Source organism: Pinus tabuliformis, chromosome X (genome assembly GCF_031772625.1).
Source record: "Pinus tabuliformis cultivar Carrire ecotype Pingquan chromosome X, CPIR1, whole genome shotgun sequence".
NCBI classification, from domain to species: Eukaryota; Viridiplantae; Streptophyta; class Pinopsida; order Pinales; family Pinaceae; genus Pinus; species Pinus tabuliformis.
In genome coordinates this window covers 1,418,959,844-1,419,248,201 of record NC_142308.1, presented here as the reverse complement: position 1 = coordinate 1,419,248,201, position 288,358 = coordinate 1,418,959,844, and the positions used below count along the sequence as shown (strand labels likewise).

Genomic DNA, 288,358 nt, shown 5'->3' with positions numbered 1-288,358 from the left:
GAAAGAGGTCGATATATATATGTTGGGAAAGATCTAATTGGCGAGAACACCAAATAACCCGACCAATCACCTTTTCTTTGGATTCGGCTTCAACACTAATTTTCCCTTTATTCAGTGGAATTAATGCAAACCTTTGGTAATTGTGGAACTTAAAATGAATTAAATATGTTGCATAAACTATCGGATCCGCCTATTCGCCTCTTAAATATACCTTAATACCTTTACGAACTTGATTATACATAGATCTGTATCTAATAATTCATCAGGTCCGAAACCCATCGCAATCACAATCGGCGCTTTAAATTGGGGTATTAACCCGAAACCTTAAAAAATTGCGATTAGCAGGCCCACCAGAAATATAAAACATGGTATATATAATATCGGGTCCAGATCGTCGTCGCAAATCGCAATCGGCATAAGTCATAAACATTATGCGATGATTGCAGACCCGACGTGAGAATCAAACATAATATATGTTATATCGGGTCCGGCCTATCGCAATCGCAATCGGCGGAACCCATATATCCAAACCTTAATGATTTGTGATACGGCGGACCTGCCAGAATTATAAACACGATATATGTATGTTTTTAGGTCCAACGTTTAGTGCTTTGCGATACAATGGACCCGATGAGACTTTTAAACACATATATATATATATATATATATATATATATATATATATGTCAGGTCCAATTCTTTTATAATTGTTCCTTTAGCAATTCCGCTATGTTACTTTGTTTCTTTCTTGTTTCATATCTATATATATATATATATATATATAATAGGTCTAGCTCCATATAACCATTTATATAGTGGGCCGATTCTTTAACAATTGTTTCCTTTGTGATTCTAATATATAATAAATAAAATGCTTCATATCTTTTAGACTTTGCGGATAAGAGAGCCTCATTAAGGTTGAACCCCTGCAATGATTTTTAGACCACACATTGTGATAAAAGTGATAAATAAGCTTAAACACAATATAAGCTACAACATCTAGCTCCAACTGGGGATAGTGCTTTTGCCACAGAAGCACTAAGAACCATAGATTAGTGCCTTATCCATTAGGCATGGAGTCATATATTGGTTCACCAAACTTACCTGTGTGAATATTTTGTACAGTGAACCTCTGCAGTGATAAAATACTTGCGCTTTGATAGCAAAGTATTGAGAATCATAGATCAGTAGCCTTAGTTGGGCATGGAGTCCAAAACTGTGAAAACCCTGAAATTTGACAAACTAGAACCTGACATTCTTGAAGTCTGAAGCTTCTGCAAACCAGTTTCCAACTGGGAAAGTCACCCTTATTCATCAACTAATGATTAAACTAAAGAACTGCAACTAGAAAACCAAATGCTCAACACCTGAGCTTATATATGTACAAGTTCCTACATATGTACATGATTGATCTCCATCAGGTGAAGTCAATCTTCCCATGGTACCAGGTTAGCATTTGAGTGCATAATCTTGAACCATTCTGCCAGTGAATTTTTAAAATACAATTCATCCTGAATGAAAAATAAACTATACATAAAGGTAGCTCACAACAAAAATTAGGAGTATATCCACAAAATGATATGTGTAGACTACTGATAAATTCTTCCATGTAATCTGCCACGGGATCTTCAAAAGTATAAGAAAAAATATTGTTGAATTGAGGCTTCTGTGATCCATATCAATTTAATGAGAATTTTTTTGGCGTAAATCACATGGAATCTTCATTTGTCGACACGTTTTGAACCATCAAGTGTGGTTCATCGTTAGGACAAGTTGAAGAATCAGATCCAGCTTTGCATATTAAATAGTAAGAGCAGAACATCCAACGGCTATATTTCTCAATGGCTAGTTTGACTAACGACTAAATTTGACCGGGAAATGGTTAGTTAAACAGGATTAAGGGCACGACCTTTATTTTAATAATTATGCCAATTCCAATGAATATTAAATTGATAGTTAGTTATATATTTATTAAAATAAAGGTTGAAGGGACTTAAAATAGATCAATTATAAAATGAATTAATTTAATAGTTAGTTTAAAAATTATTAAATATATAAATAATTAGTTAAATTTTTATTAAAAGATTAATTATAAAATAAATTCAATTTAAATTATAGAAATTAATAAATAAGTCAATTCTAATGAATATTAAATTGATAGTTAGTTATTTATTAAAATAATAGATAAATTATAAAATAAATTAATTTAAATTAATAGTTAGTTTAAAAATAATTAGTTATATTTTTATCAAAAAGTTAAAGGGTTATTCGAAATATATATGTTAAAATAAAATAATTATAAAATAAATTCAATTTAAATTATAGAAATTATAGGGGGTTAGAAAGAATATTATTATTATTATTATTATTATTATTATTTATTTATTTATTTATATTAATTATCATGTTATCCTAGATTGATAGAATTATTAATAGAGTATTGAAAGGGATAATTTTATTGTAACCATTAATATAATAATATTCAATTAATTTTATTATTAAAGTCGAGAACCTATAACCTAAGTAAAAAATAACCCTGAAGAGCAACTAAGAGGCGAGGGCAGGGACCCAATAGCTAAAGATTATCCATAAATTAAATCAAACAACTCATCAAAGATTAAAGGCCAAAGAGAGAAGGATACGGGAGGAGATTAGACCAAGAACCAGCTAAAAAGGAGGGAGGGGAGGAAGGGAAGAAAACAACTAGGAAGAGAGGGCTGGGATCCAAAAACTACTAATCTTCCATCCATCTTCTCTATTGAGATTGTTCGGTCTTTTTTCAATCTCAAGGGCTTCCCTAAATTTTCGGTGATGGAACTGCAAAACTTTAGCAATAACACTCGTCTCCTCTATACAAACATGATGTTTGGTACTCTCCACATGCTCAGCTAAACCGGAAGACTTTTTTCTCTTGTGCTTGAGGTCCGCTGCATGCTCACTAATCCTTTGATTAATGGAGCAACCAGTCTCACCAATATAGGGGGTCCCACAGGAACAAGGAATAATATATACCCCTTTCATATCCTTAGGGTCGATAGGATCCTTCACAGATTTGAGGGACTTACGAATGGTGTTGAGAGGTCTAAATGTTGAGGGGACATTATGCTTCCTAAGAATCCTTGCAATCTTATCAGTAGTCCCCTGTACATACGGAAGATGGACACCTGGGACCCGCTCCTTCAGTTCTCTTTTATTTAATGAATTTTTGGCAACTTTGAGGAAACTTTCTGACCTGGGTACTTACTATAACCATTCTCAACAAAGACATTAAGGAGGTGGGATTTTTCTTTCTCAAAGCTCTTTTCATCAGACATCCTCAGGGCACGAGTAGCAAGGGTGTTGAGAACACCCAACTTCTAAGCCGGGAAATGGTGGGAATTGGCATGAAGATACTACTACGTATGTGTTTTCTTTCGAAACACTTGGTGGGAGAGGGAGCCATCACTATTATTTGAAATAAGAATATCAAGGAACGGGAGGCAACCATCGACTTCTTGTTCCTTGGTGAACTTAATGGCAGAGAATTGACTGTTGAGATGATCGAAGAAGAGATCTAACTCCTCTTGGCCATGAGCCCAGATGACATTAATGCCATCTACATACCTTTTCCAAAGCTTCGGCAGGAGGCAGGCCGATTTTAGATCCTTGGATTCAAAATCTTCCATAAAAATATTTGCTACGACAGGGGATAGGGGGGAGCCCATGGCAACACCATAGGTTTGCTCATATAACTCTCCTTCAAAACTGAAGAAGGTAGAAGTGAGGCAGATCTCAACTAATCGAGCAGTATCTGGATCTATTAGGTGGTTGATCACCCCCATGGCCTCATTTATAGGGATGCAGGTGTACAGGGAAACTACATCAAAACTAACGAGAATGTCCTCGGGGTCCAGCTTAATACCCTTGAGCTCATTAATAAAGGAAGCTGAGTCTTTGACGAAGGACTTTGTTCGGCCAACTAAGGGTTTAAGCTTTAAGGCAAGGAATTTAGCAAGAAGGTAGGTAGGACCACCAATGGTGTTGACAATGGGCCTAAGGGGAGCTCCTTCTTTGTGAATCTTGGGGAGCCCATAGATCCTAGGAGTGATGGGATTGCTCTCAATGAGCTTATGGTGCAAGGAACACACAGATTTATAAGATTTAATGGCAAGGGCCACATTCCTAGAAATCTTCTTTAAAGGGTTTTTGGGAAGCTTCTTGTAGCTTCCACTATTATGAAGATGATCCAACATCTTACAGCGGTAATCAACCTTGTTGAGAATGACAGCAGCCCCACCTTTGTCGGCTTTCAGAACAACGATATCATTGTTCTGGTTTAGGGATCTAAGGGCTACAAATTATTCCCTACTAAGGTTGCTCTTAGGGGGCTTTGCCTTCCTCAGGATTACGGCACAATCCTTCCTGATAGTGTTTTTAATATTATCAGGTAAACCTCTAATCCCGAATTCTATGTCACAAATAATGTCATCCACCGGGATCTTCTTAGGGGCTAAGGATAACATGATAATTAATAATAAATAATAATAATAATAATAATATTTCTAACCCCCTATAATTTCTATAATTTAAATTGAATTTATTTAATAATTATTTTATTTTAATATATATATATTTCGAATAACCCTTTAACTTTTTGATAAAAATATAACTAATTATTTTTAAACTAACTATTAATTTAAATTAATTTATTTTATAATTTATCTATTATTTTAATAAATAACTAACTATCAATTTAATATTCATTAGAATTGACATCTTTATTAATTTCTATAATTTAAATTGAATTTATTTTATAATTGTTTTTTAAATAAAAATTTAACTAATTATTTATATATTTAATAATTTTTAAACTAACTATTAAATTAATTCATTTTATAATTTATCTATTTCAAGTGATGGTAACAATCCTAGCACTTGACTAGATCCTCTAGAACTATGACAGGGAGTCTGAGCGGCGAACTTAGGGTTTTCTCGGTTCGGGCTTCTGCCTGAGCCTGCGGCGGCAGGGTTTTCCGCTGGTGGGGGTGCTGGTCGCCCTTCCGGCTTCCACTGTTCACAGTGCCGGGGCTCGACATCTGGTGATTCCTGCGGTTCCGGGGTTTCGCTGCTGCTTGGGGTTCTCCGGACCAGTTTTGGCGTGACTTCGGCCTCGGCTCCCCTATTTCCTGTGGTTTCCCTTGTGCAGTGATCATCTTCCTCTGCGGGGCTCGGGCTTTGAGCTGAGCGGCGGCGGCATTTCGTTCTTCTTCCTCTGGTACCTGGGGCTTCACAGCGCACCAACAGTCCCTCTGATTTGGCGGTTTAAGTAAGGGGTATTTTGTGTTCTGTGCTTCGCCGCAGCGCGGGGACTTGGGATTTGGGCTTTCTGACTCTCTTCTTGGGGGCGAGGTGGCTCTCCTAGCCGCCTCTGCCCCCGACCCGCCTCAGCTCGTTTCAGGACCTGTTGGGCTCCTTTGCTGATGCTGGGCACATTTTTGGACCTTTGCTAGCCACCGTTGCAGCTATGGAGAGTGTTGAGGGATCTGAGGTGTAGAGTCTGTCTCTGCATCGATTCGTGCCGCTCTTCTATGGCTGATGCTGGTTAGTCTTTTTCCTGGCTTCTCTGGATATGGGTGGTCTTCATTCACTGGATCTTGCGGGCTTTGGTGGAGAGTTGAGGGGATGGGAGCGGGTGCCCATTTCGTGCCTCTCCCCTCTGTTTTTTGGCTGCCATCTGAATTATTTCTGCACAATCTACAGGAGCTTTCGGTATTTATAATGTTTTTTTTTTTTTTAGCTTGTAAGGGTAGGAGTATACTCCTGTTGGGGTTTACATTCCCTGTTTCTGGAGGTCTGTCTGAGGGCTGTATCTGCATACTTCATAGAAGTATTGGTTATTGTAAGTGGTTTTTTACCACACTACTGCATATGCTTTGGCATCTACAACATGTAATCTCTATTATATTCTTTTTAATAGAAATTACGAACTCTATTTTCCCCGGAAAAAAAAATCTATTTCAAGTCCCTTTCACCTTTATTTTAATAAATATATAACTAACTATCAATTTAATATTCATTGGAATTGGCATAATTATTAAAATAAAGGCCGTGCCCTTAATCCTGTTCAACTAACCATTTCCCAGTCAAATTTAGCCGTTAGTCAAACTAGCCATTGAGAAATATAGTCGTTGGATGTTTTGCTCTTACTATTTAATATGCGAAGCTGGATCTGATTCTTCAACTTGTCCTGACGATGAACCACACTTGTTGATTTGAAACGTGTCGACAAATGAAGATTCCATGTGATTTATGCCGAAAAATTTCTCATTAAAAAGAAAAAATATGTTCTTGATCAACTCCAAAAAGAAATTCTCTAGGTATGAAGATTCCTGCTCGATTAAACCTTTTGTTGGGATAATATGTTTAATATAACAATCAGCAACATCTTTAAGGAAATGATCTATGTCACTTTCATGTCTCCTCTTTTCATCTCTAAGCTTTGATTGAAAATAATTTGTAATTCTAACTTCAGGGAGAAAGAAAAAAAATTATCATTACTATATGACATATGATCAACTTCAAATAGATTATTTACCTCTGATCCATGGGCATCATTATGTTCTTCAATGCAATGGTATACAACCTCTTTATCGGCTTTCTTTTGACATAAGATAGCCTCTTTTTCTATGATAGATGGCTCAATATATTGTTGTCCAACATATTCCACTTGCTGGTTCTTCCTGTGTGTTCAACACCCAACTGATGCACTTGAAGAACTTCATCCTGTTCCCCATTTAAACCATTTTCGTTATATAGGAGGATCATCAAATTTAACAAAATAGGAACTCTGGGGATTTATTTGCAACTCAATCATTTCTTCCTCTTCTCGAATGCTGAGCAGAGACTCTTGATGCATGTTTGAACTTTCCTCCATCTTAATACTCTCTTGATTTTCTTGGAATAGAGTTAACAAATTCCATGCTTGGGAGATTATTGGAGAGAAATGTTTTATAAACTTCTCCAACTCATTTTGAGAAAATGATGCTCGATCTGCTTGGAACATAGTCAACCAATTCTTGGCTTGGGATATTATTAAAGAGGAATACTTTACAAAATTCTCTGCTTCATTTTGAGAAAATGATAGTTCCTTGCTTTTATAGACTTGCTCACAGTTAATCTGGCTATAATATCTCTAAATGCATGATATATTATCAATAAGATTATCAGTTTCCTCAACAGGATTAGCTTTAGCTTTTAAAGTTTCTTGAAAATCATAATATTCACAACAACCTTCAAAAAGAAACTTGTGTGGATAATAAATTCTACAAGAAGAATTGAATATTGAATGAAAATATTTCAAAGATGAAATGCTTGAACGAGGAAAAGACCTGAACCAAGCCCTAGCTTCTTGGTCCAAAGAAAACAAAAGCAACTTCATTTTTACATCTTCATTAATGATGCCATGCTGCTCCATGCATTCATGAAACTCTTGGAGGTGTTGAGCTGGATCTTCATATTCCTTTCTACTAAATTTTGGAAGATACTCATCTTGGACATAAAATGCAGGCATATCATGAGGATAGTCGGTGATCCTAGTAAAATCAAATGGATCAAATTTATGGACTAAGAATGCAGGGAGAGCCATTAAAACCCAAAAAAGACAAATTCAAAGTACAGTGGAGTCGCCAATCAATGTTGTAAGTGAAAATCACATGTGTGAACATACAACCAACTACTGAAACTTGTCACTCTCAAGAATTAGCTTCAAACTTAATGAATATAAGAGAAAGTGTTCTTATTCTATTGCTTTGCATACTGTGGTCTTTGTTACAATGGAGTCGCCTTTTATTGCTTTTATTCAAAACAACCAAGTATTTCCTTCTCACTAAACAACTAGAGGAAAACATGAAAACCTAGGGAAAAGTGTTCTTGTCTTCTCTCCCCGACAGCGCACCAATTAACGTAGTACCTTAAGAAATCAATTTCTTGGCTATAGAGAAATTGTGCTTAAGACATTAATAAATATTATTTACTATCACTTATTTTTTGTTGTGTTCTCAAATGAAGGACCTGGAAAAATTGGTCTTTGACCCTTAATACATGTATGACTAGAACATCTCATAATTCCATTTGTTGCTAGATATAAATGATGAGTGAAGAAAGATTGCAGGATAAGTTAAAGATGATATGATGGTTTTTCACAGAAACTACTATCTGTAACTTAGAGGAATTATGAAAATGAGAACTGAATCATAGACAATATGTTGATTAACACAAAAACTACTATATGTGACTCTTGGAGAAGTTAAAGATAATATGTTGGTCTTTCATAGAAACTATCATCTATAACTTAAAAAGGAAGGTGGAAACTTCAAGTATAAGAGCGCTCTTTTAAGGAATTTTAACTTTATCTACATAAGAAAATAAATACCTGCAGCTTCATTATTATGCTTGAAAGAAGAAAACATAACATGACACATGATAGAGAAGGTCACAAAATTATACCCAACAACTCATGGAAACTTCTGATTCTTTCATTAATCAACGATGATATCAGGAATACAGTCGCCTAGTCTCCGGGTTCTCCAAAATTCAAACAACCAACCCTTACAATTCCCTTATCAGGCTTTTATCTCTTTTATCAAATCAGTTTTGGAACTAATTTCTTGGAACAGCTAATAAACTGCTTTGTAGGAGTTATAAAACTATTTTCTTTTTGAAATTATTCAACTTTATTATATATACAATATTAAGACTCAGAAAATATATAAACTGCGCCAAAAGCTTTGAAAGAGGTCCATATATATATGTCGGGAAAGATCTGATTGGAAGGAACACCAAATAACCCAACCAATCACCTTTTCTTCGGATTCGGCTTCAACACTAATTTTCCCTTTATTCCGCAGAATTAATGCAAACCTTTGGTAATTGTCGAACTTAAAATGAATTAAATTTATTGCATAAACTATCGGATCCGCCCATTCGCCTTTTAAATATGCCTTAATACCTTTATGGACTTGATTATACATAGATCTATATTTAATAATTCATCAGCTCCGAAACCCGCCGGAAATATAAAACATGGTATATATAATATTGGGTCCAAATCATCATCGCAAATCGCAATCAGCATAAGTCATAAACGTTATGCGATGATCGCGAACCCAATGGGAGAATCAAACATAATATTTTTTATATCGGGTCCGGCCTATCCCAATTGCAATTGGCGTAACCCATATATCCAAACCTTAACGATTTATGATACGGCAGACCCGCCGGAATTATAAACGCGATATATATACATATATATATATATGTGTGTGTGTGTGTGTGTGTGTGTGTGTGTGTGTGTTTTCGGGTCCGACGTTTAGTGCTTTGCGATACACCGGACTCAATGAGACTTTTAAACACAATATATATATATGTGTGTGTGTGTGTGTGTGTGTGTGTGTGTGTGTGTGTGTGTGTGCATATTGAAACAAGAAAGAAACAAAGCAACATAGCGGAATCGCTAAAGGAACAATTATAAAAGAATCGTTTGATTCTTTTATAATTGTTCCTTTAGTGATTCCGCTATGTTACTTTGTTTCTTTCTTGTTTCAATATGTACATATATATATATCGGGTCTAGCACCATATAACCATTTATATAGCAGGTCAATTCTTTAACAATTGTTTCCTTTGTGATTCTAATATATAATAAATAAAATGCTTCATTTCTTTTAGACTTTGCGGATAAGAGAGCCTCATTAAGGTTGAACCCCTGCAATGATTTTTAGACCACACATTGTGATAAAAGTGATAAATAAGATTAAACACAATATAAGCTACAACAAGGGCCACAGTTGGTTCTTACTCCAAGAATACTCCAAAAATACCTTAGAAAGAAGCCCCTCTTAAACTGCTTCTATACTAAAAATACCTTAGACTTTGTTACATAAGTGGATGAGCTGCTCAGACATGATATCATTGCCTCAGGGTAAGGTTGAGTTCCCTCAGATAAGCCAAGATCCCTCAAAAATAATCTCACTACCCCAAGAATGATCTAGCTATCTCAAGACACCCTTTTGATCTCTTATATCAAGAGCACCGAATTTTCCTCAGAAAAATGTCAGGTCTATCACAAAGTGTAAACAAATTTCCTTATTTTGAATAGCCTTAGAAGAACCTAAATTCTACTTAGAAGACCTCCATCCAGGTTCAAAAATTCCCAGTCCACCTCAGGGATTTCATTATTGTTTAGCTTCAAAAAAACTCACATAACCTCAGTGTGATTTTGGTTGCCTTTTGCTTCAGATCTCTCACCAAACTTTGCTCATTGTTAAATTCTAAGAACCTAATATAAGCCAATGCTTCCTGAATTACTCACTAATTGAAATAGTAAATACAAGGCTCTTATAACATAAACTTGTAGCAGAATAACATATGAAATCAATCACATAAAAATATGCATGAGACATATATATTACCCAGGAAACCCCAAAGGGAAAACATGCCTTCTTCTTATTATTTCTTATTTATTTATGGAGCATAAATTCTGCACTTACTCACTAGAGCATAAACTATCTTATCAATTTAATTTGTATTTTCTATGTCCTCCCTCTTTGAGTCCATTTTCTTGTAGCATGAGAACATGTCCTAAATTCCCTTTTTGGACTATGACCTCTAATCAAACAATGTGGGACTTAAGGGGGAGGAATTCCTACTGTGGAATTTTTTTATTGTAAAGTAGGTTTCCCTTATGGGGTGCAAGGCATGATACTTAATGAGAATGATTTTTTGACTATTTCTTGACTAAATTTGTATTTCTTCTTAATGTTGGCATGTCATTGAGTCATCAATTTTTCGATCCTTTCAAAAATACTCTACATTCAAGTGCTCCTTCCAATTTTTGGTGTCTTGTCATTGTCACTCATAAAGGAAATGTCCCATATAACACATCCCATCCAATGGCTATTATTTTTCCTATCACATATAAAATGAAAAATTACTAGGTGGGACATGTTCCTCTAAGTTTTTTTATTCCCCTTGTCTATTATATACCTACTAGTATTATCCTTTATCTAGTGCACGTGTTTTTCTTTTATTTCACTATTATCAAATTTCATGTCCCTTTGTTGAGTATCTTATATCTTGTGTAGCTAGAAAGAAAGGTGTGATATGCATCATCTAATATTTTAGCTTTCACTATCCATAACTCACTCATTTATATCTTCAAAATGCAAATGTTTTCAGGTTTCTCCAACATTTTGCTGTATATTTCAATGTAGCGTCTTGTATTTTGTGCAATGTATTAACTTTAGTTTGCATACATTTATACACCCTTGCAGCCTCGGAAATATCAACACAAATAAAATTGTTTCTTAAGAAATACCACTTGATATCATTGTTAATGTGCCCGAGAAGAACATAAAAATCTTTCCCCAAGATATAGAAACTATTACCCATAGTGAGACTTTCATCCATTGATGTAGGGACGGCAAGAAAAATGATCTAAAGGTGAAGGTGAAAATAGTGCTAATAGCACCAAAGTTACCTCATAAGGTTGTGAGTAACACTTGGATCTAACTCAATCATTTCCGAATTCTTTTAAAAAATGAAGAAAAAGAAAAATAGATGATTGTACTAGTTATATCATTAAAAACATCACATACCATATTATGAAAACATATTTTTGATGATAAAATTTATTGAGATGAAGTATTTTGTGTCTATGAATAGTGAATGAATGAATGTTATATGTTAATGAATGATTGATATTTCTTTATGTACAAAGCCACATATGTTTCTTTATGATTTTTTTGTTTTGCTAGTGTCTATGCATGAATTCTATTATGTTGATTTCAATTATTTTCTAGTAGATAGGTTGGATACTGAGGAATTGAGAGTGAGGTGAGGTTGGGGGGGGGGGGGGGGGTGGTGAGGAGCCATATGAGATTCCACCTTCATGTGGTTGGACCTATTCAGTAGAGAATAAATTAGGATTTGGATAATCTTGGAGTAAACCTCCCTCGATTCAACAAAGCAACAACAAAGTCAATGTCGATGTCATTGTTGCTCCATCAAATGGAGGGACGTTTGTTCCAAGATTAGACTACACCGATAAATTATTCTGAAAACCCATAGTAACTCACTCAGGTATTCATGCACTTTAGTATTTTTAATCAATAATTAGTCATAAATATGTTTGTTAATTTATTTTATTACTTTTATGATTATTTATCTACCTTTAACTCAATTTACGTGAATTTCAGGTATTTTTATTCTCAATTTATCTGTTGTCATCCAAAGTTTGACATCAAATTGGCTGATATGAAGCTTTAATGGTGCAATTTAGGTATGTTATAGAAACAAAGTAAAAAAATAATTGTTTTTTCATCTAACTTGTCTAGAATCGCTTTGCATATATCGGTTATGATCTTCAAATCAACTTATTTAGTATATTGCTTTTTAATTTATGCTTATTGTTTTTTTTTTTCCATTGAGAACCTTGTGGGTAAATGCAATAAAATTTTCCCCATATTTGTGGATGGCACTTAGCTCCAAATAAATGGACTCCTTCCCTATGGACTCCTTCCTTGTCATCCCAATTTTGACATCAAATTAATTGAGATGGAGCTTTATTGGTGCATTTCATGTATGTTATAAAAATAAAGTCAGAAGTTTACTATTTTCTTATGTAACTTGTCTAAAAGCACTCTGCAAATATCATTTATGATCTTCAAATCATCTTAATCAATATATATTTTTTGAAATGTCATTTATTGTTTTTTTCGATTGAAAACCTTGTGGGTAAATGCAATAAATGTTTCCCCATATTTGTGGATGGAATCCCTAGTAAACCTATCAACATAGGATAGTATTGAACCCAAGCACATTCAAACTGGATACATGTTGGCATGGAACTAACCAAATGCCCAAAACCATTGGTAAAAATCGATTAATTTACCCCTTCTGCTCAAATCACCACTTAATGTTGTAGACTTGGTCTAGGTACATTGATCTGGGCTAATTTGGACCATGTCTCCTTTCCCAACTCTCCAACTCAACCAATTCATAATAAGTGGAAATGTTGAGACAAAGGCTTTCATATCCATATGGATACTACCATTCTCTCCAAGATTTGTATTGTTTCCTTTGTAGTTAATGCCACCAATATAACTTCTAATGTGGTAGTCTCTACCTTTGAAGAACGTCTAATCTCCATCCTTCCTAGTAAATTATTTGAAGATGAGTGGATTATTAAGAACAGTCATTCCAGTCCAGTGTAAGGTCCTAATGTGATTAGTCACAGAATAGTTCCCATTGACATTCTCTTCTTGGATTTCTATCCACAACAAGTACTCGTGGTCACTGACATGTAATCATAAGTGTAGTAGAGAGAAAAAGGGGCTTGGCATCAAACTAGACTCAAGCTAGAATCACAATTAGATTAGTGAGTCTATTCTTGACTGAACATGTACCCACTTTTCGCTCTATGAAAAGGGGTGTGGATCCTTGACTGCGATCAACTCTTTATTAGAAGGCTGTAGGGTCAAACGTGAAATGATCACAATTTAGGAGATCCATAAGTAAAGGTTTGCCCCTTTTTTTAGGCCTACTAACAATGTGGCTAACCTGGTTAACCTATGTCAAAGTGGTTAGATGGAAATATACCTCTGCACCTAAAAGACATACTCAAAACCAACGAGTCCCTTTGTGTAGATGACAACCTAAGGAGCTATAGAATTGACACTTTGGTTCTAAGTCAATCTAGGTCTTTGATTACAAAGTCAAGGTTTAATGGTTATGCAGGGGGTCTAATGATTGGCATTCTAGGACCTATCTACATAGATAGAAGAGTGATTTCTCAAGACAATATATTGTTATTTTGCAATGCCTGTGCACGCAATTCAGTCTTGATAAGCTCATAATCATAAATTGTTGAAGGTGGGGGAAAACAAAGCCACTGCACAATGTATGTTTTCTAAACACTCTTTAATTGGTGATGCTCTCCACCATCATCCACCTTAAATTTCCAGGAAGCAGGTTTCACCACCCGAGACCTACTAAGTACCCTTTCAAGGATATATAAAACAGAGCCTTTTGAAGGATGACCCGGCTCCATTGCCGATTGAAATATTTTCTACTTATCGTATACACTGTCATTTAGCTTCAACTCCATCATGTGCGCATACAGCTGCACACATAGATGAGGTGCAAGGTGTGAAGCATACACACCAACAAGTTCTTCACGCCTCCTAAGAAAAGAAATATTGTAGACATATTAAGTATCAGATCAAGAACAATCTGAATCTTATCCTTAGCATCTTCTTATAAATTGTCATTAGAAGGGCTAGCAACACCAAGCAGATGTGCCCCAAATCGGATCATTTGTGGATGACCATGAGGCCTGGAGACATTGTTATCATTTGGTGGAGCAATCCATGCCCATAGCAGGTCCAAAAGATGCGCCAGATCCCCTAACACAAGTGCTATCTATATTTTTTGATGTTACTCTTTGCGTACTCAACATATTGCCTCATGAACTAGATCCCCTGAATGAAGATTATGAAATAGTATGTTAGGATCACGTGGTTGTTTGTAAATGACTTGTTGTGTCCATGTATCAGGTCTTAATAGGCTTGGCATATTGGATTCACCTATTAGGCTGGGTCATTCCTATCCAATTTGGATTGTTGGATATTGCTCCAAATCGACTTGAATGTAAATCCATGACTTAACCATAGCCCAACATGATGACTCCCAATCCAAATAGGTAATAAAAATTTCAATTTGATACACTCAATAGAAAAGAGAGTTTCCTCATATCTTAAGCTTCTTGTTCATACATTTATTTAGAAGCACAAAATGAAGCCCATTTCCATAGCCTTAGTTGGTAACTCAACCTAGTTGAAAGTGGAATGGCTTGTAATTATATGTTTAGTGGATCATAATGCTTCTATTGAAAGACAATGATCAAAGCCCATATAATTACTTGCCTTCCAAGCAAAATCAAAGTGGCAAAATGACAAAGCTCGCATGCCTCTCTTACCCTTCCCACTTCGATGTTAGAATAACCCAAACATCTTCCAATAAGGCTTGTTATTGTTTTTGGTCTTCTGGATGAATTTTAGTTTGTTCACATGTCATAGCATCAAAGTGCAAGTGACAAACAAGCGTGAAATTTCTAACCCTTTTCTTTCCTCAATAATATATTTGTTTTGTTTGATGCTAAAACCTTTCTTGTGGGGGTAATAACCATATACCATGTTTTTTATTTCTTGTCTAAATCAATAAGCTTTGATGCAAGACCTAAAAGAAATTAAAGAATTCGATGATGCAACTGAGCAATGACATCCATAATAACAAAATAAAATGCCTCCTATAGTGAATTTGATGATGGCATAAGGATATATGTAATCAAAAACTTTTCCAAACAATTACCAAGGAAGTGACCATGTTGCAGATTCATAAAAGCACATTGGAGCAGTCTGAGCATCAAATGATCTTCAATAACTCTATGCCTACCAGTAGCCTCCTTTCTAACAAGCTCTAAGACCCAAGTCTTTTCAAAATGAAACTTTAAATAAACTCTTAGAAAGGGTATTAGGTCTTGACATTAGGAAGGTTCCATTATAGGAGGTTTTTATATTATTTAGGATTAGGTAGGTTAGGTATGAGGAACTATGAGATACATAGTTAGTTCCAATGCTTGTTCAAAGAGTCTCATGACTTCCTTTCCACCTTTTTTAGGTTTCCTTCAGCAACGCTTTTCGTTATACTTGGGAGAGACTCCTAGGCTTAGATCTCAAATCCTCCCCCCCCCCCCCACCACTTAACTAAACACACTTAAAGGAGTGCATATTTCTTCCTAGTTATCCCATTAGAAAAGGGCATTAAGAGGTAGGCTGAGAACAACAAAATCTAAGCCCCCATATCTCTTAGATCTTGTGTGGAAATGCAATCCTTGATAGTGAGATCCACATAGAGTTGTTGACTAAGGTCTTTGGACAAGCTATGCCTGACTAGTAGGTAGTCCCTCTCCACTAGCTCTTGTAGACAAAGATACACCGCTTGGACTAGATTTAGTTGTTCCATCTAGAACTCTATAAAAGGATTTTTCCTGTAGCCTTAAATGGAAGGATATTTATAGATTTGACTTTAGAGGGGGACATTTCCCTCTATCCTTCATTTCATGGTAGACACTTGGAGCCTCAAGGTTATTTTGCCTTTATTTCATTATAGAGCCTTGTATTCCTTTTTGGCATTGAGATACTTGAGCTTAAATCTTATAGATTCGCTTTGATTTTTACTTCTTTTTTTTCCCCTTGGAAAAAATTGTAATTTTCATTATATTAAGGAAAATTACATATTGTAGATGATGTTCACATATGTTGTATATGAGGCTGAGTGCCTGTCAATAGAAGTATAACAAAAAATATAATCAACTCTCCATGCAAGGAGGCTCTGTCATCTGTAGAGTTCATATAATGTTATCAAAATATACTCTGCTCAGAGAGTATGTCTGTCTGTAGATACAACTAATAAAAGTATAAACATGATAATATTAACATATAACAAAAAAGTGCAAGCTCCTGTTGAGCCTATACTATATGGTCCATAAACGGTCGGTGATAGTACTGGTAGTGAGCTTCCTCCCTCAGCTCCTGGATCATCCATGTATCACGTGGCCTGACTGCTGCCTCCTTGGATAGGATATCGGCAGCTGTGTTGCGTTCCCTGTATATATGACGACAAACAAAGTTGTCAAATAAAGAGATAAGTCTATGGGCCTCATCCAGGATAGGCCTCAGTGTGTATGCATGACAGATTGATGCTCTATTAATCTAATTTCACACTATTTTTGAGTCCCCAAATAGTTGAAGCTTGTTGCATTGTTTTTCTAATGAAAACTAAATGATATGTTTGGCAGTGATGAGCTCTGCATAATTGTTTGTGCCCCCTCCAAGCCCCATTTGAATTTGGAAGTGATGGGAGTCTGACAGATGAAGAATGGCACCCCCCCCCCCGACATCCTTCTTCTTGGGCAGATCCATCAAAGAATTCCCATGGCTGGGTGTGGTCAATGGTTTCTGGGACTATATGCCTAGGAGGAGGGTTTTCATCATCATCAAGAATGTTTTTATAATCTGCCAGGAGTCGAGCAAAGATGGAGGGCCAATGGGGAGCAGTATCCTTAAATATGAGATGGTTTCGAGTGATCCAGATTTCCCAGAAGATGAGGAGGGGAAGGTTTCTAGCCTTAGTCGGGGCTGCAACAGACCACCATGTAGTCCAAGCATCTCTGGCAGTCTAACCCTGCCATGTACACTGAGTAGGGATGTTTGGGAGAATAGATACCCAGAGATCAATAGTGATAGGGCAGGTGAGGAAAAGGTGGTCCACAGATTCTGTGTTATCCTTACATAAGCTGCACCAAAATGGTCCTTGCATTCCTCTCTTGTTCAGATTGTCACCTGTGGGGGTCTTGTTTTTTAATATTGACCACATAAAAACTCTGGTTCTTGGGGGAGCTTTGAGCTTCCACATGCCTTTCCACCATGAATCTATAGGTTGTGGTCTATGGTTGTTGGCTAAATAGAGGTAACCCTCTTTGGGAGAGTATCGTCCATTTTTTGCATCTGCCCATATGATTTTGTCCTCCCCCTCAATTATTCTGATGTGAGTTTCAAATAAGGTCATTGTGTAGTCAATACACTGTTGATGCCATTAATGTGGGATATGCAATCTGTCCGCTAATTTCCAGGCCTGGTGGAGGAAAGTGGATTGGTCCATGTCAGCAATGTGGTGGATGTGAGTAATCCCCGAGTTTTCAAGGTGGAGCTTCAGGTCATCAGGGAGGACGTGGGAATTACCACACCCAATCCATGGGTCCAGTTCGATGTGGACAGATGCACCATCTTGAATTATCCAAGTAAGTCCATCCCGAATGAGAGGTAGTGAATTTAGCACTGCTTTCCATATGATTGAAATTCCAGTTTTATTCCAGCTTGTTTGTCTAAGCTAGTTCATCAGGTTAAGGGGTGCAATGTACTTGGAAGTAGCCACCTTCGTCCAAAGGCTATTGGTCGAGATCAGCTGCCATCCTAGCTTGGCTACCAGAGCAGATGAGAAGTCATCCAATTTTTTAATACCCCAGCCTCCCCATTTCTTTGGGAGAGTAAGCAGGTCCCATTTTTCCCATGCAAAGATCCTCCCAGATTGTTTGCCTTTCCAGAGGAACCTACAACAGAGATTTTGTATTCTAGTGAGGATTCCTCTGGGTATCCAGGCTAGGGACATCCAATACACTGGGGTGGCTTCAAGAACTGCTTTGATAAGGACTAGTCTTCCAGCCCTGGAAAGATACTTATGGTACCAGATATTGAGTCTTCTTTCTAGCTTAGATATAAGCCATGTCCAGTCAGCTATTTTGTATCCATGGGGCTTTAGCCTGTAGCCTAGATACCTTAGTCCATCCTCCAACTGAAGTAGGGCAAAAGGGAACTGGTGGAGAGAAAACTGGACCTCATGAGGGGTGCAAGCAGAAGTAGTGATGGTGGATTTAGAGTTGTTTATGACCATACCAGTTGTAGATTGGAAAAGGAAGATGGTGTTTTGTAGGGTAGTCAGGTCCCCAATGCCACCATTTAGGAATATCAACACATCATCCACAAAGAGTAAATGAGTAATAATACAGCTGTCAGTAATCTTGATACCCATGAGTCTGCCTCTGAGATGCATATCCTTAATAAGTCTACTGAGTCCCTCCATGACCAGCAGAAAAAGCAAAGGGGACAGGGGGCACCCTTGTCTGAGGCCTCTTTCAGAGTGAAAGAAAGGTGAAGCTGCTCCATTTATCAAAACACTAAAGGATATGTTTGTGATGCAACACATGATCCATTTAATAAACTCATATGGGAAGCCAAGATGAGTTAGGAGATATAGCCAGCTTACCCGATCAAAAGCCTTTGAGAGGTCAGCCTTGATGATCATACCTTTGATCTTCTTTGACTGGATAGAGTGCATCACTTCTTGTGCAGTACCAATTGCTTCATGAATCTGACGGTCTTGAAGAAAAGAAAATTGTTCAGGGGAGATGTGGGTGGAGAGGATGGGGCGGAGTCAGTTTTCAATGATTTTTGCAATGATTTTATAAATACAATTGCAAAGGGAGATGGGGTGAAAGTGATCGAAAGAGGTCGAATTTTTTGATTTGGGAATGAGGGTGATGAAGGTGGTATTGATGGCCCCATGCATATGACCTAATGTCCTACAATCTTCTATGACCTTGAGTAGGTCTTCTCCAAGAATTTCAAAGAAAGTTGTGTAAAACTCCACCAACCAGCCATCAAGTCCAGGGCTCTTGTCTTGCTTAAACCATTTCAGAGTGGCCTCAAGTTCCCCTAAAGTGACTTCCCTGTTCAGCTCCATAACATTCTCTTGATCTACAAACCTGGGGAAGAGTTGTGCCACTCTGATGACCTCAGCAAGGGTGGCATTGGGGGGAGCTTGATAGATCTGCTTGAAGTGGGATGTTGCCAATGAGGCTAGTTGTTGGAAGGTATGCACTTCCTCCCCCTGCTCATTTGTCAGTTGCCAAATAGTATTGATAGCCTTGCGCCCATTGGCAAATTTGTGAAAAAAATTGGTGTTGTCATCTCCCTCCATCAGCCAAATTGCTCTGCTTCTTAGTCTCCAAGTTTCTTCTCTATCTTTAAGAATTTTCCCCCTTTTTGATATTAACTCTGAGAGCTTATCCTTTTGCTCTCTGGATATGAAGACCCCTCCTTGCTCGTCCTCCAGAGCAACAATTTCTGATTCGATTTCACTAAGGGTCTGTGCTTCCAGTTCTCTCTTATTGTGTGCCCAAATTTTTGATAGTCTTTTCAGCTCTCTCAAGTTGCTGACAAAACCTTCTGTTATGTTCCCTCTAGCTTCAGGGGGTGGGCCTTCTAGAAGTCCGATACCATCCGAGTATAGGAGGCATCCTTCAACCAGGTGGTGTTGAATTTAAAAGGGGCTCTGGGTTTACTTGTTCCTCCCCTGATGTCAAGAAAAATTAGCAGGTGGTCTGATATCCCACCTGATCCAACCCATTGTCTGAAGATGAGGCCCAACTCCTGTAATCGTTCCTTGATGAGGAAACGATCAAGCCTTCTCACAAGACTATCCTCTCCAATCCTTTTGTTTCTCCATGTAGGAAGGATCTTAGTAGAGGGGATATCAATAAAGCTATGGTTCTCCAGGATATGTTCAAAGAAGGCAGAGAGGGGGTCGACCTGGGCATGATGACCCCAAGACTCCGAGAAACCCATAGAGAAGTTAAGGTCTCCACCTAGGATAATGTTGTCATGTTGCAGGATGTTGGAGGTCAAGAGACGCTCCCAAAACACTTCTCGGTGATGACAAGGCCCATATACATTTAATAGCCTGAAGTCTGTGCCCAGGTCAGATGAGAAGATGTCAACCCCCAGGTGTCCAAAGCTGCCCCAAATGTTGCACAGCTTGATGGAATGAGGATTGTAGCCCAAGGCTATGCCTCCAGAACGACCATTAACATCGAGTGCTTGGAAGGACCACCCAGGAAGCATGGATTCGAGGGTGTGAGTTATGGCATCAGCAAGTCCCAGGGTTTCTTGAAGGAAAACAACATCAATGAGTTCAGACTTAAGTAGTCTTCGCAGGGCTAGTTTTTTCTCAGGGCTAGCCATCCCTCAGCAGTTGAAGGAGAGGATCTTCATGGGGGGGTGAGTCTAGGGTATTTTGAGCTCTAAGTACCCGATCTATAGTGAGTTGACGCCCTGTTACAATCTCCTCCCCTGCCTGTTGCTTGGATTTGGAGAGGGAGGATGGTCGACCTCTAGGAGGCTTCGGAGGGATGGGGGTAGATACCAATCCAATGCCTATGGAGTCTGGGGCCCAAGATCTGGAAAGAGAACGAAGCTGGTATTTGTGGGGAAGAGTTCCATGATCAGAGTCTGAGGATGCAGGTGGAATAGCCTCCGGGAAGGATGGGGGGTATCAGAGAACGTAGGAGGAGGGGGATGCAAAGGGAAAGCAAGGGTAATGGGGGGGGTGATAAAAAACCAGAGCTCTGATGAGACCCCATAGAGACATCCATGCAATCAGATAAATGAGAGAAAATTACTGAGCAGGGTTCAGAGGAGGACATACCCGAAGATAGCGCAGCTTCAACAGCCGCCCTTGACCTAGTTAGAGGAGGAGAGGGTGGCCGAAATGATGCTTTTATGCGCTTCTTCGGGGTCTCCAAGGCCAGGGAATGCTCTACTACTTCAGGGTTGGTGTGCTCTGTTGCTTCATGCGAAGGGTTGTGCCTTGTAGTTGCCTGTGGATTTTTTGTAGGAATTGTCTGCCCTTTGCTCCCATTCCTCGCTTTCCCATTTAGAGGGCAGTCCTTGAAGAGATGACCCACTTTGTGGTAGCGCCTGCACCTAAATGGTACCCCTTCATAATCCAAGATCTGAATTCAAGTGAAATTCCTCCAACACAGAGTCACTTGCTCCTGTAGTCCTTCTCGGATGTCTATATGAACTAGGATCCTTGTGTAGGCCATGATTCCGGAGAGGTATGACTTGTCGAATTCCAGGTAGGTGCCGAGAGAGTTCCCAATGCGTCTAAATATTTCCTCAGACCAGAATTGTAGTAGCAAGCCTGGGAGATGAACCCATAGAGGCCCAGCCCCAAACTGTTCCTTCTCTGGATCAAAAAGGGGGCTCCATCTCCTTAGCAGCACAGGGGCCTACTCTAAATGCCAAAATGATGACAAGACCCAGTTCGTATGCTCGGCCCGAGAAAATCGCAAAGCAAACCAGCCGCGAATGAAGGTTTGTACAAATGGTAACTCGGCCAAGTGTTGTCCCCAAATTTCTGCCACCCATTGTTTTAACCTAGCCGCCGTGTAATTCCTGCCCCGGACTCTGCCCACCAGGACTCGTTCGGCGGTGTCCATGGCTTCTCCCCACTGAATATCTTCCTCCAAGCTGATGATGATGTCCTGTGTCCTTGTTTTAACACACTTCTGTTGCTTTCTAGGGCTCTGTCCCACGTCATTGCTACCCTCCTGAGGTCCACTGTGGGGAGGGTAATTAGGGTTAGGGTTAGAGGGATTTAGATCAGGTCTAGAGGGGAAAGAGTCTGAAAGGGGGGGGAACATTTGTGAAACTTCCCAATAAGGGATAGGATACTTGAGCAGAGGGGGTTAGACCATGAGAGGGAGGTCGAGGGTCACCGAGGGATGCAGTAGAAGGGTAGTGGAATCTAGTAGATGGCTGAAGAGGAGGGCCACGAGAAGAGCAGGCGGCAAGATCAAGGCCAATGCAACAAGCCACGAATTTCAGGGATGTCGGCGACAAAGGAGGCGTAGCGAAAGGCAGCCAAGAAGGAGGAACAACGCGGATGGAGATCACTGAGCAAGAGGGTCCTATAATCACAAGAAGAGGAAAAGAAAAACCCTTCCGAAATTGCATGAGGGGTAGTCCATATGGAGGCACCTTCGAGAGGGTCCTCTGAATAATCCACGAGATCCAGGTCCATGACTTCTCCGGGAGTTAACGCCAGCTACCGCTAAAAACCGAGCTAACCGTCGTTGTAGGAGACCGACTGTTGCGAAGGCAATAGGTATGGGCATGACGCAATCACAGAGAATATGCCCTATGTAGAGAACAGGGAACAGGGGAGAAGGTAACGGCATACAGGTGACGGCACCAGGTGTGGAGGGTGCTATTATAGGTCATGTGGAGTGTAGCACTAGGAACCTGCAGGAAAAAACTAAACCCTAGACCGTGTCGGAGTTTGGTCGTGACCTCAAACATTCCACCTCTCTCGCTTTGATTTTTACTTTTATATGAGTGACCTTCACATTTCCATTATGTATTGTATTGTCACTTACGTAATGGGTAGTCCCATTGACCTACTTTTGGTCATTTGTTGGACATCAAGAAAATTGTATTATATTATCTACAACATTGTATGGATCGATTTAGGGAAAGATCCACAAATCACGTACTAATGCACATTTAAATACACCATCTATCAATGGAAGAAAAAGTCATTTTTTATGTTTCACTTTTGAAGATTTGAAATGTGTTTTTGGAACAAAAATATTTGTGGGGAAGGCATGGATTCTATGAATTACATCGTTCGAGCATTGTCCTCAACATAAAAAGGATACTTTTTCACAATCCCAAGGCAAAGCCTAAACTAAATATTTATTTGATCTCTACAAAACAAAATAGTGCCATAAGTTTCAAAGTAAAACACACTGGAAAATATTTTTAAGTAATCTGAATAACCATGCACAAGAGTGTTTCACCTCTATAAGTATAATTTGTAACACAACCCACATTAAAAAAAAAAAAAAAAAAAACAATTTCAAGTGCTTCTATAGGAATACACTGATGTCTTCAAAGATCCTAATGGAGTTCGACTTACTTATTGGTGAAGCACCATTTTGATTTAATTTGTGGGTTGTTGTTACTAAATATACCTCTTTATCATAGCTCCTTGTTAGAAAATGAAGAAATGATGTGACATATACATGATATCCTAGAGAAGGGATGTGTCAGGTTGAGTTTTTCCCCATGTGGAAGCTTGATCATGCTTGTGCCAAATAAATATGTCTCTTGGTGCATGTGTATTGACTATCATGTCCTTAACAAGATCATAGTGAAGAATAGATTCCCCATTCCTCATATTAATGACCTTCTTTACACTCCTATGGGAAAAAAAATCACCATAATTGAATTTAAGTGTGGACATTTCCAAGTCCATGTTGACCATTGAAATATTTGGAAAAATTATGTTCAAAGTTAACAATGGCTTGTATGAGTGGTTGATTATGCACTTCAACTTCACCAATGCTTTTTCAACGTTCATGTACTTTATTAATGATGCTATGTGACCATTTCCATACAAATTTGTTATGTTTTTTCTTGATGATGGTTAGAATACATGAGAAGAATGTCTCCAACATTTTGCCATGGTTATGAACACCATGTGCAAATGAAAACTCTTTTCAAACCTAGATAAGTGAGAATTTTCCAAGAAGTGCATTTGATACCTTTATTTCATTGTTAGTGACATAAGAGTGCACACATTTCAAAAACATGTTCAAGTTCTCTACAATTGGACTACTCTAACCAATCTAACAGAATTACACCACTTTTTATGATCAGTGAATTTTTATAGAAGATTATTGTTGGGTTTCTCCCATATGAACAACAACCATGAAATCCTCCAAGAACAAAACATGCATGATTTTCTACTCAACAATAGAAACTAGGATTATGAATGAAAGGTAATCAAAAGGATTTGCATCATTTAAATCATTTTTTATTTCAACTTCAAAAAGGAGGTAGAAAATAGGTTTTACCGTAGCTACGTCACAAGTGAGATTTATGCCAAGTTTTAATATAAGTATTTTCTCATCTTAATGGGTTTATAATATATATATGCATATGATATGTCATGATAAATTCTTATTTGTTTGAAATAGGATGTGAGTGATCTATTGTAACGAAAGGCCAAAATGTTCCTGCATATTTCAATTGCTCCTCATTTTAGTGACAATTGTCATGACATCCTCTTGTAACCTTATTTTCCACTCCATTATAGTGAAAGAAACCCAAGTTCAACTTACCTCAATTGTTTGGCTAAAATGCATTCCTTTTCACATTTTCTTTACTTATGTGAGATTTATCCCATGTTAAAAGGGTGAAATTACATAATTGATCAATTTCTCATAATTGTTTTGCCAAAATATTATAATAATGAGATAATAATTATTTCATAATTGGGATAGATCATAAAAAACTCATAATTGTGAAAAAAAATTCTAGAATTTTCCATTCCCAAGGAGATCAACTTGACCCACTTGTGTATGAGTTGGCTAGGGGTCCATTATTGTAGAAGTTTCCTAACTTCTCAAGCCCCTAGGTGGTTATATATATTCTCCTGGAGGATAGAATGAGCCTATATAATCTCACCAAGAGGAAAGGGGGCAAGAGGAGAGTGTCCAACTATAGCGTGAGAGATTTGTTGTATTGGGAGAGGAGACCATACTAGAAGCTGGAGGAAAGGATATTATTTTTGGAAGGTATATTGATGTACTTTCATTTATATGGTTAATAAAAATCTATGTTCCTTCCCCTTATATCTCTTTTACAGTAATTTATGTGTGATTTCTAGATGTTTTGAGTTGACGATCTTCTGCAGAAGATCACTTGTCATCTTTGTTTGGTTGTGTTTGTGTGCAGGCTTTGGATCAGGAGTGGATGAAAGAGATCGCTTGATTGGAGTGCAAGGATTCTAAATCAGGCCCAAAACCCTTCACCAACCTACGAGGAGGCAAGGTACTTTCTCATACTTTATAGCACCATAAATTGTATCAAAATTGCATGCATGGACATCTGGATTGGGGATCGTTATTAGATTGTCTTAGCCATTCTATTTTGTTGTCTAGTAATCTCAACAAGGCATGAGATCGTGGAGCAATAGCTCCTTGCATAATTAAATGAAACATGTCCTTTTTAGGATATTCCTCCATAGCCTTTCTATCATTATATTTATTAATTATTGCTACTTAAGTGTAAACCATAAAATTCATGGTTTGTTGTATTGTCTATTTTATGGTGCACATCTTGTTATGGCTCAATGTTCTCATATTTGATTGTAATTTAGCCTATTATTATTTGACTATAACTCGAGTGTTTTAGTAGTTCTTAGTGAAATACATGGCTGACAGATGAAGCCTAAGATTGCTCTAATTCTTTGAGCTTAGTGTTAAGTCCTTTGTCCCAAACTCATTTTATAGATAGATGAGTTGAATAAATTTTCATAGTTATATGGATCTTCAAGTTAGCATGCCATGCAAGGTGTTGATCAAATTGTGGTATTTTGAATTCCTAAATATTTCCCCCCCTTCATTTCCATTTTTAATAAAGGAAACTTTTAGCAATATACTATATATAGCATTATGAGTTGGCCCTTGAAATTCATACTTTAATTCTTCTTGTATAAGTTAACGGGTGTAACAAAAGTTATGAATGAAATATTAATTGCTTTGAATCTTGTTCTCTCCCAACATTAACTAAAACATTTTCAAACAATTATGAAGCTATGTTATTTGTCTTGGATGTGATAAGAGAGACAACATCTTGAGGCTTGCTAGTGGATATCAATCTAGGAATACCTACTGCAACAAATGCATATATAATGACATGAGAGTATAAAAATGGAGAATTTAAAAGTACTCTATGTTAATGACCAAAAGTGGTAATGTATCTTCTATGCATCCTTTAAATCATGTAGGAAGTGTCTAAACTATCCCTAGGAAGAATTTAAAGAATTTAAACTATCATGTAGGAAGTGTCTAAACTATCATCAAACAACTATCATCGTATTTTTTACTTTTTGACGCCCTATCATCGTACAACTCTCGTCAAATTTTGGAAATATCATCGCCTCTCTATTGCCCTATCATCAGACAACTCTTGTCAGTTTTTATTTGATATTGTCGAATCTTCAACGCGGTATCATCAGAAAACTCTCGTCGAATTTTGTAATTATCTTATGATTCTGTAACACGATATCGTCGGGAAATACATAAACTATCTTAATTTGTTTCATTGCATTAAATTACAAGCTCTTATCATATTTCCAACGATTCTCCATCGCATTACATTATAGATACTGAAAAATCCTCTGTTGAGATCATATGTTTGATTCGTCCCCTTTCCATCAGTTATTGGATGAGGGATGTATGCCGATATTTGACTACTTTTTTCTATCAGATTGTTCGAATTAGTTTCACTGATGATCTTGGGAAACAATGTTCATCAGAGTGATGACACAATTCCATCCAGTAACCGACGAAAGGCCGTCAGATTTTAGTGCACTATGTAATAGTGGAATCAACAAATCTGAATCAACAAATCTAGCAAATGGAGAAAATTGAACATTAATTCAGAATAGACAAGAAACTTCCCAATTTCCCCCATAGCTTCCTCTCAATCATCAAGATCTATGTAGGACTCTTGTTTCTTAATCTTTTGGAAATAATTAAAATAAAATTAATATTAAATCAAATAGATTTTATCAATATATTCATGATAGCCACTTACAACAATATGATTGTAGAGTTGAGGCTTCTGTGATCCATAACAAGTTTATGATAGATTTTTTGATGATAGATTTTTTGGCGAAAATCACATGAGAAACCATTTGTCGACGCGTTTCGAACCAACTAGTGTGGTTCATCGTCAGGACAAGTTCAACATGTCCTGACGATGAACCACACTGGTTGATTCGAAACGCGTCGACAAATGGTTTCTCATGTGATTTTCGCCGAAAAATCTATCATAAACAATATGATTCTTAATTAGAATTTAAAAATTTTGGGTTTAAAAAGTGATGTTACAATCCCCTCCTCTTAAAGGAGTATTGGTGTCCCAAATTGCCCTATTTTATACCCCATTTCCAAAAATATCAACCTCTGTTTTACTTCAATAAAGACTCTTATTTCCTGCATTAGTCCAAGATAGTTACCCATTCCTGTACTTGCTCATATTTTACATTAAGATTTATTACAGCGCTATATTAATCATTTTATATGGATGTCATGCATATTTACATACCTCTTGTAACTCATGTTAATTTCCTGCAGTAATTGTGGAACTTAGTATTAATTATGAATGAGTATGACTAGTGCAGGTAGATCCCTGCACCACCATGAAGACTGCCCGAGATTGCCGAGAAGCCAAATCTTCCATGAAGACGGGTCTCGATCCTTGACTCCGTGTTTAGCTGCTGATGAACTGAAGAAGGATAACGGGTGGTGTGCAATCAGGGATTGTTTTCCAAAGTTAGGTTACGGCCAAGCGAAATACATGTGCATTATAACTGCTAGCCGAGTTTGTAATTTTGGTTTCTAAGTATGTTCAACCGAAAGGCTTGAATAAGAAATGTCTGTAATTAGTGAAAATGGCTAGGGTAGTAAGGATGTATAAGATATAGATCATAGGTAAGATTAGCTAGCGAACCATCGATTGTAATTTCATTTTTATGTAATCCGGTTATCGCCTCAGCTTTGGGGCTAGACTACTCTGTTATGTATATTTTTCGAATCGAGTAACATAAGAGAGCTGCCATGATTTGCCTACACAACGTGTAATTTATCTTTGATGTATATTTGAAGTGATGAGCTTTTTCGTTCCTTGGAAGGGGAACGAGCTGTTTGGCTAGGGCCCAGCCAACCTAGCTCATTTACCCCTTTCACTTTCATTAATTAGAAAGACAGTGTGAATATTTCTTTTGCAGTTGTGTGATGTTATAGTTTTAATAGTTATTTCTCAAGTTCTGATTTAAATATCTTTTGTAGCTAAAGTGTGAAATGGATCCGTGGTTTGAGAGTTAGCTGTGTTTACTTTGTTTATGAAAATTTCTTTCTCACATTTCCTTTACTCTCAATCTTTGTCTTAATTCGTTTTCGATCGGATCGTGTAGGGAACTCTTTCCTACACCAGTGCACACATTTGCCTACACTTTGGTTTAGTCATTCGTTTTGTAGCAAACATTGAATCACTTACCTGCATATTATTTCCAGTTATTTTGCAAGTGAATGAATCAGTAACTTAGTAACTGTCTCTAGAATTAAAAGTATATCTTTAAGAGATCTGGAAGCAATTGTTGAAATTATCATGAACATGTTATACTTGCAAAGAACATAAGCATTTTGAGTGGATTACCAAAGTTAATTAACACATGCAAAACACTTAGACTATTGTTTGATTCCTTTGAATTGCTTTTATTTCATGAAGTTTATTTCCTTTGCAAGGTTTAATGAATTAAATCATCTTTCCTTTTCACAAAGAATTTACTTCAAAATTTCATTTACAGTTGCAATTCTTTTTCAATACATGTTTCAGTCCTTTTGAAAGTAATTTGGAAACTAGGTGAAGGAAACTCTACCTCAGTGCAAGAGTGGGTCTCTTGTCACAGAAATAGAGTACTCTAAGCCCTGAGGCTTAGAGCACCTTCGCTAAAACATAAGTCTTCAGTAAGGAAGGTCAAATATACTTTTACACAAAGATATTATACCTACACTAGTGCAAGAAGATTGCAACAGTGCAAGGACAGGTTGTGGGTGTGGAAGAAAGATTAGGAGGAAGACAGAACTCTACAAGGGCCCACTTATTAGACTGTTAGCCATCCATCTGAAGATGAATATAGCATTTCATTACAACATTTAAGATTGTTTATGTTGTGTGGAATTTCTTTACTTGATTTGCTTGCAAATTGTCTTTTACATTCCAGCACTAGAGTTGCTTTGGTGTCAATTGCATTTCCGATTGTTTTATGCCTGATTCTGCAAAGCATTTCCTTTAAGAAGTACGATTAGGAATAGGAAAATTTCATACCATTTCTGGCATTGCCTGTGCTTTGTCTCTAATTTTACAAAACCCTCGGGTTGACAATTAAGTGTTGAGGAATTTTCTCAAGCACAATTCTTGCACCCAACATTTTGGTGTCGTTGTCGAGGAGGCGATTTGAATTGGTAAGAATTTTCCATTTTTTGCAATAGGGGTAAGTCTGCTATTAATTTTTCTTGCAGTGTCCTTCTATTGTTTGAAGGAATTTATAGGTGCCAATTTATTTTTTTGAAAATCGCAGTTTTTATTTGAATTTCATTTTTCATTTTTTGAAATGAATGCTTAAAAGAGGTAAGGGTCCGAAGCCCACTATGGGCCAAAGAAATACTGACAAATATAGAACCAAAACTCATATTGGGCCTTCTTTTGCAGGTAGAAAGTTCAAACAAACTCAGACTCGTCATGCAGGAACAGTCCACCTAGGCCCTGGTAGTAGTGGTTCAGGTGTGACACAGCCCATAAAGGTGAATAAGGGGACTGTTGGAATCCATATTCAGCCTTCTCAACCTGTTGAGAGTGGTTCATGTGGAAGAACAACAATGGAAGATATGTAAGACCAGGCAGAAGGCAGCGGTGAAAATCAACTAAATGACGAACAATCCACTTTCGGATTCTTGATTGTGGATCTTGATACACAAGTACAAATGAAAAATATTTCACCATCATATCTTCCTCATTTTTTGGTAAGGTACATGAAGACCCAGAGTCTTTCTTATTCGAGTTTGATATTTTGTGTAGAAGTTATGATTATTCATCTAATACCCAAAAGTTAAAGTTATTTCCTGCCACTCTCAAGGACACAACACTCTGTTGGTTCATGGGACTAGGAGGAAACACTATATCTTCTTGGGAGCTAATGAAGAGTGTTCTTGTCAAAATATCAGGAATATTGTAAAACTAGAGATATTCAAGATGAAATCTTTATGACTATGCAAAATGATGATGAGACTTTAGAGGGCTACTTGGAGAGATTCATGTATATCCTTCAAAGGTCAAAGCACAAATTTGATCCAAGTACCATTAGAACCTTGTTCTTACGTGGGCTCACTGATGATGCTAGAAATAATTTGAATCTGTTAGGACAAGGGGATATTGATCAAAAGACTTTTGATCAGATCTGTAACTTGTGCAGGAAATTCTCAAGGAACCAATATAGAACCAGTAAAGGAATTCGGAATAAAAACAGAAAACTTGAATCTATTGATGCTATGATTATTGGATTATAAAACAAAATGGACAATATGAAAATTGAAATAATGAATATTGTTAGTAAACAAATAGACTCTTTGAAGTTTCAGTAGAAACTTGTAGAAGAGCAAGAGATATTGTCTATTTTCTGTCCTAAATGTAGAAGAAAGCATCCTTTAAGAGAATATCCTCTAGATATTAAAGAAACTAATAAATGTGCAATTTGTGCAGATAACCATGCTACAGATAAATGTCCCTTTATACTTGGGCTTAAACTTGTACTTGAAGGGGCACAACCTCAAGTTGAATCATTGTATGTTATGGGAGCACAAATAAATTGGCCTCAGGTAAGTGCAGGTATGGTTCCTGAACCTCCACCACAATTTTTCGGTTATAATGCACACTCATATTCCTATCCTAACACTGGTCACTCTCATCATTGGCAGCATGGGAATCAATATCAGTATGGACAACCTCCCAATCTTGGCAACAAGGATGGAGAGGGCCAAACCATTCACAACATTCACATCATTCCTATCCTGCACCTATGCAATCATACCCTCCTACATATGCACCTTACCCAATGCTTCAACCATCATTACCTCAGCTGAGTCAACCTATGCCACCACTATATTTACCTCCATCATTTTGACCTTCTCAGTTGCCTACTCAACCTTTACCCAACACCAATAATAAAGCGGTACAAATGATCCTTTCTATGACCCTGCTTTCTTCATCCAGATTTCAGACTATGCCAGTTGGAGTTAATGATCTTCAATTGAGATCAGGGAAGGTAGTTACCTCATAAACTCAAAAGTAGCCCATGGTCATTATCAATGAGAAAGGAGAGGAGGAAACTCCTGACCATTCTGAAAAAGATGACATCATCTAGCTTATCCCTGTACATTCTAAGCCCTTGTCAGCTTCTTCCAACTAACCTCCCTACCCAAAGAGGTTAGTTGTGGAGAAGAAAGACCCCATTCCTGAGTCTAGCCTGGTTTCTGAGCTTAGGAGCCTTTTCATAAGGGTACCTTTGCTCCAAGCTATCAAATAGATCCCCATCTATACAAAAATAATTAGGGAACTCTGTCTCAAGAAGCGAGGAAGGAGAAGATTGGAACCCCAAACCATTCAATTTGTTGGTAGAGTAGTAGAGTTAATGACGGGGTCTATGCACATGGAAAAGTATACCGACCCCAGAAAGCTTGTTGTCTCTATTCATATAGGTGATCTCCTTGTCTCCAATGTACTTATAGACCTAGGGGCAACCATTAATGTTATGACCAAGCAAACCATGGATCAACTTGGATTGGTCCATATTCTTCCTACTCCTATTGTGCTTGAATTGGAAGATCGACCTAAAATCAAGCCGAAAGGGGTGTTGGATGATGTGGTCGTTCCCCTAGATTCTTGGGAATATCCCGCATATTTCATTGTGCTTTAGCCAAAGAACCCTGTGGGAGGGCATCCCTTGATCTTGTGATGACCATGACTTGCTACGGCGGATGCTTATATCAAATTTCGTTCTGGTGATATGTATATTTCCCATGGAGATTCCAAAAAGAAAGTCACCTTAGATCCACCCACTAGATCCATTTAGGAGCTCCGAGACACTTTATGGTTAGACTACTCTAGTGATGAGGAGACTCAACTTATTTCCTTGATACATCAAAATGTGGATTCCTCACAGGAGGGTGAGATTCAAGACTTCCTGAACAATCTAGAAACCATGTCTAATTTCGAGTCATTAAGTTAGATTTTTAGTCTAGATTTTCAGAAAGGATATGACTCTCTACCTCCATCATCACCATCTCTAGCGACACCCTTGTGTACTCTTGAGCCTGATACTACTCTTGTTGATATTAGTCCAAGTAAATCCTTATATATCAGTTCAGACTTGGATCCTTCTCAAGAAGAGCGGCTTGTGAATTTGTTGCGAAACCATCTTGATGCCTTTTCATGGGGTTATGAAGATATGAAAGGCATCCCTACTAAAACTTGTACACGCCATATTTATATTCAAGATGGAGCCCGACCTATCTGACAACCCCAAAGGCAAATGAACCGAGCTCTAAGAGAAGTTGTAAAGGAAGAATTGCAAAAACTCTTAGATGTTGATATTATCTATCCTATTTCTGACAGCCAGTGGGTCTCTCCATTAGTATTAGTCCCAAATAAAGATGGTAGATGGCGCATTTGTATTGACTACAGAGAATTGAATAAATCCACTCTCAAATATTACTTCCCTCTTCCTTTCATAGATCAGGTACTCAATACCCTTGCTGGTAAGAAGTACTTTTCTTTTCTAGACAACTTTAGCGGATATAACCAAATACAGGTAGCACCTGATGATAAAGACAAAACCACTTTTACATGTCCATGGGGTACATTTGCTTATCAAGTACTTCGCTTTGGACTATGTAATGCCCCGGCTACCTTCAAAGGGAAGTCTTAGCTACTTTTGCTGACCTTGAATGCGTAGAAATTTATATGGATGATTTCTCTGTGTTTGTTGATTCATTTCAGAAATCCCTCAATAATCCAGAAAAGGTGATTTTTCACTGCCAAGAAGCTCATCTCACCTTGAGTGACAAGAAATGCAGATTAGTGTGCAAGGCAGGAGTGGTTCTTGGCCATCTTATTTCTAGCAAAGGTATCCAGGTTGACCCTGCAAAAATAGAAGTCATTTTGAGTCTTCCTATACCCAAAACTCAAAAGGAAGTGAGAGGTTTTCTAGGACATGCGGCCTACTATAGGAGATTCATTGAGAATTTCTCAAGGATAGCTACCCCCATTTTCCAACTTTTGGCTAAATATAGTGAGTTTTCTTGGTCCACAACTTGCTAACAGTCCTTTGAGACATTAAAGGAAAAATTAGTTTAGGCACCAGTACTGAGAAAACCAAACTGGTCCCTGCCATTTCATATTTCCTCTGATGCCTCAAATACTTCTATAGGCGCAACTTTAGGACAAGAAGAAGACAAACAATCTTATGCTATTTATTTCATTAGTAAAAACTTGTCACCCGCTAAACTTAATTATACGGTTACTGAGAAAGAAATTTTAGCTATAATTTTTTCTATTAATAAATTCAAACATTATATTACAAGATATGAAGTTTTTGTACATATTGACCATTCCGTTATAAGATATTTGATGAATAAACCATTAACTAGCGGTAGAATGACTAGGTGGTTGTTATTATTACGGGAATTTAATATTACTATTGTTGATATACCAGGAAAGTCAAATGTAGTAGCAGATTATCTTTCAAGATTAAATAATCCTAGTGAAGAAATTCCTATTGATGATGATTTTCCTAACGAACATCTTTTTTCTATGTCAACAAAATCTCCATGGTTTGCTGACATAGCTAACTATTTAGTCACCAGAAAATTACCACCTCACTTATCCGCTCGTGAAAAGTGAAATATCATTCAAAAAAGTGCTACATATTCCTGGATCCAAGGAGACCTGTTTACACTGGAGCAGGTCTCATTATCCGTAGATGTGTAAGAGAGGAAGAGGTGTTTGATATCTTAAAATCTACCCATGATGAACCTTGTGGGGGTCACTTCGCTGATAAGCGGACTGCATACAAAGTGTTACGAGCTGGCTATTTTTGGCCTTCCTTGTTCAAGGATGCCAAACAATATGTCAAGCAGTGTGATAGTTGTCAGTGAATTGGCCAGCCTAATCAAACCAATGAAATGCCTTTATGTCCTCAAGTTATGATTGAGCCTTTTGAAAAATGGGCTATTGATTTCGTAGGACCAATAAATCCTGCATCATCAAATAAAAAACATATTTTGGTTTGTACAGATTTTGTTACAAAATGGGTAGAAGCTAAAGTTGTTTCTTTTGCTACTGAAAGAGTTGTTGTTGATTTTCTTTTTACTGAAATTTTTACTAGATTTGGTGTGCCTAGAGAAATTTTTTCTGACAATGGATCGCAGTTTATTTCTAATCTGGTATAGAGTGTGATGGAGCAGTACAAAATACAGAATAGGAAATCTACACCATATCACCGACAAGAAAATGGTCACGTGGAGTCCACGAATAAGGTGACTGATTCCATCCTCACAAAGACGGTAAACATGCACAGAAGGATTGGGCTGACAAATAGCCAGAAGAATTATGGGCCTATCAAACCACTTGGAGAAACAGCATAGGAGACACACCATATGAGCTGGTGTACAGGAAACAAGTCCTCTTGCCGATAGAATTCCATATCAAGACTTTCAAGACTGTAATCCAATTGGGACTAGATCTCTCATAAGCATAGAAGCAGCGCCTTCTACAATTAAACAAGTTAGATGAAATTTGAAGGGATGTTGTTCAGCAGAATATCTTGGTTCAACAGCAGCGTAAGAAGTGGCATGACAAGTTCATTCAGAAGAAGCAGTTCCAACTAGGTGATTTGGTACTCCTTTACCATTCGAGGTTCAAACATTTTAAAGGAAAATTCCATACACGCTGGATGGGACCCTATGAGGTGGTCAAAGTGTTCAAAAATGGAGCGGTAGAAATCAAAATTATTGATGGATGGAATTTTGTGTTCCTGGTAAATGGGCATAGATTGAAGGTGTATTTTCAGTCCCTTACTAAAGGAGATTTTATGCATCAAGTCCAACAACCACTTCAAAAAGAGTTGGTAGGTGGTAACATCAACCTATTGAAGAATTAATTCCTTCTTGTCCTTATTAAAAAAATATTAAAAAAAATGACAAAAAAAAAATCCTGTAATTATGAAAATCAATTGACTGACATGATTACAGAAGGATCAACCTAAAAACCGGCATGCTGGTAGGAAGACCAAAATTTTAATAGAAAGGGAATGTTACTTGATTTTTAGATATGTTGGCCGCCACCAAGAAGAAGCAGGTTCATGAAACCGAGCACTTACCCAAGTTTGGGGTAACTAGCATGGACATTTTTATCCAAGTAAACGCTCACTTCCTGCTGCAGTTATTTTTTTCTGCACCGGTGCAGACAAATTTCAAGGTAAAAATGTTGTCTTTCTTCTATTTTCCATTTCTAAATTTCCCACTATTTTCTTTTCTAAATTCCCAAATGAATTACCTTCCTCTTTCTTCCGAGAAACTACGCTTGCCCGATTTCGTAAAATCCCTCTTTCCCTTAAATTTTTTCCCACATCCTATTTCATTTATCCCTCTTGGTGATATTGTTTCTGAAATCCTTGTTGTAATATTCCTTCCCATTCTAAAATTTTTACCTCTTTCCCACTTCTTTATTCCCTCATAAATAGATTGCAGAATTTGATGCAGTCAATCCAGAAGGCATGTTTGAGAAACACCAAAGGATGGCAAATAAATTTTTCTTATATAATGAGGAAAAAAAAATTAAGTCCAGCTACAGAAGTATGTCCTATCAGATTCTTTGTTGATAAAAGTCTCTGGTGCAAGCACAGCGCAGTGCAAGCAGGTTTAGTGCAGAAACACAACTGACTATGAAAGAAATCTACATAGTCCTGGAGTGGTTTATCAAGGATACTTATGGGCCTGTACTTTCCTGTATATGTGTTGATCTGTTATCTCATTCCATGTTTTAATTGATACTTTGTTTCATTATTTACTAACCTAGGAAAAAATCTTTAAAGTGCAAGATGTATAAGGTTTGAAATCTAATCTTTTAAATGGGTGTTGAAGTATGTCTGATTAAATTATGATGCTGACTGTGGGATGGTACTATTGTCAGATAACATGCATTCACCCTCCTTGAAATAATTCCACATTACCTAACCATTATTAGCTGGCCTGTAATCTTATCATTGTAGTCGTTGCACCACCGCCGCCTATACCACCATTTCATCCAATCATTACGATTCACCCATAGCAGGCTAACACGAATCAACACCTGATATGGGGGGGTTGTTCCATCATAGCCAGGTGAGTGGGTCTGAAAAGACAGAGGGCAATGAACCTTTGGCATAAAACTCTTGGTGAACATTAGAGTCACTCAGAATTTCCTTTGAGGGTGTGATCAAAGAAGGTGAAGTGTAGTTGGAAATGGCACCTATGAGGAGTGAACCACTGTCTTTGTAGGAGATTGAAAAAATCATCGAGTACTGGAACAGCCTTGCACTATTGTAAGAATATGGGTTCCTACCATTCCGACAAAATTTTGACGGGTTCGACATGGCGGTGGTGCTGGAGTTTGCAAGGATGTTCAAAGAAGGCTGAGTCAGGGTTGGGTCCTTAAAGCTCAAAATTACAGAGGAGTTTATTGCACAAGCCACAGGCTTGCCACTTACAGGGGAGCGCTGGTTTAAAAAGGAGTGGCTTGCTAAGAAGCATTGGCACCGTTCATGATTGACAAGAAAATTAAGGTCTATTGGAGGAAAGGACTTCCATAGACTGCCATGGTCGGGAAGTGGTGAGACCTGCTATTTATACTGCAAAAGTTTGTAACTGGGAAGGATGCTATACATTGGAGTTTGTATACCACCTTTAGTTGCTGCTGAATTCTAAAGAAGGAAAGTTGATTAATTTCCCTCACTTCTTTCTCAGAAAACTAGAGAAGATGGCGAAAAACGTGCCGAGTGGAAGTACAATTCAAGTTGCAACCAAGCTCTGCCATCATGGGCTTATCAAAATTCTAGTCAAGAAGAAGTTAGAAGAAAAGGGAGTAACTTGGGGAGCATTTCTGAAAGAATTTCAAGCGAGGGGCACAAAGGTGTCTTCTAGCATGAGTACAAGCAAGAAGAGAAAGGCAGATACATTTTCTCCTGCCAAGGAGCGAGGTGAAATTTCACCAGTGCAAGCAGAGAAGAGGGCCATTGAAAACACTCCACTCGCGGAAAAGAAGAAGAAGACCAAAACCTCGGTGAGCAAGAATGTTGTCGCCCAAGGGACGAACCAATCAAGCTCTCCAATCGTAATCGAGGAATCACCCCAAGTCTCCCCCATAGTTCATAATATCTCGGTACTAGCAAATGCAGTGGCACACACTGTGGAAGATGAGGAGAATGCAGAAGACGATGTATTGTTATCAACATTTGTCAATAGGATAAGGAGCAGAAAGACAACACCAAATACTGGTGAAGTCCAAGCAGAGGAGGACGAAGGGGAACAGCATGTAGAGGCCCTTGATAATTTCAGTGAACCAGACGTAGAGACCCTCAATGATTTCGAGGAGCGGGGTACTGAAGACCCTGCGATTTTAGAAGGTCAGGGTATTGAAGACCCTGCGGTTTTAGAAGGTAAGGGGATTGAAGACCCTACAGTGCTAGAAGGACAAGGTACTAAAGCCCCTGCAGTTGTAGAAAAACGGGGAACCGAAAACTCTACTGATTTAAGAAGACGGGTGGTGAGCACCAGTATTGCAGCAATAATGCTGCAACTCTTGGGCTGCCTTCTTTACTCTTATCAACTTGGTAGTTTGTAACAAACTTGGAAGCATCGGTGTTGTATGCACAAGTACTAGCTCTTACTGCAGGTTGTCACTTGGTCAGCCAACGCAAGATCACTAGGAGCTCAAGCCAACTTCTATGGATTCTAGAAGAAGCTCTATATGTGATGAAAGGAGAGAAAGATTCCTCTACAAATGCTGCTCTAACTGCAAAAAGGAGAAAAAATGAAATGTAAAGCAAACCTAGTAAACCCTAATTAACCAATTAATCCTACTTTTGCAGAAAGCACTATGAAAACCATGAAAGGAATGCCATTACCTACTCAAGGAAGTAAACAACATCTAACTAAGCTATTTCTGGAAGTAAATAAGAAAAAAACATCCTTTTGGATTTTTATGTATTTTTATGTGAATTTGACATGCATATATTAATTTATTGTGTGTGAATATGGCAATGAATAGGTGGCGTTGGAGGGTGGCTTTAGGACTTGAGAGGATGTAGGATGGTGTAGATGGGTCCTAAGAGGTCTTAGGCGGCCTTCTGGAGCCTTTTCCCACACTCTGCCTTAAAAATAAATCCTACAGGAAAATCTACAGGAGGACATAGGAAATCTATAGGAAGAGGCCTACAGGAGGAGGCCGAGAGCAGTTTTCACTGTTTTGAGGGCATGAGAGTGGCTGGAAAAGGTGGATGAAGGTTGGAATGAGGTGTTAGAGTGTCTAGGGTATACCAATAATCACCAGGAGAGAGGAAGATGATTAGGTTTGCTCAAGGAGAGAGGAAGAAGTTCTATGGAAAATGCAGGAAATTAAGGCAGAATTGAGGGAAGACTTGGGCGACCTGTAGGGCATGGATCAGATGGTGGATGGGATGGCTGATAGGATGGTCTGCTGCTAGAAGATATCTTCTGCATAAAAACTGACAATCAACCAAGGAAAGCAAGCAATGAAATGAGTGCATCTAGGAAAACAGAGTTTTGCATCAAAATAGTCTAAACTATGATCTATGAAAGGAAATGCTGAGAAATGTTGCAAGAAAGGAAAGCATGAAAGAATAATATTGCAAATAAATAAGTGAGCATGATGAAGAAGATCTGAAGCAAAGAAAATTTGGACTATTAACCTACTAAAAGTTGCAAACACTGGAAGTCCTATGAATGAGGAAAATCTGTGTTTTTGGGGTAGCAAGAGGGTCTTTGCCTCAAATCATGGTCCCAAATGGAGGAAGAGAGGCCAAGGCATTGTTTCTAGCCTTTTGGATCTTCTCTTTATCACTGCTTAACCTGCTATAGAAAGCACAAATGGAAGCAAATTACTGAATCATCAAAATCAACATATTATTAACCATAAAAGAAATACATCTAACAACAACCTAATCTACAAACTGAAATAAAACATACAAATACAAGTAAAGAGCAGCTTGGCTTCTTGGATTGGGCCCTAACCCAAGAGCTTCAGCCATCTGAAGTAACTCAATGCTAGCTCAAAAAGGATTCCATCTTTACTATCAAAACAATAACAAGATTACATGAAACTATCTTAAAAATAATGAGCTCGAAGTTGGAGTAGAGTTTACATAAGCAAAAATTCAACAAAAAACCGACAAACTCCCACCCTAGTGAGTCCCTAGGCCTCTCTACTTATACAAATGAAGCTACTAATATCTTCCTTAAAATCAAGGAGGCTTGGCTCCCAAAACTCGAGATAATCATCAGTCATCCTCCACTTGCTCGGATGCCTTCTAGTGCATGATTTGGCTACTTGTACTCCGAGCTGAATGAAGGGGAATTCGAAGTGAGGAGTAATAAATGAGGGGGATTCCCTCCTATAAGTCATTTCCTTTGTCCACTTCGAGTTATTGCTGCCATTTGTCCACTGGATCCTTGACTTTGACTTCAAAATTCATCAATAATCTGCATTAAACACATGTTAGACCACATGGCATCATAACTAACTCAACTCACTCCATAAGCATGAATATAATCAGAAAATCATACAATAAGCTAAGAGAATGGTTGATTTGACTAGGTTAGGAGGTAAAATAAGCCCATATAATTAACCATTTATGAGGCTCATCATCACCCCCTACTGAAGGTGTTGCTTATCCTCTGAGAAACTTAGTCCATCTCCTCATCTTTTATGGCCCTGGTGGCCTCCCTAGCATCCCAAGCTTCTGATGTGGTATCCTCTTCCTTGTCATAGAATCCTTCCTTCCTTTCTATCTCTTCCCACTGCTCCTCCTCTTCTTCTTCTCTTCTGCCTTCCAGCATGCCTAACAGCGGTGGGGGACTCAGTTTGACGTCAATCCAGTTGACCTTCAGCCTCTACATGGAGCGCACTCTTCTTAATGCCTCCTTCATCCTCATGCGGGAATGATATTCCCTGATATGCAAACTATATGGTAAGGTGTTCCATCTCCTCATGCATGCATGCACACAGAGATCCCCAAATAGCCTTTGCATATCCTCAAAGTGTGCAATGGCCTGTGCTTGATCAATTATATATCTAGGGGCAATCTGAGGATTATTGGCAAGCAGGTTGTGTGTGCTGATGAGTGCCATGGGATCGGATAGCTCAGCTCTTATCATTAATGGCTTATTCTGCTCTTTTATCATCAATCTTCTTATTTCTGCTGCCCTCACCTCTTCATGGTTCATCCATGAGGCCATGGCCATTAGTTGTAAGTCCCCTAGCCTGGCATTGGGGTCCCACACATTCATGTCTGTGAGGGCCATGTTATGTAGGTAGAATTCTACCATCTTTGCCTTATCCTTTGATGTACTTTGGTCACACAGATCCATAAATTGCCTGTAATATTGGAAAGGCATTGTGCCTCTTTGTGCCAAAGTCTTTATCTGAAATTGTAATCATTGGTCCTTAAGGTATAGGCCATAGGATTTTGTTAGTGTTCTACATTGCAATGCCTCCATGGATAAGCTAGCCATGCATGCCAGCTAGGTCTCTTTCTTTTGCAGCTGCCTCCTTAGCAATTCATTTTCAGTTTCAAGGTGGCTTCTTGTAATTGCTTCCCTGTGTCTAATAGCACTCAACTCTCTGCCCATTTCTCTAAGTTTGTTTTCCATATGGCGAATATCCTCAACTCCTTTGGATTTGGCTATTTGTATCCACCTATGTGTTCTTATTCTCTCTTTCTCTAATTCAAAGAATAGTGGAATTGCAATTTTTTGTGGAATTATCATTCCTCCTTCAAGTAGATTGTAGTAGGAGGAAAGACTAGGCTGGGGATCAGGTTCTTGTAGCTATGTTTCTTCCTCCTTTACTTGTGGTTGTCCTTCCATCCTTTCCTCAAGATTTTGTGTCTCTTGTAGCTTTGACATTATCTCCTATAGAACTGTCTGAGCCTCCTGTAGGACTGTTATTGGGTCCTGTAGTTCTATCTTTTCTTTCCAAGTGGGAGATCTAGGAGTCCCCCTTTCATATGTGATAGGTGCCTTGGAAGGGGATTCTTTCCTTGGGCAGAGGGTGAATCTTCAATTGCAATTGGTGCTTTTGAAGAGGGTTGAGGTTTGCCTGTTTTGATTCTTGTGCTCTTCCTAACCCTGAAATACATGGAGGTCTGTCTTTTCCTCTTTTGCTTTGGCTTGATTGGTGTACTAAGGGCAGTGAGGGAAGTTGTTGCCTCCCTTTCCAGAGTCTCAGGGGACCCTTCTCCTTGTTCTGCCTTTTCTGCCTCTTTTTCTCCTCCTTCTGTCTCTTTTTCTATCTCTTCCTGCTATGTTTCTTCAGCTTTCTCCTCCTCTATCTTAGTTTCTTCCTCCTTCCTTCCTTGTTCTGCTAAGTCACCAGTGGCTTCACCTTCTCCCCCTTGATGCTCTTCCTCCTCAATGCCAGTAGGACTGATATCATAGGTTAGGGCCTTTATGTCATCCTCAGCTGTCATGTTTTGGTAGACTTCCCATGCTATAGGGAGTGTAAATGTATGGAGGGCTTCTTCCACTAGGATTTTGATTAAACCATGGTAAGCTAGCTGTTCTGAATTCCTTGCCTGAACTTTAGTGCTGGAGTCAATGAGGGACTGCAGGAGGAAGTAGAGGATGCTGAGCTTCTGAGGGGCTGGAGTGTCCATGCCATACCTTAATTCATGAAGAATTATAAAGTGATAACCATAGAAAATGTTGTACCTCCCCTCACAAGAAATGTATTTGATTATTTGGTAGCTAACCTCATCCCAAGGATATTGTATGCTAGCCCTTCTAATGCCATTTTTATCCTCTACAGGGGTTTCATTGTTTTGGAAAAAGTTTTTCTTGGCAGCCTGGCCAATTCGTTTCTCATCCTTACTCCAAGGCAGCCCAAGAGGAAGGGTAGTGACTCTACTGATAAATTTAGGGATCATCTCCATGGAAAGACCTCTAAAGGTGACAATGGCATGTGTTCTTAAGTGAGGGACCAAAGAGTGGGCAAATTCTTGGGCAATCTCCTCATCAAACCCTCAGAATTTCTCAAAAAAGTACATCCAATTTTCCCTTGTGATGTCCACCACTTGTGGATGTGCATGTAGCCTGGTGGAGTTTGTGGGCTCCTTTCTCATAAATCCTCCTGTCATTTGTTTTATACTCTTTTGGTAAACCAAATGTGGATATGGAGACAACACTTTTCGAGAAAAACGGAGAAACAGAAGAGACGTGTTTTTTTTTTAAATAAGCAGAAATTTTTTATGTATTTCCTCCTCCTAAAGGCTTTATTCCCTCCTCAAATTTAAACCACTTCTTGCATATATTGATATTAAATGGGGGCATGCATGAAACCTACCTCCTCAAACCTAAAATTGTGCTAAAACCCGTGTTTTCTCCCTTCAAAACAACTCACTGCCCCTCCTGTAGAAGCCTGTTGTCCCTCCTGTAGAATCCTTGTAGGTGCTCTTGTAGAACCTGTAAGTGCTCCTGTAGAAAACACTTAGAGCAGGAATATGGGAGAGATCGATGGGGGACGATGGTTATGAGGCTATGGGGGCACAAGGAGACAGTTGTAGCTGAGTTACGAGGATAGAATGAAGGAAAAGGTGGTGAGAGTGCTCGGGGAGGAGTACTTATTACCCTTTATGGATATTTCCGGTGATGGGGGGTGAGCTGGCAAAGTATACATTGGCTATATTCAGACAATTTGTCCCCATCTTCCTTGTCATCATGGCCTCTCCTCGTGATCATCCCTCATGATTGCATCGAAGTTCACACTTCCTCCACTACCTGTCCTGGACATCTTTCTTGAGTTGACTGTGCGCACGTGTGGGTGACATCTTGGATGAGTGGATTCAACTAGATGAAGGTGGCCAAGTTAATTGGCCACCTTTCCCTCATTCAAACTCAACCATCTCGTTGCTTCTACCTATCTTCTAATTACACAAATGCAAACAGAGGAGCCGGTTAGGTACTTACCTGTGATCCAAATGTATTTGTTGTGAGGTATTGTGGCTCTTTCTCTGTTGCATGCCTTTATTTCTTTTGATGCATGTTGTCTTCTTGCTGATGTGCGGCTATGTCTTTTGTAGGTTCTTCTTTGGCTTGATTTGAGCTTCAGGTGTCTTCTCACCCTTCATGTTTGCACTCTCTTGCTGTTAGTACTAGATTTTAATGGGATCAACTGCTACAAGAATTCCTACAGGAGTTCCTGTAGTTGCTTCTCCCCTTGAAACTTCAGCTTCTTTCTGTGCTTGGAGCTTTGAGGAGGATTCCAAAGATGTAGACAGAGATGGAGAGGTAGTAGGTAGGCTTCAGGTCAGGTGGATGGTGTTGCTTCCTCTCTTTTTTGTTTTTTTCTCTTTTCCTGAAAAATTGTTTTTTCTGTGTTTTTCTTGGACAGGAAGAATGATGGTTCTTGTAGTTGTGATGCAGGCTTGGAAAATGATGGCAAGGAGGTTTGAAGACTGTAGGAGGTTTATATGTTATTCTTAAGCTTCCCTATCCCTCAAAGTGCTTTTCAATTCATTTCTGGCTCTTTGTAATTCCTACAGGAGCCTCCTGTAGAAAACACAGTTTTTGAAAAAGAAGCATAGTGGGGTGAAAGAAATGCCAAAAATAATGTATAAAAGTGTGGGAAGGTAGGATAGGTACTGGTGTAGATGTCAAAGTTCCCTTGGCACCTTCTTCTGCTTCTTATAGTCCTCCTGCAAACCTGCAATGCAAATGAAAATTCATTTTTCTTTTTCCTTTTTTTTCTCTTTTTTTTTTTTTGAAAACAACTAGGGCACCTCAGGGAGGTTTTCACCCTAATTGCCTGCCCTGGGTGCCTCCAAGGAAGGTTTTCACCCAGGGATCTTATTTTTCCTCTTCTTTTCTTTTTTTTGACAACATTGGGCTGCCTTAGAAGAGGTTTTCAACCCAATGATGGGACTCAAGCCCCTCATGGAGGTTTTCACTTGAGTCCTTATTTTTTATTTCTTTTTTCTTTTCTTCAGTGAGTGGGTGAAGTGGAGGCTAAGACATGCTCTACTACCATCACTGTCTTATTCAGATCTTCAATGAACTCTTGCTTGTAGAGGGGTTTCTTGTAGACTTTCAACCGGTGTCCATTGACAAGCATGTGGATGGCTTCAACATCAATGGTTCTGACCAAAACTAAACCATTTTCATTGCATTTCTCCACAGTGTAGGGTCCCAGCCATCTTGTCCTCAGCTTGCCTTTGAAATCTTTGTATCTTGAATCACAGAGTAGTGCCCAATCTCCCTCTTGGAATTACTTCTCCTTGATATTTTTTTCATGCCATATATTTCTCTGAATCTGAACTACCTTTGTATGGATAAGGGCCTGCAATCTGTGTTCATTCAATCCATTGAGCTTAAGTAATCTTTCTTTTTGTGCATGGCTGAGGTCTAGGTCCAACTGAGCTACCATCCATAGGGTATTGAATTCAAATTCTATTGACATCAAAGCTTTCTTCCCATAGACCAACTCATAGGCTGTGAACCCTGTGGTGGTCTTCCATGTTGTGTTGTAGGCCCAAGTGGCCTCAACTAATCTGTCCACCCAGTCTTTTCTGCTACTACTCACTACCTTGGTCAGGATCCCTTCCAATGCTCTATTAGTGACCTCCACCTGCCCATTGGCTTGTGGATGGTAAGGGGTCGAAGTCTTGTGCTTAATTCTATGATGTGTGAGCAGATCTTTAATCAAATTGGAAGTAAACTGACTACTTTGATCTGTGACCAACTCTCTTGGATACCCAAACTTGTAGAATATGTTCTCTCTCAAAAACTCGATGAATTTTTCCTCTTTCATTGCTTTGATTGCTTTTGTCTCTGCCCACTTTGTCAAGTAATCGGTGCACACAATGATGTATTGTTTCTACTTTGAAGGAGGGCTGATAAGACCCACAAAGTCCATGCCCCACTTCTCAAATGGCTCAAAGGTCACTTGAGGTTTCATGGGTGTCTCATCCTTTGGAGTAGGTTTCCCCATCCTCTGACACCGATCACACTGACTAGTGTATCTCCTCACATCCTGATGAAGAGTGGGCCAGTAGTAGCCTGCTTGCAATATCTTGAAGGTAGTTCTTTTTGCTGCAAAATGACCTCCATAAGGCCAGTCATGAAAGGTCAAAAGGATGTCAAAGACTTCCTCCTCCCCGACATATCTTCTCAAGATCTGATCTAGGCCAAGTTTGAAGAGATTGCCCCCAATCCAGGTGAAAGGAGCACTTTTCCTTACTATGTTTCTCTTCTCTTTTGAGGACAGGTGTGGTGGGAACTGTGCCGAAACCAAGTAGTTTGCTATATCAGCAAACCATGGGGAGAGTACTGAGGTAGAAAACAGGTGTTCATCTGGCATTTGGTCATCCACCATTCCTTCTTCACCTGCAGGCAAATTTACTCTAGAAAAAAATTCAGCAACAACATTTTCTTTATCAGACTTATCAATAAATGTCAAATCAAACTGCTGCAATAAAGAAACCATCTAATAATGCGAGAATTTACATCTAGTTTTTTCATCAAATATCTAATTGCAGCATGATCAATGTGCACAAAGGTTTGATAACCTGTGATGTAATGTCTGAATTTGTTTAAGGAATGCACAACAGCAAGGAGTTCCTTCTCGGTCATTGTATAGTTTAACTCTTCCTTTGACAAGTTTTTGCTTATAGAGTATATGGCATAAGGTAACTTTTCATCAATTTGTCCTAAGGTTGCTCCTATTGCTTTATTCGAGGCATCTGTGTGAATGTGGAAAGGTAGGGCCCAGTTTGGGCCTCTCAGAATTGGGGCAGTCACGAGCTTTCTCTTCAAGGTATCTAGGGCTTCTTGACAGTTTTCCGACCATATGAACTCAACATCTTTGCCTAAGAGGCCAAACAAAGGAGAGGCTAGCTTGCTAAAATCTTTAATGAATCTCCTGTAATACCCAGCTAAGCCTAGGAAACTTCTGACATCTCTCACTTTTGAGGAGGTGGGACCCTTTGGATGGTGGAAATTTTGTTGGGGTCTGTTAGCGCTTGAAATTTCACCTCAGGCTGAGAAAGGTAAACCTCAAGGCAACATCAAACCATTTAGCCTCGTAGCTAGCCCTACGGGGCAGGAGAAGGCTCTCTCCGGTCTATCTCGTAAAATCTCCAATAGATGAGATGACCAATAAGGTAACACTGATATTAGGCTAGTAAACTGATCAAAGAGTTTGATTTGGGCTTTTTTGGGTTTTTGGTGGCAATTTGAGGAGAGGGCAATTTTGAGTGCGGGGATTGGACACAGTTTCTGCAGGGGGTTCCTTGGGGCGAGGTAGGAGACAGTATTGATGCTTTTGATTGAGGTGGATGGTCAGGAATGAAAGGTGAGGAGCTAAAGAGAGCAAACAATAACTTTGAATTCTCTTTAGACAGTAGAAAACATTGAAATTAAACAAACTTAAAAGCAGAGCATGGCATGCATGAATTCTTACTTTAACACTTCATTTGTTTAATGTGCAGAAGTAAAAGAAAGGAAATGAGTCACATAACAAGCTTACAAGTACATCAACACATGAGTCCACAAGAATCCCAAAGAGGACTGCAAAACCCTGGTCTTCCTTAGCCAAAAATTGCAAAGATACAGTGAATAATACAATGATAGCATCTCCCTCAAGAGTCCAACCATGAAAATGACCAAGAAAGTACATAATATAGATGATCTAACCTCTTTCCCTGCCTCCATGGGTCGAGCTCACTATCCTAGGAGCTGTTTCAACCACTTCTAAACTAAGCACTACAAACTAGGCAGTCAAAACAACTTGCCTCTATAAACTTGGGAACCAATTCATTCATTTAATATTTACCCTTTTCATGAATGAATCTTCTAGAAATGTTACATAAGAGTAAAAGTGTCTAAAAAGTAACATAATTACATCAAATAGAATCATCATTCACCCCAAAAAGTCAAACTGAGTCAAATTTGCGTTTTCTGGGCTGTACAGTGCATTTTTGGAAAATTCTGCATGACGGGTCGCGCGCCCCTGCCTGACGGGTCGCGCGCATTTGGAGCCATCTTTGGGGCACTTTCAGGTGGCCAAATTGGGCAAGAGTAGGCTTTTTGGAAAGGTCTATGAGTCTACTTTCCAACCCAACTGGAATTTTTGGATTTGGAGTTCATTTGCCCTGTCAAAAATCAAATCTCCCAAGACTGCTTTCTGCAATTCAAAAAAGTGGCAGAAAGTCATTTTTTGCTAGTTTTTTGACTTTCTGGAGGCCCAAAACTTCACCAAATCTCAAGTCCATCCATGAGCATATGTAACTTTGCATGAAAAATCTGGAAATGCTGAGTTTTGGTCAAAAGGAGTTGCCATGATGAAGGGTCGCACGGGGGTGAGACCCGTTAATGGGAAAAACCTGCAAATTGCCAAAAAATGCCAAAATTCACCCAAAATTCTCAAAATTTCTTGGGATTTGTGCTGTGGCTAGGCTATTTAGTGCCTTGATCCTTGAGTGAAGCCTCAGCCAAGATACGGAGGGGATTTGGCCTCTTTCTCCGTTTTAGTGCCTCGGTCAACCGCCTTTGAAACACTTTCATCTTTGCCTTGCACACATGCATTCTTGCCCAGTAAAGGTTCTTCATGTTCCTCAGCAATTTCTTCTCTTGGTTGGCCTTAGCCAACAGCCTCTCCAAGTGTGTATTTACCTGGATGAGCATGTACTCTCAGTCAGCGGGCAATGGGTCACCGGGTCTTCTTCGGTTCAAGATTCGGTCACTACGAATCCTCCACAGCTCATCAAGTGCTTTCTCCTCCTCCAACTGTTTGTTGCGCTGCTCCAGGTATGTGATGGTCCATTGTGCACCCTCTAATCTCCTCTGCAAGGCATCATTTTCAGCTCTGAGATGCTGAATGACCTCCTTTGCCTCTTGGCTCAGAGAAATGATCTCAAGATCAACAAGCTCAATATCTGGAACTCCTGATGGCCCCTCATCAATCTTGGGTTGCTTGCCCCTTTGTGTTGCTTGTGTTGCTGAAGAGAGCGAGGCCCCTTCCACCTGATGTGGAGATAACACTCGTTGAGCTGATGATGAAGGCGAGACCCCTTCCACCTGCTGTGGAGATAGTACTCGCCGAGCTGCTGCAAATAAGGCCCTCGGGCCTTTCTGATAGGTAACCAGAGGTGAGGAGCTGACATGTCTAGTGATAAGGATGTCATGCTGCTGGGATGGTCCTCCCTCCTCATGAATAACCTCAGGATGTGGCGGTGATGGTGCTGTGAAAAGCTCACGAGAGATGAACTCCTCCCATGAGATGCCCTGCTAAGCCAACTGATGCAATACTACAAGCTGAATCAAACCATAATGGTACAGGCTCCTATACTGCTGTGTCGGGCTCTTCCTCTGCAGCATGGGCACCATCCTATGAATGTTCTGATAAAAGAAAACATGGAAGTTCATCATCCTCACTCAGGTGAAGTGCATCAGGAGGCGAATATGATATGAATATACCTGTGAAAATCTGCCCTCACAGGTAAAATAGTGCATGATGAGCCTCATCATGGGAGCATACTTGCTCCTGAGAAACCTGAATGGAAACACACCTGCCAAATGTCTCATGAATGGTGGCCAGACAAAAGGCTCAAAGTGAACATTATCCAGCACCTTACGTTTATTCCACACCTCCCCAACATTAGGTACCCCTGTGGCATGTGAGATCACCTCGGGTGTCAATGTAAAGTTCACCCCTACAAGGTTGACATGTCCATCATGCAAGTGTAAAACAAATAAGCGAGCCAACTCTCTGTGGTGCTGAATCCGAGAGATTCTCTCACAAAACTCGTAGCAAGACATATACTGGAAACATGTGACTGCCATAGGACAGGCCTGTAACTCTACTAAAGAGGTGGGCTTCTCTCGCTTATGATGTCCACCCTTTCCACCCTTATGAGGCCTCCTCTGTACCTCAATCTCTGAAGCTGATGACTGGTCATCACTTTGCTCATAAGTTTCGGTTTCTGACATTGTTTAAGGAGCAAAGTGGACAAACTGTACTGCTGTTTCTGCCTGTAAAAAGTTGATTTATATGTTGTTTCAAAGGGACATGGAACATGAGGGAAATGTTAGGGGAGGGACATTTTTACAAGGAAAATGGGAAAACATGTATACAGCAGGGAATTTAGGGAAATACACTGTAAACATCATTGCATATACATCATCAAATTCATATGTTTACATGGGCATAAGGATAGGTAGGGTTAGGATGTGATTTTTTTATTTTTAAAGGGAAAGGGGTAGGGTTTATTTTATTTACAAATTTAAAAAGGGAAATTGACATAGAAATATAGGGAAAATGAAATGGGAATGAAGAGAACAATTACAAGGGGAAAAACAATGAAACAGCAATAAACCCTAGCATCTTTCTACAAATTTACATACAGCCATATGGAGTGGTTTTTCTTGCATAATTTGATCATTAAAAACACACTCATGATATCTTTCAACTTAACCAGCAACCATTTCCAAGCTTAGAGAACCTACCTCAAGCGATTTGATGATTTAGAGGGTGCTTGAGAAAATTTGAAATGAGTTGGGAGGAAGGTTGTTTGACGGGTCGCGCACCTCGCCCAACGGGTCGCGCGGGCCTGACGGGTCGCGCCCTTTGAAAATTTGAACTGCGGGAAGCCTCCTGACGGGTCGTGCCCCTCTGACGGGTCGCGCGCCTAGCCTGACGGGTCGTGCGCCTAGCCTGACGGGTCGCGCGCCTGTCTTGCTCCCAATTTCGACCAGTTTCGCCCAAATTCGCTTGGAAGCTCGCCCAATCTCCATTACAAGTGTTTTGGATGCACAATGAGAGTAAGAGGAGGGAGATTGGGTCTTTATAATTTCCATTTGAATAAATTTCATGCTCAAACCCATTTTCTAATGTTTCTCTTTGACACTTTATAAAACTGACTTTTTTGGTTTCCTTTGTCCTGAAATTGACTCATTTAGTGATTTTGCTTGATTCTTTTTGCAGGTAGATCATCTGAGGGATCTTGGCAAGGGGACCAGGGTTGCATACTGTCCACTGAAGTCTTTTGAAATTTCATCACTTTTTACAAACATTTGAAAAATGACCTTGGCTTTAAAAACAAAGTTTTTAAATCCAAGGTAAAAAATTAACTGTACAAGATAAAAAATTTCGAATGAACATCTTTACAATCATCCCTCTAGCTTGCTGAGCACTTATTGACCTTCAAAAACATGACCTTGTAGACATTTTTGACCAAAACCCTAGAACTAGGAAATTGACCTCAAGACAAGACAAGACAAGCTTTGAAAGAGCTTAATGACTGAAATGACCTGATCCAGCAATGCCAAGAGGGGTAAAATATACCAGCTCCTCCATCAGGGTTATGGCATGCCTAATGGGATGCAAAAATTGACACTGATGAGACACCTACATATGCAAATGCAAAGAGTTTTGATCGTTGATGGAGGGCTCAAGACCGACTCTAACAGGGTCCACCTGCAGTCCTTGCTGAGATATTGCATGACCTAGCACGGTCCCTTCAGTCATCAAGAATTCACATTTTTCTGTACTGAGGGACAGGTTCATCTCAATACACTTATCCAGCACTATTCCTAAGTTATACAAAGCTTCCTGAAAGTCAGAACCATAAGGAGTAAAATCATCCATGTATATTTCTACTGCATCATGAACCAGTTCAGAAAATATACTCAATACTACTCTTTGGAAAGTGGTTGGAGCATTGCACAAGCCAAAAGGAAGGACCCAGTATGCAAAGGTACCCCAAGGACAAGTGAAAGTGGTCTTATCTTGGTCTTTCGGGCTGATTTGAATCTGATTATATCCGCTAAACCCATCTAGGAAAGAGAAAAGCTTTTTTCCCTGCCAAACCGTCTAACACTTGATCTATGAAAGGTAAAGGAAAATGGTCCTTTTTAGTGGCTTTGTTCAATTCCTGATGGTCGACACGGGTTCTCCACTTACCATTTTTCTTGGGCACTAGCACCAAAGGAGAGACCCATTCACTGTCAGAGATGGGGTAGATGAATCCTGCATCAAGCAATTTCTGCAGTTCTTCCTTGACAATATCTTTAAGTGTTGGATTCATCCTCCTTTGAGGCTACCTAACTAGCTTGCAATCCTCCTTGATGTATATATGATGAGCGCATACTGAAGGGTGCACTCCCTTCATCTCCTCATAACTCCAGGCGAATGCATCTAGGTGTTTCCTCAGGAGGCTACACATTTCCTTCTCCTGGGAAGTGGATAGGGATGGATTGATTTTCAAGGTTCTTTCTAGGCCCAACTCTATATTCTTAACACAAAGAGGAGTGGAGTTGGCCGCACAGAGATCAGTTGATGGGGTGTTTTGGGTTTCTCTTACTATGTCCTCTAATGGTGATACACTGGGAGGTGGATTCTGAATCAGATTTTCAATCATATCATATTCATCTTGCGGTTTTCCCCTCATGGTGATTTCTAATGCACAAAGCAGTTCCAAATAGACTTCATCCTCATCTTCCTCCTCCAACCAGAGAGATAGATCATGTTCTAGCAAGGGTTGGGCAGGAGGATATAGGATTAACTGTTTGGACATGTGCCCATTCTTTATGGTCATGTTCCCAGTTCGACAGTTGATGTAGGCATCGGTGGTAGCCAACTAGGGTCTTCCCAGAATGAGAGGATACCCAATGAGCTTTGCCTTTGGCTGGAGAACTAAGAAATTAGTAGGGTACTCCCAAGAATCAATGGAGACCATCACATCTTCCACAATCCCCTTAGGGGTCACTGTGGAGTGGTCTAGAAGCTGTAGCACGATCGTGGTCTTCCTCAAAGAGCCCTAGAGGTTGAGTTTGAGCATTGTGTCCTTTGTCATCACATTAATGGCAGCTCCCAGATCAATCAAGGTGAGTGGGATCATGGTGCCATTGATGTGGACATCAACTAGTGGGCTTCTAGGGTCCAGATATTTTGGACAGATTACCTACCCTAACATCAGGTCGGACAGTTGCACTATGACATTGATGGTTGGGGAATCTCTCTTGCGCCTTCCTGGATGCCTAAATCACTTCTCTTTGATCAACCTATTGTAGATAGGAACATATTTTATGGCTTGGAGAAGTGGTATCTTCACACATAAATGTTTCAATTCTCCCAGGAGTTCAGTTTCTTTTGGGGTAGGTTGGACTTTCGTGGATAGTCTCTCAGGAAAGGGTGGATTTTCTTTAGGTTCGCTTTCCTCTTTATCTTCCTCAACCTCCTTTGGTGGAGGCTAGCTATCTGGGAGAACTTTCCCAGATTGCAATTTAATTTCCTGAATCTCCACAAATAAGTTGGGCATGATGGTTCCCTACTATACACTTGCTGAGCCGGTCTGTTGTTCGGGTTCGAATTTGGCTGGGCAGGAATTTGGGGTTGCTTTGGTGGAGCAGGAGGTAATGGTTGTGGCTGGGTAGGTGGTGGAGGCAAAAGAGTGGGAGGAGATTTGTATTGGGGCCTCCACCCCTGATGAGATGCATTCCACTGGCGCTGCAGCTGAGCATAGGATTGAAATGAATGGGTGGCTGGTTGGGCATGATATGGAGATGTGAAGGACCAAGGAGGAGGTGTGAACCAGGAAGGATGAGTAGGGGGGCCCCAAGAAGGTATGGAAGTGACTTGGTTGGGGTTGTAGTATGCCTGAGATGTCCCTTGTATCTCCTGCTGATATGGTCTAGGTCCATGCGGCCAACTTTGGTTTATGTAATAGAGTTGTTCAGTGACTCCCTCAGCCCCTTGATATACAGCTTTAATTCTGGGCAAGGAAGGGCACTTATCTGTAGAATGATTCTCTTCACAGATTGAACAAACCTCTATAGAGTTCAATCGGCATTCATTCCAAGGATGCCTCCTGGTGCATCTAGGGCAAAAAATGGCCAAAGCCCTCTCTGCTTCCTCTTGTTTCCTTTTGATATGTAAGGTATCCATTTGCATGGCAAGATTTTGTAGCATCTCACTCTTGAAGTCTTCAAGCATGTTTCCAATTTCTCCTTTAATGGATGAGTTAGAGGAAGAGGTACCAGCTATGAGTTGACTCCCTCTACCTTTCTTTCTGGCTTCTCTGGAATGGTTCCTAAAAACAGTCTTTATGTCCTCATAGGATAGTTGGTAGATGTCACCCTCGGCCAGTAGATGGAGGGTGTCTAAAATATCTTCCAGAATTCCTCTGATCAGGACCAACTTTAGAGACTTAGGGTCAAGTGTACACCCAACCCTTTTGTAACTGAGCTGGAACCTCTCTTCATAGTCTTACAGGGACTTATCACTTCCTATAGTCATTCGAAAAATTTCTTCTTTAGTATCTTTTGACCTACAATAAAATCGATACTTGTTTTTAAAGGCTTGCTACATCTGAGCCCAAGTTGTGATACTATTTCCAGGTAATCCCATGAACCAGCATAGCGCTGCATCCTTGAAAGTAGAAGGGAACAGTTTCAACTTTTACTCATCTTCTGCATAGTCATAGGTTCGACAGATAACAACAAACTCGAACAAAAAGGTATCAGGATCTTCTATAGTCAGACCATGGAAACGGGGTAAGGTGGAAGGGCTTATATTCTTCATTTTGGTGTCCCCATTGGTCTCCCGAATGGGAAAGGTACCTTCTATTCTCTCTCCATTCCCCCTAGCATTTTTGTTTTCAGCCATTGGCTCCAAAGGAATGTTTTCTTATTCTTCTTCCCCTATAGGTTCTTCAAATATTTCTTGCTATTCACCTAAGGGTTCTTCTTTATCGTAGCCACCGAAGAAGAGAGAAGGTTGGCTGTGTGAAGAAGTGGGGGTGCTAGGAAAAAGATTTCCTGAGTTATCTCTATTCCTACAAGGCATGAAAGGAAATCTTTTTGGTTGGTTTTTGTTTCTTTTTTTCCGCACTGATAGTACCTGAAAAAACTAAAATTGATCGAACAAAACAAATTGAAACTAACTGAAATGAACTTACTGAAATTAAATTTGCAAAATTGAAAAGGAAAGTAAGAAAATGCAGAACTTGAAAGGAAAGGAAATGACTAGTCTACTCTTGCTGAAATAAACTATTAGCAAAATGTTGCAAGAAGAAAATAGAAGAAAGCAGTAATCACAAAATATTTTGACTCTTCCCCAGCAATGGTGCCAAAAAGAATGGTGAGCACCAATATTTCAGCAATAATGTTGCAACTCCTGGGCTTCCTTCTTTACTCTTATCAACCGGGTAGTTCATAACAAACTTGGAAGCGTCGGTGTTGTATGCAAAAGTACTAGTTCTTACTGCAGGTTGTCACTTGGTCAGCTGGCGCAAGATCACTAGGAGCTCAAGCCAACTTCTATGGATTCCAGAAGAATCTCTATATGTGATGAAAGGAGAGAAAGATTACTCTACAGATGCTACTCTAACTGCAGAAAGGAGAAAGACTGAAATGTAAAGCAAACCTAGTAAACCCTAATTAACCAACTAATCCTACTTTTGCAGAAAGCACTATGAAAACCATGAAAGGAATGCCATTACCTACTCAAGGAAGTAAACAACATCTAACTAAGCTATTTCTGGAAGTAAATAAGCAAAAAACATATTTTTGGATTTTTATGTATTTTTATGTGAATTTGACATGCATATAATTTATTGTGTGTGAATGTGGCAGCGAATAGGTGGCGTTGGAGGGTGGCTTTGGGACTTGAGAGGATGTAGGATGGTGTGGATAGGTCCTAGGAGGTCTTAGGTGGCCTTTTGGAGGCTTTTCCCACACTCAGCCTTCAAAAGAAAGCCTACAGGAAAATCTCCAGGAGGACACAGGAAATCTACAGGTGGAAAAACAACGTTCTACATGAGGCCTACAGAAGGAGGTTGAGAACAGTTTTCACTATTTTGAGGGAATTAGAGTGGGTGGAAAAGGTGGATGAAGGTTGGAATGAGGTGTTAGGGTGCCTAGGGTCTACCAAGAATCACCGGGAGAGAGAAATATGATTGGGTTTGCTCAAGGAGAGAGGAAGAAGTTCTATGGAAAATGCAGGAAACTAAGGCAGAATTGAGGGGAGACTTGGGTGACCTATAGGGCATGGATAAGATGGTGGATGGGATGGATGATAGGATTGCCTACTGCTAGAAGATATCTTCTACATAAAACTGACAATCAACCAAGGAAATCAAGCAAGCAATGAAATGAGTGCATCTAGGAAAACAGAGTTTTGCATCAAAATAGTCTAAACTATGATCTATGAAAGGAAATGCTGAGAAATGCTGCAAGAAAGGAAAGCATGAAAGAATACTATTGCAAATAAAGAATTGATCATGATGAAGAAGATATGAAGCAAAGCAAAGCTGGACTATTAACCTACTAAAAGCTGCAAACACTAGAAGTCCTATGAATGAGGAAAATTTGTGTTTTTGGGGCAGCAAGAGGGTCTTTGCCTCAAATCATGGTCCCAAAGGGAGGAAGAGAGGCCAAGGCATTGTTTCTAGCCTTTTGAATCTTCTCTTTATCACTGCTTAACCTGCTATAGAAAGCACAAATGGAAGCAAACTACTGAATCATCAAAAGCAACCTATTCTTAACCATAAAATAAATACATCTAATAGCAACCTAATCTACAAACTGAAATAAAACATACAAATACAAGTAAAGAGGAGCTTGGCTTATTGGATTGGGCCCTAACCTAAGAGCTTTAGCCCTCTAAGATAACTTAGTGCTAGCTCAAAAAGGATTCCATCTTTATTATCAAAACAATAACAAGATTACATGAAACTGTCTCAAAAATAATGAGCTCAAAGTTGGAGCAGAGTTTACATAAGCAAAAATTCAATAAAAAACTGACAAAACTCTAACCCTAGTGAGGCCCTAGGCCTCTCTAATTATACCAATGAAGATACCAACAGCTTTCTTAAAATCAGGGAGGGTTGGCTCCCAAAACTCGAGATAATCATCAGTCATCCTCCACTTGCTCGGCTACCTTCTAGTGCATGATTTGGCTACTTGTACTTTGAGCTGAATGAAGGGGAATTCGAAGTGAGGAGTAATAAATGAGGGTGATTCCCTCCTATAAGTCCTCTACTTTGTCCACTTCAAGTTATTTCTACCATTTGTCCATTGAATCCTTGAATTTTACTTCAAAATTCATCAATAATCTGCATTAAACACATGTTAGACCACATGGCATCATAACTAACTCAACCCACTCCATATGCATAAAAATAATCAGAAAATCATACAATAAGCTAAGAGAATGGTTGATTTGACTAGGTTAGGAGGTAAAATGAGCCCATATAATTACCCATTTATGAGGCTCATCAACAAGGTGCTGAATCCCCTGAGATCCTGCAAGAACAAGGTGTTAAGAGCCCCTAGGAATTGAGTGCACAAGGTATTGAAACCCTTGGCATGAAGATTTGTGAGGGCATCAAAACCCTCAGTGACGAGAAAACCCCGAGTATAGAAAGCCTCGGCTACATCATAAGGTAGACATTTGACAGCCTTGACCTTGATGATGATGGGACTTGTTTCGAGTCCTGGCAGAGAAGGCATTCACACCCAAAGATCTCAACATAACACCCTCCACTCTCTTCCTCAACAGAAGTATTGAGAATGCAACAAGATGATGGAGCTTAGTGGAAAGGAGTCGCCTTCACTAAGTGGGCTCGCAGGCTATTTTTGGCACAAAGTCTATTTTTATACATATGGATCATGGTCTATGAGTTTCAGTATGTTATTTGTGGATGATTGGTCAAGTTGGTAAAAATAGATGGACTTCTATTTTTAGACATATGGGCGGTTTCTATTTTTAGGCTGCCGGGCTAAAAATAGAACAGTCGAATATTATTAGCTCATAATAATATTTGGACTATAAACATTATCTTATCCTCTTGGAGCACTTTAGTTTGAGCTACAGATGTGGCACATGCAGCTGTCAAAAGGAAATACGCTTTCGTTGTGGGTCAGTTGAGCTATTGCATGCAGGACTTCAATTAGAACTCATGTGGTTGAGTTTCGGTGGAGTTGATGGAGTTGTGTTCAGTATTACTTGGTTAAACTAGTTGTATTTAGTCTAACTGCAAATACACTAGTGATGAGTGATGTGAATTAATTGTTAAATTAATTCACTAATTATTAACTCATAAAGCAACTAAAGAATACATCATTTAACTTAGTGCATGGACAGTTCAATGGAGACAGGTGTTAGAGGTTGAGATTGCTATCAGTTGTGACTATAGTTGTGCGTGAGATCTTCCACAATGAGTGGGATTGATTTTAATGCTGCTAAATTAATGATCAACGTAGAGGAGATTATGTATTGTGCATGTATTCCGCAATAGTGTATAATCGGGTTAATCTCTGTGAATAAGTGTCATATTATTCAAAATTTCTACACGGTATCAGAGCAGAGTTGATCATCAGATCTATTATTCAGAAAGTGATTACATTTTATTTCTTCAGGCAGAGTCTATAATCGGGCCAGGCAGTCTCTCGATTCATCCTTCGTTTGGAAGCTGAGATATCCGATAAAATCCCATACAGTCAATCTCTGTACTAGAAATACTTTGTTCTCACGAATTTTAGATCAGAAGCGGTTGAGTTTTGAGCTAGTGGAATTCGAATTTACAGCAGTGTTTTCTTGGTTTCAAAGTTGAAATGTTTTTCAACGGATTGCGATTGGAGTATGCTCTTGAGGGCAGCTCAAATTATATTGCATGGAAAGACAGGATGGAGGCGGTGTTAGATGATAATGGGTTGAAGGATTTCATAGAGGCTGAGGTCCCAAAACCTACTGATGTTGCTGAAGCTGTGGTTTGGCAAAAGAAGACAGCAAAGTGTCGAAGGATTCTGTTGGAGGGCGTGAAGGATCACATTGTGTCCAACCTGCATGGAAAGGCTTCTCCATACTTGATGTGGAAAGCGTTGACAGATCTATTCCAAAGCAAGAGTGACTAGAGGAAGTTGGCGCTCAAAGATAAGCTCAGAAACATTAAGTGTGAGAATGGAGACAGTATGCCCAGGTATCTCACAAAGTTCACCCAGTGTAGGGATGAGCTAGGAAGTGTGGGGGTGACTGTTGATGATGAGGACTTGGTGAGCTTGGCTCTCCTTGGTCTTCCGAAGAGTTTGCATTCCTATCAGGACTTTGTCAAGGGGTATGGCTAATTCTAAAAGGGGAGACTCTGACCCATTTTACCTTGAAAGGGTTGGCTTTGCAAGGGTTGACCTTGGAGAAATTAAGTTTGGAAAGGTGGACCCTGAACAAACTGAGTCTAGGATAAACCTTGGAATGGTAGTCCTTGAAACGTTACTTGAATGATATTCTTTCTTCGGATGAAAAACCAAGATCTAGGTTGACATTTTGGGGTTTTCAGTTAAACCTAGGTTTACTACTTCAAATCTTAGAGTAGAGCTCTGAGTTTTGGAGTTGGTAATTTTCTTAAATATTTCCTTTAAATCATAGAGATCTTCCATCTTAACTGCATACTTTGGGATCGGGTTTTGATCTTGTTTATGGTTGATTTTCAAGTCCTGCTCATGTTCATCTATGATTTTTTCTTCATAAGATCCTTCTGATGTAAGGAAATTGATTATATCAACATCATTATTAAACACTCTCCAATTTTTTACATTATCAGGAATGGGTGACCTAAAAACTAATTCTACAAAAAATCTATCTAGACTAAATTATTCCAAAGGTATAAGCTTGGATGCCACATTACCAAGTAAATCATCACTTGCTTTTGCAATTTGGGAACTGAATAAATGTTAAAAGCAATGAAATGAGAAGTAAGATTATGGGCTAGAGATTGATAATGTTTAAGGTGCCCAAACACAATGAATTGTGTTTCTTACATGTTTAATGACTATTTCAGGATCTCCATATACTTGCAAATACTTGACTTTAAGGCCAATGGCTTTATACATCCCTTGAATTAATGCTTCATATTCCGCAGTATTGTTAGTGCATTGAAATTCAATTCTACAGGCTAACATGGTTTTCTATCCTTGCAAGTTGATTAAAATACATCCAGCACCTGCACCATCTTCAAATTTGGCACCATCAAAATAGAGAGTCCAGAACAATGCATCATCTAAAATTTTATAGGCTATATTTACACACTTGGAATCATTGGTTTGTGAAAAGAAAAATATTTGAGACACTACAGCATTATCTAGAAAATGAGATCTTTGGGCATTAAAAGATCCCCAAAATGACTTAACTGAGTAATTTCCAATGATATTATTGGTGAAAGAAACAAGTTCATTGCTTCCCTTAAGATTAGTGGATGTGTATTTCATGAACTTCTCTCGGTCTACTCTGATTTGGTTTGGTTTACCATTGTGTGGCAACCACATGTGAGACCAATCAGTTGCGAAGTATCTGTGCAACTTTTTAAACCAATCCCTACTTAAAATTAAACCATAAAATTTTGGGATATCAGCGACTAGAGTATCGATCATCTATGAAACTTTTGGATTAGAAGAAAGCCTAAGTGAAATTTATGTTATTTCTCCAAGAACCTCTACTTTTTTCTTGTCCAATTGAACTATGTGTACTGTAGATTTTTTAGGCATAATTTTCAATTTAGTACACATGGTCCTAGGTGTAATATTTGAAGAGGCTCCTGAATCAACAAGGCAATTATGAACATTTATGTTGAAAATATCATAAGTAAGGAGGAATGGAGGTGTATGAGAAATAGACCTATCACCTATTAAAAATAAATATGTGGGATTTACTTTATTTAAATATGAGGGAGGTTTTCCCATATCGTAGGCAGCGTGAGTAACTACAGTGGATGGTAGAGGGGATACAGGAACTGCTTTTAAGTCTCTTAATAGAATTTTATGTTGTTGTTTGAGTTTCGTTAGCTCATGTAATGAAATATTTGCTCTGGTCTTTTTCATATCTTTGACTATGTTATATTCCATTGTGTTCGATATTACCAATGTTTTGGAAGCATTTGGGGGATCTAGTGGAATAGGATCAGTTTAACTAGTCTTAGACTTCTTACTTACCGTTTTCTCCTTTACAAGAGTAACAGTTTTATGTTTCTGATTTGTTATAGATATATCAGGAGAGTTTTTACTTCTTGTAGTTACTGGCATAGCTTGTGCTTCCTCTTCAGTTGGTAGAATGAAATCCCACATTCCATTTAATTCAACTTCTTCTTATGTTTCGGCTTCCTCTTCGGCTGGTGAGTATTCTTCTGTTTCTTGATCTGATTCATCATTTGAAATACTATTTAGTGGTTGCGATGCAGAAGAAGGTTTTCTTTTAAATGAGCAAAAATATTTCTTGGGAGCAGAAGACTTTGCGACCTACTTCATGATTTCGACCATTTCGTTGGACATGGTCTTTAACACTTTCTGAAGGCCTTCAAGATCGAAGTGGTCCTTTGAAGTTTTATTTTTTGAATCATCTTTGAATGTTACCTTTTTAGACTTCCTTTCGTCTGTCTGTGACCTATTTTCTAAAGCAATAATTCTTCTTTCTATAGACATAGCTTCCTTCATGTTTTTTACAAGGGTAGCCTTATTGGCTCTATCTACAAAAATCGCGATATTGGAAGGAAGGGAGGATATGTACCATTCTATTTGTACATTAACTGTAGGTTTTGAGGCAGTTGGGATTTTGTTTAGTAACTTGTTAAATCTGGAGTTGAAGTCTTTGATCCTTTCATCTGAGTTTTCTTTTAATTTAGAAATATCATTGATTAAGGATTCTATGGTCCTGTCGTCACCAAATTTTGCAAGAAATACTTCTTGAAAAGTGTCCCAGTCCCTTATCGAGCCTGCTAGAAGGGAAAAATACCAAGGTCTAGCATACCCTTGGAAGGTATAAGGAAACAGTCTGATTACAACATCTTCATGTGCAACTCCGTTAAGATTCATGGCTAGCATAAAATTATTAAGATGTTCTTCAACAGGAAGACCATCATCAGGATTGTACTTAGGTAACCATTTTTCTGGGTTTGCTGGGAGATCATTTGGATTGGCAACCAGGATTCGTCCAAGTTTGAGCAGGTTGATTGGCCATAACTTGAGTTGGAGACTGTGAATATAGGTAGGCCAGTCCAGAAGTAGGTATAGATGGCGAAGCATTTACTACTGGGATAGTACTACTAGTGGTAGTACTAATTGGAAAAGTGGATTGTTGAGAAGAAGTGGATTGAGTAGAAGTGAATGGAGAGGTGAATGGATGGAAGGGTGATGTGATCTCGTTGGTATCTGATTCAGATCTTGAGGTGATAACTTTCCTACGTCGTGGAGGGATGGGAAACTCAAAAGGAGTTACTCCAAGATTTTTGCTTTGCAATCTAGTTAATACACCAATTTCTCGTAATAAGGAAGTAACGGTTTTTTCAAAATCTTCGGGCTTCTGTGGTTTCTCGGCAGAAATGGATATATGTTCCAATTTTTGTATCAAAGAGTGAAATTCGGGAGACTCGGGAGTGTAATCTAGAAAAGGTGGTTGCCTTACTACTTCAGGAGACGAGGGAGATGTTTCAACAAATTCAGATTTATGATCCGAAGATTTTGAACAATATCTCGAAGTTGTAGAAGTTGTGGAGGGGTTTTGACTCTTATGAATGTTTTTTGATTGATATTTAGGTTTATATGTCATTCATAATCGGATGGCCCTCCTTCTAGCGCCAAAATGTTGAAGCCTCAGATTTCTGCTGCTCCAACATGGGGGATAACTACCCAGTCCGAACCTTAAGACAGCTCCTTTTCCGTTTAAAGTGGTGGCTCCGACTGGGGATGATGGGACCAGTTTCCCAGTGTGGGTTTTAAAATAAGAGTGGTTGGTTTTCAAGCGACTACAATAGAATATTAATAACTAAATAACCTATTATATATGGGTTCTTAGAGCAGTGCAGACCCCTGAATCTGTTATCAAATTATTATGTCCTCCTGGAACTGTAGAGGTTTGGCCAGTAAACCTAAAAAATTGGCCCTGAGAGACTGGATCCTAAATTCAAAAGCTGACATTCTTTTTCTCCAAGAAACTTTGGGGAAAGGAACCGAGGTTGAAACAATGCTAAAGGCTCTCCTGCCAGGATGGAACTTTACAGCAATAGATTCATCAGGCCATTCGGGGGGTCTCGCAATTAGGTTTAAAGAAGGAAGAACTAAGGTCATGAATCAATGGGGGACAAAGCAAGTTATGGGCATGGAGGTTCTTTCTCCTGATTTCTCCCACCCCCTTTCAATTGTAAACATTTATGGCCCTTGTCAAGGAAGGGAGAATTTCTGGGACGATTTGATGGCGAAATCTTTGTTGAAGTCTTCTCTGTTGATTGTAGGGGGTGACTTAAACTTCTCAATAGGAAGAGCAGAGGCATGGGGTCCATCGGCCAGGGAAGACCCTTTGTCGGATTTCTTCCTCAATCTACTCTTGGATAACAACCTCATAGATCCCTCCCCGATCAAACTCAATCCAACTTGGAGGAACAGAAGAGCAGGGGAGGATCGGATCGCCAAAAGATTAGATCGTTTCCTTCTATCTGAGGACCTAATCTCAAAAGCCCCCATTCTCAGGCAGTGGGTTGAGGAGGTAGGCAACTCAGATCACTTCCCTATTTTTTTGGATCTCTCTTTCCCCCCCCCAAAGCCTCCTGCCCCCTTTAAATTCAATTCTTCCTGGCTTCAAGACCCATCCTTCAGTAAACTTTTTAAGGAAACGTGGATCCATCCGGACAGAAATGCAAGAGAGGACAAAAGTTTCCTGTTCATGGAGAACCTCAAAAGATTGAAGAAAGTGACAATATCCTGGGCAAAGGACAGGAAGTTGAAACAGAGTGAAGAGCTGCTTAGAATCATGGAGGAGTTGAAGAAACTGGAGAGCATTGAGGAGGATGGATATATCTCGCAGGCTTCAAAGGATAGAATCCTTCATCTGGAGAAGATTCAAAACCAAATTCTCTTGGACAAGGAAGAAGAATGGAGGCTCAAGAGTAGGGCAATATGGTTAAAATCAGGAGATGAAAATACTAGTTTTTTTCACAACTATGCAAAAGGAAGAAAATCTGTGAATACCATTTGGAGCCTTAAATATGAAGAAGGAAGGGAGGCCAGTTCTTTTTCAGACCTCTCTGGTCTAGGACAGAGACATTTTCAGAGACATTTTCAGAGAATTTTCTCAGATCTGGGAGAGGCCACCATAGCAGAAGTCATTAGAACAGCTCAATGTTTCCCAAGATTTGTCGAGGAGGAAGAAGCAGAAGAGCTATCAATCCCTGTATCCAAGGAGGAGGTTGAAGTAGCTATGAAAAATATGGCTAAAGACAAAAGTCCTGGACCTGATGGCTGGACTATCGAACTCTTCCTCTCTTTCTTTGACCTAATAGGCTCTGAAATCACCGATGTAGTAGAAGAATCAAGACAAAAAGGAGAAGTCTACAGGCCTTTTAATTCAACCTTTATAGCTCTCATCCCAAAGAAGGATGACCCGGAGAACTTTGAAGACTTCAGGCCGATCTCCTTGTGTAATTGCATTTATAAAATCATTGCCAAGGTGATAGCTATTAGAATTTTTCCTATCCTGTCAAGAAACATCTCAATGGAACACTTTGGTTTTTTGGATGGAAGACAAATTCATGAAGCCATTGGAGTAGCCCAGGAGGTAATTCACAGTGTCAGACAAAAGAAAAAGAAGGGTGTGGTTCTTAAAATAGATCTCTCCAAAGCATATGACCGAATCAATTGGCTTTATCTTCGGATGTTTCTAACTCATTTGGGCTTCAACTATTCTCTCATCAGCTGGATAATGGGTTGTATCACAAATGTCAGTTTTGTTGTTCTGATCAATGGAGTAGCATCCCCATTTTTCAAAAGCCAAAGAGGCCTTAGGCAAGGTTTTCCTTTATCTCCTCTCTTGTTTCTTCTAGTGGCAGAAGGGCTAAGCAGATTGATTCACAAAGCTAGAAGAGAGGAGAAGGTAAAAGGTATAGAGGTAGCAATAAATCTTTTCATCACTCATCTGCTTTTTGTTGATGACATTTTGATTTTCACTAATGGATCATATAATGAACTTAAGGAGTTTAAATGCATTTTCGATCTATTTCTGAAAGCTACTGGAATGCAGATAAACTCTAGGAAATCTCAAGTTTGTGGCAGATTTTGACAGAAGAGAAAGATCATTGATGGCCAATCTATTTCCCTTCCACCATCAGCCACTGGACTCCCCCTTCAAATATTTGGGGTTTTGGCTAAAGCCGGCAGCATATAAGAAAGAGGATTGGAATTGGCTCATAGCAAAACTAGAAGCCAGAATTACTCATTGGAGTTTCAAGTGGCTCTCCAGAGCTGGCAGATTGACCCTCATCAAATCCGTATTGTTAGCCATCCCAGTATACTGGGCAGCTTTAACCTGGGTCCCCAAAGGAGTGATGGAGAAAATCAGAAGGATCTGTTGCAGATTTTATGGGCAGGATCAAAAGAAAATTTCGTTCTTCCCTGGGTGGCTTAGGATAAGCTGGCTAGGCCAAAAGAATGGGGAGGATGGGGAATAAAAAGGCTCCCTGAGTTCAGCCTTTCCCTGGCAGCTAAATCAGGTTGGAGATTAATCTCGATGGAGAATATTTGGACAAGGGTGGTTAAAAGAAAGTATATAGATCCAGTTCCTTTGGAAGATTGGATTCGGAGCCAGGAAAAGAAAAAGAAGAATATCTCAGTCATTTGGAAGGCCACGGTGGAGGCTTTCTCTGTGATTGAACAAGGATTGGCATGGAAAGTGGGAGATGGAAGTCATATTAGAATTGGCAGGGACCCCTGGGTAGGTTGTAATGAAGCTTTTGCCTTGTCACCTGGCTTTCTCAGACATCTTGATAGTAAAGGCATTTTTACTCTAAACCAGGTGGAGAAAGTAGGACACTCTACCATATGGGGTCAGGCTTGGAAAAATGATGAAGAATTAGGAATAAACATCAGATGGAAGAACGAATGGTTTTCTTTCACTCAAGAACTTCATCTTTCTAATGTCAGGCTTAAAAACGAACCTGATCTGCTGATTTGGGCGCAGGGGAAAACAGGTGAATACTCCCCAAAAGATGGATATTCCTTCTTAATGAAAAAGAAAGGTTGGGGAATACCAGATTGGTGGTCGAAAAACATATGGAAGTTAAAATGCCCAGCTAAGGCCAGGATTTTCCTATGGTGCATGCTAAAAAGAAAAGTCCCAACTTGAGACATTTTACAAGCCAGATACTTAGTTGGGCCAGGGAGGTGCCCATTATGCAAATTAGAAGAGGAATCAATAAGCCATCTCTTTACATCTTTTGCAGTCTCTTTAAAGATATGGGAGGAGTTAACCTGCTTGCTCAATGTAAAGGCACAGTGGGGGTTAGACCCTTTGGAAGAAGCTTGGAGGAAATGGTGGCAGAGCTATCCAGAGGGAAACATGAGAAATCTACCTCTTATATTTTTTTGGGGCGTATGGCTAGCAAGAAACAAAAGCCTGTTTCAAGACAAGGACACTCCCACATCCGCCATAGCCATAAATTGTGCAGCCATTTACTCTGCCATCCCGATCCCTGAAGCTAAAAACCCTCAAAACCATCACAAGCCTGTTACTATCCAGGAGGGCATTCCATGGGCTTATTTTGACGGAGCATCCCAGAATAACAAGGCTGGAGCAGGACTGTGCATTCATTTGAATCCTGATCACTCCCTAAAAGCTTCTGTAGGGCTAGGACCTGGTACAAATAATTATGTTGAGTTGTCTGCCTTGCGCCTACTCCTTTGTTGGTTACTTCAAAGAAACATCTTCACAATTCAAATCTTCGGAGACTCTCTGAATGTCATAAAATGGGTTAATGGGAATGCATCATGTCAAAACCAGATTCTGAAGACTCTTTAGAAGAAATATTGTTTTTAAAGTCATCTTTTAACAGCTTTACCATCTGCCATATTTACAAGGACAAAAACGAGGAAGCAGATCATCTTTCTAAGGCTGGTTTACAACAAGATATGGGCAGCTGGTCAATAGTAGAATTCAGTCAGGGGCAGTCATCCATTTCACATCAGCCCCCTTTTTCTCCTCCACAGTGAACGCGGCTCGTCTTTTCTTTTTGTTTGCAGCTTCATGGGCACAATGAATATCTATTACAGTTTTTCTTTATATATCTGTAAATATTTCTTGAGCACTTCAAAACAGAAAACTCAAAAACTTTTTGTACATTTCAGCTGTTTAAAGGTTTATAAACAGTCATGTAAGGGGTTGTTTTCCTTCACTAAAGGAGACCCCAAAGTATGCATCGTATAATTTGTACTTAAGCCTCCTGAAGGGAGGAAGTCTAGACAGTTTTTTTCAGCAGTATCAGGACATACTTTATCACCCACAATCAGTCAAAAAAAGGACTGAGATTTTTGTTTGTTTACTTACAGAAGATCAAAACAGCAATCATGTGAGCCATCAGGCCTGCTCAAAGTCTTTACAGAATGTAACTTTTTATTTGCTTAATAAAAAGTTTCGCTTTTTTCTTCGGAAAAACCTATTATATCATGTAAATCTCTAGCTAACTTGATCTAATATAAACCCGAGTATTTATCTGTAATATGCGATATAAAAATATATTTGTTTAACATGTGATAATAAAGATAAATCACGCATAAAACAAAGGTGATAACATATAAAGATAATTTCTTTGACTATATAGTTAGTCAAAGAAATGTATAAACTATATCGCATATATATGATGATTCATATATGAAAATAAACAATTTTAGCTGGGCATCATATAGTAGTGCAATTAACGCTTAACAAAAAGAACATATCTCATATACAATTCATGAAAATAAAGTGTTATCACTAATTAAATAGAAACAGAACTAAACATACAAGATAGAAGTACCATATATGTGAAGTTCTGCTCATTTCACTAATGACATAGATCAACTTCTTTCTTCAGATCAAATTATCTTCCAAGTATACAATAGTGCATCAACAAAGGAAAGTAGTCTGGTATATAAAAGAAACGATCATGTTCCATAATTTCACCAAAGCATTCACAAACTTACAAAAGTGAATTCTTTGCAAATGTTTTTGATAAAATTCTGGACCCTTCTCTAAATGCATGAGAAGGGTATAAATACTATTCTAACTAATCTTCAAAATTAGATTATACAAAAATTTGAGGAGGTTTCAAACAACCTTCCTCTTAACTAGTTAACTAACTCCAAAAATAAAAGTGACTTGATGAGAAGAGGCTATGATAATGATTTGTTGTCTACCAGCTTGTGTTTTAAATCGCATATATTAACCATCAGTTTGACTTGAGGAGGTGCCCCAAACTGTGTTTTGACATGTCCTGCGAAAGTTGCATCTGTGAGAGGTGGCAACATCCGCTGAGTTGAATGGAGTGAGAAGTTAAGGGTCATGATTTGGCTATGTGGCTTGATAAGGTATTGCCAATACACCTCCCAGCCAGCCTTTTCTATCTTTTTTATTTCTTCCCTTTGGATTTCCGCTTTTTCCTTCCAGCATTTATGCAAGTCATTTAAATCGGGCAGTTCTTTCGAGTTGCCTTCCTTCACCAAGTTGGTGGCAAACAAAGTGTGGTTTACTGCCTTTACTATGTTTTTTGATACCTGGCCACTCTTGCCACTGCTAATTCAGCTTGTTTGATCCTCGCATCCCAATCCGTGAATAGAATGTCCTTATGAGTCTCTTCGATTTCAGGTAGATTATCTTTTCTTCTCTCTTCTATTTCTTTCCACTAGATGAATTCTGAGATTCGTGTATTTAGATCAGTAAATTCAGTTCTTTGGTCAATCACTTTATCCGTTAGCTGGTCACTAGTGATCGGATAAGGAGTGATATGTGACATCTTTTGGAAAAATTATTCTTGTGGTTTTAATAAGAGAGAATTTAGCTCTAGCACCTCTTTGATGAATTCCTCGACAGTAGGAACATCCTTATATCTTTCCTTGGCTTGCTGCAAGTCTTGGAGTTGCATGTTTTTGGCTTCTTTTCAACACCTAAATGTTCTGTTGCAATTGGGCTAGCTAATTAGCGGCCTACCTGTTGACACTTTCCTTCTCTATTTCGAATTGTTGCTCGAGTTGTGCAATCTTCTCTTCCTTTTCCTTCAACAAAATAGATATCTCGATAGTTTTATCCATGGTGGTTGTTGCATATGCCCCTGTAAACTGTGACAGTCCGGTCAAGTTTTCGGCTCGATTGGGAGGAATGTCCTTCCAGACTATGTCCATCAGTTCATTTCCAAGTGGGATTTCCAGGTCGGATTTCGGGTGTCTCTACCCTCCTTCTTTTCCTCTGCCTTCTTACAACAACCTTGTGCAGCGGGCTGTAGAACACATCTAGAGGAGGGATTTCAGAGACCTTTAAGACAATTTCCGATGTGGGCAAAGCGAGAACGATTTCAGTCTATTGAGACGTTGTCACTTGCTCATCCATCGATTCAGACTCTGTATTTTTAGGAATATGCAGAGGAGTTTGATACTCCATCGTTTCCTGGGTAACTGTCATCTTGGGAGTATTTTGTAGTTTCTTATTGAATTGGTCCCACTCCTATTCCAAACTACTGCTTTTGATCTCCGAACTGATATCTCTAGGTGGGCTACTCATACTCTACTTTTCGGCTTACCTCTTGCTAGATTCAGTTGTATTCTCGGTGTCTTAGGCCCTTCCTGTATCTAGTGTTTTCCCTGTATCCATTTGAGACTCTGTGCGAGAATTAGGTCCCTCGTTGTTGACAGTCACACTGGGTTTTGGCTTGTCCTCGATTTTTAACAAACGCAGCAGAATTATTTCAAGCCTTTTGTTTATGAACTCCTGAAAGCTTCCAAAATCTTCAAGACTTAGATTTTCCCTTACCCACTTGAACGCTTGTTCGAAGGATTCAGCTAACTGTAAAAGGTCTTCAGAGTTATTAGCCTCATGATTATAAGGCTTGATCTTTACTGCAGTATTAATGTTGTGTTTTATTTTGTCTGGATCAAATTTCCTTTTTGGAAAAGTATGGAGCCTAAGGCTTTCTAGGCTTACTAACTCTTTCGTTGCATGGCTAAAATTTGCTAGCAAAAAGGAACCGCACCGAATAGGAAAAGGTGGCCATAATAACTTCCTGCTTTCTTTTAGGACTTTGTTCAAGCCTTTTCACACAATCTAGTGGGCTATTTCTCTTGCTAATAATTTATCAAAGACATATCAAGGGAGGACATGCGGTTCCATTGTACTGCCAAAAAACCTAATGTATGTAAACCATTCTTCAACAAAATACTTACCCACTACTAGAAGGTATGTAGCGGCTTCTTTGGAAAACCTGGGGGCTTTCTTATTAAAAATTAATTGATGTAATGGCAAAATAACGGCATGGCATATTTTATAGAAATGAGGTATGTAATGGGATTCCCAAATATGTTTATGGCTAAGCTGGATAGGGTAGGGGTCCTGCAAGGTCCATTTCCAACCCATGATTGGAAAGTTAGTGCAAAAACAGATGGCATCCATGATGTAGGCACTGAAATAGAATGGAGGAAGGTTCTCTGTGAAGGAGGATCTCTTCTGACAATACTCGGTGATGACAATGGCTAGGTTATTAGATAGAATAGTGGCCCAATTCATAATGTTGGAATTGACACAGGCATCACTCAAAGGAATCCATTCTCTGGAAAACTTAGAATTATTAGGTAATCTGTATAGCCTACATAACAAAGCAGTTGCATAGTTGTAGGGGTTAGCCAAAGAGGCTATAGGATACATACCTGTTTTATCGAATTTGAACTTGTTTTCCAGTACCCTCCAACCTTGGATCATCTTGAAAGGTTCTTCGTTCTTCTTTGCAAATTTGGTGAGATAATGAGTTGTCATATATGTCCTGAGGGTCAAGTATATGGTACATTTGCTTTAGGTCTTCAGCTTTGAATGACCCCATGAGTTCCATTCTCGAGTTTCTGAATTTCTTATCTTCAATATTGAGGTTTTCCACCACCCATCTAACCATATCAGTATATGGGACTATTTTCTCTCTTGCTCCTATTCTATGAATGAAAGAACATACAGCATCTTTGAATTGGACTCCTAAAGGTTTTAATGAGTCGGTTGTTGCCTTTACGATAGTAACTTTGGGACGCACATCCTCGAGCATGTTGTATATGACCTTCCATGTTGTTTCTCCCCCATCGGCACTGCAGACCGTGTCAGAGAATATAGGAGACATTTCTGATAGCTCAAACTCCGAAATGCTCTTCTTTTTCTATTTTGCATCACCTTTTGCAACGACATGTCTTTTGAATATCGCTTGAAATGGAAGAGATATATCAGTGCAGATGATATAGGGAAATTAAGGCTTAAAGCTCTGTGAAATGACTTTGAATCATGGCAGGATTTCAAATTAGATATTCAACGTTAACTAGCCATAACTTGAAACATCATTACTTCTCCTCAGGCTGCTAAACATTAATTACCCTATCAAACCGTCCATTAACACAATTACTTCCCACGCTTGGTGCTTTATTCGCGCATCACAACTTTTGAACAAGGTAATATAGCGTTGCCTCTTTATAATGCGAAATGCGATGGCGATTATCGCAATATCGCATTTTTCAAATCATTAAACGCTGACACAATGGCAAGACTTATTTATTTGTGATTTCTGCGAAGTGCAATTGCCAATATTCAAGGCGTTTTGATTGGAATATCGCAGCGGGAGGGTTGATTGCATATTGCAATTCGAGGTTACTTAAAGGTGTTTACATGAAAAAAATGTGAAATGCGATTTGCGATAAGGATCCTAAACTTGGGTTGTTTTCTAAGAGCTTTCAAGGCAATTTCTTAGAGTTAGGATTTATTTTTCAAAGACTAAAAATTAAAAGGGTCCCCATTTATATGTCTAATATTAGCTATTACTATATATAAATGGGGGGTTTCTACATAGTACAACACACTTATAGTCTCTAAAAGTGAAAAAACAACATAGAAAGTAACACGCGCTAAAAATATAGGAGTTCAAACCATACAAACTTTACTCTTCACATAGATCAATAATTACTAGTTGGTGATGAAATCCAACATCGCAAAGATCAAGGTGAAAAGTTTTATAGAAATGAGTATTTGGAACCAATTACCTTGACAACCTTCTTAATGAAACAGTCTGGTGTAAGTAACTCTGATATAAACCATCTCGAGCAAAGATTACCCTCCAAAAATTCCAAGTGAGTCTAACCAACGTTTGTTCCAGGTACAGCATGACCTTCCCTCTGTCGTCGCCTTAGGTAGAGCCCTAGGATTATAGTCACTAAGTTTACCAAATACAACAATTTTACCTGGGGGGGACAGTCGTAGATCAGACGTACACACAATGGCAGTGTAACAAGCTCAATCCCCTTGAAGGATCCTCCACATGATCAATTGGAGGTTTACTTTCAATTGACCCCAAGTACCTTTCTGCACCATTGTAAACATGAAAATCACTATATCTAGGCCAATGAAGTGGGTACGATCACTTCACCAGATTCGACATGACCTCATTCTTACTTCATGTATAAGAAGAGCATAACGGAAATAATTGGATTTTCTCTCCCTAACTCAATATTCTATTGTTCGTTTGTAGGTTTGGAAAGTTTACTTCCTTCGCTATTCCAAATCCCTACACTTAAGCTATTGTAGGTGACAAGAACCCTAAAAAATATAACATTCTAAGTGAATTTTAATTAACGCTATATTATTAAGTTGTTATTTACTCAATGGGTGATGAAGGTGAAACTTATGATGTTATGACATGACTTGAAATCTTAATGCACTCTAAAATGCAATAGCAACTTTCAAATTTGATGAAATTCTATTTAGAGAAAAGAAAGAGTTTCTTTGATTTTTTGAGAAATGAAATGCAAAAACTCACAACTTTTCCAATTTATTAAAGCAACCAATTTCACTATTATGTAATGAAAATGCAATCAACAAACTAATTTCCAGATTTCCCTAATCATCAAATAAGCTAAAATACCCTTTTTCTCTAGTCACTCAAAACTTTCAAGCACACAGAAATCAATCAATATAGTTGAAGAAAAGACATATTCTCCTATGAATGCTTTGATCTAATGATAATAACAATGCAATCGCGAAAAAATTTCCAAGATGAAAGAAACAATTTCTTTTATTGAGCAAAAACAATAGCAATTCTTTCACAAAAGCACAAGATCTTAAGAATCCTAATTTGCAATTCAAAATGATTTTGACCACAAATAAGCAAAAATTAAGGCTTAACCAGTGCATTTGACAGAAAAAAATAATAATATCATAATCAGAAGGACACTCTATCTTGTTTTGATCAATCAGCATATCAACCGGGTAAAACCCTAAGGAGTTTTTTCAAGAAGACCTAATTCTCAAAAATCATCAATAAAAAAATCGACTGAGTTTATAAGATGTTAAAGTCACATGGAATGTAAACAGCGAAGGTGGATGATAAACATTGAATGCATTATTATTGACATGATATACATTTATAATACATTTGTGTGACCGTTGGGTTCCACATCCCAAGGTCTCTTGGACTCTCGTGGTTGTTCACATTCTACACCAACCCATAGAGGATTAGGTGTCCAACGTTCCCCCCCCCCCTAATCCGAAGGGGTATGTATGAGTCCAACAAGAGAGTTGTAATACAAAATGTGAAAAAATGCATGGCAACACTAGGCTAAATGTGCTCTCTGAAATGTTGGTATAAGGGGGGTGGTTTAAGGATGACCACCAACACTGGAACGCTTAGTGAAGTTCCAGGAACTCTTCCAAGTCTTGCATAAAGCTCAGGTCTTCTGCTAGAGGAAGTTCTCCTGATGTTTTGAAGAGGGAAACCTTCAACCACAAAAGGGAGGTCTCACCCCGCATAAAAAGGAGAACCTCAACCTGAAAAGGGAGGTCTCAACCTGTGATGGTTTAAGGATGACCAACAACTCTGGAATGCTTAATGAAATTCCTGGAACTCTTCCAAAATTGGCAAGAAGTTGAAGTCTTCTGCTAGAGGAAGTGTCCCCAATTCTTTGAAGAGGCATCACCAACTGAAGGCATGCTCAGGGGCATATTTGTCTTTGGCTACAACTCTGAATCTGGTATGGCAAGTTGTAGTTCAGGCTCACTTGATGTGGCTTTGAAGCTTGTAGATGACCATCATTTCCCCCCTTGTCAGATACAAGGTGAGATGATGGAGAAAACTCAACTGCAAGACTGTTCAATATTCGAGAAAAAATCATGTTGCATGAGCAAAATATCTTCTTGGTTGTTGAAGCCCATTGCCAAGAAGCAATCCATCAAAGATGAATCTTTGTTCTTGTCGGAGGTTTGTTTCTGAAGCATCCATTTGAAGAATGACTCGTTTTATGACAGTGCTTACATGGATGAAGGTCAAAACAATGATCTTTCATACGGCCAACTTAGTCACAGTGTTGGCATTTCACAATCTGTTGTTGTTGTTGTGGAAGAGGTGCAGAATCTGGAACAGCTGAAGGTGAACTGTCATGAAAGAATTCAGCACTCTGAAACTGGATGGGTTTTGAGTAATCTGGAATGTGAAAGGACACGTCCTTGTCATATCCAATACTAGTTTTGTACTTGTTGTGGACAAGTTATTCCCAAGGTCTGATGACCAACTTGGGAAGTGTAGACTGAATTTCTACATCTGCATGTACAATTGTTGCTTCATTGGGTACTAAATCTTAATGAACTTCAACAATATTGACCTACTGCTGATGGGAGATCTCAATGTTCTAAATAGAATGATGCTTACGATGTTGTAGCTCTTCTTGTTGAAGCTTTCTCTCAAGCTGCAAAAAATCAATATTCTCCTATGCATTTTGGAGACAAATTTTAATATTGGAAAGAGAGGTTTTATTGATCTTAACCATCTTATCAACAGTGGAATGTATTAAATTATTCAGTAGTTTCAATACATCATCCATTTGATCCATTTCAAACCAATATAATCAGAGAAATGATGTTATCTTCAGCTACAAATCGACATATAAAATGACAAATAGCTGCAACTATTAGATGAGTAGCAGGATACCAATATCACCAAGTCACTGTAGCAGACAGCGCAGTACCAATTTCAATGTAGCAAATGACTCGCTACTTCAATGCACTTACTTCTCAAACTTCTCACACTCCAAAAGAAGAGCCAATCTTCTACTTTCTTTGCAAATGAAATTTTTTAGTTCTAGAGCCTACTTGCAAAACATCTTTTTTAATTCCAGATTCATAGATGCAATCATCTTCCAAATTCTTGACATACAAATTGGTGAATTTTTTGATTGGCAAAAGGTCCAATCCTATCATTCCTTTTAATGAACTTTCCCACATATACTTTTTTGCCCTTTAACAGCATCCCATTAACAATCTCAATGGTTGCATTTGCAGCTTCCTTTGTTTCAAAGTGAACAAACCCATATCATAAACTAGATGTTTTAGACAAGAGGCAAGTGAGCAAAGAATTCAAACTGTGAAAGATGTTAACATCAACAATTATGTACTTGACGTTATGACAAACAAACCGCAAAAACGAAGTTATATTTCTAGCCAGTTTCTATATGATATATGATTATTCTCAATAACAAATGAACTTTCCTATATCATATAAAAACTGACAAACTATATTGCCAAATACATATAGCACAATGCATGTAAATCTAATATCTTTACAATAGACCTCCGAGAAGGAATAGTACCTTCAATCATTTCTTTCAAACTAGTAATGCACACAACGATATCCCTAATGAAACAATGCATGAGAAATAACACTTGAACTTCTGTTCAAGCAGGTGGAGATTCGATTTGATTAATAGTTTATAAGAACTTGTTTGATCTCTATCACTTTATTCTCCTTCAATGGCCTCCGCATAGATTTGTCCTCTGAATTCTTATTATTTTTGTTTTGCCTGCACCGTTCTTGTTATAGTAGATACTCAATCCACGAACTTTGTCCCGAATATTACATTGGCATTGTTAAACATGCCTTCCTTTAGCGAAACAACAATAAACTATGAATATGGGAAATGAGCTTTTATCATCCTTCCAATATTTTGTGTATGACTGAGGTCAAGAGCAGCATCAACCCTTGAAACCTAAATGGTGAGACCAGCATTCAAAGGTTGCTCAATTTTTTTCTTCCAGCAATCTCTGACTACAATGCAGCTAATGAATAACATTAATATGAACCGAACATATTATGGACAATATTTCTGATATTGTGTTCCATAATTCAGACCCTCATGGCACTGAAAATGGACAGCATAACCAAAATGTCGACACAACAATCAATGCACCCAAATAGCATACCGGACAGGGCCGACCTCCTCAATAGGCAACCACTCTGAACCCCTTCATCATCAACTATGAGCATTAAATTAAATATTTCCAAAGATTTCACATCAAACGTAGGCCACACACCATCAAATGATTTAGGATCAACGGAAGTTCAACGCTTCATTCCAGCCTCGGCTATGTGCACCAACCCCTTCAGAATTAACCCGTTCATTAGAGCGCTGCTACAAGCGAAGAAAGTCTGCCAAGAAGAAGAAGGACGAAGTAGTGGTCCCTGTTCAGGCTCAAGACGATGATGGGAGCTTTCCAGATGCGGAGTCTGGATATCCAACTTATGATGGATCCAAGGGAGAAGAGAAGATACAAGAAAACTCATTCCCTGATACACAAGGGTACTAGAACCATCCCATGGAAATCACTGATACCAGTTTAGGAGTCTTTGACAATAGGTTCGAGAGTTCATTTGATGTATTAATACACAACAATAATGGCCTCACTGAAATCTCATCTCCATTCACTGATGCAATTTAGCCTCATCCTGAGGAAGATATAAATATTAAGATGAAATTTTCCACTCAATCCTCAGAGAAATATAGCAGCAATGAAACCTACGAAAGTGAACTTGATGCTAGAACAGACGTTGCTTCTGTGTTTACTAATTCTAAGATTGTCGGTGGAGAGTATTAGCATATGGAGTGATTAGAGTGAAGAACACAGCATTTGCAGTAGAGTTTTCGATACCAATGGTGGTATGACTATGGTGAACCAAGAGCACAGTGTATGGGGTGTTATGCCTATAGGAAATTGGTTGGTATGGGTGACAGCATACCAGTCGAAGGAGCATTCAGAGAGCAGTGTATTAGCTCCAACAGGCAGACTATGCATAGGGAGCCATCATTCTACCAATGCCACTAATTATTAAAGACACCATTCAATAAAACTAACGCAGAGGACAGAGAATATGGCAGAGAAATCTGACAGGAGTTACACTACAGAAAACTAATTTGAGACCTGTGCTCTGACCAGTGCAGATAGATTTTGGGATACTTTAGATAATACTCAGGTCTGACAGACACATAGAGAAAGACCACACAAAAATAGTGGCTCAAATATGAGCAAGGCAGGATATCGTCTGCTCTGATACCATGTTAAAGTCACATGGAATGTAAACAGCAAAGGTGGATGATAAACATTGAATGCATTATTATTGACATGATATACATTTATAGTAAATGTGTGTGACCGTTGGGTTCCACATCCCAAGGTCTCTTGGATTCTCGTGGCTGTTCACATTCTACACCAGCCCATAGAGGATTAGGTGTCCAACAGAAGAGACACAACATAGTCCAAACAAAGATAATGACACTTTCAAAAAAACAAATTCAGGTCTGGGTTGAAGAAAAAATATTTTTTTCAAAAATTTCTGAGGCCTGCGTGGGTATTCAGTAGAGAACAGAGCGCATGCGCTCCATTTCTAAGGCAAAAAGGGCGCAAAATTGTGCTCTGTTAACAAACAGAAATAGTGTTCATTTCTTTTAATCAAAAAATAAGAGGAGCCTTACAACCTTTGCCTTGATGTTGTGAGGTCCCTCCCAAATGCCTTCAATCTCCTCCTTGGATGACAAGCTTTCCAATCTCAAACCAATAGCATAAGTTTGTCTTCTCTCTATTCTGACCTCCTCAGTCCCTCTACCCTCTAGTCATTTTATAGGCTAAGAGGAGGAAGTTTCAGATCCATGAGAGGTGGATGAGACTCCTTTATTGTGGGATTAGGTTACCATGATAAAAGGGATGGAGATGCATCTTCTGAGGGTTATAGTTCGAATAGTCATCACCTGGAAGCTTTCAGTTGGGAAATTTTCGGCCAACTATGTTTCAAGAATGTACTTTTTATTTTTACTTTCTAGAATTCACATGCATGGGCTTATAGTGGCACACAGAGCGCAGCTCTGCACTATTCTCATAGTCAATTTCATGGCATGCGCAGGAAACTTTAGAGAAAACAACACAGGTGGAACTTAACAAGGTGTGACAGTTATTTGAATCAAATTTCTCATGTACTTCAACATATTTTGGGTTATTTAACTTCTGAGGGAGTTGGTTCAAACATGTTCATAGATGGTAAAAATATCCATAAAATGATTAAGTGTCATGGAGACAAATTGACATGTAACAGCCTTTGAGGTCTATTTATATATGTTTGAACAGGATGAATTTCCTTGTCGAGGCCAACTTGTACTTTTGTGCAGATGTGGGTTTCACATTAAAAAAAATATTTTTCTTTGTGCAAATTAAATTCTTCTAAGTGCTAGTAGGGTCTCCAAAGGGTGAAGAAGGCTTCCAAAATGAAGAAATTATTAAGAAATCTAAATGGATACAATTAGGATGATTTCTCTTATACTTGATAACTTCTTATGATGTATTTTTAGCTTTTATTGCTTATTATATTCTTCTCTTATTATTATGTTTTTCTTATCATCAAACAAATACCAAAAACAATAATATCAACAATACACAAGAACAAAGGATATAGGTTGCAAGCTAGGTCCAAAACCTCTCCACTTGAGAGGAAAACCCACAAATCTCTTCTCTTCTTATAGATTCTTAAAATGATGAATTCCAAGACCTCTAGACCAAGACCAATACCCTTACAATACCATGTCATACATTCATGATGATGTGCTTCCTTTATCCAAGTCAAACCTATTCAAATCTCTTTGGGATACACAACTTCGACCCCTAGCTACTAAATTTCGGCCTCCACTGCAGGTCTGAAATTTTTGGCCCCTGCAACAATTACTGCTTCCACACGTGTGCACAATTTTATGGATTCCAAGGATTCCTTTGACCTTAGCTTGGGTTCCTTCTACTTCTAGGGCTTGTAGGTGACCTAAGGGTTCCTTCTTTGACCTTCTTTCTGCAACTTCCAAAACTTCGAACTTCGAGCTACCAAACTCTAGCCTTCCTTTCACACGTGTGAGAGAGAGAGAGAAAGAGAGATAGACCAAGAAATTTTTCCTTCATCCTTCTATCCTTTCTTTGCTTGAAATGTTACAATGTGCTTAATGGGGTCTTCTTCATATAACAATCAATCTATTGACTTCTAACACTAGAACAAACCCTTGGAGATATCAATGGGTGCTTGACCTCTAAATAAAATGACCTTGAGCATGAAACCCATGCTACAAAAATAACAGTAATAATTTTTCTTTCCTTTTACAATATACAAGAATCAAAAGTACATTTCATATTTATGAAGAACCTAGTTACACATTTCAACACTCCCTCTTAACTAGGGAGGTATTCATAATGGTACTTGGACATTCTCAAACTGAATATATCTCATAAGAAGAGTCAGATTGGTAAGTCATCTCATAAGCCATCATTTCAACTTATCTCTTTACATCATACCAATCAGCATTGTCACATAGCAAGGCCTTGACTAACATCTCTATCTCTCAACAAGATCATAGCATAATGATGGCAAGACCAATGGCTAATATACACCATCATCATTGCCTCTCAAGCCACATACCCCACCTGGGTGTTCACAGGGTATGTCATTTTAGGACAATTCCTATCTTGGAATAACACATCCTTAAGGAATTTCTTCTTCGACTACTCTTACCTATTGTATGTCTTACCTTACCCAATCCTCCATTATTTCTTCACGAAGTGAAGACAACAATGATTTGATTATCTCTCCCTATCAATTAGGGAGGATATATGAACCAATCCAAGCTTGTTTCTCAAATACACAAGCTTCTTATTAGGAATATATTTTCTCAAAATGCCAGCTACCTGCTCATCGGTGGAGATATATTGTTGTTGCAACACTTCGTCTTGCACCATATTTCATATGTAAGGATACTTTTTACTTATGTGATTTGTCTTTACATGGAACACTGGGTCTTTAGACATCCTTATATAGTTGGTGTTATCATGATGTATCATTGTAAGGTCCATCAGTCCTTCAAACAAATCGAACAGTAGCGTCATCAACTAGACAACTTCTATGCTTACTTAATAGGTTGCAATGTATTCAGCCTCAACACTACTCAAAGAAATTGATTCTTTCTTTCTACTCATCTAGGATATCATAGAGGATCCCAAGCTAAAACATCCTCTATTAGTGCTTCTCCAATCCATCTCATTATCTCTCTAGTCATAATTTGTATATCCAATCAAGTGGACATCATTCCTTCTATCATACTTCAAGCAGTAGTGGATTGTTTCTCATAGATATCTCAGTATATGCTTGGTTGTTATCCAATGGTCATGCTTGGGATCTACCTAGAACTGATTGATAATATTCAATGAAAAACAAATGCTTGGTCGAGTATTCACCAAATACATTTGAGATCCAATCAATTGGTTATACCTTGTCGGATCCACAGGGCTTGAGTCGAAACTTCTTAGCCCCTTCAAATTTGTGATCATAGGGGTTTTCATAGGTTTTCAATCCATCATGTCAAACCTTTTCAGCATCTCAATCACATATTTTCCTTGACCTAGATATATCTCATTAGGTCCTTTCCAAAATTTCATCCCCAAATAATAGTGCATCAGCCATAGATCCTTGAATTGAATTTTGCTGCCAATTTGTTCTTGCACTCTTGAATATGACCTTCCACACCTGTCATGAGAATATCATCCATATATAGAAGAATTATTACGGGTAAATTATTCACAACCTTGACATAAAGATTTGAATCAGCATAACTTTTCAAGAAGCCCAATCTTTCAAATATGTGTCCATTCTAGCATACCAAGCCCTTGGTTCTTACTTAAGGCCATAAAGTGCCTTCTTTAGCCTGCATACATGAGTCTCTCTATCATTCGCTTCAAATCACAAGGGTTGTTCGATACAGACTTCTTCATCGATAGTACTATTCAAGAATGTTGTCTTGACATCCATTTGATGGATGTTCCATCCCATTGATGTTTCCAAAGAGATCAATGATCATATCATTGTATACCTAGTTGTAGGTGCAAATGTCTCTTCATAATCGATGCCTTCTTGTTGGGAAAAAAACCTAGCCATAAATATTGCCTTATATTTATCAATACTTCCATCTATTGCATGTTTAATCTTGTAGAGACACTTGGAAGTTACACTGATTTTTCTTCAGGCCTCATAACGATTTCCCAAACTCCATTCTTCATTATTGATTGATATTCTTCATTCATAACATATTTCCATTCTTGATGTTTGACATCATCAAAGTTGGATGGTTCTCCTTCAATTAACTTTGTTATATAAGTTGCATACCATAAACATATTTTTGGCTTCTTACTTTTCCTGAATGTACCTTTGGTTGTTCCATGTCCTTCCGCATCTAGAAGAGTAGACTTCAACCAATTAGGTATTTTTATGCTTTCAAGGATGATGATTTGTTTCACATGTTCACTGGGACCTTCTTTTTAATGATTTGAATCATCTTCCTCCCTAGTGGATTCTTCAAATATTATAAGTTCTTCATCATTAGATTCAATCAGGGGATCCTTCGATTTCTTGAATGCAATACTTTCATCAAAGTTCACATCTCAGCTTACTTCTACTCAGTGTCCTTCCTTTATGTAGATCATATATGCCTTTGAAGTGTTACTATAGAAAAAAACTATTCCCTTCAAGCTTATAAGACCTAACTTCTTTCTCCTATCTTTAGGAATGTGAATGTAGACAGGACAACCAAATATTCGAAGATGGTCTACACTTAGGTTATTCCCACTGAATGCTTCTTCAGGAGTCATGTTTTCTAGTGATCTGTGAGTACTTCAATTTTGAATGTAGACAACAGTTTTTGTTTCTTCACCCCACAGAAATTTAGGCAAGTCTTGATCGTGTAACATGGCTTTAACACTTTCCTCAATCGAGCAATTATTTCATACTACTACTCCATTTTTCTCTAGATTATAAGGAATTATCAGCTCCCTCTTAATTCCATCTTCCTTACAGAAAGTTATGAGCTATTTTGAAGTGGATTCTCTTCCATTATAAAATCTTAGTATCTTTATCCTTCTTTCTGTAAGATTTTCTACCTCTACTTTGAATTCTTGAAATTTTTTGAATACTACATCCTTGGATTTTAGCAAATAGATCCAATTTTTACCTGAGTGGTCATCAATGAATGTTACATAATATAGACAACCTCCAAAAGACTTTTTAGACATATGACCACAAACATCAAAGTGAATGAGATCCAGGATTTATTTTGACCTTGAAGCACTACTTCCAAATGGTTTCTTAACATTTTTCCCTAATGCACAGTGCTTCATGTCCTCCTTGAGTTTAGGGATGCCATTCACCATTGAATTTAGAGTTGGTAATACTTTGTAATGAAGGTGTCCAAACCCTCAATGCCAAAATTCACATGGACTTACTTCAATGTGAACCAATGCTTGAGAGAGAGTTGTCAACAACCTATAGAGTCTTTCGTCATGAATCCCAATGACTTTTGCATTATTGCTGCTAGAGTCTTTATTCCATACCACAACCTTTCCATCTATGAAAGTGATTCTATCCCGGAATAGGAAGTAAATTATTTTGCAAACCGGGAATGAATAGAATGTTATTGATATTAATTTTTTCTCTGTTCTCTAGCTCCAACGAGGTTGATCTAATTCCTCTCACAGGATAGCTCTTCTTGTCACCAAGTTCAACAGAACAGGAATATTTTCCTCTTGATAAGGTATTCAGTTGTTTGTGCTCTCCTGTCATATGTCTGGATGCTCCAATTTCGATTACCCATTTATTTTCATCTTCAATCATACTTGTAAGTGCTAAGAATAACCCTTTGTCCTTTGTAGAAGTCTTGGTTATATGATTCTTGATAGATAATAGGAGATTCCAAAATGCTTTGATGCATTTCTTGAGATGACTTGCCACCATAGAAAATTGCTTCAATGACTTCTTCAAATATGTAGTGATCTTCATCATGCCCTTAGTCAACCTTAGCTTTCATCCCATGTTGAGAAATCTAGAGGGCTACAACTAGGATGAGTTCTCTTATACTTGATAATTGATTGTGATGTAATTTTACTTTTTCTTACTTATTAGCTTCTCCTCTTATTATAATGTTGTTCTTATCATCAAACAAATACCAAAAACAAGAAGATCAACAATACACAAGAACACAGGATGTAGGCTACAAGCTAGGGCCAAAACCTCTCCACTTGAGAGGAAAACCCACAAATCTCTTTTCTTATAGATTCTTCAAATGACGAATTCCAAGACCTCTAGAATAAGACCAATACCCTTCCAAGATCAAGCCATACCTTCTTGAGGATGTGCTTCTTTTATCCAATTCAAACCCAGTCAAATCTCTTCCAGTTGCACAACTTCAACCCCCAGCTACAGAAGTTCAGGCTCCATTGCAAGTCTGAAATTTTTTCGACCCCTGCAATAGTTATTGCTTTCACAAGTGTGAGTAATTTCAGGGCTTCCAAGGCCTCCTTTGACCTTCGCTTGGGTTCCTTCTCCTTATAGGGGTTGTAGGTGACCTAAGACCCCCTTCTTTGACCTTCTTTCTACAACTTCCAAAACTTTTACCTTGCAACTGCAAAACCCTAGCCTTCTTTTCACATGTGTGTGTGTGAGAGAGAGAGAGAGAGAGAGAAAAATAACCCAAGAAATTTGTCCTTCGTCCTTCTATCCTTCTTTGCTTTCTTTTCTTTTGCTTCTCCTTCTCTTAGATGATGAGAAGTGAGTGATTTTCCATAAGAGGTCGAGTTCCCTCCTATATGTAGGCTTCCAAGGAGGAGGACATGCCCTAATGAGCCCGGATTCTTAGTTTCCATGCCGACTTGGTCTTGGAGGGTATTTTGACACTTTTAAATATAAAAATAATTCTTTTGACATGTTACAATGTGCCCAATGGGGTCTTCTTCATATGACAATGACTCTATTGACTTCTTGACACTAGGACAAACCCTAGAAGCACTCAATAGGTGCTTGACCTCTAAATAAAATGACCTTAAGCATGAAACCCGTGCTACAAAAATAACAATAATATTTTTTCTTTCCTTTTGCAATATACAAGAATCAAAAGTACATTTCATATTTATGAAGATCAAACCTAGTTACACATTTCGACATAAATTTCTCCTTGAGCTACCAAATTTCAACAATGTTGACTCAGGGTGCTCTGGTTTTGTGGAGTGTTAGAAATTTGGGAAGCGATTCTTCTTTAGTCCAATGGGATTGTGTTTTAACAATAGCGTTAAATTGGAATTGGGGGACCCCTTTGAAGGCGCCCAAGGGTTGGAATTTTCTTTTGCTTTGGATTGCACTAAAGCTATGACTCGGGGAGGTGCGGGAAAAAATTTAGAGGCAAAACTCTTGTCACTACATCAAGATCTTTCAATGCTCATGGATAATATATTAAATCTTAAGTCAACTTTCAATATTGGAAGACGAAGTGGGATTCCTCATATCTCAACTAGATGAGGTGATGTGGAGGCTAAATGAGGAAAGAAAATTTCCAAAGAGCCAAAGCAACAAGGAGGATCAACCTCCAAATGGGTAATGTAGAATGTTAAAAGAACGTGCAAAATTTGTTTTTTACTAGGTAAATTTTTGGAAGTGTATAAATGGGAAAATCTTGAAACCTCTTCAATATGTTTGGAGAAAATATTTATAAAACACTAGAAATGGTCAAAGAGTATTTTTATATTCCAAACCTATTCTTGGGATCATGTTATGATGTATATGAATATGTTATACTCACATTGAGCCTTGAGCTCAATGTTTTTTAACTATAATAGAAATTCTCGGCTAAAAAAAACAACAACAACATTGTAGTGGCAGAATGGTCTTATGGGGTGGGTTTGGCTATCTTCAACTAATGAGAAACACAAATCAATAATGACTACAATTTATGATGGTGTGTCCTTTAGGATAGCCTCAATAGATACCCACAATAAAAATAAGAAAAAATAATTGTGTTGTTTTGGGACAATTGAAGTTACCGTTAATGAGGAATGGCGTATTTCATGAAAGGAAAAAGCATAAAAAAAGGTTACTTCTACTACTTGGGACAAATGCAAAAGGGTAAAGTGAAAGGTGATAGTTTACAAGACCACTCACTAGGCTAATATTAGAAGAAATCCCAAAATTTTAGTATGCCAAACAAAATTATCTTTAGTGAGGGCAAGTGTTGAAATTATTAATATATTAAGGATTATAGTTACTTCTTGTAATATGGTTGTGCAAAATAACTATGTTCAATGAAACCCGATATGGTACTAAAAAAAATTGTAGAGTTCCAAGTATTTAGAAATTGTAAAAATCATAGTTGTTGAGATTTTAATCGGCACATTAATAACAACCAATGGAAAGCAAGTGATACAAGGGATTGTCAATCGCAGGCATTTAATGCAGTGTGGGTTACAACAAATGGTGGGTCCAAAAATTGTAAGTAATTGGAGAAAAAATTAACAACTTGAAAAGAGTAGTGGCAAGGAAAAAAAGAGTCTCAAAAAGTTGTTACAAGGCAATGACAAATGTAACAACCTCATCATGGAAAAAGAGTTGTGTTAGATAATTTGTTGATTACGATGAACCATGAATATCAAATTGGAAGAAATGGGAAATAAAGATAAATCAAACTTGATCATAGTAAAATTGAGACAAATATATTAAACCAATCAATCAAAACATTCATGATAACCTTATAAATAAGTCTTACATGGTTAGAAACAAAAAGGTTTAGTACAATGTATGAATGAAAAGTAATATGTATTTGAAAATTTATTTCGGATTAATCACATCAAACATTATTTGTTGGTCAATGTTTCAAACCCTCTAATGTGGTTCATCCTCAAAACCAAGATGAAAAAATGATCTATCCTTAGGATTAAATAGCAAAGATGCACCTTGTTCCAGAATTAGCCATTGAGAAATATAAATTATTTTAATCAAAATAAGAACGTTAAGGGAAAAACTAGGTCAATATTTATTAAAATAATAAAAATTGGTCAATTAAAAAGACTAAGAGTTAAAGGAATAGAAATAGAAAAATTAAGATGGAAAATTAATATAAAAATTAGGAAATGATAAAAAATTCTTGACTAATTGATAATAAATAATTATATATCATAAATGAAAGAAAAGAAAATGACCAAGAATTAATATTATAATATTATAATGTTATAGTAGAATAAATAATTATATAATATTATTATTAATAATAAATAATTATATATAATAAATTAAGAAAAAAAACCAAAAATTATAATTATAATGCTATAACAGAATAAATAATTATAATATTATTGTATAAAAATAATTTAACTTTTTATACAATAATATTATGTTATAATGTCATAATTATAAAAAAAAAAAAAAAAAAGTGGTATTTTTCCTTAATTTATTATATATAATTATTTATTATTAATAATATTATATAATTACTTATTCTATTATAAAATTATAATTATAAGTTTTGGTCGCTTTATTTTTCTTAATTTATTATATATAATTATTTATTATTAATTTAGTCAAAAGTTTTTTTATCCTTTCCTATTTTTTATATTAATTTTCTCTAATTCTTGATTTTTTTTATAGCTGACCATTAGTTTAGTTTCATTTACCTCTTAGTATTTTTAATTGATCAATTTTTAATATTTTAATAAATATTGACCTAATCTTTCTCTTCACGTTATTATTTTGATTCAAATAATTTATATTTCTCAACGATTAATTTTGGAACAAGATGCATCTATGTTATTTAATCCAAACGATAGATCAGTTTTTTGATATTGGTCCTCAGGATGAACCACATTAGAGTGTTTGAAAGATCGACCAGCAAATAATGTTGATGTGATTAATCTGAAAGAAATTTTCAAATTCAATATGGATCACAAAAGTCTTAGATCAAGTAATATGTTGTCAAAGTAGAGGGATTTCATCATAAAACTATTGTGAGGCATTAGCTAGTCATGAAAATTGCTTGTCAACTCTAATAATAATCTAATTTTAAAACCACGGCCAGGTCAAACACCAAATTGGCATATGAGACCCCTTTGTTTATGGGACAAATTTGCTTGTAAGCTCTAATAATAATCTAATTTTAAAACCACATCCAAGTCAATCACCAAATTGGTATATGAGACCCCCTTATTTATGGGACAAGGGACTTGCATTTACACAACAATTTGACTACTAAAGTCTATGGAGGTATACATACTAGACCACCCTCTAGATTTGATCATGTGACCTCTTAGTAATCTTGTTTAGTGGCCTTGCCACCTTACCTTATAGTCAATGTGGTTGTATTCTTTTATGCTCTAATAATTTCTAACACGGTTAGCCTTTCCCTAAACATGTGTGCTTGTGCCGTATTAATATTTAAGATCTTGTGTCCAATGTAAAAACATCTAGCTTGCTCAAACATATTTCCACTATAGGTATGGTTCAATCAAAACTAGTTATCTATTAGCACAACAACATAAACATTGTTTAGTGCACAATCATCTATATATCAATGATTCGATCAATAGTTGTCGTACACCTTAATTCACCTCTATGATTATGAAGGTTTAAAAGATAGTTTCTTAAAGATATCAATATCGGATTGATTCATCCATTAGAGCTATATGCTTTTATAAAAGTCTCTCCCAAAGGAAATTGTACAAATTCCTTCAAATAAGTGATTGTTCTAGAATTAAATTAAATTTCTTCACTACCGTTAGATCATACATAAAAGTGTATTCAAGAACATTGAGTTTCTAGTCATGTACATTAATGCCTTCCAAGTTGAAAACACTAAAAGTTGTGTGTCACAAATTCAATACATAGATCTTGAAAATCTACAGTCAAAAACCAAAGAACTTGTTACATACTGCGAGAAAGCACAATTGATATGCTCCATGCCACCTCAAATTAATGGGTGCCAATGATAAATGGAAGCAACAATGAAAAGTATCAAACAATAATGGAGGAGAATTATCTAATTAATGACCTTAATGGTTGACAGGTAAGAGTTAGGTAGGTGGGCAAATGAAAGGTTGCAAATTTTAATGTTAAATTAAGATGAATAAAAATAAATTGAAAACACTAAATCAAAATTTTGCAAATAAACTTATAAGACTCGTTAACTTGCCAAGAATGAGTAAAACTATGCGCAATCAAATAAAAAAGAAACACATAGAAAATACTCATTATAAACTTGCTTCATTGTAAATTCAATCCAAGACTAACAAATGCATAACCAAAAAAATAGTATTCCTTTGAAGTCAATCTAGATATATTCCACAAAGTTTAAGCCAATGATAGAGCACACTATTGAATTATAAATTAAAGATAAATACAAGATTAAATATTGTATGCCTTAGTTATTATAATGCTTTAACATATTCTTCATATTTAAATTTGTGGATTTACAATTTGAAAAATTATGGATGGACAATGATTTATATCTCATGTTTAAAAATTACCACTGAAAAAGCATGGCTACAATACAAGTACATATATGCAGAATCTCCACACTAAATTAGAATAAAACCTAGTTTAAATATTGTAAACATGAATTATTATTGTGCTCTAAATATTCCAATTTTCAAACTATTATTTTTACAATTAAGAAAATTGGAGATGAAGATAATGATCTATATTTTAATTTAAAAATTATAAATATTATAGATATAATATAATCATCATCCACCAATTTATGTATAGACAACCATGCCATAAAATCCTTTAGTATCTCACTATCATATTATGTTTTCTCTTTCTTAATTTGTTTTTAATTTCATTTATTTATCTTCTTTTTTTCAAAAGAAAAAATCTGGACATTTTTGTATTAATGTAAAAAAAACTTGTACATGTATCAATATGTATGCTAAAATAACCAGAGACATACAACGAAAGAAAACAATCATGTCCAGTGTGATTCATCATCTAGTAGCTCTATTTGTAGCAGCCAGAGCAAACCAAAACAGATCAAAAATTTTGCAATTATAACAGCTTACCAAAATCCATAGTCACACAGTGCAGAAAATAAAATGTCAAAAAAACATTCAAAAGCAAGATCCAATATTAAGGCAAGTGGATCTCTCCAACTTCTCTGAGATGCCGTATTTATTTTCATGCTATACAAACACAAACAACCACATCGAATCTTTTAATATGCAATATGAATTATCATACTATGTTTAATTTTATATTTTGTCATCTCAATGTATTTTAATTTTATTTCACCATTTTAAGTTACTAATTTTATATTTTTTAATCTTAATTTATTTAAATTTTACGTGACCAATTTGATACGTCATACCCTATGAATAATGTGGTGTTTTTTAAAATTGTTTATACTACCAGCCTAATACATCTTAATCCCAGATTGAGAGGGATAAAATCTTTCGAGATGCAAATCTCTTTTTTGAGTGCATAACTTGTGGAAAAGTTTACACCTCGAGAGATATGATTCATCTTAGCACTTGATAAATCTGAGGTTAAGATGGATCTAGGTTGGTTTCAGACGTGCACGGTCACACAAAATTTGTTAAACATTTAATTATTTTGATCATTTTAAATACATTAAACATGTCTAAGATTAACCTAGTCATTTTAATTTTAAATTTGTTCAATTACTTCAATTTGTTGAAATGATATGTGATAGCTTGAATGATAAAAAAAATTGAATGCAAAGTAATAATGTAACAATGTTAAATGATTAAAAATATAAATAATAAGATGTAGCCGATTATAAATAGTTTTCATTGTGATCAATCTCAAACTATTTTCTTCTATTGTTTTTTTTGTCACCCCTGTTAGTTTTGTCAATTTTTCGTATCAATCACACAAAACAAGTAGTTGAAACCGTAAGTCATTCAAATCTTTATCTTGAGCTATTGTAGTAAATGTCATACATTTTCTCTTGTTGATCAATATTAATAGTAGCTTTCTCCAAAGTCAATCGTCGTGACTTATGAAGTGTTAAACCCCCAAGTATTTTTCAATGGTAGTTGTTTTCTATTACCGCTTTTTGAATGCAAAGTAACTAACAATGTTGAATGATGGAAAACAGGTATAGCAGGAATGCAGTGAATTGCAAATAGTTTATAGTTTCAAGAAGCAAGCATTTTTAAGTTAACATTTTATTTAAAATAGAAATCCAGTATTTATTTATGGTTGAATTAATATGACACAAAAATCAATGCATATCATCAATCATTCTTTTGTGCTTACACTGAAATTGATTCACACTATTAATCTAATTAGTTTGAAATTAATGTACATTATACATCTAGTTACATCAAATCATAAATCAACATATACATTGAAATCAATGCATCTAGTGCAAGCAATCAAATAGGATTAAAAAACATCTACACATCGAATAGGATTAAAAATCAACTATACTAAAATAAATACATCCATTGCAATCAATCAAATAAGATTAGGAATCAACATCTACATTGAAATCAATGCATTGATTTCAAAAAAAAAACAAAACATCCATGGCATTCTAAACCCTACTTTTCCATTTGTAAAAGCTTTTGTTTTACTTCCTATTACTCTATGGTTAATAGAGTTCAAGATTATATAATACTTTATAATATTTGTGTTTGTCTTTGTCTATTTATTCTTCTCTCTCTCTCCCCCTACCATCTATGAATCTATCTCTCTCTTTCATTTCTCTCCCCATCTGCCTCTCTCTTTGTTTCTTTGTCCCTCTCTCTTCCTCCGCCATCTATATCAATATCCCCATTGATCTCTCCTTTGTCTCTCTATCTCGCACCTCCAAACACACATGCTCTCTCTCTCCATATCTATCAACCTCTCCCGCCCCTCTCTCTCCATATATATATATATATATATATATATATATATATATATATATATATCTCCCTCCATCTCTCTTTTATCTCTCTATCTTAGCGCCCAAACATACTCTCTCTTTCTCTCTCTCTCTCCACCTCCCCTCTCACTCCCTCCCCCTCTCCACCTTTCTCTATGTTTTTCTTCTTCCCTCCCTCTTACTCCCCCTCCAACTCCATCTCTCTCCCTACTCTCTCCTCTCTCTCAAGTCCTCTCCCTTTTTCTCCCACCTCTCTCTCTCTCTCTTTTCCCCTTCTCTCATGTCTCCTCTATCTCTTCCCTCCTATTTCCCTCACTCTCTCTCTCTCTCCCTTGTCCCTTCCTCTTTCTCTTCACCTCTCTCTCTCTCTGTCTTTGTTCTTCCCTCCTTCCCTCTCTCGCACACCCCCCTCCCCTCGGCCTCCACCTTAACACACACTCTTCCCTCCAACTCTATCACTATCTCCCTCCCTCTCTCCCCCTCTCCTCCCTCTCTTTCCCTCTCCCCGCCACATCCATGTGATTGAGAATTTTAACCATATATAATCAATCAAATATGTAAAGTCTAATATAATAATACTTATAATGGAGATCATTATTATTATAATATATTGAAATAATAATATTCAATATTATTGATTATTATACCAATAATAATATATACAAAAAAAGAACGTGGTAAAGAAACAATGGTATGTTAACTTTACATTATAGATAGAACAATTTCTTTAGATCAAATTGGTAGCTTTGTGCCTTATATTTTACATTACATTTTACATTATTTTACATTTATATATATTTTAATTTGAATATTAATTAAAACAGAGGAAGCTTAAAAAAATTTTGTATCTTTTTTTTATATTTAAAAAATGTTTACATACATTACATTACACCAACACATCTCCTCTATATTGGGTTGTATATCTGACATTTAAAAAAGGTTGACATACTTGCATTATGTCTAATGCCGACATGTCTCCTGTACAATGGGTTGTAAAGAGTCTCTCAGCGCAAACATCTCCCCTTCATTGCACCAAATATTAAAGCGTCACTTAGCACAAATACAGGGCATATAGAATAGACAGTGATGAGGTGTACTTTTAAGTCACTCCATGATGTGAAAGTCACCAATTCAAAATTCCGTGGGCAAAAATCCAGCCATGTTAAAGGCTGGTGTGAGCCAAGCCGGGTGCAATCCGCAGGTGATTTTGATGGCTTAGATTCCCCTGGGTCGCAGTGTCTCAAACCACAAGTCATCATGTAATCTTTGATGAACTCATGTAATCTTTGATGAACTCAAACAACTTTGACAAACAAACAAAAAATACAGCACATAAAAAAACATGAAACAAACAACATACTAATATTAGGGGCTTCAGTCACAAAATTTTAATATTATCTGACTCGAAAACTGAATGCTGCAGGAGGCGCCCTCCAACCACTTGCAGACCCCGTTATTGAAAGCTACAAAAATGCAGTTGTCGAATATGGATCTTAAGATGTGTAAATTCGCATTTTTTATGTTACAAGATCAAATCCGGTCCAACAAAGCAATGATAGTTACTAACAGCTGCAAAAATAGAATCAGAAGATGCCCCTTGCAATGTAGCATTACATAAACATTGTAAACTTCCATAAGAATGAAAGGGTATCTTTTTTGTTTCGGCCCTCATATATATATATGAAATTTAGGTTGTCTTTTCCACGGCAACTCCTACTCTTTATCATTCTTGAAGTCCATGTATTGTAACTTTGATATCATGGTTTAGATCAGAGAATAGTAATGACTCTAACCAACTACCGAATCATTCTTGGAGTCCATGTATGGTAACTTTGATATTAAAATATATCATGGTTTAAATCAGAGAAAAGTGACGACTCTAACCAACTATTGCAAACTGGGGATCAAGTTTGCATATTTAAAGTTGAAACCTGCTAATCAAGCTGGGAAACCCACATATCTGTTATTTCAACTGTATACTTGAGTTACTAAATTGCATATGAATAAAAAGATAACAATGTAGGCTTTATGGGCAAGTTTCTACCCTCAATTGTTTCAAGTTGTACATCCACTGTCTGCACACTATGTATGGAATAAAAGTACGGTAATGTGTCATACTCAGACTGAGACTGAATTTTGGCAAAGCCATGGCTGATATTCATACTACATAGTATGCCAATTGATATACACCGCCTTGTATGCGTAAACCAATATTATGACATTGTGTCATTCATTTCAATTTTTAAGCAATATGAGATGCCGAAAAAGATGATGAGCAGTAGAATTTCATAAAATATAATTTAAAGAATATATAATAATCTAAACCTTGCCTTACTAAAAACACCTTCAGCCTATATTCGTTTGGGGTCCGTAATAATCTCTGACTCATCCTTAACACATTAGGACAGCGTGGAATATCTGTTAAATAAAAAACTGCATGAGGGAATGTGCAACCATTGAAAACAGAGCTTGCTGACCCCAGCTAATTTTGTCCCTTCATATGCCCCTATGATTTGTATAGATCATCCTGAGTGGAAATGAATATCTCTATCTTCCACGATGAAGCACCGGAAGCTACACTTCTTGAATCTGGCCAACGGTTTAGGCCTCAGGTTGAGGCCCAATTGATGAGTACACTTGAAGTTTTCCATACATGCCACAAAATGGAGTTTTCAATGTACCCATGGGCATGATATAAAATGAACTGTGTGCCTGTTTCTCTGTTTCCATGGTCTTTTAATTAGGGAAGGATGGTGTACATAAATAACGAAGTAGATATTCATTGGAGGAACAAGTGTCCGAGAGGTCCTGATGCAACCTAGTCAATGACTTCTGCAATGACCGCAACGCTGGAAGATAATCTTTGCAATGTTGTTGAATTGTATGACCATGGACTTTGCAAAGCTCCTGCAGAACAAATTTCAAAAATCAAAATTTAACCTACTTCAGTTGCCTCCTTTCATCTTCCTTCTTTTACTTGTATTCAGTTTGCTTTGTTGTTCATGCCATATACTACAAAAATTATACGAGAAGGGTCAGTTGAGTTCGAAGAGAGACCTGGCACCACTGAAGAAGAAACTCAAGATGTGGAGAACCTTCCAAATACTCAGCAAATGCTTCAATTAGCCTGCGCAAATATTTAAGTGGAACTCCAGCAGCAGTGGTCGCAACATCCTTTGGATGCACTGATACGACACATTTCCTGATCCAGCTAGCTTCATTTAGACGAAGAGAAAGTATTAGTGCCCTCAGATGTCGGCCTTGATTAAGTGCTCCATCCACTGCCTGAAATGGCCATACAAAACAAAATCCTAGTCATATTTACTATTAAAAAATATCATTGTCATTTGTTCACAGAACTGTACATGCAATCAGGAAGAGAACAAAATACAGGTTATATGATGATCTCTTATACTTTAGACATTCAACCTGCTCCAAAGTTATTTTGTGAAACATACAAGGTAGATAGATATTTCAGACTAGTTTAAAAAATTCAGCAAAGTTTATGACATTTAGTAACAAAGTGTACATGATTGTTAGTCTCCCCGGTCATTAATATGCAATAATTTTTTACAAAATCCAAATTTATGTGGACAAACTTGAAGTGCACTGATTTCTATGATAGCAAATTACTAAATAATACACCGTGTAAATAAAAGAAAGGCAAGGCCACATCACATATTTTCAGAATGCAACTTCAGAAAGCAGCACAGTTGACACAAGTCCCATTGAGAAAAGGGCAAACATCTTCTGATTGCCTTCAATTATTGTGGTATTGTGGCTAATTTAAAATCTTTAGTAGAACATTACTGCAGCTACAGATAATCTGCATGCAAATGAATATCCATGAAGGACACAAGATTTAACTCTCAGTATAGACAGATTGTTGAATACCGATTCTTGATTATGAGAATGTGTCCTTCCAGTGTACAATTTACCACATTTACAGTCACCTGACTCCTTCCGATCCCCCTCAAATTCTGCTTCCTCGCCAGAAGAGGTTTACAGGAGCTAAGAAAGATAAAGAAAAGAACAGCAGGCTGTAGCCAGAAAAATGATAAATAATAAATAAAAAGAGAAACAGGGAAAGATAAAGAAGCGAGTTAAACACTCAGTTGATCATCTTAACAATCCACAACCAGCTTCTTCAGTAACCCTAAATCCCACCGAAAATAATGATAACCCAACATAATCCCACAGATGAAGAGAATAGGCCTTCAGAACCAAAAGGATAAAAGGGAAGAGAACACACTGAAGATTCAGATTCAACCTCCTCTAAAGATAAGGAAGAACATTCTTCTTGAGGATGCAGTAAAAGATGGACATTTCATAGTATTTGGCTCAACTTTCAAAAGGGAATAAAAAACCAGAGAGGGAAGAAAAAAAAAATTCTGAAGGGTTAAAACTTACGACTTCACTAAAATGTACTAGTTGTATGAAAGACTCCAATAACACTTGTAACCTGTGATTCAAAACTTGTCCTGTTAATATAATTCTTGTTTCTTAAAAAACTCATGGTTCATTGCCATGCCTTTGGTGATTTCTGCCCATCTGGAGTCTTATTTTTATACCCAGTTGCCATACCAGATCTATTTTCTAATCTTGGGCATATAACATAGTCCCTTGCCTTTCGCGATTCATGCCCCTATGGAGTCTTATTTTCATGTGCAGTTGCCATATCGGATCTATTGCAAATCTTGGTCCTATAAACATACTACTTTCAGAAACTACATACCCAATAGAATCTCTGGCCCTTCACCTGCAATCTGTACAAAACGTCCTCCAAAGGGGCGTACAAGGATAACACCAAACCATGAAGGTTGCCACCTTACAATCAAGCAGATATTTGCTTTTTGTGAAATCTAATCAGTTAAAACAGTTTTTGAAGTTGCTACCTATACCACACGTTTTGGGTTCAAGTTTGGATTCGGCAACATCTGAATAGGAATTTTGATTATAAAATATATTTGAAGAAATGGTTACACTGACACACAACCAACAAGCATTATGGAGAAGTGCACTTACTGCAAAGGATTTCAGCACACAAAAAGTTGATAATCATGCCATGGGTCCCATTTAAAAAAAAAAATTAACAAAATTTGAAAACCCTAAATCGAACCTGAAGTCAATTCTGATTTTTTTTCTGATGAAATTTATGATTTGGTTCGACTTGAGGTTTGTCATTTAGGTTCAGCGAACATGGACAAACCTAAATTCTTTTCAAGTTCACCAAACTTCAAACCTGAACCTTGAGGTTTGGTGAACCCTGAGACTTAGGTTGCCACTCCTTTGCAAACCCCATTACAATCTTGATTATTCCTATTTGTTTCCATCTGTATTTTTAGCATCAAAAATATTTCTTAAATTTGCATCAACTACAGTCATTGCAAAAAAAAAGCATAATGTCTTTACTCTGTCCTTATCCTTCGTGTTATGGTTGTTAATATTGTGTTGGTGACTTGTGACCCTGTAAGGGGTGCCTTGTGGTGGGTTATGATTGAAAACCCTTAGTGGCTAGCATATGGTGACATAGCTTGTTAGTGGGCAGCCCTAGTACTCCCACCTCAAGGATTAGGGGCTAGGTTTAACGTTCCCTAACACCTATATATGAGAGATATCTCAACCTCATTTGTGCAGATATCAAGTAGAAGACAAGTTAATTACTATACACATCTTGTGCACTGTATTCGTACTGGATTATATTTTAAAAAATTAGGGCACAATCATACTCATGCATCTTGTGCTTTTTGCATTTATATACATGATTCTCGTGTTTGCAAAATATTGTTAATTGTTGAAATTTGTAGCGCGGTCAGGTACTTCTGCACAGGCCTTGAGCTTAGGCGCGCAGAAGTCACCCACATCGCCTTAGAACATTTGCTCTAGGTTGAGCAAGTTGTTGATGTAACTTAGCCTAAGTTTAACTTAGGAGAAGCACATATTAATATGTTTGGCTTATTCAGCTAAAAATAAAACTTAGGAAAAGTAAATTATTTACTTTAGTGAATAAGTTTTAATTTTAGCCATTGATCTCAAGTGAGGCGATATCTAATCTCAACTGTGTAAAGTTATAAAAGCAAGGCTAAGGTGACAAGAAGACACATAATAACAGCACAAGGCTGAGACTGGCATCTCAGTGGGTGTGTTCTAGGCCGAAGATAGTGCAGAGGGGTTGGAGATCCAGATCTGCAAGAGAGAGCATATCTGTTGGATCAGATTCAACATATTGTAGTCTGTAATTTTTCAGTTGGGCCATTATCCCAAAGACGAGAGCCCAAGTCAGTTCCGTTCTTTCATTAATGAAAAACTGATATGTTGGGAAAAAAATTGTTTTTGATTATGTGATTCAGATCATTAATTGCTTCCTCTTAATTTTTTTGTTAGGAACTTGGTCGTGTATTTTCTCAGTGATTAATTGCTTGGAATTAAATACCGAGTGTTGGGTTCGTGTAGAATCTAGCATCATTGTCATATTGTTTATACCATAACCCTGACATGGTATCAGAGCACGCCATGCTTTTCCCCATAAATTTGTGTTGATGTACCCATGATAATTATGGCATAGTCTAATGAGGCAATTTTTTTCCCTTTTCCAGCAAATTTTACAATCTATTTTGCTTGAAATCTAGCCAGAAATTGAGAACATTCGAGTTTTAAGTTATTGAATCTACACAATTTTTGTGCCCCAAGGGTTTCCCAAGGCGCTAAATCCATTTATGTATTTAAAAATGCAATTTAATCAACAGAACATTGTGATCTCAACAATAATCATGTTGATTCTTTGAAATTGACTTTCGGATTAATCACATCATCATCATTTGTTGGTCGACATTTCAAACCCTCTAATGTGGTTCATCCTCAGGACCAAGAAGAAAAACCAATCTATCATTAGGATTAAATAGCATAGATGCATCATGTTCCAAATCTTTTTAACGGCTAATTCTAGAACATGATGCATCTCTGTTATTTAATCCTAATGATAGATCGGTTTATTCATCTTGGTCCTAAGGGAACCACATTAGAGGGTTCGAACCAACAAATAATGATGATTTGATTAATCCGAAAGTCAATTTCAAATAATCAATATGGATCACAAAAGTCTGAGATAAAAAATAATCATGTCATTGAATTCCAACGAAAAGGCCAGAAGTCACCTTGTTGGACTACACCAATAATTATGGCATGCACTCTGGATATCCATTTGGGCATTTCATAAAGAAATTGGTATGCAACCTTCTTGAATAAGGTCATTAAGCACTTGGTATGCAACCTTGTTGAAGCATTTTCATCAAACACTCGATGTGCAACCTTGTTGAAGCATTTTCTCCAACACTTTTTGTGCAAACTTGTTGAAGCATTTTGCAAACACTTGATATTTAAAGGACAATGTTTGTGCAATGTGAATCATGAATGCCACTGCATCCTTAGGAGAGACCACAAAATATCTCATATGATGTTAACATAACCATCTAGCTTGATTCAGGTCAATTCAACTCATCAGCAAGTCTGAATTGCCAAAGAGTTTGAACCACAAATAACTGCATATCAAACTCAAATTCGCCAAGTACACAAAGGTCATTGACAAGTCAAAATAAATTGTCAATGTATTTGTAAAACCCATAAATGAGTTGCTTTTATTCATTTTCTCCACTTGGTTTTCCATGTTATTTCCTCCATTCTCCTAAACCCAAAGCAAGATGAATGTGTGCATTTTGAGAGGGAATGTTCACCTAGTGCTTTCCACACAAAGAAAGCAGGTTTGGGAACTCCAGTAGCAATAGGACCTTTACTCCAAATTCAGCAACAACAAGGCTTTTCATGAATCACTATTTCAATCCACTTCTGTTATAATTGGCAACTAGCACCAAACTCCATGTGGGTCTTCTTATTTATGGCAGCTGATATTTTTCTTGGATTCCTCTCGTCAAGAGGTGTAGGATTGATCTAAAGATCATCTGATTCCGACATGTATTCATGGTATGAATTTATTTGTGTTATGTGACAAATCGTCAAGGTCGGCCAGCAACCAAATTACCCCCACTTGTCCTCAACGCTTTATTATAAATAGAGGTGGCCTTCAAGTCATTTGGTCACTCATCTCTTGTGATCCCTCTCTCCACTCGTTTGGGTTTTAGTGGAGAGAGTGGCCTAGAAGAGAAGGCTCTATGCTGCCCTAATGAAGATCAAATCACAGCCATGGAAGAAGCCTTAATGCAGTCATGGAAGAAGCCTTAACACAGTCATGGAAGAAGCTTTAATGCTGTCATGGAGGAGAGGCTTTAATGCAGTGAAGAAGGCTTCCATACGCAGTCCTAAAGAAAGGGATCTAACCTTACCCTAGCCGCAGTAAGGAAGAGTCTTAGCCACAGAGATCTGGCCGCTGTCCTAGCCCTAGATGCAGTCCCCTAATCCGCAGTCTCAAGAGGCCTCTATGCTGCCCTAGCCGCAGTCCTCAAGGGTGACCCTTACACGCTATCTAAGGAGACTCATAGCAGCTAGAGGAGGCTCCTAACCACAGCACTTAAGGGTGCCCTAGGACGCTGTCAATGAGTGTTTTATATGCTGCAAAAAGAGGCACGTATACACAGAGAAAGGAGGGTCATGTTATGCCCTAGCCGCAGAGAATAGAAGGACTAATGCAGCCCTATAGACGCAGTTGAATGACTGTATAAAGGAGGCCTAATTAGCTATGGAAGACAGGCCCTTAAAAGCTGTCAAGAAAGGGCTCCTATACGCAGTCAATGTATGATCTAATATGCACTTAAGGAGAGCCCAGATCCGCTGATGTATGAGGCTCTAAATCCGCAGTTCAATTTGTGCCCTAGTCGCAGTCTAGATGCTGCCCTACATCCGCAGTTGAAGAAGGCTCCTATATGCTGTATAGAGGAAGCCTAGTCATGTGTTCAGCACTGTTTTGGGACAGCGGATTGCAAGGAGACAGAGCCCTAATCTATGGGTTGTTGGGTGAGTATAGGGGCTGGTGTTAGCCCTATACTCCTACATAGAACAGCAGCAAAGAAGAGGGACCTAGCTGCAGTGTTAGCAGCTTGTTTGGGTGCATGCTTAAGGGCTGGTACAGGCTGCAACTTACCATGATGCCATAACCAGTGATGACAAGTGGAGGATGGTCTTGTGGAAGGCAAAGCTATTGTTAAAGGCAAATAGGCTGCTCTGAATAATAAAGGGGACAGCCTTCTCTTGGAGAACAATTGCAAGTTAAATCTGGGCAGATTTTGGGACTGTTAGGAGACAGTACTTTGGACCTTATTCAGGCTCAGTCTTGCTGAGCTAGGCCGCAGGCCATAGCCAGCAACATGAGGATATTAGAAGGATTGCGTTGAGGTTGATTCAACTAACAAGGAGTAGCATGATGATGTAAGGGTCTCACCTTGGAGAACCTTATTCTAGAAGCTTGATATGCTGCAAATCAGTTGAAGATTGAGGGCTGCTCTATCAGCATTCTGAGCTGCAGTCCTTGGTGCCAGGAGTATAACTCCATTGTGTCATCTTCATAGTGAAGATCTCTGATGTCTGATTTTGGCAAGTCAAAGTGTTGACTTCAAATGTATATGTACTATCTCTCTCTCTGCTGAACTATTGAAGATCATAAGAAGATTTCATCAAGGGTTTCCCCACATTGAGGTTTGTCCCTGGCTGGTGCCACATCTTGTGTCCTCTTGTCTTGGCTTGTTTTCTGCAATTTATGTTTATGTACTATCTGCATTTTACTATCATGCTAAATGTGATTGCTAATCTGGAATTGATACTGAGTTAAAATGAAAAAATGAAGTAAATTGCTCTTATCATAGAACATACCTAAAATTAACAACTTCCAATTGTCTAAGTAAAAATTAATGAAATTTTCCTTTTAATCAAAATTTATGTATTTTCTTTTTATAGTTTTGTACTCATTGAGCTTTTCTTGAATCATATCAAATTCTTAATTTTTCTGTCTCACCTAGCTTTTCAAGAAGCACTATCAATAGAAACATGGGGCACAAAGGCATGAAGAAAAGTATCCAATCAATTGTGCATACCTGCTAAATCTGAGAAGATAGTTGCTAATATGTTGTTGCAAATATGTTAGATGAATAAGGCATAGATAAGACGTGATGCATTGGTAAAACAAAGAAAAACCTAATTTTGGGGGCATTAAGAAGCTTGTGCAAACAAACAAAAATTGCAACAGGTCCTCCATTTTCTGAAAACACCACAGCTCAAGGTTGTTTTCTAGAATATGTTTGCAATTCAAAGCACAGCACATTCAGAGCCTATGGGAGATCACATAGCTCCTTCTACAACACGTTTCTGAGCTCGTGCTTTTTGAGCTACAGAAAGCTCACTCTTTTTCATGAAAATCTTGAGATGCGCTCTCTTACTACTTGGTAATCATCCATGTGTAGAACATAACAACATCTTGGCCATCTCAACATAGAAACCTAAAGTCGAGCTTGGATCATGGCCTTTGAGCATGCATCCTGTTGCCGCAAAATCAAGCAAGCCTTGGAGAGCGGTACACTACAAGGCAAAAACCAGACCAAGTGACAACAATAAGGTAGTAGCCCACTATCACCACAGCTACTACCCCCTACTATTTATGGATTTTCACCAATGGGAGGAGTCCCAGTATAAGGTCACCTATAAGAGATATTCTAGGTTTAGAGGTTCAAGGTGATAGAATAGCTCACTTAGAGATGGTTCATCTTAAGAATGAGGTTCAGACTATGTGAAAAGGCAATTTGCATGCCAAGTAGAGGCCAAATTGAGACAATGCAAGACTTAGGGTTTGACTGATATGTTGTAAGTTGGGAGGTCAAGTTGCCAAGAAAAGGTTTCCAAAAGTGAGTATTAGCAAGGTAAAGGCGCATGAAACCTTCAACAAGCCCTCAAGTTGAAGCTATGACCACACTAGAGTTTTATCTAGGGAAAATAACTAGGGCAAGAGAAATTATGGATAAAAATGGAAAGAATGGCCACCAAGGGGAATGATTTTGAGGCAACCACTACAACCCTTGATGTTGAGACCTTCCAAGACCAAAAATTCCTCTTCCTAGCCAATTCGCACTAAGCCCTAGTTGGGTCGCTTGGCCTTAAGAGGGTCGAATTAGAGAAAGAGAGAAAATTCAAATTTATGGATAAAAGATAACTTGATCACCAACTAGACAAGGCCAATGCCTAGTCCTTGGGTGGATGGAGTCTAAGGATTCTTAAGATAAGCTATAACTTGCAAAGGAGTAAGGATGTTTGATGCCCTAGCACAAACCCTAACTATTGCCTTTGTGAGGGATCAAGGTCACTTGGGAGAGCTATAATCAAGATACACCAAGGGGATTGCCATTCACATATCATACATGAGTAATGCATACAACAATGAGGCCTAGATTCTATGCAATTGATTATCAATAAATTAGGGCACAAATAGAAAAACCCTAGATCAGCAGTTTATTCCATACATTAGACATCAAATCAGAAAAAATTTCAATAAACAAGCTCACTTACAAGACAACATGCATGAGCAATACTTTAATGATCCAAGACAACTTCTCCAAAGTCAACCCAATAGCTCCAATGAACAAGAACAATCCAAAGATCACATCTTCACCAAGAAAGAAGAGGTCAAAATCTCTCAAAGGAGGGTCAGAAATAGTCCAAGAGATGATGAGTTACCAATGATCCTCTCCTTTATTTATATGAGGAGGATGAGTAATAATTATAGCCTAAAATCCCCTAGATAGAAGTTAAATCACAATAATGCCTTGGGTTACAAGCCAACCCACTAGCTTTAGACCAAAAGTAAAAGACAAGCCCGCACATGTGATCCACTAGCCCTTTAACGCTGACATCAATGCTCCAAATGCCAAGCGTTAAGGCTATTAAGTGACAAGAGTGATGTAGAAGCCTCTAAAAAAGGTTTGGCCCTCAAGTTTTCATCAATATCCCTATTGTCCCCACAATCCAATTGGGGTACCATAAAGTGGTCTCTTAGGTCTCCAACTACTTATACTGCCTGTCTCTTCTCGAACAGTGAGGGCTTTCCAAGTACTACTAGCCCTCCCAAGCCTCTGAAGGTGAGATTATCCTCATCTAGGCTCTAGATTTATTGTCATCCCTCACATGGTGCTAATGCCAACCTAGGGGCATGTTGGGTTTAGATACATCATCCTAAAGGAGTGTCAAATGTAGTTCAAAGTGGTAGAACATTTTGGGTGCAGAAGGTGCCCAGAGTCATATGTGATGTGTTATTGTTGCCTTGAGGCATGAGGATCTCAACACTTCACTTGTGGGTGCCAATATACTTCTCCAGTGCCTGGGTATATATGGGTAAGGTGCCCAAGTCATGGGTTGTTGAAACACCTAACAATCACAACATAATGTCTACTGAAAGCAACTAGTCATCAAAGACAATGATCATTATTGCATCTAAGTGAACCAAGCTTGAATGTAATGGGTTATTTAATACTTCAAATAAGGATTCCCTTCTAAATTCGGGGCCTTGAGCTCGAAATGGTGTTTTCTCCCTAGGTAGGGGTGGCTAAAGGACAACCTTATTAGGTGCTTCTAGCCTCCAAGGGGAAGTAACATTTCCTCAATCCACCTTTCAGTTCAGAGGTGTTAATGAATAATAATGATGGTACGAAGGGGAGAAGACTTCATAGCCAAGTGCCATCATCAAACGGACCAACTTGATGGGGATCCACGTCATGAGTGTATAGATGGGAGGAGGGAGCAATTGTGGAGGAATGAGCTACCAACTCAGCCTTCTGTTTTTCCACCCCTCTTGTGCTTCTTTTACTTTTGCTTCCTTTTTCTTTATATTACTGTTCCTAACTCAAAGGGTTAGAGCTTGCTTTCAATGATGTATAACAAATTATTACCCCTTAAGGATAAGTCATTTAATTGCTCATCGGGGTTAGGACATGCAAGAATTCCTTTTATGATGTAACGAAGCAACATGTGCTCGGAAACCTTGTGATGGCCATAATGAGTGAGGTAGAGCTCATGCTAAGATTTTGCCCACGTGCTAATGTGTATGTCTCGGCCATCTTTTGCATTTTAATATTCTTTTTATTTTATTTTGTGGCATGTTGCCACAAAATCTAGCAGGCCTTGGAGAGGGAAATCCTACAAGGTATAAACTAGACCTATAAGCTAAGTCACCTGACACGGGGATTCGGGATTCATAGGATTCGGGATTCGTGGCGTCGGATTCGGACACATTGACCCCCCGGAACAGGACACGTAGGATTCGTTATATATTATTTTATTAAAATATATATATATATATATATATATATATATTTAAAATATATATATATATATATTAAAAATTAGATCTTTCTTACACAAATTTTAATTAATGATACAAATTTATTGATTTCAAATATAGATCTTCATCTATAGCTATTAGCATGCATATTACATACAAAATTCAAATACATGTCAATCTATTATCTATTTCTTATGCTTGGCCCTCTTGCCACCACGAGAAATGTCTAATTTTTTAGTCTTGTTGGAAAATCAAGATCTTTATCATTAATATCACCCTCTAAGCATTAATATCCAGAGGTATCTTTGTCATTACCTTTGTATCTGTATAGGGATCTTTGTCCTTAATATCACCCTTTAAGCATTAACATAAGATAGAACAAGCATAACATGTCAAGTCAAGATTTTGTTTGAGTGATGTGTACATTTTTAGGAGGGTCATGATACAGGAGTTCGACAACCAATGTCACTAACATCAAGGTACATAGAGGGATTGGTACTCTTGATTAAATATGAGTTCCATACCCTAATACATGACAAAATTCAATGGAAACATCGCAATCCCCCAATCCTAAAATCCTGAAAAACTGATAAGTCTACTGGATCTTGAATGAAATCTAAAATTCTACTTTCCCCATATGAAATCCAATGAGGCTGGAACCTCTCAAACATCTTGAGTCATTTCATGGTAATGTTAAAAATTTAAGTAAAAGGATGAAAATGAAGATTAAGGAGAATGTCACTTTCACTTTAAGAATTTAACATTACCATGAATAGCATATCAATACTAGGGCCTAGACTTGATCATTAAGCTGCCAAAACGCTTGCCAAATGAAAATATGTGTGGATGTAATGACCAAATGTGGCCTTTCCATACCCGTGCAGGTCACTTTTGCCGCCTAACGAGTCTTGGAAAACAGGACACGCTGCCAAAATCATGACACGCAGTCAGATTCGACGTGTCAAAATAGGACATGACGTGTCATGGTTTTTCGACACGAATCTTGAGAGAATCGTGTCGGACACGATGGATTCGGGATTTGTGGGGCCTATAGGACGAATCCGATTATCTAGCCTATAAGCAACAATGGGGTAGCGTCCCACTGTCACCACAACCAAAGCCCCCTGCTCTTTACGGACTTTCACCAATGGGAGGAGTCCTGGTAGGATAGAGATCACTTACAACTGGCATTCTAGGGTTAAGGTATGCAATGATCTCGCTAGGAGGTCTTCAAGAAAGACACAATTTTGGTTCAAGGCTTCGCAAGGAAGCAATTCACTTTCTATGAAGATAAAAGGCCTAGGGTTTGATTGATTTGACGTGTGTTGGAGTAACTCAAGGTCAAGGCGATAATAAACGATGTCTTACAATGTATATTGGCTTAAGCCAAGGCTCATGTAACCTTCAAAAAAGTCCTTAAGTTGAGGGAAGAAAAACTAGGGTTTCCCTCTTAGGGCAAACACCAAGGGCAAGAGAACTTATGGATGAAATTTTGAAGTGGATGCACACACAATTGATAAGTTTTGTAGCAAACCCTATCTACTTGATGTTTAGGTTCTCCAACCACCACAATACCCCTTCCCTAAAATTTCACTCTAAGCCCTAGCCTTGAAAGAACCGAATTCAAGAGAGAGAAAAGATGGATAAAATACGAGATTGATCACCAACAAGCTGGGTTGATGCCTTGTTTGGGAGAATGGTGTTTAGGATGATTTAGGTTAGCTAAACTTGTTTTCAAGGAAGGCTGAAATTTCATGCCCTAGCAAGCAAATTTCAAGCCTTACCCACTCAATGAAAAATATATTTTTCATGGGAGTGCTACAATGAGTTCATGTTAAATTTGGCAACTAAGGCCAAAATCCACCTTGGACAACTCATATGATGACGCTGATATTTTTATTGGATTCCTCTTTCCGAAAGGTGTAGGATTGATCTAAAGATCATCTCATTCTGACATGTACAAATGGAATTATGAATTTATTTCGTTTATGAACAAATTGTCAAGGTTGGCCAGCAAACTAATGTAGGCACAGAAGCCCAAAAGGCATGTCTTTTCATCCTCAACGTTGCATATAAATAGAAGGTGCATCTACCTCATTTGGACATCATTCATTCTCACAGATATCTCTCTCTCCTCATTTGATCGGGTCGTACAACTTCAAGGCAGCCTTCTTCTCCTCCACATGTGCAAAGTTTGACTGTGATTGTCTGTTTCCAGCATTGACCAAGTTGCAGGAAGTTTGACTAGCGCTGATCAGGCAATGTTAACCTTGTTTGACTGTGATTTTTGTGGGATTATTTCTGTTCGGGCAGGCAGCATTCTTTGGCAGAGAAACCAAGTTTTTATGTGATGTTTGACCAGCGTTGACTACAGCAAGTTTGACCGCAGGTTTGACTCTGCGTTGACCGAGTTTGACTAATATTTTCAAGACTATTTTGGGTTGATTCTAACTATTCTTGGAGGTCGAGTTGATTGGGTTTGACTGAGATGATTTGGAGGTAGATTTATGCTAAGTTGACCAGCATTGACTTTCTAGTTAGAGCATCTTGTTGACTGTAGTTTGATTGGACAGATTTGACTGTGTTTTGGGCAAGTGAATTTTGTATATTGTACTCTCTCTCTCTCTTTGCTGAATTTTTGAAGAATAATAAGAAGACTTGATCAAAGGGGTTTCCCCACATTAGGGGTTTTCCCTGGCATCCACCAAATATTGTGTCCTCTTGTTTTGGCTTGTCTTCTGCTTTTTATTTATGTTCTATCTGCATTTACTATCGTGTTAATGTGATTGCTAAACTGGAAATTGATATTGGGCTAATAAGAAAAATTGAAGTAAATTGCTCTTAAGCATAGAACATACCATTGTTATCTGAAATTAACATGGTATCAAAGCTGAGATGAAGACAAATCCCAAGCAAGAGTGAAAAGAGCAATCATTGAGAAGAGCAATCACTGAGATTTGTTGGACAAGGACAAGACTCAATGACCTCCGCATCTTACTTCAAGCTTGATGACAAGCTCAATGATAAGATTGATTATCATGCATGGAAGATGTCTCTTGATTTGACTTTGGAAGAGCAAGATGTTATGGACTATGTGCAGGGAAAGATTACTGAACCTCCTTCAAATGCATCGGTTGTCGCTAAGACAAAGTACAAGAAAGGTGAAGTCAAAGCAAAGAAGATCATCATGGATTCTATTAACAAGCATTTGGTTGCATATATCTCTGATTTGAATACATCCAAGAAGATGTATGACAAATTGGTTGCCATGCTTAAAGTTAGCAATGCAAACCAAGTTCTCTTCCTCAAGAACAAATTGAAGGACATAAAGAAGGGAAGAGGTGAAGATACCCAATCCTACTTCATGAGGATTACCGAGATCAAAAATGATCTTCTTTCAATTGGAGAAGTTATTGTTGATAGGGATCTCACTCTCAATGCCCTTGGAGGTCTCCCTCGTGAATGGCATGTGTTCAACACTACTATCCTCAACAATGACAGGATTCCAGGTTTTGATGAATTGTTGACTACATGCACTGAAGAAGAAACAAGGATGATGGAGAGAGACATGCCTTCAAATAGGAATGAACCTACTACATTCTCTGCTCATGCTAAAAAGAAGAACAATACAAGTTCAAAGAAGCAATGTCAAGGAAGACCGAGATTCAAAGATGGAAGGAAGGGAAGATGCTTCATTTGTAACAGGTTTGGTCACTATGTTAGGGAGTATCCTAATAGAAGGGATACACCTCATGATGATGACAACCACAACCACAACAATTTCAAGGGCAACAACAATAAAAGGAATGGCAGATTCAACAACAAAGGAAAAAGGAATGCTCCCGCTACTCAACATGGAAATGGTCGACCTCCCAAAAGATCAAGAAACTCCAAGTATGATGAATCTAATGTTGTAGATAACAAGCAAAAAGAATTTTATCTTATATCTGCCCTCTCTATTGCCTCTCCACTAGATACCTTGGGAAATTGGTTGATTGATAGTGGTGCTTCAAGGCACTTTATTGCGTATAAGGAAGCTCCTTCAAATCTGATAGAAAAGGATACAAATTTGGAAATCATTTTTTGAGACAATGCCACCTATCCCATGAAGGGAGTTGGGAATGTTACTCTTCAATTAAATCAAGGTAACACCATTCATCTACAGGTAGTACTATATGTACCCAATCTAAAGAAGACCCTCGTCTTTATCTTGGCAATTGAAGACAAAGGATTCAAGGTGGCATTCATCGATGGAAAGGTACGTGTTTGGAATAGAAATTTCAAAAAAGCATTTACTCTTGGATTCAGGGTCGATAGCCTATATCAAGTTGGAGGAAGCCCATCGGGAGCTATGTCTTGTGACACATCTCTTCAATCCGAATTATGTATGGCACGGGAGGTTTGCTCATCTACATTATAAGGCTCTACCCAATGTGAGGAAGATGGTGACAGGTATGCCCGAATTTAAATTAGAACATGAAGATGTTTGTCAGGGATGTGTCGAAGGAAAACATACAAGGGGACCACTCCCCTCAAGTGATAGAAAGACTACTGACATTTTGCAATTGGTTCATTATGATCTATCTAGTATGATGCCCGTGACATCTTTGGAAGGATATTTATATTATGCTATCTTTGTGGATGATTTCTCTCGCAAAACTTGGATATATTTCTTGAAGAAGGACGAAGTATTCTCATGGTTCCATTCTTTCAAAGCCTTGGTCGAAATCAAACAGCGAAAAAGATCAAAATATTGAGGACCCATAATGGAACTAAATGTGAATCAAATGAGTTCAATGACTATTGTAGAGAAGCTAGCATTAAGAGGGAGACTACTACCGCTTATACTCCTGAGCAAAATGGTGTTGTTGAAAGGAAGAATCGTTCTATTATAGAAGCCACTTGTGCCATGCTTCATGATCAAAGCCTTCCGAAGTTCTTATGGGCAGAAGCTGCCAACAATGTTGTGTACATTCAAAATAGATGCCTTCATCAAGCATTGGACCCCAAAACTCTCGAAGAAGTTTTCACCAGTAAGAAACCTGATGTTTCTCACTTTAGAATTTTTGGTAGCCCCGTATATTTTCATGTGCCGAAAGAAAAGAGAAGCAAATTGGATGCAGCTGGGAAGAAATGAGCATTTGTGGGCTACAGTGAAACTTCCAAGGGATATAGAATCTATGTGCTTGGTCAAAGAGAAGTGGAGATAAGTCATGATGTCACCTTTGATGAAGATGATGCCCTTGGGAAGATTAGTAACCTTCCTATTCCAAGAAAGGACAAAGAAACAAATACAAGAAAGCAGGGAGAACAGCAAGATGAGCTGATGCCCAATGTTGAAGGACCAATGGATCCCATTGATCCACCTCCTCATAAGCCCTCCTCCTCAAAAAGGAGATCCTCATTGCTTAGGGAAACTCTCGAAAATGCCGAGAGACATATTGCACCAAGCGCGACATTCGTGAAAGTAAGAAGTCGAATAGGTACCAAGGGTACTTAACTACCATGACCACCATTGTTCAAACTGAGCCTTGCACATTTGAAGAAGTTGTGAAGCACCAAGTTTGGAAGGATGCTATGAACGAAGAGTATGAGTCAATTATGAAGAATGATGCTTAGGATGTGGTCCCTAGACCCAAGGACAAATCCGTTGTCACCTCGAAATGGCTCTACAAGATCAAGCATAGAGCTGATGGAAGTGATGAAAAGTTCAAGGGCGGATTTGTTGCTCGAGGCTTCTCTCAAAAGGAAGGTGTGGACTACAATCAGATATTTGCACCAATTGCCAAATATACCGCCATCCGTTCAATCATAGCCCTTGTTGCCTCGCAAGGATGGAAGCTACACCAGATGGATGTCAAAACCACCTTCTTGCATGGTTCAATTAAGGAGGAAGTATATGTATAACAACCCAAGGGGTTCGAAGTTCAAGATCATCAGAGACATGTATGCAGGTTGAAGAATATGGGTTGAAGCAAGCTCCCCGAACTTGGTATGTGAGGATCGACAGCGATCTGATGAAGTTGGGTTTTACAAGAAGTGAATTTGATCCAAACCTTTACTTTAAGGTTGAAAATGACAGACCTCTCATCTTGGTAATTTATGTGGACCATCTCTTTCTGACAGGTGCAGACCCTCTTATTCATCAATGTAAGAGGGAGTTGGCTTTAGAGTTTGAAATAAAGGACCTAGGACTGACGCATTATTTCCTAGGGTTGGAGATCTGGCAAAAGCCAAGTGAGATTTTCCTTTCTCAAGGAAAATATATTGTAAAGCTACTTGAAAGATTTGGGATGGTGCACTGCAAGTCCATAACTACTTCGATGGAACTTAACTTCAAGAAGTTATGCAGAAGTGCTACTAGGCCCCATGTGTGAAATCCCTCTGAGTATCGTCAACTCGTGGGGGCCCTGATGTTCTTGGCGAACGCTTGTCTGGACATATGCTTTGCAGTGAATACATTGAGTTTGTTTATGGTCGAGCCTCATCACATACATTGGATTGTTGCCAAGAATCATCTGAGATATCTTCGAGGCACAATCACATATGGACTGAGATACACTGCCGAGAATGTGAGGCTCCATGGTTATTCTGATGTTGACTGGGCTGGCAGTGTGGTGGATCGTAAAAGCACATTGGGATGTTGCTTCTCTCTAGGTTCTGCTTCGATATCCTGGATGAGCAAGACGCAGAAGTCGGTTGCGTTGAGCACCACTTTATCTAGGATATGGTACAACGGGGAGCAATAAGGCTCTGTCACATTGGGACTAATGATCAAGTCGCAAATATTCTTACGAAGCCCCAGTGGAAGGTCAAATTATTAACCTTCCGTGAACGACTTGGATTCGTGGAGACACCCTCTTATGAGGGTCCAGTTTGATTTGGATATTGAGCTCTGGGAGCTCTAGGGGGCTTGGGCTACTTCTTGCAGCGATGAGCGATCATAGGGTGAGTGGTTCACCTTCCCCTAGTGGTGTGCAATGTACAGGGTGAGTGGTTCACCTTCCCCTGTGATACCCCGTGATGGTTGAGATATGCATAGGATGAGTGGCTCACCTTCTCCTATGGCATATGAGCAAGATGAGTGGTTCACCTTGTCCTACCGATACATCCTACCCATGCAGTCTTGGACTCATGGGATGTACCTCTCATCTAGCCAATGAGTAGGGAAATGAGTATAGGGACCATAGTACTACCGATGGACCATCGTGTACTACCGTACTCCTTATGCTAGGATGTTTGATATTGATATGGGACCAATGGAGATTGACTTCGAGTCAGTAGAGAGTGGTATGATACACTCTCGATTATTGGACACTAACTTCAGATCAGTGGAGAATGGCATGACACATCCGCGATCATTTCTTCTTCATTATTTCTTCATGGTTCAACAGCGTAGAGCAGAGCAGGCATGACAAGGATGGTACAGATTGTCAGGTCGTTTCGCAGGTGGAGTTCTTCCTAGTTGAGAGGGAGTGTTAAATTTGGAAACTAGGGCCAAACTCCACCTTGGGCAGCTCATATGATGAAGTTGATATTTTTATTGGATTCCTCCTTCCAAGAGGTGTGGGATTGATCTAAAGATCATCTCATTCCGACATGTCCAAATGGACGTTTATGGACAAATTGTCAAGGTGGGCCAGCATACTAATGTAGGCTCAAAGGCCCAAAAGACATGTCTTTTCATCCTCAACATTGCATATAAATATAAGGTGCATCTACCTCATTTGGACATCATTCATTCTCACACATATCTCTCTCTCCTCATCTAATTGGGCCGTACAACTTCAAAGCAGACTTCTTCACCTCCACACGTGAGAAGTTTCACTGTGATTTTTTGTTGCCAACGTTGACCAAGTTGCAGGAAGTTTGACAAGCATTGATCGGGTAACGTTGACCTTGTTTGACTGCGATTTTTGTGGGATTATTTCTGATTAGGCAGGCCACATTCTTTGGCACAAAAACCGAGATTTTATGTGTTGTTTGACCAGCGCTGACCACAGCAAGTTTGACCGTAGGTTTGACTCTATGTTGACCAAGTTTGACTGATATTTTCGAGACTGTTTTGGGTTGATTCGGACTATTCTTGGAGGTCGAGTTGACTGTGTTTGACCGAGCTAATTTGGAGGAAGATTTCTGCTAAGTTGACTAGCATTGACTTTCTGGTTAAAGCATCATGTTGACAGCAATTTGACTGGACAAATTTCACTGTGTTTTGGGCAAGTGAATTTTGTATATTGTACTCTCTCTGCTGAACTTTTGAAGAATAATAAGAAGACTTGATCAAAGGGTTTCCCCACATTGGGGTTTTTCCCTAGCATCCACCAAATCTTGTGTCTTCTCCTTTTTATTTATGTTCTCTCTGCATTTACTATCATGTTAATGTGATTGCTAAACCGGAAATTGATATTGGGATGTTAAGAAAAATTGAAGTAAATTGCTCTTAAGCAAGTACATACCATTGTTATCTAAAATTAACATTTCACTACTAGGATTATTCAATACATGTTATATGAGTAATGTATGCAATATTCATCTAGATAGCAATTCCATTAATTTTCAACAAATTAGGGCACAATTTTACCGTGACCTAGAATAAATAATTCCATACATTACACAGAGAAAAATAGATATTCAATATAAAGAGCACATACAAGACAACATGCAAGAATTCCTTCCATTATCCAAAGTATAGCTCCAAGAAATATCCAAGAATAAGCTCCAAACGTCAAAATGCATCCAAGAGATCCAAGTCTTCCATAAGAGAACAAGAGTGAATTCCTCAATGAGGCCGAAATTCCAAATGTGATGATGATGAGAGATCAAATGATGGGTGCAATAGTTCGAAGCAAAGGGGCAGAGCAGGAGCGACAGCGAGGGGCAATATCTCGACAGCGAAAATGTCGTCACGCAAGACTTTTCGCATCAAGAAGAAGTTGGCTAAGAAGATGAGGCAAAACAAGCCTATTCCTCATCGGATCAGGATGAGGACTAACAACACCATCAGGGAAAGGAATGAGATCGTTGATCGTCTTTCCAAAGTGGTTGCGCAGCGGAACAGGGGACAATGGCAAATTCAGGAATTTAGGGAGGGAGTTTTCTACCGTTTTTTCGACCAATCATTCATTGAGATGAATGGGAATCTCTCAGAGTGATCTCACAAATCATTCTTTTTTGGTTTTTTGTCCTATGCATTTACAATCTGTCTTTACTATTGGGACAGTTACTAAGTATTTTTGTTTATCATTGCAAATATAATTGCCTGGGCTACTATGATGTAATTTGTATACAGTTTTTCTAAACTCTTCTGAACTGCTTTCTACATGGAATGCATCTCATACATGCAGCATTATACAACATGTAATTTTCTTAATATATTAATGAAAATTGTGCCTTTTTCCTTGGAAAAAAAAGAGAGATCAAATGAGGTCTCTCCAATATATATGTGTTCTAACATAACCTATTTTACCCTACAAACCCCTCTAATAATAAAATAACGTGCAAGTAATGGCCTATGTCACAATCTGACCTAGTAGCTTTTGCAAAATTAAATCTATCTCCACAAGTGCTAGTCGAAATGCTAATGCCATGCTTGCGTGGGCTTCTAGAAAGTTGATTTCAAGGCCTTTTGGTACCATGACAAGTGTAGAAGGCCTCTAAAATCAAGATCTAGGGGTTGGCCCTTGTATCTTAGTGTGAATCATTCTCTCACCCCCCAAATGTGGGTTTGGGGCACAAAACTAGGTCTCATGGGTCTCCAGGTGGTAAATTTTTTGTTTCTGCTCCAACGTTGAGGGCACTGAAGATGTTGTTAGCCCTCCCATGTCTCAAGGCATGAGACAAACCTCATCTGGGCCCTATATAACCTGTCACACCATATATATATGCTAAGCCGGCTAGGGGCAAACTAGTCCAAGTGCATCATCCCATGAAATATAAGGCAAAGTGCATAAGATGTGGGTGTTGAAGGTGCCCATGGCTGTGAATGATGTTCTACCTCTGTCTGAAGTCCCATGGCTCTCAATGCATCACCTGTGGGTGTCAATGTGTCCCTTTGGAGGACCTAGACCCCAATTAAGTTTCCCAGACCTATAGACGGATCCACTCGACAATTACACACAATATCTAGTGCTACAACTTTCATCGTCACGTACATTAATCATTACTGTATCTAACTGAAACAAGCTTTAAAGAAATGGGCAAAATAACGCTTCATATGAGGCTTCTCTTCCAAAAGTAGGGCCTTAGTCACATAATGGTGTTACCTCCCTAAGCAAGAGTGGCTAATAGACGACCCTATTAGGGGTTCCCAACCCCCAAATGGAAGTGACATGTCCTCAGTCCACCCTTCAATAGATAGGTGTCATGTGAATAATGATGGAACGGAAGGGGAAAGAACTCCATGGCCAAGTGCCATGGTCAAAGGGGCAAGCAATGATGGAATGCCTCATCTTGGGTGTATAGATGTGCGGAGGGAGCAATCGTGGATGCATAAGTTATTTTGGCCTTTGTTTTTCCAACCCTCTTTGTTGCCTTTTACTTTTACTTGATTTTTCCTTGTATTATTGCTCGTAGCTCAAAGAATGAGAGCTTTCTTTGTACAATGTATAGCAATTATTACCCCCTTTAGGATGGGGCAGTTCATCACCCATCGAGGGTTGGGACATGCAAGGGTTCCTTCTTTTCTATGAAATAGGGCAACATTGACCCAAGAACCGAATGATGGCCATATGATAGAGGTAGAGCTCATGCTTGGTTCTTGCCGCATGTGCTAATTTATAAGTCTTGGCCATCTTTTGCATTTTGATTTCCTTTTGTTTTTCTTGTGGCCACCATATGCTCTTTCCTATCCTTCTAGCTGCATCAACCTCCCAGGATGCATTTCCAGGCCCTGCCCAAGGTATAAGGATGTGTGTATGCCAAATCCCAATGAGTCGATGGCCAGTTGACCCAAAGAAGGGAGGTGGAATAAGGGCTCACAATGATGGAAATTGGTAAGTATGGAGTGCATTATCTCAATCATGGCTTCCCCAGTAGTGCCCCTTCCTAAAGCTATGGGCCATTAGGGGCAATCCCATTGGACTAGGATAGAAAATTAACCCCCCATTTAAGGTGAGGGAACAAGACTATGGCCAAGACCATTCCTTATTCCAAGTCACCCCATAATCCATGCTAAAATGCCCAAATACAAACAAGCATAAGCACCTGATTGCATAATAGATTAATTACCTTTTCATCAAAAGCCCACCTTGCAACATGTGATCGACAAATGGGCAAGGAAACATATGACTGATGCAGATGACGAAGATATGAATGGCACAAAGCCTCGGCTAGAAAGTGGCTCTCATGGGTTGATGGTTATCGGTTGGATGAGATGAGTAGGAGAAAAGTTTATCCTATAGCTCACCCACTTTTGGTGGGTAACATGGCCATGATATGTTGTTTCCTTTCTTTTAGCTGCATCAACCTCCCAGGGCAAAGTTCTAAGCCCTACCCAGGTATGAGGATGTATAATTGTCAAATCCCAAAGAACCATTGGTCAGTTGAACCCAAAGAATGGATGTGAGATAAGGGCTTGTAATGTATGATGAAAAGTGGTAAGTATGGAATGGGGATAAACAGAACCATGCTATCTCAATCAGGGCTTCCCAAGTCGTACCCCTCCTATACCCACTAGGCCATTAGGGGAGGTCCCACTAGACTAGGATCAAAGATTAACCCATTTAAGGTGAGGAAACAAGATCACAGTCAAAACCCCTCCTTCCCGTTCACGCCATAATCCATATCAAATGCCCAAATACAAAATATAAGCGCACAATTGCAAAATGTATAAAGAACCTTTTGATCAGAAGCCCACTTTCGTCCATGTGCTCTAGCCAAATGGGTGAGAAGTATATGGTTGATGCAAGTGGCAGAGATGTAATGGCACATCATAAGCTAGTGGTGGTTGTCAGGGGCTACATGGCTGGTTGGTTGGATGTGAAGAATGGGAGAAAAGTTTTCTTGTTAATTTTAGATAACAATGGTATGGTCTATGCTTAGCACAATTTACTTCATTGTTCTTTAGCAACCCAATAACATTTTTCAATAGCAATCACATCAACCATTAATCACATGATAGTAAATGCAGATAGAACATAAAAACATATGCAAAAGACAAGCCAAGACAAGAGTACACCAAATTTCGCAGATGTCAGGGAAAAACCCCAATGTGGGGAAAACCCTTTGATCAAATCTTCCTATTATTATTCAATAGTTTAGCAAAGAGAGAGAGTACAAAAGTCAAATAGACTAGCCCAATACAAAGTCAAATCAACCCTGTCAAATTCTGCAGTCAAACTTCAGCCCTAACCAAAAAGTCAACATCGATCAAATCAACAGCAAGTCACCTCCTTTGAAGCTCGATCAAAGGTAGATTAATTCAGCCTCCATCAAGGGTCAAAGTCAATGCAAAATAGTCCCACAAATATTGGTCAAACTCAGTCAAACAACAGTCAACCTTGCGGTCAACGCAATTCAAACAACCCCAAACTCCTCGATTTCTGTGCCAAAGAATGCAGCCTAGAGAAATTGAAATTTTGCCTCCAAAACCACAGTCAAATTTGGTCATAACAACCTCGGTCAACACTAGTCAACATTGGTCAAACAATCTAAAATTCGGTTCTATTTTAGCCCAGAAATTATGTCCTCCTAGCCGCACATGTGAGAAAGAGAGAAGATGCCCAAGCTGTACAAACCGATCTGATGAAGAGAGAGAAGAATGTGTGAGTGAATGATGACCAAATGAGGTGTGAGGTCTCTTCTATTTATACACTTTGTTGTGGGTGACAAGACACATCTATTAGGCTTCTTGAGCCTACACTAAGTTGAGGTCGCGCTGAACAATTTGTACATGTGACAGAAAAAATTCAAAATCACACTTTTGCTTGTCCGAATCAGATGATCTCTATATCAAACTTGGACCTCTTGAAAAGAGGAATCCAACGCAATAATCATCTCCATCATATGAGCTATCCCAAGGTGGAATTTGGCCCTAGTTGCCAATTTTAACACTCCCTCTCAACTAGGGAGAATTCCACCTGTCAATCCATTGTCATCATCATGCCATCCTGTCGTCATGTACCCATCTCCGTTATCACTGCTCTGCTAAACCATCAAGTAATAATGAAGAAGAATTGATCGAGAGTGAGTCACAAGATCTTACTACTCTCCACTCTCCACTGAAAAAAGTCAGTTCTTGATGTCAGATCAAGTTGTTGAACACCATGCATCCTAGTCATAGGGAATACGGCAATACACGTTGCGTCCACCGGTAGTGTTATGGTCCCTAACCACTTTTCCCAACTCATTGGCTAGATGAGAGGTACTTCCCATGAGTCCCGAACTCCATGGGTAGGATGTGCGTTGGGGCATCGGCAGGAGAAGGTGAACCACTCATCCTGCTCATATGCCATAGGAGAAGGTGAATCGCTCATCCTATGCATACGTCAATCGTAGGGAAAGGTGAACCACTCACCCTACATACATGTGTCTGCAATCGTAGGGGAAGGTGAACCACTCACCCTACGAACATGTCAATCATCATGGGGTATCACAGGGGAAGGTGAACCACTCACCCTGTACATAGCGCACCACTAGGGGAAGGTGAACCACTCACCCTATGGTCGCTCATAGCTCCAAGGAGTACCCCAAACCCCCAAGAGCTTCTAGAGCTCAGTGTCCAACTTATGCGAGACCCTCATAGGAGGGTCTTTCCACAATTCCAAGTTTCTCTCAGAAGGTTAAGAATTTGACCTTCCTTAAACGCTTTGTGAGGATATCTACGACTTGCTCATCCATCCTGATGTGCTGGAGCCTTATTGTTCTCCATTGTACCATATCCCGAATAAAGTGGTACTTGATATCAATGTGCTTGGAGCGGTCGTGGAACACGGGATTCTCTAAAAGGCAAATCCCACTATGGTTGTCGCAAAATATCACAGTGGTATCCAGCACGTGCTCAAATAGCTCACTGAAGAGCTTCCTCAACCAAACAACTTCACAACAAGCCATACTTGCAGCATTCGGCCTCAGTGGTGCTTAAAGCAACCGATTTCTGCTTCCTGCTCATCCAAGATATAGAAGCAGACCCCAAAGAGAAGCAACACCCAGACGTGCTCTTATGATCCACCACACTGCCAACCCAGTCAACATCAGTATATCCATGTAGCCTCAAATTCCCAACAGTGTATCTCAGTCCATAATGGATTGTGCCCTAGAGATATCTCAAGAGATTCTTAGCAGCAATCCAGTGAATGTGATGAGGCTCAACCATAAATTGACTCAACTTGTTCACAGTAAAGCATATCTCAAGACGAGAGTTTACCAAGAACATCAGGGCCCCTACAAGTTGTCGATACTCGGTTTTCGCTAATTTGAGCCTAGCAAAACTTCCACATAGCTTTCTTGAAGTTGAGCTCCATCGAAGTAGACATGGACTTGCAATCCACCATCCCACATCTCTCAAATAGCTTCACAATGTATTTTCCTTGAGAAAGGACAATCTCACCTAGTTTTTGCCAGACCTCCTGACCTAGGAAGTAGTGCATCAGTACTAGGTCCTTCATCTCGAATTCGGAAGCCAACTCCCTCTTGCATTGATAAATGAGAGGGTTATCACCTGTCAAAAAGAAATCATCCACATAAATGACCAAAATGAGAGGCATGTCCTTTTCAACCTTGAAGTATAGGTCTGGGTCAACATCGCTCCTTGTAAACCCCAGCTTCATAAGATAGCTATCAATCCTCTCATACCAAGCCCTAGGGGCTTGCTTCAACCCATAGAAGGATTTCTTCAACCTGCATAAATGTATCTTATGATATTGAACTTTGAACCCATCGGGTTGTTCTACATAGACTTCCTCCTTAAGCGAACCATGTAAGAGGCAGTTTTGACATCCATTTGGTATAGGCTCCATCCTTGAGAGGCAGCAAGGGCTATGATCGAACGAATAGTGGTATATCGGGCAACTGGTACAAATATCTCATCATAGTCTACCCCTACCTTTTGAGAGAAGCCTCAAGCAACGAACCTGGCCTTGAACATTTCAGCACTCCCATCAACTCCATTTTTTATTTTGTAAAGCCATTTTGAAGTGACCACTGACTTGTCCTCGGGTCTAGGAACCACATCCCAGACATCATTCTTCATGATCGACTCATATTCGTCGTTCATCGCATCCTGCCAAACTTGGTGCTTCACGGCTTTTTCGAATGTACATGGCTTAAATTGAACTGTGGTACTAATAGCAGCTAAGAACCCTTGGTATTTGTACTAAATGTTCCCCTTGGTGTAACATGTCTCTCAGCGTCTTCAAGAGTATCTTTGAACCACAAAGGTCTTTTTCTTGAAGTAGAAGGCTCACTATGAGGTGGATCAATGGGATCCATCGAACCTTCAACATTGGGCATTGAATCATTTGTCGAAGATTCATCCTACTTTCCTGCATCATCATTATTGTCCTTCCTATGGACAGGAAGATCACTAACTTTCCCAAGGGAATAATCTTCATCGAAAGTGACACCATGACTCATTTCCACTTCTCTTTGACCAGGTACATAGACTCTATATGCCTTCGAAGTTTCATTGTAGCCCGCAAACGTTCCTTTCTTCCTAGATGCGTCTAGCTTGTTTCTTTTCTCCTTCGGCACATGAAAATATACGGGACAACCAAAATTTCTAAAATGAGAAACATCAAGTTTCTTACTAGTGAAAACTTCTTCGGGTATCTTGAAGTCCAATGCTTGATGCGTGCATCTATTTTGAACATACAAAGCGGTGTTGGCAACTTCTCCCCATAAGAACTTCGGTAGGCCTTGATCATGAAGCATGGCATGGTTGGCTTCTATGATAGTTCGATTCTTCCTTTCAGCGACTTCATTTTGCTCAGGAGTATATGTAGTAGTGGTCTCCCTCTTAATGTCAGCTTCTCTATAATAGTGACATAGTCATTGAATTCATTTGACTCATATTTGGTTCCATTATTGCTCCTCAATATTTTGATCATCTTCCCTGTTTGATTCTCGACCAAGGCTTTGAAAGAGCAAAACCATTTGAACACTTCGTCTTTCTTCTTTAAGAAATAGATCCATGTTTTGCGAGAGAATTCATCCACAAAAATTGCATAGTACAAGTATCCTCCTAAAGATGTTACCAACAACATACCTGATAGATCAGAATAGACCAATTGAAGAATATCGAAAGTTTGACTTTCACTTGACGGGAATGGTCCCCTTATATGTTTTCTAGCTGCACAACCTTGACACATTCCTTCATGATCTAAGTTGAATTCGGGCATACCTGTGACCATCTTCCTTAAATCAAGTAAAGCATTGTATTGAAAGTGAGCAAATCTTCGATGCAATAATTTAGATTGAAGATAAGCATCGCAAGTCATTGTTCCCAAAGCAATTCCTCCAACCTGATAGAGACCTTCAACCCTAAATCCAAGTGTAAATGCATCTTTCGAGTTGCTTTGCCAAACACGTACCTTCCCATCAACGAATGTCACCTTGATCCTTTATCTTCCATCGCAAAAATAGAGACAAGGCTCTTTTTCAGATCAAGTACATACAACACTTCTTGTAAATGAAGGATTCGACCTTGATTTAAGTGAAGAGTGACAATCTCAATTCCTTTCACGGGACAAGTGGCATTATCCCCAAGTATGATCTCCATATTTGTCTTATTTTCAACCAAGTTTGAGAGGGCCTCCTTGTACCCAGTGAAGTGCCTTGAGGCGCCACTATCAATCAACCAATGATCCAATGTATCTGGAGAAGGGGTAGTGGTGAGGGCAGAAATAAGATAAAATTCTTTTTGCTTATCTACAACATTAGTTTCTTCATACCTGGAGTTTCTTGACTACTTGGATGGACGACCATTTCCATATCAAGCAATGGAAGCATTCATCTTTCCTTTGTTGTTGAACTTGTTATTCCTTTGATTGTCATTGCCTTTGTAGATGTTGTGGTTGTTATTGTCATCATCTGTAGTATACCTGGGGGGATAATATGGAGTACAGAGGGAGGTACCCAAGGGAATAATGTAATAATGGGATGGGCCATAGTAAAAAATAAGGTGGTTAACCCATATCATGTAAGAGACCACAAGTAGTTAACAATAATGTAATAAGCCCATGGTATTAGATAGATGGTATTGAGGGAACGATGGTAATGACCCATGGTATTGAATGTATGAGGCCTATATAGAGGCTAGAGACTCCCCATTGGGAGATGTCAAGGATTATTGTATGAACAGGCATATGGCTTGTGGAGTGTTCTCCTTCCTTAAGGAGTGAATGTATGGTGTTGCCCTACCTTAAGGTTTTGATTAATAGAAAAGCATTTCTATCTATATTCAGATCTTGTTATTTTTGGGTTTATTTCTATTATCATATATTTTCATATCATATCCATAACTAGTGGTGTCAGAGCTATAACAAGTGGTATCAGAGCTATAACAAGTATTTATTACTATGGCCCATCCCGTTATTACATTATTCACTTGGGTACCTCCCTTTGTACCCCATATTATCCCCCCTAGGTATACTATATTTCTTGGGCAAAGCAGAGAATTTTTTTTTACTTCTGCAGGAACTTTTTGGGGCGGCGAGTTCGCAGATCAAATCTGTATTTTCTGGTGAAAAATTTTTAGAATCTAATTGCAGATCTGGGTTCCTTGCACAAAAATACTCAATTTGAAGAAAAAAAATCGGCCGAATCGGAGTCCGGATGAGGGAGATATTGCTGATTTAAAAATCAGTTGGGTTGCAGACATTTTTTGGGTGGCGAGATTGCAGATCAAATCTGTACGTTCTAGTGCAAAATCTGCAGAATCTAATTGCAGATCCTAGTTGTTGGCGAAAAAATACCCAAGTTCAAAAAAAAAAAAAAAAAATCAGTCGAATCGGAGTACGAATGAGGGAGATATCGCTAATTTAAAATCAACGTTTTTTCAGAAATTTTTTATGACAGCGGGACAGTTGCAGCGCGAATTGCAAATTCCAGTACTTAGATCAGGATTTCTATCACATGGGAAAATGCAAAATGGTTGTACCATTTCTGAAAACAGGGTATAATAGGGATTCTGAGCAATATTGACTAACTTATGACAATTTCAAATTTTCGCCAAGTAAGTGAAGGTTTTTTTTCCAAACCCTCTTCATGGCGATTCTATATTTTACAGGAAAAGATAATGGTCCTACTATTGAAGAATGCATAAAAGAAAAAAAGTCATTATGGGAAAAACATTGGAGATTTTGGGTAGTGGCTAATTTTTCAGATGAGGCGGCCACATGGTGGGAATTACTTAACAAAAAGAAGTGTTCCAACCTGCCCAATGAATAATTTGAAAAATTCCTTTTAGACAAATGGTCTCATGCTAGAAGACAAAATAATGAGAAACATGTGGGGTTATTTTCTACTGATATCTGCTTATTACAGGTTCATGGATATATTCAAAAGGAGAAGATCATTGTGTCTAATAATCATAGTTGCAAGAAAAATCTTATAAATGTCAATTTGGCAAAAAAATTGCAAGTTCCACCAAAACAAATGGAGCACACACAGGTTAATAATGAGGAGGTGCAAGTTTATAAAGATTTGAATATTTCTATGGACAAGTATGTATTGCATTCTGATTTTTATGCTTAAGATATGGCTAATGTGGATGTTGTTTTGGGATACCCTTGGATGGAATCAGTGGGTACTATCAATGGAATCAGTGGGTACTATGAAATTCTTAAAGCTCTGGTATAAAAAGAAGAAAATTACATTACAGGATATTTCCATCAATAAACAGGTGGATTCCAAGGAGGCTAAAGCAAAAAATGTTCCAGAGACTGACACATCAGATGATGAGCCCTTGATGGTCGACAACCAAACACAAACATCAAACCAGGTACAAGAAAAACAAGTAGATTCCAATGAGGCTGAAGCAGAAACTATTACAGGAAAGGATACATCAGATGAGGACTCAGTGGTTGAAGTAATATTAGAAGATAAGAAACAACAGCCGGCAACACAACATGTACCAGCTACCAATCAGGCTCCATTAGGTGATGAATTAAAGAAAACGACATCATTGGTTAAAACTTCAGCATATCACCACCCACATCACCCCGCAAGAAAACAACCAACAAGATAGCAACGAATTAGCCACAAGGACAACAACCCCCACATGATATATAGAGAGGAGCGACAATCCACCAACTACACATCACCACAGAAGAGCCGCCAAGGTCAACTTCCATCTCAAGCGAGCGAGGCACCACCTGGATCGAGGGTTCACCTTTCTCTTGGATGGCTAGATGCACGTGCATGGTACCAATGGACTACTCTTTTGAGTAAATCTTATTATTTGTGTTCTTTGTATGTTTCGGGGACGAAACATGTTAAGGGGGGTGGAATGTAGTATACCTAGGGGGGATAATATGGAGTACAGAGGAAGGTATCCAAGGGAATAATGTAATAATGGAATGGGCCATAGTAATAAATAAGGTTGTTAACCTGTATCATGTAAAGGACCACAAGTAGTTAGCAATAATGTAATAAGCCCATAGTATTAGATAGATGGTATTGAGGGAACCATGATAATGACCCATGGTATTCTATGTATGAGGCCTATATAGAGGCTAGAGACTCTCCATTGAGAGATGTCAAGGATTATTGTATGAACAAGCATATGGCTTGTGGAGTGTTCTCCTTCCTTAAGGAGTGAATGTATGGTGTTGCCCTACCTTAAGGGTTTTGATCAATAAAAAAGCATTTATCTCTATGTCATATTATTTATGGGTTTATTTCTATTATCATATATTTTCATATCAGATCCATAACTTCATCCCATGGAGTATCCTTCTTGTGAGGACACTCTCAATCAAAGTGGCCAAACTTGTTGCAATTGAAGCATCTCCCTTTTCTTCCTTCTTTGAATCTCAGCTTGAACCCTTATCTTGTCTTCTTGGACTAACATTGTTCTTTCCTTTAGCATGAGCCATGAGCGGAGAAAGCAGTGGGATTATTTCCATTTGAGGGCTTATCTCTTTCCATCATCCTTATTTCTTCTCGAGTGCATCTAGCCAATAATTCATCAAATCTCAAAATCCTATCATTGTTGAGGATGGTAGTGTTAAACACATCCCATTCTCTTGTAAGGCCTCCAAGTGCAATAAGAGTGAGCTCCCTGTCACCAACAACTTCTCCAATAGATAGGAGATCATTTTTTATTTCAGTAATCCATATGAAGTAGGATTGAATGGACTCTCCTCTATCCAACTTGATGTCTTTCAACTTGTTGTACTTTGTTTTGCAGCAGTTGGTGCATTTGAAGGAGACTCCTCCACTCTTCTTTTGACGTAGTCCATAGCATCATTTTCTTCCAAAGTCAAATCCAAAGACATCTTCCATGCATGATAGTCGAATTTGTCCTTAAGCTTGTCCTCGGAGTTGAAGTAATATGTAGTCGTCATTGAGGCTAGCTTCAAATTCTTGCCCAACAAATTTCCTTAGTGATTGTTTTTCTCACTCTTGCTTTGGCTTTGTCTTCACCTGAGCTCTAATTCCATGTTAATTTTAGATAACAATGGTATGTTCTATGCTTAGCACAATTTACTTCAATGTTATTTAGCAACTCAATAACAATTTTCAGTAGCAATTACATCAACCATTAATTGCATTGATAGTAAACGCAGATAGAACATAAAAACATATGCAAAAGACAAGCCAAGACAAGAGGACACCAGATCTGACGGATGCTAGGGAAAAAGCACAATGTGGGGAAACCCTTTGATCAAATCTTCTTATTATTATTCAATAGTTTAGCAGAGAGAGTACAAAAGTCAAATAGACTAGCCTAATACAAAGTCAAATCAGACCTGTCAAATTCTGCAGTAAACTACAGTCAAACTTCAGCCCTAACCAAAAAGTAAACACTGGTCAAATCAGCAACAAGTCACCTCCTTTGAAGCTCTGTCAAAGGCAGATTAATTCGACCTCCATCAAGAGTCAAAGTCAACCCAAAACAGTGCCACAAATATTGGTCAAACAACAGTCAGCCCTGCGGTCAACGCAAATCAAATAGCGCCAAAGTCCTCAATTTCTATGCCAAAGAATGCGGCCTAGAGAAATCAAAATTCTACCTCCAAAACTGTAGTCAAATTCGGTCAAAACAGCCTCTATCAACACTAGTCAACGATAGTCAAACAGTTTGAAATTCAGTTTTGTTTTAGCCCAGAAATTTTGTCCTCCTAGTTGCACGTGTAAGAGAGAGTAGAATGTATGAGTGAATGATGACCAAATGAGGTGTGAGGTCTCTTCTATTTATACACTTTGTTGTGGGTGAAGAGACACATCTATTGGGCTTCTTGAGCCTACATAAGCTGAAGCCAACTTGAACAATTTGTACATGTGAGAGAATAAATTCAAAATCACACTTCTGCTTGTCCAAATGAGATGATCTTTATATCAAACTTGAACCTCTCGAAAAGAGGAATCCAATGCAATAATAATCTCCATCATATGAGCTATCCCAAGGTGGAATTTGGCCCTAGTTGTAAATTTTAACATTTCTCCTATAGGGTCACCCATTTTGGTGGGTAACACATCCCTTAAGACTCACCTTCTTATAGTATAGCTCAAATATTAATGCGAACCAAAACCAGTAGGTCAAAGTTCCCAATATTTCCTATTGTTTGCCTGTTTATTAAGCCCTCCTATGTGAGAGTTGGTAAAGATTAAGGAGAAATGGATTCAAGTATCCTCGTTTATCATTTTAGTACAATAAAAGGGGGAGGAGGCTATATTATTAAAAAGGGACTTTTTATTTTGAAGATAAAATTATGCTTCATTAAAGTCCGAGGGGGGCAGCTGAATTGGTGATCCAAGTAATGTGAGTCCTAAGAAAACTGAGAGATCCAAGGTTCAAATCCCCCCGGTTGTGAAGAGGAGGACAAGTCGTAGAATCCCAGAGGTTCACTGGGGGTCACATGTCACGCAAGTTGTTGGCTTCCTCTGGGAGCACTTGCCTAATCAGTTTCTTTAGATAATCAAAAGGTCAATCTATCCAACTGGAAGATTCACAGTCAAGAAAACTTTCTGCATTGACAATGCACAAGACTCTCTCCTGTTCCCCTTTCTCTTGCACCAGCTTTCTACTTCAATACGTTTGCACATTATTGATTGTTTTACCTGTAGATGTCTTCACATAAAAGGCAATTGATAAGGTTACCTGATGCTATTGAAAGATGGGTCAACTTCTTAGTTTATTAATACAGCAATGAAAGAAGAGAATGTACTCAACACTATAACATAACTTTTTCCATAGATCCACACCAACATTGCTGACACCGGCATCAGGATAAAATCCACAAGGGTCTGGAAAAGCAAAAAATCACAACAATCAGAAAAACATCGGTAAAAATAGACAAACATTAAGAAAATACAAAAAATCAGAAAAACCATCTCAAATCGGCCCTGTCAGCAGCACAGTGATTTTTTCACAATATCCACGATAAAATCGTGATTTTTTCGGCATTAAAAAATCGCTAATTTTTACAGCCAATTTTTTCAGCTGGGCTAAAAAAATCAAAACATTACGATGTTTTCGCAATTTTATCGCTATGTTTGTGACACTGATCTACACTGCATAGTAGTATTATCACACTGGACCAAATCCGACCAATTTTTAGCCCAAACCATTAACAATTGGTTGTCTTCATCTGACTGGCACTGCCTAGTCAGACCAAAATCTGTGAAACAACCAAGACATTTGCAGCAAATATACCTGAACCATAACCATCCTAGTCTCCATTAGCATGCACATAGATGGTAAAAGCAATCCTCAACTACTAGAAAAATGTTTTCAAGCAATTGCTTTATAAATTATTTAAAACTAAATTAAAAGGCAAACAGTCTACACAACAACGTTGTATGGCAACTTAAAAGAAACAAGGTTAATGTAGAAACATATCAGATCAAAATTTGTGGACAATAAATTGTCAATAGCAAAAATGGATTCTCACTTTGCTCTCATCAATTATCGTTGGCGTCAGTGCTGCATATTCACATGAATGAGTATGAAAGCAGTACTTTGTCTATATGCTATATAGACACACACAAACACAGACAAGCATGTTATAACTTCATAGATCGTGGCAAAACAGTGGATTTAAGAAATTTCTGCACTAAAAATTTTGATACCTCTGGTGTGACATCAATGTCAAGATCAGTTGGATCAAAGACAAAAGAGTCATCCATTGAATACATCAAAACACCTTCCGTGGTTGCAGCTGCCCATGATCTCCCAGTTGGTGAGATTCTCAAACATTTTGTGGAAACAACAGGACGGCCATTATTAGTTGCAGTTCCTGGTAAACCATATCCTAGCTGTCCCTTTATTTGGCGATCCAGTCCTTCATCCACATCACTGTCATAATCATCAATCAGGGCCAATGGACCTGCATCTGTCATCCCTTTCGAATTCAAGAAGTCTAAAACACCATCAAGTGAAAGATTGCTGGTTAATTGAAATCTCCGCAGCAATACCTGTTCCAATAGATATTAAATGTTCATGAGATGAAGTCATTGAACTTGTTCTATTCGAACAAAGCTTGTGTCTCATTTTCATGCGACAATCTTCTATATTGCTTCCAAAATATAGTTGGTAATACTAGTAGCCAGAGAACCGGCAATATGAAAAGAAAGTCATTTGGAAGTTCAGTGTCAACATTTAACCACAACATGTTTAACATGATAAGTAACAAAAAACACACAATAACCACATCATAGAAATCATTTGAAGTTTTAATGGTACAATTCCACATCTTCAGAAGGCGCAACGATTGAAAAGAAAAAACAGAGTCCAAACAATCAAGTACCACATACTAGAAATGTTTCATTAAATGCCTAAGACCTGGCTAAGGCAATCTTAAAATCATTGGCTGGAAGCAAGTAACACCATTAGAAAGCACTTGTCACTTAGGTATTTTAAGGACACAGATGAAAATTCTGTCTCACTATCCCATATTTTCAGTGGTCATACAAACATGGGAAACGATGTAGTGTTCCACCATGCAATTTCCCACTTTCAAACTTTGCTACTAATTATTAAGCATAGTTATTTTACAGTCCTCAATAGGATTACTTAATACATGCACAGGTTAATCTCCCCCCATGATCCTGTTACCCATTTATATATCTCAATGTTTCCAGATTCCAGAAACTTGCAAATCCTGTTTGACTCAACTCTTTGACAACATAGATTAGAGACAGTGCTTCTCAGTCTGACTCGACCCTGGGACGAAGTTACAAACTCATGCATTGAACCATGATGGTGACTTGGATTCACAAGGTAAATATCAGTCCCAATTGACTAGGTGTCTACCGCACAAGTCTAACCAGTAAGAGTTGTCTACACAAAAAGACACTGGAAAAGAAAGACCAGTCTACTATTCAGAATCCATGGTGTTTTGTAGTGTGTAGCATCATCCAGTGTTATCAGAACCGGACTGGGTCATTGAACCGGTCAACCCCAAATATGTGAATTGGACCAGAATTGGAAAAAAAATGGAACAAAAAACCAGCCAACCAAAAAATACATAAAATATTCAAATATACGCTGATATGAATCCAAAACATTATAGACAAATATGCAAAGTTTCTCATTTACATAGCAAGGGTGCATACCACCAAAATAGCACCAAAAATGCATCAACAAAGAAGCTCTAAATGGCCTCTACAGTCCAAAAAAATCATGCTACAACAAGTAACTATATATCATCAAAATCATTGCCTGTATTTGGATCTGCATCACCAATATCACCCTCTAAGCATTAAAATAAAATAGAAAAAAACTAACATGCCAAATCAGTAATTTTGCTTGAGTGAATGGTCCATTTTTATTAGGGTCATGACAGAGGAGCTAAACAATCAATACCACCAATATCGAAGTTCATAGAGGGCTTGCTGCTCTTAATTAAATGATAATTACTATAGGTAAATGTATCATAACATTTTCAAGTAAAAATGTTTCCCACTATTGTTTAACAAGTTTAAAAGGCTTCCTTGGGCTTGAAGGGAAAAGACTAAGCATACTTGGGAAATCCTCATGGCAAAGAAGCATTGTACCAAGGATGTTAATGAAATTGAGCTCCTCCCAACATTTGATTTGAGGTCAATGTGGATCACAATGAGAATCAAGCAACTTCAAACATGTTCCTACACGTCTTAACAATTTTGACAAATAGCATCAACATCATGAGCCATCACCCTAACCATCAAAATCAACAAATTAGCATATCATCAAAATTGTCATGATCCAAAGCAGTAAAGAGCATCTGCTAATATCTAAGGAATGATCACATGAAATCCACATTAGCCACCTACTATTGATCAATTATTTTATCTGAAGGCATGAAGATAATTTCAACAATATCATCAAAGTTGTTTCATCAACAAATATCACATAAAAATTATCTAGTCATCGAAGTAACAGTAAGGTGATCTTGCATCAAATCATTATCACATGAGATCATTGATTGCATCTCAAACACATGTCCACGAGTGGATCTCCCTTCAAATAAGCATCCGACCTAATCAAAATTTCAAAATGCAATTGCTTTACGCTTCTCATCACCAATATCTTCTAGATCATAAATAATAGTGCCTTTAATGTTGCACAATGTCCTCTTTGCAAATTTTTAATAGCTTAAAGTTAATTGTATATTTAGACATTGGACCAACCACATAATTGATGACAAGTCAAGCAAATGCCATATAAACGTAAGGTTTTGTTTCCTTCATTACTAGTCCATTTCTTTTTCCATTTTCCATATGATTTTTTATGGCATTTCCATGTCCCATTTGGAACTTCTATAGGCTATTGGCATATTTTGTATGAGATAGAGAGATTGTCCCATACTTTTAATGAGATAATAGGGTAAGACTCCTAGACCCATAATATCAAATAGCTTCTTCATATTCGATGTTACTAACATAGATCTATCTTGATTCTCGATCTCTTAAACGCTAAGAAGGACTCAAAAAACATTGCGATGTAAATCTCTCAGTGCTTGAAAGATACCGAGTTAAGATGATCTACATTGTTATGATATATATATTAAGATGGTCTACACTGATATGATATTTAATATGATCTACATTGTTATGATATATATAGATAGATAGATATACTGAGATATTTGCATCCATAGTATTCAAAACCAGTCGGTTCATTAGGCCATGCCTTCAAGTTGGTTGAAAAATCGGGTCATCTAGGGCTGGGGGTGTTTTTTGGGTCTGATTGACCATAAACCAGCCAGTTTATTGTCAGGCCAGCCACAGGCCCCACAGAAGGTTGTTTCATGGTTTTTCAAGTGGTTTTGAGGGAAACTAGGGGTTGTTTCCCTCCAAAAACAGCCCCTCCAAGCCTTTAAAAGGATGTCTTCCCTCTCATTTGCCTCACACATCTCATTTGGAGTTTTTGTGAGCTTCATTGTGAGCTTGGAAAGTGTTGAGTTTTTGTTGGAGTAGTGGAACAATATAGAGTTTGAGTTGAGTAGTAGCCACCATGCCTCCAAAAGCCAATAATACTGCATGGTCTCATTGTGATATGATTGATGGCAAAATGATCTACAAATATTCCCAAAAATCTATTCAAGGAGTGGGTATTAACAGGTTCAAGCAACACTCCGCTGGGATAGGAGGCCATGTAAATCCATGTAGAGCACCAAATGAAGTAATAGGGCATATTAGGGCAGAATACCTTCAGAAGTTTGAGACTCAAGTCACTTAACCAGCTGAAAAGTTTGTGACTCAAGAAGTTGAAATGTTTGAGAGTCGAGACTCAACTAACTGAGAGTTTAATCATGATGAGAACTTGAGAAGTGATAATGTTGATAACTAATATGTAGACTTGTAATGGGCCAGTGGCCCCATAGCTTGTAGCATTGTTTTTAGTCTCTAAAGGCCATTTAGAGTCTCATTGGTTATGTCTTTTGTTGTTGATATGTATTGCACTCGGTGCCATTTTGATATATTCACCTTTACATGGTATATAGATGAGCAAACTTTGCATATTTTTGTCTCTATTGGTTTGGGATCATGGTTTTAAATCTTAAAAATAGTTTTTCATGAAAAATTAATTATTTCATGTATTTTTTTAAAACCAGTTCATTGAGATGTAACTAGTCCCGGTTTGACCGGTCCGATTTGAAACCCGGTTTATTAGGGAGACCAATCCGGTCACCAGTTCCAGTTTTGAATACTACGTTTGCATCTCAATGTTTTTTGAATCCTTCTTAGTTCTTAAGAGATCAAATTCAAAATCAAGATAGATCTATGTTAGTAATGTCAAATATGAAGAAGCTATTTGATATTATGGGCTTAGGAACCCTATTATCTCATTAGAAGTATGGGACAATCTCTCTATCTCATATATACATATAATGCAAATTAGTTAATATTGTGTGTTGATAAAAAGCAATCAGAAAGGGTGCCAAATAGATTCACCTCATAATTCTCTTTCTCTAATAATATATGATTTTGTTTTTATAGATATATTTTTATATATACAAAGATTTGGATTATTATTATTTTGCTCACATTATATTTATTATTATTATATTTTAAGTTATGTATACATGTGCAAACCTAGGAGAATTTTTTTTCTCCTATGATGCAACTTACCAACTAACAACCCCTACCATGATTCACAAATAGCTAACCTTAGATGCCTTAGGCTTTAACCCATTTTTTTATCAGCATTTATTTATCTAGCATATTCATCTAACAAAGGCGGGGTCATCTATTGTGAGGTACATCAACCAATTTTGCATGCAAGTGCTTTCATTTAATGGTTTTGGCATTTTGATATGTTTCATAGGTTGAAATTGGGTTATATCCCATGATGCTTGTATTGTATACTTGCCTCCTTACTTCACCTTGGTGGTTATCTTTTGCTCCTAGTCCAGTGTGACCTTCCTAGGGTCTTTCTTTCACTATCTCAAAGGGGTACAAATAGGAGGCTTTGATGATGGTAGTGTGTCCATGCTATTCATATTTGACACTTATCATTATTGTCTTCATTCATTCTCTCATATTTTGATTGGTTGTTATAAGTTGCCCATACCAATTCTATGTCTGCCTCATCCTATGAGAAGAAGGGGTTGAAAAATCTAACGTTGATGCAGATGTAAAAAGGAGAAAAGAAACATAAGCCAAACGTCAAAATGCAAAAGAATGACAAAGGGCATAAAGCAATTAAAAGCCAAATATAGCTTGAGCTTTATCCCCACTTATATAGCCACTCACCCCCAAAAATACCCATGCATATATCACACCTATCAAAGTAAAAGGAACTTTCAAAGAACATGCTTCCCCAATTAAGCGATAAAATGCCCATCATTAAAGGGGGTTATATCATCTTTGGACTATAATCAATAAAGCTTGTTAAACAAGTCAATTAGGGTAAAACAATGCAGATTAGGGCTTGGAAAAACAAAGGCTAGGGAAGGTAACTAAGCAACTAGGTGTTCCATCTATAGAGGCACTCATGGATGATAGTTTAACACAGCCTAGTATAAGACTATGACACCGAAGTGAACCCAAACCATAATATTTATCACCCGCACCTATCATTTGAAAGGGTCAACCTAGGAACTATTCCTCCTCTTGGGGTTGGAAGCACCTAAGAGGGTCATGCAAAAACCCTCCCATACCTAATTCTAGCAACTAGTATACAGTCATAAGCTAGTGAAACATTTGAAGAAGATATTTGTGTGAAGTACTTTGATGGTTTTAACATTAAATATTATCCACTTTGATGCTCTTATGGTTCCCAAGAACATCCTATTTGTGGTCTTGAGACTTACGAACAATGAGTAGGAATCTCATGAATTTGTTTTCTATACTCTTATGAAATGCAATGCTTGAAATCATTTTATAGCTCTCTGACATCTGATCATACTCTTTTATTTCTATCTATTGAATTTGCTTCAAATGTGTCCCCCCGTGTTGTATAAATCAGTGTTGAAAATATCAGCATTGGTAAAAAAATCAGCAAGGATCTAGAAAACATCTTTTCACCAACATTGGCAAAAATCAGCAAACCGCAACACATTAAAAAATACATAATATATTCATTTTTAAAAAGTCAGGAAAAATCAGCAACAAATCGTTATTAAAAAAAATCGTGATGTTGCCGATCTTTTGCGATTTTTCGCTGATATTTGCAACACTGGTATGAATGGATAATGTTGAGGAATAAATCTTGAAGAATATATTTATTTCTATTATTTTTATTTATTTTTCTGTTATATAAGTCACAGATTTGGAGCAACTTGATTGTCAACCATAATCTCAACATATTCGAGTTGTTGCTTAAGGAGGAGAGCAATGTCTTTAGGGTGATGCTCAATGAGGAGAGCCTTTGACTCTTTCTTAGTCTAAAAAGTTCTACATTTGTTAGTGGAATTACCATAGCTTTTATGGTAATTGCAATATTTTCGTTTTTTATTGGATGAAGAACATAGCTGAAACCCTTAGATTTTCCATTGTTGTTTGGTTGACTCTTGGAGGTGGAAAGGTTTGACGAAGAAGTACTTAGAAATCCTTCGAAATGAGAATCCAAGCTCAACATGTATGGCTACAATATATGTTTTTTTTCCAAATAAGCTACTTCAAACATACCTATTTTTGTTTTAATACTAGTAAGTAAACAAGAAAGAAATTTCATCTCGAGTACACTATTTGAGATTTGACAGTTTTTGCCAAGATGCAACAAAACAGAAATTTGACAATTTCAAATTAAAAACCAAATTGTGATGGCACAACTTTTCTCACTGGCTTTTGGGCCTCTCCATGTCATAGAGGCCACTTCATGCTTTCCAATCCACTTGACAATTTGCAATTCTGAGATACAATCGAGGAGATATGGTCCAACAAGTTATGGCTCCCTTGACACCATATGAAGAAAGAGAAAATTGTTCCACGTGTAACTCCAAATAGATGAAGCTTGCTGAAGAGAGTAGATTTAGTGTAGGTAAAAGGTGGAAACCCTTAGAGAGACTAGATCTAAGACCTTTATTGTAAAATGCCTAATGGTGTGAATCTAAAAGCCACAATTGCTAGGCTCTAACATCAATAGATATGAACACAATACCAATAATGTGAGAAGAACACAAACAAATAAGCACAATAGAGCAAGTATTCTATTAATAGAGGAGATTGTCAAAATTGTACACATGTTGTCCACTCACATACAGAGTATAAAAATTTTAGGAGACAACATAGTGCTATCTCATGTAATTGCAACCAAAATAGTTGTTGCTACATCATGAATCACCACACTATGGAACCCACATTTAATTAAATGTGGCTCCATGTATTGTTCATATAGGCACCATCAACTATGGAATTTGGTTCAATTTCAAATTATCACGAAAACAAGTAGAAATATACAAGGACGGACTTTTACATTTTCCCTTGTTCAAGCTTGTTCAATTTGTTGTAGAAATTTTAAGCATAATTATACCAGCATAACTCTTATGGATATTGGATGTTCTAGTGTTGGTAATTTTAACCCTTCAAGGAATGCACATGTTAAGCTTTGGAAATGATAGAAGGTGTTTCTTAATTCATGACAAGGCTTGTTCACTTTGTTGTAGATATTTTAAGCATAAATAGCAATGACCCTGAGTATATTTATCAATGTTGTGAAAAGCGCGAGCAGGATTAAATCGGCACGGGGAACGAATCGGAAAAAATCGGAAAAATCAGGAAAAAAAGCGGAAAAAAGCGGGAAAAAATCGTTTGGTACAAAAATATTTTTTTTTTTTTTTTCATTTTTTTTCAATTTTTTTAATATCTAAACCATCTACAACATAAAATAAATACATTGACACATAAATATGATAAAAAAACTAATATATAAGATGTTTAATATCATTTCTAAAGCTAAAATCACACATAACATTGAATCATGTCCTGAATAGTAAGTCCTGACTCCTGAGTCCCAACTCAGCCTCAAAATATCAACAAAAAATATGATAATGTATCTCATCATGTCATAATGTCATATACAATAAAATGAGGTCTAATCCTATTGATTTCCTCTGCCCCTCTTGCGAGAAAATGCCACAGCTTTCCCTTTCCCTCTAGATGTAGATGTTGGTGCCTGTGCTGGTGGAGATCGCAGTGGAGTCTGATGTGCTCTAGAAGTTGAAGAACTAGAAGTAGGAGCTATAGGAGGTAGACCACGTCCTCTACTGGTGGCAGGGGTAGCCCGAGCAGGTGGTGTCACCTGGAAACATTACAATCTCCCAATCCTGAAATCTTGAAAAACTGATAAGTCTGCTGGATTTTAAATGAAATCTAAAATTCTACTTTCTCCATATGAAATCCAATGAGGCTGGAACCACTCTCAAACGTCCTGAGTCATTTCATGGTAATGTTAAAAATTTAAGTAAAAGGATGAAAATGAAGATTAAGGAGAATGTCACTTTTACTTTAAGAATTTAACATTACCATGAATAGCATATCCATACTAGGGCCTAGACTTGATCATTAAGCTACCCCACTCAAAAATTATTTGTTTCTTTCAAAAAAAATTGCATGAAAAAACCCAAATGACCAAATGAAAAACCAAAAAAAAAAATTATTTAATCGCGCTTTTCACAACACTGATATTTATCGCAGCTATATCATTAAGGATACTGGATAGTTCTAATGTTGGTAATTTCAACCCTTCAAGGAATGTACATGTTGAGCTTTGGAAATGTTAGAAGTTATTTCTTAGTTCATCAAAATGCTTGTTCACTTTACTGTAGATATTATAAGCATAAACTGCGATGATCTTGGGTATATTTATAGTAGCATATCTCTTATGGATATTGGATAGTTCTAATGTTGGCAATTTCGATCCTTTTAAGGAATGTTCATGTTACCACTTAGTTTCTTAGTGGAACAAACTTGTCACAAACTAAGAAATGTTAAATTATCCTAAAACCAGCAATCTAAGCAACAGATCAGATCAAGTTACCTATTGGAATTATTAACTCTTGCATGCAACAGAAAATGAGAAGAGCACTCTCACACAATGCACAAATATTTCTGCTCTTCTAGATCAATTCATCATTCAAAATATCTTCAAAACTTACAAGAGCTCCTTTACAAGGAAAATAGCTCTGAGAAATTAACAAATGAACAACAAACCTAAAAAAAATTCAGCCTGTGCAGAAATCGAGGCAGATCTGCACCAAAAGTACAACCTGCTCCACAATTTGTATGATTGTACATTGTCCGTACGACATGCTTTGCAATTTGTACCATTGTATGAAATTTGTAATGCCTTCTCTACAATTCCTATGAATGTATGATATATGCACGACCAGTTGTACCGCCTGCTTTGCTGGGTTGTTGTAATGAATAATATATATATAAAAATAATATAAATAATAAGTAATAAATAATGACTAATTAACTAGTAATTAGTATTCAAGAGGCATGTCTGGAAGGACATGACCATTCGTTAAAGGGTGCCTCCCAACATACATATACGAGACCCTCAATTGTAATCAAATCATCATCTCACTTGTATTCAAATATTCTTATATACAATTGTCGAAGGAGTTGAGTTCAAGCGGTAGATGCACATATTGTGTTTCTAGCCGTGGCGGGTTCAAATATCTGGAGACATGCTCTACTTCGTGAAAATTGTGAAAAAAGTCGTATAACTGTTTCATTGAAATATATATATATATATATATATATATATATATATACACACTTGCCTACAATGGATGTCTTTGTCTTCGAAGTGTTCTAAAGATTATTGCAGAGTATGAACCTTGTTCGTTACATTGGTATCAGAGTTGTTCGAACCTTTGGCCGCTCAACCGCTGCACAAAACCAATCTGATCCAACCTTTGGCCATCAAACTTTCATCAACCTTGTTGCCGTCACAATTCAAGCATTTCCCTACATAGTTGGAGGCTCTACATTCTGTCAGATTCGCCATCAGGCCTTTGACCATTAAAAACAAATAAAACAAAAAATATATATATTAAAAAAATAAAGGTTAAAAAAATTATAATTAAAAAAAATATATATATATATAAAAAACAAGTACAAAGATATTTGAAAATAATAATAATGATAATAAAAGGTATATATATCTATATTTAAAAAAATATCTATATATATAAAATAAAATAAAATAAAAAATTATTAAAAAAGGGTCAAAAAAGTCAATATATATAGAAAAAAATACATATATATATATATATATATAAAAACTAAAAGATACTTTAAAAAGAATAAAAAAAAAAAAAATATATATATATATATATAACAAAAAAATAAATACAAAAGTTACATAAACAGAACAAAACAAAAAAACACGTTGTGAGCGCTCTGCCCCCACCACGGTACGTCGTCAAAAGCCCTGCCACACCACCTCCATTGTAGTTGTCTAAATTCAACCACAGTTGTTGTCCATCCCTTACATCAAACGATCAAACAACAAACCACAGCCACCCCAACATCATCAGTTGTACGCATCCCTTACGCAAGACCATCAATTGGATGTCGTCGAATCTCCCGACGCTATCCACTGTTGTCAAGCCAACCGTCGTCTATGTGTCGCCACCCCTATTAAAAGTCATCCAAGAGAGTTGTTTGTTGAATAGTGCAACCACCCCTGAATATTAAATATCACGCACAAGCTAGTGTACCCATTGTTGTAGTTGCCTATTGAATATGAAACATCACAATATCATAAATCACATTGTGGTATTAGGATACACATGCACCTATTGAATCAAATCAAACACCAAGTTGAACACAGCAATTTATGGGTCATAACATTTTATATTTAACCACCACCATAAGGTTAGAAAGTTGATTATTTACATAAAGATTAGGAATATTTGAGGTAGAAAATTAAGTTTACGAATTTGTATGAAAAGTGGTAAAATTTATTTGGAAGATAATCTATATAAAAAAGGAAAAAAAAAGGGGAATTTTTCAAGAATAGGGATACATAAACTTATTAAAAAAAATTGAACAAAATTATTTAAGGGTTCAATACTAAGTTTTGAAGGAAGGTAAAGTTTTGACGATTTATAAAACTAATAATAATTTCTAATAAAGAATAGAAAGGCGGTTACTTTTAAAAACCTAATCTCATCTCGAATATAAAGAAAAAAAAAATGGAGAAAAGAAATGAAAGATTTCCATAAACCTTTAGTAAATGTGTTAGTGCACTATTTAAAATCAAAGGATCACTTGCAGGAACAGATATTATAATCTTTATCAGTCCTACTGAAGATAGTAATTATGTTAGTACTAAATGTGCTAACTAATTAGTGATTCCTGAATCGAATATAATTGAAACGAATTTTGTTGAAACAAGTAACAAACAATACGAAAAAAGCAATCTACAACTAAGTATTGGGGATTATACTTTTTTCTCACAATTTACTGTGAAAACCTTATTTTTTTACAATAGTGACATTAATTTGGGTTCACCCTAAATACAAAGAAGAAGATTTTGACATTTTCATACAAAAAGAAAAATAACACTACAAGATGTTACATTGAAGCCAAACTCAGTAACACTAGAAGACGTAAAAGATATTTCAAAAGTAATTTTTAAATAAGGTAAAAAAGTACTACAAGGTACGCAAAGAGAAGTGGACAAAATCACTGCTGACAAAAATGAATAAACTTCTCGACTTAAGACCATAGTGAAAAATTACTAATGCAAATTAAGAAGCTTAAGAAGGACAAAAAGTCGTTGGAGAACAAGGTACAACACCTTATTGAGAAAGAAGCATCAAAATCTTGAAATGTAGAAATTCAAGTTGAAGAGAAAAGAATGAAAACTGATCTAGTGAATATCACAACTCATGAAGAAGACAAGCCAGTTGAAGAAGAAACACACTTAGATGTTGCAATTCAGATGATGAAAATTCCAAGTGAAGTTTCTATAACCAACTCAACAACATCAGTACCTGAAGTAAATCAGAATATTGCCACACATGATAAGGGAAAGTCAAACCAAAAGAACTCCTTATCTACATCTGAATCACAAGAACAAACATCTCAATCAATCTACGTATTTGTATCACTCAAAACATAAACAACAAACTTATGTTCCAAAGAACACTGAAGTTTGCACAATTCAGTCTGGTGATAACAATTCATTACAAATTTCCAATAATCAAAAAATTCCACAGAAGATTGATTTAGGATGGCCAGATCCCTTTTCAATTCGACAATTTTATTTATCACTTAGAGGATCCTATCATCTTGTATCAACGAAGAGGACAGATTGAAGAATTCTGAAGGATGCGAATAGATTACAAAAACAAAGGACAACTGATACACATTGTCAACAATAAGCTTCAAGGACAAAGCTTTCTGAAGACGAAGGCAATGTTGTGAATAAAATATATATACAAACTAAGTCACCTGACACGGGGATTCGGGATTCGTAGTGTCGGATTCGGACATGTTGACCCCCGGGAACAGGACACGTAGGATTCGTTATATATTATTTTCTTAAATATATATATATATATATATCTTAAAAATTAGATATTTCTTACACAAATGTTAATTAATGATACAAATTTATTGATTTCAAACATAGATCTTCATCTATAGCATGCATAGTACCTACAAAATTCAAATACATGTCAATGATCACATAAATGATAAATCATGATTCATAATTCATAACTAAAAGACAACTTACAACTACAAGATAGTAAGATAAACACACTGGCAACTGTAGTTTTCTCATTAAGTCATCAAATCAAAATGTTTTACATAGGTAGTGTTGGTGCAATGCCAATGACAAATAGAAATAGAAAATATAAAACAACTACAAGTATACAAACCTCAAGGCATCAATCCACATCATCAGCATCAGAATCAACATCAATGTCCTCATCATCATGGTCCCCACTGCATCCTCCTCCTCCCCTGTATCCATAGTCGCCTCTGCATCTACTGGTGTGGAGGATGACCCCTCTAAGTCATCAAATCTAACAGGCTCTACCACTGGATCATTGAGATCCATGTTGGCCAATGCCAACTCAACACTGGCGTCCAGACCCATATCATCAGGAAAGACATCCCACATCTTTGTCTTTCCCCTCAACCACTCTTCCCTCTGCCTGTAAATAAGACGAAGGTTGGTGTGCACATACACCATTGTCTCTGCCCTAGATTGCTCAAGCCTACTCTTCTTCACACTATACAAGTTCCCATATGTGCTCCAATTCCTCTCGCAACAAGAGGATGAAGTCACCTGAGAGAGGAGCCTCATGGCTAAATGCTGAAGAGGAGGACTTGCTGCCCCATGATTTACCCACCAAGAATAGGGCTTCTTAGTCCCTCTGTCTCTAATCACATCAAAACCTCCAAATCGACCACTGCCAGTGGAAAACTCTGCAAAGGCATCCTCCACCTCATCAAGCAATGCACTATCCTAAAAAATCCGCCTAAATGCCTCTTTCCTCCCCTATGAGATTTACCATCCATGTGAGGATGGAATCTGCGGGAAGGTCCACCATTCAGCGACTCATGGCTATAGTATTTGGGGTTCAATGAGTGAGCCAAACAATGTTAAGGTGTACAATTCTTGTCCCATCCGCTAACAAGAATATTCTGTATAGTATCACAGAAGGCCTCTGGTGATGTCTCATACTCGGGGCACTCACTCTGTAGAATAATGCTCCTCACAGACTCAATCATGGAATCCCATCCCTCATAAACCTCTCCTAGGATGGGTTTGTCTGTATCTGCAAATCGAAGCAAAGAAATGATAGAGTCCATGATCCAAATAATTATATCTACCCTCTCCCACCAAGCATCATCTAGCATTGTGTCCTTTACTCTTTTAGAGGCTACCTGATCTGTCTTTCTCCAAAAAGACCAAAACTTAGAAATAACCATGGACCCAAGAGCAGTCTTGACCTTGATCAACCTCTTCAACATCATGAATGAAGAGGAAAACAGTGTATCAACAATCTTCAACAATGATAGATTGGTGTACTCCTTGTAGATAATGAGGGCATTTGTATGATTTTGCACAAAGTTACGGATATGTCTTGCATCCTCAATAATGCTTCCAATCCAAAGCACATCAGAAGCAATGGATTTCAGTGCTAAGTTCAATGAATGGACAATGCAAGGTGTCCAAAACACTTGTGGATATTTAGCTTCCACAATCATGCCAGCAGCCTTGCAAACAGGTGCATTATCTGTAATGATTTGCACACAAGAATCAACACCTACATCTTCAATGACTTTAATAAATAACTCACCAATAAATTGTGCATCCTTGTATTCTCCAAGTGTATCCACTGCTTTCATGAAAACTGGACCACTCAAGGAAGACACCATGAAATTGATGATTGGGTGTCGTGCTGGATCTGTCCATCCATCAGAAACAATGCTAACCCCAAATGTTGGCCATGATGCTACAATAGGCTCAAGCATTTTTTGCACCTCTTTTTTTGCCTTCGTCAACAATGTGGTTCTCAACTTCTCTGACACGGGAGGCACATACCCTGCTGGAGCCCCTTGAGTTAGAGCTCGGCACATCTCAATAAATAGAGGTGAGCGTGCAACATTAAATGATATGAAGTTTTGATAGAAGAAGAAGGCAATGGTGAGATCAAGCTCTTCCCGCCTCTCTTTTTGGAAAATCTTGTCCATTGGACCAAGTGCTCTTCTTTTTGCTGCTTGTCCCCCAGTAGAAGTACAACTCTCAAATGGAAATTTGGTGGTGGCTTTCCTCAAAAATGGAAGGGGGTCTTCATTCTTGGGTTTTCTTAATTTTGAAGCCACATGTTCCATGCCAACAATGGACTCCTTTACCAATTCTTTTCTCTTTTGTAAAGAAACAGTGTTACAAGCTCCAATCCCACAACCCGGTAAAGCCATCAAATGTGCTTTCACACGGTAATATGTGCTTTTGAAATAAATGTGACAAAAGTTGCATTTCCATTGCACATTGCCTCCTCCCTTTCGCTTGGTATTTGGCCCATCCTCTCTTGTGACATATTTCCACAATGGATATTTATCATTGTCTTTAGGTCCTCCTCTTTCCTCAACATTACTTGCAGCAGACTCTGATGATATTGGTGGAGGAGGGGCATCTCCACCCATGACATTCTTGCCCTTCCTTTGCCCCCTAACTACTGCCTTTGATTAAGCCATGAATATTGTAAAAGAAATGAACAAAACATGCACAAATTTGTAAACAAAAAATCTTATACAAACTACTGTAATAGAATAAGAAATGCAAAAAAAAATGGAGCTTAAATGCACTTACCTGGTGCTTGAATCTCCAAGCCAAACGCTCTACTCCCTTAACTCCTTGCTCCAAACCCTTCTCCACTTGCCAACAGCTCAAACAACACTTGCCAAATGATAAACAACGTGGCTGTAATGAACAAATGCTGCCTTTTCTAACCCGCGCAGGTCACTTTTCCACCAAACGAGTCCTGGAAAACAGGACACGATGTCAAAAATCGTGACACGCAGGTGAATTTCATGACACGCTTGGGGATTCGACGTGTCATAATCGGATTGACGTGTCATGTTTTTTGGACACGATTTTCGGGCAAATCATGTCCGACACGACGGATTCCAATTCGTGGACCCTATATAACGAATCCGGTTACTTAGTATATAAATAATACAAATAATATAAATATTAAGTCATAAATAATGATTAATTAACTAGTAATTAGTATTGAAGAGGCATGTATGGAAGGACATGACCATTTGTTAAAGGGTACCTGCCTAGGTATATATACAGGACCCTCACTTGTAATCAAATCATCATCTCACTTGTATTCAAATATTCTTATATAAAATTACTTGTCCTACAATGAATGTCTTTATCTTCGAAGTGTTCTGAAGATTATTGCAAAGCATGAACCTTGTTTGTTACAGTTGTACGACTGCCCTTCTCCTTGTTGCTAATTGGTTGCCTTCTCCTTGCTAAACTACTATTAAAATTTATCACCAATGACTGAAAATCAGAACTTTGGTTTTCTCCTTCACTCACATGACTTGTGAAATGAATTCTCTCTATGTGTCTTTGTCATATGCCTTCTCTTTCCTTTATCACATTAACATGAACCAAAACCCCAATCTTCAACAGTTAAGACTTAATAGTGAGACCAATGACTCTTTTAATTAAATCATTAAGTGACCCACCTTAGTCGCTTTAATAAAAAAATGTTCACTTTATTAATTAATTAATAAAGTGAACTTCTAAAAAAGGCATAAGATACATCTAATGACAATTTCCATAAGTAGACATCCTCATGGAAATACATGTCTGAGCTACAAACACTAACACTCCCTCTTAGCGAGGAAGGTATTCTCCACCACTCTAAGCTTGTCTTGAAACCAAATGCTTGCCCTTCACCAAGGATTTGGTGAAAATATCTACCAGCTACTCCTCCGTATAAATATATTGAAGCTTGATTGCTCCCTTCAACACTCTCTCTATGACGAAGTGGTATTTGATCTCAATGTGCCTGGACCTGTCATGAAACACTAGATTCTCTAAGAATTCGATATAAACCTAGTGATCACAATGGATCACTGTCAACTCAAGCTTCAGACCAAACAATCCACTGATTAGCTTGCGAAGCTAAATGGTTTCGCAAATAGCTAGACTAGCTGCCATGTACTCTGCCTCAGTTGAACTCAGTGCTACTAAGGTCTACTTCCTGTAGAACCAAGGAATGACTGCTAACCCCAAATTGAAGTGGCATCAAGCGGAGGTGTTGTAATCCATATCTTACTATGCCCTGCAAATATCAGAGCAAATGCTTCGCTACAACCTAGTGAACCTCCCTCAGTTCTTCCATGAACGAGCTCAAGGTGTTAACAACAAAGTTGATCTCTGGCCAAGTGTTGACCAAATACCTCAACGAGCCAATCAACTGCCTGTACTTTCTGTGAACTACCTGTACTTTCTAGAGTCTGCCAACTCTGAAACTAAAGAATCAATCTTCTTTAGATTGGTCACCATAGAAGTGGCCATTGATCTATTGTCCTCCATCCTGAATCTCTTCAAGATTTCTAGAGTTTACTTCCCCTGTCCAAGCAAGATCTCACACAGTTGCTGCCAAACCTCAATTCCCAAAAAGTAATGCATCAGCCCAATATCTTTTATCTCAAATTACGACACTAGATTTGAATTGCAACCCGCAATCATTCTCCATGCACCTATCAGAATGAGATCATCCACATACAACACCAAAATATATGGCTCAGATCCAACTAACAAGAAGTATTGGTTAGAATCTGCCTTCCTCTTAATGAAGCCTATGCCCTGCAGATAACCGTCAATCCTGGCATACCATGCCTTAGGCGCCTATTTGAGTCCATACAAGCCTTTCTTAAGCTTGCATACATCCATCTCTCTGGCATGGACCTCAAACCCCTATGATTGCTCGATGTAGACGTCTTCCTCAATGATGTCATTGAGGAAGACGATCTTCACATCCATCTGGTGGATGCTCCAAACCTTCTCAAAAGTTATCAAAAGAATTGTTCAAATAGGGCAGTATCTGGCTATGGGAGCAAAATTCTCCTCATAGTCTAATCCCTCTTTTTAAGAAAACCCACGAGCCACAAATATGGCCTTGTATTTCCCCATACTACCATCCATTACATGCTTTACCTTGTAAAGCTACTTGGAAGTCACAAGGACCTACCCTTTAGTCTCAACACTATTCCCAAACATCATTCTTCATGAAATATGGATTTGTGCTCCTCCACAATGGCACCTCTCCACACATGTTGGATGATTGCTTTCTCAAAGCTAGAAGGCATTGAGTCTATGATGTTGGCCATCAAAGCCATGTACGTCGAAAACTTTTGCGAATGTCTACTCTCCATGAAAGTGGTCCTGGGGGACTCGACATGCTCCCAAGCATCCCACAAGACCTGCTACCCCACTTGGGCCTCTTGATTGATGTCGAAGGAGCTGACTACTCCTCCTAAAGTGAAGGTTGGATATCTCGGCTACTGGAACTCTCTACTCTCAATTCCTCCTTTGGTTCCTCCTCTTGGGCCATTCCGCAACTATTGGTAGGTCTTGAGATTTCTGGATGCCAAATTCTCCTTGAGCTTAACATCTCAACTCACCACTATCTTTCACTAATCTGTCAAAAAGACTCTATAAGCCTTTGAATCCTCGTTGTATCCCACCAAGTTGCCCCTCTCACCTGAGGGTTGCAACTTTGTTGTCTTTTCCACCAGTATGTGGATGTAGACTTGACAACCAAATATCCTGAGATGTCCTATCTCAAGCTTCTTTTCTACAAATGCTTCCTCTAGTGTCTTGCCCTCCAAAATACAATGTGGGCTCTTGTTCTACAACTGCATAGTTGTGATGCATGCCTCGGCCCACAAAAACATCAGCAAACTCTAAGCATGGATCATGGCCTTCACCACACTAATGATAGACTGGTTTGTCCTCCTTGTTACCCCATTCTGTTGTAGGTTGTAGGCCACACTGTCTTTCCCTCTTGATCCCTGTTTCCCTGCAAAAATAAGTGAACTCATTAGAGGTGTATTCACCCTCATTGTCTGTGCTCAACACCTTAATCTTCCTTCCTGTCATGTTTTCCACTTGAGCTTTGAAAGCTTTGAAATGACTGAAAACCTCACTTTTTGTCTTCATGAAGTAGAAACAGGTCTTCCTGGTGAAGTCATCAATGAAGGTCACATAGTAAGATGTGCCCTCTACTGAAGATACTAACATAGGCCTTGCTAAATCAGAATGGATCATATCCCAAATGCATTTGGATCGAGTCTCATTGCTAGGGAAAGATGCCTTGACATTTTGCCAAGTGCACACCCTTTGCACACCCCCTGCTAGTCCAAACTGAATTTTGGAAGCCCAATGACCCTCTATCTCAATAATGGTAGAGCTCTATGATGGAGATGCCCCATCCTCTTGTGTCAAAGTTCGCACATGCTCTCACTGGTGTGCACTAGTCCTTAAGCAAGATAACCCTAAATTCTATATAGGTGTGCACTAGTGCTTGAGCAAGCTAACCCTAAATTCTATATAGGTTCCACTCCCAAACTCCAATCCTCACTGCAGTCGTTGGACTGGCTCCCTCTAGGCAAATGAACACTTGGCCCCTCTGAAATTTAACCTCATAACCTTTGTACTCCATAACCGATATGGACAAAAGGTTCTTATTTAGTCCAGGTACATAGAGTACCTCCTACGCATTAGGGGACCCTCCAGACTCAAGCTATAACTGAATTGTCTTGTCCCCCAACTGCATACTTGGCATCATCGCTAAAGCTCAATATGGATCCTTGAGTTGTCCTTTACAAAACAACTGAATAGCTCTTTGGCCTCTGTCATGTGGCAAGAGGTGCCATTATCCAAGTACCAGGTGCTTCTAGCAATAGCATTGGTAGAAAAGCAAGACATGATTGAAAAGTCACTCTTGAACTTGGAAGCAAGCTTGCTCAATTATGTCTCTACAGTTGTTGCAATTGTATGCGACTTCCCCTTGCCCTTCTTATGGAAGATATAGCATTTTTCCATATCTCTTTTTTGCCCATAATGTTGTCCCTCTCCCTAAATGTCACCCTTCTTGATGAAAACTTTCCCTTTGGTCTTCTTCGTCTTGCTAACAAAGGCCAGGTTTTCATCTGCTGCACCTTCTCCCTATTTGTTGGTCCTGGACTCTTTACGAGTCTCCTCTTGGATGTAGTCATCCCAAAGTTTCTCCCACTTGGGAAAATGTTCCCAGGCATAGATGCCCATGATGAATGGTTGCTAAGCCTTAGTGAACCCATTCATAGCAACATTCACTAGCTCTGCATCCAATAAAGCTTCTCCAAACGTTGCAAGTTGGTCATGGATCTACATGATCCTCATTAGGTAGTTGGTCACATTGTCAGAGGGGTCCATTCTGCACTCTCTAAGCTTTAGTTTTGAGACTCCTTTTCCAACTCATGTTATCCCTCTGAAAAAGCAATACTAGGGCATCAAACATCTCCTTAGATTTGGTCTTTTCTACAACATGGGGAATCAAATGATCCTTAATAGCTTTAAGGATCACCCTTTGCGCCTTTATGTCTGTATCCCATGTCGTCTGCACTACAGGGGCTACTCTGTGAAAATTTCTGAATCTACACATCAGAAATCCTAGTGCAATCACTATTTTACCATCTCCTACCTGTTTTTACATTCAACAAGTTATTTAATTATTTAAATAGCGATGAAAATACTATTGCAGACTACACATTCATACAGATCATGAACTGAAATAAAATGAGACAAATACACAAGGGACACTGTTATTTTTGGACAATCGTCCCCGGAAAAACCCAATGCAGGAAAAATGGTGCAACAGTTTTGAGGGTTTTATTATGAAGCAATAGTTCTGAATACACTCTAGATGCCCTCTCGGCTATCCAATTACAGAGATAAAAATATACTGGCAAAAACCTAAGTGAGATTACCTCACTTCACCCGACGAAAATCTCTTCATTCTAGAAACTAGACTTATCGTCCCTGGCTACAACTACGTTGCCCCTACGTAGTAGTTGTGTGGGCCTTCGTGGAGCACAATGGGACACTGTGCTGCCTCCTCTGCCTCCGGAAGCTTTGACATCAGCCTTTCTAGCTAATTCTGTTGCTCCCCAGGCTGAATTCGGATTTTTGCTGGAGGGTGTCTCTTCCCTTTTGCTGGAAATATGTGGGCCCTTTCTGGCCCAGCGTGAGCCTCACACGATCTGCGTTCCCACCTCTGTTCTCTGCCTCTCTCTGTTGTGTATCCGAGGTCCCGAAGAAGATCCTCCAACCTCAACTATCCCTACCCCTCTGCTGCAACAAATCACTCGTTCGATTTTCTCAGCAAACCTCGCCCTAGAAAAATCAAACTCTTTGATCTCTCAAGTGTATCTCCCACTGACCCACAAGCCTCCTCTTATACTTTTCCTATTGATGAATTAATGGCCGAGATTAAGTCCCTAATTGACAGCTAGTATTAAAACAGACTTGATCCTCGTCACTTAGAAGTTTCTCACCCATATTCTTATTAATACCCATTAATATTTCTATTTTCCTAAGTTTAGACTTAGGAACCCATTACAAAAATTAATTATTTTTATAACTCCTCATCCGAGTGGAATTTCTCCAAACGATTTCTGAGTTCTGGAGATCTCATGTCTTCTAGCCCCTCCACAAAATTTCAAGGCTAGAGCACATCCGATGCTACCCAAAATCAACATACTCTAGTTGGTGTCAGCGTGCTCCCTAAGCTCTGGGTTGGAGCTGGAGGCAAGTTGGACATCACTTCCCACAAGTCTTACTCTTTCAATATCATTGAGATTCTTCCCACAAGTCTTACTCCTTCAAGATAATAAAGATTCTTGCCTTCCATGACAAGAAATTTGAAACCCCATCAAGTCAATCCTCAACTTTCATACTGGTTATTGACATGGTTGTCTTGAGCTCTATTCCTCAATCTCGCTGAAATAATTGGAAAATGATAGATCTGCTTTTCTCTCAAAGCAAATACTCTGATACCATGCTAAATTATCCTAAAACTAGTTATTGAAGCAACAAATAATAGCTAGTTAGTTGTTGGGAATATTAACTCTTGCATGTAGCAAAAAACGAGAAAAGCAATCACACATAGTGCAACATCATTTTTTCTCTTTTAAATTAGTTCATCATTCAAAATATCTTCAAAACTTACAAGAGCTCCCTTACAGAGAAAATGGCTCCAAGAAATTAACAACGAACAAAAAACCTAGAAAAAGTTCAACCTACATAGAAATCGAGGTAAATTTGCACCAAACATGCAGCCTGCTCTACAATCTGTAAGAAATCTATATATCTTACTCTACAATTTGTACAATTGTACAAAACCCATACGGTCTGCTCTTCTGGGTTGTAAGGCTGCTCTTCTCCTTGCTGTTGACTGGCGGCCTTCTCCTTGTTGAACTACTGTTAAACTCCTTGCTAATGACTAAAAATCATATCTCTGATTTTCTCCTTCACTCATGAGACTCGCGAAAAGAATGTTCTCTATGTGCCTTTGTTATTTGCCCTCTCTTTCTTTTATAACTTTGACATGAGCCAAAAACCTAATCTTCAATGGTTAAGATGAGATCAATGCCTCTCCTTTAATTAAATCATTAAGTGACCCACTTTAGTCACTTTATTTAATTAAAAGTCACTTTAATAAATAAAAAAATGTTCAATTTATTAATTAATTAATAAAGTGAACTTCTCGAAAAAAGCATCGGATACATTTAATGATAATTTCCATAAGTAGACACCCTCATGAAAATACCTGTCTGAGCTTCAAACACTAATAAGAAACATCTGCCACCATTTCGAAAGCTTACCACAATATCTTACAAGCACACATTTTGCACTTGCAAGGTATTACTTTAGCCTAGACTAATTCAATGTTCAGAAACAATGAAAAAACTTTAAACACCAAAACCCATTTAAGATCTGCAAGTAGATCCCAGCTCAGAGTAAACATTAAAATGGAAAGCAAACTAGTGTCAATCAACAAATGACCAACACCCTAAGTCACCTGACACGGGGATTCGAGATTCGTAGGATTCAGGATTCGTAGTGTCGGATTCGGACACGTTGACCCCCCGGAACAGGACACGTAAGATTCGTTATATATTATTTTATTAAAAAATATATATATATATATATATATATATATTAAAAATTAGATACTTCTTGCACAAATTTTAATTAATGATACAAATTTATTGATTTCAAACATAGATATTCATCTATACCATGCATAGTACATACAAAATTCAAATACAAGTCAATTCTCACATAAATGATAAATCAGGATTCATAATTCATAACTGAAAGACAACTTACAACTACAAGATAGTAAGATAAACACACTGACAACTGTAGTTTTCTCATTAAGTCATCGAATCAAAATGTTTTACATAGGTAGTGCTGGTGCAATGCCAATGGCAAATAGAAAGAGAAAATATAAAACAACTACAGGTATACAAGCCTCAAGGCATTAATCCTCATCATCAACATCAGAATCAGCATCGATGTCCTCATCATCATGGTCCCCACTGCTCTCCTCTGCATCCTCCTCCCCTGTATCCATAGTCGCCTCTTCATCTGCTGGTGTGGAGGATGACCCCTCTAAGTCATCAAATCTAACAGGCTCTGGCACTGGATCCATGTTGGCCAATGCCAACTCAACACTGGCGTCCAGACCCATATCATCAGGAAAGACATCCCACATCTTTGTCTTTCCCCTCAACCACTCTTCCCTCTGCCTGTAAATAATATGAAGGTTGGTGTGCACATACACCATTGTCTCTGCCCTGGACTGCTCAAGCCTGCGCTTCTTCACACTATACAAATTCCCATATGTGCTCTAATTCCTCTCGCAACAAGAGGATGAAGTCACCTGAGAGAGGAGCCTCATGGCTAACTGCTAAAGAGGAGGGCTTGTTGCCTCATGATTTGCTCACCAAGAATAGGGCTTCTTAGTCCCTCTGTCTCTAATCACACCATAACCTCCAAATCGACCACTGCCAGTGGAAAACTCTGCAAAGGCATCGTCCACCTCATCAAGCAATGCACTATCCTGAATAATCCGCCTGAATGCCTCTTTCCTCCCCTGTGAAATTTCACCATCCATGTGAGGAGGGAATCTGCGGGAAGGTCCACCATTCAGCCACTCATCGTTGTAGTATTTGGGGTTCAATGAGTGAGCTAAACAATGTAAAGGCGTACAATTCTTGTCCCATCTGCTGACAAGAATATTCTGTATAGTATCATAGAAGGCCTCTGGTGATGTCTCATACTCGGGGCACTCACTCTGTGTAATAATGCTCCTCACAGACTCAATTATGGAATCCCATCCCTCATAAACCTCTCCTAGGATGGGTTTGTTTGTATCTGCAAATCGAAGCAAAGAAATGATAGGGTCCATGATCCGAATTAGATCTACCCTCTCCCACCAAGCATCATCTAGCACTGTGTCTTTCACTCTTTTAGAGGCTACCTAATCTGTCTTTCTCCAAAAAGACCAAAACTCAGAAATAACCATGGACCCAAGAGTAGTCTTGACCTCCCTCAACTTCTTCAACATAATGAATGAAGAGGCAAACTATGTATCAGCAATCTTCAACAATGATAGATTGGTGTACTCCTTGTAGATAGTGAGGGCATTTGTATGATTTTGCACAAAGTTATGGATATGTCTTGCATCCTCAATAATGCTTCCAATCCAAAGCACATCAAAGCAATGGATTTCAGTGCTAAGTTCAATGAATGGACAATGCAAGGTGTCCAAAACACTTGTGGATATTTAGCTTCCACAATCATGCCAGCAGCCTTGCAAACAAGTGCATTATCTGTAATGATTTGCACACAAGAATCAACACCTACATCTTCAATGACTTTAATAAATAACTCACCAATAAATTGTGCATCCTTGTATTCTCCAAGTGTATCCACTGCTTTCATGAAAACTGGACCACTCAAGGAAGACACCATGAAATTGATGATTGGGTGTAGTGCTGGATCTGTCCATCCATCAGAAACAATGCTAACCCCAAATGTTGGCCATGATGCTACAATAGGCTCAAGCATTTTTTGCACCTCTTTTTCTGCGTTCGTCAACAATGTGGTTCTCAACTTCTCTGATCCAGGAGGCACATACCCTGCTGGAGCCCCTTGAGTTAAAGCTCGGCACATCTCAATAAATAGAGGTGAACGTGCAACATTAAATGATATGAAGTTTTGATAGAAGAAGAAGGCAATGGTGAGATCAAGCTCTTCCCGCCTCTCTTTTTGGAAAATCTTGTCCATTGGACCAAGTGCTCTTCTTTTTGCTGCTTGTCCCCCAGTAGAAGTACAACTCTCAAATGGAAATTTGGTGGTGGCTTTCCTCAAAAATGGAAGGGGGTCTTCATTCTTAGGTTTTCTTGATTTTGAAGCCACATGTTCCATGCCAACAATGGACTCCTTTTCCAATTCTTTTCTCTTTTGTAAAGAAACAGCGTTACAAGCTCCAATCCCACAACCCGGTAAAGCCAACAAATGTGCTTTCACACGGTAATATGTGCTTTTGAAATAAATGTGACAAAAGTTGCATTTCCATTGCACATTGCCTCCTCCCTTTCGCTTGGTATTTGGCCCATCCTCTCTTGTGACATATTTCCACAATGGATATTTATCATTGTCTTTAGGTCCTCCTCTTCCCTCAACATTACTTGCAACAGACTCTGATGATATTAGGGGAGGAGGGGCATCTTCACCCATGACATTCTTGCCCTTCCTTTGCCCCCTAACTGCTGCCTTTGATTGAACCATGAATACTATAAAAGAAATGAACAAAACATGCACAAATTTGTAAACAAAAAATCATATACAAACTGCTGAAATAGAATAAGAAATGAAAAAAAATGGAGCTGAAATGCACTTACCTGGTGCTTGAATCTCCTTGCCGAATGCTCTACTCCCTTAACTCCTTGCTCCAAACCCTTCTCCACTTGCCAACAGCTCAAACAACGCTTGCCAAATGATAAACAGCGTGGCTGTAATGAACAAATGCGGCTTTTTCTAACCCGCGCAGGTCACTTTTCCGCCAAACAAGTCCTGGAAAACAGGACACGATGTCAAAAATCGTGAAACGCAGGTGAATTTCGTGAGACGCTTGGGGATTTGACGTGTCATGTTTTTTGGACACGATTTTCGGGCGAATCATGTCTGACACGACGGATTTGGATTCGTGGACCCTGTATAATGAATCCAGTTACTTAGCCAACACCCCTATGACATCCTTATAAGTGAGAGTCAAGTCTCACTTGTACAATTGGATTTCAAGGGTTTCATTCTATAAGGTAGCCAAGGCTTGAATGCAACAGTAGTTGGGAGGAGACACCCAAAAAAAATCCAGCCAAGGGTTGGTGTGGCCTAAATCACGTGTGATCTCCACGTGATTTTGATGGCTTAGACCACAGGCTAGTCCCACAAGTCACGGACATGGTAGGAATACCAAATTAACTCAAAAAAGAAGTCAAAAGCAACACTAATCGCTATTAATATGCAAACACCAGCAAGTCTACACAAGTATAGCCCATGTATTGAATTGCTGAAAGTGCAATGTTGGCATTAAACAAAGGATACTATATATTATGATGCACCACTCAAACTCTGAAAGTAAAAGAAGACTCCCCTTAATTGTCAGGATTTTATAGAAATAATAATGCTACATTATAAACTATAATGCATGCACATACATATAAACTACAATACAAGAATATGCAATGTACATGTGTGGGTGTGTGCATGCATGCGTGCTTTTCAGGGTATATGACTATTGTCTGAACAATATTCAGCAGACTTCTTTAACCTTATACAAAAATTAAAACACTTAAAGTAAAGATAAATAAGTAGGAACAGATATAACAGTCTTATTCAGAATAATAAAATACGAGAAGGAAGCAAAATCGTAACTTCAGGAAGGAAAAGTTAAATAATAATTATTACAGAAACCACAAGTATGGACAAAAGTACTTACTCCAGAATAATAAAACATACAGTCAGTAAAGAGGAAACACTGGCTTACGGTACGAAGAAAAGGGACTTAGTATTATTACAGACTCATTGTCATACTAGACAACATCAGAATTTGTTGTTGAAAAAAAGTAATCATACAAGAGAACATCACAATTTGTTGTTGAAAATCAATTATATATATAAAAATGATATGCTGTGAGATAAAATGTAAGAGAGATTTAATTAACCTGTTCTGCTACATCATACATGCAGATGTATTTGCTCCTGCCCGCAGCTAAAATATAGCTGCCATCAGCAGAGTAGGATAAGCTTGTGAAACACTTCCCTGAGCTTGAATTAGCAGCTGTCCTACGATCACCCATCAGCCTTCCTCCTGCTATGTCTCTCCGACCTTCAATTGTCCACATTAGCTGACCCTCAATCGGATCCCAGAAGTAAATCTGACCATCTAATGTACTGCATGCAAGCTGCTTTCCATCAGGCCGATATGAAACTGTAAGAACATCATGGGTGTGTGAAAAACTCTCCACAACACCTTTACTCTCAAAAACATCCCACAACCTAACAGTTTTGTCCCACGAGGATGAAGCTAGAATTGCCTGTACACCAACAGAAGCACAGGATTGTCAAGTTGCATGATGCATCCAGCTAAAGCTTTGGCATTTAAAATGCTGCCAACAATTTCAGTTTAGTAATGAATAGATATACAAGTAAGAGCTAAGAGTGTTCCACTAGCATATGCTTGAGGCGGTGCTAAGCAACAGAAATGTGCCAAATATAACACAGATTGTGCACAACAAACAAGCATACTATTAGAAGCATGGGTGGATTGGAACCTACTGTTCGAACCATATTTTTTTTCTAGAGTTAGAATCAAACAATCTTCCAGTCTTATTCTAATGTCCCATTAACTGGCCATTTTCAAATACTCTTTTCATAACAAAATAATCCCATAATATGTCATAAACATAGCTAATAGTCCCTACAACGAATCTTTTCCCTTTATTCATTTGATATTTTAATATGGTATTGGGTATTTTCTTATTTTTCCAATTTTTGACAGAACATGACCAGTAGTCAACAGTCTTGATGATAAATTTAAAAGCAGGTTTTCATATGTTACCCATATAATGCATCAAATAGAATATGCCATACAAATTTGATTCCTATTGGAGGTTGACAATATTTACAAGGATTCTAATACACAACCACTAAATATGATAATAAGGACATTAATATGTATTATGGACTATGTTGCAAAATCCTGTACTAATTCAAATTTTGCAACTCATTTACTTGTGTAACTCAGCTGAAAATGGTGATGTCCATTGGTTAAGGCACTCTTGTAGTGGTGTTGAAATTGGCAACTAGGGCCAAACTCCATGTGAGTCTTCTTATTTATGGCAGCTGATATTTTTCTTCAATTCCTCTCGTCAAGAGGTGTAGGATTGATCTAAAGATCATCCGATTCCGACAAGTATTCACGGAGATATGAATTTATTTGTGTTATGCGACAATTCATCAAGGTCAGCCAGCATCCAAATTGCCCCCATCTATCCTCAACGTTTTACTATAAAAAGAGGTAGCTTGCAAGTCATTTGGAACACACTTGTGTTCTCTTCCTCTCCACTCGTTTGGGTTTTGGTGGAAGGAGAAGTCACCAAGAGTATACGCTGCCCTACAGGAGATGTCCTAGCTCCTTAACGCTGTCCTAATAAAGCTCCAATGTTGCCCTAATGAAGAATCCTCTACGCTACCCCCTAACAGTAATGACGAAGCCTCCAAATGCAGTCAATAAAGAAGCCCTAATGAAGAAGACTCCTAACGCAGTAATGGAGGAGGCTTCCATAAGTACAGCAAGGTTTCTAATATGCCCTAAATGCAGAGACCCTAAAACGCTGTTCAAAAGTGACCTAAACACTGTCCTAGTGGAGTCATAACTGCAGAGAAAGAAGGGATCTAAGCCACAGTCTATAAAGGCCCTAATGCTGTCATAAGAGATGACCCTAACGCTGTCATGGAGGTAATCAAGGAGATGACCTTAACGCTGTCAATGAAAAGGCTTAACGCAGTCCATGGAGAGGCCTTGACGCAGGCAAGAAGACACCCTAAAACTACAGCAAAGCAATAGCTCTAAATATGCTGTCCTAGGCCGCAATCCATGATGGTATACATCAGTGTTGAAAATATCGGTGTCGGCCAAATATCGGCGAGGGTCCAGAAAATATCTTATCGGCAATATCGGCAAATATCGGCAAGCATAAAAAAATAATTTTTTCAAATTTTAAATATAGCCAATATTTTGCCGATATTTCCAAAATATCGCGATATTTGCCGATATTTTCAAAATATCGCGATATTTTCTCAGCGATATATCGTTTTGCCAAAAATATCGCGATATTTTCGAATATCGCCGATATTATCAACAGTGGTATACATACAGCAAACAGGTACCTAATCTATCCTCTAATTGGGATAGGGACAGTGTCAAGCTTCAGGCAGAAAGAAGGTCTGAGTATGTCGTGGAGGAGAGTGCTGAAAGGCATGATTGGACAGTATATGTTCGGGTTGTGTTTTGTATGTTGCAGACCTTGATCTAGAGGCTATGTACAGTCACATGGATGGAACAAGGGGTGTGAACTTGAAGGCTATGAACAGTGAATGTATTCATTATGTTAAAGACCTTGGGGCAGATTAATACAGATCTATGTTCAGTGACCTTGGTGAAGCTCCATCATTGTTAGAAGCCAGATTGATGAGCTGATCATGTATGAAGGTGCAGGCTTCCTTGTGAGCAGCAGAGTATAAGCTGCTACAGGAAAACTGTGTGTTAAGCTGCAGGCCATAACACCACAGTCATGTATCTCTTATGGGCATTTGAGGGCTCAGATTATCATGATCTAAGGAGCTGTCAATAAATGGTGCAGCATAGTGCAGCATGACAGTGGTGCAGCATAATGATGATGAATGGTGCAGCATAGTGCAGCATGACAATGGTGCAGCACAGTGATGATTAGTGCAGCATGATGAGATGCAGCATAGTGATGATGGGTACAGCATGGTGCAGCACAGTGATGATTAGTGCAGCATAGTGATGATGGGTGCAGTATGATGAGATGCAGCATAGCGATCATGGGTGCAGCATGGTGCAGCACAATGATGATTAATGCAGCATAGTGGATGGGTGCAGCATGGTGCAGCAGAATGATGATTAATGCAGCATAGTGGATGAGTGCAGCATGATGATGAGGTGCAGCACAGTGATGGATGCAGCTCAGTGATGGGTACAGCATGGTGATGGAACCACTTGTGTTCAGATCAGCTACGTCTTGTGTTATCTTCATAGGGAAGATCTCTACTCTTATTATGACAAGTCAAAATGTTGACTTCTGATGTATATGTACTATCTCTCTCTCTCTCTGCTGAACTATTGAAGAATATATAAGAAGAATTGATCAAGGGTTTCCCCACATTGGGGTTTGTCCCTGGTTGGCGCCACATCTTGTGTCCTCTTGTCTTGGCTTGTTTTCTGATGTTTATGTTTATGTTCTATCTGCAATTTACTATCATGCTGATGTGATTGCTAATCTGGAATTGATATTGAGCTAAATGGAAAAATTGAAATAAATTGCTCTAAGCATAGAACATACCAAAAATTAACAAGTGGTCACCTTCACCATATTAATTAAGCATACAATATATGATTCCACATACCCACGATTGCTAGCGACATATGGAGCATCCAATCATGTCTTTTGCCCATTTCTTATATGTCCTTGTCATTTGAATGCCTGGGTTAAGATAGTTTTGCTTTTATTATTGGCATAATCCAGAAAGTCAAGACAGGTTTTTCTATGCATAACCTTTATTTCCTTTTCTAAAAGTAACATAAATGCATACATGCAAGGTCCCTTTTGCTTCTTCAAGAGCAAAATTAGCAGCGCAGAAATATAGTCTGTTTTGCTTCTTCACAAGCAAAATTAGTAACATAGAAACCATTCTTATTCTTTAAAATCAACGAAGTTGGTGTCTTCACATTTTGAAGAGTCCCCTTTTCCCTTCAAGTACATATAATGATATTTGGTTGTTTGTCAATTCAATTCATATTCCTTGACAGGTTAAAACCTAGGTCACAAGGTTCACCAAACTTCAAGGTTGAAGTTCAAAATTTGGGGACTCCCAAGAAAATCTCAAGTCCATTGAGATTCGATGAACTTGTGCCTCCACTTGCTTCTGCAAGTTCTAACCTTCCATACCTACTTAATTCTAGCACGCAGACCTCCATCTCAAGGTTGTGGCACTGTGCAACTTGTTGCTCACTACTGTGATGGTCAGTGGTGATACCATAACTACTAGCAACAGGTAAACATATTACAGTCTCTTGCTACAATTCATTGCTAAAAGCCACAATTGCAACTCACTAGAGGCCACAACTTGCAATAAGCCACACAATCATGGTGAGACTTGCCATATACATAGGACAATTATATTCCTTTCCACGTGACATTGGTACTATAATTTTAAGTATAGTTTATATACCATCTAATATGTTATATATTAAAATAATGTATATACTATGTATTATGTGTATTTATTACGTTCATGATTTATACACTATGTATCATTGTAAAGTATAATTTATATACAACGGTATGCATTAAATGTTATTTATATATATAAAATATATGATATTGTTATTGTTATTTCATATATATGCGTGTGTGTGTGTGTGTTTATATATTTGAATTTTGAACCATGTAACATATGTTGTACTAATACAAATATGTCAAATTTTCAAAAAGGTTGGATATGATACAACAATGAAACAGCATATACATATATATGCAAAATACCATGACAAAAAATGTTTAGGGGGAGACCAAGATGGATGCCCAACTGATAACAAACTAGTAACCTGTGACAAGAAACTGGTTGCAAATTCTGAATATTTGAGATTTTCCCACCATGAAAGTTTGACCAATCAATCAAAGTTAATGAGATGTTGTCCTGCATAGTGTTGACATCCTTGCCCAAACCCTTCTGATCAAACAAAATGCAGAAACTTTGTATGAAAATGAACTCCAATATCAAGATCTACCAATAGATTTTGAAAGCATCTTTAAACCCCAGGGCCACTTTTTGATCCCTGTTTGGTGCAGATCTTCCAAGATCACTCGGCAAATGTGCAAAATAACATTTGGGGCTTATTGCATTGGCCAGCAGATGCAACAAGGTCCTCTTGTTCCAACTTTTAATCAATATGACTTTATTCATTTTTAAAAACTTCATTCAAGTCTTGCTCCTTAGCATTGATGAACTCCCTCATACACCTCTCCCAAACTAGGCCTATTTCTACCTTAGAAAACGGAAGGACTCCACCCTATCCCATCATTCATCATGAACAACCATCCACTTCATTGCATAAGTTCTTTTACTCTGGGATTCATTGCATAATCAAATAAAAATTGAATATCTATTAGGATTCATGAATCACGATTTATCTACACTGTAAAAGAAGAGAGATTATAGATTAGAGTCTTAGATTTTATGGAGAAAAACTTAGGTACCTTAAGAAGCTCCAACTTTGCAATTCTCTATAAACGTCTTTGAACATGTAATGGTTTCTGTTGAATCTCCAATTTGCTTTCGCCTCTTCAAAAATCTACCAAATCCACCCAATTTGGGTCCCAATCTTGTTGAACATAAGGTTCAACAAATGTACACCATAAAGTGTACAAAAGATGTGTTGATATTTGCCTTCAACAATTAGGCCCATTTCTCTACACCTATGTTGCAGGAAAGTTGGCCCCCCCCAGCATTGCCGCATTTTCACATCGAAACTCCGAAACTCAACTGAAACGTGTTTCAGTTCGTATAAAATGCATTTCACAGGTCGGAAATATGTTTCATACAAAATGGTGTTTCTATATCTGTACAATGCGTTTCCAAATTAAATTTGTCTGACTTTGCCTTGATTTAATTGTTGGAACCCACATTTTCTGTTTTAATGCCTGATCAGAGGTTAATTATGAATTAATGAGACATATAGAAACCTCTAAGACCGGAAATTTATATTTAAAAAAGCAGATTGCACCAAAATTTTGTTAATTAATGGTAATGTAAAATTCTTAAAGTAAAAGAAATGTCACTTTTACTTAAATTTTTAACATTACCATTAATTGTTTCAGGATGTTTGAAAGTGTTTCTAACCCCATCGGTCTTCATATGGAGAAAGTAGAATTTCATATCCTATTCAAAATTCAGCAGGCTTTAACAGTTTTTAGAATTTTAGGATTATTTTCAATAGATTCTATAATGCACGGGAGTATGGAATTGGTAGTTAGCCAAGAGCACTAAGCCCTTTATGTACCTCGATGTTAGTGATATTGTTTGTTGGACTCCTCTGTCATGGCCTTAGCAAAAATGTACCCTTCACTCAAACCAAAATCATTGATCAAGCATGCTAGGCTTTTCATAGCATATTTTAAAGCTTGGATTAGGTAGTTTCATCAAAATTGGGTGGTGTTGACTGATGTCCCTAGATGATTGAGGTAGAGGCATAGGGTGATACTAATGATCAGGAACCCCATATAGATGGTGGAACATCGCTTAATGTTCTTGCTCATTTGTTCATAATGGTTTATATATATCATGTTTCCCCGTTTCCAAATTTTTGAGGGGTCACATTTCCAATGCATTCCCGTTTCAGAAACACATACCTGTTTCCCCATATCATGCAACTTAGCTCTACATGCCTTTGCATTGTCCAATGTAACTTTGACATATTCCACCCAATTGCTTCATTCAAAATGCAAACAATGAAGTGTGCATATTTTTGCTCCCCTTCACAATCAATGGTGTTCAGAAACATTGTCCCTATAGGACTTTGACCAATCATATTGATCAAATATTCCTTTGAACTTTTCAAAAGGGATGGACGCTCTTAAAAATGCACATCAAATAATGAATGTGGGGTCTATGGCACCCTCCACATGTAACTTACCAGCTGTCAAAAGAGTAGTGCAGACCTCCTCATAACGAGGGCCTTTATACCTTTTTTTGGGCTTCATTACCCCCATTAACCATTGCCACCCAATAAAAGGATCACATTATATTAAAAGGAAGACAATTTGCATATTTGCATCGGCCTATAGCATGATCTACTATGACCCATGAGACATTATTAATACTCTTTTCAAATGGCCCCAAATTAAACTACTTTGGAGGACTGACGGTTTCCCTGACCTCAATTAAGCTCCTACTCTTGTTGGCTGTTTGAATATAGAGGCAAGGTTCGACTCTACAGTAGCATCTGCCTCATCCTATTCTTTCTTATATTTGTCCTCGCTTAAACTCTTTCCAGTTGTCCCATAAGAATTATGTGGGCTAGCGCATACTTTAATTCCAATGTTCTTATAACCAAATAGATGAGTTTCACCTAGGTGTAGGATGCCTTGAATTCTTACACTCACTACAAAATTACAAATACATGCTAACAGTGACATAGTGACATATTTCCCAAAATAGTAACATATTTCCAAAGAGGAGTCATTAGATCAATTTTGGCATTAGGGGTGGATTCAAGAACCGCCAGATGCATGAATAATGATTTCATGATGAATACAAAAAGTCAATAGCTATTCTGTGATTCTAAGGGGAGAAGGCAGTAAATGATATTGATCTTAAACTTTCGAGTTTTTCTAGCTATGCTGGTTCTTCAGGTAAAATATGAACTGATATTTGATATTCAAACTCTACATCTAACAGCAGATTCAGATTAATACCATCCATTATATTCTACCTGATATAGTATATTTTCTTTTCGAGATAACAGACTTGCCCCCCTCCTTGGATCTTCCCCAAAACAGTAACATATTTCCAAAGAGGAGACTTTAGATCATTTCTGGCTTAGTAGTGGATTCAAGAACCCCACCATGCATAAATGATGATTTTACGACAAAACACAATTGTTAGTAGCTATCCTGCGATACTAAGGGGAAAAAAGCAAATCAGTAAATGAGATTAATCTTAAAGCTCTTAAGTTTTTCTAGCTATGTTACTTCTTGAGGCAAAAATTGAACTGATATTTGATATTCCAACTGTACATCCAAAAGCAGATCTGGATCAAAACCATCCATTATAAATTCTACTAGATATGTAATATAATTTCTATTGGAAATGAGAGACCTGCACATGTATCTATATTTTAAATTTTTGCATTGACTGAAGCTAACAGAGAAAAGCATGCTGCTAACAGAGGTCATGTCATAACTCATTACTACTACAAATGGAACTGCCAATTTTACATGTAACTAAAGGGGCTATTCTTGTTCCTTGATTTAAAAAATGGACGTATTTCCAGAGTCCACTAACTAGATGCTGATTTCCAATAATCTTTCATTCTTTCCAAATGATTTACTAATTTACCTGCGCCAAAAGACTAAAGTTTAAACTTTATAGTATCTACAATTCAAAATGATGCTCAAAAGTCAAAACCTATCAGACAGCCAGCCAGTTATACCCCCATCATCCCCCTAGCCATCAGTCACCATATCCACGAGACCTTCATTGGCTTCATCTTCAGATATTTCTCTCCCCTTCTCGACTAGTATCGAGTTGTCAACTCCTACTTGGACACTCTCACTTTCTATTACAGCACCTACAATGCTGTTATATAAACTTAATTTTTGGTATTTGTTAGACATAGTTCTAAGCCTTGTAAGATATTTAACTAGAATGGACTTTCAGTTTTCTTGTATTTTTTTCTCTACTTATATAGGAGATGCTTTTGCACTCCCACATTGTAATCACACCAGATGTACCCTTTAGTCCCACTGACCTACGTTTGTGGTCATTTGTTGGACATCAATAAAATTATCTTATCTTAAATTTCCAAATCTAAAACTTTGGTTTGATACCTAGTTTTGATTATTTTGTGTCCAAACAGCAAATATAAAAATCAGAATGAGATGTCAATTGGGTTTATCTTAGGTGGTTGGGAGGAATGATTGCTATCCTCCCCAAGTCCCAAAGTCCCTCATGAAGTCCCTGATAGTTTGGAGATGTTTCCTAGACTCCCTGAAACAACAGAACGGCAGGTATGAGGAAATTTTGGTGGAGAATGGGTCCCCGTGCAACATACATGTTGATGTCTGACTCCCTTGATGGAATGCCCTAACATTTTTAGGCGAAGCTAAAATTGAATAAGCATTTTCACTTGCTTGGCTTCATGACGGTTGTAACAAATAGGTCATGTTGTTATCCGAAGAAATATATCTGTAACTATAAATGTATTGATAGAATGATGACAGTACGACACCTTCAAGAAAGTATACTTATAGCATTGACTGGTCACAAGGTGAAAGAGTTTGCTAAGGTACCGGATACAGCAGGTCTGCATCCAAAAGCGCATTTCCAAGTATCTGATCTGGATCTAGATCCGGATCCGGCTGAGAAACGACTAGGTGGCGGATCTTATTTTTGGGAAACGGATCCAGTCTTCCATAAATGGATCCCTCTTATTAGAAACAGATCCTTCTAAGTCAAGCCGGATTTCAAACGGATTTCATTTAGGTATTTTAATTTTAGGTTTCTTTCTTGGTTTTTCTTTGGGTTTTTCATTAACCGAAGTCGGCGCTCTCACTTAGCACTCCAAAGGCAATTGTTCTTGAATCTTGTCGGCACTCCAAAGGCGCGCAACATTCTTGAATCTTGTCAGCACTTGTTCTTGTCAGGACTCTGCACTGAGAAGACAGCCTTCGGCACTTGGCTCCACGCTCCAGCAAATAGGCATTGCCTCCAGCAAACAGGTTGTGGCACACAAACAAGCTCCACAATTCCACGCAGACAAGGCTCCAAAGGCAATGGCCCCAGCTCCACGCAAACGACCCCGACCCCACCTCCACAACCACTGATAACTACATAGTGCTCTCTAGCTCCAACTCCACGCAAACGACCCTGACCCTACCTCCACAGCAACAAGTACTAAAAAAAACAATTGCACAGTGCTCTCGGGACAAAGATTAAAAAAATTAAATTGCACAGTACGTGCTCTCAGCTCTGGCTCCACGCAAAAGACCATGACCCTACCTCCACAACGATGGGCGACTTAAAAAAAATTGCACAATGCTCTCGGGACAGAGGCGTTCAAAAAATTAAATTACAAGGACAAAGAAAGATTACAAGGACAAAGAGAGGGGTTAAAAAGCATTATATAATACAAATTTTTTAAATCCCTATACGAAAAAATGCACAGTGGACTCTTAGGTGTACAATTAAATATTTTTTACATGTTAAACATTATTATTAAACACAGTACATTAGTTTTAATTTTATATATTTTAATTTTAAATTATTGATAATAAATTATAAATTTTTATATGAAGTTAGTCACAGGGTACACCTACAACTTATAGAAATGGAACCATCATGGCAGAGTGAAGGGGAAAACATCAATACAGACCCAAAATCTCCTTTATGGTAGTACGTGGAGATTATTTGAAAAAATCCTCGAGGTGGTTCTTATAAATGGAAGTGTCGCTTCTTATAAATGGAAGTGCAATGAATCCCAAGATATAAAAAATGACTCATATACTAGAGTGAAAGCCCATCTGACTAGACAAAATAACACAGGGGTGCAAGTATGCACCAGTACAAAAGATGCAAATGGAAAACCTAGCCAAGGTTTGAGTCTTGGAAAAATAAAATTTTATGCATCTTTGCATGATATTGATGATAAGAAGCTTGCTAAGGGAAAACACCCTATGCAAAGCTCTACAACTAGGCTTCCATTGCCATTTAGGCATGCTGCCACGACTAATAAAAGGCCCACTCTAGGCCCTCTCGAAGCAACTTTCAATAATCAGGGTAGAGACATAGTCGATGAACATATAGCTCGTTGCATCTATGCAAATGGGCTGGCATTCAATTTGGTGTGTTCTCCTTATTGGTATCAAATGATTAAGGCAGTTAATGAAGAGCCAAAAGGGTACAAAATCCCTCGATATAAAAAGGTTCGCACTACTTGGTTGGCATGAGAGAGACAATCTGTGGATAGACAACTATAGGCAATTCAGGATACATGGGCAGAAATAGGGGTGTCCATTATTTATGATGAATGGAAAGACCAAAGAAACCGCCCGTTAATTATTGTTGTTGTAGTATGCCCCCAAGGGGCAATGTTTTTGAAGTTTGTTGATCGCAATGGAATAGAGAAAGATGCATCTTTCATAACCACAATTCTTGTTGACGCAATAGAAAGTGTGGGGCCACATAATGTTGTCCAAGTCATTACGGACAACGCACAGGTTTGTAACACTACAGGTTTGATTGTTGAGGGTCGATATGATCACATCTTTTAGACTCCATGTGTAGTACATTTATTGAACCTTATGCTTACCAAGATTGGTGAGATTGAATAGATTAATGAAATATATGTAGCAGCAAAAAAAATCCAAATGTTTATAACCAATCATTCAATGTCCCACGCCATATATCGAGGTTTTGCAAAGTTGGTGCTACTGAAGGTACTCTTTTTTTAATCAATATTAATTCAAATTTGTATTGGAAATTCTTAATTTTAATTACAAATTTATATATGATTTCTCATTTGAGATTTGACTTTTTGTCATTTTCAATCTTGTAGGTTGTTGAAATTCGTTTTGCCTCCCACACTATTGTCATAAAAAGGTTTGTGGAGGTGAGACAAGCATTACAAGCAATGGTCATTGATCCTCTTTCCAAATCATAGAGGTCTTCCACTTTTGATAGAGGGCAAAAAATCAAGTCCATCATTCTTGATGATGCATGGTGGTATAAGGTCCAATACCTTCTGCGGTTTACTAAACCAATCTTGACCTCGATCAGGACATTTGACATAGATACACCTTTCTTGGGGGAAGTTTATGAAAACATTGATAGTATGTTGGAGAGGATAAGAGAAATTATCAAGGCAAGTGAAAATGACCCTTTTGAAACATTCTATTATCAAGTGAAGGACATAGTTACAGAAAGGTAGAACAAAATGACCACACCATTACATCTTTTGGCCTCTGCATTGCACACCAAATACTATCATTCCAAAATTTTGTCTTTCCCTGGTAAAAAAACAGTGCCAAATAAAGATTTTGAAGTGGTACAAGGATATAAGGCAGTTTTGAAGAAAATTTATAGAGATGTGGGAGTTGCAATGGAAGTACGCCAAGAATTTGGAGGATTTGTACAATCTACTGGTAGCTTTTCTGATCTACTAGCTATGGATGATCGAGGGTATCTTGATCCTATTACTTGGTGGGGCTTCCATGGTGGGGATGGCATTCATCTCTCCACTCTAGACACCACGTTGTTATCACAGGTTGTTAGTTCCTCATCCGCTGAGAGGAATTGCGGTACATATGGCTTCATCCATTCAGTGACACGAAACAAGCTGGGAGCGGCAAAGGCCGAGGATCTTGTGTACGTTCATTCCAACCTCTATCTTCTATCACATATTGAACTAGAGTATAAAAAAGGTCTTAGCAAAATGTGGGATGTGAAGCCTGAGATCTCTTACTTGAACCTAACACTGGATGCCATGTCTCACCTCAACCTCTCGAGGATATTGTTCCACCATCAGTCCAAACTACTGATGCAACTTCCTACATTCCAGGACCCCATCATCTATTCATGATGTAGAGTTACAATATAGAGAAGATAATGCAAATCCATTTGAGGAAATGTAAATGTATTTACTATTATCATTCATGATATTATCCTTTTTGTATGAGGGAGGATGCATCATTTCAGTGTTTCAGTCTTCATATTTATAATATATCTAATGGTTTCAATTCTAAAAGTGTTTGATGTTTCTGGGAGTTTTTGATTTTTGAACTCTAAAAGCGTTCTTTTTATTTTTAAAAAATATATATATTATTATATTTTAATTTTTTGTACTTGACGTATAATTGTCGTATCTGGATCCTGGATTTTCAAAAAACTAGCAAATCCGAATCCATATCCGTATCCGAATCCTAGTAACTTAGAGAGTTTGTGCCCCTTGATTTTTCATTTATTCATTAAATTATTGTTATTCATAACTAGTATTATGTTCATAACATTGTCGCCCTATCAAGGAATGCTTTGTCCTCAAAGCATAGGAAACATGATTTTCTCTAGTTGGACACATCTCCATGGTGAAATTATGTTTAGCTATGTTTGTGAGTTTGACTTCATTCATGCTTCGAGTGTTGGTGATGTTTGTGTGTATTGTTTGAATCTTTTTGAGTCCAACAGTTTTTGAAATCAGGTCAATCAAACCCCCCTTTCCTATGGTGGACAAAAACGCTCATTGTTTTATATGTGATTTCTCTTTCACCTAATGGGGAGTTTGATTCGAAAATCCCTTCAATTTTGTTGATCCATATGACTGCTCCCCTATGGTCCCTTCCATCATACTCGATAATTCCCTCTTAATTCGTTGATGATTTCTACCTGGAATTCTTGTCTGATACTTAATACCTAAAAAAATTACTTCAAGGGTTTATTAATAGTCCTATTCGCTTGTATGTTGTGATTGCGGAATTGGTGCTGGTTTTCGATAGGTTAAAGGTTCCGCAATTAATGCATCTACCCTTTCGCTTAGCTGGTCCATTCTTTCACCCTGGAAGTTAATTATCCTTGCCACTTTGTCAATTTATCATTTTTCTGTTAACTCTTTTTGTCCTTCCGCCAACTTGTTTATGTTGTTTCAACGTTGCTGAGACAATATCTTATTCTATTGACCTCATTTATATATCAATTGACTTTGCTTTGGCATGTAATTCGTCGTTGCTAACCATATATATATATATATATATATATAGATATATTTCCTTTTCTTTCTCTATTAATTTATCATTTTTTTATTAACTCTTTTTGTCCTTCCGCCAACTCTGTTTATGTTTTCTCAGCGTTGTTGATAAGATATCTTATTTTGTTGACCTCATTTCTATATCAATTGACTTCGGCCTGTAATTCGTTGTTGTTAACACGCCGAAGTCAATCGATATAGAAATGAGGTAAACAGAACAAGATATCGTCTCGGCAACGCTGAAGAAACATAAACAGAGTTGGGGGAAGGACAAAAATATATACACACACAATTATAAAAATAAAATTATAATAATATATATAGATATTATTTTGAAAAAAAAAAATGAAAAGTCACTTGTATGTCGTGTCTTTATGGTGTGGGCTCGTGTTTGTATCACGGATTTGCCTCACAAATTTCACTCATTGCAATTCGAACGATTGATGGTTTGGGGGACGCAGTGGTGGCAGCAGGTACAAAATGGTGGTGGCAGCAAGCAGAAGACAAAGGAAAAAAATGGTGTGGGAACAAACAGGACAACACAAATGTGGCGACACAAGCAAAGGGGAAGCACAGGGTCACATGCAGATATGGTAAATTGCGCAGCAATAGAATCGCACAAAGGACTGATGGACAAGGTAGCTCAGTGGCAGACGAGGGAGTATGACAGCAATGGACACAGACGAACGACTGGTGGGACAAGGGGCGAGTGCAGCGAAACAACAGCAGACAGGTATAAGTGGTGGTGACAGACAATATGATGGGTGCAGTCAACAAACAAGTATAGATTTGATGGCAATTGTTGAACCTACCTGTATGGAGCAACGTGGCTCTAATACCAACATAACAAACAAGTCTTGTTGTTATCCGAAGAATATATAATTGTAACTATAAATGTATTGATAAATACAATTATTCATTAAATAATGATGGTACAACACACTAGTGACGGTATACTTATAGCATTGGTTGGTCACGAGGTGAAAGGGTTCGTGCCCCTTGATTTTTCCTTAATTCATTAAATTAATATTATTCATAACAATGGTGTAGAGCGCTTTGAATTTTCCCCTTGCTATCACATGAATTAACATTTGTTTGATTGATATGAGCTAGCATAACACGATGTTCATGAAGTGAACACCCTTGCTCGTCATGAGGGTTTGTGTGCATATTATGGTATGTTATGGCATAGCTTTCACCCTCATGTGGAGCACTCCCATCTTCTATATGTTTTTATGCGCTATTACTTGGTGAAGGAACCTACCATGGAGCACCCTAGCATTGTGGGATGATTTAACACTTATTTAGGTTTTATCTGGAGATGACTCATCATCCCATATGGAGCGTTCACCCTCCTTACACACATGTTGAGGCATATTCACACTTATCCTCAATTTATCTGCATGAATGATGAAGTAGTCCCATTTCTTTGATCACTTGGATTACAACATATGAATTGATGTTGATACTTGGCTCTTTCTTCCATGAATCTAGCACCTTCCAAATTTTGAGGATGTTTTGGTGGATTGATGGCACACATGTGGAAGCATGGTCTTATTTTACTATTTGATAAGGGGCTACCCACTTTTTTCATGGAGCATTGATGACATTCCACATGTTTTCTTCATAGATTTGATGCCTTGTTTCATGGATCCACTCACATATTCATGGTTTGAGGAGCACATTACAAAATGGAGGTTCCAAGACATAGATCTAAGTTTGAGGAGCACATTACAAAATGGAGGTTCCAAAAAGTAGATCTAGGGCTACATTACATATTTTTGGGGTGTCCTAGCTTCACGAGCAATTATATTTTGATAAAGTGCTCAAATTTTCACCAAATCAATGCCATTAGATGCAAAATGGCCTCGACATTTCATAATTGTGGTTATAACAGAAATTCCACCAAATACTAATGGATTTATGACATTTCAAATTTGTTGCCCAAAAATTCTCACCATAATTTGACCACTTGTTTTGAGGAGCACCCTGCTAGAAAATGAAAGATTCACTTATATTGATAATTACTTGTGATATTCTTGTAGTCTTATTATCTTCTTTTTATGTTCTTCTTTTATCTTTGTTTCATCAAGCAATTATAAAATCAAAACATGAAGATCAACGACACTAAATGTAGGCACCCATCCAGGGCTAAAACCCCTCTATAGGGGAAAACCCAATCAAACTCTTCCAATAATAAATCAAGTTGAGATAGGCCAAGACCTTAGACCCAAAAGACCTTCCTCCTCCACCAAGTCAACCTTCCAAGATGATTTAGCAAACTCCAGTAGTCTCTTCTTGTCCAACAGCTTCAACACAGCAACAATCTAGAATTTTGACTCCCAGCTACTCCAGAATTTCGGCCTAGCTACAATATTGCAATTTCGGCCCTTCAAGCAACCCAACAACTTCAGACATGTGAGACAAGGAGAGAGAGAATTCGACTTCTTATGCTTGACAAAGACTTCCTTCCCCTTCACTAGGGTTTCCTTCATCTTCCTTGAATTTCGCACCCTTTCTCTGCCTCCAACAACTGCATATCGAACTTGTTGTGAATGTGTTCCAAATGGGTCAAGTTGTTGCCCTTTTATAGTGAATCTGTGAGGTCAAATTCCCTTGATGATGTTGACTTGTCCTTGAGGCCGACTTGGTGGAAGAGACCTAAAAGACCTACTTTACATTAAAATAAATTTCTTTCTTGACACAAGAAGCCCAAGAAGGGCCTTTTACATGATGACAAGGACAAGGACTCTCGACACAAACCTTAGAAGCCTACAATAGAGGCTTTGACCTAAAACCCATTGTCCCAAGCATGAAACCCATGCTTTAATAAGTCAATTTCTTTTATAATAATTTGTTTTTTTATTTCTTTTGACAAATACAATTATGAAGACCGACACTAGTTACATTTTTCAACACTCCCTCTTAAATAGGGAGGCACTCATAATTACATATATACAGTGTTGAAATATGTAACAAGGTTTGGTATTCATAGTGACATATGCAATCATGATTTTATGTACTTAATTTAAAGAGAAAATAAATTTATTATTGTTATTTTTGAGGCATGGGTTTCATGCTCAAGGGAAATTTATTCAAGCTCCCATTGAGAGCTTCTAGGGCTTGTCAATGAGTCTACAAGTCAAGAGAGTCATTGTCATGTATGAGACACATTTGGGTATGTTACATATTGTAAAAGAAAATTTATTTGAGTCAAAAGACCCTCCAAGACCTTGTAATGATGCAAACAACAAGTCGGTCTATCAAGCAAGGACAAGTCGGCCTAGTGACAATTACAAGTCGACCTACAAGATGGACAAGAAGCCTATATAAAGAGCTCTCGGCCTAATTCAAAGTACAAGAAAGAAGTGACAAGAAGCCTCTTGGACAGCAAAGAAGAGAAGAAGGAAGATCGAACAGGATCAGGATTCTTTTTGGGCTACAACTCCTCTCACGCGTGGGAAAAACTAAGGCATCCTTTGCAAAAGAAGGACCGAAATACAGTAATGTCTAGGAGTCGAAATTTGGTGTAAAAATAGGTTAAATTGTAGGCCGAGAACTTGAGGAAAAGAAGCCTAGTCAAGCGAAAGAATAAAAGTACTCAAACTGCCACATACCTGTCACATGTGCGATAATTGCAAGAGGGAACAGGTAGTCGAGAATTGCAGAAAGAGGGGCCAAAGTTGCAGTCTAGTGTTACAAAGCTGAAATTGAGAACCAAGAAAAAGTTGCAGCAGCATCAAGGCAATGTTGACTTGGTTTGACTTGGCAAGAAAAGAATGAAGTCAGAATTGGTCTTGGAGGGATCTTGGTCAAGGGTCATAGGTCTTGGAATTCATCAATTGAGGTTGTATCAGAAGAGAAGAATTCTTGTGCGTTTTCCTCTCAAGAGGAGACGTTTTGGCCCTAGCTGATAGCCTACAACTTGTGTCCTATTGTCTTATTGATTTTATTGTTTGGTAGGTGTTTGATGATAGAGAACACTAATAATGATCAAGTAAAAGAGAAATCTAATCAAGTGAAGTAAAAATTCATCACAAGCAGTTATCAAAGTAAGAGAAATCGGCTAATTTGTTCCCTATAGATTTTTCAACATGGTATCAGGGCCAAGGTGACAAGACAAGGAAAGGCAGCTTGAAGAAGAACTATCAAAAGGAGTATCAAAAAAGGTCAACACACCAAAGAGGACATTGAATCTGCAAGAAGGGATACTCAAGGGTCGAGTTCACGGAAATCATCAAGAAGGCTTGGATCAAATACTATGCACAAAATTCTCAATGTCTGATCCCAAAATAGCGAAGAAGTTACAGTGAACTATATCTTTGCCCTAAGAATCTCTCTCAAGACATTAAAAGGAACCGAACTCATTCAAAAGATGAGCGAAGTTCTGGCTACAATATCAGCCCTTCACCAAGTGAGTAGACCTCCAAACTATGTACATAAAAAAGTAATTTTTGAGGGAGAATATATCACTGTTTCGAGTGGCCAAAGGCCTAATTCAAATATTCAAAGCAGTCTGAGTGCTTTAGCAAGAAGAGTGAACATTTGAGCCCTAAAGAAGAAGGTTGTTTACATCACCTCACTAAACCTTTTGTAGCAACCTCAGAGCCGAATTTATAGGCATCCTCAGAGAAGGATCGAACTCCTCAAGAAGACCGAGAACTTCATAATTCATATTGCTATCACTTATTGCAAAACCCGAGTTTGTGGTGAATCGAATATCTAAGAGTGTTGGCACCAATCATATATACTTGTTCTCTGTAACACGATAAGTCATTCAAGAAGGTCGACCTTCCAATGGAATTGCCTTGATAATCCTCTACACATTCTGGCAAGCAAATAAACTAAGGAACTACAGGCAATAAATAAGTGCAACAAGAATAATCGCCATTATAAAGTTTTGTATCAAAGAAGTCCTGTAGCCATCAAGGTAGCAAAGAAGAGCTACAATCATACTATATCTTAAAGGAACTCTTGGAGAAGCAAGCCCCATCCGAAGAGCAACAATATCCCTGGTTAAAGACTCATTGAAAGGAAGTCTTGAAAATAGAAAAGGGTCAACAAAGCGTACAGTACTTTTTTGAAGGAACCATGGCATTTGAAAGTACAGGACACTACAGGTAAGAAACCATGAGGTATGTATGGCATATTTTTTTAAGGATCCATCATAAGATGTTTTAGGGTTGAAGTTATGGCTCTAGGTTTCGTAGTTATGTCGGTATCTTGGACTATAAACTCTAAATGGTTCATGAGAAACCCTAGTAGTTAGAAACCTTAATCTTAAGGTACTTGTTCCCAATGATTATTTTTGGGGTTTGTTAGTATTCTAGGGCATGGGATAAAACTTGGTATGACATGAAGAGAAAATAATCTGATATAGGGTTTGAGCTTAAGAAACCCTAGAATGACCTCACGATTGCATGAAAACCCTCCAAAGATAACTTGACATCATGTTTTGGTATCGTATACTATGCTTGGGATACTTGTCAATAAATCTTGCAGGTACAAGAAGTAAAGGAAGGAGAATGGGTTGATCCTCTATTGTAGGAAGCATGATGGACAGAGGGAACTACAAGGACTCCTGGATCATTGAGGACTATGATAAATTTATTGTGCAACTATGGATGCCTAATAAAGTTAAAGTCAGCATACGATTGAAACAAAAGATCATGGCATCATTATAGAAGCATGAAAAAGGATAGTTGAAGTAGAAGTCTACATGCTTGTAGCAATCATAAAGACAAGGTAGCTCTTGAAAGCATAAGTGGTAGATGAAAGTCATCTAACATGATAGAGGATAGAAAGAGTTCATCATGCATCATCAGGATGGAGCATTTGCAAGATGAGGATAATCAAGATCCTTCGTTGGAATCTTCATTAGAAGGTTCTCTTCTACTTGGAAGAAGCAAGTGCCTCGCTGATCATTTCACCTTGTGTGGAATCCGTTGGTATGGTGACAAAGGAATGCAACATGTCAAGATGGTTGAAGTACTTTCAATCAAAGAAAGGAAGTTGTCGAAGGAAGTCTAAATGACCAAAAGAAGAAAAGAGGTATGTATACATTTTAAGTCATGTCATCATATAGTTGTAGACATTATGAGTAAATGCTCTACCTCATGAGCATGATCAAAGAAAAAGGGGATCTCTTCCTTTGGAAAGATGCATGAAGGCATGGTTCACATATTGACAAGATGAAATCAACAATAATATGTCCTTGTGGAATATGAGGTGTTTGACAAACACGAAGGAACTATGGATGGAAGTTCCTGGGGAGCAATATGTGAAAAAAGAGATTGTGAAAGATGCAACTATGGTCAGAAAAGGAAATCAACATCCGATGACTAGAAGATTTGGCTATGACATCTCCATAGAGAAGGAATGAAGAACTTGATGAGGTCTGTAAAAGAAGTAGACTCTTGACATTGAAATTCTTGGAGATGTGTTTACGCAGGATGTTGATGTTGCAAGAAGCATATGACATGATGAAAGGCCATCACAAAAGGTAACTTTGATTTGATGTGCATTTTTATTTTTTAACAGCCTTTGGATAGGTTGATGCAAGTTACCAAAAGAAAGTTGTAGATGTCACCTACAACTAGCACTCATGTGGTTGGATGGAAGATATTGAAGGAAACATGACTTGGAAAGACGTAGTTATATGAAGAAAAGTCAAAAGTGGACTAGAACATCATTTTCTGATGAAGAGAAAAATGACATGACGAATATGGTTCATAAAGGAAAGTGATATATGGTCGATGCCCTACGACTAGTGAAGGCTCCATAATGGAAAGAATAAACTTCATGACATCGAAAGAAGGAGCCCCACAAGCAGCTGAAGCGTGGCAGAAAGTTGCTGAAAGCAAGTCCCTGGTTAAGAGGGAGCTTGGACAAGTCCCTGGATACGAGGAAGCTTGGGTACATTCCTTTATAGGAATGGGTATATCCTCCCTAGTTGAAAGGGAGAGAGAGTCACATCATTCTTGTCTTCATATTGTGAAGAAGGAATGCAGGATTGGGTAAGCATCTGGCATTTGATACTCTTTGAGGATGTGGTAGGGTATCCAAGATAAGAGTAGTCGAAGAGGACCGATATTCTTTGAGGACTGGGAATCCAAGATAAGAATAGTCCTGGAAGGACATACTCTGTGAACACCCGGGTGGGGTATGTGCCTTAAGAGACAATGATGATGGTGTCTGTCAATCATTCGTCTTGCCAGCATTGTGCTCTGATCTTGTGGAGAGATAGAGTTGTTAGTCAAGGCCTTGCTATGTGACAATGCTAGTTGATATAATGCAAATAGATGGCTTACCAATCCGACTCTTCTTATGAGAATTCTTCAGATTGAGAATGTCCAAGTACCTTGTGTGGATTATGAATACCTCCCTAGTTAAGAGGGAGTGTTGAAATATGTAACTAGGTTCGGTCTTCATAATGACATATGTAATCATGATTTTATATATTTAATGAAAAGAGAAAATAAATTTATTATTGTTATTCTTGAGGCATGGGTTTCATGCTCAAGGGAAATTTATTCAAACTCCCATTGAGAGATTCTAGGGCTTGTCATTGAGTTTACAAGTCAAGAGAGTCATTGTCATGTATGAAAGACCCATTTGGGTATGTTACATATTGTGAAGGAAATTTTATTTGAGACAAAAGACCCTCCAACACCTCGTCATGATGCAAACAACAAGTCAACCTATCAAGCAATGACAATTCGACCTAGAGTCAGTTACAATTCAGCCTACAAACATGGACAAGAAGCATATATAAAGGAGCTCTCGACCTTATTCAAAATACAATGAATCAAGCATTGGAGGACAAGACAGAAGTGCAAGAAAGAAGTGATAAGAAGCCTCTTGGACAAAGAAGAAGAGAAGAAGGAAGACCGAAAAGGATCAAGATTTCTTTTGGGTTATAACTCCCTTCACACATAGGAAAAACTAGGGCATCCACTACAGAAGGACTGAAATACAGTCATGTCTGGGAGCCGAAATTTGGTGTAAAAATAGGTTAAATTGTGGGTCGAGATCTTGAGGAAAAGAAGCCTAGTCAAGCGAAGGAATAAAAGTACTTAAACTACCATATACCTATCACACATGCGAAAATTGCAGGATGGAATAGGAAGCCGAGAATCGCAGGAAGAAGGGCCAAAGTTGCAGTCTAGTGTTACAGAGCTAAAATTGACAACAAATAAAAAGTTGCAGCAACATCAAGGTAACGTTGATTTGGTTTGGCTTGGCAAGAAAAGAAAGAAGTCGAACTTGGTCTTAGAGGGATCTTTGTCAAGGGTCATAGGTCTTGGAATTTATCAATTGAGGTTGTATCAAAAGAGAAGAATTCTTGTGGGTTTTCCTCTCAAGAGGAGAGGTTTTGGCCCTAGCTGATATCCTACATCTTGATTCCTATTGTCTCATTGATTTTATTGTTTGGTAGTTGTTTGATGATAGAGAACACTAATAATGATCAAGTAAAAAGAAGAAGATAATCAAGTGAAGTAAAAAGTCATCACAAACAGTTATTAAAGTAAGAGAAATCAGCTAATTTGTTGCCTATAGATTTTTCAACATACAGAGATACATGGAAGATCTCAAAATGATATACTCTATGAAGAGTTTACAACACACGCAGTACTACAGATTAGATACCTGACCAAGGTACTCTAATCAGGTGAGACTAAGGTCTACTCAAGCTTTAGCCACTTTAGGTACAATTAGGGTTTTAAGCTCTAACATCAACCCAGGGATCTAGGTGTGTATCCAAGGTTGGAGCTCCATAACCAAAGCCACACTCTCTACTTCGGAATCTAGACATATGTCTGCCCAAGCATCTTGTTGCACAATCACAACCCCAATCAGTAATAAACTTTCAAGTATATTTACAAGTAAACACAAACCTTCAAGGTCCTCAACCATCCTGATGATAATTATATCATCATCAAGTTATCCATATACAACTTGTCGGAAGCTTTCTTCTTCAGTAGCACCAAATACAGCCTCAATGCTTCTCAAATCTTGCAAATACATCTATATTTCTTTCATTCATTTTCCTGTTTCATTCTTTCTTCAAGGTATTCATTATGACTATCATAATATGCCCTCCCTCTTAACTGGGGAGATATACTTTTTATTTCATCCAAGCTCCCTCTCAACTTGGGGAGATCAACAACTTCTTTTATAACATTGGAGAAACTTCAACCTTTCAAGGCTTCATTCTTTCTCATGGCATCAAGGTCATCTTGATCATCATTCTTATATGTTAAATTTGGCAACTAGGGCCAAACTTCACATTGGACAGCCCATATGAGGCAGCTCATATTTTTCTTGGATTCCTCTCTCCGAGAGGTGTAGGATTGATCTAAAGATCATCCAATTCTGACATGTAAAAATGAAATTATGAATTTATTTTGGTTATGGACAAATTGTCGAGGTCGGCCAACAAACTCATGTAGGCTTAGAAGCCCAATAGTCACATCCATTCACGCTCAACGTTTGCCTATAAATACATGATGCCTCATCCTCATTTGGACACACTTCACTCACTCATCTTCTCTCTCCTACTTTGATTGGGTACGAAAATCAGAAGCTACTCTCCACACGTGCGAAAAGAAGGAAGTGTTTTTTGTTCCATGCGTTGACCCGATTTGACCAAAACTTTTAGAGGTTGTTTTGACCTGTGTTGACCTGTTTTGGGTGGAGGAATTTTGTCGTAGTAGGCCGCAGATCTGGCACAAGAATCGAGGCAATCTGGCCTCCTGTTTGACCAATGTTGACTGTACTAGGGCTGGCCACAGGGTTGACTTTTGTTGATCAATTTTGACTGGACTTTTTCATACTGTTTTGGGCTTATTAGACTTGATGTTGGAGGCCGAAGTTGACTACGTTTGACCGAGCTAAATTAAGGAAGAAATCTACAGCGAACCAGCGTTGACTTTCTGATTAGGGTTTTTTATTTCTATTGTTTGACTAATCAAATTTTCACTGTAATTGGACAAGTGAATATTATACATTGAACTCTCTCTCTTTCTCTCTGAACTTTTGAAGAATTATAAGAAGAATTGATCAAGGGTTTCCCCACATTGGGGTTTGTCCCTCGCTGGTGCCATATCTTGTGTCCTCTTGTCTTGGCTAGTCTTCTACTGTTATTGTTTATGTTCTATCTGCGTTTTACTATCATGTTGATGTGATTGCTAAACTGGATATTGATATTGGGCTAATAAAGAAATTGAAGTAAAATTGCTCTAAGCATAGAACATACCATTGTTATCCTAAAATTAACATGGTATCAGAGCTGAAGTGGAGACAAAGCCCAAGCAAGAGTGAGAAAAGAAATCACCAAGAGAAGCAATCATCGATCAAAGACAAGATTCAATGGCTTACACATCCTACTTCAAGTTTGATGACAAGCTTCATGATAACTCTGATTATCATGCATGGAAGATGTCTCTTGAATTGACAATAAAAGAGCCAGATGTGATGGATTATGTGCAGGGAAAGATTTCAGAACCTCCTAATACATCGACTGCTGCTAAGACCAAGTACAAGAAGGGTGAAGTCAAAGCCAAGAAGATCATCAGGAATTCTATTCATAAGCATTTAGTTGCTTACATTTCCGCTTTGAACACATCAAAGGAGATATATGACAAGTTGGTTAGCATGTTCAAATCTAGCAATGCAAATCAAATTCTTTTCCTCGAGAACAAGCTGAAGGATATAAATAAAGGAAGAAATGAAGATATTCAATCCTAATTCATGAGGATTACTGAGATCAAAACTCATCTTCTTTCGATTGGAGAAGTTATTGCTGATAGGGAGCTTACCCTCATTGCCCTTGGAGAACTCCCTCGTGAATCGCACGTGTTCAACACTACTATTCTTAATAATGACAAGATTCCAAGTTTTGAAGAAAGATGCTCTCATGAAGAAACAAGGATGATGGAAGTAGATATGCCTTCAAATAGGAATGATCCTACTGCAGTCTCTGCTCATGCTAAAAAGAAGAACAATGCAGGTTCAAAGAAGCAATGTCAAGGAAGGTCGGGTTTCAAAAATGGAAGGAAGGGAAGATGCTTCATTTGCAACAAGTTTGGTCATTGTGCTAGGGAGTGTCCTAATAGAAGGGATACACCTCATGATGATGACAACCACAACAACAACAATTTCAGGGGTAGCAACAATCAAAGGAATGACAAATTCAACAACTAAGGGAAAAGGAATGCTCCCGCTTCTCATCAAGGAAATAGCCGCCCTTCCAAGAGATCAAGAAGCACCAGGTATGACGAATCTAATGTTGTTGATAACAAGCAAAAAGAATTCTATCTTATATCTGCCCTTTATACCACATCTCCTCCGGACACTTTGGGAAATTGGTTGATTGATAGCGGTGCCTCAAGGCACTTCACTGGGTATAAGGAAGCTCTTTCAAATCAGATTGAAAGGGATACAAATTTAGAAATTATCATTGAAGACAATACCACCTATCCTGTGAAGGGAGTCGGGAATGTTACTTTTTAGTTGAATCAGGGTAACACCTTTCATCTACAAGAAGTACTATATGTACTCAATCTAAAGAAGAACCTGGTATCTATCTCAGTGGTGGAGGACAAAGGATTCAAGGTGGCATTCATCGATGGAAAGGTACGTGTGTGGAATAAAAATTTCAAAGATGCATTTACACTTGGCTTCAGGATTGATAGCCTATATCAAGTTGGAGGAAGCCCTTTGGAAGCTATGTCTTGCGACACATCACTTCAATCTGAATTATGGCACCAAAGGTTTTCTCATCTACATTACATTATAAGGCTCTACCCGATGCAAGAAAGATGGTGACAGGCATGCCCGAATTTAAAGTAGAACATGAAGGTGTTTGTCAAGGGTGTATCAAAGGAAAGCATACAAGGGGACCATTCCCCTCAAGTGATAGCAAGACTATTGACATGTTGCAATTGATTCATTCTGATCTATCTAGTGCAATGCTCGTGAACTCATAGGGAGGATACTTATATTATGTAACCTTTATATATGATTTCTCTCACAAGACTTGGATATATTTCTTGAAGAAGAACGACGAAGTATTCTCATAGCTCTGTTCTTTCAGAGCTTTGGTCAAAAATCAAAAAAGGAAGAAGATCAAAATATTGAGTACCAATAACGGAACCAAATACGAATCAAATGAATTCAAAGATTATTGTAGAGAAGCTGGCATTAAGAGGGAAACTACTACCGCATATACTCCTGAGAAAAATGGTGTTGCTGAAAGGAAGATCTGTTGTATCGTAGAAGCCACTCGTGACCATGCTTCATAATCAAAGCCCTTCTAAGTTCTTATGGGACGAAGCTGCAAACACCGTCGTGTATGTTCAAAATAGATGCCCTCATCAAGCGTTGGACTCCAAGACTCCCAAAGAAGTTTTCACCAATAAGAAACCTGATGTTTCTCACTTTAGAATTTTTGGTAGTCCCATATATTTTCATATGCCGAAAGAAAAGAGAAGCAAATTGGATGCTTCTGGGAAGAAAGGAACATTTGTGGGCTACAGTGAAACTTCTAAGGAATATAGAATCTATGTGCTTGGTCAAAGAGAAGTGGAGATAAGTCATGATGTCACTTTCGATGAGGATGTTGCCCTTGGGAAGATTGGTAACCTTCCTCTTCCAAGGAAAGACAAAGAAGCAGATTCTGGAAAGCAGGGAGAACCGTAGGATGAGCAAATGCTTGATGCGGAAGGACCAATGGATCCCATTGATCCACCCCCTCATGAGCCCTCCTCCTTGAAAAGGAGACCCTCATGGATTAGGGAGAATCTCGAAGATGTCGAGAGACATGTTGCACCAAGGGGGACATTTCGAGAAAGCAAGAAGCCAAATAGGTACCAAGGGTACTTAACTGCTATGAGCACCATTATTCAATCTGAGCCTTGCACATTCGAAGAAGCTGCCAAACACCAGGTTTGGAAGGATGCAAAGAACGAAGAGTATAAGTCATTATGAAGAATGATGTCTGGGATGCGGTCCATATACCCAAGGACAAATTAGTTGTCACCTCGAAATGGCTCTTCAAGATCAAGCATAGAGCTGATGGAAGTGCTAAAAAGTTCAAGGCCAGATTCGTTGCTCGAGACTTCTCTCAAAAGGAAGGTGTATATTATGATGATATATTTGCACCGGTTGCCCGCTACACCACCATCTGTTTGATTATAGCCCTGGCTGCCTTGCAAAGATGGAATCTCCACCAAATGGATGTCAAGACTGCCTTCTTGCATGGTTCACTTAAGGAGAAGGTCTATGTAGAACAACGTGAGGGGTTCGAAGTTCAAGATCGTCAATCACATGTATGCAGGTTGAAGAAAGCCCTCTATGGGTTGAGGCAAGCACCTCAGGCTTGGTATGAGAGGATTGATATCTAACTAATGAAGTTGGGATTTACAAGAAGTGAAGTTTATCTGAACCTTTACTTTAAGGTTGAAAATGATAAACCTCTCATCTTGGTATTCTATGTGGACGATCTCTTTCTGACAGGTGCAGACCCTCTTATTCATCAATGTAAGAGGGAGTTGGCTTCTGAATTCAAGATGAAGGACCTAGGACTAATGCATTACTTCCTAGGGTTGGAGGTCTGGCAAAAGCTAGGTGAGATTTTCCTCTCTCAAGGAAAATATATTGTGAAGATTCTTGAAAAATTTGGGATGGCGGATAGCAAGTCCGTGACTACTCCGATGGAATTTAACTTCAAGAAGTTATGCGGAAGTGTTGTTGGGTCGGATTTTGGAAATCCTTCTTATTGAAGAATCTAGGGCAAAGTAGTGTAGAGTGATTCTTCATTACTTGATAACAATTTGTGGAGTATTTTTACTTTTCTTGTTAGGTTAATCTTTCTTCTTATTATCATTAATGCATGTGTGTGTTCTTCATCAAACTGCTACCAAAACATAAGAACAAGAACACAAGATATCGGCTCTCTGACAGGGCTAAAACCTCTCTTCTCTTGAAAGTGAATTTCTCTTATTGAAGCTTCTATTGATCAATGCCAAACCCGACCCCTGACAAGAAGATCATCCAAGCACCAGTCAAGTCCTCTCTTTTTTTCTGCACTTTATTCCCTAGCACATAGGCTTCCCCCTTTTGGCACTTTGTCCTCCTCCTTTGATTCTATGACTGTACTGTTGTTCTGCTGCCCTAGTTTTCTTATGTGTGGTAGGTACCCTTAGTGAATTAGGGTCCTTCCACCTTCACTAGAGAGATAGGCTCCTTTACTAGTCTTGGGAGTCCTTGTAGGCTTGATTTCTCACCCAAACAATGATGTGTCATGGACTGTTTACCAGCTACAGATTTTTCCTCTTCCTTTCTGCACGTGTGACTGTTTCTAGCCCTAGAAATAATGCTTTTCTTCCTCGACCCTATTCGTTCTTCCGTCGTTTGTGAGGGTCTCTCCTTCGCTTTTAGAGGGAGGCCTTGTAGACCTTAATTTCTAGCCCAAACAATGATAAGACTTGAACTGAAGTATTGTTGTTGTTAGGGCCGCAGAGAGGCCTTCTTCCTTCGCACGTGTGGTTGTGTTTGATCCTAAGAACAGCCTTCCAACCTTCAGTCTTGTCTTCCCCTTCCTCGCTGCACTAGAGGCTCCCGTTCTTGTCACTTGATCACCCTTTTCCTTCCTTATTTTCTACGCTAATTTCATAGATGAATTACGTTATCTTGGAGAGGTGAAATGACTCTTCTATATAGGAGTTTGCTCCTTCTCTTAGGCCGACTTGACTTTTATGTTTCAGATTTCTTCCTTTGAGGATGTCGTTGCTTGGAGGAGGCTTGTGACTTTGCTTGGAGGACTTCTTATGATCCTAATACATATTCATACAAGGTGTAACATGCCCTTAAGTTCTTCAACCTTTTCTTTTGACTATTTGAATCACCTAAAGCACTTTGACATGTGCTAGACCTACTTCAATGAGCAAGAAACTCATTGACACATATTATAAAAATAATATTTCTTTTCTTGAATGAGCAAATATCAAAAGTATATTTATGAAGACCGAACCTAGCTACCTTTCTTTCAACACTCCCTCTTAGCTAGGGAAGTATTCATACAACATTACAAGGTGTTTGGCTATTATCAATCTTGAAGAATTCAAATAAGAAAAACTGGATTAGCAATCCATCTGTTATAGCATCATATCCATTAGCATTGTTATAGTGCAAGGCCTTGACTAACAACTCTATCTCTCTATGAGATCATTAGCTACAATGTTGGCGAGGCCAATGGTTTATAGACACCTTCATCATTGTCTCTCAAGGTACATACTCACCCGGGTGTTCTCCGAGTATGACCTTATAGGACTATTCTTATCTTGGGTTCCCAGCCCTCAAAAAATATCGGTCCTCTTGCCTACTCTTGTCTTGGATGCCCTACACATCCTCAAAGAGTATTGGATGCCAGATGATTACCTATTCGTCCCATTCTTCCTTCCCAAGTGAAGACAAGAATGTTGTGTCTATCTTGTGTCTACGTTTCCATTCATGGCCTTCATCTAGACTTACGGCTATTAGTCGTGGTCTAGTGCATGACCCATTAAATGGAAAACACAATTATCACTCCTTTGTAATCAGGGGTGATCCAAAACTCCCTCTTGATCAGGGACCTGTTAGAGCTCCCTCTTAACTGGGGACTCTTTCCTTCATCAACAACTTCTTCTTCGTGGGTCCTTCAGCTACTTGATCTCCTTCATTAATTGATGTCATGAAGTCTTTGTTTGAAATTCTTCTAGGTAAGGCACCATCCATCGATCACTTTCCTCCCTGGTTTGTCATGTCATTGCTTCCTTCGAGGAAAGTGGCTTTCTTGTCATTCATCAAGTTTTCTTATCATCTTGTCCATGCTTCGGAATATTCTTCTCATAGATGCTTCGTTGTACTTGCTTGTTTACATGCTTTGACCTAGTAGCCCATCATGACTTCATCCTGATATTGCTTCAACATTGTTTTTTGTTGGATGGTTTCTTCATCACGACGTCTTCGTAGAGTAGAATCAGTTATCTACACATTTTATATCTCCAAGGCCTTCAAGGGCGTCAAGGGTCCATTCTTCCTTTATCAAAGTTGCCATGCCTTCTTTCAGGAGATATCTTCAAAGTATCTTGTCAGACAGTGATTCTCGGTGATCTCCTTCCTTTCTTGATGTCAAGAAGTCTTTGTTCGAACTTCTTCTAGGTAGGGTACCATCCATCGATCACTTTCCTCCCTAGTTTGTCATGTCATTGCTTCCTTCAAGGAAAGTGGCTTTCTTGTCATTCATCAGGTTTTCTTATCATATTGCCTACTCTTTTGTCATCTTGTCCATGCTTCGGAATATTCTTCTCATGGATGCTTCATTGTACTTGCTTGTTTACATGCTTCGACCTAGTAGCCCACCATGACTTCATCATGATATTGCTTCAACATTGCTTTTTGTTGGATGGTTTCTTCATCACGACATCTTTGTAGAGTAGAATCAGTCATCTGCACATTTTATATCTCCAAGGCCATCAAGGGTGTCAAGGGTCCTTTCTTTGTTTATCGGAGTTGTCCTGCCTTCTTTCGGAAGATATCTTCAAAGTATCTTGTCAAACAGTGATTCTCGGTGATCATGGTGTTCATCCACATGCTTGATCTCTTTCTTCGTTTGCTTCTTATCAGATAGATATGTCAACCATCTAATGCTTCATGTGAGAGCATTCCTTCATTGCTTGCTTTCTAGACTTGTCAGCATTTCTTCTTGCTTCTTAGTCAGTAATCTTATACTCCTTATGTGAGCATATTCTTTTGTTGACCTTCATTGCATTGTGGTACATGCCTTCAAGCATGTTCTTGGTGAAAGAGATTCTTTCATGCTTGATCATATTACAGAACTATCCCATGACTCAATAATATACAAATGATAACATGACTAGACTTTAATGCATACATACCTCATCTTGATTCTCCTTTAATCATCCTTTGGTGTGGCCCTTCTTGCTTCATTTTAGCTTGCCTGCATATCATTCTTTTCTTGAACCCCATCAATGAGATTCCTAATGCGACACCTGCTTTGGTCCATGAACCTTCTTTTGAAGATTCCATCATACGATCATAAAGATCATTTCCTTGCAAATGTTTCCTTTTTTTTGATGATGGAGGTCTTCTAAGATACTTAATCATGATCAAATTTTTCTTTTATCGTGGATGAGGTTCTATACTAGGTATGCTGCTTCTATATGAATATCTTGAGCTATATCTACCATGCTCCTATATTCTAGAAGATATTTCTTCCCATGCATTTTTATTCTCATTATGAATGCTACATCTTCATGAGTATCTAGAACTCTATGTACATCATGCTGCTATATTCTAGAGGATGTTTCTAGCCATGCAATTTTATTATATTCTTACATGCTCCTATACTACTCAAAACTTTGAAAGAAGTCTAGAAGTATAGAGTTTGACCTAGTCTTAGTAGAGATTTCGGGGATCTTCCTTCTTTTGCTTCTTTCCTTCTTCTCTCACTTCTTCAGTTATGTGAGCTTCTTCCCGCTTTCATTTGTTATTGTTGTCCTTCTTAAGCTTAGGACAATTCCTTTTGTAGTGTCCATATTCTTGGCATCCAAAAGATTGGATTTTGGACATGTCTTTGTTGTTTGTTCTTCGTGGACCAAACTTGCCAAATTTACCCTTTCTTTTGGCCATGGTAGCAAATGTGTGTTCCTTTGACCCCACATCTTCCTTTGCCTTAAGTCTGGCTTCCTTTGTTCTGCATAGAGACCACATTTCACTGAGAGTGATTGCTTCCTTCTTGGCATATATGCTTGATGTGAAGTTGTGCCCCAATTCTTAGGTAGAGCATTGAGTACTCCAGTTGTCATCTCTCTGCCAAACATGACTTCCCCAAGCTCTTGAAGTTGATCTCTCCTTTCAGAGATTTTCATGAAGTAGGGAGCTATTCCTTCCTCTATTATCTTCATCTTGTATAATTCATTTCATAGACATATTATTTCTCCGGTTGTAGATACCGAAAATAGCTCTACTAGCTTATCATAAATTACTTTCGATGTCTCAAACTTGGAGACATAAGGAATGAGAGAGCTTTGATTGATTCTATCAGAATCCTTTGAGCTCTTGTTTCATCCTTATTGTACTTGGCTAAGGCTTGAGTTTGTTCCTTAGCAGGGATAGTGATATTCCCTTTGACATGCTCTAGGAGTTCATTATCTTTGAGTAGTAGATCAGTCCTCTTCTTTCATGCAAGAAAGTTATTGGTGCCTACTAATTTACTGCTTTCCTTGCAAAAAGACATTGATGTATATTCAGAAGGGGACATGTACTTGACAGATTTTGAGATGTAATGGATTTGCTTCCTCCTTGAAGACTTAATGGCTTGTCTTCCCTGGATCTTGATGTTCTTCAAGTTGCCTTCTCCAAGTGGACTTGCTTGATGATGAGATTGCTTGAAGACTTGTAGCTTGATGTAGGTCCTGCTTCAATCTGCTCTTCTTTGTAGGTGCATTTATGTAAGGCTCTTCTTCTAGCTTTGTAGACCTCCTTGATGAATGATGGATTGTAGACCCTTCTTGTTGTTGAAGTAATTGAGACTTCTAGGCTTGATGCTTCAACTTTGTAGATGCTTCCCCTTGATGAGTGTTCTTGAGATGCCCTTTCCTTGATGTGTCACCTTAGTTTTGATACCATGTTGAAGAAATTAGGGCAAAGTAGTGTATATTGATTCTTAGTTACTTGATAAAAATTTGTGGAGTCTTTTTACTTTTCTTGTTAGGCTAATCTTTCTTCTTCTTATTAATGCATGTGTGTGTGCTTCATCAAACAGCTACCAAAACATAAGAACAAGAACACAAGATATTGGCTCTCTGATAGGGCCAAAACCTCTCTTCTCTTGAGAGGAAAACCCTTTAGTGAATTTCTCTTACTGAAGCTTCTATTGATCAATGCCAAAGCCTAGACCCCTGACAAGAAGACCCTCCAAGCACAAGCCAAGTCCTCTCTTTCTTTCTGCACTTTGTTCCAGGGCACATAGGCTTCCTCCTTCCAGCACTTTATCCTCCTTTGATTCTATGACGGTACTGTTGTTTTGCTGCCCTAGTTTTCTTATGTGTGGAAGGTACCCTTAGTGAATTAGGGTCCTTCCACCTTCACTAGAGAGATAGGCTCCTTTACTAATCTTGCTAGTCCTTGTAGGCTTGATTTCTCACCCAAACAATGATGTGTCATGGACTGTTTACCAGCTGCAGATTTGTCCTCTTCTTTTCCGCACGTGTGACTGTTTCTAGCCCTAGAAACAATCCTTTTCTTCCTCGGCCTTATTCCTTCTTCCTTCGTTTGTGAGGGTCTCTCCTTCGCTTTTAGAGGGAGGCCTTGTAGACCTTAATTTCTAGCCCAAACAGTGATAAGACTTGAACTGAAGTATTGTTGTTGTTAGGGCCGCAGAGAGGCCTCCTTCCTTCGCACGTGTGGCTGTGTTTGATCCTAAGAACAGCCTTCTAACCTTTGGTCTTGTCTTCCCCTTCCTCGCTGCACTAGAGGCTCCCTTTCTTGTCACTTGATCACCCTTTTCCTTCCTTGTTTTCTGCACTAATTTCAAAGATGAATTGCGTTATCTTGGAGAGGTGAAATGACTCTTATATATAGGAGTCTGCTCCTTCTCTTAGGCTGACTTGACTGTTATGCTTCGGATTTCTTCCTTTGAGGACGTCGTTGCTTGGAGGAGGCTTGTGACTTTGCTTGAAGGACTTCTTATGATCCTAATACATATTCATACAAGGTGTAACATGCCCTTAAGGTCTTCAACCTTTTCTTTTGACAATTTGACTCACCTATAGCACTTTGAAATGTGCTAGACCTAATTCAATGAGCAAGAAACTCATTGACATATATTATAAAAATAATATTTCTTTTCTTGAATAAGTACATTTATGAAGACCGAACCTAGTTACCTTTCCTTCAACACTTATGAGTATCGTAACTCGTGGGGGCCCTGATGTTCTTAGTGAACTCTCGTCCGAACATATGTTTTGCAGTGAATACATTGAGCCAGTTTATGGTCGAGCCCCATCACATACATGTTGGAAATAATACTGAGAGGGGGGGGGGTGAATCAGTATTATCAGATCAATAAAACCTTTTCAATTTCATACTCATAAACATATACGCGACTTCAGTTAAGTGAACCCGCGTGTACACGCGACTGTGTCTAATGCAACTAGCGTATATCCAGAGATCTTATGATTCAGTTAATCTTATCTTCAGTAAATGCATCAGAACATTATTAAGCATATTAACAGTAAACAGGTGCAGTATAACAGAACAGATCATCACACAAATGCCACACACATGAACACCATGATATAAGGTGGAAACCCAATGTGGGTGAAAACCACCTGCTGCAATTTGTCTCTTTCTTCTTTAATGAGAACTTCTTTTACAATGTACTGGTGCAGTCCTTTACCAGTACGCAGGCTACAACCTGCAGAGGGCTACAACCCTCTTAGCTCTTGTACTAGCCGATCCATTTACTAGTACGTAGGTGCCTACCTACAGAATGCTTCTTTACTCGTTTTCCAGCTGCTAGTGGAAGGGAGCTACAACCCCCTGGCTCTTGTACTGGCTGATATGTTTACCAGTACGTAGGTGCCGGCCTACGATCTACCCGGGACCACGTTTCATATATTTTCATACTGGATCCATAAGACAATCATCATTGTAGTACAACCTGCATCATCAATCACTGAAACACCCAATTCTGAATCACTGTAACCCTGTCAACAATAACCAGACAATCATAGCAACAACCAGATCCAGCTCCATATTCAAATATCATACTTCACATTGTATACGCTACTTGGATGACCCCAACCTGCGTGTATACGCTCTTTTACCAAAACCAACTCGCGTACAGATCTATAAATTCAACCTTAAAACTCTGCAGCTATATCAGACATCAAAACATACCCAGATCATAATAATAAACATGCGTCAGTAGATCTAGTCTATCCAGAGTCAAACCATATGAAGATAATCATTCCAAGCCTTGAGATCTCGTTCCATCATTCATCATCCTCCACATGGGTGAAACCTTGGTTCAGATCACCAACCCATAACCAGCACTTGGATCACACACTTTCTCAGATCTTCATCACTCACACTTGCCCCCTTTGGCCTAGTGATCTTTTCCTTATATAGCCTTAGGCCTTGCTCAATACCAAGAGCCAAAACCATAATAACACAATACCATCAACCTCAAAACTAGGGATCAACACGTCCGTCGAGACGCCATGGTCCAAAACCATAGGCACAACTTCCAAGGACTAACTGCCACTGACCAAAGGTACGTTTTCACATGTACGCGCTTTTACTGAAGCCAACCTGCGTGTACACGCTGATTCTCCTTGCTGAACCTGCGTATATCTCTTTCTTGTCCTGCTGTACTGAGATTTGTCCACTAGTTAAGTTGCCATCACCTGTACCAGTCTCTGAGCACCTGTACCAACCTCTGAGTGAGTTGCCATCAAGGACAACACTTGAATCATAATGCCAACAATACATTGGATTACTGCCAAGAATCTCTTGAGATATTTTCGGAGCACAATCACTTATGGACTGAGATACGTTGTCGGGAATGTGAGGCTCCATGGTTACTCTGATGTAACTGGGTTGGCAGTGTGGTGGATCGCAAAAGCACATCTGGATGTTACTTCTCTCTAGGTTATGCTTCGATATCATGGATGAGCAGGAAGCAAAAGTCAGTTGGCTTAAGCAGTGCTCAGGCCAAATACATTGCTGCTAGATTGGCCTCCTGTGAAGTTGTTTGGTTGAGAAAGCTCTTTAGTGAGCTATTTGGATATGTGTTGTATAACGCCGTGATCTTCTGTGACAACCAGAGTGGGATTCGTCTTTCAGAGAATCACGTGTTTCATGACCGCTCCAAGCATATTGATATCATGTACCACTTTATTTGGGATATGGTACAACAGGGAGCAATAAAGCTCCAACACATTGGGACTAATGATCAAGTCGTCGATATTCTTACGAAGCCCCTAGGGAAGGTCAAATTCTTGACCTTCCGTGAAGGACTTGGAGTCGTGGAGAGACCCTCTTATGAGGGTCCCGCATGACATGGATGTTGAGCTCTAGGAGCTACGGGGAGCTTGGGGTACTTCTTGGAGCAATGACCAAACATAGGGTGAGTTGTTCACCTTCCCCTATTGGTGCGCAATGTACAGCGTGAGTGGTTCACCTTCCCCTATGACACCCCATGGTGGCATATGCATAGGATGAGTGGTTCACGTTCTCCTATGGCATATGAGGAGGATGAGTGGTTCACCTTCTCCTACCGGAACATCCTACCCATGTAGTCCAGGACTCATAGGAAGTACCTCTCATCTGGCCAATGAGCAGGGAAATGAGGATAGGGACCATAGTACTACCAATGGACGCATCGTGTACTACCATACTCAGGTCAGTTAAGAGTGGTATGACACACTCTCTATTATTGGAGACTAACTTCAGGTCAATGGAGAATGGTATGATACATTCTCGACCATTTCTTCTTTCTTCATAGTTCAGCAGAGCAGAGACAATACAGATTGTCAAACAGTTTTGCAGGTGAAGCTCTCCCTAGTTGAGAGGGAGTGTTAAATTTGGCAACTAGGGCCAAACTTCACATTGGACAGCCCATATGAGGCAGCTCATATTTTTCTTGGATTCCTCTCTTCGAGAGGTGTAGGACTGATCTAAAGATCATCCCATTCTGACATGTAAAAATGAAGTTATGAATTTATTTTGATTATGGACAAATTGTCAAGGTCGGCCAGCAAACTCATGGAAGCTAAGAAGCCCAACAGTCACGTCCATTCACCCTCAACATTTGCCTATAAATACATGATGCCTCATCCTCATCTGGACACAATTCACTCACTCATCTTCTCTCTCCTACTTTGATTGGGTACGAAAATCAGAAGCTACTCTCCACACGTGCGAAGGGAAGGAAGGGTTTTCTGTTCCATGCATTGACCAGATTTGACCGAAAATTTCAGACGTTGTTTTGACCTGCGTTGACCTGTTTTGGTGTGGATATTGATATTGGGCTAATAAAGAAATTGAAGTAAAATTGCTCTAAGCATAGAACATACCATTGTTATCCTAAAATTAACATTATAGCTTCCTTCATCATGTTGATCATTATGAACATCTTCAACATCTTGAAGATTATGTAACTACAAAACTTTAATATCAAGTACAACCAAATACAAATATATCGAAGCATGAAGTTAACTATATCAAAAATATATTATTACAATGGAAGCATCAAAACATTCAAACTTTAAACATCAGATACCTAAACCTAGTTAGCTTCATAATCAGCAAAGGTTACATCCTTTTACATACTAGACTACAACTTCTTGCTAGGGTTTTGTCATAAACCCTAGACTCTGTCTTCGAGACACAAGGCCTTAGATCCAATCATAGTACTATACATCTAAGATTTCAACAATATGCTTTTAGAATTACATGTCACACTCTACTAGGGTTTGTTGAAAACGCTAGATTTTATCATTAAAGATAAATCATATCAATAATCATAAACAATATCATCATGTCCTAGAATATTAATCTCTACTAAGGTTTTGTTACAAACCCTAGATTTCACAAACTAAAACATGAGTATCAACAATTAAGTTTGCATACTCGCATATACATATCTAGGATGCACTAGCATTTCACATTAATATCTACTAAGTAAACCCAATATCAAACAATTTTGACCAGGCTAGGGTTTCGATCAAATAGACAAATACATACTTAGGCTTTCATTCCTAGGATCTTACTATAACTATTACAAGGGTTTTGTTTATAAACCTTGATTCACCAAACCCTAAAAATCTATGGTTTCATTATATAACTTATAGACATTAACAACAAACCCTAAAGGTCTAAGGTTTTACCATAACATTATCAAATCCATAAACTTTAAAAGAATGGGATTTCAACCCCTAAGTAGTCTCAGGTTTCATTATTTATTATTGACATACCCTTAGCAACAAGAGTCTAGGGTTTTACAGTGAACCCTAAGGGTTAGGGTTTCACAAAAATGATCAAATGGCAAGAGATTGTATAATGAGGGTAAATTCAATCTAATGATTAATCACCCTGTTACCCACGACTTTGTGGGTGATATCTCCAAGAGAAAATTTTCTTCGTGATGAGCCTCAGCCAGCAGCCCCTTGATGCCTCCTACAAGCTCGTTGTGCCATTTCTCTACCACCTATGCCAGCCATGTGGTCCCTCACCCACCTTTATTGATCGTATGTTTGAAGGTGGGCTTCTCGAATCTAAAGGTATGTCTTGTCACTTGGTAATTGAGTATTGGGTTTTACTTATCATGGATACTTCTGGGTGTGGATTGATGGGGGGATTTGGCGGAAAGAGTGAGCTTAGTTTGTGCTCTTATTCCCTTGATCTCTTTTGGTTGTTACCCTTTTCGTGGGATCTCTTTTATTGACCATTTGGTTCTAGGGTGGTACTACTTGGGATACCCCGACTTTGGGTGTGTGGTCCTGCTCCCTTACCCTCGCATATTACTCCCTTTCCACTCACTATACTCCCATTCATCATTTCTCCCACCTGAGTCCACATTTCCATTTTGGGTCCACATAGGGCTAGCCTCCCTATCCCCTTGCTCCCACCTTGGATCAAACCTAGAATGATGCCCCAGAAGTTGAAGCAACTAAAAGAAAAAGAAAAATCATAATTGGCCACATTTAACAGGAAATTGTACCACAAAAAGCAAAAGATGGTCAGGACAAAAAAAATTAACACGTGGGCTAAAGCCAATGCATGAGCTCTACCCCATCCATGGCCATCACCCTAGTTCCATAGGCCTTAAATGAGCCTCCTTTATCATTCAGGAACCCATGATTGTCCCAACCCCTGGATGGCCATGAACCGCCCTACCTAGAAGGGGTAATCACGGCTATATCTTACACATGATGCTCTTGTCCTTTGAGCCCCGAGCAGTTAATTAAAGAAAATTCATAAAAGGCAAAAGGCATACAAAGAAGGGTGGAAAATCAAGGCCAGCGCACCTCATGTACCAAGTTTAATCCCTCCTATATATTACATACCCAAGTGTGGACTTCCCCTTATCTTGTTACACATATGCCCCATATGTGGCCCAAGATTGCCCCTCTCAATCCCTACTCCATTCCACTTATTTATCACTTGCCACCCCCATTAGAGGGATGTACCTTGGGCATACTATCCCCTTTGAGGATTGAAACCACCTAATAAGGAACTTGGTTAATCCCCTTTGGAGCTTGGAGACACTAGCACATGCCAAAGCCCGCTACAAAAGGGCATGCCATTATGAAGTGCCCACTTTGTTATCCATGGTTTCTAACTCTTTTACCCGATTATTTTAATGACTGGTTGTACTGGAAACCTAGGGGACGCATTGGATCTTATGCAGGATTACAGGTGTTTTCCATTTGGGTTTGGTCTCCCTATACGAGATCCTAACCCCCAGAGGTCTACATTGGCACATATAGGGTGTGCATAAAGAGCCATTGGCCTCCACAGCAGTAGACACAACACTCCACGGATCTTCATCGATGCTCAAAAACTGTTAGCGATCCTCTTTTGGGATGATGGTGATATGCTTGGTACATTATGCCCTGCAGGAGCCCCACTGAGTGGTGGAATGAATGTTGTCATGACATTGTACAAGTTCTAAGACGCTTGCAGAGGATCTACAAGCATCTCTAATTCATATGGAGACCCACGGGGTCATTTATGTGCCCTCAAACCCACTGGGGGCACCACAAGTCTGCTACTTGGAGAGCAAGGGGCCACCCCCTTGTCCATCATATTCTGAGGAATTTATTCCTCAGTATGGCACTTCAAGACATTATCAAGCCTTTGGAGGGCCCCACGGCATGTACATATTATTATTTGGCCCCTTGTGAGGCTTATTTTCACACTCGTGAGCTAGTTTGGTGGGCTTGTCACCAATAGGGATTTTATTTGCACACTATTTTATCATTAGGGGCTAATGCAGGCCCATAGGCTAATTCGAACTTCTTAGGAGGCTATATATTGATGTTAGATACATTCATTTGGATCATCACTTGACTTGGTATCTCTCTAATCATAAAGAAGATGTCTTTCAAACATTCAAGAATTTTCGAGAACAAGTGCTTGAAAAAAAGGTCAAATTGGAGTATGCTCTTCACATTTTTTCCTTGGAGGATATTTTTTGGAGATGGATGAATTTTGACGTATGGATTTGGGCTATTTATCTTGTCTTGGAGCTTTGTCTTGTAAAAGAAATGTTGGTCGGATATACTCTATAACATTGTAAGTAAATTTTGATGTTGTTATTCTTGTCGCTGCATACTGCTAAAATTAGGGCTAGTTGTTGCATTATCGAAATGTGGAATTGGGCATGTTTTAGCTAATTTAATGTATGGGCCAATGTTATATGAATGAAGCGTCCTAGAGATTATTTGTCTCGATAAACTTGCATCATTTGCTTTGAAGTATAAATGCTTGAAGGTCACTTTTATTTTCTTTCTCTCAACATTGGATGCAGCTGACTTTCCAGGCCTCCTTGATCAAGAAACCAACTTCTTACCCATCATCATCCTTGACTCCATATCCCCAAGTAAATTAGGCACTGATCCCTAAAAAGGGTGGTCATCTCCTTTACCTTTTCACCTTTTACCACTTCTTCCTAGGTCTAGCCCTCAAAGGCCACCTAGGGCATCAATTTCCGGAGAATTGACCCAAGGAAAAATTTCGATCGGTGGGTCCCCTCCCTCTCCTCCAAATTTGACGCAATTCTAACGGTAGAATCTCCAGGAATCCCAAGCCCTAGCTCTAGGATCGAACTTTGCCTAGGCATTTCCAAGGCTAGACCTCAACAAGATCAATTCAACCTTTTGAAGTAAATATTCTTGTTTGGTCCTTTCCTTACACCTTGTCCAAGATAGGAACATCATTGGTTGCTACATTCCATCCCCAAAAATGGACTAGTTCCACTTGGCACAGTGTGGTCCCACTTCTCAATAAAGATCATTTGTCAAGAACCGTTTGGGAATCCAAGTTTCACAAGGATTATAAGGATTGAAAACCTCGTCTATAAGCCTATTCATTCTCCCTCAACCCTCCAATCCTCACCACTTACCCCTGGTGGACCAAGTCCCTTGCTTAAAAAGCAAGCAAGTTCCATTCTTCACTCCATCCTTGGGAAAGAGTTTACAAGGTCACTTTCTACCTATCCATTGACATATACTTTACAAGTGATCCCTATACTACCAGGGCTCCTCCCATCAATGAAAGTTCGTAAAACGCACGGAGACTTAACTGTGGTGATAGTGGGCTAAGCATCCACCGTTGCCCTTAACCTAGCAGTGGCCCTCTTAAGAACCCCTTTTAGGTTCCCCTACTGGTTTGAGTGGTAACACACCCTAACAAGAATCTTTAAGAATCAAAACCCTAGAGTCCTAGACATAACGATGTTAGTATTGTAAAGCAAATTTCAAAAGAGAATGATCATACCATTTGTATGGAGTGAACCTTGAAACAAAACTTGCAATTTATCACATAACTTGAGCTATGAAACCGGATTCGTCCAAAACAGACCACGCGTCCGAATCCCACGAATCTGACACAATTCGATGGGAATTCGAATCCTAAAATGGGACACCACGTGCCTAACAGGACACCATCGAATCTCAGTCCTGTCCCGATTTTGGGATTCGAATCCCAAAAAAGTGAGGGTTTATGAGGTTTATGAGGGCGGGTTTATGAGGTTTATGAGGGTTTATGAGGTTTGTGAGGGTTTATGAGTGAGGGTTAATGAAGTTTATGAGGTTTGTGAGGGTTTATGAGTGAGTATTTATGAGGTTTGTGAGGGTTTATGTAGATATTTGAATTTTGCATGTACTATGCATGCTATAATGTTACTAACTTACTTTGTAAACAGTAAAACTAACATCTAGATGAAGATCTATGTTTGAAATCAATGAATTTGTATCACTAATGAGAATTTGTGTAAGAAATATCTAATTTTTAATATATATATATATATATATATATAAAATAATATATAACAAATCCTACGTGTCTTGTTCCAGGGGGTCAACGTGTCCGAATCCAACACTCGAAACCCCGTACCCTATGAATCTCAAATCCCTGTGTCAGCTGACTTAGACCTTGAGTTGTTCTTTCACAAACTTTGTAGATTATCATTTTGAAGGGCTTTCTTTTCAATAAAGCTTTTTTCATGACTCAAATATTTCCTTTGAAGTTTCCTTTGTATCCTCTATGTATTCTGCAAGATTTCCTACCAAGGAAAATATAAAGAAAAGGTTATTAGTATACAGTACAAACAAATCTCGATGTGAGGAGGAAACCGAACATGAAAGATAAAACAAAGAACAATATACTTATCTTTTGGTAAAATGGTGAAAGCTACCTCTTAATCCAATCTTTTTGAGGGATACCTACAACTTATCAAACCAACTTCAAGAATTTCTAACAAGAGATATTAATCTATGAATCTATTGTCGTTGTGACAAACACCTCCAAAATTTTGCCAATACCTAAATTTTGAAGCCTTCCGTGGATCTTGTGATCGGTCATTCCATAGTCACTTCTTGGTTGATCGATGCTTTGTTAAGTCTTCGAGCTTGCTTTTGGATCGTAAGTGTCGAAGTCACCTGCTCACACATGCTTAAGCCCATAACGCATTCATGAAAGCATTCCTTCACGCAAGCTTGAACAAGCGTGGCACAGTCCACTAAGACAGTGTCTGTGCAATGTTCAACCCATGTCGGCAGTCAGTGCACACACCATTGACAGTTCCTCACTTTGTTTGCGATCGTACTTCTTTTTCGGTGAGTTTCTTCAATTGTCACCTTTTGCGCACTTTCATCTTCACAAGTGTCGTTTTCATGCTTATGACTATCATTTTTTCTTGCATTCACTTTAATTAGTGTCGTTTTCATGTTATCTTCACTCTGGCATGTGTCGCTTTCAATGTCGTTCACGTATCACAAGTATCTTTCAGACTTTTCTCTTCATATAGCTAATGTTGTGTTTTGGCATCTGAAGTGTCGCACAACGAAAAAAAACTAGTTTTGGTGTGTTTCAAGGGGTAATCTTGCATTAATGAGTTGTACTCACCATGTAAATATGTATCGCACTCATTTTCAAAGTTTTAAGCATTGTCGCACAAGTGTCGTCACAATCGTTGCAAAGTGTATCTTTGGTGATGCACTTGTCGTCGCAAAGTTGTCGCACAAAAGCAAGTTTTTTGTTCATGTGTTTTGGATGATCTATGTTGTGTCGTCAAGTGTTCTAAGTGTGTAATCATAGTCAAGTCCTATCATTGTTCACATCAACTTCATTGATCCCACACTTAGCCAAATTCGGGAAAACATCCGACCAAGCAACTTAGCCTCATCCAGCCATCCTGAACTGCGCATTGCGTAGTCTAAGCCCTCAAGCTGCAACCCTTTCTCTTGACATTGCGCAATGTGCAGTTCCTGCCTCCCTAGACTACGCACTGCGCAATCTCAATGCTCAAGCCCGGACCTTGACCTCCAAAGCTGTGCAATCATGCCCTCCAGACAGACCTGAACTGCGCATTGCACAGTCTCAGCGCTCAAGCCTCAGCCTTAAGCTCCTGAACCACGCAATCATGTAATAGATCTAACCTAAAAATATATATGAAAATACAAATATACCCAGAAATAACAAGAGATAAATAGATAAACTTCAGATCTTTATTAATATCAAAACCCTTGAGGTAGGGAAACACCATACAATCACTCCTTAACAAGGGAGAACACTCCACAAACCATATGCTTGTCCATACAATATTCATTCACATCTCTCCATGGGGAGTCTCTAGCCTCTATATAGGTCTCATACATACAATACCATGGGTCATTACCACAATTCTCTCAATACCATATATCTAATACAATGGGCTTATTACATTATTGCTAACTACTTGTGGCCCCTTTCATGATGTTGGTAACCAATTTATTTATTAACTATAGCCCATCCCATTATTACATTATTCCCTTGGGTACCTCCCTCTGTACCCCATACCATCCCCCCTAGGTATACTACATTCCACCCCCTTTAAACATGTTTCATCCCCGAAACATAAGAAAAACACAAATAATAAAATCTACTTAAAAGAGTAGTCCACTGGTACCATGCACATGCATCTAGCCATCTAAGAGAAAGGTGAACTGTTAAAATTGGCAACTAGGGCCAAACTCCATGTGGGTCATCTTATTTATGCCAGCTGATATTTTTATTGGATCCCTCTCATTGAGAGGTGTAGGATTGATCTAAAGATCCTCCAATTCCAATAAGTATTTATGAAGATATGAATTTATTTGTGTTATAAATCAAATTCTCAAGTCGGCCAGCATCTTATGTAGGCTCAGAAGTCCAATAGTCATGTCTATTCATCATCTATGTTTTAGTATAAATAGGAGAGGACTTGAAATCATTTTATAGACATACTCTTCATGTGATCTCCTCCTCTCCACGTCTTTGGGTTTTTGTTGAAGGAGAGAGACACCAAGAGGAATACGTTGGCCTACAAGTAAAGCCCTAAATTACAGTGATGCAGGAGACATCAAGACGCAGACGAAGGAAGAGGATCCCAACCGCAGTTAAGGGAGATCTTACCTTACCCTAAACGCAGTGATGGTGAAGGCCTTATACGCAGCCCTAAACTACAGCGACGTGAAGCCCTAAACGCAGTAAAGGTGAAGAGTAAATGAAGGCTTGAATCCGTTGTTTATTGAGCCTATACGCAGCAAGAAACAGACTCATTATCCGCAGTCACAAAGAGGCATAGCCGCAGTAGCTGATGCCCTAGCCGCAGTGATGCCCTAACTGCAGTAGCCGCAGTGAGGAAGACACCTAGCCACAGAGAGCCAAGGTATATGAAGCCGTAGGGATAGAAGAGCCGCAGTCAAGGTATATGGAACCGCAATCAAGACATGTGGCCGCAGTTATCTGCCGTCATAAAAAGGAACTAAAGTCATACGCTAATATACTCTGAGGCACGCATTTGAATTACAGTGGCACGCTAATATACTCCGTTTCACGCATTTGAATTACAGTGGCACGTTAATGATCTCTAAGACACACAATTTTGGAAGCTCATGGTTCATATATATCTAAGGTTCTAATCTCAGCAGCAAGGTCACTATATTCTCTGTGGCACAAAATTTATGTGGCTCGAATTTTCTCTATCTCTAGCATCGCATCACACTACAGTGGACTCGAATTGTATTCAGTATGCCTCGGCTCACATTACAGATATGAATGTTCATATCGTAGAGACATATGGTTATATGACAAGGATTTTGATCAAAATAAGTTACAGTGACATGTGATACAGTTTATCCATGACAGAAATTTCAGATATGATAGTGACTTTAGTGCATAAAAGTGATCCTTAATATGACTGTATATGACAGTAACTTGGATGAGATACGTTTAGGAGCAGCTGTCATCAGATTAGAAGTCAGAGGGTTGAGCTGCTACCTTGGGTCTAGGAATCTAGAACTATAGCCTAGCTGATTTGCTAGGCTGCAAGCCATAGCAAGCAGCTAAGGCTGATATGCATATGGCAGCATAATGAAGCAACAAAAGTATAGTGTTGCAGCATAATGAAGCAACAGAAGTATAGTGTTGCAGCATGATGAAGCAACAAGAAGTTGCAACAGCATCATGATGGGCATGTTAGTAAAGGGCAGCATGATGATGAATGATGCAGCATGATGGGCACATTAGCAAGGAGCAGCGTGATGACTACGTTCAGTGCAGTGACGGGTGCAACATGATTACAAACTGAAATACTATGTTAGGTGAAGCCGTCACCTTGAAGAATCAGTTGAAGCAGAATGTCTTCAACTGATCTCATGTATCATCATTATAGGTGATGATCTATGTTCATATCTAAATAAGTCAAAGCGTTGACCTCTGTTGTAAATGTACTATCTCTCTCTCTCTGCTGAACTTTGAAGAACATAAAAGAAGAATTGATCAAGGGTTTCCCCACATTGGGGTTTGTCCCTAGCTGGCGCCACATCTTGTGTCCTCTTGTCTTGGATTGTCTTCGGCGATTTATATTTATGTTCTATCTGCAGTTTACTTTAATGTTGATGTGATTGCTAATCTGAAAAAGATATTGAGCTAACTGTGAAAATTGAAATAAATTGCTCTAGCATAGAACATACCAAAAATTAACATGGTATCAGAGCTTAGGTGAAGACAATGCCCAAGCAAGAGTGAAAGAGCAATCACCGCAGACAGTTGGGAAAGGACAAAAGGATCGATGGATTCCTCATCCCTCTTCAAATTCACCAAGGGTGAAGTCGAAGCAGAGTATATTATCAGAATGGTGCGGTGGAAGTTCCTAATGGCCTACCTAAAGATCACTTCATTGGGAAGTTCGGATCTAAGGGTGGAAGGAAAGGCGGATGCCTTGGTTGCAATAAGTTCGGCCATTATGCGAAGGAGTGTCCAACTGGCAGAGACACATATCTTGATGAAGATAAAAATCATTCCAGGGGCATCTTCAATGATCAAAGGAATGATGGGTAATGCAGGTCATCAAGGAAATGGTCGACTCTTCAAAGAAAGCAAGGAACCCCAAGTATGAAAAATCAAATGTTGTTTCTGATAAGATAAAGAAGAATTATCTTGTACTAGCCCTGATTGTAGTGCTTCAAGGCACTTCATCGGATAGATCGGTGAGATGGAAACAATCGTGGGATTATACTTGGAGTCGATGCCACCTATCCCGGAAAGGGTGTAGGGAATGTTACCCCTCAATTGAATGAGGGTAACTCGATTCACTTACTAAATCTCTTTTATGTACCTGATCGCAAGAAGAACCTGGTGTCCATTTCAGCAATGGAAGTCAAAAGGTTTCAGGGTGACACTCATCGATGGAAAGGTCCATAGGTTTGGAACAACCCGAGGGGTTTGAGATTCATGATCCGGAATCTCATGTATACAGTTGGAAGACAGCCCTCTATGGCTTGTCTGATGAAGCTGAGATTCACTAGGAGTGAAACCGATACAAACCATTACTCAAAGGTTGTGGATGATAGACCTCTCATACCGGCACCTTATGAGGACGATCTATTTCTGACAGGTGCAGACCCTCTCATTTGCAGAAGTAAGAGGGAGTTGAATACCGAATGTGGAATGATAAACTGCAAGCTTGTGACTACCTCGAGGATCTTAACTTTCAGAAGTTATATGGTAGTGATGTGGGACCAAATTTGGGAAATGCCTCTGAGTTTCATAAACTCATTCGCGTTGATGTTCTTGGTGAACTTCCATCCGGACATATGTTTTGCAGTTAGCATGGTGAGCTCATATTTGGTTGAGCCTCACTGGAATGGTGCCAAGAATCTTCTGAGATATCTTCGGGGCACAATCTCTCATGGAGAGAGATACACTGCCGGAAATATGAAACTGCATGATTATTCGAATGCTGACTGGGCAAGCAGTGTGGAGGAACATTAGAGCACTTCTTAGTGCTGGTTCTCTTTGGATTCTGTTTAGATATCATGGATGAGCAGGAAGCAGAAGTCGGTTGTTATAAGCACCGCCGAGACCGGATACATAACTACGAGTATGATCTCGTATGAAGCTTCCTAGTTGTGGAAGCTCTTCAGTGAGCTATTTTTACACATGATGAATACCACTGTGATTCTCTATGACAACCAAAGGTAGGATTTGATTATTGAGGAATCCCGTATTCGATGATTGCTCCAACATATAGACATCAGATACTACCTTATCTGGGATATGGTAAGTCAATGAGCAAGGAAGCTCCATCGTTGTGAGATGATGTACAGGTCTCTACACTTTGTCAAAGCCCCGGGGGAAAGATCAAATCTGTGATTTTCTCGAACGATTTGGAGTCGTCGAGAGACCCTTGTAAAAGGGTCATGCATGTTGCATACATTGAGCTCCGGGAGCTCTGGGGGCTTGGGGTACTTACTAGAGCAACTTATGACCACAGGGTGACTCACCATCCCCTATTGGTGCACTTTGTACAGGGTAAATAGTTCAACCTTCACCTGTGACACCCCGTGGCGACTATGGAACAGGATGATTCGCTCTCCTGTGGACAGGATGATTCGCTCTCCTGTGGACAGGATGATGATTCGCTCTCCTGTGCACAGGATGATTCGCTCTCTTGTGGACAAGATGATTCACTCTCTTGTGGGACAAGATGATTCGCTCTCCTATGGACAGGATGATTAGTTCTCTTGTCGAGGCATCCTACCCATGCAGTCTGGGACTCATGGGAAGTACCTCTCATCTGATCAATGAGCAAGTAAATGAGGATAGGGACCATAGTAGTACCGATGGACGCATCCTTGTATCTACCGTACTCCCTATGCTAGGATGACCTTCATTGATCTGAGATCAATGATACTGGTCTGGGACCAGTGAGAGTGGTACCCACTATGACACTGACTTCGGGTCAGTAGCACACTGGTCTAGGACCAGTCGTACACACTCTGAGACTGACTTCAGGTCAGTGAAGGATGGTACGATATATCCTCGACCACTTCTTCTTCTTCTTCATAGTTCGAGCAGAGCAGAGCAGAGTTGAGCAGAGCAGAGCTGAGCAAGAGCAGTGCAGGGCACTGATGGGAGAGATAGTACAGTTGGACATACGGATCAGCGAATGGTGTTCTCCCTAGTTGAGAGGGAGTGATAAAATTGGCAACTAAGGCCAAACTCCATGTGAGTCATCTTATTTATGGCAGCTGATATTTTTATTGGATCCCTCTCATTGAGAGGTGTAGGATTGATCTAAAGATCATCTGATTCCAATAAGTATTTATAAAGATATGAATTTATTTGTGTTATTAATCAAATTGTCAAGTCGGCCAGCGTCTTATGTAGGCTCAGAAGCCCAATAGTCATGTCTATTCATCATCTACGTTTTAGTATAAATAGGAGAGGACTTGAAGTCATTTTATAGACATACTCTTCATGTGATCTCCTCCTCTCCACGTCTTTGGGTTTTTGGTGAAGGAGAGAGACACCAAGAGTAATACGCTGGCCTACAAGTGAAGCCCTAAATTACAGTCATGGAGGAGACATCAAGACACAGATGAAGGGAGAGGATCCCAGCCGTAGTTAAGGGAGATCTTACCTTACCCTAAACGCAGTGATGGTGAAGGCCTTATACGCAACCCTAAACTACAGCCATGTGAAGCCCTAAACGCAATAAAGGTGAAGACTAAATGAAGGCTTGAATCCGCTGTCTATTGACCCTATACACAGCAAGAAACGGACTTGTTATCGCAACCGCAAAGAGGCATAGACGCAGTAGCTGATGCCCTAGCCACAGTGATTCCCTAACCGCAGTAGTCGCAGTGAGGAAGACACCTAGCCGTAGAGAGCTAAGGTATATGAAGCCGCAGGGATAGAAGAGCCGCAGTCAAGGTATATGGAACCGCAATCAAGACATGTAGCCGCAGTTATCTGCCGTCATAAAAAGGAACCGAAGTCATACGCTAATATACTCTGAGGCACGCATTTGAATTACAGCGGCACGCTAATATACTCTGTTTCACGCATTTGAATTACAGTGGCACGCTAATGATCTCTAAGACACGCAATTTTGGAAGTTCATGGTTCATATATATCTAAGGTTCTAATCTCAGCACCAAGGTCACTATATTCTCTGTGGCACAAAATTTATGTGGCTCGAATTTTCTCTATCTCTAGCATCGCATCACACTACAGTGGACTCGAATTGTATTCAGTATGGCTCGACTCACATTACAGATATGAATGTTCGTATGGCAGAGACATATGGTTATATGACAAGGATTTTGATCAAAATAAGTTACAGTGACCTCATGGAACCTGTATATTTCTTTAATTCACTACCTCATGGAGCCTAATTAGTATCTGGTACATGTTGTGGTGCCTGCGGTTGTTGCTTATCTTCCAATATTACTTCAACCACGGATTCCTCATCTGATGTATCAGTACCTGTAACATTTTCTACTTCAGCCTCCTTAGACTCTACCTGTTTATTGATGGAAATATCCTGTAATGTAATTTTCTTCTTTTTATACCAGAGTTTCAGGAATTTCTTCTACACATTAATATTGATAGTACCAACAGATTCCATCCAAGGGTATCCCAAAACAACATCCACATTAGCCATATCCGAAACATAAAAATCAAAATGCAATATATACTTATCCACAGAAATCTTCAAATCTTTATAAACTTGAACATCCTCATTATCAACCTGTGTGTTTTCCATGTGTTTTGCTGGAACTTACAATTTTTTTCCCAAATTAACATTTATAAGATTTTGCTTGCAACTAGGATTTATAGACACAATGATATTCTCCTTCTGAATATATCCATGAACTTGTAATAAGGAGATACCAGTAGAAAATAACCCCATATGTTTCTCATTATCTTGTTTTCCAGCATGAGACCATTTGTCTAAAATGAATTTTTCAAATTCTTCATCTGAAAGTTTGTACAACTTCTTGTTGTCAAGTGATCTCCACCATATGGCAACCTCATCTTATAAACCAAGCCATACTAAACCTTTCCAATTTTTCCCATATGTGAACTTTTGACTTCTTATGAATTATTCAATAGTAGGGTTATCATCTTTTCTTGTAAAAAATCTTGCTAAAAACCACGAAGAGGGCTTTGAAAAAATCACTTGTCGAAAATTTAAAATGGCCACAGTTCAGTCAATATTACTCAGAATCTTTATTATGACTTGTTTTTGGAAATGGAACGACCATTCTGCATCTTCCCATGTGATAGAAATCCCGATCTAGACACTCTAGAATTTCATATTTGCGCTGCAACTCTTCCGCCATAACAAAAATTTATGAAAAATCACTGATTTTAAATCAGCAGTATCTCCCTCATACGAACTCTGATTCGACCGATTGTTTTTTTGAAATTGGGTAATTTTTCAAGTGGATCTCAAATCTGCAATTAGTTTCTAAAAATTCCCCCACGAAAATGACAAAAATTAACTAAAGATCTGTCGTCCACGAATTTTCGTCAAAGAAATTCTGCAACACAGCTGATTTTTAAATCAACGATATCTCCCTCATCTGGTCTCCGATTCAGGCGATTTTTTTTTAATTGGGTATTTTTTTCACAAATAATCCAAATTTGCTATTTGATTCTGCAAATTTTGCACCAAAAGTTTCAGATCTAATCTACAAACTCGCCACCCCAAAAATTTCCTGCAAAAAAAAAATAAAAAATAAAAATATCTCTCCGCTTGCCCAAGAAAGTGCTCTGATACCATTTGTAATAGATCTGACTCATAAATAATAAGAGATAAATAGATAAACTTCAGATCTTTATTAATATCAAAACCCTTGAAGTAGGGAAACACCATACAATCACTCCTTAAGGAGGGAGAACACTCCACAAGCCATATGCTTGTCCATACAATATTACTTCACATCTCTCCATGGGAAGTCTCTAGCCTCTATATAAGCCTCATACATACAATACAATGGGTCATTACCATGGTTCTCTCAATACCATATATCTAATACAATGGGCTTATTACATTACTTGTGGTCCCTTACATGACACTGGTTAACCACTTTATTTATTAACTATGGCCCATCACATTATTACATTATTCCCTTCGGTACCCCCCTTCTGTACCCCATACTATCCCCCCTAGGTATACTACAAATCCCCTGGCCTCCCATAACTGCACAGTGGGCAAACTCAAGGCTCAAGCCTCCAGCCTGAGTCCCTCAACTGCGCAGTTCCGCTGCCCAGGCCTCCAAAACTGCGCATTGCGTAGTCTCAAGGCTCAAGCCTCCAAACTGAGTCCTTGAGTCCCTCAACTGTGCAATGCCTTGGCCTCTGTCCTCCCAGAACTGCACAGCAGGCATCTTCAAGCCTCCATCCCTAGCCTTGAACTCTTAAGTCTGTCAACTGTGCAATCTCTTGAACCTGGCTATCCTGAACTACGCATTGCGTAGCCTCCAGCCTCAATCCCAGACCTCGACCTCTAGAACTGCACAATCCCTTGGCCAGTCACTCAACCAGTCAGCCCTAACAGGTGAGTTCATGAAATATGTTAGGTTAGGGGTTTTTCGGACTAATGTCGGCTTGTCATGAATGGTTTTCAATTGCAAGTACTCTATCTTATCATGACAGGATGATGAGGGAGGAAAAGGAGAAGGGGACCATGCTTGAAGACACATATGGAGCTAAAGAGATTAGATGATCATTAGGCGAGAAAACGAAGGAACACTAGATTACAACAAAAGATCAAAGATCAATACCGCATGAAAACTCCATTTGATTCCCAACCCTTTAGAGGGTGGATACGAAGAACAAATCATATCAAGCACTGGACATCTCTTATTGAAGACAAAGAAGCAACAGAGTGTGGCTTGACAGTGCCATGTCATCAATGCCACGTCACATCATGAGTCATCATGTGCCACATCATTTGTGAATTATGTAAATTCTATATTGGCAAATGTAATGTAAACTGGAAGTCCAAGAGTCATCTATGTAATGTGAAAAGTCACGTGGAGTCGAAAGGTCACAAAGAACTCAAACAGTCGTGAGGGTAGTCCAAGAGTCACATGGAAGGTGAATGATCACTCCATTTGTTATACATACACCCTCATTGTACATGTAGGGGACTTTTCACCTTGGCTTCTCCCATAAGGCATCAGAGAGAGAGTTAATACTTTTGGGGAGAAAGTCGTGACTCCAATGTTCCAATATTATGGCTAGTGATGCTCGTTGTATTCATGTATCTTGGGACTTTTACTTAATACTTGAACCCTGATGGCCGATATGTTTTCATGCATAGATTGTGAATATTTGTAAGATTGTTCTATGAATATTTATGATTCATGATTGCTTTCACCTGTACTAAAGTAGTTGAACTATTTCAGTTATTTTAGTGCTTATCTGATTGAAAATGTGTTGTAATGGTTGTAATAATCGCCGCATCTATGTGGATTATTCTGCTTGATGTTAGGCAGTTATCTTTTCGCTTGTGTGCGCCTCTACTAGGATGGTACTATTACCTTTCCCTTAGAGGCTCACATTTCCTCCCTCCATAGTAAGCGAACCTTGATACACCCGCAACTAAACATTCACCAGGCACACTTGCTTTTTGCAAAGGCATGTACATGCATTTCTCTCTTGCTAATAGCTAAAGCCAAGGCAAATCTATAAGAATATATGGCAACTTGCCCGATACTCTGAATGGGGCTCCTATTCCAAACGGTGTGAGGTTTAATTGGGACTTCACATCGAGGAGACCCCCTTGGTTGACGGATTTCCAGCACCATCAACAAATGGCGCTAGAAGGAGGGCCAAATGACAAGTTGTGCCCGTTGAGTCTGTTTTGAACCTCTTATCTGAAATGGCTCATCCTCAAATCATACTCCCGGGGTGTTTTTCTAACCTGTCCCCTGGTAAGCTTTTAATCCCTGATGAGCCTCTTTATCACTTGTCTCAATAAAAGTTTGATGGTGAGGATAGAACATCCATAACTGAGTACATCTCTAAATTTCTTAAATTTTGTAAATATTACGAAATTAATAATGAAGATTTTGCACGTGTCACTTTCTTTCTCACCCTTGAAGGTCGTGTTAATCGATGGTGTCATACCTTACCATCTGCTTCCATCCATTCTTAGTGGTGTCATTCCTAGTTGGATACTTTTCAAACAGTTACATCCTTTCTTCTAGTGCTCCTAACAATCATAGGCCCTAATAAGAAAGTAGGTATCAACACCATTTGAACAGGGTCAAGATCCTATAAACATTAGGACTCTTGCTCCCCATCAACAAGTCTTCTATCATGAGTTTTGTTCTCTTTAGCTTTGGATGCTAAGAGGAAAACACTTTTGAAGGCAGGCAAACACATTCCTCCTAGTCATGCAACAAGTCAATGGAGCATTGATGCTTCTCCTTCCAAATGGTATCCTCCTCCAAGGCATCTCTATAGAGAGTTTTGTACATCTTCAACATTTAGCCCTTTAATATTTTATTACAACTTTCCAACAGCGTTTTCTTCCGTAGATGTTAAAGTTAGATGTTAGATTAGATCTGCTTTTACTCTTTTTTATTGGACAGGCACTTGTGCTCCCATGATGTATTATTACTATTCTAGCTAGCAATCCCATTGCTCTCTATGTGGTCATTTGTGATCCCTTGGAAGATTGGTACAACGACACACTAACTTGTGCCAAACTATCAACGTAGATCACAATTTAAGCATTGAAATTACGAATGGAGATGGAACATGGATCTTTTATAACAACATCTCACCATTTCGGGGTGGGGCCCCTCTATACCATGAGAAAGAGCCATCTAGCCCCTCTTGGCCCACATTAGTGGACAAAAGAGACTTTGAAATGACAAGTACAACACGCCAAAACAATGAAATTTTTCATGGTTCCACCCTACCTACCTATCACTTCAAGCTTCCAGAAAAAGTGTCTACGAGATAATGGATGCCCACATCAATTGGTTCTCACCGAGATGATAGTAGGCCTTATCATCACATTCACAAAGACGTGCATATGAGATGCAAGCACGACAAGAGTTGCCCTCAAGCCCTACCCTAGCATAACTAACAATTTTCAACGCTAGGAATAGTGATATCTAAAGGGCCTTCACCTCCTAAGCCTCACACTAATGCAACCAACAAATGCAGATCCCCCAATTATTGGGGGATCATTGGTCCCCAACCCAAATGATCATGTCTACTACCCAACCACCATGGAGGCGGGATTAATTCTTAGTTTATCTATCATCTTTGGGTTACCCCTATGTTTATTGTTGTTATGTCTCTTTCGACACTGGGCTCCTAGCTTATATGTGTATAGATGGGGGAGTTTTGGCATAAGCCAATGTGCGTTTTTCTGTTTTGTTAGCTTTTGCTCATGCTTGTGGAGGCTGGATTGGCAATCCATTTTACAAATTCTATATATTAATACACAAAACAAAAAACAAAAAAAAAAAACTTTAATTCAAAATAAATATACGAAGGAAAACCTATGAAATTGTGAAAAGTTTTAACCAAAATGGTCTAGGTTGCCAATGACACATTAGTTCAATGTTGAGGCCAACAAAGTTTCACATCATCCACTAATGTTTCGTTCAGTGTTCCACGGGGACACGTCCCCCAGGATCGTGTGCACGCATCCCTCGCACCCCACGCACCCGGGAAGAGGGGACGTCTGGGGGTGCATCACGCATCCCTTTTGGGGAGTCCGGGGAGACACAGGGGGTGCGTTTCCCCAATATGGGGGATGCGACGCCCCAAAAGGGGTGCTTTTGGGCATCCCCCCTCAAAAGGGGTGCTTCTAGGTGTTCCCCTTTTGAGAGGGGATGCGTCCCCCTCCTTGAATTTGTCTAATAACACTTAATGTAGAGGACCAATCATTGAGATTGACTCTTTGATGTTGATTTTATTTTCAGTCCTCATTGTCCATTTTTACTTTTCAATTTTAACTTTTGAGTCGTGACACTAAATATTGATGATCTCAGACCAATTATTGACTCCTCACTCTTAACCATTTTTAAGTTTGGGACTTTGAGTTATATCAATTTTGAATTTAGCAGTTTACTATTTTAGTGCTCAAGCTTCAGTATCTAGTATATATTATATAGTAATATACTATTGTTTTGCTTTTAAATTTTAATTTAGATTCAAGAATGATGAATGATGAATTTAATTTTTAAATCCATGTAGATTATAGAATGATGAATGATATGGATCAATGTATTTGAATATTTCATTATTGAATTTTATTATTGAATCTCATGGTATGGATGTTTGATGAGTATGTCATATGAATAATGTATGTATCAAAATGAATGATGAGGATAGATCATTATATGTCATTATTTAATTTAATTATGAATTTAAATTTTATGTGTGGATCAATGTATTTACTATTACTATTATTCTATTTATCCTTTCATTATTGAATATGAACTTTAATTTTATATATAATTATAAAATATATACCCCGACATCCCCCCCTGCACCCACGAAATTTCCCTCAAATTTGAGGGTACCCCCACACATCCCCCTGTGTGTCTCCCCGCACCGAAGTCTTGGTGGAATCCCTGCACCGAAGTCTTGGTGGAACATAGGTTTCATTCTAATTGTAGTTTGACCTAGCCTAGCGACATGAGATCAACCAAAGATGAGCTTAGCTGCATTCAGAGCAACTTTGGCAAAATATATAGTTTAGTTTATTAGAACCGGACTGAAATCGATGGAACCAAGCGGTTCGACCTGTTTGGGGACCAAACCAGTACGGTTCTAGGTTCGGAACCAAAACTGGTCGATTCGATGCCAAACCAGCCTTTTTTCACCAACCCGACCGGTTTTGTACTGTTAAAATTGGCAACTAGTGCCAAACTCCACATGGGTCATCTTATTTATGACAGTTGATATTTTTCTTGGATTCCTCTCTTTGAGAGGTGTAGGATTGATCTAAAGATCATCTGATTCCAACACGTACAAATAAAGATATGAATGTATTTATATTATGGACAAATTGTCAAGGTCGGCTAGCAAGCAAAACATGCATTCAAACCTCCAACTCATCCTCAACGTCGCATATAAAAGGAGGAGACCTCAAGTCATTTTCACCATCATCTCATCTCACATCTCTCTCTCTCCTCTTGTGATTAGGTACGCATATATGGGCAGCTTTCTCTCACGTGCTAAGGAAGAAAGACGAATTTCTATTTGACTGCGTTGACCAATGTTGACCGAGCTGCAGGGATGTTGTTTGACTGCACTGACCTCAAGCGTTGACCAGTTTTGACTTTGGTTTGAGTGAGGTATATCTATCCTAGTAGGCCGCAGACCTTGGGCACTCAAATCGAGGCAATACGACCTCTCCTTTGACCAACGTTGACTGTCCTAGGGCTAGCCGCAGAGTTGACTTTCATTGACCAGTTTTGACTAGACTTTTCGAACTGTTTTGGGCTTATTAGACTTACCATTAGAGGTCGAAGTTGACAGGGTTTGACCGAGCTGATTAGAGGAAGAATTATGCCCTGTTTGACCAACATTGACTTTTCTAGTTAAGGCTTTTCACTGCTGTCATAAATTATTAGATTTGTAAATTGTACTATCTCTCTGTTGAACTATTGAAGAATATAAGAAGAATTGATCAAGGGTTTCCCCACATTGGGGTTTGTCCCTCGTTGGTGCCACATCTTGTGTCCTCTTGTCTTAGCTTGTCGGCTACTATTTATGTTTATGTTCTATCTGCATTTTACTATCATGTTGATGTGATTGCTAAACTGGATATTGATATTGGGCTAATAAAGAAATTGAAGTAAAATTGCTCTTAAGCATAGAACATACCATTGTTACCTAAAATTAACATGGTTTCAGAGCTGAGGTGAAGACAAAGCCCAAGCACGAGTGAAAGAGCAACCACCAAAGACAGTTGGAGAAGGACAAAAGGCTCAATGGGTTCCTCCTCCCACTTCCCGACCGAAGACAAGCTTCGCGAATATCATGGATGGAAGATGTCTCTTGATTTGACCTTGGAAGAACAAGAAGTGTTGGATTATGTGAAGGGTAAAATCTGTGAGCCTCCTTAGAATGCACTAGTCGCTGCAAAGACCAAGTACAATAGAGTTGAAGTCAAAGTAAAGAAGATGGAGTTGTCTATAATGAGACTTTTTGGAGATTCCAGTGACGGAATCCGACGGAAAAAATTAAGATTAAATCTTGATTTGTATTATTTAAAATGGTTTTTTAACTACATATTTGGATTTAGCACCCTGAAAAACCCTTGGGACGCTTTGATTGTGCAGAAACTAGCTATCAAACTTGCGATTCCAATAAATTGTTGCCGGATTTTGACCGGAAAAGCTTCCAAAAAGTCGCATTATAGACAACTGCAAAGAAGATTATCAAAGATTCCATTGACAAGCGTCTAGTGGCCTACATCTCTGATTTGAAGACCTCCAAGGAGATCTACGACAAGTTGATCAGCATGTTCAAGGTTAGTGATGCTAATCAAATTTTATTTCTCAAAAATAAGTTGAAGGATATTAAGAAGGGCAAGGACGAGGATATTCAATCCTACTTCTTAAGGATCACTGAGATCAAGAATGATCTACTTTTGATTGGAGAGGTCATTCCTGACAAGGAACTTACTATCACTACCCTTGGAGGACTCCCACCCGAGTGGTATATATTTAGAACCACTATTCTCAATAATGATCGAATTCCAGGGTTTGAAGAATTGATGTCAAGATGCATTCAAGAAGAAACAAGAATGGTGGAGCAAGAAATGCCTTCTAATAGAAGCAACCCCACTGCATTCTCCGCTCATGCCAAAAGGAGAAATAATGCAGGGTCATTTCAATGGAAAACCTGGATCTAGGGGAGGAAGGAAGGGCATGTGCTTTGTTTGCAATAAGTTTGGCCACTATGCAAGGGAGTGTCCAAATAGAAGGGACACATCGCATGATGATGATCATAATCATTCTATGAGCAACATCAACCACAACGATCAAAGGAATGGCAGGTACAATGGCAAAGGAAAAAGGAATGCGGGACATCAAGGAAATGGTCGACCCTCTGAGAAAGCAAGGAACTCCAGGTATGAAGAATCAAATGTTGTTAACAATAAGCAAAAGGAGTACTATCTTATATTGGCCCTCTCAACTACCTCTCCACCAGACATTTTGGGGAATTAGCTATTTGATAGTGGTGCCTCAAAGCACTTCACCAAATACAAGGAAGCTCTCTCTAATCTGATAGAGAAGGAGACAAACTTGGAGATTATCCATGGAGACGATGCCACCTATCCTGTAAAGGGAGTAGGAAATGTTACCCTTCAATTGAATCAAGGTAACACTATTCATCTATAAGAAGTACTATATGTATATGATCTCAAAAAGAACCTGGTGTACATTTCGGCAATGAAAGACAAAGGATACAAGGTGGCATTCATCGATGGAAAGGTACGTGTTTGGAATAGGAATTTTACAGATGCTTTTACTCTTGGGTTCACGGTTGACACTTTGTATCAAGTTGGAGGAAGTCCATTGGGAGCTATGTCTTGCGACACATCTCTACAATCTGAACTATGGCACAGGAGGTTTGCCCATCTTCATTATAAGGCTCTACCGGATGTGAGACAGACAGTGACAGGTATGCCTGAGTTCAAAGTAGAGCACAGAGGTGTATGTCCAGGATGTGCCGAAGGAAAACTTACAAGGGGACCATTCCCCTCAAGTAATAGAAAGACCACAGATATATTGCAATTGATCCACTCCAACATATCTGGCATGATGCCCGTAAACTCTTTGGGAGGATTATCTCACCTTTACGGATGATTATTCTCGCAAGACCTGGAAATACTTCTTGAAAAAAAGGATGAAGTGTTCACCTAGTTCCGTCACTTCAAAGCCATGATCAAAAACCAATCTGAAAAGAAAATCAAGATATTGAGGACTGATAATGGGACTGAGTACAAATCAAATGAATTCCATGATTATTGCAGAGAAGTTGGTATTAAGAGGGAGACTACAACACCATACACTCCCGAGCAGAATGGTGTAGCTGAAAGGAAGAATCGTACTATTGTAGAAGTTGTTCGTGCCATGCTTCATGATCAAGGGCTTTCAAAGTTCCTATGGGCTGAAGCTGCAAATACCGTCGTGTATGTTCAAAACCAATGCCCTCATCAAGCATTGGACTCCAAGACTCCCAAATAAATGTTCACTGATAAGAAACCTGATGTCTCTCATTTTAGAATTTTTGGAAGTCCCGTATATTTTCATGTGTCGAAAGAAAAAAGAAGCAAATTGGGTGTATCAGGGAAGAAAAGAATCTTTGTGGGCTATAGTGAAAATTCTAAAGGTTATAGAATTTATGTGGTTGGTCAAAGGGAAGTTGAGATAAGTCATGATGTCACCTTCGACGAAGATATGGCCAACAACCTTCCTATCCCAAGGAAGGACAAAGAAGCTGACACCGGAAATTAGGGTGCAAAAGAAGATGAAACGATGTCGAATGTCGATGAACCTAAGGATCCTATTGATCCTCCTTCTCCATAGCCCTCCTCCTCCAAGAGGAGACCCTCATGGCTTAGGGAGACTCTCGAAGATGCCCAGAGACATACTGCACAAAGGGGGACTTTCTGTGAAAGCAAGAAGTAGAACAAGTATCAAGGAGACATGACTGTCATGAGCACTATCATTCAAAATAAGCCTTCATCATTCGAAGAAATCGTGAAGCAACAAGTATGGAAGGATGCTATGAATGAAGAATACGAGTCAATCTAGCATGTGGTTCCTAGACCTTAGGACAAATCAGTTGTCACCTCTAAGTGGCTCTACAAAATCAAGCATGGAGCTGATGGAAGTGTAGAAAAGTTCAAGGCTCGCTTTGTTGCTCGAGGCTTCTCTCAAAAGGAAGGTGTAGATTACGATGAGATATTTGCACCTGTTGCCCGAGGACCGATACACCATCATCCACTCGATCATAGCCCTTACTGCCTCGCAAGGATGGAACTTGCATCAGATGGATGTCAAGACCGCTTTCTTGCATGGTTCGATCAAAGAGGAAGTCTATGTGGAACAACCTGAGGGGCTTGAGGTTCATGACCGGGAATCTCATGTATGCAGGGTGAAGAGAGCTCTCTATAGCTTGAAGGAAGCACCCCAAGCCTGGTATGAGAGGATTGATAGCTATCTAATGAAGTTGTGATTCACTAGAAGTGAAGTCGATCCGAACCTTTACTTTAAGGTTGAAAATGATAAACCTCTCATACTGGTACTTTATGTGGACAACCTCTTTCTGACAACTGCAGACCCTCTCCTTCACAAATGTAAGAGGGAGTTGGCTTCTGAATTTGAGATGAAAGACCTAGGACTGATGCACTACTTCCTAGGGTTGGAGGTCTGGCAAAATCCAGGAGAAATTTTCCTATCTCGAGAAAAATATGTTGTGAAGATATTAGAAAGATTTGGGATGGTGGACTGCAAGCCTATGACTACCCAGATGGAACTTAACTTTAAGAAGTTATGCGGTAGTGTTGCTTGACCTGAATTAGGAAATGCTCGTGAGTATCGTCAACTCATACGAGCATTGATGTTCCTGGTGAACTCCCATCCGGACATATGTTTTGCAGTTAACACGTTGAGTTAATATATGGTTGAGCCTCATCATATACATTGGATTGGTGCCAAGAATCTTCTGGGATATCTTCGGGGCACAATCACTCATGCACTGAGATACACTGTCGGAGATGTGAGGCTACATGGTTATTCTGATGCTGATTGGTTTGGCAGTGTAGTGAATCGCAAGAGCACTTATGCATGTTGTTTTTCTTTGGTTCGCCGTCAATATCCTAAGTGAGCAGAAAGTAGAAATTGGTTGCCTTGAGCACCGTTGAGGCCGAATACATAGTTGCTAGTATGGCCTCCTGTGAAGCTGTCTGGTTGAGGAAGCTCTTCAGTGAGTTGTTTGGACATGTGTCATATACCACCGTGATCCTCTGTGACAACCAGAGTGGCATCTGATTATCAGAGAATCCTGTGTTTCATGATCAATCCAAGCGTATAGATATCAGGTACCACTTTATCCGGGATATGGTACAACGAGGAGCAATAAGGCTCCATCACATTAGGACTAATGAACAGGTCGCCGATATTCTGACAAAGCCCCTAGAGAAGGTCAAGTTCTTGACCTTCCGAGAACGACTTGGAGTCGTGGAGAGACCCTCTTATGAGGGTCCTGTATGATATGGACATTGAGCTCTGGGAGCTTCGGGAGGGCTTGGGGTAATTCTTGGAGCGATGAACAACCATAAGGTGAGTTGTTCAGCCTTCCCCTAGTGGTTTGTTGTGTACATGATGAGTGGTTTAGCCTTCCCCTGTAATACCCCTGGGGACATGTAGGCAAAATGAGTGGTTCATCCTTCTCCTGTTGAGACATCCTACCCATGCAATCTAGGACTCATGGGAAGTACCTCTCATCTGGCCAATGAGTAGGGAAATGAGGATAGAGACCATAGTACTACCGATGGACGCATCGTGTACTACCGTACCCCCTATGCTAGGATGACCGATATTGATCTGGGATCAATTCGAACTAACTTCGCGTCAATAAGAGTGGTATGAGACACTCTCCTTTGATTGGAACTAACTTCAGGTCAATAAGAGTGGTACGAGACACTCTATTTTATCTGGGACTAACTTCGAATCAGTAGAGAATGGTATGATACATTCTCGATCAGTTCTTCTACTTCATAGTTCAGCAGTGCAAAGCAGTGCATTGATGGCAGAGATAGTACAAATTGGCAGATGGATTAGCAGATGGAGTTCTCCCTAGTTGAGAGGGAGTGTTAAAATTGGCAACTAGGGCCAAACTCCACATGGGCCATCTTATTTATGACAGTTGATATTTTCCATAAATTCCTCTCTCCGAGAGGTGTAAGATTTATCTAAAGATCATCTGATTCCGACATGTACAAATAAAGATATGAATTTATTTATATTATGGACAAATTGTCAAGGTCAGCCAGCAAGCAAAACAGGCATTCAAACCCCCAACTCATCCTCAATGTTGCATATAAAAGGAGGAGACCTCAAGTCATTTTCACCATCATCTCATCTCACATTTCTCTCTCTCCTCTTGTGATTGGGTATGCATATCTGGGTAGCTTTCTCTCACATGTGCAAAGGAAGAAGGACGAATTTCTGTTTGACTACATTGATCGAGTTGCGGGGAGGTTGTTTGACTGCAGGGACCTCAAGCGTTGACCTGTTTTGACTTCAGTTTGAGTGAGGTATATCTGTCTTAACAAGCCACAAATCTGGGCACTCAAATCGAGGCAATCTGACCTCTCCATTGACCGGCGTTGACTATCCTAGGGCTGGCCGCAGAGTTGACTTTCGTTGACCAGTTTTGACTAGACTTTTTCAGACTATTTTGGGCTAATTAGGCTTGTTGTAGGCCGAAGTTGACTAGATTTGACCGAGTTGATTAGAGGAAGAATTATGCGTTGTTTGCCCAACGTTGACTTTTCTGGTTAGGGCTTTTTAATGCTGTCATAAATTATCGGATTTGTAAATTGCACTCTCTCTCTCTGTTGAACTATTGAATAATAAAAGAAGAATTGATCAAGGGTTTCCCCACATTGGGGTTTGTCTCTGGCTGGTGCCACATCTTATGTCCACTTATCTTGGCTTGTCTTCTATTGTTTATGTTTATGTTTATGTTCTATGTGCATTTTACTATTATGTTGATGTGATTGCTAAATTGGATATCGATATTGGGCTAATAAAGAAATTGAAGTAAAAATTGCTCTTAAACATAAACATACCATTGTTACCTAAAATTAACACGTACCAAAACGATCGTTTTCGTATAAGTTGATCAAAGATGTTTGAAACACAATTTTTTTAAGAAAAAACAGGAATTTTTCAAAGGGGCAGCCTAATTTTCAAGCCTACAGCCCTGGTATTGCTATGCAATTCATGGTGATGTTAAATTCTTAAAGTAAAAAATGGCATTCTCCTTTATCTTTCATTTTCATCCTTTTACTTAAATTTCTAACATTACCACGAAATGACTCAAGATGTTTGAAAGTGGCTCCAACCTAATTGGATTTCATATGGAGAAAGTACAATTTTAAATCTCACTCAAAATCCAACAGACTTAACAGTTTTTCAGGATTTCAAGATTGGGGGAATTGTAATGTTTCCATCGAATTTGGTCATGTACGAGGGTATGGAACTAGTATTTAATCAAGAGCACCAAACCCTCTATGTACCTTGATGTTAGTGGCATTGGTTGTCGAACTCCTCTATCACGACCCTACTAAAAATGTACCCATCACTCAAACAAAATCTTGATTTGACATGCTACATTTTTTCTATGTTATTTTAATGCTTAGAGGGTGATATTGATGACAAAAATCCCAATATATGCAATGATTTTGATGATAGGTAGGCATTTGTTGTAGCATGATTTTTTTGGGATGTTAGAGGCCATCTAGAGCCTGTTTGTTGATGTATTTTCAGTTCAGAGATGGATTGCACTCAATGTTATTTTGGTCATGTGCACCCTTACATGCTATATAAATGAGAACTTTTCTTTATTTGTGCATAAATGATTTGGATTCATATGGATGCACATGAATATATATGCTTTTATTTTAAATCTGAATATTTTATGTGTTTTTGGTTGACAGTTTTTTTGGTCCGGCTTTTTACCGGTTCCAACCAATTCCCGGTTCAGAGTGTTTTCTGATTTGGTTATGATAACATTGATATAGTTCCAAGCCAAAAGACTGTTCTACTATGCAATGCAACCCCTTCACACATTGAAAATTTTATTAACCTCGAACTTTGGCAAACAATTGATAATTAGTGAGAAAAAACCTTTGCACTTTCAAAATCCTTTGTATGATGATCCAAAAATAAATAAATGAAAACAAATGACCAAAAACTCCCATACAAGAAGATGAATTGATGATCTTACAAGTAATGAAGTTATAGTGACATGGAAATCCTGGAGTGCTGCCAATGCCAAATTGACTTTGAAATGAAAATGAAAAATGTTGGTTCAAACATAGGTGATTCTCATTTGAGGGGAAAAAATTGTAGTGTTTCCGGGGATTTAACTGTCATAAAATTTAGATTCTGTAATATTTCTTACAAACTGCAGAACTGTTGAGTCAGAGTAAGCCATACATTTGTTGGTGAAAATGCCAATCCATGAACAGGCCCTTGATGCCCACTTAGCACATCCAATAATCGACCAGTCTTCATTGACCAGACAAAAATCTGCAGTTTTAAAAAATCGCAGGAAACAAGTGCTTTGTGAATTGACAATCAATTAAGTTTGTGAAGGAAAGAGATCAAAATTGTAATTGATATCTAACAACAAATCTCTTAATCTGCACATTCTTTGTTCCATCACTGTGACAATCATTCAGTAAATTACCTCAAATGAGTCCAGGGTACCAGCACATATTACTTCACCACTCTGATCTGCTGCTAATGAAACAAACTGTTTTGGTGAAGGAGTTGTAAAAGTTCGGAAGTTTCGATATCGAAATAGATCCCAAGCACGTACTGTTCCATCTAATGATGCACTAAGAAGTGCATGGTTTCCTGGCAAAAAATGAACAGCAGTAACTGCATTTGTGTGTTCCGCAAATGTGACAAAGCAGAAGCCAGAAGAGACAGTCCAAACCTGTTGAAATGTCCAATATGGTAGATATAACAATGACTTATGTTATGTCTTTCTGAGTGCAAATTGAAAAAAACTAATACGCAAACAAAAAAAGAGGTTGAAAATTTTAAATTTAATTAATGAAAGTTGCAATTGATCAAAATACATCCTTGGATAATTCATTAGTCCACAAAAAATTCAAGGCGCTGATAAATTATTTTCAAAATAATATCTACTGGAGATCAAAATAAGAGAATAAAGAGAATGTGCGACTTCTTGTTCTTAGCCATCTAAAATGATTGGAGTGTAAAATCTGGCAGCTGTTCTTATTAAAAAAGAATAAGAGAATTCCAACTAACCTTAACCTTGTTGTCATCTGCCCCCGTGGCCAAGAGTTGCGAGTCAGGTGAGTAGTCCAGGCAATTAACATCAAAATAGTGACCCTGCTGCTTTAATATATAAGTTTCTGATCGCCACTCCCACACCAGCAGCTGACCTAATTTCGCACATCCAAATGCTAACCAATTTCCCAGCCCATTGAAAACCGCTGTTGTAATCTTCACCCTTGATATCGACAGTAAATGAATGCACGTAAAATCAGGCATCTGGTAGATTCCAAAAATTCCTGAAGCAAATCCCACAACAATTAAATCGAGCTCTACATGATAATCGCAGGCCGTCAAATTTGTTGACTGCATGAAAAAATTCTTCTTCAACAGCTCCCACTGCCCTTTATGCAAAGCCTGAGCCGGTTCTTGTCGGCCATCCTTTGACATAGAAACGTCGGTTTCTTCAATTCCGACCGTTTGTTTTTCATTGCCCTCAGTTTCTGAACCCAAATGACTCTGATTCCCTGTGGAATCTATTTGAGGTTCATCATTATGAGTTTTCTTTTTCTTTTTCTTGCCTGTAATACCGTTTACAGAGCCCTTTCGGGCTTCAGTAGAATTTAGGGTTTCATTGCCAGGGTTTAGCGTTTCAGCAGTTTCATTGGGATTTATCATGACTGCTGCATCAACTTCTTCGTCTTCGTCCTCCCACTTTCTCTTATCCAAACCATTTGAATTTGCTTCACGTCTGTTGACGGCAATCTGAGAATGGTTAAAGCTTGCCGTTTTCCAATGATTTTCATCGGTGCCCGTATAAAAATTCCAGCTGAAAATCGCGCCGTCTTTCGAAATCGTGTACGCCCCCTCGACGTCGCGGCGATTCTTCGCCACCTTGAAGAAAACCCCGACCAAGGCATTCCGGTGGCCCAGGAGCGAAATCGGCCGATAACCATCGATGGGGTTCAAAGAAAACAGCCTGGCCGTTAAGTCCTTGGAACCGGCGAGTATCCACTGGCCATCGGGGCTCCAATCCAGGCAAGTAACGTGGTCGTGACAGCCCTTTAACGTCCGCACGAGTTGGAACGGCAGGAATTCCTTCTTGAAGCCAGGCGTCTGCCAGACCTGTACGAGCTTGCCGATGGCGACGGCAAAGAGGGCACCGTCGGGGCTGAATTTGATGGCCCTGACGGCATTCTTGAAGGAAATCCAGTGCAGGACGACGCGGCGATGGAGGTTGATAAGCAGACAACGGCCCTCTTCGTCAACAGAGAGGAGAAGGGTCCCGTTGGGGGAGACAGCAATCCGCGTCACATTCTTGGTGTTCTCGCAGGGAAGCGTCACAGTCTCCGACTTCACGAGGTCCACAACAGAGACACGGTTACCCACGGGCGTCAGGAGCTGAGTGTTATCTGACATGATCGCATTTCCGCCCCTGTATGGGGCGTCGAGCAGCTTCTTAACCTGCAATTCATGCCTCTCTCTCCTGCAAACTAATCACAGTGGGATATTGTAGGCTCTCAGCTGAAAACTTATTTCAGTAGGGTTCTGCAAGGGTTTTGGAAAATTTGTAAACGACACGTTTTAAAAACCGCGCAGATGGGAAAATTAGTAACGGTGGAGTTTTGAAAGTGTTCTACATCGCACACGAGCTTAAACTCTAAACTTTGAACTTTGACTAGTATACTCTTGAATTAAGAAGAAACTTAATAAGTGGATAGCCTTGATTTTACGGGAGTTAATTTGTACTGTGTGTTAGTTTAGTGTTTGTTTAGTCTGAATTGGTGAAATTTTAAAAAATTCAAAATTTTGAAAGTACATATCAATCTCAAAAATATCCATAAAATATTATTATCGAAAAAGATCTAGTTTATGGGATTTCTATGCAATTGTATAAAAAAGAAGAGATAGAACTTCACCCACTTGTCTTTATGGGATTCATTTCATTGGCCTCATCCAACCATTGTGTCTTTGACAACTAACTTAATCTCAACATATCTTAATCTCATAATTCCCGAATAAGTGTATGCTTGTGAGAAAAGCAACAAATTAGACACATCATTAATGACTTGCTCTAAAAGGGGTAAGGGTGAAAGAGAACTTACCATGAGGGAAAGGACGAGTATGAGTGGGAGCTTACCTAGAGGAGAAAAGCATGAAAGGAAACTAATCCTAAGAAGAGTGAGAGATGAAGGGGATGCATTGATAAGAGTAAGTGTGAAAGGAAACCATACTAAAAAGAGTGAGACGTGAAGGCGAACATGCATTAGGAACAATAGGCATGAAAGACAACCAACCCTAAGAGGAGTGAGCGTGAGGGAGACCCTGCCTTAAGAGGAACAAGTGGGAAAAGCAATGAAACCCACAAGGAGTCATTGTCAAGGAGAGCCTTCTATAAGAAGAATAAGTGTGAAAGGTAACATGATCAAAGTGAAGTATGCATGGGAGATCACTTGCTCTAAGAATGGGTAAGCAGGTAAAGGGTCTTTGGAATCAAAGAAGAAGGAAAAATAAATCTCATGGATATGGTCTAAAAGCTAAAAATAGTATAGAATATATTTTGGCATGAAATAGAGATATGGCATTAGGTCAACAAAGACTTGATGGAAATAATGGCCAAAAAGTCAAAAAGGGAGAAAAAAAGAAAAACAAATTGATCGTGTGAGTGCAATCAAGGGGTTGAAATTTGTGCATTGTAAATTTTTGCAAGAAATTGTCATGAACGCAATTTAAGGCGCTAAAGCATGAGGTGCTTGAAACACGACTCTGTGAAATGCAAGGTAAAGCAAATTGTTTATTTAGTATTTGATGTGAACAAATGACAATTGATTGATAAGCCATGAGAAAGGATAGTGAGGGGACACTATAGATGTTAAACAAATGTAGGCCCCACTTCCAAAAACCATGTCAAATTCATGCATTTTTCACCCATATCTTGGATGTCCACAAATCTTCATAGAGAAACCATTGGGTGTCAAATTTCTTTATGAATCATCCATTCACAAGGATAGGATTGGTACCTGGGAGATCCATGTGAAAAAACATCCCGGGGTATGGCCTTGAAAGAGGAATGTCTCTAAATATGGTATGGGCCAAAGAAGCAAAGGGGAAACATGGGTTTCATGGATCACGAGGTTGCCTTTGCAAGAAGTAAATTATGAGTTAAAATCATTAATATTAAGTTATATATTCATATATATTAATATTAAGTTATATAGTCATATGTAGTCATTAGGTTATATAGTCCTTAGGTTAAATAGTCATATATATTAATATTAATATATATTAGTTTTTAGATACAAAATTATATAGATTTTAGGATATATAAAGATTTATGATATTAATATATATATTAGTTTTTAGATATTGATTTAGGTTTTTGTTATAATTCTAATATATATATTAAGTTGTATAGACTTTAGGTTATATAAATATTAAATTATATAGTAATCAGGTTTCATTAATATTAAGTTATATAGTCATTAGGTTTTAATATTATTAATAGGATTTATGATATCAATATTAATATATATATTAGTTTTTAGTTTTTAACATCAATATAGATTTTAGGTTATATAATAGTTTTTGATATTAATATTAATATACATTTTAGTTCTTTAGATATCAATATTAATTTAGATTTTAGTTTAAGATTTTGTCTTAAAGGTATTAAATAAATAATATTAATTTATAAAAATTAAAAATTAAAATTAAAATTAGGTTTCATTTTAAATCTTTCTGGCCGACCTGTGCTTTGCCTCTAAAATTCCTCCCTCTTGAGTATTTATTTCCTCCATCTGACTCTTCTTTTATCATCTTTCTCTTTACCCTGATGATGGATCCCATTTGGGATTTGAAACGTTGGTGTAAAAACTCCATTACTGTGGATTCTCCGGTCAAAAATTTAAAAAGCACAAACCACAGATCTCTGAAATCCAATATCATTAATGGTACTCATGTTGTGTTAATGTCGCTTCCTGTATATCATTTTTTAGATTATCTACATGTAAAAAGTGATTAAGCTATGACCCATATTCCATGAGTATTAATTTGAATTGATGAATTTTTCATGATTTCGAATAGTCCATTTAACACTCATCACGTTAGATGATAAATTCATTCCTAATAGTCATGTTAGTGGTACTCATAGTTGTGTTAATGCCACTTGCTATATATCATTTTGGATATTGTTTGCATCTAGTGAATCATTGAACCATGACACAAGTATTAATTGCAATTAACAAATTTCTTATGATATTGAATAGTTCACTTAGCACTCGTGACATCACATGATGCCTACATGGGTGAAGGAGTGGGATTGAAATTAAATAAATTAATCACATAGCACCAATCATCACCTCTAAGGCTTGCACTTCTAGGAGTGATTTGTTGGGCAAATCGTTGAGGGGGGAATGTGAATTTCAAATCATGTTTTGCATTTAAAAATCAGATCCATGCAAGGGTGAGTAACATTAATGCAAGAGAGCATAATTTTAATGCAAGGCATACAACATTAATGGAGGGGGGTGTTACTACAATAACATAGTGTTAAGCAAACTTAATGGTGGAGAGGGGGGGTGTCATGTTAAGTTGTTTTGGGAAAGAATTATTTTCTTAGAAAACTTAAAATTGAGTAGACAAATGACAAGCAATTTTTTCATGCAACGACCAGTGGCAAAGGAATAATTGGAATGACAACATGCATAGATTAGATATGTGTTCGATTGAGAAAGGCACAGCAGTTAGATGCATCATATGCACTTGGATGTACTAGCTTTGGACAAGGACATGTAAGTGCTACATAATATAGCATGCAAAAGGCCACACATACCATGTTCCATTGGGACCTATGTGGAGATGTCGTAGACCATTGGGATGAGAGGTCATCCCACATGTTTAGGTTCCCTTAGGAACATATGATGGTTACACTCGCTGATATTTATAGCAAACAAAGATTAATAGTTATGTTGGTTTTAACATCTACAATTGATTATTGCTAAAAGATTCTTAATAAACACAAAAAATATGTAATGGTGTGTGCGACACATGTTTAACACCAAGATGGAAACCTAAAATCAAGAAAACCAAAAAGATATTTAAGTATATTATTCTTTGTAATGTTATAATACAATATCCAACATCATCCGTAAAACCCAAAACCACTAGAACTATATTAGAATACAATTGTAGCTCCTTAACCATAATTGCAAAACCATGGGTTGAACCACCATGTACCACGAAACCACTAAAAGCAAAAAATTGTGTGCTGAAAATTGCCAAAGATGAATGCAAAAGCTCCCCCCCCCCAATGAAGGAAAAAATAAATAAATAAATAAATATATATATATATATATATATATAGAGAGAGAGAGAGAGGGGGGGGGGGGGGGGGGGCTACCATCCCCCACCTCCTTGTGCTTAGTGCATATGAATCACGCATGGGGATGGTCATTAAAAGAATATGACACATACCAAGCATTCTCCCACTTAGTGTTTTCTTTGCATATAGGGAGTAAGAGTAGTACATGATCAATAATCCAAGGAAACAATGCTCATTGTTTTTCTGCACCAAGAGAACTTCTTAATGGTTACAATTTTTTTAATGCATCTACAACATTCTTCGAAGTGTCCACGCTTACTTGTAACACCTTTTAATCTTAAAGCATATCTCTCAGAAAGTGATACTAAACATTTATATGCTTTGTCTTAGAATGATAAGTAGGTTTTTTTGGCAAAAATATTGCACTTTGAGTGTCATAATCTATCCTTATAACTCTTTATACCAACCCAACATCTAAACATAATATTTGTAACCATATTGCTTCCTTGCTTACGTGAGTGATTGCCAAGTATTCAACTTATGTTGTTGAGAGTGCCACTACATATTGTCTCTCACTCAGCCAATTGATTACTCCTCCAAATAGGTTAAACACATATCCACTCAAAGATCTTTTGTAATCCATATTTACATCCTTGTTTACATCAACACATCTGTGTATTTTCAACCATAGGTGATATGAATTAGATCATTATATTATTTGGCATCCATATTGATGCTTTCAGAGTGGAAAAAGTGGAGGAATCAACTCGCATGACCCTTTTTACCAGCAGGACCCAGTTTGGCAAATTGGGGTCTGAAACTTTCTCGGAGTGTTTTGTGGCATCAGATGACATTTTTTAGGGGTAAACCTTTGTTGCTTTAATGTAGCACCTTATTTTCCTAATCTATACATAGAAATATTTCCAACAATGCAAGAATCACATAAACCAGAGTTTCTATGCAAAAGTTATGTCACTCATAATTTGACCTTCCTATTTTCACTGCCATAATTCGAGAAAATGTTATGCCAATCCCCATTCTTCATGAAAAGGGGCTAGCCACATGATTACGATGAAGAATACTGTAGAAGAGTTTATATTGTAACTTTGGTTAAGATTTGAGGTAGTCAAACCTAACCACTAGTAGGTTATTGGGTTATGTTATAACTGGGCCACTAGGAGGAAAAATGGGTTCCATTCTTCCGAGTGCATTTGTTCCATAGCTAAGCAAAAATAGCCTAGAGGGATAAGAGACAAAGCACATAGAGAGGATTTGCACATTGTAGTAGCCCATGGGCCACATACCATACTTCTTTGTACTTGTAGCCATATTTACATTCAATGAAATAGAGTGGAGCGACCTCACCTTCCAGCTAGGTTTTTCTCCCGAAAAGGTTTCGTAGGTCATCTCATGTGTCAATTGTGTTCATGAGGTTTTATTTCACCATTCTCTATTTTTTGCATAAAATTAATTCACATGCATGTGTTATTAGCAATAATCTACAAATCTAAAGAGATATATAACTGTTACAGTGTATATTTTGGAATTTTGAAGTATAATTTTATCAGATTTGTTGTGACAAACTATCTAGTGGAATATCCACAACAATTTACATATCACTCAACCTAATCCTAGTCTCTGTTGGTAGCACAATACATAACCAATAGCGTGCAACTACTTGAAAACCCTCTTTACTACTACCTAATGCTCCTTCCCTAGCCTCGACACATACTTGCTCAAAAGTCCCACTACTTTTGCAATGTTTGGTCTGTTGAAGTTGTACCTAGAGTCGATCTTCATAATGTAAACTTATCATTGATGTATTTATTATATTTTAGTCAAAGCATGTTCTTCATGCTTAGAGAGTCAAAAAGAGTCAAAAGAAAGTGTACTTGAGTCATGTCCCTTTTGGACATTTGTAATAAAAAGGAAATTTATTTTATTTGTGAGTCATAAGTCCACAAGGTGACCAAGTTGGTCCTCCTCGGACAAGTCGGCCCAATGACACCTATTTGACCTATTCGACCCTCCTAATTGATCAGTTAACTAACAAATCTCTGAGTTAGACTATTGTCCCACTGCATAACTGACCTTTAATTGACTCCAACAATAGTTAGAGGTTAGTTAACTAAACACAACTGAAAATAGTTGAACTGGATTACTAAAATTTAGCAATCACACATGCATAACTGAATTCCAAGCCCTCTAAGTCGAATTTACTAAGCTATATGAGTGACAAGAGCCATGCCACACAAGTTAGTTGCCTCCAAGTTGTCATGTTGATGTGGAAATTCGATTTACTCAATTTGACTAAGGCTAAAGTCAAATTGATCCTTTCTTGCTACATGTTTTCAACACTTGTGCCTAGACCAAATGACAATAATGTAATTGGAACTAAGTGGGTCTTCAGGAACAAATTGAATGAGGATGGATAGGGAATGAGAAACAACAATAGAGTGGTCTACAAAGGATATATACAAGTGGAAGGTATTGATTTTGAAGAAACTTTTGCTCAAGTTAGCCTTCCTAAATGGAAACATAGAAAAGGAGGTCTATGTTGAACAACTAAAGGGATTTCAAATATTAGAAAACAAAGACTTTGTATGCAGGTTGAAGAAGGCTCTTTATGGTCATAAGCAAGCTCGTAGGCCTTGGTACTCAAGGCTTAATACATACTTATAGTGGCAAGGATTCAAAAAGGGAGGAGAAGATAACAACCTCCATATCAAAACATAGAATGAAAACCTATTAATCATTTTATTCTACGTGAATGATATCATATTCGGAAGTAATATTGACACAGTCATCCAAAGGTCTGCAACTAAAATGTAGGAGGAGTTTGAAATGTCCATACAATCATAAACAATCATTAAGTCCTAAAGTACCACCTTTATTTATTACACATCTTGGGATATAGTTTTTTATCCTAATTATGTTTCTAGAGTTTCTAGATCCTATTTTCTCTCATCCTACATTATCTCTTTTATGAGGTGTCAAGGTGATTGCAATTACGGTGGTTTCACAATTGTATTATATATTTGTATTGTTGGAAGATGAATGTGCAATGTTGTGAGGCAGGAGGCCTTTTTTGCCAATATTTTTTGTCTCTCATAATATCTTTTCTTTTCTATATTTTATCAATTGGTATTAAAGCTTCTATAGTTCGTAGGGCTTAATAATTCCATGGTAGTGTTCCATGAGTAGCCCTTAAATAATATATGATGATGGTGAGGAATTCAATCTTGAATGCATAATGGCAAAGTTATGGCGTCAGCAACGAATTTGGATTGACATTAAGAATGGGAAGCCATGCTTCTAAACATCACAAATATAGTCATATCTGAAAGTGCTAAAGTGAGGAAAGGAGCTATCATCACCATGTGAACCTGTGGCAAGAGCAAGTTGGATAAGGAGATGCATCAAGGAAAAAAAGAGTTCCCAGTTCAAGTAGTTATTCCCTAATTGTGCATTAGGTATTAGGAAGGGAGTTGGCCATGATTTTATTCAAATTATTTTATTTGAATTTATGAATATGTTGTTGCTTGCATGAATGGAATTGTGTGTAGAAAAAGGAGTTTAGATTATGATTAGAAGATTGTTTGAGAAAAGCTCTACGTGAGCAAAGAGAAACTTTGTGATTGTGTAAATCATGAATTTCCCTTTCTAGTATATATTCCAGCTAAGGTTTTCAATTTTATGTTATTACATAGATGGTACAGGATAGCTGGAGTTGGGAAATTCTTGCATGACTCATTGCATAAGAATTTGTGAAGGTGCATGAAGCCGAGTTCCTAAAATCGAGTGAAGTCAAGTTCTTGAAGCCAAGTGGAATTTGTGAGTGTAAAGCTTGCCTGCATTGAGAAGATTAGCATGGAGAACTTGCGTGTAAGAGAGGTTGTGTTACGTTGACTGTGTGTGCGGTGGACAAGATGTTAACGTAAAGCCCTCCTAAATTCCAAGTAATATTAATGTTATATGCATGGTGATGGAAGTATATCCATGATAATAAAGTGTAGCATGATAATGAGTGGTGTTGTTAATAACAATTATCTATATATCTATATATATATATATATATATATATATATATATATAAGCTTGGCAGGTCCTTTTTATTTTCTATTTATAAACAACAAATTTACACCACATATGTGAGATAGGTGGCCTCAACTTGCCTAGTGGGAAACCAAGTCCGTGGGCCACCTATCCTCATTATAAGCCATCCAAAAACAGTAAAGTATCAGTCGATTTAACCAAGCTAGATACGTATTAGTTTCATGGTAAGCTTCTATATGTCTTCCTATGATAAGCATGCACATGTAAAAGTAAATTCTACCCGAAAAAACAAAAAAAAAAACATCCAAGCAACTGACTATTCCTGATGTTCTTCTGAAGATGACTCGACCGGTGTCGGGTCCTTGGCAGAGTCACTAAGCATCTCAGTTAGCTCGATGATGCAAGGGATGTGCCTTTAAATTCTGTCCAGGCGGATGTCCTGCTTGTGAAGCTGGAATTGGATCGTTTGCAAATCTTTTTTATAGTTAGGCATGTCCTGGAGAGTCAACGCCATCCCCATTGATATTTGCTCCATTACCTTCCCCATAAGGCTCTTCACGAGCCAATATAGATAGAGGGTTTGTTTAAACTGAGTTATTCTGCCTCTAGTATTCCAGGGATCTAGAATTATAGACCGCTAGTTATCCATCTCCTCCTCGGATTCGCCTTCCTATTTAATTTCCCCCTCCTAGTCTTCCAACAACTTACGTGTTAGGTCCCTGTAATTCTAGTGATTACCCCATTACTATTGTAGTTGTATCCCTTATTAATATTGTTGTGCCGCTATCCTTAGACTCTTATATATAGAAAGGAGGTTTTGTCATTTGAATCATCCAAGAATTGTTCATTTATGTAATGTAAAGGAGGTTTCCCCCTCTAAGAGGCTGAATTCTAAGGCGTTGATCGATCCATTCTATCTTTTTTTGAGCTGGTTTCATAGCATTTGGTATCGGAGCTTTGGATTCTAGGGTTTCACTGCTCCAAATAGGTGATCGTGGTATTTTCGCTATAATTTTTTATTTTATTTTATTATTATTTTTTTATGCGACATTTCAGAAGCTTAAAAAAAAACCCATTTGAGAAGAGAGCGCACTTAACTTCGAGTTCGAATTTCAAAGCTTTTCGCGCTATATTTGCGGAGATATGATCTGAGGAAGTTGGTCTTTTTGCAGACTGAAGTCAAGTTCTTGAAGCCAAGTGGAATTTGTGAGTGTAAAGCTTGTCTGCATTGAGAAGATTAGCATGGAGAACTTGCGTGTAAGAGAGGTTGTGTTGCGTTGACTGTGTGTGCGGTGGACAAAATGTTAACGTAAAGCCCTCCTGAATTCCAGGTAATATTAATGTTTTTTTTTTTCTCGGTAAATGCTATTCTATTAAAAAAGTAAAAAGATATGTACAAAGATCAGAGCCGCACAGGAGGCCGAGGCCAGTCCTTTAGCAAAAACTCAGGGATTTTACAGTAGGTGCTATTCACAGGATGAACAATGCAGATCTTGAGATATTGATTGCTATCCCTGACATCCTGACAAAAAATATCCGGACTATGATACGCCCATCCTTCAGTAGTTTCAAAAATACATTGATATCTATCAAGACTGACTGTATAACAGAAAAAGAAGTCTGAATTTTCTAGTATTGCTATAACCATCTGAAGCCTAAGACAAAACAGACCCGAGACTTAAACTGTAAAACCATAGACACAGAGTCAAAAAACATAACAGGCACCCGGAGTTGAATCAGTCGGCTTGACTTGGAGAGGCCTGCCTTTCTTCCTTCACCGGACTTGGAGAGGCTACCCATGTGACATAGCCTTCTTCGTCCAACAGCGGTTCTCCAGCCGAATCCGTTACCAGGTGTAAAATTCCAGAAGGGAAATGAGCTGGTTCTCTGACTTTGTCTTCTTCCATGGCCTGAGCTGGTTGCTGAGGAACGTTCGAAGCAGGGGCTCCCTCGTTGATGAAGTCCGGGTGATAAACCAGTCCCGTCATATCTCTGAGCAGAACACCTTCATTCTGAGAACTGGGGCGGAGGGGTCGAGCTGGGATGGTGGGTTTCCTCCTCAGAGATAAACACAGAAAAATTCACAGTGACCGTCGGTCTATTAATCCGACTCTGGAAGACAAAACTGGAAGACTGGTATGAGTTGTTTGGGTTGGCTCTCTCCTGGTCAGACTGCGGAGAAGAGGGCTGAGCCAATGCAATTGGAGTTAGTTGTCGGGGCTCTGAAGGCGAGGGGCTTACTCTGATACCAGAGCGACCACCCCTTCGCGGAATACCTCGACTGCGAGGCATTGGGGAAGCACCAGGGAAACTGAGAAAACAGCTGAGACGGAGAAGAACCGGCGGAGCAGGGATGCTATGGAAGCCCGAATTGTTGCAGAGCCAAACGACTGAGGCCACAGGAGGGACGAGATGGAACATCTGAGACCACATGGTGATATAAAGGCCGAAGGCAAAACCCGCAGCGGGAAAATGAAGGCGCGTCATGTTGAAGAGCGCGAACCAGGACGAAAGGGCCATGCGCGCATTGAATTGCAGCGTCGTCCGAGACTGAGCGATCATTAATTCACTTACCATGAGCCTTAATATGGCGTGTTTCATGCGGGCCGGATGATCACCCTCCTGCCGGCTGGCAATCCAGATGGCTGGGCAGAAGGCCATGTCCTTAAATGCTAAGGTTAACACCCGCATCCGGGTCAGGTAATATTAATGTTATATGCATGATGATGGAAGTATATCCATGATAATAAAGTGTAGCATGATAATGAGTGGTGTTGTTAATAACAATTATATATATATATATATATATATAAGCTTGGCAGGTCCTTTTTTTCTATTTATAAACAACAAATTTACACCACATATGTGAGATAGGTGGCCTGAACTTGCCTAGTGGGAAACCAAGTCCGTGGGCCACCTATCCTCATTATAAGCCATCCAAAAACAGTAAAGTATCTGTTGATTTAACCAAGCTAGATACGTATTAGTTTCATGGTAAGCTTCTATATGTCTTCCTATGATAAGCATGCACATGTAAAAGTTAATTCTACCCAAAAAAAACAAAAAAAAACATCCAAGCAACTGATTATTCCTAATGTTCTTCTGAAGCTGACTCGACCGGTGCCCGGTCCTTGGCAGAGTCACTAAGCATCTTAGCTAGCTCGATGATGCAAGGGATGTGCCTTTAAATTCTGTCCAGGCAAATGTCCTGCTTGTGAAGCTGGAAATGGATCGTTTGCAAATCTTTTTTATAGTTAGGCATTTCCTAGAGAGTCAACGCCATCCCTATTGATATTTGCTCCATTACCTTCCCCATAAGGCTCTTCACGAGCCAATATAGATAGAGGGTTTGTTTAAACTGAGTTATTCTACCTCTAGTATTCCCGGGATCTAGAATTATAGATTGCCAATTCTCCATCTCCTCCTCGGATTCGCCTTCCTATTTAATTTCCCCCTCTTAGTCTTCCAACAGCTTGCGTGTTAGGTCCCTATAATTCTAGTGATTACCCCATTACTATTGTAGTTGTATCCCTTATTAATATTTTTGTGCCCCTATTGTCCCTATATTGTTATTAATGTGCCCCATAGAATCCCTCTATTGTTATTTTTGTGGCTTTATATTATTATTGTTAGGTCGGCTCGGTTATATTGTGACTCCTTAGACTCCCAAGAATTGTTCATTTATGTAATGTAAAGGAGGTTTCCCCCTCTAAGAGGCTGAATTCTAAGGCGTTGATCTATCCATTCTATCTTTTTTTGAGCTGGTTTCATAACATTTGGTATCGGAGCTTTGGATTCTAGGGTTTCACTGCTCCAAATAGGTGATCGTGGCATTTTTCGCTATAACTTCTTCTTTTTCTTCTTTTTCCTTTTTGTTTGTTTGTTTGTTAGTTTTTTTTTGCCGCGACATTTCAGAAGCTAAAAAAACCCATTTGAGAAGAGATCGCACTAAACCTCGAGTTCGAATTTCAGAGCTTTTTGTGCTCTATTTGCGGAGATATGATATGAGGAAGTTGGTCTTTTTGCAGACTCCTGAATTACATTCCAGACAAGTGACCTAGGGAAAATCGTCATAACTTTCTCTCTGAGCATTGGATTGAAATTTCGTAAGAAGGTACAGAAAGAGGACGGACTGTAGTTTCTTGTTATATTTTTTGGAGAAAAAGGTCGAAATAGGGACTCGTGGAACGTCGTACAAGTTCGCTCTACTGAACTAGTCTATAATCAGGTCACTGTGGGAGATTTGGCATAACTCTTCCTTGGAGAATTCAATTTGGATCAGACTGGTGGCATTGGAAATAGGACACAGAGGACTACTGCAGGTTCAAATTTTAGAACTGGATGATCTGAAATTACAGAGATACATCAGAGGCAATATCGAGCTCCTACAAAGTGAAAAAAGGTGTGTATTTTTTTTTCGTAAGCTTGGTTTGAAGAATTAAAAGGGCATAGTAGAGCATTACTATTGGTAACTAATGCCCCGAGGAAAGAAAATGCAAACACCTAGTAAGCAACCTGAAAGTGCTAGCATGACTCATGAAGAAGAGGAAGAAATGCTACATGATATATCAAAATTACAAGACCAAGTGCAACAAATGTCACACTCACATAAGCTAACAAAAGCTAAGATAAATGGCGTGGAATCTAATATAAATGGCGTGGAATCTAAGATAAAGGCCGTGGAAGCTAAGATGAATGGCATGGAAGCTAAGATGGGTGATTTGAAGATAGATTTGAAGACAGACATGGAAGATTTGAAGACAGATTTGACAAAGTTTCTACAAGAAATGCTTACTAATGGTGAAAGGGTAGTAAAGGAAACTCATGATGAGAACAAAAGAAAAGTTGATCATGATTTCATAGACTCTAATGTTGGACCGAAGACCCACCATATTCCAAAAATCAATATGAGGAAGTTTGATGGCAAGGATCCCGCAACATGGATATTACAAATGGAGCAATTTTTCGATCTCAATAATGTGCAAAACACACAAAAGGTACGTATTGCAACTTTATATTTGGAACCAAATCAGTTTGTATGGTATCAATGGCTGTGCTCTCGTAAACAAATTATCACTTGGGCAATTTTTACGGAAGAATTGACAACACATTATGAGGATACAAAAAGCAACACTTTTTTTAGCCAATTGATAAGTCTCCAACAAAAGGTTTCAATAATGGAGCACATTGAGGAGTTCCAAAAATTGAACATAAGGGTAAAAAATATTCCAGAGGAGCATAAGATTGATGTGTTCATAGGGACTTTAAAGGATAATATCCAACATGATGTTCACCTTTGGGAACTTGATTCATTAGAGAAGGCATTCAGGTTAGCAAGAAAAATGGAAAGCAAAATTATGGCAACCAGGAAGCATACCACTCACAACTATAAAGATGGAAGTGTTGTTGCCCCTAGTCTTCCACAACCTATAAGGTTGACACCACAACAATTGGAGGAAAAAAGAGCAAAAGGGCTTTGTTACAGTTGTGATAGCAAATACACTAAAGGTCATAAGTGTGCTGAGAAGAAATTATTCTACATCGATTGTGAAGAGGAAGAAGAAAAGGTGTAAGAAAGGTCAAAAGAAGATGATATACTCCAGGAACAAAGCCTAGATAAAGAAGAAATGAATCTGACCATATATTGTAATGCATTGGCTGGAATTACCACTCCTCAAACCATCAAGATAGAAGGACAAATCAAGAAGAAAAAGGTAATAGTGTTGATTGATTTAGGAAGCACCCACAATTTTATTCATTGTAAGGTAACAAAAGAATTGAATTGCTTCCAGAGTGTCAAGTGATGGTTGCAAATGGAGGAATGATAAATTGCTTTGGAAAGTGCCATAATATCAAGCTATCCATGGGAGAATATGTATTAAATAGCCCAATGCTTTCCATTCCAATGGGAGGTGCTGATGTTGTACTAGGAGTCCAATGGCTACAATCCTTGGGTACAATAGCTTTTAATTTTCAAGAACTTTTCATGAAATTTTCTATGGAAGGAAAGGAAGTTGAATTAAGGGGTATTACAAAGAGGTGTAATTGCACAATTATGTTCGCTAGATGTTTCCACATTGTAATCATCTATTTCTTCAGATCCCCAAAAAGTCTTAGACAATCATTCCAAGATATTTGAGACTCCCAAAGGTCTCCCACTTATTTGTGATCATGATCATATTATTCATCTGATTCCAGGAAGTGTTCCTCCAAACATCAGGCCGTATAGATATCCCTATGCCCAAAAGAGTGAAATTGAACATATGGTTGCAGAAATGCTAGAGGCGGGTATAATTCAACCTAGTCAAAGTTCTTTCTCTGCTCCAGTAGTATTGGTGCATAAGAAGGATGGATCATGGCGCATGTGTCCGGATTATAGGGAGCTCAACAAGCTCACTATTAAAGATAAGTTTCCCATTCCTGTCATTGATGAATTACTAGATGAATTGCATGGATCAATTTACTTCGCCAAGTTGGATCTTCGTTTAGGATATCATCAAATCACAATGAAGATTGAAGACATTCTGAAAACAACATTTGGAACTCATGAGGGTCATTATGAATTTTTGGTCATGCCTTTTGGCCTTACCAATGCACCTTCTACATTTCAAGGTTTGATGAATTCTATTTTTAAACCCTTCCTTAGAAAATTTGTGTTAGTATTTTTTGATTATATACTAATCTGCAACAAGTCTTGGAAGGATCATGTTGAACATGTTGACAGGGTGCTACAACTATTGGAGGAGAAACAATTATATGCAAAAAGATCCAAATGCTTCTTTGGAGTACAAGAGGTGGAATATCTGGGTCATATTGTATCTCATGAAGGAGTTAAGGTAGACCCTAGCAAAATTAAAGCCATTAAGGAATGGAAAATCCCCACATCCATAAAGCATCTGCAAGGATTTCTTGGGTTGACAGGGTATTATAGGAAGTTTGTTAATAATTTTGGGAGAATAGCAGCACCTCTAACAACATTATTGAAGAAATATGCATTTTCATGGACTCTAGAAGCAACAAAGGCCTTCGAACATCTTAAAGAGGCAATGTGCCAAGCACCGGTCTTAGCTACACCAGACTTCACAAAAACCTTTATTGTGGAATGTGATGCTTCAGGAAATGGAATTGGTGTTGTTTTAATGCAAGATGAAAGACCTATTGCTTTTGAAAGTCGTCCAATCAAGGGAAAGTTTTTACACAAAGCTATTTATGAGAAGGAAATGTTGGCAATACTCCATGCACTTAAGAAATGGCGACCCTACCTAATGGGAAGACACTTCAAGGTAAAAACGGATCATGATAGCCTTAAACACTTTTTAGAACAAAGATTATCCTCTAAAGAGCAACAAAAGTGGGTCACAAAGATGTTGGGTTATGACTTTGAAATCATCTACAAAAAAGGGAAGCAAAATGTCGTGGAAAATGCACTCTCAAGAAAGGATGAGGATGTGGAAGCATTGTTGTGTGCCATTTCTATTATCCAACCAGATTGGATAAACGAAGCAAGGGAGGAGTGGAAGAATGATGAAGAAGTGTGGGCACTTATTTGAAAGTTACAATAAGATTCTAGTACATCTGATACATTTAGCCAGCAAAATGATTCGTTATGGTACAAAGATTGCTTATACCTCTGTAAGAATTCCCAACTAAAACAAAAGATTCTTATGGAATTGCACACTTCTCCCTTAGGAGGACACTCAAGATTTTTAAAAACTTACCACCGAGTTAAGAAGGAATTTTTTTGGGATGGCCTTAAATCGGATGTTCAAAAGTTTGTGGCGGAATGTTTGGTTTGCCAACAAAATAAAGTTGAAACAATTAAGACACCGGGTCTATTACAACCTTTATCCATTCCAAGCCAACGTTGGGAGGAGGTTTCAATGGATGTTATCACAGGTTTACCCAAGTATGAGGGAAAGAGTGTCATCATGGTGGTAGTTGACAGACTTACCAAGTATGCACACTTTCGTGCATTATCACATCCATTTAAAGCCAGTACAGTTTCTACTGCATTTATGGAAACAACTCAAAAGCTACATGGAAACCCAAAGATTATTGTAAGTGACAGAGATCCCATTTTCACTGGAAATTTTTGGATAGAATTATTTTCTTGTCTGGGTACTCAGTTAGCTCATAGCTCATCTTATCATCCTCAATCTGATGGGCAAACTGAGATAGTAAACAAATGTTTGGAAGGATATCTTTGTTCCTTTGCATCTGATAAACAGACACAATGGGTCAAATGGTTGCCTCTGGCTGAATGGTGGTATAACACTTCCTTCCATACAACAACAAAAATGACCCCATTTATGGAACTTTGTGGATATTAGCCACCATCCATCACATCATGTTTAAGAGAAAATTCTAAGGTTCAAGCAGTGGAACATCACATCGAACATCAACAACAAGTCCTCCAACTCTTAAAGGATAACCTTGTGTTGGCACAGAATAGAATGAAACAACAGGCAGATCAACATCGCAATGAAAGAAGTTTTGATGTAGGTGATTGGGTATTCCTACGGCTACAACCATATAAGAAAATGTCCCTCAAGCAAGCTAAGAAGGATAATATATTATCACCAAAGTATTATGGTCCATACAAGGTGTTGCAAAAGATTGGTACTATGGCTTACAAATTGGAGCTTCCTGCAACTTCTCGATTTCACCCAGTTTTGCATGTTTCATGTTTAAAGAAGGTTATAGGCAACAAGCTCCCAGTTCAAACAATATTGCCAGAACTTAACGAGGAAGGAAAAATTATATTGGAACCAGAAGCAGTCATAGAAACAAGAACTCGACAGCTACGAAAGCGATCAATTTCTGAGTATCTTATTAAGTGGAATAACTTATCCGCTGAAGATTCCACATGGGAGGATGAGAATTTTATACAGAAGCATCCAGAACTACTCAAGCGTTGAGGACAAACTTTTTTTTGAAGGAGAGCGGCATGTTAGGTCCCTATAATTCTAGTGATTACCCCATTACTATTGTAGTTGTATCCCTTATTAATATTGTTGTGCCCCTATTTTCCCCATATTGTTATTATTGTGCCCCATAAAATCCCTCTATTGTTATTTTTGTGGCTTTATATTATTATTGTTAGGTCGGCTGGGTTATATTGTGACTCCTTAAACTCCTATATATAGAAAGGAGGTTTTGTCATTTGAATCATCCAAGAATTGTTCATTTTTGTAATGTAAAGGAGTTTTCCCCCTAGAAGAGGCTGAATTCTAAGGCGTTGATCTATCCATTCTATATTTTTTTGAGCTGGTTTCATAACATTGCAGATGCCAGCATCCGTTCCCTCCCTGTAGGTGGCCGCAACTTCACTGATGAGGTGTTCTACCGGTTTCCTATCTCATATTGGTTTCGAGGTGCTCGGGCCATTTTCCCGTACAACCTCTCGCTCGCGTCTTCTGCGTCCTCTTCCTCTTAACAATCAAACCATCTCTGCTTTGCCCACTCCCTGTTCAAAAGCATGATAAGTTAACCTCTGGTGTTGCATTTCAGTACTACCATTACGCTTAGTCTTTGGTCTATCCCTAATGCTTGCAGCAACATATTTTGGATGTTTGACAACCCATTCAGGAAGCTAGGCCAGATGGTGTTCCCTATCATGTTGCTCTCTGTTCCTTGTCGCATACCTCTCATGCATAGTTTGGTTGACCCACTCCTCATGCGGCCAAACGCAAGTGTCTCTGCCCGAATGAGCCTTCCCATTCCCTCTGTCCAGTTAAGGGTTTCCCATCGAGGTTGAGCCTTCCAATTTTATGTTATTACATAGATGGTGAAGGATAGCTGGAGTTGGGAAATTCTTGCAGGACTCATTGCATAAGAATTTGTGAAGGTGCATGAAGCCAAGTTCCTAAAATCGAGTGAAGTCAAGTTCTTGAAGCCGAGTGGAATTTGTGAGTATAAAGCTTGCCTACATTAAGAAGATTAGCATGGAGAACTTGCGTGTAAGAGAGGTTGTGTTGCATTGACTGTGTGTGCAGTGGACGAGATGTTAACATAAAGCCCTCCTAAATTCCAGGTAATATTAATGTTATATGCATGGTGATGGAAGTATATCCATGATAATAGAGTGTAGCATGATAATGAGTGGCGTTGTTAATAACAATATATATATATATATATATATATATATATATATATATATATATAAGCTTGGCAAGTCCTCATTTTTCTATTTATAAACAACAAATTTACATCACATATGTGAGATATGTGGACTCAACTTGCCCAATGGGAGACTAAGTCTGTTGGTCACCTATCCTCGTTATAAGCCATCAAAAAATAGTAAAGTATTAGTCGATTTGACTAAGCTAGATACATATTAGTTTCATGGTAAGCTTCTACATGTCTTCATATGATAAGCATGCATATTTAAAAGTAAATTCTACCCAAAAAACAAATAAAACACCCAAGTAACTGACGATTCCCGATGTTCTTCTGAAGTTGACTCGACCGGTGTCGGGTCCTTGGCAGAGTCACCTAGGAATCTCAGCTAGCTCGATGATGCAAGGGATGTGCCTTTGAATTCTGTCCAAGCGGATGTCCTTCTTTTGAAGCTGGAATTAGATCATCTGCAAATCTTTTTTATAGTTAGGCATGTCTTGGAGAGTCAGCACCATCCCCACTGATATTTTCTCCATTTCCTTCCCCATAAGGCTCTTCATGAGCCAATATACATATAGGGTTTTTTTAAACTGAGTTACTCTGCCTCTAGTATTCTCGAGATCCAGAATTACAGCCCACCAGTTCTCCATCTCCCCCTCAGATTCTTCTTCCTATTTAATTTCCCCCTCCTAGTATTCCAACATCTTGCGGATGCCAACATCCATTCTGTAAGCCCTTCGGAGATGTGCGACGGTTGGGCGCTGAGCGGCCGGGCGCGCGGGCGCGTGTGGATGTGCGACGGACGATGGAGCGACCGACCGGTTATGCGATGCGACAGAGGACCTTGCGACATAACTTGCGACGAAACATATGCGATATGGTAGAGTTGCGATGGAGTTTATACACCCTTGAGTGTGGAGCGATGCACTTGGAGGTCGACTTATGATGGAGGGGAGGCCGACACATGTATTGGGCGTTTGGCAGGGTGTGCGCATGAACGATGGGTGGTCGGCTGGGCAAGCCCCACCCCCATTTGCGATGGATATATATTGCGATACGTTTGGAGCATTTCGATCATCATTCGACCTTGACATCTTCGCACAAGCAAAAGGAGCGCAGGTCTAAGTGCGCATAAGGCAAGGAGGAAGGCGCAGTTCTTATGCGCCCGTTCTTGGGCGGTCGTGCACGAAGAAGCGTTGGACTTGTTGTGAACGAAGGTGTGGGCGAGGGTGCGCCCGGTGATCGGGTGAGGCGTGCACGGTGAACGTGTGGCGCCCGTTTGTGCGACGACTTGGCGTGGGTGTCTTGGCGACTCGGGGGAGCGCCTGCCCATCGTGCAAGTGTGCACGAAAGGTGAACGAAGGTTGGAACCGGAGGTCGTAGAGTTGGCCAGGCGGTACTACGTGCTGTTCATACGATTTGGGCGTTTGTTAAGAGTTGGCAAGCGGCATTGCGTGTGGACAGGGATACACGGTTTGGCCGTTTGCGACCAAACGAAGAGAGAATCGGCGAAGATGTGCGACGAGGTGAACGACGGGTTGGTGAGTCATGCGGCAACCGTGCGGAGGTGTCGACGAGCTGCGCAACCGAGTTTGCCGAAGTTGTGAAAATTGACTAAGTGTAAATTTGGGGTTTCCCAAGATTTAGCTTGTACATTGTAAAAGTGAAGTTGATATATTATATTGATTCAGGCAGACTCATATTGCAGGGAGTTTCCCCTCCCCTTTATACTGTGCAATTGTCTTCTTGTTTATAATTGCTGTTGATAATGAATGAGTATGGGTGTTCATTGGTATAAAGGATAAACATAATAATACTTGGTTGCGAAACACAAACTAAGTAGGAGAAAGTGAATTAAGGCGTAGTCCACGAACACAAGTATTGGTGAAAAGAAAGTGTTCGGTGGTGCCGCACCTCGCTATAAGCGGTTGAAAGACTACCGCGGGTGTAGGGGCGTGACACATTCCCACCCTGTAGGCAACCGCAACTTCACTGATGAGGTGTTCTACTGGTTTCCTATCTCGTATTGGTTCTGAAGTGCTCGGGCCATTTTCTTGAGCAACCTCTCGCCCACGTCTTCCGCATCCTCTTGCTCTTACTGATCAAACCATCTCCGCTCTGTCCACTCCTTGTTCAAAAGCACGATGAGTTAACCTCTAGTGTTGCATTTTAGTACCACCATTATGCTTAGCCTTTGGTCTATCCCTAATGCTTGCAGCGACGGATTCTGGATTTTTGACAACCCATTCAGGAAGCGAGGTCAAATGGTGTTCCCTATCATGCTACTATCTATTCCTTGTCGCATACCTCTCATGCATAGTTCGGTTGACCCACCCCTCTTGCGGCCAAACGCAAGTGTCTCTGCCCGGATGAGCCTTCCCATTCCCCTCTATCCAGTCAAGGGTTTCCCATCGAGGTTGAACCTTCCCATGCCCCTCTTCCCAGTTAAGTTGTGTCACTCCCTTGCGTTCGCTCAATACTACGCTTCCCCATGCATTACTTCCGCCTCACCACCTGCATAGTTATATGAATTCCCTCGACTACTCTCAAGAGGAATGTCCCGTCTACATACCCAACTCACACCAAGGCTCTCATAGCTAGCACACTAATCCAGACCACAGTCACCCCAAGCCTGCGTTGTTCTCCTCGGCTAGCCCCCAATTTCCCTCCCTTGGCTTCTCCTTAACCCCCCATCCATAAACAAAATGAGTTGTCATTGCAAGGGGATTGCAGGACCAAGAAACATACTTGAAAACGCTCTGTTGATGTCGATGATGGTAGCTCGGCCTGCTTGCTCCAGTGCTCCAACTCCCACCAGCGTTCGCAGCAATGCGGTTATCCCTGTCTGAATTCATTTTACTCCACAATCTATCTTGCCATATCGATTCGCCTGTCCTTCCTTACACGACCTCCCACCTCCTCCTCGCCATACCCACCACCTCTCCCATCTCCTATGTCAGTCTGCATGCGGGAGGCCACCACACCTATCGCCATGAGCATGTGGGGGACGATGGGTGGTACCCTTCCATTAATCCTCATAACTAACATTCATGTCCGACATCCTTTCCAGCCTCGAGCACGGGCCCCAGTCGGGGGTAATGAGTTTTATATATTATTTTAAAAGAAGTAAATAAAAAACATCACATGTCACTTAAGTTATGAGTCATGGGTAGTTTATAGGAGATGAGTTTGAAGTTATATATGGGTTTATGTAAAAGTTTGAATTTTGGGAGTGATAAACAAGTGTTATATAGTAGCTAGTCCCCATCGCTTCATTTAAATATAGATAATACATTTAATATAATAGAAAACCTTGTAGTGCAAGTTTGATTTGACAATGTCTCAAAGGCAACTGACAATTTTACAGGGCTTTAACTTCTAATAGCAAATAGAAACACACACACACACACATATATATATATATATATAAATTTTAAATTCGTCTTTTTTCGTGTGAAAGGAATCCAAATGTAAAGGTTAATCTATAACATGGCATATAATGAAGCGTCAGAAGTAAAATATATATATATATATATATATATATATATATATATATATATATATATATATATATATATATATATATATATATATATATATATATTATTATATTTTTAATTTTTAATTTATTAATCTTTTTTCTTTTATATATGAACAAAGGAAAGAAAGCCTAATTTGTATGCATATGGTTTGGAAATGCATATTGTTTTTGGGAGTGATAAACAAGTGTTGTATAGTAACTAGTTCGTGCTCCTTCTTTTAAATATAGGTAATACATTTAATATAATAGAAAGCCTTGTAGTGCAAGTTTGATTTAACAATGTCTCAAAGGCACCTAACAATTTTATGAGGCTTTAACAGCTAATAGCAAATATAAAACATATTTATATGTATATTTAAATTTTAAATTCGTCATTTTTCATGTGAAAGAAATCCATATGTTTAAAAGAAAAATATCGAAGTATTAGAGAAAAGGTTAATATGTAACATGGCATATAATGAAGGGTCAAAAGTAATTTATTTTATTTTTATTTTTTTATTTTTTTTATGTGAGAACAAAGAAAGAAAGCCTAATTTGCATGCATATGGTTCCGAAATGTATTTGTTGAACTTATCTTTTATGAATGATATATTATTGTGTAAAATAAAAAATTACATATATATCATTTGATTTTATTATTTTTATAAATAAGTATGTTATTATTCATGCTTATCCTCCCAAATATGTTTGTAGTAATAGAGTAGAAATTTATATGTACTTTATTCAAGTTGGAATTTGGTTATATTGATATGACAAAATATAGAAAATGATAATTTGGTTATATTGACATGATAAAATATAGAAAGTGATAATGAGAATATATAATATTTGGGTTATAAATAGAAGACTTGTGTTACACTTTAAAAACTTATATTTAAATGTTAAAACTTAAATTTAATTATAAAGAGAAAACAAGCAATCTTTATAGTTGATATCATAATATAATTTAATATTTTTTTCATATAAAAAAGATTTGATATAGGTTTGGAAACTTATTACCTTTTTTTTTTTAAATTAGTATTAAATACCAGACCCGGATGCGGGTGAAATAAATGGAATGAATGAATCATAGGACAGATGGACAAGCTCGGTACTGCCAAATGCAGACCAGCGCAATACTCCAAAAGTTTATTTGGTTCATGAGCGTGATACACCAGAACTTCATTTGGTTTGCGATGGATTTGCAGCAGAGCAACAGATTTGGCATGCTTGATGCATTTACTGTTCGCCTCGTCCAAGGCAAGGTTCTGGCTTTTATAAGCATGGCGCTTTGGGCTATCCTTCCCACTGCTAGCGCTCCACATTCTTGTCTAGGGCCGAAGCTGGATACGGGTCTGTGGGGGAGGTTGGTCTCTGGAAACGAAGGTAAATTCTTTGTGAGTTTTCTGTTCTTTGTTAATCTCAGGATTGGGATAGCTATGGGTCTCGATAGCAAGTCTGTCTAAGGAATTAGTGGTCAGCTTTCCAATACCCCTGCCATTCAACCTGTGCCGCTCTTCTCGCAATTGCAGACCTATTGTCTCTGCCCAAAGTCGTTTACTGTGTTGTTTCACTTCGCTCTTGTCTCTGCCTCTAATTTCCTGTGTTGTCTATATTCGTTTGTGTTTCTGCCTCTCCTTAACCTCCTTAACATGGTACGCCACAGTCAAAGAAGTCGTCTCGGGGGGAGTCATGGAGGGCGTGGCAGACCACAGGCAGCCCGTCCTGTGAATCTTGCTCGCAGACCTTCTCCGTATCATGGGTTTCAGACCAATCATTTTACTTTTCAGAGCAATCTTAATAGGCCAGTAATCACTGTCAATTTCACCATTCTCTTCTCTGAAGAAGAATCATGTTATGAAACCAGCTCAAGAAAAGATAGCAAAGATAGATCAACGCCTTAGAATTCAGCCTCTTCGAGGGGGAAACCTCCTTTACATTACATAAATGAACAATTCTTTGATGATACAAATGAAAATACCTCCTTTCTATATATAGGAGTCTAAGGGGTCATAACATAATCAGAGCCGACATAACAATAATAATGTAAGGGCACAATAATAACAATAGTGGGCTTCTATGGGGCACAAGAGTAACAATATGGGCACTACATGGGTACATTAATATAATAAGTGGGTTGTACTAATAACAATAAGGGGTTACACTAGTAGTATAGGGGCCTAACATGCCCCTCTCCTTCAAAAAACGTTGTCCTCAACGCTTGAGTAGTTCTTGATGCTTCTGTATAAAATTCTTGTCCTCCCATGTGGAATATTCAGCAGGTAGGTTCTTCCACTTGATGAGATACTCTGAAATTGATCGATTTTGTAGCTGTCGGGTTCTTGTTTTTGTGACTACTCCAAGATCCAATATGATTTTTCTTTCCTCTTCAATTGCTGGAAATATTGTTTGAATTGGGATCTTTTGCAACTTTTGAATAAGTGGCCATACTTCTTTGTCCTTCTTCCATTCATCCCTTGCTTCGTTTATCCAATCTGGTTGGATAATAGAAATAGCACAAAACAATGCTTTGACATCCTCATCCTTGAAGAGTCTTCCCATTCGGTAAGGTCGTCATTTTTTAAGTGCATGTAGTATTGCCAACATTTCCTTCTCATAAATAGCTTGCTTTAGATGTAGCAGTAAAAATACCCAATCGCCTACATCAAAACATTTTTCTCTATGATGTTGATCTACCTGTTGTTTCATTTGATTTTGCACCGAAGTGGCGTTATCCTTTAAAAGTTGGAGAACTTGTTGTTGATGCTCGATGTGATCTTTCACTGCTTCAACCTTTTTCTTCTTGATATGTCCTTCTATCTTTAGAGTTTGAGGCGTGGTAATTTCTTCCAATCCTTTACAAGATATGGTCGGGTTCATTTCTTGACGCTTGATGTGATCTTTCACTTCTTGAACATTTTTCTTCTTGATATGTCCTTCTATCTTGATAGTTTGAGGAGTGGTAATTCCGACCAGTGAATTACAAGATATGGTCGGATTCATTTCTTCTTTCTTGATGTGATCTTTTACTTCTTGCATCTTTTTCTTCTTGATATGTCCTTCTATCTTGAGAGTTTTAGGAGTGGTCATTCTTGCCAATAGTTTACAAGATATGTTCTGATTCATTTCTTCTTTCTCTGGGGTCGGGTCCTAGCATATATCCTCATCTTTTGATGTTTCTTGATCCTTTTCTTCCTCCTCTTCATACTCTATGTAAAATAATTTCTTCTCAGCACACTTATGACCTTTAGTGCATTTGCTATCACAATTCTAACAAAGCCCTTTTTCTCTTTTTTCTTCCAATTGTTGTGGTGTAACCCTTGTAGGTTGTGGAAGGCTAGGAGAAACAACACGTACATCTTTATAGTTGTGAGGGATAGACTTCCTTGTTGCCATAGTTTTACTTTCAAATATGTCACAAAGCCTTTTTACTCTTTCCAATTGTTGTGGTGTTGCTCTAAAGAAGGTGTTGCTCTTTGTATCCTCATAATGTGCTATCATTTCCTCCGTGAAAATTGACCACGTAACAAGTTGTTTACGAGAACAAAGGCCTTTATACCATAAAAATTGATCCGGTTCTAAATATGAATATGCAATACATACCTTTTGTAATAGTGGTACACCATGTAGATCAAAATATTGCTCCATCTGAAGTATCCAATTTACCGGATCCTTGCCATCAAACTTCCTCATCTTGCTTTTTCTTGATTTTAGGACCTCGATCTTGGAATGACTGTAAGTCTGTACTTTCAGATATTTAAGTTCTGAAATTGCTACCTGTAGTAGCCCTATGTGTCATCTTTCCAATGCAACTAGTCTGATCCAAATTGGATTCTCCAAGAAATAGTTATGCACAATCTCCCAAGATGACCTGATTATAGACCTTTCCAGAAGAGCGAACTTGTATGAAGTGCCACATGTCAATTTTTCGACCTTTGGCTCTGAAAAAGATATACAAGAAACTATAGTTCGTCCTCTTTCTATACCTATTTGCGAATTTCAATCCAATTCTCAGAGAGAAAGTTATGACGATTTTCCCCAGGTCACCTATTTGGAATGTAATTCAGGAGTCTGCAAAAGGACCAACTTCCTCAGATCATATCTCTACAAATATAGTGCAAAAATCTCTGAAATTCGGACCTAAGGTTCAGCGCGATTTCTTCTCAAATGGGTTTTTTTTTCAACTTCTGAAACGTTGCAGAAAAAAAAAAAAAAAGTTATAGCGAAAATGCCACGATGACCTGTTTGGAGGAGCGAAACCCTAGAATCCAAAGCTCTGATACCAAATGTTATGAAACCAGCTCACCAAAAGATAGAAAAGAGAGATCCACGCCTTAGAATTCAACCTCTTCGAGGGCGCAACCTCCTTTACATTACGTGAATGAGCAATTCTCGGATGATACAAATGAAAATACCTCCTTTCTATATATAGGAGTCTAAGGGGTCATAAAATAATCAGAGCCGACATAACAATAATAATGTAAGGGCACAATAATAACAATAGTGGGCTTCTATGGGGCACAAGAGTAACAATATGGGCACTACATGGGTACATCAATATAATAAGTGGGTTGTACTAATAACAATAAGGGGTTACACTAGTAGTATAGGGGCCTAACAAATCGCCGGCTCCAATTCGGGTTTGTATGATGTCTAAGCCTCCCCAGGAAGCTTTCAGAGAGGCCGGCAGTCATAGCAACTTGCAGGTAATGGCAGGGGAAACTCTGGAGAAAGGTAAGGGGGAGAGGCTTGAGAGAAGCGACGCTCCCAACACCTCTCTGCCTCCAGATGTCGCGGGCAAAAGGAATGTGGATGATAATGATAGTGACTCGAGTCCCCTGCTGAGGCACCCAGGCAACGAAAATGAAGGTTGTAGTGATGATTGGGAGGACACTGCTTGCTAGATGGTGGAGGAACCTCGGAATGAGGACACAACAATTTGAGGCCATCTGGGCCCACTCCATTTTGGTTTTGGATGCGGTTTTGGTTCGGCCTCTTCAGACAGGCGGTTATGGATGTCTTACTTCTCTCCATGATATGCGGCAATGTAAAGTTCATTTGAAATTTTGAGCATTGTCTGAAGCTAGATCTCTGGTCACACGCTCTAGACAGCCAGTTATACCACCTCTACTTCATGTTATCTTGGTTAATTCTTGATGTCTATATCTGCACTCCTGCTTATGTAACTGGTTCTCCTTCATATAGGACAGTTTTTGTTGTTCTGAGTGCTCTCAGAAGATGATCCCTGAGGCCTCGCCCCCTTGTATTTTTACTTTATTTTACAATTAATAGAATTAGCATTTGCGGAATATATATATCTATATATATATATATATATATATATATATATATTATCATACCATGATTTTCATAAAATTGAACTAATTATATAACCACCAAGTCGCAAGATATGGAAACATTACAAAATAATATATGGAAATTCTACTCTTGCTACCATTACAACCACGAATTTAAATATAACTAAATTAAAGTAGAAAACTATGAAGATTTGGCAAGATGGAAGTCATGGTCAATTAAAAAAAATGTCATTTGATATCTTGATTTGGAAAAAAAAAAAAAAAATATATATATATATATATATATAAAGAAGGAACCAAAAAAAAAAAAAGTGGAAACATTATTTGAAAATACTTGCCTTTTGCACTTCCTATCATAAGTAGTATCATATGAATGTGAAAATGGTAGTCAAATAATTATGGTCAATATTCTTATGATTTTTATGTTTTAATTAATTATCTTATAATTGTTATATTTTGACAAATTTATATTGAAAACTTCAAATGTTATTAATTTCTGAATTGAGGCTTTTGTGATCCATATTACATTAAGAATAGTCTTTTCGGTAGAAATCACATAGGAGAAAATTTTGCCACCGCGTTTCAAACCACTAACTGGTTCAAAACGTGTCAGCAAAATTTTCTCCTATGTGATTTCTACCGAAAAGACTCTTCTTAGTGTTATTAATTTGTGTAATAATTGTTGTATTTTACATTTGGTATATAAATGATATTATGCAAGAATATAAAATTATTAACTTAATTAATTTAATTTTGATTTATATAAAATGTAATTTTAAACTTAAAAAATAAATAGTATATTATTTAATATAATTAAAAAATAAAAAGTCGCAGATTAAAATATACGATTAGCTATCTCTCAACTCTGGAGCAAGCTCAACAGACCTAGTCGTCGTTGCTCCTGCAAAGCTCTCTTGGCAGCCTCCCGCTGTTGAGACCAACTAGAAAGAGAGTGGAGAAAGCTCTACGCGGTGAGCCTCTTCATAAAAAAATTGAGTCCAACCAGCATGGACGCCGAGGGGGGCCCACCTCCCCTCCCTCGTGAGATCAATGACTTCAAATAATTGGTAGCCTTCTGTGGCGAGAGGAAAACAAACTCGAACCAACAGGAATTTGTTAAGAAAGCTTAATCCATCCCCTCAGTAGAACTGCCTGCGGAACACCCATGCTGGACTGCACTGAACCTGTCAGAACGAGGGCTCATTAGACAATTCAGGAGCCTCTGGCCCTCTCCCAAAGCTATTTATGGATGGGTCCAACGAAACTGGAGGCCCCTTGTCTCTGAAGGAATCTGAAGCCACATGGTAGGCAGAGGTTATTATGTTTTTGTTTTCGAATCAGAAGAAGATCGAGATAGGAATGCAAACTGAAAGGGGAGACTCTGACCCATTGACAGAGTCTTGATAGGAATGCAAACTCTGACCCATTGCCCAACAAATGGAGCAGCGGTGGAGTTGCTACAATCAATCTCCAAGTGGGAGATTGTTGGGTGTGGAGCCTGATTATCTTCTATATTCAAAGGTATCGCTACATTGGACCCCAGTTCGAAATGGGGGCAGCAACACCACCCGTAAAATATTCGCTGCAGGGGGGTCCAGGGGGGGGGCAGCGCCCTCGAAGCTAAAAACAGCTGTAAAATTGCCTTGTAAAGTATAGTAATTTCTTGTCAATCTGGGTCGTTCATTAGGTGGATGATCTGACGGTAGAACTTATGTTTAGTTTTGGGTTTTTTGCCCTAGAAGGCAACCCATCTCTTTGTATGAGGGCATTGTACTTGAGGCTGTGTAATAGATGTGTATTCTCTGAGCGAGAAACGGAGAGGTGAGACTGTGAGAGAAAACAGAGGATATTACAGCGGATCTACTGTAGGTTGTGTCTCTTCATTTTGCTGGATAATAGAAAGGAAGGACTGGCTGTTCGAGGTGGACGTAGCCCAAACTAGGTGAACCACGTATATCTGTGTCTCTCTTGTTTTGTGCGTTTTCTGTGTTTATATTTCTGCAATATTTTATGTGTTCCATTGCTCCATATATAATTTTCTAACACTTTGATCCTATCCCTCCCTCAAAGGTGGATCTCTTACCCTAGATTGGTAATTTTATAAGAACTCCCAACTTACCTTACATCCCTATATATTCCTAGCCTTCTATGTGGTTTGGTGTTGGCTTTTGGAGAGTGATTATGCTCTTATGCTGTTGTAGTGAGTGGTCATCATCTCATGAATTTAGGGTGATTGGAGGTGCATATTATGACAAGGAAAGGACAAGTCAACAACTTGGAGGAGCTCTTCTACAAAATCAACTGCTACTTATGGTTGTAAACTCCTTCCATTTATATTAATAAAAATAATTCATTTTTTTCCTATATGTGATCTTATTATTTCACTTATTTTGATACCATGTTGATCTATTGAATGAAGTACTTATATGATACTATATAGATCTCGTAGTTTCTTGGTTTGTGTTATCTTACTGTGCAGGTTCTAATTTTGGCATTCAGAGCTAGAATTGGAGCTTCCAAGCTAAAGAGGGAGTGAAGTGTGCGAAGTATTCCAAGTAGGCCTAACTCCACCATTTATTTACTTTAAGGAAAATAATTATGTTCCTTGTCTCTCTGTTGTTCTAGGTTAGCCACCGACCTAGGGGAGATACTTTTGTCCGCAATCATAAATTTTGTATAACAAATGTGTTTGGCAGAATCACTATCATGCTTAGGATGGGCTAGGTTAATTCCTTGATCAAGATTGTGTTAAAGGCTTTGTCTTTGTGTTATTTATCATTTCTAATATTTTCATTAAGTTTTGGGCAGAGGTGTAGATCCTAGCCTTGAAAAAGTCGCTCAGATCTCGGGGTCGCTAACACAAAACTGAGTAAATTAGACTATAGTTGTTGGGAAGCAAGCTTATGGGAGTGATTGGAGGGTTACAATCATTGGCTTTCCTTGTTGTGGGAGCGACTAAGGCTCAAATTCACTGAAAAGGGAATTTAACTCAGGGTTTGGGCACCTGGAGTGGTTGGTTAGCTCTTAGGGGTCCTGCAGCACCTAAGGGAGGTCAGTAAAGTTTTGGTTTATGGATTCCACTTCCTTAACTACACTAAGGGAGTTGATTCATGTCATAGTAGCCCTCAGCTGATGTTTACCCTGTCAGGTTGGTGAAAGTGGGTAAATGTGGGAGGTGGTGTTACAATGATGATCCTCCTCTGCACACATTTTGTCAAGTGATGGTACTTGATGTTTATATGATTAGACCTATTAGAAACACTGTATTTTCAAAGAGTTTGATACAACTCTTATTATCACAGTGGATCAATGTAGGATCCATCCCCTAACTGAAGAGACCAACCAAGATCTTCGTCATCCAAGTAGCCTCAGATGTTGTTTGACTAACAACCATATACTTGGCCTTTGTTGAGCTAAGTGCTACAAATCTTTGTTTCCTGCTATACCAAGAAAGTGTTCTTGACCCAACATAGAAGATAGCTCTTGATGTGCTCTTCTTGTCTGATGGACTCCCTGCCCAATCTACATCTGTGAAGCATTGGAGCTTCACTTCATCAGTTCTTCTATACCATAAGCCAAAATCTATAGTGCCTATGAGGTATCTGAGAACATGTTTTGTTTCTTTCCAGTGAAGCTTGGTAGGCTCCACCATAAATTGATTAAGTCGACTAACTGCAAAACAAATATATAGCCTTGTTTTCACCAAGTACATCAAGGACCCCACCATTTGCCTGTAGATAATGCCATATATTGCCTCTCCAGTAGAAGCATCCTCTTTCCTCTAGTTAGTAGCTAGAGGAGTGTCCATGGGATTGTAATCCTGCATATGGAATCTTTGAAGGATTTCAGAGGTGTACTTCCCCTAACCAACAAATAACTCTCCATCTCCCTGCCACACCTCTAAACTATGGAAGTAGTGCATCAATCCCATATCCTTCACATCGAACTCCCTTACAAGATTGGATCAATCTCCCATCTCCTGTGAGTATCAAATCATATACATACATGACTAAGATGAGAAAACTGCCATCTATCAAAATGTAGTAGAGATTGGCATCTGCTTCACTCTTAGTGAAGCTGAATCCACTGAGATAGGACTCTATATGAGTGTACCAGGCATGGGATGCCTGCTTGAGACCATAAACAGATCTCCTGAGTCGACACACATGTCCCCCTGTTAAATGTTTGAAATCCCTCTAGCTACTCAAAGTATATTTCTTCCTCAACCACTCCATTGAGGAAGGTAGTCTTAACATCCATTTGGTGGATCTTCCACCCAAACTGTGTTGCCAATGCTATCATGGTCCTGTTAGAAGAATATCTTTCCATAGGGAAAAATTTCTCCTCGTAATCAACTCCCTCTACTTGTGAGAAGCCTTTGGCCACAAACCTTTCATTGTACTTCTCAACATTGCCATCAGTTGCATGTTTCACCTTATACACCCACCTAGAGCCAATAATATATTTTCCCTCAGGTCTAGGCACAACTTCCCAAACATCATTCTTCGTGATGGAGTCATACTCCTCCACCATGGCATCTACCCATAGCTGCTGGGAAACTGCCTCATTAAATGAAGAAGGCTCATAATCAATCAGTTCTGTCATGAGTGCCATATACCCGGTATATATGTTTGGTGATATCCTCTGTCTACAAAAGGAGCTAGGAGCTCCAAAATGCTCCTCAACATCCTACACCAATTTGTCTGCCTCCCTGGTTCTCCCCCCCCCTTCTCTAGAAGGCTCTGTGTGAGTTTGTAACACCCTCCTCGCACATCTACCCAAGTAATGGCTAACTGGGGTAAACATGTGATGAGAGGCCACTATGATATGATTCGACCTCCTAATTCACATTAAGGAAGTGAAACCGATGGAAACACGCCTTACAGACCTACAACATCAACATTAGGACCTTCAGGAAACATACCAACCTTTCTGCCAACCAACCCCTGGGTCCCACTAAGATTTTAGATCAATTGACCCCCAGACGCTCCAATGATATGGGCATGACGATGTCTAGGAGGCTCTGGATGCTCTCATGACAAGGCATTACAGCATCCATGGACTAAATTGCACAGTATTGTGTCAACGTCCCCGGGATTTGAGCAACTTTTTCAATCCCAGAGCCCAGGTCAATGCCCATAATTGAATGAAACTCTCATAACAACAAGATAACTAGGAGATGACAATACAATGAAATTACTTGAATAACACCTTGATTGGACCTCGACTAGACATGACAGACATTTTGTCAAACATATCACAAATATGTAATCTACAAGTGTAAATAACATATCTAAGCATAGGGATCTCATACTCATCTGAGAATCACTAAGAAGCATTGATGCCTCAACACATTGGCTACCATTTCATCCATTAGGTCATAGATACATTGTTAATTCATTTACAAGTAAAAACATGATGAGATCCATACATAGCTACTGTGATAAAACATACGCATAACCACCATGATAGAAACATAAATACCAAGGTAATCATAGCCATATGATCCACATGTAAACCAATATAATACTCATAGAAATACAAGAAGAAATAACCTCATATTGATGACGCAAAATCCAAACCCGAGATGGGACTTCCCCATTCCACCCGATCGTAGAATGGCTGAACCAAATCTCTCTTCAGCCATTCACCCCCGTGCCATATTCCAAGCATGAATGTGGGATCTCATAAAACATATCAATACAAAACCATTGGGCTTACAGAGGTCAACCACCTCAGCCCGACAAACAATGATTCCGCTTCATGGTCGGACATCACCAAACCATCACCAAATTGGTCTTTATCCAAGCCCTTTAGGGCTCCAGAGCATTTGTTCCAACCAAGGCTCTCAGAATAGTAACTCAACCCACAATTGTTGTCGAGCTCCAGAGCGTTTGTCCAACCAAGGCTCTAAGACTAGTAACTCAACCCACCAAGGGCTCCAGAGCGTTTGTCCAACCAAGGCTCTAGGACTAGTAACTCAACCCACCAAGAGTTCCAAAGCATTTGTCCAATCAAGGATCCAGGACTAATAACTCAACCCAAGTTGTTACACGGCTCCAAAGCGTTTGTCCAACCAAGGCTCCAGGAATTAGTAACTCAATCCAAGCTAAGGAAACATGAGAACCAACTAGAAAACAAAGCAAATGAACCCACAACAACATGGTTGTCCAGGAAATGGCAAGGCTAGGAAAATCCACTGTCAATCCATGCAATCCTCCATGCCAGTGACAGATCATGACCCATAAACCACATGCATATGTCATGCATGCCAAAACTAGTGAGGAAAACATATATGCAACTTGGTACCTGCAAGAAAAATCAATTGTAGTTCTTCACCCAATGTCCTCTTGTGCTTTCTTGTTCTTCCTTTGCCTTCTTGCTCCAAAAATCCAAGTATCCACGCCCTCCAAGAGTTCTCCAAGAAAACTCTAAGTGTCCAAGAGTATGAAAGAGAGAGAGAGAGAGAATAATAAGAGAGCTCCAAAACTAAACTGACCAAAGTCTGTGTATTGATCCTCATAAGCCTTTTTATCAATGAGGCCTCTATTTTCTTCATTTTCCATTATTTTCCTTCAATTTCTTCCTCACATGCAACCTGTGACCTTTCACCTCCCTTTTCTCCTAATTTCCATTATTTTCATAAATAAATGTGCCAAAAATGTCATTTTCCTTTCCAAAGCCTTAGCCATTAATAACTAAATGAAAACCCACACTAGGATGTCTTGCCCAAGATTCAGCTTGGAAAAGGTGTCTATTCAATCACGGTTATTATTTTGCCTTCATTAACTTTTATTACATGGAATTTTCACCAGGGTTTTTACAAAACCCTCCCCCTTGGGGGAACACTGTCCTCGGTGTTAAAAAAAACCTATAACCACAAGATTGTTGTAAGGAAAACATACTACTGATGGAGCTTTATAACTTAGCCCATTGCAATATTTACAATGATCATCCTACTAAGAAGCAAACCAACATGAAAACATAACAAACATAACATCATAATGACATGACACTCATACCTCTTATTAGAGCTTTATAACATAGCTCATGGTGGTATTTACATCCATATACATATGTACATATGCCAAAATCACCAAAACTTTTACTAAAACACCATACCAAAACTACTTTGCCTCAACCAACAAACATGGAAGGATACATAGCCCACATCTGATCCGCCATCTCCCATGTAGCTTCATCAGGCCTAAAGTGCTTCCACTACACTTTAACCCGCTGGATTGTTCGGTTCCGGAGCATGAGCACCTTTTTCTGCAATATACATTGAGGCTCCAGCTGGAATTCTTCGTCTAGTTCCACCTACAATACAGACTAGTCAATCACATGATCAACATCTTTAACATACTTCTTAAGAAATGACACATGGAAAACATCATGGACTTTCATTGTTGGAGGTAGTGCAAGTCAATATGCTACTGGCCCAATCCTCTCAATAATACTAAAGGGTCCACAAAACTATGGTGCCAACTTGGCACATGATCCAATCCACAAGGAGCTCTTCTTTAGTTTGATGCGCAAGCACACCTATTCCCCAACCTGGAACTCCTTGAACAACCTGTTTCAATTTGCATACCTCTTCTGCCTATCCTGTGTTTCCTTTAGATTCTTGTTTATAACCTGATAACCTGCATTTCTTGTTCCATGTCCGCCAACATGTCTGGTCCAATTAACACCATGTTAACTAGATCACTACAATTGATGGAGTATTGCAACTCCTCCCATACAATGCCTCAAATGAACTCATCTTCAAATATTCCTAATACACATTGTTGTAAGCGAACTATACTAATGGAAGGTACTCTTCCCACTTTCGTTGTTGATGCATCAAGTACATTGTCAACATGTCCTTCAATATTCTGTTGACCCTCTCAGGTTATCCATCTGTCTGCGGATGATAAGATGTACTGAAGGCCAACTCTGTGCCCAAACCTGCAAATAAATCCTTCCAAAACTTGGAAGTGAACTTCGCATCCCTGTTTGACACAATCTTCTTCGGAACACCATGCAATCTGACCACTTCTCTAATGAATACCTGTGCTGCATTGCTAGCTAAGAATGTAGATTTCACTGAAATTAAGTGTGCAACCTTTGTCAACCTATCCACAACAACGATGATGGAATCATGATGTCCCACTGTCCTCAACAAACCTATGATAAATTCTATGGAAATGACCTCCCATTTCCATTCTAGAATCACAATCGGTTGTAGCAGTCCACCTGGATGCTTACACTCTGCCTTCACACGTTGACAATCGAAACACAAACTCTACTATATACTTCTTCAAATTCAACTAATAATAAAACTTCTTTACTGCATTCAATGTCTTCTGATAACCTGGGTGACTCAAATATGGTTTCAAAAGAAACTCGCTCACGATCACCTTCTTAAGCTCACTGCTATCTGGTACATATATCATGTTTCTAAATCTAACCAATCCATCTGTTGTAAGGCAATAGTCCACATCCTGTGCACCTGAACCTGTACCTGTACTTGTACCATTACTTGTACTTGTACATGTACTACTACCTATACCTGTACCTATACCTACACTACTTCATGTACCTGTACTACCACATGTACATGTACCTGCATTGCGTTTCAACCTGTGCATAATCTCCATATACCTAACATCCTGTTGACTAGCCTAGAAGATCCTATCCTGTAAGCTTGTTGCATAGGAGCTCATAGTTGCTAAGTGATTTACTTATACCCACCTGCTAAGAGCATCCGCCACCATGTTCTCTTTACCTTTGATATACTTGATCTCAAGATCAAACTCACTGATCGTATCCAACCACTGAGCTTACCTACCATTCAAATTCGGTTCGTCAAATAGATACCGCAAACCACTATGATCACTCATCAACACAAACCTCCTACCTAGAAGATAGTGCCTCCACATCTTTAATGCATGTATGATCGCTGCCAACTCAAGATCATGTGTGGGGTAGTTTTTCTCGTGCTCATTTAGTTTTCACGACTCATAGCATACCACTTGTCCATCCTGCATAAGGACTCCACCAAGTCATTTCTTGCAAGCATATGTGCATACTAAAAACTCTTTGTCTGGATATGCAATCTTTAACACCGGTGCATGTGTCAACAACTGCTTAAGTTGCTCAAAACTAGCCTCACACTCCTCTATCCATTCAAACTTCTTACCCTTTCTCTGCAATAATGTAATAGGATAAGCGATCTGTGAGAAGTTCCTGATGAACTTCCTATAATAACCTACCAATCCCATGAAGGACCTCACCTCACCTACATTCTTGGGAGCTTCCCACTCCATGGCAACTCTTATATTTTCTAGATCTATTGTTATTCCCTCCTTGGAGACAACATGTCCCAAGTAATGTACCTTAGTCTAAAAGAAACTAAACTTGTTGAGCTTAGCATACAATTGATGCTCTCTCAACAATCTCAACATTGTTGCTAAATGCCCGACATGCTCTTCTTCATTTTTAGGACATTACAATATGTCATCTATGAACACAATAACAAAATTATCCAAATACAGATGCAACACACTATTCATCAAGAACATAAATGTCGCTGGATCATTAGTCAAATTGAAAGGAACTATAACAAACTCATAATGCCCATGCTTGCTCCAGAAAGTCGTCTTGTAAATGTCCTCCTCTTTGATGCTTACCTGGTGATATCTGGATCTCAAATTAATCTTCGATAACACTATTGCTCCCCTCAACTCATCGAACAAGTCATCAATCCTCAGTAATGGATACATGTTCTTGTTGATCACTTTGTTCAACTTCCTGTACTCAATGCATAATCTAAGAGTACCATCTTTCTTCTTCAAAATCAATACCAGTGTGCCCCAAGGTGATACTCTTGGCCTAATGTATTCCTTGTCCAACATTTCCTTCAACTGCAGCTTCAACTCTACCAACACATGTGTACTTATTTTGTAAGGTGCTTTTGATGTCGGAGCTGCCCCTGACACCAACTCAATAGAAAATTCTACCTCTCTGTGAGGTGGCAACTCTAAAATTTCCTCATGAAATACATCCTGGAACTGCTGTAGAACTGGGTGCCTACTCAAAACATCTACATCCTTAACTTCCTTACCTTTATCACTATAAATGTGCACTGCAAATAACACACACCCTTTCCTGTGACTACGCTTGGACTGCATAGTTGTTACCATCCTAATTGATGTGGCTTTCTTATTTCCCTGTAAGACTCTTGGTTACCCATTTTCATCCACACACTCAATGGATTTGTCATAAAAATCCAACTTAGTTCTATGAAGGTACAACCAATCCATGCCCAACAACATATTGTATGATCCCAATGGCAATACATTCAAATGTGTTGCAATTGGCATACCATTCAAATCAAATTCACAAGCTCTTACCCAATGGTGAACTCACTTCTCTGTACTTGTAGCCAACTGCACTAACCAAGATTTTGCATGCAATTCCTCACTCAAACCACACTTATCCACAAAGTCAGGACTAACATAGCTATAATTAGATCCAGGGTCAATTAAAATAGAAATAACATGATCATAGAGTTTACTGTCCATCTCAATGATATATGCTTGATGGTTTGCATGTTTGTTATCCAATGTTGCATAAATACGAGGAACGCTTTGACAAACATCTCCAATAGTTTGCGCCTCTTGTGCACTATATGTTTGAGGCCTACCACCGTGATATTGTGGACAATCTCTCCTGCGATGATCCCCTCCACTCGTACAACACCACACGAGCTCCTTATTCTACTCCTCGAATCGATGTTTGTGCCCTCTATCAGATGCAGTAAACTTCTTAGATGGCGCTACGTTCTCTTTATTGCTTGTACCCTGAGGTCTTGCTCGCTTATTGTCCCATTTTCCTTTGTTATTTGCATTACCTTTCCAATCTGGCTTAGTCTTAGACCTATGCTTCGATTGTTCATAACAATGCCTTAGCTTTCAGATGGTCTCCTCCAATGATCTAGGCTCATCGAACTTAATCTTGTCTTTGAATGCAATTAGTAATCCACTAATGAACCTCTCAATCTTGGCCTTGTCCTCCATGAGGTAAGGCACATACCTCAATAGCTCCAAGAATAGTGTACTCATCATCTGTCATAGGTCCCATATTTAGCTCATAGAATTCCTTTTCCCTATCATCAAAGTATCTCTCTAACATGTACTTATTCTTGAATAGCCTCTCGAACTCACTCCAAGTCAAGTCCTCCTCATGAATACATATGACATTCTTCACATCTTCCCACCAAATGTTTGCTTTACCTTTGAGATTGAATGTAGCTACTATGGCTTTCATGTTCTCTGAATAGTCATGCAACCTGAAGAACTTCCTCATGTCAAGCAACCATGCATCTGCATCTTGTGATTTCTTCATCTCTCCATCAAAATTAGGTGGCTTTTATTTCTTAAACTCATCTAGAAAGTATCCCCTATCACTCCTCCTATAAGGATGATAACAATGATGATCATAGTGCCTATCTGAACCAGAACTAGAATAGTACATGTCCATCACCTCTCCTATCCGGAGTGTCCAACAATATGCCATCTCTAATCGTGTCATCTCTATCTGACCCGCGACCTGCTACCATATGCCCCATTATTTTTTCCTCCTCCTCATGGTTGATCTGATGTGGTCCCTATTGTTGCAAATCTAACAAACTCTAAAGTATCACTGCATTTACCTCTGCTTGTTTCTCCTGTGCATGTATGATTATGTCATTGTTTGCCTTACAACTCCTTATTGTTGGCTTTAAGCTTTTCAGTGTGTCTGCTAGATCAAAAGAGTGCCCAACACCATGTTGCTCAGCTGATCCATAGGGAGAGGCTCGGGAATTGTAATCTACCATCTTGCTAGTCGTCTTTGATATTCTTTCTACAATGTATATCATGTCAGCTAAACCAAATCACAATAAACCAATGTACCTTAGCATATTTTGGGGAGGATATCTCATCTGCAAGATCAACAAATCAGCGTAATGCATGTATAACATAGTCACAACAACATATAGAAATATAACTCATAAGCATATAACCCTATAGCCATCATTCTAGTTAGAGTCCAGTCATTGATGCATGACCATGTCAACCACACATACCATGACCTCATGCATGATGACATCAACTACACCAACGTATCTGGATAATGCACAACCATAAACATAGACGATACACCAACACATATGTGAACAACACACAAGCATAAACATGGACCACACACACACATAAACACATATAATCAAGCATAAATAAACAATACTTGTAACAACAAGTAGCAACATGTAACCAAGCATATGATAATGATACATGTAAGCGACATATAACGACATGTAACTAGTCATACACTTATGATGATGTACTCCACAACAACACCATCAACTTCCACGTGGCGGCATCACTACAACCATGATCAACACCATGCAAATGCAACAAGGACACGACATACAAGCATAAGAGGCACACATGCAACCGATATGAATGCATACCGACACACAACCCATCCAGTATGAGGGGTGAATCATGCTTTGATACCACTGTATAGTATCAGATATGACCAAAAGAGAGCGCAACTTGCTCTGATACCACTCTATAACGCCCTCCTCCCACATCTACCCAAGTAACCAACCAACTGGGGTAAACATGTGACGAGAGGCTACTATGATATGATTCGACCTCCTAAGTCATGTTAGGGAAGTGAAACCGATGAAAACACACCATACAAACCTGCAACATTAGCATTAGGACCTTCATGAACCATCCCAACCTTTCTGCCAACCAGCCCCTGGGTCCCACTAAGATTTTAGATCACTTGATCCTCGGATGCTCCCATGATATGGGCATGACAATGTTCAGGAGGCTCTAGATGCTCTCACGACAAGGCATGCCAGCGTCTAGGGACTAAATTGCGCAGTGTTATGCCAATGTCTAGGGACTAAATTGCATAGTGTTGTGTGAACGTCCCCAGCATTTGAGCCACTTTTTCAAGCCCAAAGCCCAAGTCACTGCCCAGAATTCAATGAAACTATCATAACAAGAAGATAATCAGGAGATGACAATACAAATGCAATTACTTAAATAAAACCTTGACTAGACCCCTACTAACCATGGCAAGCATTTCGTCAAACATATCACGAATATGTAATCTATAGGTGTAAATAAAAGATCTAAGCACAGGGGTCTCATACTCATCTAAGAATCGCTGAGAAGCATTGATGCCTCAACACATTAGCTGTCATTTCATCCATTAGGTCATAGATACATTATTCATTCATTTACAAGTAAAAACATGATGAGATCCATACATATCTACTGTCATAAAGCATATACATAACTAGCACGATAGCACCATAAATACCAAAGAAATCACAGCGATATGATCCACATATAAACCATTATAATACTCATAGAAATAGAAGAAGAAATAACCTCATATTGGCGATGCAAAATCCAAACCCGGGATGGGATTTCCACGTTCCACCTGACAATAAAATGGCTAAGCCAAATCTCTCTTCAGCGATTCACCCCTGTGGCATATTCCAAGCATGAATGTGGGATCTCATAAAACACATCAATCCAAAACCATCCAGGGCTTCTAGAGGAAAACCACCTCAACCCATCAAATAGTGATTCCACCTCACGGTCGGACATCACCAAACCATCACTGAATTGGTCTTTATCCAAGCCTTCCAGGGCTCTAGAACATTTGTTCCAACCAAGGCTTCAAGACTATTAACTCAAACCATAGTTGTTGTCAGGCTCCAGAGCATTTGTCCAACCAAGGCTCCAAAACTAATAACTCAACCTAAGTTGTTAAAGGGCTCCAGAGTGTTTGTCATACAAAGGCTCTAGGAACTAGTAACTCAAACCAAGCTAAGGAAACATGAGAACCAACCAAAAAAAAAAACCCACAACACCATGCCTATCTAGAAAATGGCAAGGCTAGGTAAATCCACTGTCAATCCAGGAAATCCTCCATGCCAGTGTCAGGTCATGAACCATAAACTACATGCATAATAAAAATAGTGAGGAAAACATACATGTAACTCGGTACCTGCAAGCAAATTCGTTGTAGTTGATGATCCCTATGTCCTCTTGCACTTTCTTGCTCTTCCTTTGCCTTCTTGCTCCATAACTCCAAGTATCCACACCGTCCAAGAGTGCTCCAAGAAAACTCTAAGTGTCCAAGAGTATGAGAGAGAGAGAGAGAGGATAATAAGAGAGCTCTAAAACTAAACTGACCAAAGTTTGTGTATTGATCCTCGTAAGCCTTTTTATCAATAAGTCCTCTATTTTATTCATTTTCCATTATTTTCCTTCAATTTCATCCTCACATGCAACCTGTGACCTTTCACCTCCCTTTTCTCCTAATTTTCGTTATTATCATAAACAAATGTGCCAAAAATGCCATTTCCTTTCCAAAGCCTTAGCCATTTTCTTTGCCAATTTCCTTAGCCATTAATAACCAAATCAACACCCAAACTAGAATGTATTGGCTCACATTCAACTTGGAATAAGTGTCCCATCAACCGTGGTTATTATTTTGCCTTCATTAACTTTTATTACATGGAATTTTCACCATGGTTGTTACATAATGGGTGCCTCCACTCGATCTATTCTCTACTTCTCTACATGTGTCTGCTCCATAACTTCTTGTGGATCTCACTGGTGCTCCTCCTTTGGAGCCAGAAGCTCCTCCTCTAGTGGAATGCTCAGCGTTCGCTCTAGAGATCTTCTCATGGCCTTATCCTCATAAAAACTGACATCTCTCCTCATCAAAGTCATCTTGAGTGAAGGCATATACACCTGGTAAATCTGGGGTGTCTTTGTGTATCCTACAAAGATCCCCCTCTCTACAGTAGGCTCCAACTTTTTCCTACTATCTTTAGATACATGAAAATAGATCATGAATCCAAAAATGCGAAAGTGGGATACATCTCGCTTCCTCCCAGAGAAAGCCTCTTAAGGTGTCATCATTCCAATAATTTTGTGAGGGCTCCTGTTCTACAAATAAACAACTGTATTGCATGCTTTTTCCCACAGCTATAGTGGCAGTCCTTGATCATGAAAAATTTCTTTTGTAGCCCCTACAATGCTTTTATTTTTCCTCTCTGCCACTCCATTTTTTGTGGGTTGTGAGGTGCAATCAAGTCCCTTCTAATACCCTCTTTGACACATGATTATTTGAAGGCATTAGACACATACTCTCCTCAATTATCGCTTCTCATGGATTTAATTAATAGTCCAGTCTCATTTGCAACTAAGACTTTGAATTCAACAAACATTTAAAAAAGCTCATCTTTCTTCTTAATGAAATAAATCCAACGTTTGTGGGAAAAATCATCTACAAAAATCACATAATACCTGTGCTTTGCAACTAAGACTGTAGAAATGGTCCACACACGTTTGAGTGAACTTGCTCCAAGATGGCTCCAACTCTGGAAAGAGGATTTGACAGATTTTCCAAGAGTGCATCCCTTGCAAACATCATGTTGTTCAAGGGTGCATTTTGGAAGTCGAGTGGTGATCTGTTGCATTATTTTAAAAGATCCATGGCGTAGGTGTCCCTTGTGCCTATGCCATAACTCTCCAACATCTCGGCCCTAAACATCTTATGCTTTGTTTCTCAATGTAGCGCATGCATCCACCTCTAGCTTGTAGATAATTTTAATCCGAACACAAATTTGTTTTACTTGTCCAGTAGCAGCATGCTTCAGATAATCTTTCCCCTTACTGAACACCACATCATATCCACGGTCTTCAAGTACAACTACATAAACTAAATTTTTCCTCAGACCAGGCACATACATTACATTCTTTAGGTAAAGATGGGAGCCTAAATCCCTCTTAAAGGTGATAGTGCTAATCCCTTCGATATGATACCTTCCATCATCTCCAAGTTCTATGTGTAATTGTAGGTCCTTTTCCTCCAGGCTACTGAAGAACTCCTTATTTCTTGTCATATGAAATGAAGCACCAGAATCTACGTACCATACACTGCCTCGTATAGTACTTGCCATGCATGTAATTAGGGTGCAATCCAACTCAAATTGTGAGAGAATCACCTCTTGCTGCTGCTACAGATTTCTTACGGGATTTCTTTTGCGGACACTTGGTTGCATAGTGTCCATATTCATGGTTGTGAAAACATTTGACTTTACTGAGGTCTTTCTTCTTTCCATGGTTCTAGATGGATTCTACCTTGCCTTGGGCCTTCTTGCCCTTGTCCTTCTTTCCTTAGCTTGCTAGAGAAGTTTTTTCTTCCTCCTCATATTTGGATGTGACACCATCTCTAATGTTTCTTTTGATCTCCTCATGCACCAAATCATACCAAAGTTTCTCCCAATATAGTAACTTGTCTCTTCCATTAACTAAATCGATAGTTGTGCCAACATTTTGGAAGGACAAGGAGTGTTAAGCTCACAAATTCAAGTGATGACACATTTTCTCCAACTACTCCAAGTTCATCTCGAACCTAAGTGAAACTGGATACGTATTGAACAACAATTTCATTTTTACCCATTTGAATGTTTCAGAGCTTGTCTCTTAATGCCAATTTCCTAGCATCACTACTGCTTTGGAATAGATATGTGAGAACTTTCCACATTGCAAAATCAGTCTCTTTTCCATGAAAATTCAAAACCACATGATCTCTGACACCCACCAGAATAATCCTCGTGGCTTTCGCTTTGTCTTTCTTCCACTAAGTAAGTGCTTGTTCATCAGATGGTGCTAGTTTTGGAATATCATCTTTTGTGTATTCGAGTACTCTATTGTCATATAGGACAACTTCCATCCTATCATTCCAAGCACAAAAATTAGAAGTGCCCTTCAATGCATAGTCATGCCTCAATCCATTGAAAGACAGTTTTCCTGCACTGAAGAGAACTTGCACCAAAAACTCTGCAAATCAAAATTTCTCTGAGAGAATATTTGGAACAAGGTTTCTATGTAGTCTTAAACTTGGCTCCTATACCATGTAGAAATAGCTCGAAATTTGTAGCGCCCATTAATTCAGACTGAAAACAATAGACACAAATTTCTTCTATTCAATTTGTAGAAAGGAAAACATACAATAGAAACACATCCATTAACATGCAACCATTCAATCACAATGAACATAATATTTTTACTCGGGAACCCAACTGGGAAAAACCCCTTCTTTATTTTTCATTAAATCAAATGAGAATATGGATCTATTACAATGACAACTTCAATCCTTGAAGCTGCACCTGCAATGTAATACTAATCTCCTGCTCTTTGACCTGATCTTATTAACACTTAGCCAAACTAGGTCTGAACCTTCCTCTTATTTCCTTGCGCAATCCTTGAGGAAACTAGCCCTTGAAAAATAGGAGATTTCCCTATTTCCTTGCTCAAATCTTGGAGGAATTGATCACTTGCTCCACTGTAAAACCTGTACACTCGACTAGTATAAATTGACAATTACAATGTGCCTTTTCCTCCATCTCAACTAGGAAATTCGAATTACATGCATGACTAGGGTTATTTTTAGTAAATTGATTAGTTAACTGAGAGATCAGTGTGTTAACAACAATTACTACTACTCGATTGAACTCCTCTTGGCTCTATTCTAGACTAGAGCTCAGATAACTGAGCTTAAATAACAATAACTCCACTAGATTGCTAGATTTTAGCAATCAACTCATGCACAACTCTACTTCTAGCCTACAAACTCAAATTGATTGATTTAACTGAGTGATTTGGCCATGTCACTCTTGCTAACTGCAACTCAAGTCATCTTGTTGATGTGGAAAATCAAATTTCTCCATTTGACTAAGGCACAAGTCAAATGAAGCCTTTTCTTGCTACAATTTAACACTTTGGGGGGCTGACTTGGTGCTTGTAGGGAATCTTTGTCTTGGTCTAGTGGTCTTGGATGTCTCATTTGACTTGATTCTATAATAATAAGAGAATTTTGACTAGGTTTTCCCCTAAGAGAGGCATTTTGCCCTCGCTGAGAGGCTACATACTATGTTATGTTGTACTTATGATCTTCATGTTTTTTATGGTTTGATAATTTCTTGATGAAAAGAAAAAATACGAAGATAATATAATTCAAACATATCGCAAGTTATTATCAAATTAATAAAATATAATTTGCCTTTTGATTTTAAAACACATTAAGCATTAAAAATAAATAAACAAAATCATTGCTTAGAGAAATGTTAGTTTCTTTAAAGCTTCTTCAAAATATTTTCCATGCACCATGGAATCGTCCATGTATACGTAAACACAATCATGAATCAGGTGAGAGAAAATACCTAGTATCACTCTTTGGAATGTAGCTGCGACATTACATAATCCAAAAGGAAGTGCTCTGTAAACATGTGTTCCTTAAGGATATGTGAATGTAGTTTTGTATTGATCTTCTAGAGCTATTTGAATTTGATTATGACCACTGAAGCCATCACGAAAATAAAAATACTTTTTCCCTTTTAATGTATCTAAGACTTGATTAATAAAAGGAAGTGGAAAATGATCTTTAAAGTAGCTTTATTTAATTCCCTGTAATCTATACAGATTCACCACTTACCATTATTCTTTGGCACAATAACCAATGGTGAAACCCACTAGCTATAAAAAATTGGATAGATAAAGTTTACATTGAGCAATTTTTGCAATTCTTCTTTCACAATTTCCCTCAAAATAGGATTAATCCTTCTTTGAGGTTGTATAATGGGTCTGACATTCTCTTGGATATATATATATATATATATATAGGATTAATTCCTTTCATATTTGCATATTCCGATGCAAACGCAGAGAAATGTTTTTGCAACATTAATTGATCTTTTTGAAAATTTTCCAAGTTATTATTAATGTTTAATGCTTTTGCTATACTAATTTCTATAGCAACACTCCCAAATTTTTCCATAGAATTTAATGATACCATAGAATGATGTGATTAAAAATCTTATTTTCTACAATTTTTTTGAAAACTTTTAACAACATATTTACATGATAACTGTGTTTTTCAATATATTGAGAAAAATCATAATTATTCATAAGATGCATTAGTCGATTTTCTTCATCATCTTGCTTAAAAGACATTGTTTGTGAGATAGTTAGAACATGTTGTACATATTAGAATCATTTTTCATCATCATCAATCCATTCTTCATTTTCAAAATCATTTGTTGCTCTAGCTATAAGATACAATGTGAACTTTTTCACCGAATTGCCATTAGAGATTGCCATATCACCACATCTACAACTCATAAATGCATCGGTCGTGGCTAACCAAGGCCTACATAATATTAATGGATGACCACCCAGATTGGTTTTGGTGTAAGTACCATAAAATCAACTCGATATTCCAAAAAATCTAGAGATATAAGTATGTCTTTTAGTACACCCTTTGTTTTTATGGTAGCTCTATCTGCTAATTGTAACACAATTGGTGTATATTTAAGATTTGTTAATCACAGTTCATCCATAGTAATTTTATTCTTTACATTATTATTGCTCCTAGATCAATTAATGTATTTGGGATTGCAATAAATTTTTTTAAGACAAATTTCGGATGCTATATTATGGCTGAAAAGAAGGAGTCAGTTCTCCAAGGAATTACAAAAAGGATCCTTTCCTTGACCCTTGCCTTAGTAGTTCTGTCTCTAAATATTCCTAGGCTACTATAGATCCTAACAAACTGCAGAGACCAAAATTTACATCTACACTTCATAGTTAGTCTATTTCAATGTGACTGATCTGTCTGGCCGTGGATTCTTCTGGGTTTGGGTCTGGATCAGCCTGCTTGACGCTGGAGGAGCTGGGAGCAGCCTTGTTCTTCTTATCCATCATATACTGGAGGATTGAGATTGATTCTTCTGCGTGGCTGCAGCGGTTGGCCAGGTTTCTAAATTGTTCATGAAGTGAGGATACTCTATGCAGAAAGAGGTTGATTTCAGCTCTGTATTTCTCGTTCAGAATCTTGTATTGGTCCTCCATTCTTGTCTCCAGGCTTTTAACCTGGTCTTCCATGGCTCGATGCTGCGCTCTCAGCTCATCGAATTCAGCCTGGAGGTCTGCGCAATGGAAACAATCCTCTGATCGATTCATCTTTGTCTTCGACCACGTCCTGTTTGCTACTCTTACCGCTGATCCTCGAGTCTCTGGTGCCCGAGCGTAGCTGAGCGATGCTGCTGCTGTGGAATGAGCGATCTTGATGTTTTGAGCGGATTGCCCAATACTATGCCAATGCTCATACAAACTTCTATTCTTGGTGCGTTGTGGAGCTCTGCTCTCTGGCAAATTTATAGAGTCGGGCTGCTGCTTTCGGAGGCGGGGAGAAATCAAATCGAGCGTCTTGGGATCACTGTTGGCCTGATGTGTAATCGGTTGCAGATCTTGCTTAGTATGGCGATTCGATCTGAAAGGACGATCTTCTTCTGATAGCTTGTGCCAATTCACATTCCTAGACAGGCTTCGATATACATATCCGGGCAAAATCCTCTCCACATGCTTGACTCTGCCACCGGCACAGATTACCTGATCCATCCTTCTGTTTCTGTCAGCTTGGGACAGTGAGCTGTTGACTAGTTTTGGAACGGTCATGGCAGCGGTTGGGACGACACGCTGGAGTTACAGCAAAGACTGCCAACGGGCCTTTCGCATGCCCTGTTGGCAAACTTATCCGCTTCCTTGTTCAGACTGCGGAGAATGTGATAGTAGCTTATCTCTTCCATTGTTTCATGTAGTAATTGGTTTCTCTGATTTATCTGCTGAAGTAGAATGTTGGGTGTGCTCTTCCTGTGTGCCATGAGCCTGATTATTATTGAAGAATCCCCAAACACGACTGCCTTTTTTATCCCGAGTTTGGTTAGTTGAGTGAGCCCCTGGTACAGGGCAAGTCCTTCGGCTCTATTGTTTGAGTTCTCCCCTAGCCCCCATTCATAGTAAAGGATACGCTCACCATTCGCATTGCAAATAAGGCCCCCTGCACCTGCTAATCTTGGATTCGACTTTGAAGCCCCATCGAAGAATAGGCAGAATTTATTGCAGTTGCTCATCCACTTGGACAGTTCCTCCTCTTTCATTCGTAACTTCCATGCACTGTTTACTTCCTTCATCTTGGTCCCTGTCCTGCTGGTTTCCTGGGCCCTGGGTATGTTCTCCAAAACATAGCTGAGGAAATTTCGCTCCTCTGCACTGTAATTTGTTGCACTAACTTTGCTGTTGGTATGATTTGTTATTGATTCCAGTGCCAACATTTTGGCCTTGTGACAAATTTTCCTAATGCTGAATCCTTTTTCTTGGAAAACTTTGCCATTTCGCGCTAGCCAGATGCGCCATAAAAGAGTGAGAGGTATGGTATTCCATACTCTTTGTGCCAGTTGACTTCCTTTCTTCTTCCACGGGCAGCTCCTCCTCCATTTATAGATGGTTTCAGCTATTGTGTTCTGGGGTTCCCATGGTGATTCTCCGAGTGAAGCCATTTCCTTCCAGCATTCACCAGCTACCGGGCAATCAATAAATAAGTGCTGCATTGTTTCTTCTGACCTACAACAATTTGGGCATCTGGATGGGCCCATTATGCCTCTCTTTCTTAGATTCTCTGCTGTTAAAGTTTTCCCTTTCAGGAGGAGCCAGAGGAAAAACTTAACCTTAGGGGGAGCTTCTGCTTTCCATACTAATTTCCAATGGTTCCAGGGTTCTTGCTGATAGATACTGTCACAGAGATATTGATGTCCCGCTTTGACTGTATATTGCGTTCCAGATGGATCCCATCGATATCCATCCAGAGCGCCTTCTTGAACCGGAGCTTTGCTGTGGAGTAGCTCTTTTAGAACAGTGAGACTATTTTCCAGCGCATTGGGAGGATCTGGTAAGCTCCAGCCTATCCAGGCTTGAGTGCAGGTATCCCATTTAGAAATTTGGGACAAGAGGTGAAGTCCTTTTCCATTGAGCCAGCTTATGATTGGCATTGCCTCGGCTTTTTCTCCAATAGGTTGCTGCCCGAGGATTTTGTCTAAGGAGAAGTTGATACTATTTCCTCCACCTGGGACTTTGGATATGTTTTGGTTCATGAAAGGCATTGCCTTTTTGCAAAGATGCCAGATCTTTGTGCAATCCCTATTAGGGATATTGGATTCCAACAGCTGCTGCCTTGTGCAGTTTAGATATTTAGCCTCCAAAACCCTTTTCCACCACACTGAAGGCCCTGTGATCAGTTTCCAAACAATTTTTGCTCCTAGGGCCAGATTGAGAAGCTTTGGGGATCTGATGCCCAATCCTCCCTTCTCCTGAATTTGGATTATGTTTTTCCAACTGACAAGATTGAATTTGCTTTTATCCGTTTTCCCCCCTTGCCAAAGAAAGTGCCTGAGGAGTTTTTCCATTTTCTGATGGAAGATAGCTGGAGCATGATATAGGGAGAAGCGATAAATAGGGAGAGAAGCAATACCTGATTTTAGTAGAATTAGCCTTCCTGCTGGGTTCAGCCACATCGTGCCCCATTGCTGCACCTTCCTCTTTATTTTATCCAATATCCCATTCCAAGTGTCTGCTTTCAGTGGGCCCACGCTCACTGGCATTCCCAAGTAGGAGAAGTGATTCCAGCCTATGTTGCAAGTAACTCCAAATATACCTGCTATACTGTGGATAGTATGGTTTGAAGTGTTCCAACCATAGATGCAACTTTTAACTTGGTTGACTTTCCCTCCTGAGTAGTCCATGAATTGATCCAAGATCTTTTTAAATCTCCTTGCAATTGTTGTTGATGCTCCTCCCATCAGCAGTGTGTCGTCCGCAAACTGTGAGTGGTTGATATTCTTTACTCCATGCTCAATCTTAATGCCAGTGATTAAGCCTACTCTCCTGTTATAGTCCAAGGCTTGACTGAATGATTCAGCCATGAGGAGGAACAAATAGGGAGACAAAGGACAGCCTTGTCTAAGGCCTCGGGATGATTGGAAGGCTGCACAAGGCCTCCCATTTATTAGGGGGGAGATCCAAGGTCCATTTATACATGCTGTAATCATAGTAATGAAGGAAGGGTCAAAACCAATTTTGTGAAGAACAACATACAGATAGGAGTGCCTTACCCTATCAAATGCATTGGCAAGGTCCAACTTTAGAACAAAGCCTTTTTCCTTCCTGGTTATACTGGAGTGGATAGCCTCTTGAACAAGAAGGATAGAATCAGTGATGTGCCTATTGGGGAGGAAGCCCCCTTGATTTTCAGAGATCAAGGTGGAGAGAAGGGGTTTTAGCCTAGTTGCCAAGATTTTTGAAATGATTTTGTAGGCTGAGTTACATAGGGAGATTGGCCTGAATCTCGAGAATGTTGAAGGGCGGTTTTCTTTTGGTATTAAAGCTAGGTAAGTGGAATTGGTGATTCCCCCCATTTTGCCTTTTCTCAACACCCATCGAATCATCTTTAAGAGGTCTTTTTTGATCAGAGACCAGTATTCCCTATAAAAGCATATAGGGAATCCATCCGGTCCTGGGGCCTTATCCGGATGTAAATTCCAAATAGCTGCTTTTACTTCCTCATCTTCCACTTCTTTCATAAGCTTGTTGTTCATTTCTGAGGTGACCCCTTTTGGTAAGTGCTTCAACAAGTCTGAGTAGTCTTCTGGATCTTTGTCTTCAGTCAGAAGTTGACAGAAGTGCCTGGAGGCTGCTTCTTTTATTGAATCCTGAGTACTATATCTGTTCCCCTCGTTGTCTGTTATTGTGCTCACTGTGTTTCTGAGTTTTCTCACAGTGGCTTGCTTATGAAAATAAGCTGTGTTTTTGTCCCCTTCCTGCAACCAAAGTTGCCTTGATTTCAACCTCCATTTTACCTCTTCATCTCTAAGGATTTGGCTCAATTGTGAGTATACTCTGCCCTCCTGCTCTTTGTTCTGCTGAGTTAGCCCCTGTCTTTCAATGCTCTGTTGTATTTCCTCTAGCTCTTGTTTGATTTTTTGTTTGTTTAGCTCGGGCTCTTGATAACTGATTTTTGCCCAGCTCTTTAAGGCCTGCCTTACTCGTTTTAGCTTTGTCTCCCAGATGTAACTTGGAGATCCTTCTACGTGCTGGCGCCATGTTGTCTGCACCACTTCTTTTGCGGCTGGTATCCGATTCCATATTGAACTATATTTGAATGGGATGGGCCCTAACGGGCAATGACTTTGAAGAGACAAAGTTATTGGATAGTGGTCAGAGGCCGACCCGTTAAGAATATTTGAGTAGCCTGATGAAAACGAGGAAAGGAAAGTTATACTGATAAGGAATCTATCCAGCCGTTCCATGATGTTGCTGGCTCCAAGTCTTCTGTTACTCCAGGTATACTTACGATTTTTAGGCCTGACATCGATCAAATCATGGTCCTGAATTATAGTCTCTAACCGACTTCTGTAGGGATCAGTGGTAAAGATACCACCTCTTTTTTCGTTTGCATGCAGTACTAGATTGAAGTCCCCTGCTACTATAAGATTGGCATTCTGGTCCAGATCTATATTTGCTTTCAAAGTGTCCCAGCATATCTCTTTTTCTCTATATTGGTTTGGGACATACACATTGTACACTATCACTGATTGGCCTCCAGTTCTGCTGTCCAGAGCAGTTCGAATCCAATGTTGATGAATATTTGAAGAGCTGCACATCCATTTGTTACTGTCCCAAAGCGTTGCTATACCGCCTGAGGCTCCTCTTGCCTCACTTATGATTCCACAATTATTTTTTTGTTGGCTAATGAATTTGTTCATTTCACACCACTCTTGCTTTGTCTCTTGAATTAGGATGATTTCAGGTTTCTCACTGTGGATCAGGTCCCTGAGGGCAACTAGCTTGGAGGGGTGCCCTAATCCCCTGCTATTCCAAGATAGTATTTTCATCATGATATACTTACTGTGTGGAGAGGTGCCCGCCTCTCATGCCCTTTGCCATTGTTTTCTTTTTCCGGATGCCCCATTATAAAAGATTCTATTGGCGTTTGTGTGCCCATTGCTATGTCTTTTTGAGCACTTTCATCCCTTTGTTGTTTAGCTGATTTTCTTCCAGGTCCGTGCTTTTTTGGAATATCACTGGGCCCTCCATGATCCTTTGAAGAGCTTCTGGTAATTCTCGAAGCTGGAGGTTCAGGGGGGGCCTGCAGGTAAGGGGTCAACTGCTGGAGGGGGGGCTGCATAGTGGGAGGGGTCGAGTGCATGGGCGGGGGCTCAATGGAGGGTATGTCAGGCCCTGATTCGACTTCAGAAAGGATTGAGAAGGGATTGGTAGAGGGAGGGAGAGGAGGATCTGGGGTCCGAGTAGGGGAGGCAGGTGGCTGTTGATTTGAGGTTCCGGGGGCATCAGAATCCACGGTTGGTTTGGTGGGAGGAGATGGTTTTTTCTTTTTAACAGGTTCCCATTGCCCTTCTTGTTCTTCATTATCAACATTCACATTTTTTGGACATCTATTTGCAAAGTGTCCGTACTCGTGACATACCTTGCACTTAAATGGAATTTGCTCATAGTCCAGTTGTTGAATGTGACTCCAATCATCCACCTTCAGCTTGATCGCCTCCGGCAATCCTCGACCTAGGTCGACTTCAACGCATATCCGTGCACATGCCTGCATGTTGTCTTTGGGCTCGCTGCGATCTATGTATTTTCCCACTGCATTTCCTATAGCTTTAACTGATTCGTCCCCCCAGCAGTGAAGAGGAAGATGGGGTAACCTTACCCATACTGGAACCGCATTCGGAATATCAAGTTCTGGGTCGAAATCCGGTGTCCATTTGTTGAGGTAAAGGCCCCTGGAGTCCATAAAATATGGCCCGTTTCTGAATATTAGATCTTTGTCTTCCTTGGTCTCAAAGTGAAAGGTAAAATATCCTCTGCCACAGAATTTGATAGCAATTTTTCCTTGAGTCTTATCCGACCAGTTCCTTTCGACCCACCTTTGGACTATTCTGGGCGACGGCCAAAGCCCTGTGAACTGTCCAATTAATCCTTTCTCTGATAGTGAGAGAGCTGCCATTCGTGGCGTGGCAGGCGACAGTTGGACTTCCTGCAAAACATCTAGCTTCTTCTCAAATTTTGTTGCAGTTGGTCTAGGTCGCTGCGGAGGTAGGGATTTGACCATATTGGAGAAAGCCCTTTGCAGATCCGGATCCCCACCAGGCGGATCCAGAGGTTCCATGCTGAGGCGCAAGCGGGATCACGAGGCGCGCTCGCGGGATCGCTCAGACGCAAAGCAGGGTTCACTTTGTCTTTTGGGATTGCAATATTACTAATATGAATCTTCATGATAATACTTCGTGGATTTATATATTTTTCTATATAAGTATTTCCTATTGTGATTTCTGCTAGCTTCCTAATCAATTGAACTTTTTGAGGTTCTTTTATTTTTCTTCCTAACTTTTTAATGTGTAATTCCTTTGTTTTTGCATATATAAGAATGTATGTTATTGCTTGCAACAAAGGAATTTTAATAAAAATATTTCATAACTCATCCAACATATCATAATTTGACAAAATCAATTGTGTTTCAACATCTTTATCTATTTTTAATCTCTTCGGAAAAGGAGAAATTTATAGAGATATAGAAGGTTGCTCTACTTGATGAGTAGGAAGAGTTTGTCTTATTTTTGTGTCATCTATTTTATTACGAATTTATTCCTCTTTTTATTATTTTATGACAAGAAGGGGATCTTTTTGTAATACTCTTCTTGATCTTAGATGAATGTCCATTAGATCAAAAGAAGCAATCATGTATGTTTGAAAATTTTGTACCTCAACACTATAAGTGGGCTAAGTTACTTTATTGTTTGTGTTTGGAAGTAGTTGCGTGGGAGTGGGTATTTGAGATGGTTGTGTATAGGGTGATTAGAGAGGTTGACTATAAGTCAACAATGGGTGTGACTGAGGTTGTGGTGGAGGTGGATGCTGTTGAGATTGATGATGAGGATACTGAGGATGGGATGGATAATACTAGGGATTGTTTCCTCCATATGATCTTTGTCAAACTTGTTTCCAAGCTTGGTTTTTAGGATGGGGTGGTCGAGGTTACCAAGGTAATGGTGCATTCCAAATATGTTGAGGTTGTTGTGGATAAGGTTGAAATTATTGGGTAGGGTCTTACATCATACTTGAATGTCAGGGCTACCAAGGTCTTCTTAGAGCCATAAAGTAGAGTTGTTTTGAGGCTTGATTTGCTTCATTATCTTCCTAATAGACTACTTTCAACCCTGGTAATAATGGACGATACCTTGTAGCATGTGTTTATGCACAAATGAAACATATTTCAATGTTATCAAGTGGACATTCTCTCAAAGCATGTTTCATTCTACACCTAGGAAAAAAATATATAATGAAACATTCTCAACCTTTTGCTTATCTTGCATTCATAGCATATCTATTTGTTCACTTAGATTGCCAAGAATGTCTATTTTATTTTTTCTAGCAACTTACCAAGTTCAAATCTACTTACCAAACCAGATGTTGATTTACTTACTCTTACCATAGTTGGATCCTTTTACCATACTTTTCCTTTCCTCTTCGTATATGCTTAGAAAATTCACAAACTTTCTCAAATGAAAGTTGGGATAGATCCCCGTTACCCGTTAGATTTTGGAGATCAATCCATTCACCTCTAATTGCTCGAAGTAAAAGGGTTTTTAAAGTATCAAATCCTAGATTGTGTAATTTTGCCCTTTTAAAATTATAAACAAACATCTGTACAAAATCCTTAATACTCGCGTCCTCTTTTTGGCTCATTTTGAAGATTTTTTCTTCAATATCATGTTGTACGCAATAATCATTATAATTTTCTAAAAAGAGTTGTGTCATTCCTTCCCATGATCTTATAAAATTCGCTCCTAGTCCCATAAACCATTTTAGAGATGCATATTTTAATGTAGCAGAAAACAATATTAATTTTTGAGCATTTTCTAAGCAATCATAACTTCTACAAAGTACTTCAAATTAAAAAAGAGAAGTTTATGGATCTTCAGTTCTCATACCATGGAATTTTGGAAGTACAAATGAAGAAATATTATTTGTATTAACATTTGTATCAGTGCCTTAGATACGAAATCCATAAGGATCTTATTTTTTGTCATTATCTCCATATTCACCTCTTCCTCTACTTCCTCTCTCACCTCTTCCACCTATAAGATGCAATCTTATTCGTCCTCAACCACCTCCAAGTGGTGGTCTTTCATCTCCTCCTCCTCCTAATATTCTTTCATGTCCATTGGGAGGAGGGAATACTTCTTCACCTTCTACCCTTGATTCTTCTAAATTGAGATAATATGGTCTTCTATTGGATTTACTTCTTCTAGTTCTTCAATTATTGGTCTTCCAAAGAAAGTTCCTTCTCCTTTTCCTCCTCCTCCTCATTTGGTAGGTATCTTAAGTTCTCGTGCAACAATTTTTTTCTCCCATTGAACGAGAAAGAAAGATAATTGTCTCAAATGAAGATGTTGGTTCATCTACTACTGCTTATGTTGAAGAAGTTGTTAACTCCCTAGTTATGATTTCATATATTTGTACCTCAAGATGCCTTCTTCTATTTGAAAAATTAAGATTTGTTGATGTGGTTCTTACTACACCACGTGATATGGTGGGTGGTAGGTGATTGGGGAATTGAAGATCTTCCTCTGATGAATGTACCTCTAAAATCTCTTTCTCTATACATGCATTCTAAAATGAATGAAGTTAACTTATGCAACAAAGAATGAAATGTAATTCAACAACTAACGTTAGGAGGGACCTCACAATGTGATGAACAAGTTCTTACCTCTTGTCTTGTTAAAAATAGCAACAAGAAAATCCTAATTTAATTTGTACTTGAATTAAATTGGGAATTAAATTATAATTCTATTATCATAGCAACTTGTAGCAGTTAACTCCCCGGATGCGGGTGACCATTAATTCACTTGCGATGAGAAGACGGGATGACAGCGAACAGACTGGCCACCTGGCTCTCGGCAATCTTCCCAAGCACAGAATTAAAACTCCTCAGAGTACTCTGCAGACGGCATTAATTGTCCGCTACAGCCGAGGCGGAATCATTCTCTGTTTAACCATGAAGCCCACTCATAAACATGGCATTCTTCCCTTGATCCATTATGCTCGTCCTCTTCAGGTAGCAGTGCATATTGAAAGAACCAGAAAAGGGCGTCGCCATTGGTCTGTTTACAGCCCTGTTTCGGGCAAGGCCCACTACCTCTCCCAAACAATTATTCGCAATTCTGCTCTCGTTCTCCAACTTTCGGATTCATCTGTGCCCAGTTACCCTATCAATCCCCCCTCCGCTCACCCTAACGCTCCCTTTGCTCTTTATTCCACCATGGTTCGCCATCGTTTGCTCAGCAGAAGGGGTGGCTTGCGGGGTGGAAGCTCTTGGCCTCAGGCCAGGCAATGAAGTATTTCAGACTCTCCTTCTTCCTCGGCAGAAAATCCCCACTACCCAAATACAAGAAGTGGCTGTGGTCGAGCAGGCCTTCACTGCTCAGGTAGCGGTGCGGAGGCTGTGCGCTCTGCTCCCTTCCCTTTCCCCTTGCATCATACCCCCCATACCATGCAATTCCAATTTAGAAGCTCACTCAATAGACCGATCATCATCGCCACTATTTCCATCTCCTTCTTTGAGGAAGCAAAGCAGAGTATCCCAATGACCTTCTCCATGGACGAGATGCACAAAGCTGGACCGAGTCGAAACAAAGACAAGGAAGCAGCGCAAGGAGGTCAAGGTGGTCGGAACAAACGGAATGGGAAGGTCGTCGCTAACAGCCTGCATGAAGAATTGGAACCGCAGAATGACACGCAGGTAGCGACAAGAGGCATGAGGGACGCGGCGGACCCGCAGCTGGACGCAGGTAGCAGAGAAGGTGAGCAGCAGACCGTGGGCCAAACTCAGTTTGACAACCCAGATGACTGGGCTTGCCCGATAGTGGAGGAACCTGCCACGGAGGAGTTCATTACAAGCGTCACGAATGCCAGGTGGCACTTTACTTAGATCTTTGTCTTTTTCCTCTTTTTGTCCATGTTGGCGATCCTATGCAGATTTAATGCTGGTTTTCTGGGTGATCTGCTGTTCTTGGATGGAGTAGCTGGGTTTACTTTGCTGGTTCAATGGTTCTCTTCAGAAAACTGTGGATAAATTTTAATGTTGTCTCCCTTTTGTATCTCTCTCTCTATCAGACTGGTTTCCCCTCTGCTGGGGCAGTCTCAAATCCAGTTAAATGGCGATAAGTTGAGTTAGGTTGTATTCCTTTACGGCCAGAACACCTTTGTAAATATCTTTTTTATTTTCTTTTAATAGATTACTCTTACTAAAAAAAAAAAAAAAACTTGTAGCAGTTAACTAAGTTAAGTTGACATATTTGGCTCGGTAAATTCAGTTTGAAGTCTATCTAGAGTCATGTAGAGTGATCCCTAAATTGTCGGGGCCCAAGTTGTGTTCTTATTGAGTTGTAATTATTTAAATCAGTTAAATTCAGTTAAACTAGTTCTAAATATTGGAGGAACTAACGAGTGGCCAAGTGAATTAAATTGGATTTAATTCACATGCAGTGATCAATCAAATAACTGATAATTCACTAAAAAATAACTCATGCGTGTCAGTTCAGAGGAAGACCTAGTTGAGATTAGAGTTTAGGGACAATGTACTATCAATTGTAAAATCATCTAAATTAAACTGATGGTGCATGCAACCAGAGGAAGGCTTATGGATGTATTGCGCATTTATGAGTGAGGAACTTTCCAATTAAATATGGGCTAATTCCCAAGGGAACAATGCAAGGAAGTAGGGGCTTGGCAAACATCAAAATTGGCTAAGTATTGGCTTGAGCTAGTTCGTGAAGCAGTGAGATAGTTTGTACCTGTGCAGAGATTGTTCGAGTTAAACAAGCATTGTATTTTCTTCTCAAATCTTCTGGCTAATGCAATATAGATATAGCAGGGGTTTTTAGCTGAGGCTTTCCCCAGAAAATTATTGTGTTATGTGTGACTGAAATTCTTCATTTTCTGCTTCTTGATTTCATTGATCAATTTTTGCTTTCACTCATGAGTAGAGTAGATTCAAGTCAATTGCTTTAGAATATCATAATCTGCAGTTTGAATCTACAATAAAAATCTACATGGTATCAAAGTTGAAATTACTATAGAAGAGGAGAATACGAGTTTATTGTGCAGGTGAAATCGAATTTGCAGTTTCATACTTCAGAGTCATCAGGATATCGTTCTACGGTTTGAGATTTGAGTATGCCCTTGAGGGCAACTCAGATTACATAGCTTGGAAGGACAGGATCGAGGCAGTGTTGGAAGACAATGAGTAGAATTTCCCACTGTAGATCACGAGATAATGCAATATATTAAAGCAAAATACTTGATCTACTTCTACAAACAAACTTGCGGAATCTTAATCAATTTTGAGCAAGATCAAATAGAACACATATAATAGAGAATGAGAAGTCAATCACACATGAACACAGAAGAATACTCTGGGGAAAGCCTTAGCTAAAACCCTGCTATCTGTATTATCATACAAGTGGAAATATGACCGGATTACACAAAACTTTAGCTCACAAGCTATCCAGCTCTCAGTACAATCGCTCAATGTTGCTCATAGGTAGAATAGACAACACATATGCCTTCCTTCAGTCCTCCAACCTCCTATTTCCTTACGCAATTTTTCCTGGGTCCTCCAGCTGTAACCTGTGTGATTCTCACCTCACACAGTACTCTGACCTCTGTAGTAACTACGCAATCCTGAAGGAATGAATTCCTTTTGCGTGCAAGAGATTTTCTTATAGGAAAATCCTAGCAACTGGTGGTACAATGTCCCTACCTTTAATCTTAACTAGGTCTTTGTCTGAACTGACATGCATGAGTTATTTATGAGAGAATGTTCAGTTATCTGAAGTAGATTAGTTGCATGCATGCATGCATTGACTAACTGAACTCACAATCAGTTCCACAAACTGTTGGAACTAATCTAACTGGATTTAACTCAGTTAACTGAGCTAACTAATTACAACTCAAAGTACAACTCAACTTGATCTCCTTAATTAAGGGATAACTTCCTTAATCAAAGGGATAACTGTTGCATGTATTCACATATACTTCATGTTTGATTTTCTCCAACTAATTAACTCAAGATTAATTAATTAATTATTTTACAAACAGCCGGTGAGCTCAAATTCGAATTTTAATTCACAATTTTAATTCAGGGACTAATTAAAATTGGAATCTATCCCGAAATGCTATTTATAGCAATGTTATTTTTAACATTTCTATTTTATCATTCCTTGTTGCTATTTCCAACACTGGTACTTGAGATGTTATTTATAGCATTTCTATTTTTAGCATTTCTTGTTGCTATTTTCAACACTCCCTCTCAACAAGAAAGGCATTCAACTTGAACACGATCCAAAACCTTTGTAATGTTCTGCATGCAACACTTCTCCCTAGTGTTGTTGCTCCAACAACTCTAGAAACAAAAAAAAAAAATATCCAACCTGAATCAGAATGATGCCTTTGTCATCAAAGTCTCTGACTGTTATTGCCTCTGTCGACTGAAAACTCTGCACCTTTGTACTCTTTAGTATCTGACTGCTCTAACCTCTGTCACTTTGATCTCTGACTGCATCAATCACACTGATTCCTGCTACTGCATCCGTGCTGTTGCTGGTCCTATCTCCCAGCACTGCATCTGCACTGCACCTCCTCTCATCATGTTGCATCGTGTTGCCCACTACTGCACTGCAACTCAGTTACAGAGAAGTAAGTAACTGATCTCCCAACTGACCTCCATGTTGGGCTAGAAACATCCTCTAATGCTGAAGCTTCCTCTATCACTCCATCCACATCTGTCTCTACCCACTCAGCCAGTCCTGCTACTCCTCGTCGGGGCTCCCATAGCAAGGTCTAATCAAATAGGTTGGTACCTTAAGGATCCTACCCCTATTTCAACTTTCTTGGGACTATCACTCCACATCGCCCCACCTCCCACTTGGAGGTATGGATGCATGTGATCCCTCTGCCCACTTGGCTCGAAATTTGCCCCGATTGGATGTCTCTACATGAGTGGATGCCTCCACTCGGTCTCCTCTTGGCTTCTACAGTTGTGGCTGCTCCACAACCTCCTGACGCTGCTTCACCAATTGTGGCTCCTCCACAATTGTCTGAGACTTCTTTTAGCGCTGCATGTTGAGAGGAAAATCCTAGCAACTAATAGTACAATGTCCCTACCTTTAATCTCAACTGGGTCTTTGTCTGAACTGACATGCATGAGTTATTTATGAGAGAACATTCAGTTATCTGAAGTACACTAGTTGCATGCATGCGTGCATTGACTAACTGAACTCACAATCAGTTCCACAAACTATTGGAACTAATCTAACCGGACTTAACGCAGTTGACTAAGCTAACTAATTACAACTCAAAGTACAACTCATCCTCATCTCCTTAATTAAGGCATAACTTCCTCAATCAAAGGGATAATTGTTGCATGTCTTCACATAGACTTCATGTTTGATTTTCTCCAACTAATTAACTCAAGATGAATTAATTAATTATTTTACAAACAGCTATTGAGCTTAAATTCAAATTTTAATTCACAATTTTAATTCAATGACTAATTAAAATTGGAATTTTAATTCACAATTTCTATTTAGGGACTAAGTTCAGTAGAAGCAGAGTACATGACTGCTAGTCAAGCAACTTGTGAGGCTATCTGGATGAGGAATATCCTTGTTGGGTTGTTTGGTCAACAGATGGATCCAACAATGATTTATTGCGACAATCAGAGTTGTATCAAACTCTCTAAGCATCCAAATTTTCATGATAGATCCAGGCATATTGACATCCGATATCACCATCTACGAGATTGTGTGCATATGAGAATCATGTTGCTGGAGTACATTCCTACATAGGAGCAAGATGCAGATATTTTGACAAAGGCATTGTCAAGATGCAAATTCGAGTTTCAAAGAGGTAGGATCGGGGTGGCAGATAATCCCTTTCTTGTTGAGAGGGAGTGTTAAAAATAGCAACAATACAATCCTAATTTAATTTTTCTTTGAATTAAATTGGGGATTAAATTGTAATTCTATTCTCATAGCAACTTGTAACAATTAACTAAGTTAAGTTGACTTAGTTGGCTCAATAAATTCGAGTTGGAAGTCTATCTAGAGTCATGTAGAGTGATCCCTAAATTTTAGGGGCCTAGGTTAAGTTCTTATCGAATTGTAATTATATAATTCAATATAACTGAGTTAAATTCAGTTAAACTAGTTTTAACTGTTAGAGGAACTAGTGAGTGGTCAAGTGAATTAAATTGGATTTAATTCACATGCAATGTTCAATCAAATAATTGATAATTTACTCAAAAATAACTCATGCATGTCAGTTTAGAGGAAGACCTAGTTGAGATTAGAGTTTAGGGATAGTGTACTATCAGTTGTAAAATCATATAAATTAAATCGATGGTGCATAGATTCAAGGGAAGGCCTATGGATGGATTACGCAGTTATGAGTGAGGAATTTCCCAATTAAATATCGACTAATTCCCAAGGGAACAACGCAAGGAAGTAGGGTCTTGGTAGGCAACAAATTTGGCTAAGTATTGGCTTTAGCTAGTTTGTGAAGCATTGTATTTTCTTCTCAGATCTTTTGGTTAATGCAATATATAGATAATAGGGGTTTTTAGTTGAGGCTTTCCCCAAAAAATTATTGTGCTATGTGTGATTGAAATTCTTCCTTTTCTGCTTCGTGATTTCATCGATCAATTTTTGTTTCCGTTGATGAGTAGAGTAGATTCAAGTCAATTGTTTTAGCATATCATAATCTACAATAAAAATCTACATGTCTTACCCTTCCTCCTATCTAGAGTTACGTAAATTAAAGGGCAATCTAAATTAAAACCTAAATCCTATGTATACTTCCTTGACAACAACACCAAAAAATGTTGGTTGATTTTAATGATGCTAAAATTATGTTACGTTAAATTATTAATCCAACTTTCTAAATCATGAAGTATATGACAAAGTATATTCAAGGACTTAGCTTCTAATTCTATCAAAAGTAAATTGGCATGAAAATAAAATTATATTCTATGAAGGCAAGAAAATTAACAGAAAAAAAAAATAAATATTATTATGTGAAAGCATATAAATCTAATCTAGAAAAATGAGTAAATGTAATCTATGAAAGCATGGAAATCTTAATCTAGCGAATCGAGTAGATTTAATCCATGAAAGCATGGAAATCTTAATCTAGGAAAGCAAGTAAAATTAACCTATGAAAGCACGGAAATCTTAATATAGGAAAGTGAATAAATTTAGTCTATGGAAGCAAGAAAATCTTAATCTAGGAAAGCGAGTAAATTTAATCTATGAAAGCTTGTAAATTTAATGTAGGAAAGCGTTTAAAATCTATTTATATGAAATCATATAAACTTATTCTATAAAAGTTTGCAAATCTAGGAAAGCATATGAATGTTCAAGAAATGAAATCTGATTCTACAACTGCAAGTAATGATTCTACAACTGCAAGTAATGATTTTACAAATCAAAATTCTCAATGTAAGAATAAAAATGATATGAATATAATTTTTTTATGGAGTTTTTCAAGTGCTTGTTTAAGGGTTGTAAAAGAAATAGAACAATGATTAAAAATTAGAACTCATAAATTAATGGTTGTTAAAAATATAGTACTATTGCAAAAACAGAGCATTCAAATATAAATTGAGAAATAAAAGCAAGAAATAGTGAAGAAATTATACTACAAATTAACATCACGCATCCACAAGGGGGCCCTCCTAGTGATCACACAAGCTTTACAAAAGCACATGAACTAACTCTAAATAATCTAAAATATACATGTATTCACAATGACAAAAAAAATCAGCTATTTGTGATTATATTATGGAAAATAAGTCATACAATAGTTCAAAACTTAAAATCTTCGTCTATTCGTGATTTGCTAAGTGAGATCATTATATATAGCTTTAAAAAGTAACAATCTTCAGAGTTTAGCCCACAGTGGGGGTAACTCAAAGACAATCATCGTGTTATGAACTGTTATGTAAATTGTGAGATATATATATATATATATATATATATATATATATATATATATATATATATATATATCGATTGAAGGTGATGAGTGAGTGGGGGTGTTGACGGTGTTGGACCCGCCAACATGTAAGGGGATCTCCTCGGTAAGAAGTCCCAATTAGACCTCAGACCGTTTGGTGTAGGAGTAGTGGGTCATATGGTAATGCCTTGATCGCGATTTCACACAGAGGCAAGTAAGATGACTCTGTTGGTAGCAAGCGTGTGACAGCTGCAGCGAGTCAAGGAAGGTGCATGAGAGGTTCTAACACATGGGGGTTGAGATGAGTGCGCCCCTTCGCAACCTGTAATAGTACTCGGATGGCAAGGGAACACATGAGTGAAGATGCATCGCAAGCTAGAAAGCAAGCTAGCTGGAAATCCAAAGTGATGGTTGAACCAACAACACATTTAAGAAAGATTCATACATACTCATACAGAATAGTCCATACATGCATGCATAAGAAAGAGAATACATATGTCATTTAGAGTAAACAAGATAGTTGGAATACACGGCAACATATGCATGAAACGTGCTGGCTCTTATTATATAAAGAAGTGTAAGTTCCAGTCATACAATACATCCATGTCCAACCACTAGCTCCAATAATGGAACATTACAGCCACATCCGCCTGCTCCTCCAAAGAGATGTACTAGCTCCGTGTAGTGGAGAATCCAAGGCGCGTTACAATAGTGTCCAAGCTCTCTCCAAGATAGTCTTGTTGGAAGCTTGGCTAACCAAAAGGCCATGCAATGAGTTGTGAGGGAATATTTATAGCAAAGGGTGGGGTGACCCTTGACATTCCCCTTTGTGACAGTTCAACTACCCTCATGACTCTTCACCTACTCTATGATTGTTACATCCAACTATTGACACTTGACTTACACTTGACATGACTTTGCATTACAATGCACATGTACCCATGTGAGACAACATGGCTTGAGCAAGCCATGCAAGACATCCCTAACACGTGGTCCATTGTGATGAGACCAACTCTTTGACATGTTGTGATGGTGAAGGTGGTGAGCTGATGCCAAGCTTGGTCGTCCATGATGGTGTGCATGCACCCCATGGTGACATCTTGTTGAAGCAAAGTCTTGCCTCCGTTGCAACCGGTGCATTGGTTCGGCCCCTTCATCCAACTCATCTGTTAACATGTGCATGGTTTTCTTGGGTGCGGCTAAACCAGTAACATACTGATGCATAGTGTCTGTGTTGATCTTCAAGTGTGTGCTGGTGGTCATGCGCATCAACTTGCCGAAGTACATGTTCGGCTCCAGTTGGACTTGCTTCTTGTCTTCACCTTGGTGAGTGTGCTGAATGGGTTGGATCGCATGCAGGCGCACAATGACATGCATGTTGTTGAATACCTTGCATGTGATCAACAACACTACTCACCATGTCTGCTTTGTGCCAGTTGCTAGGATAGATTTATAACTTGTACGGGCACAATTTCATCCGTGAGTGCATGTTGCGCCCACTGTTATTCTTGTTCCTTCTGCAACTCATTCGTCTATCTGTGCAGCTTCATGTTCTTCTTTGAGTTGTTGTTTCGGCACATGCAACTCCTTGTTTGTTCCATTCTCTGTCTTCATGCGATCTTCATGTTGCGTCGTCACCTCATAGCCTGAGTCTCCACAGTTGCTTTCATCATCAGTGGATCTGCTTGAGCTCGCAACTTTCTTCTGTGTATGTGTTGTCAACAACCTTCCTCTTGCATTCTTTGCATTCAATATGCTGCCTTTAGATGTTGTTCATTGTGATGTTATTGCTATCATATCTTGATGTCCTTCTCTACAAACAACTTGATATCTTCGTGAGTAGGCAAGCTCATAGACATTTGATCGACTGCATCTCCAGGTGTGTTCTGAACGGTGTCTCCAACTCTGCTCTCTTGGAAACCATTGTACCTGCACTGCTGAGAGGCAAATGAACACCCACAATACGTAGAGACATGGAAACACTCATGGCAAGAAATTTGTGAGTCGAAAACCAAAATGAACTTGAGAACTGACTTGCAACACACCTATGTGACTAATCATGAAGGTTGCGTAATTTTAGCCAGGAGGTTGGGTGACTGACTGCCAAGATTGTGCAAGGCACAGTCTAGGCTGCTGGGAGACTGACTGATTGCTGGAACTGTGCAATGCATAGTCCAATTTAGCTGCTGACTGCTCGAATTGCTCAATGCGCAATCTCAGTTGGCAATGGCTACAGGCTCAGTGACTGCATTGCGCAAATTTTTGGGCCAGTAGTCACTGTCCCTTAGAAATGCGCAAAACAATCCTGGAGGAGAGTGGCTGCGCAGAAATGAGAATTTATGCAGAGGAAGACATAGCCTTCCTTCCCCAGATTACACAATGCTATCTTAGTGAAGGCAGACTCTCGGCCGAAGTTGCCCAGACTCGCCGACGGGCAACTAAATGTGAATGTGAGTGTGAATGCATGGTGATACTAAGTTTAAGCATAAGTGAGTGATCATGAATGCAAATGGTGAATGACATATTCAGAAAACAGAACAACATGCATGTGGGTGAGGCGAGTTGCCGAATTGACGAACGTTCGTGAAAAACAGTTTCATGCATATGACAACAGTGAGATAGCAACAAAAACTGAAACACTGCTAGTATAAGCTAGTATGTATGAAAATGACAACGAGTGCTCACTGAAATCAAGCAGACAACGTCCATACGAAGCAAAACACAAAAAGCACCAGAAATGCAACATAAGACATGGAAAGCGAGCTTACCCCAAGACAACTAAGTTGAATGTGTCGACAACTCCTAGATGCGATGTGGGATTTCAGAGCTACAAGGTTGATGTGAGGAATGAGCTCTGCAACATCTTGTTGATGAGTTTTGATAACATCAAGGTTGTGACGCACATGCCACAAATCTAGGGAAAGCGACACTTGGTGGGAGGTTTCTGAAATGATCCTTGCATGTAACTTCCAACCGCTAAAAATAGATCCCTAAAACAAGGGATGCCTTTGCATGCTGCCTTGGGAGAAGAAACCCATGCATGCAAGTCAATTTTTCTCGGTCCCGGAGGGAACCAGTAAACTAAACTGCACATGCGAGAGACTGCTCGACTGTTGGGAGAAAATGTGCATTTCTGGCTGGGAGCTGGCTGCCCTGGATATTTGCACAATTTCTGGGCAAAGCACCTGACTGCTGCCCAAATTTGCGCAAATTCTGGGCTGAGCAGCCCTACTAGGGAAAATTGTGCAATTTTCACTGTGAGTGTTGACTGCCAAAATTACGCAATTATGGAGCCCAACAAGCTACCAGTTAGGATTGCGCAATGTCTTGGGGAGCTGCTCAGCTTGCAGCGAGACCAAATCCAGGTGATCAGCTTGTGAGGGGAATGCATTGAGTTGTGATCGACAGGCTGCCTTTGTGCAAGAAAAACAAGGAAGTTTGTGTACTTGACAAAGCAAGACATGCTGCTGTGAAGGTTGGAAGGGAGGCTCCAAAACAAAGCTAAGGCAAAATTTTGGAGGTTGGTTGTAGCCGCTACAACAAGGGGGTAACTCAATTAGAAACCGTCTTATTATGAAGTACTATGTAAATTGTGAGATTCAAGGTTCAAATCCTTTCGTGGATGTTTACTCCAATAAAAAACAAAATAAAAATTCATAAGTTTGAATGTTATAAATCTGAGTAAAGGTGATGATTGAGTGTTCTATTGCTAATATTTAGATTCAGATTCCTATGATTCGCTTGTGACTCAGCCCATGTGTGAGTTCATTTGAACACATAGTCATTGACAAGTTATTCTTCAGTATTGTTCAATCTCGTGAAGATATCATGCTAATATGATGTTTGACATACTGCCATGTCACAATCCTCTAATATTTTGCCTCTGCACTATGCCACACAACTGGTTGACCAACACTTCGACTTTGCCACTATGGCGACTTAGTCACTCCTTTGGTGCACCCGATAAGTAGATCACTATCCCATCATCTTTTGGCGTCTATCTCTATGCTTGGTTTGACTAAGTTGCTTTTGAAGATGTGTTAACCATTGAATCTGCTATAGGTTCACACACGAGCTATGTAATTTGTTAATTTATACAATGGCCACATATTAGCCTGTTTTTATAAAGAAAAACTTATAAAAATATATAATAATGGACTCATTGCCTCTATGTAAGCTTTTGTAGCTTAGATGGAAAATATACATATGGAATGTGGCAAGGTTATGTAGAAATGATGATTATGAAGGTTTCTACGAGATAAATATAGTCAAAACTAAGGTAGCAAGTTGAGAAAAAGATGTTAATTTCTTAGCCCATCATGGACCACCCCCGTATTTATACAACACCAACCTTCTTCCATTCCAAGGCTATATTTACTTACTCATTTTCCTTTTGGTTTTGACTGCATTTGACCTAGAAAATTTACATTAAGCCTTCAAAATCAGGGATGATTTGGAAGATCCATTGCAAACATTGAAAGATTCTTTGGAATATCCAAATAATGCTAGGCTTCGATCATAATTGTAGAATCCCCTATCATTATGGCTCAACAAACCTCTTTAGCTTAGGGAAAGTTTTAGGGGCTAATATTTGTAGGTGGGCTAACTTTCCATGTTTTTTCTATTTATTTATTTTAAATATTTGTTAGTTTCCATTTTTTTCTAAAATTGTTTTGTCCAAATTTTATAGTATAAAATTATTTTACCTTAAAAATCACCACAAAATTATAAAGGTTATATACGATCATTAGAAATTTCAATATTTTTACAAATGTTTTATAATTTACATATTAGAGACTAGTAAGATTCACCAAAATTTCTAAACTTTTAAATGAATTTCCATCCTAAATTTTACCTATAATTTTTTTTTTTTGTAAGTTTGGCAGTACCTATTAATTCATTCATTTCAAATCATCAGGTAGGTTACAAATGTAGGAAGCGTTTGGTGGCCTCAACCTGCCCAGTGGTAAACCATGTTTTTTTCCCACCGAACCACATTATATGTCATCCAAAACTTAAACAGTCTGAGTCTGTCTACCAAAGCCTTATAGGACTTATAGTTTGGAAACCATCTACAAACCATATAACTATAAATAGAAATGCTACCCAACATATACATCAAAACAAAATAAAAATGATAACA

General features: G+C 38.7%; 1 protein-coding gene across 1 annotated transcript; it reads right to left on the bottom strand.

Annotated features, from left to right (window-relative positions):
- Positions 1-92,714: 92,714 nt before the first annotated feature.
- PWP2 (periodic tryptophan protein 2) lies at positions 92,715-220,475 on the bottom strand. Its single transcript, XM_089452870.1, has 7 exons — positions 218,863-220,475; positions 218,273-218,524; positions 218,020-218,112; positions 153,588-153,959; positions 126,948-127,292; positions 93,503-93,730; positions 92,715-93,352 (listed from the first exon to the last, which is right to left on the bottom strand). The coding sequence occupies exons 1-7, from the start codon at positions 220,246-220,248 to the stop codon at positions 93,182-93,184; spliced, it is 2,847 nt and encodes a 948-aa protein (XP_089308996.1). The 5' UTR covers positions 220,249-220,475; the 3' UTR covers positions 92,715-93,181.
- Positions 220,476-288,358: the final 67,883 nt, after the last annotated feature.

What these genes read in the sequence shown, in the direction of transcription:
- PWP2 (XM_089452870.1), bottom strand. Translation starts at nt 220,248, where the DNA reads ATGTCAGATAACACTCAGCTCCTGACGCCCGTGGGTAACCGTGTCTCT. An exon ending in GTACCCTGGACTCATTTGAG is followed by an intron (nt 218,113 to 218,272) that starts GTAATTTACTGA and finishes TTAAAACTGCAG; the next exon opens with ATTTTTGTCTGGTCAATGAA. An exon ending in TGTATGATGTAGCAGAACAG is followed by an intron (nt 127,293 to 153,587) that starts GTTAATTAAATC and finishes CTATTGGAACAG; the next exon opens with GTATTGCTGCGGAGATTTCA.